General features: G+C 39.8%; 5 protein-coding genes and 1 long non-coding RNA gene across 51 annotated transcripts in view; 3 read left to right on the top strand and 3 right to left on the bottom strand.

Annotated features, from left to right (window-relative positions):
* Window positions 1-33,899, top strand: part of PHACTR2 (phosphatase and actin regulator 2) — a 372,853-nt gene extending 338,954 nt beyond the window's left edge. For 4 of the 6 annotated variants that reach the window (XM_003898091.5, XM_003898089.5, XM_003898090.5 and 1 more), the window contains 2 exons: window positions 9,939-10,015; window positions 26,427-33,899. In XM_003898091.5, the coding sequence (XP_003898140.1) occupies window positions 9,939-10,015; window positions 26,427-26,442 (93 nt within the window). In that variant the 3' untranslated portion in view covers window positions 26,443-33,899. Of the gene's footprint in view, window positions 1-9,938; window positions 10,020-26,426 lie in introns of those variants that run through there. The other 2 variants (XM_017958261.3, XM_017958260.2) reach the window with 1 other exon arrangement.
* A 14,216-nt stretch (window positions 33,900-48,115) lies between these two features.
* Window positions 48,116-67,839, top strand: LTV1 (LTV1 ribosome biogenesis factor). Its single transcript, XM_003898092.4, has 11 exons — window positions 48,116-48,317; window positions 49,324-49,455; window positions 50,870-51,043; window positions 55,227-55,314; window positions 61,560-61,701; window positions 62,002-62,257; window positions 64,670-64,797; window positions 66,130-66,269; window positions 66,867-66,919; window positions 67,110-67,310; window positions 67,441-67,839. The coding sequence occupies exons 1-11, from the start codon at window positions 48,315-48,317 to the stop codon at window positions 67,549-67,551; spliced, it is 1,428 nt and encodes a 475-aa protein (XP_003898141.1). The 5' UTR covers window positions 48,116-48,314; the 3' UTR covers window positions 67,552-67,839.
* Window positions 67,831-70,439, bottom strand: LOC110743151. Its single transcript, XR_002521733.2, has 2 exons — window positions 70,353-70,439; window positions 67,831-67,951 (listed from the first exon to the last, which is right to left on the bottom strand). It is a non-coding gene; the product is annotated as an uncharacterized LOC110743151 (long non-coding RNA).
* ZC2HC1B (zinc finger C2HC-type containing 1B) lies at window positions 67,945-140,497 on the top strand. Of its 2 annotated transcripts, XM_021937796.1 has the most exons (8): window positions 67,945-68,591; window positions 88,196-88,257; window positions 89,927-90,046; window positions 90,574-90,712; window positions 102,421-102,560; window positions 107,209-107,317; window positions 139,851-139,935; window positions 140,348-140,497. In XM_021937796.1, exons 1-7 carry the CDS (start codon window positions 68,564-68,566, stop codon window positions 139,919-139,921), a joined length of 669 nt encoding a protein of 222 aa, XP_021793488.1. In that variant the 5' UTR covers window positions 67,945-68,563; the 3' UTR covers window positions 139,922-139,935; window positions 140,348-140,497. The 2 variants fall into 2 exon arrangements, with proteins under 2 accessions (XP_021793488.1, XP_021793489.1); XM_021937797.1 differs by lacking the exons at window positions 107,209-107,317; window positions 139,851-139,935; window positions 140,348-140,497 and adding an exon at window positions 103,737-104,047.
* A 2,034-nt stretch (window positions 140,498-142,531) lies between these two features.
* Window positions 142,532-256,557, bottom strand: PLAGL1 (PLAG1 like zinc finger 1). Of its 40 annotated transcripts, none has more exons than XM_031667375.1 (8): window positions 256,398-256,556; window positions 215,800-215,881; window positions 185,193-185,240; window positions 168,933-169,004; window positions 164,778-164,809; window positions 160,468-162,301; window positions 150,209-150,683; window positions 142,532-144,888 (listed from the first exon to the last, which is right to left on the bottom strand). In XM_031667375.1, the coding sequence occupies exons 7-8, from the start codon at window positions 150,358-150,360 to the stop codon at window positions 143,649-143,651; spliced, it is 1,392 nt and encodes a 463-aa protein (XP_031523235.1). In that variant the 5' UTR covers window positions 150,361-150,683; window positions 160,468-162,301; window positions 164,778-164,809; window positions 168,933-169,004; window positions 185,193-185,240; window positions 215,800-215,881; window positions 256,398-256,556; the 3' UTR covers window positions 142,532-143,648. The 40 variants fall into 40 exon arrangements, with proteins under 40 accessions (XP_031523235.1, XP_031523232.1, XP_021793463.1 ...); XM_031667372.1 differs by having other exon boundaries at window positions 185,201-185,240; XM_021937771.2 differs by lacking the exon at window positions 215,800-215,881 and adding an exon at window positions 166,193-166,265 and having other exon boundaries at window positions 160,468-160,541; window positions 185,201-185,240.
* A 31,744-nt stretch (window positions 256,558-288,301) lies between these two features.
* The window catches only part of SF3B5 (splicing factor 3b subunit 5), a 10,000-nt gene continuing 9,943 nt past the window's right edge, over window positions 288,302-288,358 (bottom strand). Inside the window, exon 3 of the mRNA XM_003898083.4 lies at window positions 288,302-288,358. This exon is cut by the window's right edge and continues 633 nt beyond it. The gene's annotated coding sequence lies outside the window, so the exon portion shown is untranslated.

The following is a 288,358-nucleotide window of genomic DNA, read 5'->3' as shown; positions in this document are numbered from 1 at the left end:
ATAAACATACGTATGCATGTGTCTTTATCGTAGAATGATTTATAATCCTTTAGGTCTATGTCCAGTAATGGGATTGCTGGGTCAAATGGTATTTCTAGTATTAGATCCTTGAAGAATTGCCACACTGTCTTCCACAATGGTTGAACTAATTTACACTCCCACCAACAGTGTAAAAGCATTCATATTTTCCACAACCTCTCCAGCATCTGTTGTTTTCTGACTTTTTAATGATTGCCATTCTAACCGGCATGAGATGGTATCTCATTGTGGTTTTGATTTGCATTTCTTTCATGACCAGTGATGATGAGCATTTTTGCATATGTCTGTTGGCTGCATAAATGTCTTCATTTGAGAAGTTTCTGTTCATATCCTTAGCCCATTTTTTGATGGGGTTGTCTGCTTTTTTTCTTGTAAATTTGTTTAAGTTCTTTGTAGATTCTGGATATTAGCCCTCTGTCAGATGGATAGATTGCAAAAATTTTCTCCCATTCTGTAGGTTGCCTATTCACTCTGTTCACTCTTTTGCTGTGCAGGAACTGTTTTGTTTAATTAGATCCCATTTGTCAATTTTGGCTTTTGTTGCCATTGCTTTTGGTGTTTTAGCCATGAAGTCTTTGCCCATGCCTATGTCCTGAATGGTATTGCCCAGGTTTTCTTCTAGGATTTTTATGGTCCTAGATCTTACATTTAAATATTTGATCCATCTTGAGTTGATTTTTGTATAAGGTATAAGGAAGGTGTCCAGTTCCAGTTTTCTGCATATGGCCACCAGTTTTCCCAACACCATTTATTAAATAGGGAATCTTCCCCATTGCTTGTGTGTGTCAGGTTTGTCAAAGATCAGATGGTGGTAGATGTGTGGTGTTATTTCTGAGGATTCTGTTCTGTTCCATTGATCCATATGTTTTGGGACCAGTACCATGCTGTTTTGGTTACTGTAGCCTTGTAAAGTTTGCAGTCAGGTAGCAAGGTGCCTCCAGCTTTGTTCTTCTTGCCCAGGATTGTCTTGGATATGCGAGCTCTTTTTTGGTTCCGTATGAAGTTTAAAGTAGTTTTTTCCAATTCTGTGAAGAAAGTCAGTGGTTGCTTGATGGGGATGTCTTTGAATCTGTAAATTACTTTGGGCAGTAAGGCCATTTTCAGTATATTGATTCTTCCTATCCATCAGCATGGAATGTTTTTCCATTTGGTTGTGTCCTCTCTGATTTCCTTGAGCAGTGGTTTGTAGTTCTCCTTGAAGAGGTCTTTCACATCCCTTGTAAGTTATATTCCTACGTATTTTATTCTCTTTGTAGCAATTGTGAATGGGAGTTCACTCATGATTTGGCTCTCTGTTTATCTGTTATTGGTGTATAAGAATGCTTGTGATTTTGCACATTGATTTTGTATCCTTAGACTGCTGAAGTTGCTTATCAGCTTAAGGAGATTTGGGGCTGAGACAATGGGGTTTTCCAAATATACAGTCATGTCATTTGCAAACAGAGATAATTTGACTCTGATGCTTTAATAATTTGATATTTAATAATTTATCAAATTTATCAAATAAAAAGGTCAAATTTAATAATTTGACATTTATTGCTTTCTCTTGACTGATTGCCCTGGCCAGAACTTCCAATACTATGTTTAATAGGAGTGGTGAGACAGGGTATCCTTGTCTTGTGCCGGTTTTCACAGGGAATGCTTCCAGTTTTTGTCTATTCAGTATGATATTGGCTGTGGGTTTGTCATAAACAGCTCTTATTAGTTTGAGATACATTCCATCAATACCTAGTTTAGCATGAAGGGCTGTTGAATTTTATCAAAGACCTTTTCTGCATCTATTGAGATAATCATGTGGTTTTTGTCATTGGTTCTGTTTATGTGATGGATTACGTTTATTAATTTGCATATGTTGAACCAGCCTTGCATCCCAGAGATGAAGCCAACTTGATCATGGTGGATCAGCTTTCTGATGTGCTGCTGGATTCGGTTTGCCAGTATTTGATTGAGGATTTTTGCATTGATGTTCATCAGGGATATTGGCCTAAAATTATCTTTTTTTGTTGTGTCTCTGCCAGGCTTTGGTATCAGGATGATGCTGGCCTCATAAAATGAGTTAGGGAGGACTCCCTCTTTTTCTATTGATTGGGATTGTTTCAGAAGGAATGGTACCAGCTCCTCTTTGTACCTCTGGTAGATTTCGGCTGTGAATCTGTCTGGTCCTGGACTTTTTTTGGTTGGTAGGCTATTAATTATTGCCTCAATTTCAGAACTTGTTATTGGTCTATTCATAGATTCAACTTCTTCCTGGTTTAGTCTTGGGAGGGTGTATGTGCTCAGGAATTCATCCGTTTCTTCTAGATTTTCTAGTTTATTGATTTAGAGGTTTTTATAGTATCCTCTGATGGTAGTTTGTGTTTCTGTGGGATCAGTGGTGATGTCCCCTTTATCATTTTTTATTGCATCTATTTGATTCTTTTCTTCTTTATTAGTCTTGCTAGCAGTCTATCTATTTTGTTGATCTTTTCAAATAACCAGTTCCTGGATTCATTGATTTTTTTGAAGGGTTTTTTATGTCTCTATCTCCTTCAGTTCTGCTCTGATCTTAGTTATTTCTTGTCTTCTGCAAGCTTTTGAATTTGTTTGCTCTTGCTTCTCTAGTTCTTTTAATTGTGATGCTTGGGTGTCGATTTTAGATCTCTTTTGCTTTCTCTTGTGGGCATTTAATGCTGTAAATTTCCCACTACACAATGCTTTAGCTGAGTCCCAGAGATATGGTACATTGTGTCTTTGTTCTCATCGGTTTCAAAGAACATCTTTATTTCTGCCTTCATTTCGTTATTTATCGAATAGTCATTCAGGAGCAGGTTGTTCAGTTTCCATGTAGTTGTGCGGTTTTGAGGGAGATTCTTAATCCTGAGTTCTAATTTGATTGCACTGTGGTCTGAGAGACAGTTTGTTTTGATTTCTCTTCCTTTACATTTGCTGAGGAGTGTTTTACTTCCAATTATGTGGTCAATTTTAGAATAAGTGCAATGTAGTGCTAAAAAGAATGTATATTCTGTTGATTTGGGGTGGAGAATACTGTAGATGTCTATTACATCCACTTGGTCCAGAGCTGAGTTCGAGTCCTGGATATCATTGTTAATTTTCTGTCTTGTTGGTCTTTCCAGTATTGACAGTGGAGTGTTAAAGTCTCCCATTATTATTGTGTGGGCATCTAAGTTTCTTTGTAGGTCTCTAAGAACTTACTTTATGAATCTGGTGCTCCTGTATTGGGTGCATATATATTTAGAATAGTTAACTCTTTTTGTTGAATTGATCCCTTTACCATTATATAATGGCCTTCTTTGTCTCTTTTGATCTTTGTTCATTTAAAGTCTGTTTTATCAGAGAGCACGATTGCAAGCTCTGCATTTTTTGCTTTCCATTTCCTTGGTAGGTCTTCCTCCATCCCTATATTTTGAGCCTATGTGTGTCTTCGCACGTGAGATGGGTCTCCTGAATACAGCACACTGATGGGTCTAGACTCTTTATCCAGTTTGCCAGTCTGTGCCTTTTAATGGGGGCATTTAGCCCATTTACATTTAAGGTTAATATTGTTATGTTTGAATTTGATCCTGTCATTATGATGTTAGCTGGTTATTTTGCCCGTTAGTTGATGCACTTTCTTTATAGCATCGAAGGCCTTTACAGTTTGGCATGTCTTTGCAGTGGCTGGTACCGGTTGTTCCTTTCCATGTTTAGTGCTTCCTTCAGGAGCTCTTGTAAGGCAGGCCTGGTGATGACAAAATCTCTCAGCATTTGCTTGTCTGTAAAGGATTTTATTTCTCCTTCGCTTATGAAGCTTAGTTTGGCTGGATATGAAATTTTGGGTTGAAAATTCTTTTCTTTAAGAATGGTTGAATATTGGCCCCCCGCTCTCTTCTGGCTGGTAGGATATCTGCCAAGAGATCTGCTATGAGTCCGAATGGGCTTCTCTTTGTGGGTAACCTGACCTTTCTCTCTGGCTGCCCTTGACATTGTTTCCTTCATTTTAACCTTGGTCAATCTGACAGTTATGTGTCTTGGGGTTGCTTTTCTTGAGGAGTATCTTTGTGGTGTTCTCTGTATTTCCTGAATTTGAATGTTGGCCTGTGTTGCTAGGTTGGGGAAGTTCTCCTGGATAATATCCTGAAGAGTGTTTTCTAACTTGGTTCCATTATCCCCGTCACTCTCAGGTACATCAATCAAACGTAGATTTGGTCTTTTCACATAGTCTTATATTTATTGGAGGCTGTGTTCGTTTCTTTTCACTCTTTATTCTCTAATCTTGTCTTCTTACTCTATTTCATTAATTTGATCTTCAATCACTGATATCCTTTTTTCCGCTTGATCGAATCAGCTATTGAAGCTTGTATATGCTTCATGAAGTACTCGTACTGTGGTTTTCAGCTCCATCAGGTCATTTAAGCTCTTCTCTACACTAGTTATTCTAGTTAGCCATTCATCCAACCTTTTTTCAAGGTCTTTAGCTTCCTTGCAATGGGTTAAAACATGCTCCTTTAGCTTGGAGAAGTTTGTTGTTACCGACCTTCTAAAGCCTACTCTGTCAACTCGTCAAATTCATTCTCTGTCTAATTTTGTTCCCTTGCTGGCGAGGAGTTGTGACCCTTTGGAGGAGAAGAGGTGCTCTGGTTTTTGGAATTTTCAGCCTTTCTGCTCTGGTTTCTTCCCATCTTTGTGGTTTTATGTACCTTTGGTCTTTGATGTTGGTGACCTACAGATGGGGTTTTGGTGTGAATGTCCCTTTTGTTGATGTTGATACTATTCCTTTCTGTTTGCTCATTTTCCTTCTAACAGACTGGCCCCTCAGCTTCAGGTCTGTTGGAGTTTGCTGGAGGTCCACTCCAGGGTCTGAATTTTTGACAAATCACCTGTTGCTTCTTCCCAGCATAACCCCTGAGCTGACTGGGACTGATGAAGCAGACCTGTTACCACTCACCACTGGCCAATTTTAAACTTAGCTTCAGACATTTTTGTTTCCTTTTTCCTCTCTATAATTCTCATGATGCCAAAATTACTACATATTTGGTCTCAGTTGCTATCTCATAGAGTTTTGTTGTTGTTATTTCTACTCTAGAAATACCTACCTAGTTTGGGCTCAATGGTTTCCCATTGGTGGTACAACCCAGCACCATTGGGGCTCTAATCCCCTATAATTTCAGCCCAGCTCTTTTTATCTCATGTCTTTCAACAAAATCAGTCCCAGACTGGGTGTGGTGACTCATGGCTGTAATCCCAACACTTTGGGTAGGCTACGGCAGGAGGATTGCTTGAGACCAGCCTGGGCAACACAGCAAATCCTCGTCTCTACAAATTTTTTTTTTTTTTAATTAACCAGGTGTGGTGGCCACACACCTGTGGTCCCAGCTACACAGGAGACTGAGGTGGGAGGGTGTCTTGAGCCTTGAAATTTGAGACTGAAGTGAGCTGTGATCACACCACCTGCACTCCAGCCTGGATGACAGAACAAGACCCTGTCTCAAAAAAAAAATAAATAAATAAAAATAAATCAGTTCTATTTACATATATGTGAAGAATTATTAGGCCTAAAACCTGGTCTCTATTGCAAAGAAGAGAGTTAAGTTTATTATACATGTATTTGTCTAAAGTGTCTGAATTACTTTTTTTCCTCTTTAAACTCTCTCAGGAAATCTTACTCTTTATTCCAAGAGGAAGTATCTCTTGTAATAAAAATATGATCAATCTTCAGTGAATTTTAAAAATAAGCATTTTATCTCTTTAATTGCCTGTAGTCACATCTTTCTGGTATATTTTTTTCAAACAACTCGTCCTTATAATTTCACATCACTTCCATTACCACATCATTCACATAACTGACACATCTTTTCTAATTGTACGCCCACACACACAACATGCAGATCTGAAGCATTTATCCTGATGACAGGAGCCCAGAAGCTCATTTTAGTGGAAAGACTGTAGGATGTGAGGTTAAAAGGTTTGTGTGTGAGCCCCATGTTTGTCACTAACCCTCGTCCTGTTTAGAGAAAGAAAATGCACCTCGCTGCCAGTGCTCATTTAATTTTACATAAACAAACTCTTTGAGGCTGAAGCAAATCTGACAGATTTCCCATGTGAAAATAAACTAGGGGCCGATTGCGGTGGCTCACGCCTGTAGTCCCAGCACTTTGGGAGGCCAAAGTGGGTGGATCACTTGACCCTGGGAGTTTGAAACCAGCCTGGCCAACATTGTGAAATCCATCCCTACAGAAGATAAAAAAAAATTAACCAGGCATGATGGTGTGCACCTGTAGTCCCAGCCACTCAGGAGGCTGAGGTGGGAGGATTGTTTGAACCCAGGAGGCAGAGGTTGCAGTGAGCTGAGATCACGCCACTGCACTCCAACCTGAATGACAGAGTGAGACCCTGTCTTAAATAAATAAATAAATAAATAAATAAATTGCAAAATCTGTTCTTGGAGTTGTTTCTAAGTAGAACCAACATCAAAATCATCTATTTTGGAAAAATCAGATTCATCGAACAATTTTTTGGCCAACAACTGTTTGAGAATGATGTTAACATCACACATAGAAACGCTGCGTTTTCTAGGATTTGACATTTTCAGCAATCGAGAAGTACTGTATTTTGTAAATGGGAATACACTACTAAAACCATAATGCTATAAATAGAATGATGTCTTCTGTTTCCAAACTCTTTGCAAAAATAAAAGCAAGATATTTCATGGCAAACTTATCCTGAGGTAAACAACTACAGCTGTTAGTGCTGCCAGGCAAGTATTCTCAGGGCAAACAGGAAAAGGGTTAATGTGCATCTCTCTCTAGCAAGTCATATGACGTCTCTAGGCCTCCATTGTATCAGCCGTAAGGTAAAAGCCTTGGAATAGTTCTCAGGTTATCAACTGCTTTTTAACAAACGACCCCAGAACTTAGTGGCTTTTAAAACAGCTATTTTGTTCTCAATTCTGTGAGTTAGGAATTTGGGAAGGGCTCAGCCCAGCAGTTTGTTTCGGATCCCTGTGGCATCAGGTGAAATGCTGGGTTAGAGAATTCACTTCCAAGATAGCTTCTTCACTAATCGTTGGTGCCTTTTGCTCCTTGTCCTCTCTCTCTCTGTCTACCCAGCATCTTATCCTCCAGGGCCTTTTCCTGTATCTTGGGTTTCTCACAGCATGGTTTTCTGAGAGTAGTCACTTTTTTTTCACATGACAGCTAACTTTCAAGTAGCAAGAAGCAAAAGGTGCCAGGCCAGTTGGGCTTCATCAGACTGGCATGTATCACCTCTACTGTGTGCATTTGTTGAAAGCGGTTACAGGATTCACCCAGTGTCGAGGCTGGAGAGATAGACTTCACCTCTTGATAGGGAAATTGCAAAGTCACATTGCAGATGAGCATGTAGGATGTGCCTGTAAATAGTAAACTGTCTCTCTTTATGCGTATGTATATGGTCACCAGTGAATTATAAATTTTGTTAATATGACGGATGTATAGCACACAATTTACAATAATAATGTTTTGTAAATTCCATATCTCAGTTGATTCTCACAGAATGCTTTCATTGATTTTTGCCAAACTAGATCAGCGGCAGCCAACCTACTACTGCAAATAAGGACTTCATCTTATTCATGGTTAAGTCAACTTTGGTGGCATTATCTTCTTTCATTCCAATAGACTCTTCATAAATAAAAATGAAAGAATTGTTAATCCCAATCACAAACTAGAATAATTTGTTTTTCAAGAGGCTCATAATAATGACATTTTATTGACTCTACAGTGTACAAAGAACTTTCAAATATGCTCTTGATTAATGCTCATGATTTTGTGAAGAATTTCCTCCTGGTTTTCCAGATAAGAAAACTGAGGTTTGGAGTGAAGTGACTCACTAAGGGTCACACTGCTAATGAGGGCATAGCCAAGACTAGAATACCTGTCTTCTAACTCCAAGTGTACCGCTTTTCACTTCCTCTGCTGAAACCTTACATTTGGAGAAGAAATTTAAAATGAACATCAAGACAGGATTCTCTGGCACTATTCAAATTAAAATACCTCCTTTCGGCTGGGCGCGGTGGCTCACGCCTGTAATTCCAGCACTTTGGAGGGCCGAGGTGGGTGGATCCGAGGTCAGGAGTTTGAGACCAGCCTGCCCAACATGGTGAAACCCCGTCTCTACTAAAAATACAAAAATTAGCTGGGTATGGTGGCGCATGCATGTAATCCTAGCTGCTCGGGAGGCTGAGGCAGGAGAATCACTTGAACCCGGGAAGCGGAGGTTGCAGTGAGCCAAGATCGTGCCACTGCACTCCAGCCTGGGCGACAAGAGCGAAACTCCAACTCAAAAACAAAAACAAAAACAAAACAAAACAAAAAAACCTTTCAAGGAAGAATATTTGATAGATGTTAATTGGTGAGTGGTATAGAGCATCCTCACTCTTTCTCCTTCTGGTTCTACGCATCAGTTTTTGCAGTAAGCAAAAGCGTCCTCACTGTCGATCGGACTGGTGAGACAAACTGGACAGCCGTGTCACAGAGGACTCAGGCTCACACATATTTCTCTGCTTGCTTCTTCATTTCCAAAAGTCAATAGCAAGCATTATTGTCATAGTTCCTAGTCACAGGTTCCCCATACAAACTACAGGGGCTGAGGAATATACTTGGGGAGAAGAGACAATCTGTGACACGGACTTAAATATGGCATTGAAAGGAGTGTTGAGGGAAAGGCTTGTGTATTGCAGAATGATGGTTAGTTATGAGAAAGAGCCAGAGAGAGGCCTCAGGGCTTTCTTCTGTCTGTTCCCTTTTCTAAAATTTATTATTTTCCAACCACAAAGAAGACTTTTTATCTCCCAGTGAAGTCGCTCCCTGTGACTTATCATTCTTTGTTTTGGCTGAAGAGTCCATTTTGCCTAGAGGTTACAGGGGTGTTTTTATTAGCACCTTTTTAAAAACATGAGTAAAACATTCTTTGTAGAACAGTTAGGAAATGAAAATAAGCAAAAATTTGAAACCACAAACCGTCTGTAATCCTGCCACTATTTGTTAACAGATAACTAATGTTAACATTTCAGTCTGAATGGCGTAAGCGTCCCCTCAAATACCAAAAATTACGTGACACGGATTATGTGTTCTTTAAATAGCAATGCATTCTATTTGATATTTTCTTTGGGTAGCTTTAAGGACTATGCTGAAATTATAAGTTCTATTTCTATAAACTTTCAATATTAAAGAACATATAAGCGACTGCCTTCTCAGTAGCTCTCTGGCAGCTAGTCAAAGCCATGTTGTGGGCAATATTCAGTGCAGAACTTTCCATAGGAAAATGGTATTGCTTCTCAGAAAATGTCATGACCTGCACTTTCCTTGTGGTCATCGTAGGCGGGGGATGTTCCGTGTGATTCATAGACCAGACTCAAAGGATGAGTTTAGCAAAGGCCCACTCCCACTCCCCCTTGCCAAGGGCACTTGAAGGAAGTCTATCATGGTTTTACTTTGGCTATAGTACTACATTACATTTATTACACCTTAAAAGAATGTCTAAGCTGGGTATGGTGGCTCATACCAGTAATCTCAGCACTTTGAGAAACTGAGGCAAGAGGATCACTTGAGCCTAGAAGTTCAAGATCAGCCTGGGCAATATCTTGAGACTCCGTCTCTACAAAAAAAAATTTAAAAATTAGCTGAACATGGTGGCACACACCTGTAATCCCAGCTACTCGGAATGCTGAGGTGGGAGGATCACTGAAGCCCAGGAGTTTGAGGCTACAATGAGCCATGATCTCACTACTCCACTCCAGCTTGGGTGACAGAGCGAGAGCCTATCTCCTAAAAAAAAAAAAAACAAAAAAGATCTGCTTCATTGATGCTGTATATATGGGGGTAATATATGACCTAAATAACAATTCTGTTTATCTGTTTTTGTTTTTTTTTTTTTTTCCTGTTTAGGCAGCAATAAGGAAAGAACTAAATGAATTTAAAAGCACAGAAATGGAAGTTCATGAAGAGAGTCGACAGTTTACAAGGTAGGTGACAAAATGCAGTTTAGAAATTGAGAATGCTTAAGATGTGATCCCATCTTAAGTTGGTTAAAAAAAAGAAATTGCCTACAATGGTAAATTTTATGATAGGTATATTTTATCACAATTAAAAAATGTTTTTAAACAGTTTAGCTTAAAACCATCTTATGAACATTTCCGCTTCTCTCACATTCATCCTTGCTTCCTTTTAAGAACCTAACAATCTGTGTGACAGTTTTAAAGATATTACTAGATAAGACTGTAAATTTCTAGAATTTCATAAGAAACTCAGCTATCTCCTTCAAGAACACTAAAACTAATCATGCTGAATACGAATTTCTAAAATTAAATCTTTTCTTTCAAGGAAGTCTGAATCATTCCATAGGGCTACATTTTGGTTCCTTTCTTCGTTTTTTTCTGGGCCTGAAGACATCATTTATTCTGCTCTTGAACAGACTTAGTTGAAGTTGTATGCCCAGAATAGATGCTGGCGAGAGTCAGTGTGGGCACATATATAACACTTTGGTTTCACAACAGACATAACATAGGATTGAAGCTGACTTTTCAGAAGATACAACTTTAGAATGGGAATCCTGATTTTATTGGTGCCATAGGATATTGCTATCGTCTTACCATTTTTCCGCTAGTCCCCTTCAGTTTCTTTCACAGGTTACCAAACCCAGAAAGGACCTGAGTGATCATATAGTCTGACCCCCTCACTTCACAGGTGTTCTGTTTATTTCTGTCTTAAGGATGAATGTACTTTGCTTTGTATAACAGGTGTTTCTAAAAATTTGCAAGCAAATCAAATCTTTAAAAATCAAATCAATAAAAAATACCAGGATAGATGACCAATGACATGAAGAAGATCATGATAGGTCTTTGTGGAAAACAAATATTGATCCCCTAAGCTACAGCCATACATCCCGGTGCCACTGTTCCTGCAGTCCCGGTTATGATGGCACTGTGTACTGGGAGCATGTCACAATATAAAGGAAGCTGCTGTATAACCTCCAACTGTAACAGCAAAGTTCCCTGAAATTGATGGGGGAGCAGTGAGGTTTGTTATTGTAGACTTACTCCACAGCTTTTCTTCCTATGTTACTGTCTTGTGTGCCAGGGCAACACCCCTTTCTTTCAGGGTTACAGTCAGCCTTCCGTATCTATGGGTTCCCCATCTGCAGAATCAACTGACCACAATCCAAATTTTTTTTTTTTTTTTTTTTTTTTTTAGACAGAGTCTCGCTCTGTCACCCAGGCTGGAGGCACAATCTCAGCTTACTGCAACATCCACCTCCCGGGTTCAAGCGATTCTCCTGCCTCAGCTTCCCAAGTAGCTGGGATTACAGGCCTGTGCCACCATACCTGGCTAATTTTTGTATTAATAACAGAGACAGGGTTTCACCATGTTGGTCCAGCTGGTCTCAAACTCCTAACCTCAAGTGATCTGCCCGCCTCAGTCTCCCAAAATGCTGGGATTACAGGCATGAGCCACCACACCCAGCCCAAAATATTTTTTAAAACAAGTACAAAATAACACCACAACAATAAAAATAACACAGATCATAAAATGATACTGTATAATAGCTATTTATACAGCACTTACATTATATTAGGTAGTATAAGTAATCTAAAGACGATTTAAAGTATATAAGAGGATGGGTGTAGGTTGTATGTAAATTCTACACCATTTTATATCAGGGACTTGAGGAATTCATCGATTTTCATATCTGAAGGGGTCTTGGAATGAATCCCCTGCAGACACCAAAAGCTGAATGTACTTCTTCTTTATTTGTTTATGTCCTCCTATGTCATTTGTTTGTATATACATGTAGAGTATTCCAACATCCTGAATGGATTTTTATCTATTTGAGGGCTTTATTCTATCATACTGTACTCTGGGACCAACAACGTGTCCCTATGAAGCCAGACTTTTTTTTCCCCCTCTTTTCTCCCTTCCACTTCTGAGGTAGGGAAAAATGTATGCTAAAATGTGACACCTGTAGCTGCTCTTCTGAAGTAAAGTTGATTATTGAAAAGTGGCTCAATATTTGGGGTGACCTCATGCTGACTGGGGCCTCCGGGCAACTGGGAAGATGGAGTGCTTGGTGCAGTTGAGTCCTGACCCCTGAGCTGCAGGGTCTGCACTCAACCCACACATTATCATTCGGGATAGTTTTGCTTCTGTGTAGTTTTCCTAGAAGCTGGAGTATCTGATAGCCTTATCTTCATTTGATAGCATGATATAAATAATAAATTACAGTCAAAAAGAATCGAATTGTAAAAGTACATTTTTATGGAAGTTCTCATTTTATGAAAAATAAATATGTACACTAAAAGAGGTTCTTTCTATTCTGTTGTACTCTATATGAAGAAGTACAATAAAATTGGGGTACAGGGAGAAGTAAGGGTCATTTTGTTTTAGTGGGGGTATTTTTTTTTTTGGTAGAGATGAGGTCTTGCTATGTTGCCCAGGGTGGTCTTGAACTCCTGAGCTCAAGCAATCCTCCCACCTCAGTCTCCCAAAGTGTTGTGATTACAGGCATGAGCCACTGCACCTGGCCTCTTTTTTATATTTGTATTTGTATGTACAAAAATAATATATTCTAATTAAGCATTCAAGCAATACAAAATTCTATTAAGTATAAATGAAAACCCTTCACTCCTTTCCCAACCTCATTTCTATTCTCACAGGTATCCACTAGTAAAAGCTTGATGTAGATCCTTTTAGATGTTTTTCCATGCATTTATAAACGTGTGTGTATATATATATAAAATATGTGTACGTACATGTATGCATTTATATGCACCCTCTCTCACACATAAACACAGCATCTAAGAAATCTTTTCTATAATAATATATATCTCATTGAGCTAGATGCAGTGGCTCAGGCCTGTAATCCTAGCACTTGGGGAGGCCGAGGTGGGCAGATCATTTGAGCTCAGGAGTTCGAGACCAGCCTGGACAACATAGCAAACACTGTCTTTACTAAAAATGCAAAAATTAGCTGAGCGTAGTGGCTCACACCTGTAATCCCAGCTACTTGGGAAGCTGAGGTAGGAGGATCCCTTGAGCCCAGGAGGCAGAGGTTGCAGTGAGCCCAGATCACACCACTGCACTCCTGCACTCCAGCCTGGGCAACAGAGAGAGATCCTGTCTCAAAAAAATATATATATATATATATACACACACACATACATATATATACACACACACACATATATGTGTGTGTGTGTGTGTATATATATATATTTCATTTGAATGACTGACATTTCATAAGTAATATGCCAAAAAGTTATTGAACAATTACACTATTGATGAATGTTTATGGAGTTTTCAATTTTTCATTATTAAAACAATGTTGCCTTGACTTTCTTTAGGCATATATCTTTGTGCACACATGCCAGTATTTCTGTGTTAGTCCCATAAGTGGATTTGCTAGGTTTCTGGGCATATACATTTTGCATTTTGGAATAAACTATTCCACTCTCCTCCAAAAAGAGCACTTAGTTTACAGATCTACAGTTTAAGAGCATGCCTAGTCTACTGACTCACCCTCATCAGCATTTGGGAGGAGAGGGGTGTGGTTGAGAGGTTTATATTCTAAAAAGATGAACAATAATACCGCATTCCATTGATTTCTATTAGATTGGGCATCTTAACATATCTTTATTGATCACTTATTTTTTATTATTTGACTTGACTATCCAAAACTTCTGACCAGCTGAGGGAGGAGGATTGCTTTAACCCAGGAGTTCTCTACCAGCCTGATCAACATAGTGAGACCCCATCTCTAGAAAAAAAATTTTAAAATTAGCTGAGCATGGCAGTGCTTGCATGTAGTCTCAGCTACTTGGGTGGCTGAGGTGAGAGAATCACCTGAGCCCAGCAAATTGAGGCTGCAGTGAGGCATGGCTACACCACTGCACTCCAGCCTGGGTGACAAAGTGAGACCCTGTCTCAAAAAAAAAAAAAAAAAAAAAATTATGGGATCAACTTTTTGGGTAGTTATTTGTCTTTTATATGGACTAGTAGCATCTCCTTAGATATCATGGATATCAGCCCTTTATTGCATATGTTGCAATATTTTTCTCCAATTTGTTATTAACTTTTAAATTTTTTAATGGTATTTTGTTTAAATTTTTGTATATTCAAATCTGTCTGTACTGTTGTTTTACTTCATTGTTTTGTGTCTTATGGACGGAGGAGGCCAAGAGTATAAAACTGTTATTTTTACCTGTTACATATGCTTTGGAGGGGTTCATTTTTTTGTGTGTATGATTCAGAAAAGTAAACTAACTTTACTTCTTTCTAAATCAGTAGTTGATTCTCTCACTGCCACTTATTTCCCTGTGGATGAGAAATTCTCTTTTAATATACACATCAGTCAATTTCTGGATTGCTTATTATGTTCTAATGAGCTGTTTGTCTATCCCTGTCTATATCCTACTGCTTAATTAGGACAGATTTGTAATATAATTTTATTTTTGATGGGGCATTTTTTTCACCCTCAAAATTGTATTGGCTATTTTTTTTTATTTACTCATCTTGAGAAATTTAGTATATGCTTCTTGTATTTCATAAAAGTCTATTGATATCTTCATTGCTTATGTAAACATAAACAGATGCAAATATATAAGCTTTTGGGGCAAGTAACAACTGATATCAAGGGCAAACTTTAAAAGTTCTCCAAAACATAAATTGATTAACACTCTTTAATACCTTTCCAGACAAGAAAAAATTAAATTTTCCTATCACTAAAATGAATACGCCTTGCTTAAGTATTCTTAAACCTTGGCAGTAAAGCAAATGTTACTGCTATTTTTCCATTAACTTATGAGATCATTAGAGATATATTCCAGAAGAGATATATTTTGGCTCCAATACATAAAAATAATGCTTATGATTTTCAAGCTGTTTTCAGTAATTCTTTTAAGAGGAAGAAGTTGTGGTAATCACTACTCTTTCTAATAAAAATAATACAAAAACACAATCCAGTTTTACATTTAGCAAATTGCTCATAAAAAAGATGGTGGTACTCAGCACCAGCCTCTCTTGGGGAAAATAAACACCATATGAATCATTACCTTGCCCTTTAAATGCAACCTAGATACACAGTAGCTCTCCTTTCCTCTTATTAGCATGAGACAGTGTCTCCTTATACCAAGTAAGGCTTCCCTTCAAAACCTCAATCTGTGAACTCCTTGCAGATTTGGGTTGGTTAATAAATGGGCTGACTCCTCTTCTCCGGCACCTCTTTATCTAGAGGCCATTTCTGACACAGTGATGTACTGGTGTACAATGGAAGGACCCACTTCTGTATATGGCTTCTTTTATTTCTGTATCTCCGGAGAGAGACACAAACTGGTAGCCAAGGGCAGGCATGGGAGGGAGACTTCTCACGACTCACCCTTTTGAACGTTTTGAATTTTTGAAACATTATGAATGTTATTACCTAGTCAAAAACAAACATTTAAAAGAAAAAATAAAGGATCCATTCTCTAAGTCCTTGTTTCTGTAAATGAGGATTCCATCATGGTGGCTTTTCTTGATTAATGTGTTGGCACTAATATTAATTGTGACACTTCCACGTCTTGTGCACTGAGGAGGTACCTCTGATACTTCCACCATGGAATACATTCCATGACGTGTTTGGTTTTTAGTGATGAAGAACTGTCATCTAATTCTCCCAGTTTCTACCAGTATTTTCCAGGTGGTGCCCTGGAATTGGAATGGATTCTAGGGCTGTACAACAAGGGTGGGGACAAATGGTCCCCAGAAGAAATCGCCCTGTGGCCCAATAGGTACCAAGCCCTAACCTCAGTTGCTTAGACCTTGCTGCTTGTCTGGCCACATTCTGCATTTTCTACCCCTCAGCAATGCCCACTCAGCCCACTGTTCACAACCCAAAAGTCCATTTGAGGGTGATAGATCATTAGATAGGATCATTGCGTTCTCTAAGGAGACCAACATGGCAAACAAAAGCCACTTCCTTTTCCATAGTAAATGGAATTTCCACGATATAAAATAACTCTCTGAATTCTAAAGACAAATTACATGAAAGGTGAAATTTTACTTAAGTTCTAAATTGTAAAGTAGTTATAGTTGAGCGGTAAGATTTTGAGTAATTTTAATTTTCCTCTGGATAGTCTCTGTTTTCCCAATAGAGAAAGTGTTAACATGTATCAGATTTGTTATCAAGAGAGAATATTACTTTTTGAAAATAAACTTCTCATTTTGTAAATGATGACATTTTTGGAGTATACAAAGTAGTTTCATGTTTGTATCAGCTTGTAAATTATTTACTTCTTGTATTATGGAGTCTTACTGAAGACTCATAGAATCATTGAATTGAGGCTCTTAGAGTTAAAATGAGCTTCAAGAGATCATTGGCATAATGTCAAATGGGAAAATTAGGATATTGACTAACTGTAGCAGCAGTATATTTTATTTAAAATTCAGATGTCTGGAAATAAAGATTAGGAAATAACTTCAAAAATTCTTAGTGTTTCATTACAGAGTGGGGTTATAGTAATCTCTTTTTCTTTTCTCTACTTTTCAAATTTTCTTAATGGTAAGAAGTTTTTCTTCATGTTGAGAGGTTTCTTAATGTTGAGAAGTTTTCTTATGTTGAGACTGAGATATTAACATACAGTGACCCTTGAACAATGTGGGTGTTAGGGGCTCTGATCCCCGCTCACAGTCAAAAATCCACATATAACTTTTGACTCTCCCAAAACTTATCTACTAAAACCTACTGGTGACTGGAATCCTTACTGATAACATAGTCAATCAACACATATTTTGTATGTTACATGTGTTATGTACTATGTTCTTACAGTAAAGTAGGCTACAGGAAAGAAAATGTTACTTTAAAAATCATGAGGAGGCCAGGCACAGTGGCTCACGCCTGTAATCCCAGTACTTTGGGAGGCCATGGCCAGGGGATCACATGAGGTCAGGAGTTCGAGACCAGCTTGGCCAACATGGCGAATCCCCATCTCTACTAAAAATACAAAACTTAGCTGGGTGTGGTGGTACACATCTGTAATCCCAGCTACTTGGAAGCCTGAGGCATGAGAATTGCTTGAACCTGGAAGGTGGAGGTTGAAGTGAGCTGAGATCGCCTGGGTGACAGAGTGAGAATCTGTCTCAAAAAATAAAAATAATAATAATAAATCATAAGGAAGAGAAAACATTACTATTCATTAAGTGGAATTGGATCATCATAAAGGTCTTCGTCCTTATCGTCTTCATGTTGAATAGGCTGAGGAGAAGGAGGGGGTTGGTCTTGTTGTTTCAGGGGTGGCAGAGGTGGAAGAATATCCATGTATAAGTGGACTCATGCAGTTCAAATCCATGTTATTCAAGGGTCAACTGTATCTATGTATGGACACATACACATACACATATAATTTTTTTTTTTTTTTTTTTGAGACGGAGTCTCGCTCTGTCGCCCAGGCTGAAGTGCAGTGGCACTATCTTGGCTCACTGCAAGCTCTGCCTCCCAGGTTCATGCCATTCTCCTGCCTCAGCCTCACAAGTAGCTGGGACTACAGGCGCCCACCACCACGCCCGGCTAATTTTTTGTATTTTTAGTAGAGATGGGGTTTCACCGTGTTAGCCAGGATGGTCTCAATCTCCTGACCTTGTGATCTACCTGCCTCGGCTTCCCAGAGTGCTGGGATTACAGGCGTGAGCCACTGCGCCCAGCCCATATACGTATTTTTTAAAGCAATGATCTCATTCTATACTTTCTTGAGGTATTACTATCCTACATGGATTTACAGTTAAAGTAAACCACCCTTTCAGCTTCTAGGTATGCTTATCAAAATATGACATCACAGGGACTATACATGAAACTGCAATAAAAATTAATAAGGGGTCCTCCACCGAGGAATGGAAAGGCTGCTTTTGTAGTGGCACTCCCTTTCATGGATACGCCATTTACTTGCTACCTGGACAGAAATTAAAAGGGTTGCAAAATGCTGCTTTACTACCAGAGTTGAAAGCAAGGCTCAGTATTGGGAATGATAAGAGCCCAGCCAGTGTGTAATGTAGCCTCTCAGGTAGAACAAGGAGCTGTGATTTAAGAGAGCCTCTTCCTTTGTTTAACATAAGTGTATGTATGGGAGGATCCCCTGAGCCCCAGAGTTCCAGGCAGCAGTGAGCTATGATCTGGCCACTGCACTCCAGCTGGATGACAAAGCCAGACCCTGTCTCTTTAAAAAAATAAAGAAAGAAAATTTTAAAATAATAAGCATATGTGGCATGACAATGAAACTCTAAACTCTTTTAAAGAAAAGGGGAATGAATTATTTAGGAGTTTTATATCTATCAAGTAGGGAAGTACAGGAAAGTAATATTTTACCTTTGTGAGTAATTATACATTTTATGTTATATCAATACATTTACAGGAAGGGCTGGGCACAGTGGCTTATGCCTGTAATCTCAGCACTTTGGGAGGCCGAGGTAGGTGGATCACCTGAGGTCAGGGGTTCAAGACCAGCCTGGCCAACATGGTGAACCCTGTCTCTACTAAAAATACTAAAAAAATTAGCTGGGCATGGTGGTGTATGCCTGTAATCCCAGCTACTCTGGAGACTGAAGCAGGAGAATCACTTGAACCCGGGAGGCAGAGGCTGCAGTGAACCAAGATTGCACCAATGCACGCCAGCCTAGGCAAAAGAGCAAGACTCTGTCTCAAAAAAATAAAAAATAAAAAATAAAGAATTTGTAGGAAGATGAATAATTTTTTAAAATTAAATTACAAAAGAACCACCTTTATCGAAATGATTATCTGAATTCCATAACTTAAAAATAGCTTTTCCCCCATTCCCTCCCTCTCAGCAGTATGAAAATGAGAAAAAAAAATGTATTGCAGTTTTAAAAGAAAGAAGAAAATATGTATGACTTTGGATTGGAGTCTCAGGAAAGTTCCAAAAAGAGGGTGGACAGAAAGCTTCAGTATCCTTAGGGCACAGTAAATCTATTTATTGCTCCACCAACTTGAAGCCTAAAGCCAAAACTGTCATGCTGTCACATAGACAAACTTCTCAAGAGGTAAAGCTGAATTTCTCCTACTTTAAAATGAATGCAAATTACTGAGAAATAACAAACTGAAGAGTATTTTGCAATTTCAGTACCACTAACCACAGCGTTTTAGAACTGAATTTGAAGATAAGGTGTCTAATTTAAACAGGATATAAGTGTCATTTTCAGATTGGATAGAGCAGGAAAATATATGACTTTTTTTTTCCTTCTGGTTGTTACTTTTTACCAAATCTGGGCAGTCTATCTAAAGAGGGGTCATAGTTGTGACCTCTGGCTTTGTCAGCACATTATTGCATGCACGGTATTAATTGGTCACCTTCTTTTCCTAGTCAGCCCTTGAAGCTGTGTTGGTGGCCTGTGGCCTTCCAATACAATCCAGACTGTGGAAATCACTGTGTCCTGGGATCCATGGGCAAATGGTGTGTGCAGGGAAAAAAAAATCTTACACTCTCCTCAGTCATTTTTGAAAATTAAATGCAGAATACTTTCCAGGATAATACTGGACTTTCAAAGATTATCTCTTCTGGTGGGGTGCGGTGGCTCATGCTGTAATCCCAGCACTTTGGGAGGCCAAGGCGGGAGGATCGCTTGAGGCCAGGAGTTCAAGACCAGCCTGGCCAACATGGCACAACGCTGTCTCTACAAAAAATACAAAAATTAGCCGTGCGTGGTGGCGGATGTCTGTAATCCCAGCTACTTGGGAGACTGAGGCAGGAGGATCACTTGAATCCAGGAGGCGGGGATTGCAGTGAGCCGAGATCACGCCACTGCACTCCATCCTGTGTGAGAGTGAGACAGTGTCCCCCCAACCTCCCAAAAAAGAAGATTCTTTCTCCTGGCCCATTGACTACTCCCTTTGTTATCCAACCCCAAAATTTCATTTACCTTCTTCATCCCGCAGACATTACTAATGGGGAGAGAAAACATCAGGTTTCCTTGTCCTTGCCCCTTGAATTCAAGATTAGATGAACATCTGAAGATTAGGACACTGTGGAATGTTTGGTACGCAAAGCCCAGCAGATTTGGCAAGAGCTAAATAATTGCTAAGTTAGATGAGTTTTTAACTAAGTTTTAGAAAAGCTGAACCTAAGAAAGATAGAGCTTTGGTAGCTCATGGTGGAGGGTCCTGGAGGGACAATGCATGTGTTGTCAGGGCTCCCTGGTTCCTGCTCCCTTTCTGGAGTGTGGACAATGCTGGCGTGCCCTGCTCAGAGGGAGATACTGCTGCTAGTTTGGGATATCACTGGATGGGCTCTTCGACTCATTGTGAAAAGTTTGAGAATAGACTGTAACAATCAAAGTGTGACCTGAGAAGGTGGAACAGGATTTTTCTCTGGTCAAAACTGATCAAAACGTGAATGGATGATGAAATTGTGGTATATATACACAACGGAATACTACTCAGCCACAAGAAAGAATGAAATTCTGTCATTACACCAGCATGGGTGAGCCTGGAGGATGTTATGTTACGTAAAATAAGGCAGGCACAGAAAGATAAACACCACACGTTCTCACTTACATGTAGAAGCTAAAAAGTTGATCTCATTGAAGTAGAGAGTAGACTAGTGGTTATTAGAGGATAAACAGGGTGAGGGAAAGGAGATAGGGTGCAATTGGTTAACAGATACAGCTAGATGGGTGAAATAGGTTCTAGTGTTCCATAGCACTGTAGGGGGACTATAGTTAATAATTTATTGCATATGTTCACAAAGCATATGTATATTCAAAAAGAGAGAATTTTGAATGTTCCTGACACAAAGAAATGATAAATGCGTAGGATGATTGATTTGCTAGTTTGATCATTACACTTTTTATGCCATCAAAATATCACTCTCTACCCCATAAATATGAACAATTATTGTATGTCAATTAAAAATAATAATAAAATAATAAAAATTTTAAATAAAATTTGATTAAAATGGATAGAGGTAGAAATTCAAATGATCACCTTTTCTCTTCCATGCTACCCAGAGAACACCAGAAAATCACCCCTTCAAATGGAAGTACAGACAAGGACATATTTTGATCTCATACTCAAATGTAGGTTAGGAAGACAGAGTCTGGAGCATAGCACTTCCACTTACCAGCTCTCTCTCTCTGCCTTGGGCAAATGAGGTAGCATCCCTGTGCCTTGGTTTCCACATCTATACAAAGATGATATAGGAATACTTTGCTCATAGGATTGTTTTCGGGATTAAATGAGGAAATACATGCATAGCACTTGGACTTATAAGCTCTGGTATATATTGTATTAGGATTGTTATTATTATCTGTATATTAGTCCATTCTCACGCTGCTATAAGGACATACCTGAGACTGGGTAATTTATAAAGGAAAGAGATTTAATTGACTCACAGTTCCATGTGGCTGAGGAGGCCTCAGGAAACTTGCAATCATGGCAGAAGGCACCTCTTCACAGGGCAACAGGAGAGAGAATGAGTGCCAAGTGCAGGGAGAAGCCCCATGGGGTCTCGTGAGAACTCACCGTCACGAGAACAGCATGGGGGAAACCACTCGCCTGATTCAATTACCTCCCACCAGGTCCCTCCCACAACATGTGAAGATTATGAGATTACAATTCAAGATGAGGTTTGGGTGGGAACACAGCCAAACCACATCAGTTTGCCTTTCACATTGTATATAAAATATTTGATTTAAGAGGTTTTCAGTTACTCTTTGAAATATTTTTATAGATCTTCCATATTTTGCTTCAAGTTGTGGTTGACTCTTCCTAGAAAGCATTTTTGAATTGTCCTATCAGGTGGGTTATTGTATATTAGTATACATTTACTTGTAATTAAGTTTAGGGGCTTCTGATTGGACTCCTCAGTTACATAGAGTTATTTATAGAGTTAACAAATAACTTCCTAGATGCCCCTGTATATATGTGTTCAGTGACTTACGCATTCAACAGATAGTTACTGAGCACATCCCTAGTGAGCCAGATTGCGTTCTGGACCCTGAGAGTTTAGGACCTGTCTCATAAGGTCCTCAGGTGGTTATGTTCTAGTAGAGAGGCAAACTATTACCAAGTCAATAATAAATACACATGAGCATTTCCGATAGTGCTAAGGACTTTGAAGAAAAGGTAATAGGACAGGGGTGGGTATAGATCTGATGGCCAAGAAAGGGGTCTGAATCTGTCCGGGTTCTCCAGAGAAACAAAACCAGTAAGATAGATGTATATAGATGTATGAAAGGGGATTTATTAGTGCAATTGGTTCACATGATAATGGACACTGAGAAGTCCCACAACAGGTTGTTGACAACCTGGAGACCCTGGGATGCTGGTAGCCTGGCTCAGTCCAAGGCCAGAGGCCTGAGAGCTCGAGGCAGTGGGGAGTACTGGTGTGAGTTCTGAAGTACAAAGGGTGGGGATCCTGGAGTTGTTGTTCAAGGACAAGAGAGGAAGAGTGTGTATCCCAGCTCCAGCAGATGGATTGACATAGTCTCCTTTTCTCTGTTTTTGTCCTCTCTGGCTCTCTGTCAGATTGGCTGTGGCCACCAATGCTGAGGGAAGATCTTCCCTACCTAGTCCACTCAGACTCACAAGCCAGTCTCTGAAAACACCCTCACAGACTGTATTAGGCCATTCTTGACTGCTATAAAGAAATACCTGAGTCTGAGTAATTTATAAGAAAACAGGTTTAATTGGCTCACAGTTCTGCAGGCTGTACAGGAAGCATGGCAGCATCTGCTCCTGGGGAGGCCTCAGGAAGTCTCCAATCATGGCAGAAAGCAGAGGGGGAGCAGGCACATCGCATGGCAAGAATGGGAGCAAGAGTGGAGGAGGAATGCCCCACACTTTTAAACCAGACCTCGTGAGAAGTCACTCACCATCACAAAGACAGTACCAAGCCATAGGGATCCACCCCCATGACCCAAACACCTCCCAGCCCCACCTCCAGCATCGGGGATTATATTCCAACATGAGATTTGGCAGGGACAAATATCCAAACTATATCATTCTGCCCCTGGCCCCTCCCAAATCTCATGTCCTTCTCACATTTCAAAATGCCTTCCCAACAGTCCCCCAAAGTCTTAATTCATTTCAGCATTAACTCAAAAGTTCAAAATCTCATCTGAAAAAAGGCAAATCCTTTCCAGCTATGATCTGTAAAATAACAAGCAAGTTAGTTATTTCCAAGATACAGTGGGGATCTACATTGGGTAAACATTCCCATTCCCAAAGGGAGAAATCGGCCAAAAGAAAGTGGCTACAGGCCCCATGCAAGTTCAAAACCCAGGAGGGCAGTCATTAAATCATAAAGCTCCAAAATAATCGCCTCTGACTGCATGTCCCATGTCCCGGGCACTCTAGTGTACGTGGGCATCTCTACCCCTGTGGATCTGCAAAGTGCAGCCCCCAGGCTGCTCTCACAGGCTGGCGTTGAATGTCTGTGGCCTTTCCAGGCACATGATGCAAGCCGCCAGTGGATCTACCATTCTGGGGTCTGGAGGACAGTGGCTTCCTTCTCACAGTTCCACTAGGCAGTGCCCCAGAGGAGACCCTGTGTGGAATCCCCAACCCCTCATTTCCCTTCCACACTGCCCTAGTAGAGGTTCTCCGTGGGGGCTATGCCCTTGCAGCAGGCTTCTGCCTGGACACCCAGGCTTTTCCATGTATCCCCTGAAATCTAGGTGAAGTCTCCGAAGCTTCCATCACTTTTGCATTCTGTGCATCTGCAGGCTTAACATCATGTGGAAGCTGTCGAGGCTTTCAGCTTGCACCCTCTGAAGCAGAAGCCTGAGCTGTATCTGGGGCCCTTTGAGCCAAGGCTAGAGCCAAAATGGCTGGGATGCAGGGAACAGTGTCCTGAGCCTACACGAGGCAACAGGGCCCTTGACCTGGCCCTCGAAAGAGTGGCTGAAAGAGTGATGTTGCCTCTGTGTATCAAATGCAGGCATGGCAGTCCTCACATCTGCCCAAGGTTATGGTCAGGGATAGATTAAGAACTGAACTCAAAGTGGACACATTCCTGCTTTAGTCATAAATTGTCTACTAGTTTTGTAAAGCTTGCTGTATCTTATTTTTCTTTTGACTTTTGGAAAGTCAAACACACAGAAGTAATATAAGTCCCTTGTGTCCAACTAGCAGCTCCTCAGTTAACAATTCACGGCCCATCTCATTTCACCTGCTCTGATTTTTTAGTTTTTCATTTTGTAATGCTTGTATTCAACACAGCAACATTTATTAAGTACTACCATGTGCCAGAGTTTGTATTCAATGAGTATGTAAAAATGGATAAGCTTCTCATGATCCAATAGCAAAGGCACATGTATCCAAAGATTATATAATGTATATATAATGTGAGCAATAACTGGCATAAGCCAAAGGTTATGGGAACACAGGAAAGAGAGTGATTAGTGCTTCCCTGAGCAGTGGAGAAAAGGGAATTGGAGAACTCACAGAGTGAGATTGCATAAAGCACAGATGGGAGGAGAGATAAAGGTAGAAGAAAGAGTAGGCCAGGCGTGGTGACTCACACCTGTAATCCCAGTACTCTGGGAGGACGAGGACAGATTGCTTGAGTGCAGGAGTTCAAGACCAGCCTGGGCAACATAGCAAAACCCCATTTCTACTAAAAATACAAATATTAGCTGGGCCTGGTGGTGCATGCCTATAGTTTCAGCTACTTCGAGGCTGAGCAGGGAGAATCATCTGAGCCTAGGAGGTTGAAGCTGCAGTGAGCTGAGATCGCACCACTGTACTCCAGCCTGGGCAACAGGAGTGGAACCCTGTTCCCACCCCAGGGCTCCCCCAACCACCCCGCAAAAAAAAGGTAGAGGAAAGAGCATTAGCGCAAAAGCCTTTTTGGGGCAAATGATTGGAATGGAGAATATTTGGAAGCAGTGATAGAGATATAGCTACAACCATGAGTTGGGCCACTTTCTCCAGGAAATTTAAATTTTCTTTTGTTGGTTTTCTTATTTTAATTTTTTAAGGGATAGGGTCTTGCTACATGCCCAGGCTTGTCTTGAACTCCTGGACTCAAGGCTATCCTCCCAACTCAGCCTCCCAAGCAGGTGGGATCACAGGTGTATGCCACCATGCCCAGCTTAAATTTTATTTTATAGGGAATGGGGAACAATACATCCTTTTGAGAAAGAATGGGGCTGGGCACAGTGGCTCATACCTGTAATCACAGCACTTTGGAATGCAAAGGTGGGCAACTCACTTGAGATCAGGAGTTCAAGACCAGCCTAGGTAACATAGTGAGACCCCCATCTCTAATTAAAAATTTAAAAAGATTTTTAAAACCCCAAGAACTGGAATGATGGGACCAGTATTTTTAAGGATAGTGCTAGTAACAGTGAGAAGCATAGATCTGATGGAGAGAGCCTGGGACAGGGAAATCAGTTAGGAGACTGGCTGACCAGAGCAGATGAGCATTCGATCATAGAAGACAGGGTGAAATGCTACGCAGAGTTGCATAAACGTGGAATTGCAGAAGTAGGCTGAAGAGCTTGATCACTTAAGGCTTTATGGAGAAGATAACTTTTGACCTTGATCTTGAAAATGAAAATATAGATAGGAAATGAAGGGAAGGAATTGCAGTATTAGTGAACAGCATGTTCAAAAGTACCGGGCTACAAAAATGCGAGGAATGTGTAGGAACTCACAAGGAGGGAAAGGAAGCCAGCTGGCTGGCTAACAAGCATACCATGAAAGTAGTGCCAGCAAAAGATGACACTTTAACGATTCCAAGACAGGCAGTTGAGGCAGGACTTGGTGACTAATAGGAGATGCTGGATGAGGGAGAGAAATGAATTGCTAATCTGAGGTTTCTAGACAAAAAATATTTTTAAAGGTAGAACATTAAATAAGACAAAGTGCAAAGGCAGGTTAACAAGGAAAGCTTTGTATAGTTGTGGACATGCTTAGTATGTACCTGTGGAACATCTGGGGGAAGCGTCCTGTGGGCTTTCAGAAATTCAAGTGTAGAAAGTAAATTTGGAGTTGTCAGCAGGAGATGATGAGAGGCTGAAACTAATGAAAAAGTGCCTATTTGTTGTTCTGCTTTTATAATACAAACCAGGTGTACCGAAATCCCTTTGTGAAACATCTCCCTCTGCTTGATAAAAGTTAGAGTGTGACACTCAAGAATAGTGATGTTTTCTGTCTTAGTTGCTGTGGAACCTGAATACTATAACCAGCATCTTTTATATAAGGGTTGTCTCTGCTTTCCTCAATAATATTTATAACAGTATTTTTTTACGACAGTAATCTATAAACAGTAATTCAGTTGGGGGATATCTAGGGTAGCTTTTCATTGTAAACACGGCCACGCCTTCCTCAGCTCACTGCATGCAGAATGTGCTCCTAGGCCACAGACTCATAGTTTCTGTTTCTTACTCCAGGTTTCATCGTCCATAACAAAGTGCGAGACTGTTTGGAAACAGAGACTGATCATCTTTGCGGGAAGCCCTGCTTCCTGAAAACCTGATATTGCACTGGGATTTGAATGTGTGTGTTTCCGTTTAACTTGTGGTGAAGGAAGTGTGTGACTCAGCTTGGTTGGGAAGTGCTCCTCACCTGTGCGGTCCAGATGGCTCCAACAAGCAAAGGGAAGGATGCAGTGACTCTTGCTGCCCAGAATGCACAGCGATGGTAAGAGACACCATGGATATTCTTCATCAGAAGCTTTAATCAAAGAAGATGAGCAGATGACAATCGCTGGCTCCCTGTTACCAAAAAGCCAAATTTTATGATGCGGGTGAAAGAAAAATATAGATAAAATTGCTGGGCACTGAAAAGGGGTGGGAGTTGAAAATCAGAAAGAAAGAGAAATATTTCATTATGTTAATGAAGAAAAGAGAAAACTGAAGCATAAATGTATTTTTGAAGTAGTTATTGGGTAGCTGAGAACTTAGTAAGGGATTTAGGAATCTAACCTCCCGATATGGATTCCTCAAAGACTTGATCTGAGAATATTCTTGTTTCACCATTATGTTGGTACAGTATAGTACCACAATTTTATGTTGTGCCAGTGAATCCAGTTGCCAGAAATAAGTCTGAATGTTTTCATGCATCTTTTTCTTAAATGCGAGAGCTTCTACTGACTTTTAACAAGCATGCTTACCCAAATTTTGTTGCATGCTTTTAAGTAGCATTAGCTATACACACTTGACATTTTTAAATATTTCTTTCCTAGTGTACCAGCCTTCACAGGAAAAGAGGACTGAGAATAAAGTCAGATGTAATGTGACCCTAGAAAACTGTAGCAAGCTTCAGAAATAAATCTTTTGATCTTTCCCTATCTTGATTAGATCCAAAGTCAAAGCAACCATACTTCACCTAAAGAAGACAGTATTGACAATCATGACACCTGTTATGAAAACTTGACTCCAAAGTTAAAATTTAAGCAAGATACAAACGTGCTGCCTGCAGTTAGTCCTGCATGGGAATAAGGACTAGTTATTTTTTAGTGCTGCATTTTTTAAAAGTTGGATTGCTGCTATTAAAAAAAAAAAGAAAGAAAAAAAAAGGACACAGATCAAAAAAAAAAAAAAAACCCCAAAGGCTTAACAGAACATGGAAAGTTTCCACTACGTTGTGTGTGAGGAAATCCTCATCTTGTATTTTAAGAATCTGCAGATTGCATCCTTAAATACAATACAGTATTTACTGTCAATGCAAAAGAATCAGTGAGATTAAAGTAGTGGAAGCTTTCCCTGTGAGCCTACAGTCTGTATTGTTTACATTAAGAAACGCTCTATTGTTGTGTTCCTATTTTCCATGGAGTCACAGGCACAGTATGACTTCTGCTCCCGAATACATATAACCATATGTAAATACCACCTTGCATTTAATTGTTCTTCACGATTGTTTTGTGCCCCTTTAATTAAAAACACATGAAATGAATAACAAAACAAGACCCAAATAGAGTTTATTTTATTCTCAGAGTTTGGACTACAATTTTCTGAGATGTTTCTGGTTCAGGACTGTAATTTTCTATTTCAACCCAAAAGTAAGCATTTAACCTGGTGAATAAATGTAGATCCTGCCATTCATTGGTATTTTGAAGAACCACTTGAAATTGGATCATTTTATTTAAAAATAAAAAATGATAATGCCAGTTGGCCTATTATTAAAAGCCAGGACTGTGTTAGCACTAGGAAAAGTAACCAGCATTACTGCACCTCTTGTTAGGCTCTGTGCATTAACAAAATACACATAGAGTCTGTTGTCATTTCACTAATAGGATAAGACAAATTTTTTGCTTTGAAAAAATTTTTCTGTGTGCCCCGGTATCTGTCTCTGACTGAGGTTTTGTCTGTTTTATAGTGTTTCAATCCAGCCATAAAAATTAACTTGTGATTTTTTTTTCCCAGAGTCATGCTTTTCCTTAATTATATTTTTATTTTATTATTTTAGTGTCTTGGGAAAAATACCAAGAGATATAATGTTTCTTTTAATTGTCTATGCTTCATCATCTTTAAACACTTTAAATTTCTAACCACAAGACCTCTCTATAATGGTAAATATAAGACATCACCATCTTACAACTCAAAGTACATGTTATTGAAAGTTTTTATTTGGTTGATAAAAGGAACAATTTCTTCCCACTTTTGATGCCTATGACGCAATTTTTTATTGCCTACAATGAGATACACTCAGTACAAAAAATGAAAATCTGGTATTTCAAAAATTTTTTTTGTATAATAGGTCAGATTTATTAACTACTCATACTTTTTCTTTATACTAATCGATACATTTAGAAAATTTTTTTTAACTTAGATAAAAGTTTAAAAGTAAAACAAAAAAATTAACCACTGCTAGTCTACTATTTAGGAAATTGGAATCAGCAATTATTTTATTAGAATGACGGCTTGAGTAAAAAGCTGTGGAAAGAATTAAAGGATTATAAGCTAAGTTGTATTTTGCGGAATATGGTTCTATTTTAGTAGAGCAGAGACGAGCCATATCCCCACTGGCCGCCCAGCCAGAAGTCTCCTACCTGGGGGCCCTAAAGGGATCTAGAGGTCTGGCCCACCCTCCATGCATAGGCACCTCTGCCCACCACCAGCGTTTCAGCAATCCAACCAGTAAGCATATGCCGTATAGGAAAAATAAAAGTGTGTGTGAACTGGATTTCTTTTGTTGTAACACAATTCCAGGTTTTTGGCTATTTAAAGTTTGACATTAGGCTGACATTGAGGAAGTAAGTGGGTTTTCCTGAGTTCCCAAGATATGATTAAGGAAGAAAACAAACCCATCTCCAGGAAGATCCCAGTCCGGAAAGAACTAGACAGATGTAAAAACCAAAGTGACCAATTTAGTTTTTTTTAAATGAAGAACAAAACATTAATATTAAGGTATTAAGAAGATGCTCAGCAGGCTTGATCGGCATCTTCATGGTCATTACCAATCGGTCTGACAAAAGAGTTCTCTGGTAGTCAGCATTCATTCAAGGCAGCTTGCCTGATAATTTCCTGTGTATGTGAAGCGTCTCACACTTTTACGTGTTAGCTATAATTCCTTAAATTACTTAACTGAAATCTGTAATAGAGAACCATTTTGGCATCTGAACAGCTATTTTACATGGAGGAAAAAGCACACACATCTGTCTCTCTGCTTTACCCAGAAAAACTGACTTTCTGGTTTCATCTTCATATTGTTTAGTAGCATAATAAGAGTAGTCCTTTATCTTTCTCTAATGTTAGTAAATATATTCTGTTAGTAGGAAGTTCTGAAATTGAAGGGAAAATATATTTAAGGAAATAAAGGAATTGAATACACCCTTCAAAAATCGCCAAATACTGAAAATAAGAGATGAGTCCTTAAAACCTGAGTCAAAAAAGGTCCAGTTTTACAACCTGCAATTAATTCAGGGCTGCATTGGCATTAAAAAAATTAAATAAATATATATGCATATTATATATTTAGTAGCTTACACTTAAAAGAGGAAAAGATTGCATTAACACTGCATGTGCTGATATGTACCACATTAACACCTAACAGGCATTTTATTTATACTTCATAGAACCAGGCAGATACAACTCTGAAAAATCATACTGTATTCACAATGGAAAAGGATAGTCTTGTCTACCACAGGGTAGTATGTCCACACTTAGTAATGAAAACTTCCTTCCTTTCCTGCTCAAAAATTTCTTCAGTCTGTTATTATTTTTAAGTGCCCCTTGCTGCAAATTTCAAACGGAGCAAGAAATCTTCCTCAGAGTAGGTGGTTTAGAATTAAATTAGTACAATATATATGAATTTATGTCATTTACCCCTGAGTATGGTAGAACTGTTAAAGCATTCTTAAATTCCAATTATATGAAGCCTATCATTACTAGGAAAAGTATATTCTTTGGGATAAGAATTAATTTCTTCACACCATTAGAGTATGTTGTGAGTAGTAAGGAACTACTTAGATGCAATTTATTTACAGAATTGTCCCTTGGCCTCTTGAAATGGCTAGATCTTTCACTACTGAGTAGATAGTTTCTACTTACTGGCAGGATAGATTACATTGCTTTACTGGACAAAGCAGAATGAACTTACACACCTAAAATATGTCCTATATTGGCCAGGCGTGGTGGCTCACACCTGTAATCCCAGCACTTTGGGAGGCCAAAGCCGGTGGATCACTTGAGGTCAGGAGTTCAAGACCAGCCTGACCAACATGGTGAAACCCCGTCTCTACTAAAAATACTTAAAAAAAAAAAAAAAAAAAAAGTATCCGGCATGGTGGCTTGTGCCTGTAGTCCCAGCTACTCGGGAGGCTGAGGCAGGGGAATTGCTTAAACCCAGGAGGCGGAGGTTGCAGTGAGCCAAGATCGTGCCTCTCCGCTCCAGCCTTGGTGACAGAGCAAGACTGCGTCTCAAAATAATAATAATAATAATAATGGATAAAATAAAATAAAATATGTCCTTGAGGGAAAAGCAATGACAGAGTAATCACCAAATTAATAGGAACATCTTTCTAGAGAAAGTACATCCCCAGTTAGTTTAAACCCAGGTTTCAGAGAAGCAGCATTGGGCTCTACTGTAAAGGCAGGCAGCAACCAAGAGGTGGTAGGGAGAGAGATAGAGTACTCTCAGATAATTCCCATTTTCACTTCCAATTTCCTTTTCATAATCGTTAAGCTTAAGCTATGTATGGAAATGCAAAGCATCATTAGCATTTCTAGAAAGCAGCTGGAACCTTACCTACCAATGCTTTTTTGAAGACGGTGTCATCCCAAATTTAAAAATCCTATTGTATATGTTGTGAAATTTCTGGCAAAAAAGTGGAGGATCCTGTGGCAGCTATTCCCACCTAAAGCCAACCATATAAGGATGAGTCATTTTTTAGCCATGCTAGGATTTACTGCACACACACAAAAAATGTCATTTAGCTTGTCGCATTGCTAGCACAGCTGCACATATGAGCAAAGCACTGTTGGTCCATGTTTCTCAGTGGGGGTGCTCTTGGCATTTGGAGCTGGGCAGGTCTTTGTTGTACAGAATCGTCCCATGCATTGCCAGATGTTTAATATCCTAGGCCCCTGCTGACTAAATGTCAGTAGCATTCTCAGTCACTGTAAACACCAAGAATAAAAAGCCTTCCCCCAGGTTCAAATACTCTCTCTGGGAGGTTGGTATCACCTCCCCTGAATGCCACTGTGTACTGCAATTTGAGGACACATAGAGAAAAAGTGCCTATCCCCAAACGTTGTCTCTGCTGCCTTGCATTTCTTTGGGCCCTGAATGGTTTTTCTGCCTTCATTTTTCAAGCCTTTGTCTCAGTGCAGCTTTAATTTGCCAGTTCTTCAGGGAGGAGGTTACTGGGCAGCCTCGGCCATTCAGTGGGCATGGGGACTTGGCCTAGTCCCTATATATACTTAAAGGAGAGATCATACATGAAGAAGGCTTTTTTTTTTTTTTTTTGCCTTACAACTTTTCTTTAGAACCACATTTTTGGTCATAATCCTTGTTACTGTCATGAGGATTGTTGCATGGGTTAAACACAAACACAGACTAACAGTGCACTTGAACAAACCTGGTGGTCTTTGGAAATAAGTTACCATTAGATTTCACCTGGTTATGCTGAATCCCATAAGTTCCAAATGAATCGCCTGTTTATCCCATTAACAAAGCATTTAATTCACACGCAAATGCTTGAATTTCCCCCGTATAAATGTAGTCATGCGGTTCAACTTTTCTAATAAGATTTGTGAATGCTGCATTATGATGAAAATGTGGATTAACTGTGGATTGCATGCCTATTGTTCATACTTCAGTGATGGTCACACACAAAACAAGATGAGTTTTGCTTAGGTGAAACATTATTAAACTGTACTAACAATACAGAACCATATTCTCTTTGTCGCTTTGTATCACCAAAACTGAATGGTAAATATGTTATTCGGATGAATTGTGGCTAGCAAAATGGAATTCACTTAGCCACTATAATTTTTTAAAACATTAAAATTTCTAAATTTTTTTTGAGGCCAGGTAACGCAGAGTCAATAAAGGTGGTTATATTGTAAGCTTTTAGATGGTGCTTAAGAATTCTTATCTTTTTAAATAGCAGTATTTTTTTTTTAAGAATAAATTGAAAGGAGCAAATAAGGCAGAATGCCACTCTACCCTCAGGTCAATTTTATGGTATATGAAAATGCCAATAATATTTGTGCCATTTGCCAACTCGTGAGAGGGGGCTTTTCCCTTACTGGTTACTTTTGTTATAGTTTGACTATGTCATTACATTGTTTAGAGAGCCTCCACAACCAGAAGCTGCCACTGCAGTGCTAACTCGCCTTCAGAAAGAATCAGAATGATTCAAGGGTCAAACCACTTTCATCCCTTAAAATATAGGGACTAATATTTCTTTTTCTTGTTTTTTAAACATTTCTTCTGTGGCTTAGAAATGTGCCAGTGTGTTCAAAACATTTACACCAATTTCACCAGATTTAATACCTACTAAAAATTCAAACGAGTTTCTTTCTTTCTTTCTTTTTTCTGTGTAACAGTGATTTTTAAATAATGGACTATCTGCATTCTTTTGTTATTTCACACTTCAGTTAAAATGATAACAATGGTAAACTGTGATCATTATCAGACTGACTGAATGCTTTCTGATTTCCAGTGAGTGATCTAGTTCTACGTATTACACAGGTGTAATATCTGTGAGTGTAAATAACTGGAACTGTACACTGATTAACATGACAGTTTCTCTTTTGTTGTTGTTCTTATCTGTACTGTATTATAGTATGTGGGTATAAATATCTACAAGTATACACACATAAGTACTTGTATTCCACTATTGTAACCTGAAAGAAAGACTATGTATTCTCTTTTTTAATTCCGTACTGGTGTTTGTGTTATTTAAAAAGCAAAATTCTGCTCTATTTAGTTGTATAATATTAGAGGATACTTTGCTGTGCACAATTCCAAGTGCCTTAGAACATTGTTTAGCTTTCCTGAGTATATGTAAATCCATATATGTATAAAATTGGAAAAAGTTACCTCAATAAAATCATTGGGAAATCCCCAGTTTTAGTTTGTTCCAGTTTCTATTATATTTGGATAGTGCTCAGCCTTTTTAAATGAAAAAAAGAAAAAAAGGGTAAGACAGCTTCACTAATTGCCTGTTATTTCAACTTCACCTAAGTTGTTAACACCTCTTTGTATGTAAGGCCTTGAGACATGTACTTTTTATTTAAAATGTCTGTCTACAGAATTACTGCTCTTAAAAGAAACTTACAGTATTTTTTTTAACTTCTATCTTTTTATATCTGAGGTACTTGATATTGATGTTTTTATTGCCATTATTATATGTAAACATAAAAGATAGTCCATTTAGGGTTTATAACATAGAAAATAAACAGACTTCCTCATTATGCTTACTTTTTAATGTATTACAAGCAAGGAGTGAGGTTGGGAGCATATATTTTGGCCATGAAAAGAATTGGAATATACTTTTTGTGATTTTCTGCATCAGTTACAAATAGTAACTTTACCTCCCTGCTCTCCAGATCAAGGTCAAAGATGTAAAGGGAAACTTGAAAGCAACATGCTTGCCAGTATCCTAGAGAGAAGACCGGAGGACTGGAACCAAAAAATTAAAAAATAGGTTTGAAAAATTTGTCCGAAGTATGCTATTGAGAGGTACATCTTCCAGGCAGGCATAGTAGTTGTTGCAATTCTATTTCTTTCTCAGACAAAACCAAGTTCTACATAGAAACATTACTAGCTAAAACCCAATGGAACTAAGAAATGGGCAATTTTTCGTTTTACACAATGCTATGGTGACCTCTGATTTATTGTGATTTAACTAGTCAATGAAAAAATAAAAATTAAAAAATTGAAACATAAATGTTAAAAGGCCAGGTGCAGTGGCTCATGCCTGTAATTCCAGCACTTTGGGAGGCCAAGGCAGGAAGACTGCTTGAGCCCAAGAGTTTGAGACAAGCCTGGGCAACACAGTGAAACCCCATCTCTATAAAAAATAAAAATAAAAAAACAAATGAACTAGTCATGAGCCTCAATTCAAACTTCTGCATGGAGTTGCTGCTAGAGTACTGCTGCCCGCAGACACCCAAGTCCTCACTTAGTTTGTGAGTTTTAAACTCTCCTCTTTAAAGGGTGGTCGCTAATAGTGGAACATGTAAAATCTAGAGAAAGGCTAAGAACCTAAAGTTCGTGTGAAGATTTTTTTGCTCTTTTGTTACAAAGAGACACCATTTCTGAGGATTTGAATGGAAAAAAAAAGCTGCAGATGTTACCTTTTTGAAATTAGATGAATATCATAAGGAAGAGAGAAGTAGCATTGTCAGTGCTTATCTACTCAATGATTTGTTTTTGGATGGACTTTTTGACCTTGGTTGGCCCAAGTCAGACAAACCAGAGAAGGGGGTATTTAACATGAGCAAGAATTTGCCTCTAATTCTTCAGGTAGCAGTATACAGCGAGCTGAGCTACAAAATCTTTTCCCACAGTCAGTCCTTGTTTTTTTGTGTGAGTTTTTTGGTTTGTTTTGAGACAGGGTCTTGCTCTGTCACCCAGGCTGGAGTACAGTGGCAGAGTCATGGCTCACGGCATCCTGGGACTCTGGGGCCCAAGCCATCCTCCTGCCTCAGCCTCCAAAATAGCTGGGACTACAGGCAAGTTCCACCATGCCTGGCTAATTCTTTTTTTTTTTTTTTTTTTTTTTGAGACGGAGTCTCGCTGTGTCGCCCAGGCTGGAGTGCAGTGGCGCGATCTCGGCTCACTGCAAGCTCCGCCTCCCGGGTTCACGCCATTCTCCCGCCTCAGCCTCCGAGTAGCTGGGACTACAGGCGCCCGCCACCACGCCCGGCTAGTTTTTTTTTTTTTTTTTGTATTTTTAGTAGAGACGGGGTTTCACCATGTTAGCCAGGATGGTCTCCATCTCCTGACCTCGTGATCCACCCGCCTCGGCCTCCCAAAGTGCTGGGATTACAGGCTTGAGCCACCGCGCCCGGCCGCCTGGCTAATTCTTTTATTGATTTTGTTTTTTGTATTTTTTGTAGAGATGGGGCTCGCTATGTTGTCCAAGCTAGTTTTGAACTCCTGGATTCAAGCAATCCTCCCACCTCAACCTCCCAAAGTGCTGGGATCACTGGCATGAGCCACTGTACCCAGATGGCATTAGTCTTCCTAAAGCACACTCATATATCATTCCTGCTTAGACTTGTCCAGTACCTGCTGAACAACTCCCAGGTGCTTTAATCTAGCCCTCAAGAGCTGTAGTTATGGCCAGGCACAGTGGCTCAAGCCTGTAATCCCAGCACTTTGGGAGGCCAAGGCAGGTGGATCACTTGAGCCAAGGAGTTCAAGACCAACCTGGCCAACATGGTGAAACCCTGTCTCTACTAAAAATACAAAAATTAGCCAGGTGTGGTGGTGTGCACCTGTAGTTCCAGCTACTTAGGAGGCTGAGACATGAGAATCGCTTGAACCCGGGAGGCGGAGGTTACAGTAAGCTGAGATCTCGCCACTGCAGAGCTATACCCTGTCTCAAAAAAAAACGCATCTGTAGTCTAACCACCGACCACAGTTCCAGATTACACTCCCTTTATTCCACACTTGCACCAAATCAAATGAAACTTCTTGTTCCCCAAGTATGTGATGCACTCTTTGCGCATCACAACTTTGATTAAGCCATTCACTCCAACTGGAGCTCTTTATGTGTTAATATCCAACTTATCCTTCTGGGAACAATGCAAATATCTTCTCCAGCTATTGCATTATAGTTTCTTTAAAGTTTTTCTTGAAATAGCATATATAAATTTGGCAGATTTTATTTTCTGTGTAATCATTTCAAATGCCCAAATGTGACTATAACAAGCATTTAACAACACTTTTAAACCTAATGCATTATATATGCAGTAAATCAACTTTTCTTAGACATTTCAGTATTATTTACAAATGTAGAAATGTTCTTAAACTTTTTAATTTTACAAGTCTAAAATTAGTTACATAGTTTAAATTGGGATTGCATGGCTAATAGGTCAGATTTCTACAATATTCCAGTTTTTAAAAAATTGTTAAGTGCTTTAATACCAAGTACATACAGATCGTCTTAATAATTATAAAACATAATTAAATGTAACACAAAAGTATTATTTTGACTTTGATTTAATATCCATATTTAATTCCCAGGCTTGTAGAAACAGACACTAAGAAAAGCAGATTTTAAAACCTCAGGCAAACTGATTACTAGATTGACAATTCATTCTTTGCTTAATGGGGAAAAAAATCCATGACGGATAAATGCGTCCTAAGTGTTATATACTTCTGGGAAGAATCTGCTTCAACCACAGGGACGTACTCAGAACCATGTTTCAATCCTTACATTGTTAGAGGGTCTCCAAATCCACAGCCTTCAGAAAGAATTGGTTTTGTTATACCTGATTCAAACTGCATCCTAAAAGGTTCTTTGATAGGAAGAAGTAAGTTTGGCCGGCACAGTAGTTCCTGCCTATAACCCCAGTGCTTTGTGAGGCCAAAGCAGGAGGACTGCCTGAGTCCAGAAGTTTGAGACCAGCCTGGGCAACATAGCAAGACCCTGACTCTACAAATAATTTAAAAAGTTAGCCAAGCCTGGTGGCATACCTATAGTCCCAGCTACTCGGGAGGCTGGGGCAGGGAGATTGCTTGAGTCTAGGAGGTCAAGACTGCAGTGAGCTATGATCACAACACTGCACTCTAGGCTGGGTGATAGAGTGAGACCCTTTCTCTAAAAGAAAAAAGAAAACAAGATGTAGAAAAATAGAAGGAACGCTCAAGTTGCAGTTAATTTCCTTCAACAATCTTTTACTAGCCTACTTGAGACTTTGCATTTTTTCCATATTCTCTCTCTCCAATTAGACATAATTTATTTAAATGACATTTAATTTTTAAAAAGCTTTCTTATAGAGACAGAGGTCTCACTAGGTTGCCTAGACTGGTCTCAAACAACTAGCCTTAAGCGATTCTTCCTCTTCGGCCTTCCAAAATGTTGGGATTACAGGCATGAGCTACCACACCCAGCCATGACATCTAATTAGATTGCACATTTATCCCATACCAATGTCTAATCTAGATTATTTCCTGAAACGAGAACTCTATAGTCGTGCTCAGAATGGCACAAGTAAGTATTAAAGCTGAGCCAAAGATGGAAGCTGTAATGAGACTAAAGAAGTAAATGAAGACTACATCTTGATGGTCCTTTTAAACCTTGTCAAAGAATTTAGAATTTATCCTTGAGACAACAGAGATTCACCAAAGGATTTGAAGCTCAGAGGTAACATCATCAGATTTGCCCTACTCATCCTGGCCACAGTGCATTGGATTGAAGGAATGGATTGGATCGGAGGAAGCAATATTGGAAGCATGGTGGCCATTACTACTGCCATAATCTTGTTGGGAGGTGATGGTGGCCCCAACCAAGGTATTAACTATTGGAATGAAGAGACATAAACAGACTCAAAGGACAGTTATGAAGTAGAAATGATTGTTCCATAGGGGAAATGGAGGAGATGGAAAAGTTAAGATTATACCTATCACATGGCTGGCTTTAGCAGATGGTGGTGATGCCACTTGCTGAAATAGAAAACAGCAGCACTGAGGCCGATGTAAGGCTAGACTGGAGGGCAGGGAAGAGCAAGAGAGCATAGGAGGTATGGAAAGGGGAGGCATTCAATTTTAGAAATGCAATTCAATTTGTTTGAATTGCCTTCTGTTGGGACATCCACATGTGGATAGATGTACAGTAGTCAGTTGGATATATGCGTCTGAAAGTCAGGAAAAAAGTCCAGGCTACAGATAGGAAGCTGAGAATCAGCAGCACATGTAATGGAAGCTGTGGAAGTGGATAAACCTCTTCAACAGACAATGTAGCTTAAGACCATGAGGAAATTAATACAATAAAAAATCTAATAAACTATTCTGTCATTGCCGGGTTTTGTCTCCAAGGCTGCAAAATAAAATCATTTACTCATCATCTAAGTGCTTAGGATGTTTGTCTTAAGTTTAATGAGTTTTACGGGATAGCTTAACTTTAAATAAAATGGAATACTACACTATGTAGGGGGATAAATTGTAAAGCAAAAATTATATTTGAAAATGCCTTATATTGCCCCAAATACTATATACAAACATACTATCTCAATAAGTCTAACACAACCTGTTTTACTTCAACATTGGAAGGCTGGTTCTTTAATTTGGCACAATTAAAGTTAGTTTATATTTAATTGCTATATTTTAAATATAACAGCATATATATGTCTAGAACCTTACCTTTAAAGCCTAAGAATTACATTCAGCACAGTGAGATATTCGCTCTATAAGAAGTACAGGGAGCAGAGTGATTGGACACTGTATAATCTGATTGTATAGGAGAAAGTTGATTAATGTCTTCTGTCACCCACATTCTGAGAATACGCTCATTGATGCAATGGCAGGCAGAATCGCCAATCTCCCTCAGTAGTAATGATGGTAAATCTTCATTTCTCATATGCCAAAAGCATAAATTCATGAGTTAAATGTATGCATGGGCTAGGTGTGGTGGCTCGAGCCTGTAATCCCAGCACTGTAGGAGGCTGAAGTGGGTGGGTTGCTTGAGCTCAGGAGTTTGACACCAGCCTGGACAACATGGTGAGACCCTGTTTGTACAATTTTTGTTTTAATCATCTGGGCGCGGTGGCATGTGCCTGTAGTCCCAGCTATTTGGGAGGCTAAGGTGCGAGAATCACCTAGGTCCAGGAGGGCAGGGCTATAGTGAGCTATAATTGTGCCACTGTACTCCAGCCTGGGGAACAGAGCAAGACCCTGTCTCTTAAAAAAAAAAAAAACCGGTTTAAAACATAAAAATAAATAAATGCATGCGTGATGTGATTACTCTTAATTTTTTTTTAAAGTTTCAAGTTTTTATATTATCTGTTACTCACAGGAAAGGGGACTAATAATGATTTGTATACTTTTTATGCTCTAAAGCTAGAGTGAGTCCAAGTGAAATATATCAAAGGGTACTTAAAATTCATTTTATAATTACAAAGGCACAGTAAATTGTTTCAGATTAATATTTCTAAGTGTATTCATCAACAAAATGCACGTGTTTTTTTTGTTTGTTGGGTTTTGGGTTTTTTTGAGACGGAGTCTAGCTCTGTCTCCCAGGCTGGAGTGCAGGGGCACGATCTCAGCTCACTGCAACCTCTGCCTCCCAGGTTCAAGCAATTCTCCTGCCTCAGCCTCCCAAGTACCTGAGTCTACAGGCACATGCCACCACGCCTGGCTAATTTTTTGTATTTTTAGTAGAGATGGGTTTCACCATGTTAGCCAGGATGGTCTTGATCTCCTGACCTCGTGATCCGCCTGCCTCAGCCTACCAAAATCCTGGGATTACAGGTGCTTTTGTTTTATACTACCATCATGATATTCAATAAATGTATGTACTTTTTTTTTTTTTTTTTTTTTTTTTTGAGACAGGGTCTCACTCTGTCACCCAGGTTGGAGTGCAGTGGTACAAGCACAGCTCACTGTAGCCTCAACCTCCCGGGCTCAAGTGATCCTCCTGTCTCAGCTTCCCAAGTAGCTGGGACTACAGACACTTCCTGTCACACCCAGCTAATTGTTTTGTACAGACGAGGTCTCACTTTGTCACGCAGGCTGGTCTCAAACTCCTGGGCTCAAGTGATTCTCCCATCTTGTCCTTCCAAAGTGCTGGGATTACGGGCATGAGTCACAGTGCCTAGCCTAAATGTATATATTTCTGAATCTAAGAACAGGAGTCAGTAAACAAAAAGCCAAGCAATCTAAAAGGATTGTGTAATTAAAAGGAATTTTAAAGAACATACAATTGCTAGTCACTATAAGCAAGTAAAAGATTTGAAATTAAAGGATGTACCATAAAGGACCTAAAACATACCAGAAGTTTAGAGAAAGCAAAATAATAAGATCCAGGGAAGCAGAAAAGTTGGTTCAACGTGCAAGCAAACAGGTTCTCATGAAGTGAACCTGATTTGAAGCAAAGTTTTTGCCCCCTGACACATCCTAGATACTGAAGGTCCTGTTTCAGGAGACGATCATCCTGAAGTACAATGCAGTGAGGTGAATAACTACATTCAGCTGAGAAAAGGACAGTAGCTCACGTTCATCAAATGCTTACTAAAAGCCAGAAACAGGTCCAAGTACTTCATACCCATCCTCTCATTTAATCCAACAACTCTGGAAGGTACGTATTAATAATATCATTCCCATTTTACATTCATGTAAGTAAACTGAGGTCCACTTAGCCCAAGTTGCATAATAAGAATGAAAGAAATGCCAGAGACTAATTCCAGCTAGTATACAATGCATACTACTGTCATCAGTTAATATTGTAGGGGAAAATTTGTGCTTCTGTGAGAAACAATACATTGTAGAGACAAGCACACCTTTTTGATTCTGACTTCATAAGGGTTCTGTGCCTCTCCTTATCTTTGAGCTATTTTACATTGTAAATTTCAGAAAACTGACAATCATGCAAAACAATTCTTGTGTCTAAACATCTACATAAATTCTGTCCAGTAGAGATTTCAACTCACTTCCTTCCCTCACTGTGGAAGAAGCAAGTTGTGTCTCCATTTGCACATTCTTCACAATATTCCTGCTCTATGAATGTTTCTGTTCTTTGAATTGTCCTTTGAACTAATTGTAACATCTTACTGGTTCCTTTATTAATCAGGTGTAAAATAAAATCTTTAACATGTGCTCACTTTATACATGAGAGCATGACATTAAATCCTGCTCTAAGGATTTAATGAGTAAATGTATGTAAAGCACTTGGAACAGTGCGATTATTATTGAGCCTTTAATATGCTAGGCCCTGAAGAAGTCAAGTCAGCAAGACAAAGATCCTTGCTTTTGAGTAGATGACTGAAGTCTGGTTCTAGAGACAGATGAAAATAAGAATATACAATTTAGCATAACTGAGCAGAGTAGTGTGATCACAGGATACAGTGAGAACTCTCAGGATGAGCCCCAGTTACAAAGAGTATTATCGTTCAACAATATTTATTGAACCAAATTATATTAGTACCTCTTTCCTTTTATTTTTAAGTATTGTTTTTATATATATATATAAAACCAAATGTAATACTTTAAACCTTCACTCTAATCATGTAAACATTGAAGAAGTATCTAATATAGACACTGAAAGTTCCCTGCAATCCCATCCCAGCTCTCTGTGAATAATCGTTGTTGGCAGTTTGGTGCATAGTCTCCCAGATTTTATTTACACTTGCACTATAATATTTCTTTTTTTTTTTTTTTTTTTTTGAGACAGAGTCTCGCTCTGTCACCCAGGCTGGAGTGCAGTGGCACGAGCTCAGCTCACTGCAAGCTCCGCCTCGCCGGTTCACGCCATTCTCCTGCTTCAGCCTCCTGAGTAGCTGGGACTACAGGTGCCCACCACCATGCCGGCTATTTTTTTTGTATTTTCCATAGAGACAGGGTTTCACCGTGTTAGCCAGGGTGGTCTCGATCTCCTGAACTCGTGATCAGCCCGCCTCAGCCTCCAAAAGTGCTGGGATTACAGGCATGAGCCACCGTGCCTGGCCACCCTATGACATTTCTTTGTAACATATTTTTCTTTTTTTATAGATTTTTAACAAAAAGAAGCCAGGCACAGTGGCATGTGCCTATAGTCTCAGCTACTTGGAAAGCTGAGGCAAGAGGATCAATTGAGGCCAAGAGTTTGAGACCAGCTTGGGCAACATAGCAAGACCCCATCTCAAAAAAACAAAACTTAATCTAAATTAAACCAGCATCACAGTAGCTCGTTGTATGAATAGCTTGTTTGTTTGCTTGTTTCAGTCAATCCTTTACTAACGAAAATTTTCTTTTTTTGAGAGATACAGTCTTGTTATGTTGCCTAGGCTAGACTCAAACTCCTGGGCACCACAACGGGCTCACTAATGAAATTTTAATTTTTCTATTTTTCTCTGTTATCAGCAGTGTTACAATGAACATCCTGGTACATCCATTTTGCCGCACTTTTCCTTTTTTTAAATTAAGTACCGGCTGGGTGCAGTGACTCACACCTGTAATCACAGCTCTTTGGGAAGCTGAGGTGGGCAGATCACTAGAGGTCAGGAGTTCGAGACCAGCCCGGCCAACATGGTGACATCCCATCTCTACTAAAAATACAAAAATTAGCCAGGTGTGGGGGTGGACACTTATAGTCCCAGCTACTTGGGGGGCTGAGGCACAAAAATCACTTGAGCCAGGGAGGCGAAGGTTGCAGTGATCCGAGATCATGCAACTGCACTCTAGCCTGGGCAACAGAGTGGGACTCCATCTCAAAAAGTAAAAATAAAATTAGTACCTCCATAAGCTTTATTAGTATTTTCAAACATGTAATTTATAACTCCTAGAAGTTACTGCTTCAGGTTCTAATTAGTTTTCTCTGCACTTGTGTGTACATCGGCTTCCTGATGCTTGGGACTCCTTGAGTGATGCTGATGGAAGATGGAGAACCAGTGAATATTATATGAATGGGGATAAAACCATTATTTCAATGGCTTAGTTCCATATAAAAAATTTTAAAAACGTGTTCACAGCCTAGACTAAGCCAGAAATTTTGTTTAATCACTGTCACATGGATACCAGTAATTAGAGCATAGAGAGTAGAAGTATTGCTTGGATTTATTATCATTACTATAATATTTCAATTACTTTTGCTTTCCCTGGTGGCAAAAGAACATTTTTCTGCATTAAGACAGCACTCGAAACAGTCTCTGACACATACGAGCTAACCTTATGTGTTGGAGTATTTTGTAATTAGGTGGTTTTCTGAAATGGGGTCTATAGTACTGTAATGGTAGGGTGTGACTCTCAAGCTACAATTGAATTCACATTCTGGCTTCATCACTTATGGACTTTGTACCCTGGGGCAAAAGTCACTTAACTTTCCTTTCTGTAATCTCTACTGAGTAGAAAAGGTTAATAGTATGTCCACTTAAATCTGCTATAAGGATTTAATGAGTAAATATAGGTAAAATACTTGGAACAGTGCAATTATTATTGAGCCTTTACTATGCTAGGCCCTAAAGATGTCAAGTCAGCAAGACAAGGATCTTTGCTTTTCAGTAGCTGACTGCAGTCTGGTTCTAGAGATAGATTAAAATAAGAATTTACAATTCAGCATAACTGAGTAGACTAGTGTGTACAGGATACAGTGAGAACATTCGGGATGATCCCCAGTTTTGAAGAGTATGAAAATGTTTCTGAGAGGCAGAGATGGTGTAGGGTCCCTCAGAGCCCCCCACTTTCTTTCTGTGTCCTGACTAACACAGAGTGCCTTGACCACTCTGTGACCTGGCCAGCTGCATGGGGTTTTTTTCACCCTGTAGGCTTAAACTTAAGCCTGGACCTTGAACATTCCCAGGCACTGATAAAGTTGTGTAGGTTATTGCTTCAAACACTGAAAGATCAAAATATGTTACTAAACACATAGAAACTAGCCCAGACCTAAGCCAAATTCCCTAAACCCTCATAAACTCCATAACCCGACTTCTCATTGCTGACATACCTACATAGAAACATCTCTTTTTGCCCTATCCACTTAAGCACTCTGAATGTAACGTCTCCAATAAATGCTTTGGACTGCTCACCCCAGCGTTTAGTGCTTCTTTCTTTGGAATTCTGTCCAGCCCATCTCAGGATGGTTTGGGGCAGTCCTTCACAGGAATTCCCCTACTGCCCCTTTTGGGTCAACTTAGCTTCGGCTAGACTTGGCTTCAGCCAGAAGAAACAGATGGCTAAACTATGACTTGCAAACAAGGAGAGGAGAGAAAGAAAGAGCCTTTTAGATGGGCAGGAGAGAGTCAATGTCTTTCAGGTACGTTTGGGAACTGCACCCAGTTTCACAGGGCTGGATCATGAGTGGAGCGTGGGAGAATAAGGAGACGTCATGTTAAATTGATGGCTGGAGACCAGAAGATATAAAATCTTGGTTGCTCTGCAAAATAGTTTATCCTGAAGTCCAAGGGTAGATATCAAGGGATTTTTTTTCTTTTTTTTTTTCTTTTTTTTTGAGATGGAGTCTCACTCTGTTGCCCGGGCTGGAGTACAGTGGCACGATCCTGACTCAATGCATCCCCTGCCTCCTGGGTACAAGCAATTTTCCTGCCTCAAACTCCCAAGTAGTTGGAACTACAGGTGTGTGCCACCATGCCCGGCTAATTTTTGTACTTTTTAGTAGAGACAGGGTTTTGCTATGTTGGCCAGGCTGATCTCGAACTCCTGGCCTCAGGTGATCCACCCGTCTTGGCCTCCCAAAGTGCTGGGATTACAGGTGTGTGCTACTGTGCCCGGCCCATCGAAGGATTTTATACAGGGAAGTGACCTGAGTTTAAAACTATAAATTTGATAAAATGAGTAACGAAGTGATATATGTGGATATTTAGAAAGTAGGATGAACAGAATTTGCTGGTTGACTGCCTCAGGGAGGTAGTATAGTATATGGATAAGGGAATGGCCTTCCTAAACAAGCCTGATGGACTACACTTCTAGGCTTTTCTACTTACTGTGTGACCTTAAGTAAATAACTTCAATTCTCTGAACCTCAGATTTCACATCTGCAAGATTGGTTTAGTGTCATTTAATTGTACTTCACTGGCTTGCTGAAGGAATTAGACATCATGAATAAAAAGTGCTTAGCACTGTGTGTTTAGTGTTTAGAATGATAAATATATAAAGTAAGCAGGCTGGCCATGGTGGCCTGTAATCCTAACGCTTTGGAAGGCTGAGGTGAGAGGCTCACTTGAGTCCAGGAGTTCAAGACTAGTCTGGGCAACACAGTGAGACCCCTATCTCTACAAAAAATAAAAACACTAGCCGGGCATAGTGGCACACACCTGTGGTCCCGGCTACTCAGGATGCTGAGGTGAGAGGATTGCTTGAGCCCAGGAGGTCGAGCTGCAGTAAACCATGTTTACACCACTGCACTCCAGCCTCGTTGACAGATCAAGATTCTGTCTCAGGAAAAAAAAAAAAAGCAGAATATTACTCAGAAGAAAAAAAAAAACAAAAACAAACAAGCAACATGATTAGGTGGCCAGGCTCTAGTCAGGCTCCTTAGGTTTAAATCTCTGCTCTGCCATTTACTAGTGGTATGACCTTGAGAAAGCATATCAGTCCATTTTCACACTGCTGATAAAGACATACCGGAGACTGGGTAATTTATAAAGAAAAAGAGGTTTAATGGACTCAGAGTTCCAAGTGGTGGGGAGGCCTCACAATCATGGCAGAAGGCAAAAGGCATGCCTTACACGGTGGCAGGCAAAAGAGAATGAGAGCCAAGTGAAAGGGGAAACCTCTTATAAAACCATCAGATCTGATAAGACTTATTCACTACCACAAGAACAGTATGGGAGAAACCACCCCCATGATTCAGTTATCTCCCACTGGGTCCCTCTCACAACACATGGGAATTATGAGAGTTACAATTCAAAATGAGATTTGGGTGGGGACACAGCCAAACCATATCAGAAGGTAACTTTCTTATGTTTTTGACCTGAAGAAAGATGAGGCGCATAAGGGTTTCAGCCTGCAGGGTGGCCTTTCTGACAGGCTGGGAATATCCTCCAGCCAGAAGGCAAAAACATACATTCTGAGGGAGGAGCAAAGTGAAAGGGAACAGGGTGGCAGAATACACATATTTAATAAGCTATAGGAGGAATCATGAATATTTATGAAGGGAGAAACATGTAAATGTGCAATTGAGCTTCATTACCCCTTCATGGGTCCTAGGTACAAAAAATGGAGCATCAGCATGATCTGAAGAGTTTTCAGCCTCTGATGTCAAAAGGTGAAGTAGAGGCCAATAAAACCCATACTGTGCATGCTCTGTAGACTGGACAAAAACCACCCCATGGTGGGTAGTCTGTTAGGCAAAAAAGGAAGGGCAGCAACAGGCTAATATCAGCGGTGGAGTCTTTTGAAAGGAATGGTTTCTGTTTATCCCTTAGGGAGGAAAGCCTGATCCTGGTTAGTGACCGAGGGGATATAACAAGGCAAAGCAAGAACTCAGTTTTCAAGGTTACTCTGGGTCCCGTTGGCCAAAAGGGAGTCCGTTCAGTCAGCTGGGGGGCTTAGTACTTAATTTGTATTTCTCTTGCCTCATTTTTAGGATTTGTAGGATGCTGAAGATAATTGCATATCTTTCATAGTGTTGCGGTGAGGATGAAATGAGATGATGCAGATAAAGCGCCAGAACATTAATTCATTTAAATAAATACCTACTGAGCATATATGCCCCATGCATCAGGCCCCTGAGGATACAGCAGTAAATACAACTGATTGAAAGGAAATAAAAACTGCCCTCTTGGATCTCTTAATTGTATATAACGAATAATAACAACAAATCTCTGGCACATAGGAGTGCTATGTATTATCTCTGTTACAAAGCAATATCCCAAGACAAGTTTTATAGTCCTAACCTAAATTATTTCTATAATTTTTTTCCTGAGACAGAGTTTTGCTCTTGTCACCCAGGCTGGAGTGCAATGGCATGGTCTCAGCTCACTGCAACCCCCGCCTCCCGGGTTCAAGCTATTCTCTTGCCTCAACCTCCCAGGTAGTTGGGATTACAGGCGCCTGCCCCCGCACCTGGCTAATTTTTGTATTTTTAGTAGAGACGGGGTTTCACCACGTTAGCTAGGCTGGTCTTGAACTCCTGACCTCAGGTGATCCACCCGCTTCGGCCTCCCAAAGTGCTGGGATGACAGGCATGAGCCACTGCGCCTGGCCTATTTCTATAATATTTATTGTAATAAAAGGATAATACTCCACAAATACAGTGGTAATGCCTACGGCATAAAGACATAATCCAAGGCAACTCATTCATTGAGAGGTCACCAGAAGCTGGGAAGTGGGGGAAACAAATTTGAAAAAAAGGCCTGCTGATGAAAGTGATTGCATTTACCACACACCTTTGTCCAAGAAAAGCTATGTGAATGCGCCAACACCGGCCTGAAGTCTTCCTAAGAGTGCGTGCTTCTAGCCTATTTGTTTAAACGGTGGGAGAGAGTTAACACCCAAAAACCAGAGATTCTGAATATATTTTATTAGTTCAAATGCCTCTACAGTTAACAGAGTCTCGGGGGTTTGGTTAACAGGGCACATGAAAGCAATTCATTAAGCAGTGGAAAATAAAACCTGATCAAGTCTGATGCAGTCTATAAAACTAGGCCCCGGACTCCGTTGCTGCGGCAACCGACTCCGCCCCCACCCGGAGAGGGAACCTGAAACTTGGCGCCCCCAGCACCCCAGCGGGGTGGTCGCCTCCCTTCCGTGTCCCTGGCTTTGTTTTATGGTTGGGAATAGGTAAGGGACACAAATCAACGGCGATACTAGATTCGTCCCCTCTGATCTCCGTAGAGGGAGTTATAAAAGGAGGTTCGTCCACAGGCAGAAACCCCTCTGTGGCGCCTCAACGCTAAGCAGCCACGCCATTCCCTTTCCCCGGCGGGAGACTAAAGGCCGGAAAAACACAGCCGGCTCAGGGGTGGGAGCCAAGCTAGCCCCACCTCCCGGTAGCTTCCCGCGATCGTGTAGACGCAGCGAGTTACGTAGCTTCCGGTCACGACCCATCAGCTCCTCGGCGATTGGTCCATTTCCATGGCCGACTGGGTGACGTTATCGCCGGGTGCTGGGGTCGCACGTGTGGTGAGGCATACAGAGGCGGCCTTGGGCTGGGCCTTGGTCTCCCCGCTGGACTTCGAGGGTATCTTCGCCGCCTCTGTTGGGGGTGAGCGCCGCGCGGCTGCAGCATGGTGAGCAAGCCTTACTTGTTTCGGCGGCCGGGCGCTGCGGTTTTGCAGAGGCCAGGCTGCTTCCGGTAATGCCTTGGGTACTGCGGCCTGGGTCTAGGTCGTGCCGGAGGCTGCTTGCGGCACAGTACCCTGAAATGGGCCATCCTCACCACCCCGGGCATTCTTTGCTAGTTACAGTCTCGCACCGCCGAGCCTCCCTGGGATGTGGCACGGAGAGGAGAATGGCCTCCTTTTTACCCCTGGGAGCCTGCAGCCCTGTGCGCTTTCGGTTAGCTAAAAGCTTGTGACTGCGGACACAAACGCACCACCCTGTGCTTCTTGGGGTCGAGCAGAGGGAGCTGCTGGTCTCCCTCAGCGTTGGAGTGGCAGGTGTCTGCCTGTCTGTTTGCTCTGAGAAAGGGAACTTGTGGGAGAGCATAAGGTTGGGCCCAAAGTAAAGCCACTTAATTGGTTTCACAGTTTAGAGAATCAAAATTGAATAGCGAAGTAAGAATGTAGAAGTGGATGATGGATCTTATTAAACTTTAGCTCTTTGTATCGTGATCTTATTTGCTGGTTGGTAGATGCCCTATGTGGAGCTGTCTACTCCAGATTATGCTGTGGCAGGCTTCTTGTCATTCTGGTTCAGTCAGCCAGGGGCCTTCCCTGAGCAGCCAGTGTAAAGTAGCTTTTAAGTCATTTTCATGTCACTGTCTTATATATTTTCACCGGAAATTATCTTGATTTTCTTGCTAAGAACAGGGACTTTATCTGACTTTCCCACTTCTGTATTCTCAGTTCCCATAACAAGGTCTGGCACAAAGTAGGTGCTCAAGGAATGTATGTTGACGGAAGGTTAAGTATGGATTCTACAGAACACAGCTGATGTTGCCTGCCCTAGAAGTGTAGATTTTTAAAAAGTATTTATCTTTAACATGACTACTAAAGATGGATGAGTGAACTATGGAATTGTTCTCTGTCGTTTTGTTTTGTTTTAACTAATTGTTGTGATTTTGTTCCTTTGAAGCCTCACAGGAAGAAAAAACCCTTTATAGAGAAGAAGAAAGCTGTGTCTTTTCACTTGGTCCACCGGAGCCAACGAGATCCTTTAGCAGCAGATGAGACTGCACCCCAGAGGGTTCTGTTGCCCACACAGAAAGTAGGTCCTGTTCTTTAGCCAGTCAGTTTGTAGGTAGACAATAGGTTTTTTGTGTGTTTGTTTCTTTTTCTTAAGTAAATAGTCTCGGCATGTTGCCCAGGCTGGTCTCGAACTCCTGGGCTCAAGTAGTCCTCCCAGCTTGGCCCCCAAAAGTGCTGGGATTACAGGCATGAGCCACCGCGCCGGGCCATGTTAATAGTTTCAATAAATTGTTAAGTCAGCTGTTATTCTCAGATAACTGATATTCTGGGAAATAATCTATAAGTTAATTTTCAGTACAATTTGCTGATTTTTACATCATTCATGTTATTTTGATTGAGAAGACAAAGATCTTTATTAGAGATGTTTAAATGAGCAAATCTTGTAGAATAATGGTAAATATTTACCAAAGCATCAGCTACAATGTGGCATGATGTTATTTAGGGCACCCGTAAATGCTCAAACTGTGCTTTCTCTAAGATCCTGCTGTTTTATAACCACAAACTGCATTTTGCCTCGTGGTTGCTTATCTTAGGAAATGTAAAATATCTGAGCTTCTTGGTTAGCTCAGGGAACTTTGCAAGGGAGCCTCGAAAAGATTCACTTAATGTTAGACTCTACTTATTAAGTGTAGATATTATGAAACAGAGTGTTGGGAAACAGAGTATTGGGGGACATGGGCCATGTTTCGCTTTTCAGTAAAGCTAGTTTTATTGTATGTTGAGAAGGTTTTTTTTTTTGCATATAAATAAAAGAAATTGTACTTACCTTTTAAGGCACCCAAATATCTGTTGCCTAGGCTGGCGTGCAAAGTGGCTCCATCTCAGCTCGCTGCAGCTTCTACCTCTTGGGCTCAAGCGATCCTCCCACCTTAGCCTCCAGAGTAGCCAGTACTACAGGCACATGCCACCGGGCCTGGCTGATTTTTAAAACTGTTTTGTAGAAACGAGGTCTCACTATGTTGTCCAGTCTGGTCTTGAACTCCTAGGCTCAAGTGATCATCCTACCTCAGCCTCCCAAAGTGCTGGTATTATAGGCATGAGCCACTGCACCTGGCCCCCGAAGTCTTTTCTTGTGACCCTCCAAATAGACAATAAAATAAGTTGTATGTATATTTCGTGACTCAGAATGTTGCACATAAATGTCTAGCGGAAGGAGCAATTGTTATTTATTTTTATTGCCCTTTTGAAAGCATGAATGTTTTCATTCCATTTTAATGTTATGTAGCACTCTGGTTTTGAAGCTGTACATTTCCTGTTTGTCAAGAATTCTTTGTCTTTTTCCCATCAGCCAAAATGTTCATGTGCCATCTGCTTCCTACTTGGAAAGCTGTACTCATTGTAATAGTTCCTTGCCTTATCCTTGGAAGGCATACTGATTCCATTTTGTTTATAGATAAACAGTGAAGAAAGTACTAATTCCATTTTGTTTATAGATAGACAGTGAGGAAAGGCGAGCAGAACAGAGGAAGTATGGAGTGTTCTTTGATGATGACTATGACTACCTGCAGCACCTGAAGGAACCATCTGGGCCCTCAGAGCTTATTCCCTCAAGTACCTTCAGTGCACACAACCGGAGAGAAGAGAAAGAAGAATCGCTAGTCATTCCAGTAAGGCTTTTCAGCAATTTAAGTGTGGGAGTGGGTGAAGAAATCATTTTTAAATCAAGGTAACTGTTTGGGGCAAGAAATGGTGTCTGTATGAAGAGCACAAAGATAGACCATGCCTCCACTTAAAATTATGTATGTGTATGCACGTGTGTACCATCAGGAGAGAATAGGTCACCTCTTCTCTGGTGGCAGGTGTCAACGCAACAGCCTTTTTATAGGTTTAGAACTTTCGATTGATAGACATGGCCATGTTAGACAGCACTTTTCAATAGGAGAAAAGCAGCTGACATTCTACATGTTAACAACATAACTGTTTCAGGATCATAAACTCTGTTCTAAGATAGGACTTAACTTTTGTGGAATATTTAGATCTTTAACACTTTTGTAAAAGCTGCAGGCTACTCATAAGCAAACAGAATGAGTGGATGATAATAACATTCCTGTCTTGTAAACTAATGTTCGGTCCACTTTAATACCTTCTCTTTCAGCACAAATGATAGTACATCTTTATATGAAATTAGTGCTGTTAGTCTAAGTGTCTAAGTTCTGTTTTCTCTCTTGTTTGTGTTAAGAATGCCCATGTTGTATGCCTTTGTGACCTTATTTTTAATTTGATGTAGAGTAAATTTCCCTGTGGGAAAGTTTTATATCATCTAGCACTTTAGAAAAAGGAGACATTCATTAGGTTTATAAACAAAAGGTAAGAGATAGAAAGGGCACCAGTTTACCCTGCCCCTTATTCCCCAATTCTGTCATGGTCTAGGCATTCCTTTCCTTGGGGAAGATGTGATTGTAGTTCTTACAGGCAATAGCTGGTTGCTTAAGGATACTTAGAAAGGTTCGGTTTCAGGATATCATCCCAAAGAAAGGTAGTAACTGCAGCTGCTTGTTCACTAACTAGGTTGTGACTCTTTTGTAACGCCCCAAATCCTATCACATCTCTGTCATAGAGAACCAACTTCTTTATTTCTTCTTCCTCAAGGCTTTATTGGTAGTAGGGACTTACTGGCTCACTTCCTTCTATAACCTATTGAGGGAGAGAAGGAGTTCCATAGTGGCTCAACTTGTTTATCTAAGGGTGAAAATTCTTAGTAAAGTCTTGCCTGGCTTGTATTGACCAGTACTTTTAATCCTTAATTTATTTTGAGTAAAAGCAATCACTAATTGATTTTTTAACAGGATAAGGCTCTTAAATGGACAGTTCAGTGATGTTTACAGGGACAACTGAATTGTATTTAAAAACAAAATTGTCGTTGGTTTTCTGTACAGCTATGAAAAAATATGGATTAGTCCCATGTACTTTTTTTACTTTAATTTGTAACACACCACCAAATTCAAATAGATTAGAAATAATGAATAACCCCTAGAAACAGTGTGAGACAGTGTAAAAAGGCAGCATAGAAATGATTGATGCTTGAGCAGGCCCTGATTTTGACATGAAAGAAAGAGGGTGGTGCCATTGTGGAAAGTAGCTGGGCAAACACCACGTAGTTGAGAACTACTGCAACCAATGAAAACACAGTACTCCTCTAAAAAAAAAAGTAATTCCTCTTTAAACTCTAATCGTGTATGTGATTCTTTTCTTTCAAGATTTGAAAAATATCTCACAAAGGTAAATTCATTTAACACAAGCTGACCTTGTGTTTAACCCCAAACCTCTAAGGATAAATATCACAAAGGTACCTTTTTAAAAGCCTAAAGGCTAAAACACTATGTAGATTTTGCTATAATTTTAAGTAATTAATAATGTAATATACTTAAAAAACATTAAATTGTACACTTTAAATAGGCAAATTGTATGTGAATGATGTCTTAGTAAAGCTGTTTTCTTAAAAATGTGCTCTATAGCAAAATAACAAATCTTTGCCCATGTTTATGCTACTGAGAAACTCATTTTGGAAGCCGTAACATCTTGCTGTGTGTACACTGCCATATGTAGCCTTTACTCATGCTCCTCAGAGGCTTCCAATTCAGAGCTTTCTCAGTGAGCCAATGAGGATGCACATTCCAGCTTTGTGCCTCCTCCTGGGCTAAGGATAGGGCAGGTGGTAAGGTGCACAGAGATAAATAACACATGGTGGTTGTCCTCACATTATCAACTGTTTGGTCAAGGAGAGGAAACAAGCATAAGAACCAGTCAGAGAATGTAGGCTAGCACATGTTTAAGTAGATTGCACTGTGTGAAGAAGGCGGGGAGTTCACACAAGGGAAGTTCTAGGACAGTGATCAGAAAGGGCTTCATGTGGGAGGGTAGGAACTAAGCTGGCCACCAAGCGGTGGGTACTGTTGACAGGAGAAGGAACTTTTTCAGTCAGGGTGCCGAGACAGCTAGCATTGTGGTTCAGTGTCAGGCACATGCATGCCAAGTAAAGTGTTTTGCATTATTACATGACTGAGGAATGAACTTGATTTGCATGGTTGTATAGAATAACTGAGAAATTTGGATACACAGAGTAGGCCTTGATTTTATAGGGCCTTGAGAACCAGGGCCTTAAATACAGAGTGAAAAATTGAGACCTGTTAGAAACTCAAGAAGGTCACATGATAAAACTATTAAAGGAGCTTAATCTAGCCGTGGGTATGGAGGTTATACTGGATATAGACTAGCTATCTGAGCGGTTGCAGTCATTTATGTTTTGGTTAACTATAAATGAGATGATGCCCCAAAGAATAGAGTGAAATCACTGTAAAAGATTTCGGCCGGGCGCGGTGGCTCAAGCCTGTAATCCCAGCACTTTGGGAGGCCGAGACGGGTGGATCACGAGGTCAGGAGATCGAGACCATCCTGGCTAACACGGTGAAACCCCGTCTCTACTAAGAAATACAAAAAACTAGCCGGGCAAGGTGGCGGGCGCCTGTAGTCCCAGCTACTCGGGAGGCTGAGGCCGGAGAATGGCGTGAACCCGGGAGGCGGAGCTTGCAGTGAGCTAAGATCCGGCCACTGCACTCTAGCCTGGGCTATAGAGCGAGACTCCGTCTCAAAAAAAAAAAAAAAAGAGATTTCTAGGGGACATAGGACAGAGCAAAATGATTTATAACCACCCAAGGATTTAAGATAGCCAATTCATACAAGGGCTGTGCCATTACTAGAGATTAGGATGTTATCTCTAGTTTAAGAGGAAAAAGTTTAATTTTGTTTTGAAACTTCAGGCAAGTGGAGTTAAGAAACTCTGGGATTTGAATCCCAGAATCTCACTTACTGATCATTCTCGGGGGTGGACCATTTAAACTTTCTTAGTTTTCGTTCTTTTGCTAAAACATGGTGAAAACTCATGGGATCTGAGGAATAAATGGAATAATTTACTAGAGAAAGCACTATGATGTATTATAAAGAGTTGCTTTTGAGTTTACGATGGAATATACTTGTTTTTTTTTTTTTTGAGACGGAGTTTCGCTCTTTTTGCCCAGGCTGGAGTGCAGTGGCGCGATCTCAGCTCACCGCAACCTCCGCCTCCCAGGTTCAAGCGATTCTCCTGCCTCAGCCTCCCGAATAGCTGGGATTACAGGCATGTGCCACCATGCCTGGCTAATTTTGTATTTTTAGTAGAGACGGGGTTTCTCCATGTTGGTCAGGCTGGTCTTGAACTGCCGACCTCAGGTGATCCACCCGCCTCGGCCTCCCAAAGTGCTGGGATTACAGGCATGAGCCACTGCGTCCGGCCACATGTTTAACATATATACAACCTGGAGCACAGGTGAGAGAACACAGAATGTAGTTGTAACAGTTTCCTAGGACTGCAGTAACAAATTAGCACAAACTAGGTGACTTAAAACAACAGAAATTTCTTCCTTCATGGTTCTGGAGGTCAGAAGTTTGAAATGAAGGTATCGGCAGGGTTGGTTTTTTTCTTGGGGACTTAGAGGGAGAGGCTGTTGCATGGCTCATTCCTAACTTCTGAAGGTTACCAGTGATCATTCCTTGGAGTTCCTTGCCTTATAGAGGCCTCATTCCAGTCTGCTGTCATCTGCATATGGCATTCTCCCCTGTGAGTCTCTGTCCTCGTTGGTCTCATTATAGGACCATGGTCCAGTAAGACCTCATCTTATAGAGGGGACCCTATTTCAAATATGGTCACAGTCTGAGGTTCTGGATGGACATTGATTTTGGGGGGACTTCAACCCAGTACACTAGTTAAGAAGTATTTCCAAATAAACCTAACCATTGTGCAATTTCTTTTTCAAGAGCACTGGAATTAAGTTGCCTTCATCAGTGTTTGCTTCAGAGTTTGAGGAAGATGTCGGATTGTTAAATAAAGCAGCTCCAGTTTCAGGTATTTTTAATTCCTTTATCTTTTTATGTGGATAAATGTATTTTGCAAAACATAAATGGTGTAGGATTTTTCTATCCCCATTAAAGTATTGAAACAATTGAGATATGTCTGGAATTCAGATCAGGGATTATTAGGAAGGGATGAGTGTGATCTTTGTATTTTTGTATTCCTACCATCATATCCTTGCATCTTTTGAGTTCCTGTTTGGAGAGGAAAGTGGGGAAACTATTCTTGGTAATCTAGTAGGGGAATTGTAACCTTCACGTAACCTCTTACAAACATAGTGGTGTTCATTATTCATTACTTGTAGTGTAATTTTGCAAAATAATCTGTTGTCTTTCAGAGTTTCTCCCAAGAGCATACAGGTATTTTTATAGAAGTTCATTTTACCATCTACACATATATTGGGGGAATATTTTTGTTTTTAATTTTTAGTACCAACATTGTATTTCAGAACAAACACAAAAGTTCACAGAAGTGGTGTTGGTATTTTCTCCTGAGTTGCCTTAATTATTAACTAACACCTGTCCTGTGACATTCATTCATTAATTTATTCTACAGATTTTTGAGTTGCCGCTGTCTGTGTGGCAGGGCCTTGGGTTAAAACAGAATAAAGCATAGTCTCTGACCCAAAAATTTACCTCGTTTGGGAAAAATAAACAATAAATGGTAAATTACAGTATAGATAGATAATACTAGTGGGATGAGCAGTACCAAACCCAGCCTCACAGAGTTGAGCAAGGCTTTCTAAAGGAGGTGATGTCTAGTTTGTTTCTTAAGTAAAAGTTAGGTAGATAGAAGAAGGAGGGGAGGGGTGGGGACAAGAGGATGTTCCAGACAGTGGACTGTATGTGCTAAGGCAACAGAACATGAATATAGGTAACTGTACACATTTTAGCAGGCCCAGAAGGAAGGGTATGGATTAAAAAGAAATGAGGCCGGAGGGTTAAGCAATGGCCATGTAGCAGAGGGTGTTGGAGGCCATGTCAGATGATAAATTTGGAGTTGAAAGTTTGTCTTGAACTTGAGTTTTGTTGTTGTTGTTTGTTTTCATTTTCTCCTTCTGGAGCCGGGCTAACTCCTAAGCAGTGTGCCTAGAGTCAGCCTAGTATTTTTATAGATGGAAGAATATATCTGAAGAAACAGGTAGATATTTATTAAAATCTCATAGTCAGAAAAGACTGAAAGTATAACAGTCTAAAAATTGTTCATTTGAGTTACTTTTAACAGGTGAATTTAAAGCCCAGTTTCTTCCTGCAGACAAAACCTTTGAATTATGCTAGACAAGGTTGAACATTATAGATGTATAATGGAACAGTATTTTTACCAGTGGATATTAAAAGGAGAAGCATCATTTCTTTTTTCTTTTCTTTTTTCTTTTTTTTTTTTTTTTAGTTATACTTTAAGTCCTGGGATATATGTGCAGGTTTGTTACATAGGTATACACATGTCATGGTGGTTTGCTGCATCCATCAACCCATCATCTACATTAGGCATTTCTCCTAATGCTGTCCCTCCCCTAGCCCCCCCATCCCCCAACAGGTCCCAGTGTGTGATGTTCCCCTCCCTGTGTCCATGTGTTCTCAATTGTTCAACTCCCTCTTATGAGTAAGAGCATGCAGTGTTTGGTTTTCTGTTCCTGTGTTAGTTTGCTGAGAATTACGGTTTCCAGCTTCATCCATGTCCCTGCAAAGGACATGAACTCATCCTTTTTTGTGGCTGCATAGTATTCCATGGTGTATATGTGCCACATTTTCTTTATCCAGTCTATCATTGATGAACATTTAAGCTGGTTCCAAGTCTTTGCTATTGTGAACAGTGCTGCAGTAAACCTACTTGTGCATGTGTCTTTATAGTAGAATGATTTATTATCCTTTGGGTATATACCCAGTAATGGGATTGCTGGGTCAAATGGTGTTTCTGGTTCTGGATCCTTGAGGAATCACCACACTGTCTTCCACAATGGTTGAACTAATTTGCACTCCCACCAACAATGTAAAAGCGTTCCTATTTCTCCACATCCACTCCAGAATCTGTTGTTTCCTGACTTTTTAATGATTGCCATTCTAACTGGCGTGAGATGGTATCTCCTTGTGGTTTTGATTTGCATTTCTCTAATGAGCAGTGGTTTGTAGTTCTCCTCTAAGAGGTCCTTCACATCCCTTGTAAGTTGTATGCCTATTTTATTCTCTTTGTAGCTATTGTGAATGGGAGTTCACTCATGATTTGGCTCTCTGTTTGTCTATTATTGATGTATAGGAATGCTTGTGATTTTTGCACACTGATTTTGTATCCTGAGAATACAACTTTGCTGAAGTTGCTTATCAGCTTAAGGAGATTTTGGGCCGAGATGATGGGGTTTTCTAAATAGACAGTCATGTCATCTGCAAACAGAAACAATTTGACTTCCTCTCTTCCTATTTGAATACCCTTTATTTCTTTCTCTTGCCTGATTGCCCTCCAGAACTTCCAATACTATGTTGAATAGGAGTGGTGAGAGAGGGCATCCTTGTCTTATGCCAATTTTCAAAGGAATGCTTCCAGCTTTTGCCCATTCAGTATGATATTGGCTGTGGGTTTGTCATAAATAGCTCTTACTATTTTGAGATGTGTTCCATCAATACCTAGTTTATGGAGAGTTTTTAGCTTGAAAGGGGTGTTGAATTTTATTGAAGGCCTTGTCCGCATCTATTGAGATAATCATGTGGTTTTTGTCATTGGTTCTGTTGATGTAATGGATTACGTTGAACCAGGCTTGTATCCCAGGGATGAAGCCGACTTGATTGTGGTGGATAAGCTTTTTGATATGCTGCTGGATTCGTTCTGCCAGTTTTTTATTGACGATTTTCACATTGATGTTCATCAGGGATATTGTCCTGAAATTTTCTTTTTTTGTTGTGTCTCTGCCAGGTTTTGGCATCAGGATGATGCTGGCCTCATAAAATGAGTTAGGGAGGAGTCCCTCTTTTTCTATTGTTTGCAATAGTTTCAGAAGGAATGGTACCAACTCCTCTCTGTACCCCTGGTGGAATTTGGCTGTGAATCTGTCTGGTCCTGGGCTTCTCTTTTGGTTGGTAGGCTATTACTGCCTCAATTTCAGAACTTGTTATTGGTCTATTCAGGGATTCGACTTCTTCCTGGTTTAGTCTTGGGAGGGTGTATATGTCCAGGGATTTATCCATTTCTTCTAATTTTCTAGTTTATTTGCATAGAGGTGTTATATAGTATTCTCTGATGGTAGTTTTTATTTCTGTGGGATCAGTGGTGAAATCCACTTTATCATTTTTTGTTGTGTCTATTTGATTCTTCTCTCTTTTCTTTTATTAGTCTGACTAGCAGTTGATCTTTTCAAAACACCAGCTCCTGGATTCATTGGTTTTTTTGAAGGGTTTTTTTGTGTCTCTATCTACTTCAATTCTGCTGTGTTTTAGTTATGTCTTGTCTTCTACTAGGTTTTATATTTGTTTGCTCTTGTTTCTCTAATTCTTTTAATTGTGATGTTAGGGTGTCGATTTTAGATCTTTCCTGCTTTCTCCTGTGGGAATTCAGTGCTATAAATTTCACCCTAAACACTGCTTTAGCTGTGTCCCAGAGATTCTGGTATGTTGTATCTTTGTTCTCATTGGTTTCAAAGAACTTATTTATTTCTACCTTAATTTTGTTATTTACTCAGTAGTCATTCAGGAGCAGGTTGTTCAGTTTCCAAGTAGTTGTGCAATTTTGAGTGGATTTCTTAATCCTGAGTTCTAATTTGATTGCACTGTGGTCTGAGAGACTGTTATGATTTCCGTTCTTTTGCATCTGCTGAGGAGTGTTTTACTTCAGTTATATGGTCAATTTTAGGATAAGTGTGATGTGGTGCTGAGAAGAATGTATATTTTGTTGATTTGGGGTGGAGAGTTATGTCGCTGTCTATAAGGTCCACTTGGTCCAGAGCTGAGTTCAAGTCCTGAAGATCCCTGTGAATTTTCTGTCTCATTGATCTGTCTAATATCGACAACGGGGTGTTAAAGTCTCCCATTATTATTATGTGGGAGTCTAAGTCTCTTTGTAGGTCTCTTAGAACATGCTTTATGAATCTGGGTGCTCCCATATTAGGTGCATATATATTTAGGATAGTTAGCTTTTCTTGTTGCATTATTCCCTTTACCATTATGTAATGCCCTTCTTTGTGTTTTTTTTATCTTTGTTGGTTTAAAGTCTGTTTTATCAGAGATTAGGATTGCAACCCTTGCTGTTTTTTGCTTTCCATTTGCTTGGTAAATAACCTCCATTCCTTTATTTTGAGTCTATATGTGTCTTTGCACATGAGATGGGTCTCCTGAATACAGCACACTGATGGGTCTTGACTCTTTATCCAGTTTGCCAATCTGTGTCTTTTAGTTGGGGCATTTAGCCCATTTACATTTAAGGTTAATATTGTAATGTGTTAGTTTGATTCTGTCATTATGATGCTAGCTGGTTATTTTGCCTGTTATTTGATGCAGTTTCTTCATAGTATTGATGGTCTTTACTCTCTGGTATGTTTTGCAGTGGCTGGTACCAGTTTTTCCTTTCCATATTTGGTGCTTCCTTCAGGAGCTCTTCTAAGGCAGGCCTGGTGGTGACAAAATCTCTTAGCATTTGCTTGTGTGGAAAGGATTTTATTTCTCCTTCACTTATGAAACTTAGTTTGGCTGGATATGAGATTCTGGGTTGAAAATTCTTTACTTTAAGAATGTTGAATATTGTCCCCCACTCTCTTCTGGCTTGTAGGGTTTCTGCCGAGGGATCTGGTGTTAGTCTGATGGGCTTCTCTTTGTGGGTAACCTGACCTTTCTCTCTGGCTGCCCTTAACATTTTTTTCTTCATTTCAACCTTGGTGAATCTGACGATTATGTGTCTTGGGGTTGCTCTTCTCAAGGAATATCTTTGTGGCATTCTCTGTATTTCCTGAATTTGAATGTTGGCCTGCCTTGCTAGGTTGGGGAAGTTCTCCTGGATAATATCCTGCAGAGTGTTTTCCAACTTGGTTCCATTCTCCCCGTCACTTTCAGGTACATCAGTCAAACGTAGGTTTGGTCTTTTCACATAGTCCCATATTTCTTGGAGGCTTTGTTCATTCCTTTTCATTCTTTTTTCTCTAATCTTGTCTTCACGCTTTATTTCATTAAGTTGATCTTGAATCGCTGATATCCTCTCTTCCACTCGGCTATTGTTATTTGTGTGTGCTTCACAAAGTTCTCTTGCTGTGTTTTTCAGCTCCGTCACATCATTCATGTTCTTCTCTAAACTGGTGATTCTAGTTAGCAATTCCTCTAACCTTTTTTCAAAGTTTTTAACTTCCTTGCATTGGGTTAGGACATGCTTCTTTAGCTCGGAGGAGTTTGTTATTACCCACCTCCTGAAGCATACTTCTGTCAGTTCGTCAAACTCATTCTCCATCCAGTTTTGTTCGCTTGCTGGTGAGGAGGTGTGATCCTTTGAAGAGAAGAGGCATTCTGGTTTTTGGAATTTTCAGCCTTTTTCTGCTGGTTTTTCCTCATCTTCTTGGATTTATGTACCTTTAGTCTTTGTTGTTGGTGACTTTCAGATGGGGTTTCTGTGTGGACGTCCTTTTTGTTGATGTTGATGCTATTCCTTTCTGTTAGGTTTATTTCTAACAGACCACTCTGCTGCAGATCTGCTGGAGTTTGCTGGAGGTCCACTTCAGTCCCTGTTTGCCTGGGTATCACCAGCGGAGGCTGCAGAACAGCAAAGATTGCTGCATGTTCCTTCCTCTGGAAGCTCTGTCCCAGAGGGGTACCCACCAGATGCCAACCAGAGCTCTCCTCTGTGAGGTGTCTGTCGACCCCTGATGGGAGGTGTCTCCCAGGCAGGAGGCATAGGGGTCAGGGACCCACTTGAGGAGGCAGTCTGTCCCTTAGCAGAGCTCGAGCACTGTGCCGGGAGATCTGCTGCTGTCTTCAGAGCCAGCAGGCAGGAAGGTTTGAGTCTGCTGGAGCTGCGCCCACAGCCGCCCCTTCCCCCAGGTGCTCTGTCCCAGGGAGATGGGAGTTTTATTTATAAGTCCCTGACTGGGGCTGAGGCAACATTTTTTTTTTTTGTCTTGGCATGATCACTCTTTATTCTTCACTAGACTGAACTTAGTTCTTAATCATTCTTTTATCCTCAATATATTAATAGACTCTTGCTATCATAGGTCCTTATATGAATGAATTGTTGCTACCTTGGGAATTGTTGCTCAATTTTTGTTTTCCTTCTAGGACCTCGACTGGATTTTGATCCTGACATTGTTGCAGCTCTTGATGATGATTTTGACTTTGATGATCCAGATAATCTGCTTGAGGATGACTTTATTCTTCAGGCCAATAAGTCAACAGGAGAGGAAGAGGGAAGGGATATACAGTATGTGTGGTTTGTTTCAAAGCAGAGATGATGACCTAAGTGTTACTGCTTCAGTGGGATGGTAACCATAGAACGTTACAGTTGGAAGAGACCTTCAAGAGCATTTAATCTGAGACTTCTGTATTTTAGAGCAGAAAATGTGAAATTTATTGCTTTTCCTACCAAACTGGGTTGATCAGACACCCTCCTGCCTAGACAAGAACCTTTCCTGAAATACCTTCCGGTTTTACTTGTGTAAAGTGATTTTGTTCTGTTACTTTTTAAGTTGTTTTGGTAGGTAATTTATGACCTTTACTTTAGGAAATCTGAGAATGAAGATGACAGCGAGTGGGAAGATGTGGATGATGAGAAGGGAGATAGCAGTGATGACTATGACTCTGCAGGCCTATTGTCAGATGAAGATCGTATGTCTGTGCCCAGAAAAACCCACAGAGCTATAGCAGATCACTTGTTCTGGAGTGAGGAAACAAAAAGTCGCTTCACCGAGTATTCGATGACTTCCTCAGTCATGAGGAGAAATGAACAGCTGACCCTACATGATGAGAGGTTTGAGAAGGTAAGGTCCCCAAATAAGGGATGCTTTAGTACTATCTTATGATATATCTATATATTTTTTAATACCTGTCAACTTTAGCCCAGGTTGAAGTGCTCACCAATCACAAAGTCAATCATAGGAAATTTACAACTATCCAGCTATAGGTTCATGTAGCCAGCATAAAGCAGAAGGGTATCAGTGCAGTACAGGAGCACAAAGACTGGAAAGGGAGCATAGAACTGTGCAGAAGAAGAGTAATCGCCTAGGAGGATGTGACTTTTCCAATTTATATCACACGCTTACACCTGGAGGTGGCCCAAATGATGTCTCATTCAACCTGAATGGATAACCAAAAGTAGTTGTAATCGTTTTATTCTCAGTAATTGTGGTAGGACAACTCACTTGAGTTTCTGTTTGGCCCTTAAAACCCCCAAGAAGTGGTCCTGAAAACCCCCATCATGTCTAATGTTGTGCTTCTTTATTGTGTGTGTAATATAGATTTGTCTCAGATTAGAATGTGAATTCCCCAAGGACAGAGAGTTTTTTGTATTTTGCTCACGGATACATCCAAAAGCCTAAACTGGTGTCTTGGCATGTAGTAGAAGTTTAAAGTGTTCCATAAATGATAAATGTATGAAGGAATAGTTTCCTTCAAGGTGAATCTAAAGATAGAAGCAATCCAGTAGAGGACCTTGATGAAGCCAAGTGGGTTGAGGTGGATCTGGAAGCTGGACCATCCTCTGGCCAAGTCAGCCAATCCGCCTGTGAGCTAAGTAGATGTTTGGCGCCTTGCTGTGTGCCTTGTTTTTTTGTTTTTTAAATTTTTTTAAAAAGAGAGATTGGGACCCAAAGCTAAAACTTTTGAGTGTTGAAAACAACGTATCTCTTTATTAAAACAGAGTATAAAAGCACCCTACTTATTGTTGTTTCCCTTTATGCACTCTGTGAGGCCAGTCACCCTAGTTTTGATTCTGGAAAGAATGTGTATAGGTCAAAAGGAGTTGGCTGATCAAACATTCTTATTGTCCCCCTTGAATTCTGACATCCTGATTCTCAATTTCTCCAACAGTAATCCGTAAGATGTTGTATTTCTGAAGTATTGGCCTCATTGAGCACATCAAAATTCCATTTCTTTCCATTTCTCATCTGGAGTTTTCAGACATAACTAACACTGAGGAATATAATGGAAGTAGAGTATAAGACGCTTTTGAAAGTTTGAATTTTCATATACTGTATTTGGTTCTGTTGTAACAGATTAGCTCCAGGGTTTGTGATCCCAACCTATAGACTGTTTATAAGATTTTTAATCCCACCTATCCTGTTGTTCTGTAGCACATAACACCTCCTAACATCATGTCTAATGTTGTGCTTCTTTATTGTGTGTGTCATATAGATTTGTCTCAGATTAGAATGTGAATTCCCCAAGGACAGAGTTTTTTGTATTTTGCTCACGGATACATCCAAAAGCCTAAAATGATGTCTTGGCATGTAGTAGAAGTTTAAAGTGTTCCATAAATGATAAATGAATGAAGGAATAGTTTCCTTCAAGGTGAATCTAAAATAAAGGCTCTTACCTTGCTACCTTCTCAGCTAATACTATTTTCCCTCTTCTCTTGAGGGAGAAGCAAATTGTTGCTACACATCTCACACTTCAGGAGATATATCCCCCCCATTTACTCTTTGTCAAAGCTTAACAGTGTCAACACCATTTGCATAATATAATAATTATTGTCTAGACAAGAACGAAATATGTACATTAGTGGGAGAATTTTCAGTTGCACAATCTTTTAGTTTGCGTAACTAAGGAATTTGAAAATATCTTCAGGCTGGGCATAGTGGCCCATGCCTGTAATCCCAGAACTGTGGGAGGCCGAAACAGGTGGATCACTTGAACCCAGGAGTTTGAGACCGTCTTGAGCAATGCAGAGCCTGTTTCTATTAACAAAAATAAATAAAATAGCTGGGTGTGGTGGCATGTGCCTGTGGTCCCAGTGCTTCAGAGGCTGAGGGGGGAGGATCACTTGAGCCTGAGAGTTTGAGGCTGCAGTGAACTATGGTCGCGCCACTGTACTCCAGGCTTGGAGACAGTGAGATATTTAAAAAAAAAAAAGAAAAGAAAAAGTATCTTAAAAAATGTTTTGATGTAATCTGTGCTGCCTAACATTTTGTTCTCCAAGCTAAGTAGAATAATGCCTTTCATTTACATGTTAAATGGAAGCCTTTTTTTAGTCTAAATGTAAGTCTTAAAGTACTGAGCAGAAATATCTTCCACATCCTATTGCATTAAATCCCTACTAATATTTTAATGGTAATTGTGATAGTACCTAAATAACTATTGTGTAAGAATAAAATTAATGTAAAAAAAATTTTAAATATGTAGTCTTACTGAGTACATTTGCTTTTCATGGTATCTTTTCTCTGTTTATATTCAAGTTTTATGAGCAATATGATGATGATGAAATTGGAGCTCTGGATAATGCAGAATTGGAAGGTTCTATTCAAGTGGACAGCAATCGCTTACAGGAAGTTTTGAATGACTACTATAAAGAAAAGGCAGAGAAGTACAGTGACTTTTCTTTCCTTGTTTATCTGTTCTTTTTTTTAAAAAAGAAAAAATTCCAAAGAAAGGTCCATAGTATAACTGAATTGAGGAAAAAATTAACCTAGTCAAAATCCATATTAAGAAAATGAAAAAGGAAAAAAAAAGATAGGAGGGGGGAAAAAAGAAAGTGGTACATTTTCCATAAACTTTGGCTCATGTATAGCTCATCTGTTTTGCCTACATTTTGGTGTTAAGCATTCTGAAGTAGAATGTAATGGGAATATACGAGGAGCCACTTTTTCCATACCTTTGACTTGAGAAGAGTCGTGGTAGAATGTGTTTCGTTTTTTAATTTTTTTTTTTTTTTCGAGATGGAGTCTTGCTCTGTTGCCCAGGCTGGAATGTAGTGGTGTGATCTCAGCTCACCTGCAACCTCCACCTCCCAGGTTCAGGTGATTCTCCTGCCTCAGCCTCCTGAGCCGATGTGATTACAGGGGCATGCCGCCATGCCCAGCTAATTTTTGTATTTTTAGTAGAGACAGGGTTCCACCATGTTGGCCAGGCTGGTCTCAAACTCAACCCCATGTAATATGCCCGCCTCGGCCTCCCAAAGTGCTGGGATTGTAGGCGTGAGCCACCGCGCCCAGCCCATTTTTAATTTTTTTTACTTTTATTTTGCTTAAAAGTTAAAGAAATAAAGGGACACATTCCCCTTGGGAAATAAGATGATATTTCTAGTCTTTGGGCTGAAGAATTATTCCAAGTATATGCTCTTTTCATCTTTCTGAAATGCCAGGTGTTTTGAGAAGTAGGTATTTACATCTCGCGGAAAGATAAGAATTTGTCTCTCCAGCTAGATTAGAGGAACTGACCAGCTGGTTATTTTGGCAAATCAGCATCCACATCAAGGTGACTCTCCTCTGAGAGAAACTGATGAAGTGTTCAAATCTGCTAGAAAGGTCTGATGTTCCGTGATCACTATAATATATAGATCCCATAGCAGGACAAGGAGCTGTATAGTTTGAGTAAAATATTTGAATACTTCGCAGAGACAGATGAGTTACGCTTTTTTAGGCTTTAAAAACCTGTTTTCTTAGGAAGCTGCCTTGGAAAGACACAGCTAGATGTTACCTTCCTATCAGCTAAGTGAATATCCAAAACTCACTGGAGGGAAAAGGCAGGGCTGGGTAGAACAGAGTTTGACAGAAAATGACAGATAGGTCACTGGAATATGTGCATTTTAAAACACTGGTTTTTTCCCACAGCTAGAAATTGCAGTTTTAGTGACATAGTATAATAAGAGGTCATTTTCCCCCCTCTCGGTCTTCACTTTTAAAAACTCATCCAAAAGTTGTGTAAAATTGAATACTCTTGAACCCTTGGAGGATCAAGACCTGCCAATGAATGAGTTTGATGAGTCTGAGGAGGAAGAAATGATTACTGTAGTCCTTGAAGAAGCCAAAGAGAAGTGGGATTGTGAATCTATTTGTAGTAAGTATATTCACTTTATGATAGTAATTTTAAAGTATTAAAGTATATCAACTTTAGTCTGGGTGCGGTGGCTCATGCCTGTAATCCCAGTACTTTGGGAGGCTGAGGCAGGTGGATCACCTGATGTCAGGAGTTCAAGACCAGCCTGGCCAACATGGTGAAACCCCGTCTCTACTAAAAATACAAAAATTAGCCAGGCATGGCGGCGGGCACCTGTAATCCCAGTTACTCGAGAGGCTGAGGCAGGAGAATAGCTTGAACTCGGGAGGTGGAGGTTGCAGTGAGCCGAGATCACGCCATTGTACTCCAACCTGGGCAACAAGAGCGAAACTCTAAAAAAAAAAAAAAAAATATATCAACTTTGAAAAAATACATATATTTTAATAAGAGTTACGCTTTTAGGAAATTTGTGAAAAATTATTTGAAAGAGTAATATTCCAATATTGAGTTGTAAGCAATTTATAAAACATTGATCAGAGACTCTAATGTTATTTTGCACTATGAAAACACAAGGTCAGAAATATAGTAGGAATTCAGTAATGCTTGGTGGAACTGAAAGTGTGCTTATTGATACATGACTTTTATTTGTTTTTTTAGGTACATACTCAAATTTATATAACCATCCACAGCTTATCAAGTATCAACCAAAGGTAAGTCCTAGTGTGCTAAGCTATTTGAAGGATGAAGTGCCTAAAAAATAGAGTGCACATTTTCGCTCAGTAACTTTTTATCTTTGTGGCTAGCAGTGATATTAGGAAAAGCAGCAACAGTATGCCATTAATGTGCTATTTTTTAATAGGAATGAGAAATAACTCTAGTACCATTTTATCTGTATTTCAGCCCAAACAAATTCGAATATCTTCTAAAACAGGAATACCTCTCAATGTCTTACCAAAGCAAGGACTCACAGCAAAGCAAGCTGAAAGAATACAGATGATTAATGGCAGTGACCTTCCTAAAGTATCAACCCAGCCACGTTCTAAAAACGAAAGCAAAGAAGATAAAAGAGCAAGAAAGCAAGCTATCAAAGAAGAGCGCAAGGTAAAAAATATTTTTCAAATGTGAGATTTACAAAGAGCTGGTGGAGGGGAAATTAGGGGAATTTTGTAAAAGCAGCCTGTATCAGGTTAAAGATATGAGTAATACAAGTATATTCTTGTACTTACAACAGGAACGAAGAATGGAGAAGAAAGCTAACAAGTTAGCATTTAAACTGGAGAAAAGAAGGCAAGAAAAAGAGCTGCAGAACTTGAAGAAGAATGTTGAGGGACTAAAGCTATAGACAGTAGAGCATACAGGGCAAGGCACTTTATTAGGGGCTCTTCATTATCTTTAGTCATTGACTAGAACCTTCAGAAAGACAAAACTGTTTGCCATTTTACTGGCAGATAAGAAGAAAATACAGTATTTGTATTATTTTTATACCAGCAAGTGTCCCCTGCCAGCTGTCTTGTAAATACTGTAATGTTTTAATTTTTAATATTTTAAGCTTACATTTGCTCTGAAATAAATGACTTCATGAATGTGAAATGTTTGGATAAATTAAAGGAAAATATCTTCATAACTTGAATGGAATTGTATTCATTTATTTGTATGGTTGTCATAGTTGTTTTTTGCAGATGTTTTCAAATATTTCTTTGAATCCTCTCCATGCCTTTTCAGGAATTACATGGTTTAATTTGCTGTAAATAGAAATGTGGCCTGGTTAAACTCAATTTTGAAATGCTGACTTTATTCTGTTTAGTGTAAGATGAGTTTTTCTGAGAAGTTTCCACTGTTAGGAAGCTAAGTTTTCCCTTGCTGTATACAAAGGACTATTTCAAAAGGGTGGTAAAACTGAATATTAAGGTTCTTAAGATTCATATTTCCTGTTATATTACTGGATGACTTGCTTTTGGGATTTAGGAACAGTGAAGGCAGGAAACAGAATAGTCAAGGAAGTAAGAAAACTTATTTAGCTTCAGTGAGTCCCTAGGTCAAAATCAGATATATTTATTTCAGTTTAAACTGGAGAGTTTGCCTTTTCAACATTAGTTAATCCTTGGAACCATTCATACTTGATTAAAATACATAGTTGAAAACTTTCCCTGTTTTTGATGAGTTGATTTTTGTTTTAACTGATTCAAACTTTTTCAAGGTTTAGGCAATGACATCATCACAGTTGTTGATTATTTGGTAAACTGTGACTTCTTGCAACAGATTAGTGGCCCTGGTTTATGTTCTTGTCTAGTATGTTGTTATCTAGACTAAGCTGTAAAAATCTGTGAACACTGTTGCTCTGAGTTAGGAACAGAATGGCTGGGGCAGAACCATTTTTGGCAGGTGAGCTGCACTTGATATCTAAATTATTAGAAAATTGCCTTCATCTGTAATCATTTGCTTATGGCTTTTCCAAAGCTGGTAGGTATTAGTTTGTTCTACCATGTGTGATCTGTTTAAATCTAAGTACTGTAGGATTTTTAAAGAGTTGTCAAAACTGATGGCATTAGGTATTCTACCAACATAGGCTAGAAAAAAAACTTAACTGGAGCTTGTCATTGCAGAAGTAGGATACTGGAGAGAATGTGTTTAAATGCCAGCCTGTGAAGTAAAGGGTCAGATGATGGTTTATGTCAATATTGAGAACGTAAGTACTAAAAGGATTGGCCATTTATTTTGATAGCTGTCTCAACTGAAGATTCTCAAAAACAGCAAGAGTCTTATAGGCATTGGATGTTCCTTTGTCATGTTACTGAAATTCTGTGTTATGAGGTGCTAACTTTACCTCACTTTGTTTAAATCCATATATTATATATTTTGCAATTAAGAGAAAAAGACTAGGCCATGAGTCTTGATGAAACATATTGTGATTTAGGCAGATTATACTCCAAACTTAAATATTTTAATTTTATTCTGAAGAACAAATTCATGATACTTTAAATGAATTTTCTGATATCTTTGTTGTCTAAAAATCTATAAATGATGATTGGGAACTGATCATAAAAGCTCCGTGTTAAATGTTGGGAGCCCAAGAGATCAGAGGGTTTTTGCCTTCAGGAGCCACATGGTCTGAGGAGGCAGGATAGGTGCAACGAAATGTAACTGGCGATACTATCACTGTTGTGGTAAGTACCACTTTAAATGAGAATCTTGGTACTTGCTGTTCCCTGGAAGTGCTCTCACTGCAGACAGACCTTCCTCATGGTTGGTGCTCAGCTGTCACCTTCACTATAGGCTATTCCCTGAGCTTGTATTTAAAAATACTGCATGCATCCCTCCCTTGCATCCTTGACCTGCCCTCCCTGGTTTATGTTCTCCACAACCTCTGTTGACACAGAGAACTGGTTTTCAGTCTCCTCTTGCAGGACAAACCCTGAAGGCACAGTGTTTTATTTATTGCTTTATCCTCAGGTCTGGAATGGTGCCTGGCATTCAGTATACAGTCACAAAGTAGTGTATGGATGAATGGATACATGGGAAATATTTCAGAAAAGAATTAAATGTGGAGAAAACCATAGCAGGGCCTAGACTCACTGGGGTTAGGGAGGAGAGAAAGGCCTAAGAGATCCCAGGCAGGGGCCAAAATGTTGAAGAATTTGTATCTTAAACCTTTTTTGTTTTTTTGTGTTTTTTTTGCCAAGATGGAGTCTTGCTCTGTCACCCAGGCTGGAGTGCAGTGGTGCAATCTCAGCTCACTGCAGCCTGCAACTTCCGGGTTCAAATGATTCTCCTCCCTCAGCCTCCCGAGCAGCTGGGATTACAGGTGTGCGCCACCACGCCCAGCTAACTTTCGTATTCTTAGAGACAGGGTTTCACCATGTTGGCCAGGCTGGTCTCGAACTCTTGACCTTGTGATCTGTCCGCCTCAGCCTCCCAAAGTGCTGGGATTTCAGGCATGAGCCACCAACACCCGGCCCACCTATTTTGTTTAAGCACTGCCTGTGACTGGTGTTAAAACCACCTGGATATTATGGTACCACAGATGCTCCTTGACTCATGGTGGGATTATGCCCTGATAAACCCACCATAAGCTGAAAACATGGTAAGTCAAAAATGCATTTACTATACTTAACCTACTGAATATCATAGTTCAGCCTAGCCTACCTTAAACTTGCTCAGAATACTTTCCATTAGCCCACAGTTGTGCAAAATCATCTGGCAATACAGTACGCTGTAGAGTTACCAGTTTGCCCTCGTGATCACGTGGCTGGCTGGCAGCAGTGGCTCGCCACTGCCGCCCAGCATCATGAGAGAGGATTGTACCACTTTCTACTGAATACATACTGCTTTCTCACCATCATGGAAAAATTGTGAAGTTGAACCATCATAAGTTGAGGACCATCTGTACTGTTACTTTACAAGTCTAAGTGTCTGAAGTGCAGTTACCGCTTGTGTGTATTACCTGTGATGCCCTGTATCTACACCTCCATTGTGATGTCGTCAAGTCACCTCAGTTGAAAGAACTCTAACCTCTTGTAACTTTACTGTTATGTTTTCAATACTTTTATGTTACTTCTTCATGTGGGTTGACATTGCTATGCTTTATCAGTCTTTTTCCAGTTAAAGGGCAGAGAAGGTAGAAATTCTAATGGCCTTGCATTTTTATTGTGAAGCTTACAGGAGAATGTTTAAAGCAAACACAGGGCCACTGTTCAAGTTAAGAAATACAACATAGAAGTCCCCAGTGAATCCATCCTTGATTTCATGTCACTCTTTGCCCTCAGGTAATCCAGCTGTCATGCAAGTTGAACATCTCTAATCCAAAATCCAAAACGTTGAGTACCAATGTGAGACAACAAATAGAAAACACCACGCATAAGTACTTAATACAAGCTTTGTTTCATGCACAAAATTATTTAAAATATTGCATAAAATTACTTTCAGGCTGTGTGTATAAGGTGACATCTGAAATAAAGTGTTTAGACTTGGGTTCCATCCCCATGATATCTTGTTCCAAAATCTGAAAAAAAAAATCTGCAACACTTCTGGTCCCAAGCATTTTGGATAAGGGATACTCAACCTGCATTAAGTATTTCCTTCTTTTTTAAAGCTACTTGTATAGTATCCCTAAACACAACACCTTTTTTCATTTTGACAACTGAAAAAAACAAACCTAGCTTTTTGAGGGCAGTATTTGCTACCAATTAGATGAAAGCTTCCTAGGGAAGATGAACTGTGAACAGTCCCTGGGTCTGACTTCAACTTCTAGAGTTTACAGGAACCCATGTTTAGATGTCAGTGAGCAAGGTGATGAGTGAGTTTTAGGGAACAAGTCACAGTTTAGGCATCCAGGATGTGCAGAAATATGCTTAAAGGATTGTATTCTTGTTTTATATTTTCTGCTTCTAAACTCACCCTGACCTCTCAAGATCAATGCAGAACCTTCCTGTGGGGTGAAATGAGTGTCTCCAACTGATCTAGAGATCAGGATATGGAAGGGAGAGCAGGCACTTTATTAGAATGTGGCCAAACATGCCAAGTGTAGAACACAATGGGAGCCAAGACTTCCTTGAATATACTATCTTGAGATTATGAAGGCAGTGAATATGTTAGTCATGATAGCCTTCAACACATCTGTTTCTTTAATCACACACCTCAAACCTCGACTGGTTGCTCTTTGGTTGTGGTGCCTAACTATCATACTGAGAATTCTCTTTTCTCTATCCATTGTATAATTGCCTTTTCCTATATCTCATTCACATGCTTGTGGATCACATCCCCCAGTAATTCATGAAATGGGGTACAGGGGATGTAGACTTTTTGGGAACTTGGATGTCTGGAAATATATTCTACTCTTATCCTTGATTGACAGCTTGACTGGATATAGAATTCTTGGTTGTAGATTACCTCAGAAGTTTAAAGGGTTTTTCCCATTAGTTTCCATTTCCAATTTTGCTTTTTGGAAATCTGAAGCCATCCTGATTGCTGATCGTTTGTATCTAATTTTTCTGTGGAAGTCTGTAGAATCTGTCTTCAGTATTCTGAAACTTCCATTTTACTGAGTATTTTAAATCAGAAGGTGTATTAGGGTTCTCTAGAGGGACAGAACTAATAGGATAGATCTGTATATAAAGGGGAACTTATTAAGTATTAACTCACAATCACAAGGTCCCACAATAGGCCGTCTGCAAGCTGAGGAGCAAGGAGAACCAGTACAGTGCCCAAACTGAAGAACTTGGGAGTCTGATGTTTGAGGGCAGGAAGCATCCAGCACAGGAGAAAGATGTAGGCTGGGAGGCTAGGCCAGTCTAGTCTTTTCACATTTTTTTTTTCTGCCTACTTTAGATTAGATCCACGCTGGCAGGTGACTAGATGGTGCCCACCCAGATTAAGGATGGGTCTGCTTTCCCCAGCCCACTGACTCAAATGTTAATCTCCTTTGGCAACACCCTCAAAGACACATCCAGGATCAATAACTTTGCATCCTTCAATCCAATCAGGTTGACACTCAGTATTAACCATCACAAGTCCACCTCTTGTCAACTTGAACCCATATCCATCTCCTGAGATCATACGTAATCTCCAAATAAAGACGATAATGAGGTCATAATTACGCCTAACGTAATACAACTATCCCTCCTACAATCAGAAATGCACCAATCCCCAACCCAAATACTATTACTATATAGTATACTTACATACTATACTATATACTACATATAAGTACACTATATGTAAGTATACTATATAGTATATTATATACTATACTATATACTATATAGTATGTAAGTATACTATAGTAAGTATAGTATATAAGTATACTATAACAATACTTAAATGGTGATGTGAAGTCAATAAATCATGTCACATGATGAAAGAAAAAGGAAATAAAATGAAGATATCTTCTTAGTACAAGTGTGTACGTGCACAAACATGGTTTTAACAAAAGAAGGAGGAAACACTCATGACAATTACAGTCCTCGTTTCTGCAGCTGGTCAAGTGGTCATAGCTGATATTGATGACTACATTCTTCTACTACCCATTCTGTATTCCCTTTGCCTTCAGCAAGCACCTCAGCAGGTTATGGTTTTTTCCTGGTGGAGTGACCCAAACCTTCATTCCTGAAGGGTCTGGGCCATTTGTAGTTCTGCCTGGAATGGGCTGTTGTAGTTTCCCATTGACCTTAATCACAGGGCATGGTAATACTAAGAGACACCCTAATGAATCTCCTGTATTCCATGCATACTCTTCCTTACCTCTGTTGTGGAATAGTAGAGCATACATGGCCTTCTAGAGAACTTTACCCAGCCCTTCAAAGTATTGTCACCTAGTTGGTGTTGTGATTGTGACTTCAAAAGGCCATTCCACTGTTCTATAAATCCAACTGCTTCAGGATGAGGAAGAACATGGTGAGACCAGTGAATTCCATGAGCATGAGCCCACTGCCACACTTCTTTAGCTGTAAAGTGAGTGTCTTGGTCAGAGGCAATGCTTTGTGGAATACCATGACAGTGGATAAAGCATGCTATGAGTCCACGGATGGTAGTCTTGGCAGAAGCATTGCATGGAGGATAGGCAAACCCATATCCAGAGTGAGTGTCTATTCCAGTGAGGAGAAACCTCTGCCCTTTCCATGATGGAGGAGGTTCAACATAATCAACCTGCCAGCAAATAGTTGGCTGATCACCCTGAGAAATGGTGCCATGTCGAGGTCTCAGTGTTGGTCTCTGCTGCTGGAAAATTGGGCACTCAGCAATGGCTGTAGTCAGGTCAGCTTTGGTGAGTGGAAGTCCATGTTGCTGAGCCCATGCATAACCTGCATTCCTGCCACCATGGCCACTTTGTTCATGGGCCCATTGGGCGACGACAGGGTTGGCTGGGGAAAGAAGCTGAGTGGTGTCCACAGAACAGGTCATCCTATCCACTTGATTATTAAAATCCTTCTCTGCTGAGGTCACCAGTTGGTGAGCATTCACATGGGATACAAATATCTTCCCAGTTTTTGACCCCTCAGAGAGGTCCATCCACATACCTCTTCCCCAAATTTCTTTGTCACCAATTTTCCAAGCATGCGTCTTCCAAGTCCCTGACTATCCAGCCAAACCACTGGCAACAGCCCATGAATCAGTATATAATCACACATCTGACCATTTCTCCTTTCATGCAAAGTGCACAAGCAAGTGCACTGATTAAAGTTCTGCCCACTGGGAAAATTTTCCCTCACCGCTTTCAGGGATGTCCTAGAAAGGCAGCTGTCCACTTTTGGGTGGTGCCTCCATATTGTGCAGAACCATCTGTGAACCATACTCTAGTCTTTTTCTGTCAACTGATCATAGGGAACACCCCATGAGGCATCGGTGCAGGCTGGGGGAGAGAAGGCAGGGTGGCAGGAGTGGAGACCATGGGCATTTGAGCCACTTCCTCATCTAAGTTACTTGTGCCTTTAGGACCTGCTTGAGCCCGATCACGTATGTACCACTTCCATTTGATGATGGAATGCTGCTGTGCATGACCTACTTTATGGCTAGATGAGTCAGAAAACACTCAGTTCATGATAGGCAGATCAGGTTGCATGGGGGCTTGATGACCCACAGTCAGACGTTCAGTTTCACCAAAGCCCAGTATCAGGCCAAGAGCTGTCTCTCAAAAGGAGAGTGGTTATCTGCAGAAGATGGCAGAGCCTTACTCCAAAATCCTAGAGGCCTCCGCTATGATTCACCTTTGGGGGCCTGCCAAAGGCTCTAAACAGCATCGCTATCTGCCACTGACACCTCAAGTACATTGGATCTGCTGGGTCATATGGCCCAATTGACAGAGCAGCTTGCACAGCAGCCTGGATCTATTGCAGAGCCTTCTCCTGTTCTGGACCCCACTCAAAACTGGCAGCCTTTCAGGTCACTCAATAAATGGGCCACATTAACACACCCAAATGAGAAATGTGTTGCCTCCAAAATCCAAATAGACCCACTAGACATTATGCCTCTTTCTTGGTGGTAGGAGGGGCCAAATGCAGCAACTTATCCTTCACCTTTGAAGGAATATCTTGACAGGACCCATAGTACTGGGCCCCTAGAAATTTTAATGAGGAAGAAGTTCCCTGAATTTTCATCAGATTTCCCATCCTCTGGCACACAAATATCTTACCAATAAGTCCAGTGTGTTTACTACTTCTTGCTCACTGGATCCAATCAGCATTAATGTCATCAATGTAATGGACCAGCGTGATATCTTGTGGAAGCAAAAAATGAGCAAAGTCTCTCTGAATCAGATTATGACACAAAGCCAGAGAGTTAATATACCTCTGAGGTAGAACAGTAAAGGCATATTGCTGGCCTTGCCAGCTGAAGGCAAATTGCTTCTGGTGGGCCTTATGGACAGGAATGGAGAAAAGGGCATTTGCCAAGCCAATGGCTGCATACCAGGTACCAAGAAATGTGTTAATTTGCTCAAGCAGTGAAACCACATCTGGTACAGCAGCTGCAGTTGGAGTCACCACTTGGTTAAGCTTATGATAATCCACTGTTATTCTTCCAGATCCATCTGTCTTCTGCACAGGCCAAATGGGAGAGTTGAATAGGGATGTGGTAGGAATCACCACCCCTGAGTCTTTCAAGTCCTTAATGGTGGCACTAATCGCCACAGTCCTTCCAGGGATGTGATACTGTTTTTGATTTACTATTTTTCTAGGTAAAGACAGCGCTAGTGGCTTCCATTTGGCCTTTCTCACCATAATAATCCTCACCCGACCAATCAGGGAGCCAATGTGGGGCTTCTGCTAGCTACTAAGTATGTCTATGCCAATTTTGTATTCTGGCGCTGGGGAAATGACCCGGATGGTCCGAGAACCCACTGGACCCACTGTAAGTCGGACCTGAGTTGAAACTCCATTATTACCTGACTTCCATAAGCCCGTACTTTAACTGGAGGACAATAATGATATTTTGGGTTCCCTGAAATCAACATCAGCTCAGAGCCAGATCCGGTAGTTCCCAAAATATCTGATCATTTCCCTTTCCCCAGTGCATAGTTACCCTGGCCAAGAAGGCCAGAGGTCTTCTTGGGGAAGGATGGGAGAAAGATTAACAGCATAAATTGTCAGTAGTGTAATGGAGTCCTTTTTCAAAGGGACACGGCCTCCCCTTCATTCAAGCAGCTCTGGGTCTGTAAACTGGCTCAAGTCTGGAAATTAAGGGGCCATGATTCTCTGTTTTTATAATTCAGATTGGTCTTTTGTTCATTCGACCTAGAAGTTTTCTGCTTATATAAATTAAGTAAAAATGCAGTAGGCTTCGTATCAATTTCACTTCTAGAAACACTGTGATTAATTAGTCAGTGCCAGAGTACTATATGAGTCAGACTATTCTGATTATTGCCACTTTGCCTCTGTACTCCATTACAGTAGCTACGTGCACCTTGCCTTTGATGGCTGAGTGCTGCCACTTGACCCCTGCCACCTTGGGATCCAAATATTCCCACTGTATTTATTTCTTACTTTTTAAATTTATGTTTTAGTCTGTTTTCATGCTGCTGATAAAGACATACCTGAGACTGGGAAGAATAAGAAGTTTAATCAGACTTAACAGTTCCACATGGCTGGGGAGGCCTCAGAATCATGGCAGAAGCAAAATACATTACTTACATGGTGGCAGCAAGAGAAACTGAGGAAGAAGTAAAAGTGGAATCCCTGATAAACCCATCAGATCTCATGAGACTCATTCACTATCACGAGAATAGCATGGGAAAGACCAGACTGCACTTAGTTATCTTCCTCTGGGTCCCTCCCAAAACACATAGGAATTCTGGGAGATAAAATTCAAGTGGAGATTTGGGTAGGGACACAACCAAACCACATCATTCTGCTCCTGGCTCCTCCAAATCTCATGTCCTCACATTTCAAAACCAATCATGCCTTCTCCACCGTCTCCCAAAGTCTTAACTCATTTCAGCATTAACCCAAAAGTCCACAGTCCAAAGTCTCATCTGAAACAAGACAAGTCCCTTCCACCTATGAGCTGTAAAAATCAAAAGCAAGCTAGATACTTCCTAGATAAAATGGGGGTACAGGTATTGGCTAAATACAGCCATTTCAAATGGGAGAAACTGCTCAAAAAAAAGGGGTTACAGGGCCCAAGCAAATGTGAAATCCAGCAGGGCAGTCAAATTTTAATGTTCCAAAATGATCTCCTTTGACTCCATGTCTCACATCCAGGTCATGCTGATGCAAGAGGTTGGTTCCCATGGTCTTGGGCAGCTCTGCCTCTGTGGCTTTGCAGGGTACAGCCTCCTTCCTGCCTGTTTTCATGGGCTGGTGTTGAGTGTCAGTGGCTTTTCGAGCCACACAGTTCAAACTGTCAGTGGATCTACCATTCTGGGGTCTGGAGGATGGTGGCCCTCTTCTCACAGCTCCACTAGGCAGTGCCCCAGTAGGGACTCTGTGTGGGGATTCCAACCCCAGATATCCCTTCCTCACTGCCCTAGCAGAGGTTCTCCATGAGTGCCCCGCCCCTGCAGCAAACTTTTGCCTGGGCATCCAGGTGTTTCCATACATCTTCTGAAATCTAGGGGGACGTTCCCAAACCTCAGTTTTTGACTTCTGTGCACTCGTAGGCTCAGCACCATGTGGAAGCTGCCAAGGCTTGGGGCTTCTACCCTCTGAAGCTACAGCCTGAGCTGTACATTGGCACCAATCAGCCACAGCTGGAGTGGCTAGAACACAGGGCACCAAGTCCCTAGACTGTACGTGGGGACCCTGGGCCCTGCCCCATAAAACCACATTTTCCTCCTAGACCTCTGGGCCTGCAATGGATGGGAGGGGCTGCTGTGAAGGTCTCTGACATGGCCTAGAGACATTTTTTCCATGGTTTTGGGGATTAACATTAGACTCCTTGCTACTTATGCAAATTTCTGCAGCCAGCTTGAATTTCTCCTAAAAAAAATGGGTTTTTCTTTTCTACTGCATCATCAAGTTGCAGATTTTCTGAACTTTTATGTTGTTTCCCTTTTAAAATGGAATGCTTTTAACAGCACCCAAGTAACTTTTTGATGCTTTGCTACTTAGAAATTTCTTCCGCCAGATACCCTAAATCATCTCTCTCAAGTTCAAATTTCCACAAATCTCTAGGACGGGGCAAAATGCCACCAGTCTCTTTGACAAAACATAACAAGAGTCACCTTTTCTCCAGTTCCCAACAAGTTCCTCATCTCCATCTGAGACCACCTCAACCTGGACCTTATTGTTCATATCACTATCAGCATTTTTGTCAAAGCCATTCAACAAGTCTCTAGGAGGTTCCAAGCTTTCCCACATCTTCCCGTCTTCTTCTGAGCCCTCCAGACTGTTCCAACCTCTACCTGTTATCCAGTTCCAAAGTCACTTTCACATTTTTGGGTATCTTTTCAGCAACACCCCACTCTACTGGTACCAATTCACTGTATTAGTCTGTTTTCACAATACTGATAAAGACATACCTGAGACTGGGAAGAAAAAGAGGTTTAATTGGACTTACAGTACCACATGGCTGGGGAGGACTCAGAATCATGGCAGGAGGTGAAAGGCACTTCTTACATGTTGGCAGCAAGAGAAAATGAGGAAGAAGCAAAAGTGGGAACCCCTGAAAAATCCATCAGATCTCATGAAACTCATTCACTATGAGGAGAATAGCATGGGAAAGACCAGCCCCCATGATTCAATTACCTTCCCCTGGGTCCCTCCCACAACATGTGGGAATTCTGAGAGATAAAATTCACATTGAGAGTTTGGTGGGGACACAGACAAATCATATCAATTTATTTATTTATTCTTTTATTTATTTTTTTGTTTTTGAGAAGAAGTATCTTTCTGTTACCCAGACTGCAGTGCAGTGACATAATCTTGGCTCACTGCAACCTCCACCTCCCAGGTTCAAAGGATTCCCTGCCTCAGCCTCCTGAGTATGTGGGACTGCAGGTGCCCAGCACCACACCCAGCTAATTTTTGTATTTTTAGTAGAGATTGGATTTTATCATGTTTGCCAGGGTTGTCTTGAACTCCCGACCTTAAGTGATCTGCCCACCTCAGCTTTCCAGAGTGCTGGGATTACAGGCATGAGCCACCACTGCACCTGGCCTATTCCCATTGTATTTAAATTTTGTAGTTGGGTGACTGTGTATCCCACTGTTAGATCTGACATATAGAGAAGGGCAATTACAAGACTCTTCAAAGATGCAGGTGCTGCCCTCTCAAATCTGTTTCACAAGGCATTGGTCAAGGGTATATTTTCTGGACCCTCCTGGATGGGATGAGTAGGTCTAAAGTGACTAATCCACCCCACCATCCCTAAGCTTTTGGGTCCCTTCTTCTACATTAAACCAAGGGAGATCAGGCATTTCCAGCTTGCTCACAGTGGGCCATCTTTTAATCCGTATTTCAGCTAACCAAGCAAATAAACTGTTAGATTTTTTTAAAACTCCCTGATCTGCAACATTAAATGCAGAGTCTCTATTTAGTGTCCCCCAATCTATAAATTCAGCCTGATCCAACTCTATGTTCCTTCCACTATTATCCCACACCCTTAATATCCATTCCCATGCCTGTTCTCCAGATTTCTGTTTATGTAAGTTAGAAAACAGTTCTTTTTGAGTGTATCACACCTCTCATGGGTCACATTCTCAACCTCACTTCTAGGGCCCGCCAAGACTTTTGTCTATTTATAGATCTAGAAGCAAACAGAGGTGTTGGGGGTGGTTTCTGAGGAGAATCAACATTATCTTGCCTGGCAACTGCCTTGGGGGAGGCCATAACTGTTGCCTCAGGCAGCGCAGGGTTTATCTCTTCAGACAAAGGTGGAAAGGCTGATGGCAGCATGGGTCAGGGAAGGGATGTTGCCACTACTGGGGATGGGGAAGCTGTTTCTTCTGGCAAAAAAGGTCCATCAGAGTTTACAAACTCAGTGTCCCCAGCTTCATCAGGGTACTCCCACATGTCCCCATTCAAAGTTGCAGGGTCTCATTCTTTTCCAACCAATGACCTCACTTTAACAGCAGACACCTGGCGAGGCTGTGCATGCACCTTTCATTGCAGCTCAGCCACTTGCATGATAAAAGCTTGTATCTGTTTTTCCATAATTTCAGCTCTTTCTCTAAAGGAGATAAGACTCTCACTCTGGGCAATCTTAGCAGATTTGAGGCTAAGTATCTGCTTCTGAAGCTGGGAGTTAAAAATCCTTGAATTCATCATTTTCTTTCATCACTTTGTCCACTGAACTTAGGAGCAACTAACCAGCTTCATTATGTTCCTTGGTTCTCCACACATGGTCAAAGGTATTACGTATAGAGTCACTAAACTCCTTGCCTCTCACGAGCAATGAATCAGGTGTGTCAAATGCATTATTATTATTATAACTCTCTAAACAGTTCATGCCAAGGACTATCAGTGTTTTTCATACTATTAGAAGTAGAGTCCTTAGCATTTTTGGATCTAATTATATTAAGCAGCCAACTCCAGAAACCCCAAAACTGATGAAAGAACTCCATTCTTAATATTCTGTTCTTCTAGAACTCCTGGTACAAAAATCTGTATTAGTCAGGGTTCTCTAGAGAGACCGAACTAATAGGAAATGTATATAAAGGGAAATTTATTAAGTATTAACTCACATGATCACAAGGTCCCACAATAGGCCGTCTGCAAGCTGAGGAGAAAGGAGAGCCAGTCTGAGTCCCAAAACTGAAGAACTTGGAGTCTGATGTTCAAGGGCAGGAAGTATCCAGCACGGGAGAAAGATGTAGGCTAGGAGGTTAGGCCAGTCTAGTTTTTTCATATTTTTCTTCCTGCTTTTTATTCTAGCCTTTCTGGCAGCTGACTAGATTGTGCCCACCCAGACTGACAGTGGGTCTGCCTTTCCCAGCCCAATGACTCAAGTGTTAATCTCCCTTGGCAACACCCTCACAGGCACACCCATGATCAATACTTTGCATCCTTCAATCCAATCAAGTTGACACTCAGTATTAACCACCACAGGAGGTTTATGTCCTTCTTTTTTGGAAATAATTTAAAAATATTTTTATTCTCTTCCTCATATTTTCTCCTTTTTCTCTCTTGAAGTATTATTTGGAGTAGACCCGTCTGGACCAGTATTCTACTTTGCTTGTTTCTTTGCCATTTCTATCCCATTTTACTTTACTTTCTGGGAGATTTTCCTAATTTTATCTTTCAACTCTCTATTGAGTTTTTCTCCTAAAGACTTTTTTAATTTCTAAGAGTTATAATTTTCCTTTAATTTTTTTTTTTTTTCTGTTTTGGACTTACCTGCTAGAGACATTCTTCAAATCTTTGGAAATTCCTGTCTGTTTGTTCATCATTAAGACTGGAAGAGGAAAAACATGGAAATAACGAACAAGTGAGCAGTATTTCATGACCAAGCTATATTGTAGGGTGGTCTGAGTGAGCTGTTCGGGAATCTCCCAATATCAGTGTCTTTACATATTTGCTAGTGGAATAATTTGATTCCCAGGGAAGTTACATTTTGCCCTGAGGGCAAGGGTTTGGCAAGCAGAGTCCTCTAAGCCAAGTAGAAGAAGATGGGCATGTGAATATTCTCTGCTTTCAATATCACTATTCATGAAATTAATCACTAGATTGTATATATGTACCCATATACATGTATATATAGACATGCATACATATATAGCTGATTCTTGTTATTCATGGATTCCCTATTTGCAAATTTACATACTTGCTAAAACTTACTTGTAACCCTAACATCAGTACTCATGGCACTTTTATGGTCATTTGCAGACATGCACATAGTGATAAAAAAGTTGAGTCATCCAGCACATTTTCCCAGCTGAGGCTTAACAAGGTAATACTCTACTTTCTAGTTTTAATGCTCATAATGTACTCAAGTTCCTTCCATGGGCCATTTAGTGCCACATTTTCCACATTTTTGTGCTTTTTCTTTGGTGATTTCACTGTTTAAAGTGGCCGTGTTAGTGGCTCACACCTGTAATCCAAGCACTTTGGGAGGCTGAGGCAGGAGGATCACTTGAGGCCAGGAGTTCGAGACCAGCCTGGCCAACATGGTGAAACCCCATCTCTACCAAAAATACAAAAAATTAGCCAGGTGTGGTGATGTGGGCCTGTGCTCCCAGCTACTCGGGAGGCTGAGGTGGGAGGATTGCTTGAGTCCAGGAGGCAGAGATTGCAGTGCGCCAAGATCGCACCACTGTACACCAGCCTGGGTGGCAGAGCAAGACCTTGTCTCAAAGGTGGAAGGGGATGGGGAAAGGCCACCTAGCACAGTGCTGAAGTTCTGTCTGGTGTTCCTAAGCTGAAGGCTGTGATTTGCCCTAAGGAGAAAATATGTGCATTAGGTAAACATTCAGGCATGAGTTACAGTGCTGTTGGCATGAGTTCAACATTACTGAATCAACACTGTAAAGAAGGTGTCTTTAAACAGAAATACACATAAAACAAGGTTTTTGTATTGATCCATTAACAAAAAAAGACGGAAACCTAACTCTGTATTTCCCCTAGTAGCCACAGTTCAGTATTTGCTAATTCAGTGCTCACAGTGACTTTATAGAACTTAACTACCAAAAATAATGAGAATTGACTGTATGTATGTCTGTATCTATACCTACCTGTTTTTGCTGTAGTATTCATACCTTCAGACGTGCCTCATATTGACTAATGCACAGACTGCTTATTTTTACCTTTCCAGAAAGCAGAATCACCTAGAGATGGGGAAGGGCATGTATCCAAGGAGCAGGAGAGTTGCGGTGTGGGGCAGGGGTTGAGGGCGGGGCATGATCTAGGAATCTTAACTTCTTTCAAAGAGCTTTCCCCTTGGTTCCTCCATATTTTGACAGTCTCTTCCTCCTCATTCGCCTGCCCCAGTTGTAGAGGTACATGCTGTCCAGGAGTTCCTGTGACTTTTAAGAGTCTGTAGGGTGCATCTGGATCGTTCTCAGTTCTCCCTTACTGTTAGTTTGGGAAGTAGAGTTTGGTGTTGCTTTAAGTCCTCCAAGTCAGTTACAATGTCTATTAGCTTTCCAAATTTTAGGTTTCTTGTTTTCTTTCCTCCCTGTCCTATGTTTCTATGTCCCTTTGTCCCTTTACTGTAGCTTTGTTGGGGTTTAGGGAGAAAGCAAAATTAGATGGGAAGCTCTAAATTAGATAGGATCTGCTATCCTAACTGAGTCTTAATTCTTTTTCTTGTCTCATGACTCATGTTCCTGAGATAAATTTTATTGATAAGTTGAGGCCATTATTCCACCCCCTTGCCATAGGGCCTTGGAAGATGTTGATATTGCTAAATATTTGCATGTTCTGGACTGCAAAGAACTTAAGAATTCTGTGATTTGCAGGCATCTGAATGAGAAAGTGTCTTCCTTTTTCTTCTCTACCATGTTCATTTAAGAAAATGTGGATAGCTTAGTTCTCTACAAAGCACTCTTAATTTCCAGCTCAAGAAAGGGAATATCTGGTCAGAAGTAAAACTTTTTCAGTTTTAATCTAACCCTAATTCTCTCCATGTTTGTTTGTAATGTTTGTTTGTTTTTGTTTTTATTTTTTTTTCCTGCTCATGTTGTCCCTGTTTTTTTTTTTTTGTTTGTTTGTTTGTTTGTTTGAGATAGGGTCTAGCTCTGTTGCCCAGGCACAATCAATCATGGCTCACTGCAACCTCAGCCTCCTGGACTCAAGCAATTCTTCTTTGGCCTCAGCCTCCTGAGTAGCTGGGACCACAAGTGCATGCTACCATGCCTGGCTAATTTTTGAATTTTTTTGTAGAGATGAGGGTCTCATTGTGTTTCCCAGGCTGGTATTGAACTCCTGAGCTCAAGCAACCCTCTCGCTTCAGTCTCCCAAAATGCTGGGATTATAGGTGTGAGCCACCATTCCTGGCCTATGTTTTATTTTTGATGTGTTAAACAAAGCTTTATCACTCCCAGATTACTTTCTGTTACTCATTTTTAGTGTTTTCAAAGATTACAAACCAATGTTTGAAAATAATAGCCACTATGATAGTTTACCAAGTATGATTCCAGGTAGACAGGAAAAGAAATCGCTGAGGTGATACTCATTGTTCTAGAACATCTTCTACCAAAGGGGTCCTTCTTTATTTTTTAAAAGGCACTCATTTGTTCTGATTTTTAAAACAGTAATGCATAATTCTCATTAAAAGTTTGGAAATACAGAAAACTAAAAGTAATATTCATCTTTATTCATACCCAAAGTAATTACTCTTGTGTGCCCTTCCAGTCTTTATTAGTAAATATATGAATAAAAATGTTTCATTAATATTTTTCCATGTTATTCTCCCACAAATTCCTTTAAATTAATATAAAAATGGTTCAGCAATTTTTGGCAACCTATTTCTGTCAGGGGCCAAGTAGTATAATTTTTGGCTTTGCGGGTCATATGGCCTTCATTAAAAGTATTAAAATCTGCTCTTGGAGCCAGAAAGCAGCAATAAATACTACGTATACAAATGAGCATGGCTGTGTTCCCATAAAACTTTATTTACGAAAAAAAAAAAAGGCTCAGATTTGGTCCACTGGCTACAGTTTGCTGACCCCTAGATATTATTTTTAAACGTTTAATTTTGACATAATTATAGTTTTACAAAATGTTACAAAACAGCACAGAGAGATAGATGCTGGATGCCATTTACCCAGTTTTCCCCAAGTTACATCTTAAATAACTATAGTACAATATCAAAACCAGGAAACTGACATTAGTACAAGGTGTGTTCACAGTCTGCACAATTTGATAACATGCAAAACCACCTCACAATGAAGATACAGAACTATTCCATTATACAGAGATCTCCCTCATTCTAACCTCATAGAGTCACAATCACCTTCCACCTCACTCCCAATCATCTTTATCCTTTTAAAGTCTCTAATCTGTGTCCTATTTCTCTAATTTTGTCATTTTTTAATAAGTTATGCAGGTGAAATCACACAGCATGTGACCTTTGAAGATGGGCTCGTTTCACCTAATATTGAAATCCGTCCAGGTTGTTGCATGTATCAGTGGTGTTCTTTTTCAGCTGGGCACGGTGGCTTACACCTGCAATCCCAATACTTTGGGAGGCCAAGATGGGAGGACTGCTGGAACCCAAGAGTTCGAGACCAGTCTGAGCAATATAGTGAGACCTCATCTCTACAAAAAATAAAAAAAGCTAGCTGGGTGTGGTGGCACATGCCTGTTGTCCCAGCCACTCAAGAAGCTGAGGTGAGAGGATTGCTTGAGTCCAGAAGGTAGAGGCTGTAATTGGCCGTGATTGTCCCACTGTATCCTAGCCTGGGCAAAAGACCGAGGTCCTGTCTCAAAAAAAAAAAAACAAAAACAAAAAAAAAACGCATTTTTATTGCTGAGCAGTATTCCAGGCTCACCATTCACCTATTGAAAGGCATTTTGGGAGCTTCAAAAGGTTCTTTTAATGTTCTAGCAATCACCTATTCCATGTGATTCAATATACAAAACAAACACTGCAGACCTCATTGATCTCCATGTTTGATTCAGCTGGCTAGCTAGGTGTTCCCTTCCTTCCTTATACTCAAGCTTCTGAGTTGAATGTGGTTCAGAATGTGGTGGTCCATCTGTATCCAAGTATTGAATTGAATCATATAATTTGTATCTGTCAATATTTTAAACTCATTGAACTCACTGATTTCAACCAAAGGTCATTAATCCTCTAGGGACTTCTAGTTGCTTTGCAGGTGAGTACTAACATCTCTCTAGTTGTGGTGATGGTTGAATTAATAGTCTTAATACTTGGAAAGAGACTCAAATTCAAGTCCCAGTATTGCCACTTACTACCTACAGTCGTAGAGAAGTTACCTACTTGAGCCTCCGTTTGCTCATTTGTAAAATAAAAATAGTACTAACCCTGTCTCATAGGGTCACTGTGAGGATCACATGAGATAACATAGTAAAGCACCACACAAATGTTACTGTAATATTCATAAAAATAGATTATCCTTCACTAGTGTTTTAGAAAGAGCAGCAGTAGTTTTATAATCAAGATGAGTAGTTTCAGGTTGTGGTACCCTTGCTTAAAAATATGTACACATATTTTATATACATTTATATATATTTAGATGAAGTTTTACAAACTGCACCAAAAGAACAGGGAGGGCAAGAGGTATTTCTGTGTGCTGTGATGGATGACCTGTGTTGAAAATACAATACCAATTAGCAGATGTGAGAAGAAATCATTTAAATCAACAATGTCTGTAGCAGGCTACCCATCTGCTTCCTGTTAACTAGGGCTTCCTTTTTCAAACTGTCTTCCTTGGTTTCCATGACCCTGTTCTCTCCTGTTTCTCCTCCTGGCTTATCATCATCATTTTCTTGGCCCTAAATATAAGTTTCCCTAAGGATCATCTCTGCACTTCTCTTTCCATGACTTCTTCCCTGGCAATATCATGCCTTTACTTCATTTCTCAAAGCCTACATCTGTGTCTCTAACCCTGACCTCCCTCATTTCCATCCTGCTGGCTGGACAACTCTATTTCAACTCAGTGTTTCCAAAGCTGAGGTCATTTTTCTTCCTAAGATGGCCCTTCTTTTCAAGTTTCCTGTTTCTATCCCACACCCCAGCATCTTCTCAGTCCTTCTGCCTCTAAACGTAGAACAATCCTCAAGCATTCTTCTCTCTTTGCCACCTCCTACCCCCCACAAATCTAATTATGCTGTTGACTCTTTGATACAGAATCATTCATCTCCTCTTTCTTTTCCATTTCAGGCTTCCACCTTCAGCTTTTTTGTGTGTATGTGGGGGAGACAGGGTCTTGCTCTGTCTCCTAGGCTGGAGTGCAGTGTTATGATCATGGCTCACTGCAACCTCTGCCTCCTGGGCTCAAGTGATCCTCACCTCAGCCTCCTGAGTAACTGGGACCACAGGTGTGAGCCACCAAGCCCCACTAATTTTTTATTTTGTGTAGAGACACAATCTCCCTATGTTGCCCAAGTTGGTCTCAAATCCCTAGGCTCAAGCAATCCTCCTGCTTCAGCCTCCCATAGTGTTGGGATTACAGGCGTGAGCCACCACACCTGACCCACCTGCAGCTTTTTCCCTAAACTCCGCTTTTCTCCCACTATACTCGCAATCCATTTGCCCTTCCTTGCCTTTCTCACATCAGTCTTCCACAGTTCTATTCTTCCAACTTAATGTCCCTTGTTACTTTCCTTGCATGTAGAGTAAAGCCCAGATGATTGGTCTAATATAAAGTCTATGCTCAGACCTCAAACTGCTGTTTTTATTAACCTAAGATATCATAGCTTTGATCAAAGTGCTTTTTAAATCTTTACAAATTTGACTCCTGATGAACCAAAAGGAAGTAATACAAAAAACCCTTTTTCAGAATTTCATAATATTTTGTTTTTCTCATGATACTTTTCTAATGTCATTCATTTATCTGCATACTTTTTTCTACACTGGTCCCATGTATGATTTCTCCCAATATTTCCACAGAATTGCATATAGCCAATATCTATTTATCGAACGAATGACTGTTTCTATGTTACAAATTCAATTCTTGCTTGGACCATGCATTCAATCAATAATTATTGAGTACCTTACTATGGGTCAAGTACTTGGAGGCATTGGGCATAAAATAGGCACATTCTCAGCCTTCATAGAACTTACCTTCTAGTAGGAATCCCAAGGATGTTACCACTGGATTATTTATGACTGACCTTATACTAAGGTATTTTTTGCTTATGTCTCAAGCAAAGTTGTCAAGCACTTCATTTAAGAATATATTAAATATTAAATCAAATAATTATACTCTGGTTGCCTGAAGATATGGAATTTACTTGTTTAGTGATATGAGTTTATATCAGGAAAGGAAAACACAGGTGAGTTTACACAGGGTCTTCACAAGGGGAAGAAGTGGTTGGTGGGGAGGGAAAAGAGAGTGAGGATATCAAGCTATTGAGGTCACCTCCAGTCAGTCATTTCTTCTTGGCCAGGCAATTCCATGAAACTAACATAATGTGCTCTTGAATTTTACACAGATGGCAATCAGGAGTTATTTCCCTGTGAAGTCTGTGGAAGACGCTTTGCAGCAGATGTTCTGGTAAACATAAAGACGTTTTGTAGATGTGTTTCATTGGACTTAAATGAACTGTCAAGTCAATGAGGAGGCGGCAGTGCAAAGATTAAAGACAGATGTGGAGGGGAAGCAAGGGAAGAGGAGAAGTACATAACCTATGGCTGGTGGGCCCAGAGAACACTGAGGCAGATTGATGCTGCCTCACTCAAAAGCGACCCTGTTGAACATGGTCCTCCTGAAATGATGCCAGATGGAAGTCTCTTGGCATCGTCAGTGATCCCTCAAGAGGTTTTGGCTCTTCCGCCTTTTCTTTAAGCATCAAAAATTCAAATTTCAAGGCCAAAGCACCAGGGAAATTAGCTAGTCAAGAGGAATGAGCATTGAATTTTAGACATCTGGAAACTTGGCTTTTAGCTGCAAATTTGTCACTAATCCTGACAAGTCCTTTAACCTTCCTGTTTTCTGCTTTGCCACGTATACAGAACCTTCCAATTTCAGGGTTTTTATACCATTTGAACAAAATGATACGTGGATGTAAGGCCTGTTCCCAGATCTAATTGTTGTCCAGATTCAAGCTAATGACATGTCAAGTCCCCTGATTGATGACTATAAAGTTGAATAAAAGCTTGATTTATTTCAAAATTAGGGAATCAAATAGATGACATGCCCCAATATTATAAAGGGGTTCCCAAGAAAGATGATTTTTTTCAAAAAGAAAATCTAAGATGATAATACAGCTGTAAGTTGGGACATTTTAGATAGAGGAGACTTATCTGGAACTTAAAGGATGTGAACTGTAAGCCTGACTACGTTTGGGACAAAAGACTATAAAATGAGGTTGTAGGTTTTATTTTTCTGGGGAATTTAAAAAATAAAACAGCTGTCTTTCAGTTAACTGTGGTTAGAGCTTCCTGAAACTAGAGGGAGAGCTTGGGGAGCTGGTTGTGGCCCTGTAGCCCACCAGTGTGTGTCACTGCCTTTGCCAGCCTGGAGCCACACCCCCGGCCGAGAATCAGTTTGAGACCTGGGAGGTTCCATTTGCAGAGGGAACTCTAAATGTCAAGTACATCTTGGATACTTTTGAGTTTCATTTTCTAAGCCTATTTCTAAGCTATGGAGGGCATTGATCAAATGATTTGATCTTTCTCTCTCCTTTAGCTTAAAATGCATGGCTTGTTCTTAGCCAGTGCAGTGATTTTTATAGAGCTTGTATTTTGTGGGGTCTTACAAAGCTACTGTGTCAATGACAACTATTACGTGTCACACATCCACCAAGGGAGAGGGCAAAGGTCCAATAGTGGTACAGTAGCATACTTTATACAGATGGTACACAGGCAAAGCTCTGCGTGTTAGCTTCTCAGTTTTTGTATCAGAAATGTTGAATACTTGAAGGATTACTGGTTGGAGTAAAAAGTATACTGCCCACATTTGAGTTAAATATATGAACCCAAATTTGAAGTAAGTCTTTTAGCTATAAAGGCATTTTATTGTCTTTGCTCAAACACAGTATCTAGTTATATGTAACATGGATGAGAAGAGTCAGATGGATTCGCTCTGCTGTGACCTGTTAGAGAATGAAGTAGGCTCTGAGGAGCAAACATCGTCCCTGGAGTAGGGGCTGTTTAGGAATGCCTAGGCATTAAAAACTGATTGTGCACTTTAGAAATTCCAATCCCTACCCTTCATTTTCTAGGAAAGGCATGGACCAATATGTAAAAAACTCTTCAACAGAAAGCGTAAACCTTTCAATTCTTTGAAGCAAAGATTACAGTGCACCGACATTCCTACTGTGAAGAAGACTCCACAATCCAAGGTACTCCTGATATCTTCTTTATTGTTTGTTATTACATTCTGTGGGACTCTAAGGCCTATTTCTGGGACTTCTGGTTTCATTTTTGCTTGATAATGCAGTAATGTAACTGTAATCCACCTTTACTGTTTTCTTTATAATCTTGCTCACTTAGATTTCCAAATATACTTCAGATATTTTCCAGATGTAGCAAAAAATAATCTTGTTTATGTTTTCGTTAGAGTGGCTTTAAATCTAGCAATTAACTTGAGAAGAAAGTCACTTTTAATCTTATATTTGTCTTTCTTTAAAGTTTTATAGTTTCTTTATTTTTCTGAATTTTCTTTTGTGTTTTCCCTCACTATTGTGGCCTGCAAATTATATTACTGTATTTTCCAAACCTCTTTAAGGAGTACTTTTGAAAAAGAAACTCTCCTTTTCTCCAATTTTCACAGTTCTGTTTCCTGTGAATTCAAATTCCAGCTTTAAACAAAATTGTAATGGAGAGGTATATAGTCTAGGGTATTATTTGTTGGTTTTATTTTTTACAGTCTCCACCTGTGAGGAAGTCTAACTGGAGACAACAACATGAAGACTTTATTAACACAATCCGATCAGCAAAGCAGTGTACACTAGCCATTAAAGAAGGCCGACCCCTCCCACCTCCACCCCCTCCATCCTTGAACCCAGGTGTGTGGACATTTTGGGTTGCTTTTGAGGCTATGCTTGACTTTTGACCAAATCATCATGCCCTCTATGCACTCTGAAATTGACAATAACAATTACATAGAAGTAATTTTATTAATTATATAAAAGTAAACTTATCCTATTGTTTTCAGTTCTGCATAAAGATTCCGTCTCAACATGGGAACACCAGTGTAGCTGTGCTGTAGTATTACATAACTCCAAGGGACACCAGACACCTCTTAGCTGATAGGCATGGAGCTATGCAGAGCAAGCTAACCAACTCTGCAACAGCTCCGTCGTGTCAGATACCCACAGCTCTTTTTCTTTTCCTGGGTAAAATTCCCAAAACATGAAATTTAGCATTTTAACAATTTGAAGCTGTACAATTTAGTGGTCGACAGCTTTTTTTTTTACTGGAAACATTTTATTTGAAAATTTAAAAATCTGTAGAAAAGAGGAAGGAATAGTACACATGCCCTCCACTGAAACTTGGCAATTGTTGACGTTGTTGCCATAATTTCTCCCTTTCTCTTTTTTATCTTTGGCAAAACTATTTAAAAGTAAGTTCCAAGCAACATCAATACTTTATCTTTAGCTATTTTAGTGTGTATCTCTTAAGTTCATTTTCCTGCATAATCTCAATACTATTATCACACTTGATATATATTAATATGTTTTCCCAATTACTTTAAGAATGTGTTTTAAAGCTCTCTTCTCACCCATATTCAGCCACAATCCAGGATCCAATCACAGTTTACATATTACCTTTTGTTATCTCTTCAGTCTTTATTAAATCTTGAACAACATCCCTACCAGGCTATTTATCTTTTACAACGTCTCATGTTCTGTATTTCTCCACTTATTTAGTCATATTGGTAAACTTTTTCCTCTATCTCATCTTTCTGTAAACTGGAAGTTAGGGCTAGAATCTCAATGAGATTAACATAAATATTAATATAAGATTATTAATATATCAACATTAATCTCATCAGATACAATATTTGACTTGCAAATATTGTCTCCAATTCTGTGGACTGTTTTTTCTCTCTCTCTTGATAATGGCCTTTAATACACAAAAGTTTTTTGTTTTGATGATGTCCAATGTATCTGTTTTTTCTTTTGTTGCCTGTGATTTTGATGTCATATCCAGAAATTAATCACCAAATCTACATCATGAAGCTTGCCCATGCTTTCTTCTTTTGGTTTTAGCTCTTATGTTTAGATTTTTTAAAATCTATTTTAAGTCTATTTTTGTGTGTGATATAAGTTTCCAACATCATTTTTTGCATGTGGCTATCCAGTTATCTCAGCACCATTTGTTAAAAAGACTTTTCTTCCCCATTGAATAATTTTGGCACCATTATCAAAAGTCACTCAATCATATGTTTGAGGATTTATTTCTGGGCTCTCTGTTCTATTCCATTGGTCTAGATGTCTGTCTTTATGCCAGTACCAAAATGTTTTGATTACTGTAGCATTCTAGTAATTTTGACACAAGGAAGTTTGAGTTCTGCAAAATACACTCAAGATTGTTTTTGCTATTTAAGGTCCTTTGAGATTCCATATGAATTTTAGGATTTTTGTTCTGTTTCTGGAAAAATATTATAATGAAATTTTGTTAGGGATTGAATTGAATATATAGAATGTTTTGGGTAGTATTGTCATCTTAATAATATTAAGTTTTCCAATCCATGAACATGGGATGTCTTTCTATTATTTACATCTTCTTTAATTTCTTTTAGCAAAATATTGTAGTTTTCAATGGACAAGTCTTTCACCTCATTGGTTAAATTTATTTCTAAGTATTTTATTCATTTTGACATTATTATAAATGGAGTTTTTAACTTTCTTTTCAGATTGTTCATTTTTAGTGTATGAAAATGTAACAGATCATTGTATGTTGACTTTGTATCCTATAACTTGTGCTGAATTCATTTATAATATTATTTATGATAGTGTTTTTGTGGGATCTATAGGATTTTCTACAATAAGATTATGTCACCTGAAACAGAGATAATTTTACTTCTCCCTTCCCAATTGATATGTCTTTTATTTCTTTTTCAAACCTAAATCCTCTGGCTAGAACTTTTAGTACTATATTGAATAGGAGTTGCCAAAGTAGACATCCTTGTCTTGTGTTTTCCATTGAGGATAATATCAGTTATGGGTTATGACTTACTTTTTAAAGCATAAATAATAGCATATAATGGGTGTTATAACATGGAAGTGAAATGTATGACAACAATAGCACAAGGTTGAGTGAGGAAAATGGACATATATTGTAAGGTTCTTACATTATACATGAATAGGTATAGTGTCATTTAAAGGTAGACTATTGTATGGTAAAGATGTCTATTGTAAGCTCTAGAGTAACCACTAAAAAATACTGCAATTTAGTTAATAAGACAATACATGGAGTAGAGATAAAATTGTAAAAAAGTTCAATCCAAAGGGGGAAAAAGGCACAAAGAGCAGGTAGGATAAAGACAAATAACAAGATGGTAGACTTAAACGTAACCATATGCATAATTGCATATTAATGGCCTACAGACTCCAGATAAAAGACAGAAATTGTCAAACTGAATAGTAAAGCAAGACCCAACTATAAGTTTTCCGTAAGAAAAACACATTGATATAAAGACACAAGTAAGTTAAGAGCATGGGAAAAGATATACATGCAGACAATAATCATAAAACTGGAATGACTGTATTAATATAGCACAAAGTTAACTGCAGGGCAAGTATTAACAGATAATGATTCAAAAGATAAATACATCAAGAAGACCTTTCAGGTTTAAATGTTTATATGCCTAGTAACAGCTTCTAAGAATGTGAAACAAAAACTGACAAAACTGGAAGGAGAAGTAGACAGATTCACAATTATATTTGGAGATTTTATCACTCCTCTCTTAGTAACTGATAGAATACACAGCAGGAAAATCAGTAAAGATATAGAAGAGTTGAGCAACAGTAACCAATTTGACCTAATTGACATTTATACTTATCCTATGACACATAGCCACAGCAGAAGACACAGTGTTTTCAAGTATACATAAAACAGTCACCCAAGAGAGACCATATACAGGACCACAAAGTAGGTCTCAAATTTAGAATTGACATCATACATAATATATTCTTGGATAAGAATGGAATTAAATTAGAAATGTATGACAAAATATATCTTATTTGGAAATCAACAAGTCATTCCTAAACCTATGGATCTAAGAAGAAATCACGAGATAAATTAGAAAGTATTTTTAACTGAGTGATAATGAAAACATCTAACTTTGTGGGATGCAGCTTAATTAATTCTTAGAAGGAATTTTATAGCTTTAAATGTTTGTAATAGAAAAGAGAAAAGGTTTACTTCAATTATCTTAAACTTTCTCTTTAAAAGATTAGGAAAAGAACAAATGAGACCTAAATTAAGTCAAAAGAAGAAAATGACATAATTCATTAAATTAACAAAATATTTTTAAAAGCATATGATCATCTCAATAGAGAAAAAGCCTTCCACAAAGTGTAACTCCTTACACATTAAAAACAGTACAAAAAAAACCAAAAAACAAAAAAAACAAACTTCTCAGCAAGGTAGAATTAGGAAGGAATTTCCTTCATGAAGGTCATCCTTGAGAAATCTGCAGCTAACATCACACTTAATAGTGAAAAACTGAACACTTTCTCACTGAGATCAGGAAAAAAACAAGGATGTTCATTCTGACTACTTCTATTCAACACTGTACTATTGATAATGCTCAGTGTAATAAGGCAAAAAAAATCAATTAAAATATTATATTTATATGTAAAAAGCATGTAAATTGGGGAAGAAGATGTAAAACTATCTTTATTCACAGACAACATAATCATGAATGAGTATATATAGAAAAGTCTAGGGAACTACAAAAAAGCTACTGGAATTAAAGTGAATTTAACAATGTTTCAGGATATAAGGTATACACAGGTGAGTTCTAGTTCTATATACTAGACATAAACAATTAAACAATGAAATTTAAGGCTAGGCGTGGCAGCTCATACCTGTAATTCCAGCACTTTGGGAGACCGAGGCGGGTGGATCACAAGGTCAGGAGTTCGAGACCAGCCTGGCCAAGATGGCAAAACCCAGTCTCTACTTAAAAAAAATACAAAAATTAGCCAGGTGCAGTGGCGGGTGCCTGTAATTCCAGCTACTCCGGAGGCTGAGGCAGGAGAATCACTTGAACTGGGAGGCAGAGGTTGCAGTGAGCTGAGATCAGACGACTGCACTTTAGCCTGGGCGACAGAGCAAGACTCCATCTCAAAAAAAAAAAAAAAAAAAGAAAGAAAAGAAAGAAATGTAATAAATTTATAATAACATAAAAAATAGTAAATATTTAGGGGTATATTTAATGAAATATATGAAGAATCTGTAAAATGAAAATCTCATAGCATTCCTTCAAGAAATTAAAGAGGACCAGACTAAATGGTGAGATGTACCATTTTTCTGGTTTGGAAGACTCAAGATTGTGTTATGATGTCAGTTCTACCCAAATTAGCCTATGGATTAAATGCAATTCTAATAGAAATACCTAGAAGTTATTTTTGCTGAGTAGAACTAGCTGGCCGGGTGTGGTGGCTCATGCCTGTAATCCTAACACTTTGGGAGGTCGAGGCGGGTGGATCACTTGAGGTCAAGAGTTCGAGACCAGCTTGTTCAACACAGGGAAACCCTGCCTCTACTAAAAATACAAAAAATTAGCTGGATGTGGTGGCGGGCATCTGTAATCCCTGCTACTCGGGAGGCTGAGGCAGGAGAATCCAGGAGGCAGAGGTTGCAGTGAGCAGAGATGGTGCCACTGCACTCCAGTCTGGGTGACAAGAGCGAAACTCAGTCTCAAAAAAAAAAAAAAAAAAAGAAAGAAAGAAAGAAAAGAAAGAAATTGACTAGCTGATTCAAAAATCTTATGGAAATGGAAAGGATCTGGAATACGCAAGATAGTTTTTTAAAAAGCATAAAATTAGAGTATTTACATTACCTGATGTCAAGACTTATTGTAACATTACAGTGATCATGACAACTTGGTGTTGGTGTATCAATTTAACAGAAAATAGAATCTAGATACAGATACCCCCCTATCTGTAGGTAATTGATTTTTTTTTTTTTTTTTTTGAGACGGAGTCTCGCTCTGTCGCCCAGGCTGGAGTGCAGTGGCCAGATCTCAGCTCACTGCAAGCTCCGCCTCCCGGGTTCACGCCATTCTCCTGCCTCAGCCTCCCAAGTAGCTGGGACTACAGGCGCCCGCCACCTCGCCCGGCTAGTTTTTTGTACTTTTTAGTAGAGACGGGGTTTCACCATATTAACCAGGATGGTCTCGATCTCCTGACCTCGTGATCCGCCCATCTCGGCCTCCCAAAGTGCTGGGATTACAGGCAAAAGATTCCAAGGTAATTTACTGGGGGAAAGGCTAGTCTTATCAACAGATGATGGTGGAACAACGGATATCCATATGGAAAAATGAACCTTGATTCTTATACCATTGTCTTAATCTGTTTGTGTTGCTGTAAAGAAATACCCGAGGCTGGGTAATTTATAAAGAAAAGGGGTTTATTTGGCTTACAGTTCTGCAGGTTGTACAAGAAGCATGGCACTGCATCTGCTTCTCTTGAGGATCTCAAGAAGTCTCCAATCATGATGGAAGGTGAAGGGGAGCAGGCATCACATGTCAAGAGAGAAAGCAAGAAGGAGGGGAAGGAGGTGGGAAGGAGGAGTGACAGGCTCTTCTTCTTCTTCTTCTTTTTCTTTTTTTTTTTTTTTTGAGAGGGGGTCTCACTCTGTCACCCAGGTTGGAGTGCAGTGGCATGATATCAGCTCACTGCAACCTCCATCTCTCAGGCTCAAGCCATCCTCCCACCTCAGCCTCCCTAGTAGCTGGGACCACAGATGCATGCCACCGCGCCTGGCTAATTTTTTTGTATTCTTGGTAGATGTGGGGTTTCTCCATGTTGCCCAGGCTGGTCTTGAATTCCTGGGTTCAAGCAATCCGCCTGCCTTGGGCTCGCAAAGTGTTGGGATTACAGGTTTGAGCCACTGCACCCAGCCCAGGCTCTTCTTAACAATAAGTTGTGATGGGAGGTAATAGAGCAAGAACTCACTCCATACAAAAGGACAGCACCAAGCTTGTTCATAAGAGATCCACCCCCATGATCCAAACAGCTCCCACTAGGCCTGCCTCCAACATTGAAGATCAAATTTCAACATGAGATTTGAAGGGGACACATATCTAAACTGTATCAACCACATATAAAAAGTCATTCAAAAAGGATCATTGACCTAATATAATTGTTACAACTAATGACCAACAAAGATTTGCCAGGCAGAACACAAAATCCACTAATAATTTTTTTTAAAAAAAGGAAATTAGCAAATTAGGCCTTACCAAAATTAAAAATTTCAGTTTGAGACTTAAGAAAATGAATCTGGTCTAAAGAAATGATCAATAAAGAAAACAACAACAACAACAACAAAAATGGAAAGGCAAGTTACAGACAGGGAGACAAATATTCATAATATGCATATCTGACATAACAGGAATATATAAAGAACTCTTAAAACTCGGTAATGAGACAACCCAATCAGAAAAGGTCAAGAGATGTATTTGAACAGACACATCACAAAATAATAGCCAATAAGCACATGAAAAGATACTCAACATCATTTTCATTAGGAAAATGCAAATTAAAAAACCATGAGATACCACTACACATCCACTTCAATGGCTAAAATTAAAGACTGACAATACAATACCTGTAATCCCAGCACTTTGGGAGGACGAGGTGGGTGGATCTCTTGAGGCCAGGAGTTCGAGACCAGCCCGGCCAACATGGCAAACCCTGTCTCTACTAAAAATACAAAAAATTTAGCCGGGCATGGTGGCTCACTCCTGTAATCCCAGCTACTTGGGAGGCTAAGGCATGATAATCATTTGAACCTGGAGGCAGAGGTTGCAGTGAGCAGAGATTGTGCTAATGCACTCCAGCCTGGGTGACAGAGCAAGACTCTGTCTCAAAAAAGAAAGAAGAAAAAGACTGACACTGTTAAGTGTTTGCTATGATGTGGACCAACTGGAAGTCTCATATGCTGCTGATAGAAGTATAAAATAGTACAAACACTTTGCACTGGTATTTTCTTAATAAGTTAAACATACACTTAGCCTATACAGCAATTCCATTTCTTGATATTTATACAAAAAATGAAACGTGTCCATAAAAAATATTTACATGAATGTTAGCATAAGCAAGCTTTATTCATATAGCGTAAACTGGAAACAACTAAAAATATCTGTCAACAATTGAATAGGTAAACAGATTGTGGAATATTTACAAAATGGACTAGTATTCAACAATAAGAAGGAAATACATGCAGTAACATAGATGTTCTATTATATGAAATTATAGGTCAGGGAAATCTTATGAATAGTAACAGGAAATGGATAATTGGTTGCCTGAGACTGGGTTTTGCAAAATATTGACTGAAAGGGGGCATGAGGGAACTTTCTGGGGTGATGAAAATGTTCTGTATTTTAATTAGGGTGGTTAAAATGGATACATTTGTCAAAACTCATTGAACTGTACATGTAAAATAGGTGCATTTACTTGTGTGTAAATTATTCCTCAAAAAGACTATTTAAGAAAGTGCAAAAATGAAAAGCCACAGTGTAGTCATACTATAAAATCGTCTGAAAAATAAGTCATCTGAACTTCTATACCAGAAAATAATCCTCTTATTTGCTTCCCTTTTATTGAGTGCTAATGAAAATATATCTTGATTGTTGTCTTAAGATATTCAGTAGAAAGATCTGTGCTGTGATTTTAGTAATAATGTAAGTACTTTGGCAACAAGTTTCATATAACAAAAAACATCTTTTATGAGAAATATATTCATTTTAAGATCAGAAGCTACAGCATTGATGGCTACCTTATGGTTCTTTAATTGAATAAGTGAAACCATGTCAGATGTCCTGCTGTGTGAATTTCTCTCACATTTTAGATCCAACTTGGATCTAACTTGGATCTAAAATGTGGGGATTATTGTTTCTCCAAAAAAAAATTCCTTTTGTAAGGCCTCACCAAATGTTCAATTGATTTTTCTTTTCTTTATATTTCTATGCTAACATATCATTTTATAATGAACTTCTTTCTTGTGCCCTTTACGTAATTTTATGCAACAAACCAAATGATTATATGCACTCCCAATATTTTCACCACAATTGGATGATTTTGTTTGTGCAGGGATTTTATATTAGCCCAGAATTCTCAGGCTTAAGTACTAGAGAATTTATTTGCTGTTGTTGTTGTTGTTTTTCTTTCTTTCTTTTTTTTTTTTTTTGAGATGGAGTTTCACTCTTGTTGCCCAGGCTGGAATGTAATGGTAGGATCTCAGCTCACTGCAAACTCCACCTCCCAGGTTCAAGCAGTTCTCCTGTCTCAGCCTCCTGAGTAGCTGGGATTACAGGCACCCATCACCATGCCCAGCTAATTTCTGTATTTTTAGTAGAGACAAGATTTCATCATATTGGTCAGGCTGATCTTGAACACCTGACCTCAGATGATCCACCCACTTCGGCCCTCTGAAGTGCTGGGATTACAGGCATGAGCCACTGTGCCCAGCCAGTATGAGAGAATTTATATACATATAACTAGAATTATATATAACATGGCCTAACATGCATGAATGTGCCGTAATTTCCCTTTTTTTCTCAGCATGTTTCCCTATTTTCATGATTCAGTTTTTGAGACATGCCTATATTCTGCTTTTTAGTGACTTAGCTAAGCCTGTCAATGATTTAAATTTCTCAGATACTGTGACAGTTTATGGGGACAGTGATATAGAATATTTATAATTGTAATTTTTCTGTGAGACCTGGGACATTCAGTTACCATTTTATATAGCTACATAGACATGGATATACAGCACAATGTTGGCATTTTAAAATAATGCTTGGTTTTCCACTTTTCTGTGAGATCTAGCCACCATATTCCTCATAAGAATTCATTTGTACTCTGACTTTTAAAATCGTTACCTATTGAAATAAATAGGACGTGGTGATTTTCTGAAAACATTATTGATAGAGGAAGAGAGGTGACTCCGATTGAACTGACAGTAGAACAAATAACTCGGTCATGCTGGGTTCAGATTATTGTTGCAGAAAACACAACAATTCTTAAAGTATGTGAAGTTCAACATAAATAGAATCAGCAACCTTGAATTCTCAGCCACAGGACCCTCTCCTGCCTGCTCTCTGCCCCTCTGGTGGGGACTTACGTTCCTTCTGTAGGTTCCCAGAGGCCTTAGTGCCTCCTCTTCTACAGTTTATCCCACCAAGCAGTAATTGTCTGTTTGCCTAGTCATCTCTGAGATTTTCATTGGCAGAGAAATAGACCTCAACTGCTGTCTCCATGGTGATATGTAGTACCAAACACACAGAAGGGTGGCAGTGAGTGAATGAGCAAGTGGGATTAAGGAAGCTACTCAACATTGCCATGATCATTGTCTTTGCCTAATGTGAGTAGGGTTTATGGTTGCGGCATTTCTTATGTAAGACTTCGATTTCCAGATGGCAAAATTGAAGAAATAACCACCAAGCTGAGAGCCATGTTCTAGATGGTTCTTCTAAACCATTGTAAATGAATTCTGAATGATAATGGCACTTTCTATTGTACTTTTTTCCTAGGCAGTTTCACTTCTATTTGGTAGCTGGAAACATAACCTTGCTGAACCTGTTTCCTTATAGCAATAGCTGGCATTTATAAAACATTTAGTATATTCCACCCTGCCCACTGTGCCAAGCCTTTATGTGGGTTATCATAGTTAACTTTCACAACAACCTGACGAAACGGGTGATATGTAGGTGCTGGGAAAATGGAAGCTTAAGGAGGTTGGGTAACTTGCCTGCGTTCACACAGATAGCAAGTAAAGAACTCAGGCTCAAAACCACTCAGGCAAGCTCTAGCACTGGGCTTTTTATCATTTTCCAGTGCTGTCCTGTTCTGTTTTTTTCAAAGCATTTATCTCCGTGTGAAACTTTTATTTATTTGTTTCTGTACTAGAATGCTTACTCCTTGATTTCAGAGACATTGCATCCCCAGGTGTAAGACAGCACCTGGCACCAAGTAGATGCTCAATCAGTATTAAATAATGATGAGGTACTGCCTTCTGGATGAAGTAAGAAATAAAGGATAAGGTTACCAGATAATTTGTAAGTGCTTAACAATTGTTACATTTTATGAATATACATTTTAGGAAATGATTTGTTCAAATAGAAAACTCCCCAAACTGCTTTAAAAAGTGGCTTACAAAAAATTCTTAATATCCCTTCATTAAATATCCATCCACACATGTAGGAATTTTGACTATACACTAACACAAGTTCTACACTGAGTTTGAGGTTGATGCAGTTTCACAACCTTCTTGGGGTGCGGGGGGGGGATTATTTTATGTTGCTGATATCTAGTATGTTATCCCTTTAAGGTGCCTAAAACAAAACAAAGCAAACATCAATCTCTGCTTGATTTAGAGGGGTAGGTGCCAACCTAGTTTTGCTATGAGCAGCTCCACGTTCTAAGAAGATCTTGGCTCTTTCCCAGTTCTCATTTCTCTCACTAGCCAATGATGTCTGGTAATTGCAAATGAAAGAAGAATTTAGACAAAAAGATATTATACAGAACCACAGAGAACCTGAGGTCGACAGGAGCTGCCTGGGCCATTGCATCTCTGGAAGCTGAAGCTGTTTTTGGTGAACTTTCCTATCATCCCTCCTTTTCTCCCTTTTCTATTTTTTGACTCCTCACCTTTTATCCTATTACTATCTCCTTCCTGAATATAGCCTGCTCACTTAGTAGTTAAGTGAAAAAAAAAATCTAGCCACTGCAAAAGCAGTATGTCTTTCTGCCAGTGACACAGTCCCATTGACTTCCGTTCACATCTCCCAAACCCCCATTTTGAAACATCCCATCTCCCTCTGTAACTCCGTAACTTCTGTAAGACCCACCCAGCACTACAACCTAGGTTTTGAATATTCTGTGCCCTTCTGTGCCATCAATATTAACATTCTGTGTTTCTAGAACTACTTTCTTTACACAGGATTTACTAAATAATTCATTTCATTGGGAAGTTCTTAAGTATAATCTTCTTTGTTTTTCTGGAAAAGTACATCACTTAAACATTTCAAGGGCACATACTTGAAATGAATGCACAGGCTGTGACATTTTTCCCTGCCATGTCCTTTAGTTGAGCCCTGCATGTCTCCCCCTTTGGGAGTTTGGGACCTTGTTCTTTCATGTTGGAGCAGAGTTCATATCATTACTTATATATTTATTTATTTATTTATTTACGTATTTGAAATAGTGTCTTGTTTTGTTGCCCAGGCTGCAGTGCGGTGCATGATCACAGCTGACTGCAGCGTTGACCTTCTGGGCTCAAGCTATCCTCTCGAGTGGCTGGAACCACAGGCACACACCACCACACCTGGCTAATTTTTTGTAGGGACAGGGTTTTGCTATGTTGCCCAGGCTGGTCTCAAACTCCTGGGCTCAAACAATCCACTCACCTCACCCTCACAAAGTGCTGGGATTACTGGCATGAGCCATAATATCCTTATTTCACTTAATGTAGTTCACTCTATAATTCTGTAGTTGTTTTTGAAATGTTAATTGCCATTTGTTATCTTTACATTCAGATTATATTCAATGCCCATATTGTATGAGGAGGTTTAATGAAACCGCAGCCGAGCGACATATTAATTTCTGCAAGGATCAGTCTTCTCGCCGAGTCTTTAATCCAGCTCAGACAGCAGCCAAATTGACATCCAGAGCTCAGGTAACTATCTCTCCCCAGGTGTTGGCTCTTGTGCCCTTGCATGCCTGGGGTGAGCAGGTAGAATTCCCTAGAGAACCTCAATTACCCATCCTAAGAAGTGTAAGGGTGAAGAGAACTGATCACCATTGCTCATCCCTATGGGAGCTGACTTCTTTTGAAGGAGAATGCTTTCCAGCTAATGGCACCTTTGGGTGTTGTAGAAAAAAGCATTTCTAAAGTATTTGTAGCTTCTTTGGGTGAAGACTTGAATATATAGTGTTTCTATAGTATTATGGCAAAACTCTTTATCAAACAGTAGGTATCAACCTTAACCATCCAGAAAAGAATTACGAATCTAAAGTGAAACTGCCTGAGTGGGACAGGCTGTCCCAAGGCAACTTCCCCACAGGTCATGTGTTTTGCTCTGTAGAGGAGGGGTCTTCACCTTTTATTTAAAGTCACAGAATCAGCAAGTTAAAGGGATATGTGAAAGAATGGAAGCAGCTGTTATAATTAGGTGCAAATCAGTAAAATAACAACCTGAAGTGGAAGACAGTAGATTTATAAACCACAGAACTGGAGCCAGCAAACAGCACCATACACATCAAAGGTCTCAGGTACATACCTACAATATAGCATAAAAACTATTCGTTTCATAGACATGCTTAGATGCCATGAAAAGTTGGTTTGAATACTTTAAGTGCATACAGACTGTTTATTTTTGAGACAGGGTCTCACTCTGTCGCCCAGGCTGGAGTGCAATGGTATAATCATGGCTTATTGCAGCTTTGACCTCCCAGGCGCAGGTGCTCCTCCCACCTCAGCCTCCTGAGTAGCTGAAACTACAGGTGCATGGCACCACGTCTGGCTAATTTTTTGTATTTTTAGTAGAGCTGGGGTCTCACTGTGTTGCTCAGGCTGGTCTCGAACTCCTGGGCCCAAGCGATCTGCCCTCTTTGGCCTCCCAAAGTGCTAGGACTACAGCTGTGAGCCATCGTGCCTGGCCCCTGCAGCCTGTTTAGAAAGCTTCTGGTTAAATCCGGTATCTAATGGGGTGGGACCCTTTCCAACAAAAGCGGATCCCACAGACTGTGGATCATGAGCTCTATTCCCATAAGCATTAGAGAGTTATTGACTATCACACATGTACCAGAAACTGTGCTAGCTACTGGTTGATCAAGAATTTGTCATTGAAAGATGGAGGAGGACTTGGAGCTGGTACAGTTGGCATATATAGGAGAGCTATGGAAGAAGAAGTAACTGCAATTCCTGGAAGTCTTCAAAGGCAAGCAAATGTTTTGCCCTTAAATATCAAAATGGGTTCACCAGCCTAGAGTTGGGGTTGGGAAGCGCTTTATGCACAAAACATCCAGCTTGTGGCCTGAGGCACCCATCTGGGGGGCTAAAGCATACAGTACCTATGAAAGAGGTACAGGATGCCAGATGTGGTGGCTCATGCCTGTAATCCCAGCACTTTGGGAGGCCGAGGTGGGCAGATCACCTGAGGTAGGGAGTTCGAGACCAGCCTGACCAACATGGAGAAACCCCGTCTCTACTAAAAATATAAAATTAGCCGTGCGTGGTGGCACATGCCTGTAATCCCAGCTACTTGTGAGGCTGAGGCAGGAGAATCAGTTGAACCTGGGAGACGGAGGTTGTGGTGAGCCGAAATCATGCCATTACACTCCAGCCTGGGCAACAACAGTGAAACTCTGTCTCAAAAAAATAGAAAGAAAGAAAGAAAAGAAAGAAAAGAAAGAAAAGGAAGGAAGGAAGGAAGGAAGGAAGGAAGGAAGGAAGGAAGGAAGGAAGGAAGGAAGGAGGGAAGGAAGGACAGGGACAGGCAAGATAGGCAGCCAGATCTAGAAAGGCTTTAACTCAAGTCAGTTGAGAGAGGAAGAAAAGAGGAATTGATTGAAGAGACACCCTAAAATCAAGGACAGCCAGACCTGAGGGCCTGGAAGCAGGAACTGGAAAGTCCTCAGGAAGTCAGGCAGTCCTCCTTTGTACTTTGCCATCCCGTCTCTTCCTCCTGCTATTCACTGCCTTCTGTTCTCTCTGACGATGGGGTTTCTTGGCCTTTCTGTCCAATTGGCCTCATGTGTCATCCTGCAGGCAGTGTGGGTTGGGTGAACAGTGGAGGCTGGAGTGACATGGAACTGGCTTTTAAGGAAGGTCACTTTTGCAACTACTGTTCCGCATGGATTAATGGGAGACCAAGTAGGACCCACCACAACAGGGAAAAAATGAGGGCCTAGATTAGGAAGATTAATAGGGTGTGTGGGAGGGAGAATCTAAGAAATAATTGGTGAGACTGAGAAAATGATTAGACATAGGATAAAAGAGGGGATCAGAGTTGACAATAAGGTTTTCAGCTCCAGAGCCTGGAGAGATAGGAAGACAATCTCTGTAGATAATAGAACACAGGAGGGAGGACATATTTGTGTTGAGGGGAAGTGGTTATGATAAATACAGTTTTATAGATTCAGTTTTGTTTTTTACTTTTGTTTTTGAGACAGTCTCACTCTGTCACCCAGGCTGGAGTGCAGTGGCGCAATCTTGGCTCACTGCAACCTCCGCCTCCCGGGTTCAAGCGATTCTCCTGCCTCAGCTTCCCAAGTAGCTGGGATTACAGTCACCCACCACCACTCCCAGCTAATTTTTGTATTTTTAGAAGAGATGGAGTTTCACCATGTTGGCCAGGCTGGTCATGAACTCCTGACCTCAAGTGATCTGCTTGCCTCAGCCTCCCAAAGTGCTGGGATGACAGGCATGAGCCACCACACCTGGCCTAGATTCAGTCTTGACATCTGAGATAGCATGGGAAGAAGTGCAATGTAGAAAAAGCCAGGATTCTACATTCAGTAGTCAGGGTTTGAATTTCTTTTTTTTTTTTTCTTGAGATGGAGTCTCACTCTGTTGCCCAGGTTGGAATGCAGCAGTGCGATCTCAGCTCACTGGAAACTCTGCCTCCCGGGTTCAAGCAATTCTTGTGTCCCAGCCTTCCAAGTAGCGGGATTACAGGCGCCCACCACCATGCCTGGCTAATTTTTGTAATTTTAGTAGAGACGAGATTTCACCATGTTGGCCAGGCTGGTCTTGAACTCCTGACCTCAGGTGATTCACTTGCCTTTGTCTCCCAAAGTGCTGGGATTACAGGCATGAGCCCCCGTGCCCGGCCAGGGTTTGTATTTTAATTCTATAATTTAGGTAAACTTGGCTGATTTACTTAAATTCTTTGAGATTCACTTTAATCTGTCAAATGGGGTTAATCATGTGTGCCTTGCTGAGTTGTTGGGGGACTTAAAGATAAGTGAAGGACCCAGTTCAGTGTCTTGCACATAGGGGCTCCTCCTTTCCTCTCTCTACATTACCCCACCCTCCCCTTCTCCAGTAGCCTTTTCTAGTTGATACGATTGGCATCACACCTTTGGAGGAATATGACTACTTTGGGCTTGATTACAGCCTAATTATGGAAAAGTTTCTTTGTATAAGTCTACCTACATTCTGTAAAGCAGTAAAGGGTGAGTTACATTTCTGCAAATGGTTCCTCTTACCGGTCTCCATAGTTAGTCAGCTTTAGTGGGGCCAAGGAGAGCACAGGAAAGCAGCAAACGGAAGTGTTTTTATTCCTGAAGAAGGCCAGCTGGCTGTCAGTGTAACCAGTGACTTGGCCCCATTCCTCTCCTTGTTTTCCAGAGCTGAGTGGTGATTGGGAACACAGAAGAAAAATTGCTTGCTTTGTGAATTCCTTCACTCACTGTAGAGTATATCTGAACAGCCGTATTTGTTTCCTTTGTGCCAGCTTCACCACTTTGGGGCCTTGTCTAATAGTGAGGCTTACTCAAAAATGGAACAGGAAAGGAGGGGTTGTTTCAGTTTTGAAGGGCTGTTAACAACACAGCCGAAATATGTTTCTATTTTAAACATAATCAGCTTTTAAAATGTGTCATACCCTTAACCAAAAGAGACCAATATGGGCCTCTAAAAATAGCTTTATTTGTGTGAATGGGGATGAGCTGTGTGTTATAGTCTCTCAGCCATTCTTACCCAAGTGAGAATTCTCACTTGGGGTAACAGGTTATCTTTATACTGCAGTTTCCATGGAACTGGAGGTGGGATCAGTGACAAGGTGAAAGGAGCATGTGAGAAACCTTTTGGTCCTTATTTCGTTTTAATATAACTATTCTGCTGCTGCTGCTCTGTAGGGAGGGGGATGGTATAGGGATGTTGTAATTTCATGCTTAAAACATTTGTTGCCTGCCAATCTGTTTTTCTTCTCTGTTCATGTTAAAAAAAAAAAAAAAAAACTGTCTTCAACTGTAATGAAAAAAATAAAATGTTCTTTAACCTTTATTGACATTAAGTGATTTCTTATGTCTCCATACAACTAATTTTATAGGATGAATATACCACTAACAACCCCAAGGGCTTCATTATGGAAGGGAAGCTTCAAAACCCAGATATGGCTTTGAGCACCAGCTGGGAGGACAAGAACTAGGCTAACTGAAGTGCAGGGTGTGTGTCTGTCCCCTTCTCCTGGATTCAGGGAGTCCCTGCAGATGATGCCAGTCTGCTGCTGGTGAAGTGGGAACAACCGTACCTCCTATGTGGTACCTGAGGTTACAGAAGGTGTTCTCTTTGTCTCTCTTTCTTTCTCTCTCTGTAGGGTAGGGCTCAGATGGGTCCAAAAAAAGAACCAACTGTTACCAGTGCCGTGGGAGCTTTGCTGCAAAACAGGGCCCAGGTGGCCACAAGTGAAGTCCCAACCAAGTCCGGTGAGTCAGAGAGTGCATTTCAGCTCTCAAATGATGGGGGTCAGAGGAGATCACTATTGGGTCTGGGATTCACCGGTAGTCTGCAAAGGCTCTAAGACATTCACTGTTGCTTCCGGATGCAAAGATATTTGGAGTAGAGGTTAAAGCTTATTTGCCAAAAGGGAGTATCTCTTAATTTATCAGGATTACACAACTTTCACAATGTACAAGTCAAATTCTATTATTGCAATGGGAGTCTAGAACCATTGTTCTCTGGTCTAGTAAAATTGAAGAGATTGAAAACAGGAGAAGACCATGTGTCTTATGTTTGTGTTGAAAATAAAGGGAAAGTTTCTTCTCTAGAAATAAATACAGATCCTCCTCAATGTATGATGGGGCTATGTCTTGATAAGCCCATTGTAAATAGAAATATGATTTAAAAAAATGCATTTAACACCCCAATTAACTGATGTAAAGTTGAAAAATCTTATGTCAAACTATCATAAGTCAAGAATTTCTGTACAGTCATCCCTCGGTATCCACAGGGAATTGGTCCCAGGGCCCTAGTGGATACCAAAACCTGAGATGTTCAAGTTCCTGATATAAAATGGTGTAGAATTTGTATATAACCTAGGCACATCCTCCTGTATACACTAAATCATCTCCAGATTACTTATAATACCTAAGGCAATATAAATACTATGTAAGTAGTTGTTATGCTATATTAAAATTGTATTATTTTTTATTATTGGTACAGTTGTGTTTTATTTATTTATTTATTTATTTTTAAATGTTCTCCATCTGTAGTTGTTAAATCTGCAGATGTGGAACCCATGGGAACAGAGGCTGACTGTAATTTCTTCAAAATAGCAGCAAGGCAGAACCATAGGAGCCATCCTAATGGGGATGAGGTGGTATCTCATTTTAGTTTTAATTTGCATATCTCTAATGATTTGTGAGGTTAAGCCTCTTTTCAAGTGCTTATTGATCATTTGTATATATTCGTTGAAAAAATGTCTGTTCAAGTCCTTTGCCCATTTTTGAATTGTTTTTGTTGTTTTGGTTTTTGCTAACTTAATCACCAGTGTAATTAGTTGTTTTTGTTGTTGACTTTTAGGAATTCTTTATGTATTCTGGATATTAATCCCTTATCAGCCATATGGTTTATAAATGTTCTTTTATTTCCTATTCCATGGGTTGCCTTTTTTACTCTGTTGATATTCTTGTGTATGTGTGTGTGTGTTTGTTTGTTTGATTTTGAGACAGGGTCACTGTTGCCCAGGCTGGAGTACAGTGGCACAATCATAGCTCACTGCAACTTCAACCTCCCAGGCTCAAGTGACCCTCCCACCTCAGCCTCCCAAGTACCCAGGACTATAGGCATGTGCCACCATGCCCAGATAATTTTTAAATTTTTCATAGAGATGAGTTCTCACTATGTTGATATTCTCCTGATTCATAAATTTTTAAAATTTTCGTGAAGTCCAATTTGTCTATTTTTCTTTGGTTTCCTCTGGTGACCAAGAAATCCAAGAAATTGGATTAATCTTTGCCTAATCCAGGGTCAGAGAGGTTTACTCCTATGTTTTTGTCTAAGCTAAGGCTAGCTTTAGATCTTATATTTTAGGTCTTTGATCCATTTTGAGTTAATTTTTAATATTTGGTGTTAGGTAATGGTCCAGCTTCATTCTTTCGAATGTGGATGTCCAATTTCCCCATTTAACCAATGGTCTTGCACCCTTGTCAAAAATCATTTGACCATGTAAACAAGGGTTTATTTCTGGACTCTGTTCTATTTCATTGGTTTATATGTCTGTCTTTATGCCAGTATTACATTTCCTTGATTACTATAGCTTTTAGTAAGTAGTGACATAAGGAACTATGAGTCCTCCAAGATACAGCCAAGATTGCTTTGGCTATTTGGGATCCCTTGAGATTCCATGTGAATTTTAGGTTGGGCTTTTTTATTTCTGCAAGAAACATCATTGAGATTTTAACAGTGATTGCACTGAATCTGTAGATTGCTTTGTTTAGTATGGACATCTTAACAATAGTAAGTCTTCAAATCCATGAAACATCTAATATATTTCTGTTTATTTATGTCCTGTTTGTTGGTGTTTTTTTTTTTTATCATGAAAGGGTGTTGAGTTTTCTCAAATGCTTTTTTATGCATCAATTGAGTTGGTGATGTAATTTTTGTCCTTTATTCTGTAAATGTAGTGTACATTGATCAATTTTCATGTGTTGAACCATCCCTGTATCCCAGGAACAAATCTCACATGGTCATGGTGTATAATCCTTTTAACATGCTACTGAACTTGATTTGTTAGTATTTTATTGAGGATTTTTGCATTAATGTTCGTAAGGGATGTAGTTTTCTTATAGTATCTTTGAATTCAGGGTACTCTTGGCCTTATGGAATGAATTAGGAATGTTCCTACTTCTTAATATGTTTGGGAAAAGTTTGAGAAGGTTTGGTATTAGTTCTTCTTTAAATGTTTGGTAGAATTTTCCAGTGAAGCTCTCAGGTCTGGAGTATTTTAATGTCATAAGATTTTTTATTATTAATTCTATCTCCTTACTAGTTATAAGTCTTTGAAATATTCTATTCGTTCATGATTTACAGTAGGTAGGTGTTTTGTTTTTTAGGAATTGATCCATTTCATCTAGGTTATCCAATTTTTTGGTATATATTTTTTCATAATACTTTCATGAAATCCTTTTTTATTTCTATAGCATTGGTAGTTATATCTCCACTTTCATTTCTGATTTTAGTAATTTGTGTGTTTTCTCTTTTTAAATTTTAACTTTTTTTTTTTTTGAGAGAGAGCCTCACTTTGTTGCCAAGGCTGAATTGCAGTGGCGAAATCTTAGCTTACTGCAACCTCCATCTCCTGGGTTCAGGCGATTCTCCTGTCTCAGCTTCTCCAGTAGCTGGGACCACAGACACACACCACCACACCTGGCTAATTTTTGTATTTTTAATAGAGACAGAGTTTTGCCGTGTTAGCTAGGCTGGTCTTGAAATTCTGGCCTCAAGTGATCTGCCTGTCTTGGCCTTGCAAAGTGCTGGGATTACAGGCGTTAGCCACTGTGCCTGGCCCCTCTCTTTTTTTTTAATTAGTCTATCAAGCTAATGGTTTTCTTTTTAAGTTCAGGGGTACATGTGCAGGATGTGCAGGTTTATTACATAGGTAAACATGGGCTATGGTGATTTGCTGCACAGATCATCCCATCACCTAGGTATTAAGCCGAGCGTCCATGAGCTATTCTTCTTCATGCTCTCCCTCCTTCCCCCATTCTCCAACAGGCCTCAGTGTGTGTTGTTCCCCAGCGTGTGTCCATATTTTCTCATTATCCAGCTCCCACTTATAAGTGAGAACATGTGGGATTTGGTTTTCTGTTCCTGCATTAATTTGTGGAAGATAATGGCCTCCAGCTCCATTCATGTCCCAGCAAAGGACACCATCTCATTCCTTTTTATGGCTGCATAGTATTCCATGGTGCATATGTACCACATTTTCTTTATCCAGTCTACCATTGATAGACATTTAGGTTGATTCCATGTCTTTGCTATTGTGAATAGTGCTACAATGAAAATACATGTGCATGTATCTTTATAATAGAATGATTTATATTCCTTTGGGTATATATTCAGTAATGGGATTGCTGGGTCAAATGGTATTTCTGCCTCTAGATCTTTGAGGAATCACCACACTATCTTCCACAATGGTTAAACTAATTTACAGTTCCACCAACAGTGTAAAACTGTTCCTTTTTCTCCACAACCTTGCCAGCATCTGTTATTTTTTAACTTTTTAATAATAGCTATTCTGATTGGTGTAAGATGGTATCTCATTGCGGTTTTGATTTACATTTCTTTTTTTTTTTGAGACGGAGTCTCGGCTTGTCAGCTTCAGGAGCTGGAGGCAGTGGCCGATCTCAGCTCTCACTGCAAGCTCTGGCTCTCCCGGTTCACGCTTGCATTCTCCGCCTCAGGCCTCCCGAGTAGAAGGCTGGGATCATGGCTCTCACACCTCGGGCCTGGCTAGTTTTTGTATTTCTTAATAGAGACGGGTTTCACTGTGTTAGCCAGGATGGTCTCGATCTCCCTGACCTCGTGATCCGCCCGTCTCGGCCTCCCAAAGTGCTGGGATTACAGGCTTGAGCCACCGCGCCCGGCTACATTTCTCTTATGTTCAGTGAAGTTGAGCTTTTTTCATATGTTTGTTGGCTGCATGTATGTCTTCTTTTGAGAAGTGCCTGTTTATGTCCTTGGCCTACATTTTAATGAAGTTGTTTTTATCTTTTAAATTTGTGTAAGTTCCTTGTAGATGCTACATATTAGATCTTTGTCAGATGGATAGATTGCAAACATTTTCTCCCATTCTGTAAATTGTTCACTCTGATGATAGTTTCTTTCACAGTGCAGAAGCTCTTTAGTTTAACTAGACCCCATTTGTCAATTTTTGCATTTGTCGCAATTGCTTTTCGTGTCTTCATCATGAAATCTTTGCCCATGCCTATGTTCTGAATGGTATTGCCTAGATTTTCTTCTATGGTTTTTATAGTTTTGGGGCTTTACATTTAAGTCCTTAATACATCTTGAGTTGATTTTTACAGATGGTATAGGGAAGGGGTCTAGTTTCAATTTGCTGCATATGGCTGGCCTGTTATAGCAGCACCATTTATTAAATAAATAATTCTTTCCCCATTGCTTGTTTTTGTCAGGTTTTTTGAAGATCAGATGGTTTTAGGTGTACAAACTTGTTTCTGGCTTCTCTATTCTGTTCCATTGGTCTCTGAGTCTTTTTGTACTTGTGTAATACTGTTTTGGTTACTGTAGTCTTACAGTGTAGTTTGAAGTTGGGTAGCGTGATGGCTCCAGTTTTGTTCCTTTTGCTTAGGATTGTCTTGACTATCTGGGCTCTGTTTTGATTTCATATAAATTTTAAAATAGTTTTTTTCTAATTCTGTGAAGAATGTCAGTGGTAGTTTAATGGAAATTGCATTGCATCTATAAATTGCTTTAGGCAGTATGTCAATTTTCATGATATTGATTCTTCCTATTCATGAGCATGGTATATTTTTCCATTTGTTTGTGTCATCTCTGATTTCTTTGAGCAGTAGTTTATAGTTCTCTTTGAAGAGATTCTTCACTTCCCTTGTTAGCTGTATTCCTGGGCATTTTATTCTTTCTGTGCCAATTGTGAATGGAGGTTCACTCATGATTTGGCTCTCAGCTTGCCTATTGTTTGTATATGGGAATGCTAGCAATTTTTGCACATTGATTTTGTATTTTGAGACTTTGCTGAAGTTGCTTACCAACTTAAGAAGCTTTTGACCTGAGACAATGGGGTTTTCTAGATATAGGATCATGTCATCTGCAAATAAAGATAGTTTGACTTCCTCTCTTCCTATTGGAATCCTCTTTCTTTCTTTTGCCTGATTGCCCTGGACAGAACTTCCAATACTATATTGAACAGGAGTGGTGAGAGAGGGCCTCTTTGTCTTGTGCCAGTTTTCAAGGAGAATGCTTCCAGCTTTTGCCAAATCAGTGTGATATATGCTGTGGGTTTGTCATATATGGCACTTATTATTTTGAAATGTGTTCCTTTAATACATAGTTTATTGAGAGTTTTTTATATAAAGGGATGTTGAGTTTTATTGAAGGTCCTTTCTGCATCTATTGAGATAATCATATCTTTAGATCTGTTTGTGTAATGTATCACATTTATTGATTTGTGTACATTGAACCAACCTTGCATCCCAGGGATGAAGCCTACTTAATTGTAGTGGATAAGTTTTTTGATGTGCTGCTGGATTTGGTTTGCCAGTATTTTGTTGAGGATTTTTGCATTGATGTTCATCAATGGTATTGACCTGAAGTTTTTGTTGTTGGTGGTGTATCTCTGACAGGTTTTGGTGGTGGCCTCCTGTAATCCCAGCTACTCAGGAGGCTGAGGCATGAGAGTCACATGAACCTGGGAGGCAGAGGTTGCAGTGAGCTGAGATTGACCCACTGCACTCCAGCCTGGGTGACAGAGTGAGACTCCATCTCAAAAAAGAAAAAAAAAATGCGTTAGGGAAGATTCCCTCCTTTTCAATTTTTTGAAATAGTTTCAGTAGAAATAGTACCAGCTCTTCTTTGTACCTTTAGTGGAATTCATCTGTAAATCTATCTGGTCCTGGGCTTTTTTTTTTTTTTTTTTTTGACTGGTAGGCTATTTATTTCTGCCTCGATTTCAGAACTTGTTATTGTTCTGTTCAGGCATTCTGTTTCTTCCCTGTTCAGTCTTGGGAGGATGTATGTGTCCAGGAATTTTCTTCTAGAATTTCTAGTTTATGTGCATAGGGTTGTTTATAGTATTCTCAGATGGTTGGTTGTGTCTCTGTGGGATCAGTGGTGATATCCCCCTTATCATTTCCGATTGTGTTTATTTAAATCTTCTCTCCCTCTTTATTAGTCTAGTTAGCAGTCTATCTATCTTATTAATCTTAAAAAAACAGTTATTGGATTCTTTGATTTTCTGAAGGGTTTTTTTTGTGTTTTTACTTTCTTCAGTTTAGCTCTGATCTTGATTATTTCTTGTCTTCTACTAGCTTTGGGTTTGTTTGCTCTTGGTTTTCTAGCTCTTTTAGTAGTCAATTTGAAGGCCGGGCGCGGTGGCTCAAGCCTGTAATCCCAGCACTTTGGGAGGCCGAGACGGGCGGATCACGAGGTCAGGAGATTGAGACCATCCTGGCTAACACGGTGAAACCCCGTCTCTACTGAAAAATACAAAAAAAAAAAAACTAGCCGGGCGAGGTGGCAGGCGCCTTAGTCCCAGCTACTCGGGAGGCTGAGGCAGGAGAATGGCGTGAACCCAGGAGGCGGAGCTTGCAGTGAGCCGAGATCCGGTCACTGCACTCCAGCCTGGGCGACAGCGCAAGACTCCGTCTCAAAAAAAAAAAAAAAAAAAAAGTTGTCAATTTGAGATCTTTCTAGCTTTTTGGTGTGGGCATTTAGTGCTATAAATTTCCCCCTTAACACTGCTTTAGCTGCAACCCAGAGATTCTGGTACATTGTGTCTTTGTTCTCATTAGTTTCAAAGAACTTGATTTCTGCCTTAATTTCATTATTTGCTCGCAAGTCATTCAGGAGCAGGTTCCACGTAGTGTTCAGTTTCCATGTAGTGGTGTGGTTTTGAATGAATTTCTTAATCTTGAGTTGTTCCGTTTCCATGTGATGTGGTGTGGTTTTGAGTGAATTTCTTAACCTTGAGTTCTAATTTGATTGTGCTGTGGTCTGAGAGACTGGTTGTTATGATTTCAGCTCTTTTGCTTTTGCTGAGAAGTGTTTTACTTCTGATTATGTGATCAATTTTAGAGTTAAGTGCCATGTGGCAATGAGAATAATGTATATTCTGTTGTTTTGGGGTGAAGAGTTCTTTAGATATCTTTTCTTTCATTTCAATCTTGGAGAATCTGATTATTATAGGTCTTGGGGATGATCTATCTTCTCACAGAGTATTTTACTGGGGTTCACTGTATTTCCTGAATTTGAATATTGGCCTGTCTTGCTAGGTTGGGGAAGTTCTGGATTATATCCTAAAGTGTGTTTTCCAACTTGGTTCCATTCTCTCTGTCTCTTTCAGGTACGCCAATCATTTTTTTCATTCTTTTTTCTCTATTCTTGTCAGCCTGTCTTATTTCAGAAAGATAGTCTTCAAGCTCTGAGATTCTTTCTTGCTCTGAGATTTTTTCTTCCACTTGGTCTATTCTGCTATTAATATTTGTGATTGCATTGTGAAGTCCTGTAGTGTGCTTTTCAGCTCTAACAGATTAGTTATGTTTCTCTTTAAACTGGCTATTTTGGCTCTCAGCTCCTATATTATTTTATCGTGATTCTTAGCTTCTTTGCATTGGTTTACAACACGCTTTTTTATCTCAGTGAAGTTTATTACCCACCTTCTGAAACCTACTTCTTTCATTTCAACCATCTCAGCCCAGCCCAGTTCTGAGCCCTTGCTGGAGAGGTGTTGCAGTCATTTTAAGGAAAAGGGGCACTCTGGCTTTTTGAGTTTTCAGTGTTTTTGCATTGATTCTCTCTCATCTTAGTGGGTTTATCTACCTTTGATTTTTTATGCTGCTGATCTTTGGATGGGTTTCGTTATTGTTTTCTATTTGTTTTTCTTTTAACAGTCTGGCAACTCTTCCATAGGGCTGCTATGGTTTGCTGGGGATCCACTCTAAACCTTAGTTTTCTTTTTTTTTTTTTTTTTCCGGTACCTTGAGGTATCACCTGTGAAGCGTGTGAAATAGCAAAGATGGCAGCCAACTTTTTCCTCTGGAAGCTCTGTCCCAGGGGTCTTGACCTATTGCTGGCCCAAATTTGCCTGTAGGAGGTGGCTGAAGACTCCTGTTGGGAGGTCCTACCCAGTCAGGATCAGGAACCCTCTTAAAGAAGCAGTCTGCTTTTGATAGAGCAGCTATGCTGTATTGGAGATCCCTTCAGTCCCTGATCTGTTTGGGCTCTCCAAGGCCCACAGGCTGGACAAGCTGAGAAGCCAAATGGCCAAGTTGGCAGCCTGCCCCACCCTTCAGACACTTTGTCCCAGGGAGAACACAGGCCAGGGTGACCAGAGGCCACTGTGGGTGGGACCTGACTGGGAGTACCTGCCCCACAAGGAGGAGTGAATCAGGGTCTTGCTTAAAGAAGCAGTCTGGCCATACCTCAACAAACAGCTGTGCTGTGGTGATGAGCTGCCTCTGCCCTTGTCAACTTGGCCTCTACAAAACCCAAAGGCCAGAAGGGCTAAGTCATCCAACCAACCCGGGTGACAGCCCTCCCCTCCTCTGGGCACTTCATCCCAGGGAGAGATCAGAGCTCTGTCTCTAATATGTGCAGGCAGGCATGGCTGGAGGGTCCAGCTGGAAGGTTCTACCCAGTGACGAAGAAGCAGTCTGGCCATGATCTGGCAAAGCTGCTGTGTTGCACTTCTAGGGAAACCCTTCCTCGTCTGGACCGTTTTGACTGTCCAAAGCCCACAGGCTGAAATGGCTGAATTGACCGAACAGCAGAGGTATTGCCCTCCACTCTCCTCTTGAGGCTCCATCCTGTCTCAGGCAGGCTCTACCCTGTTGCTGATGGCTTGCTGGAATTCCAAGACAGTGGGTCTTATCTTGTGAGGTGCGGTGGAAGTGGGGTCTACAGAATGATGCTGATTGGCTCCCTGGATTCTGCCCCCTTCCTAGGGGTATATGTGAACCACCCACCTTGCCTGAGTTGCAGAAAGACTGGTGTGTTTAAAGTTCCTGGGTTTCTGTGTGTGCCTCAGCAGTTGCTCTGCCAAGTCTCTACCCAGTTCTAAGTGACAGATCCAAAGCTCTGGTGCATGGGCTCACAAGGGGATCTCCTGATCCACAGGTTGCAAAGATCCATGGGAGAAGCATGGTTTCTTGGGTCACATAGTCACTAATTGCTTCCCTTGGCTGGGGGTGGGGGTTTCCTTGGCTCCATGTCACTCCTGGTGGGCCATCGCACCACCCTACTTTTCTTCATTCTCCGTGTATTGAGTTGATTCCCTAATCAGTACCAATGTGAGAACCTGGATGTTTCAGTTGAAGGTGCTGTATTCACTTGCCTGTTTTGTTCCTCTCTGTGAATGCTGTGGACCACAGCTGCTTCTAATTGGTCATCTTGGCCCCTGCCCCTATGGTTTTTCAATTTATTGATTCTTTTCAAAGAACCAACTTTTGGTTTTATTGATTTTTCTCTCTTATTTTTCTATTCTTGATTTCATTTCTCTCTGTCTAAACTTTATTATTTACTTCCTTCCACTAGCTTTTGATTTCATTTGTTCTTCTCTCATTCCATAATTTGCAAAGTTGGATTGTTGATTTGAGATCTTTTTTGTTTTTTTAATGTAAGCATTTATAGGTGTAAATTCCCCCTTAGCAATGCTAAGTCCCATAAGTTTCAGTGTGTTTTTTCTTGAGCTTCATTCATCTCCAAATATTTTCTAATTTCTCTTGTGATTTCTTCTTTGATACATTGGTTGCTTAAGAATATGTTGTTTAATTTCCACAAATTTATGAATTTTATAGTTTTATTTCTGCTTTATCTCATTGTGGTTGGAGAAGACACTTCATATGATATATGTCTTTTTACATTTACTTATACTTAATTTGTGGCCTAACATGTGGTTCATTCTGAAAAATGTTGCATGTGCCCTTGAGAAATATATATTGCCGTTTTTGAGTAGAGTGTTCTGTATATGTCTGTTAGATCTAGTTGGTTTATTGTGTTAAGTCCTCTATTTTCTTACGTATCTTTATCTAGTTGGTATTGGAGTGGGGTATTGAAGTCTCCAACTATTATTGTAGAACTGTCTATTTCTCCCTTTAGTTCTGTTGATTTTTGCTTCATATATTTTGATGGTCTGTCAGTAGGTTCCTCTTTGTCTCTTGTAATCTTTTTTGATTTAAAGTTTATTTTGTCTAATATTAGTGTAGCCACTAATATTAGTGGCCTCTGTTCTCTCTGGTTATTATTTGCATGCTATATCTTTTTCCATTCTCTCAATTTCAATCTATTTGTGTCTTTGGATCTAAAATGAGTATTTTATAGACAGCATGTAGTTTTATTCATTCTGCCAATCTCTGCCTATTGATTGGACAGTTAAATAGATTTACATTTCAAGGAATTACTGATAAGGAGAGATATTTGTCATTCTGATATATGTTTTGTATATGCCTTATAGCTTTTTTGTTCCTCATTTCCTGCATCACTATTCATATGATTTGGCTGTGTCCTCACCCAAATCTCATCTTGAATTCCCATGTGTTGTGGGAGGGAACTCGCGGGAAGTAATTGAATCATGGGGGCATGCCTTCCCTGTGCTATTCTCATGACAGTGAGTAAGTCTCACGAGATCTGATGGTTTTCAAAAGAGGAGTTCCCCTGCACAAGCTCTCTGTTCTCTTTGCTGCCGTGTGAGATATGCCTTTCACCTTCCACCATGATTGTGAGGCCTTCCCAGCCATGTGGAACTGTAAGTCCAATAAACCTCTTTCTTTTGTAAATTGCCCAGCCTTGGGTATGTCTTTATCAGCAGCATGACAACAGACTAATACAGTAAATTGGTACCAGTAGATTGGGGCGCTGCTGAAAAGATACCTGAAAATGTGGAAGTGACTTTGGAACAGGGTAACAGGCAGAGGTTGGAACAGTTTGGAGGCCTCAGAAAAAGACAGGAAAATGTGAGAAAATTTGGAACTTCCTAGAGACTTGTTGAATGACTTTGACCAAAATACTGATAGTGATATGGACAATGAAATCCAGGCTGAAGGGGTCTCAGATGGAGATAAGGAACTTGTTGGGAACTGGAGCAAAGGTTCCTTTTGTTATGTTTTAGCAAAGAGACTGGTGGCATTTTGCCCCTGCCCTAGAGATTTGTGGAACTTTGGACTTCAGGGTGATGACTTAAGGTATCTGGCAGAAGAAATTTCTAAGCAGCAAAGCATTCAATATGTGACTTGGGTGCTGTTAAAGGCATTCAGTTTTAAAAGGGAAACTGAGCATAAAAGTGTGGAAAAGTTGCAGCCTGCAACTTTTATAGCACAAGAAAGACTTGCCCCCATTATTTAGTTACTTCCCACTGGGTCCCTCCCAAAACACATGGGAATTCAAGATGATATTTGGGTAGAGACACAGCCAAACCATATCATTTTGTACCTGCCCCCCTAAATCTCATGTCCTCGCATTTCAAAACCAATCATGCCTTCCCCACAGTCCCCCAAAGTCTCAACTTATTTCAGCGTTAATCCAAAAGTCCATAGTGCAATAGAAAAGAAAATCCCATTTTCTGGGGAGAAATTCAAGCTGGCTGCAGAAATTTGCATAAATAATGAGGAGCTGAATGTTAGTCCCCAAGACAATGAGGAGAATGTCTCCATGGCATGTCAGAGCCCTTTGTGGCAGCATCTCCCATCATAGGTCCGGAGGTTTAGGGGGAAAAATGATTTTGTGGGCCGGGCGCAGCATCCCTCTGCTGTGTGCAGTCTAGGAACTTGGTGCCCTGTGTCTCAGCTACTCCAGCCCTGACTAAACGGGGCCAAGAGACAGCTCAGGCTGTTGCTTCAGAGGGTGGAAGCCCCAAGCCTTGGCAGCTTCCATGCGGTGTTGAGCCTGTGGGTGCACAGAAGTCAAGAACTGAGGTTTGGGAACTTCTGTCTAGATTTCAGAAGATGTATGGAAACACCTGGATGCCCAGGCTGAAGTTTGCCGCAGGGGTGGGGCCCTCATGGAGAACCTCTGCTAGGGGAGTGTGGAAGGGAAATGTGGGGTCAAAGCCCCCACACAGAGTCCCGACTGGGGCACCATCTAGTGGAGCTGTGAGAAGAGGGCCGGCTGCCATCCTCCAGACCCCACCATGGTAGCTTCACCAATAGTTTGCACCATGCACCTGGAAAAGCCCCAGACACTCAACACCAGCCCACAAAAGCAGCCAGGAGTGGGGCTGTATCCTGCAAAGCCCTAGGGGTGGAGCTGCCCAAGGCTGTGGGAGTTCACCTCTTGCATCAGAGTGACCTGGATGTGGAACATGGAGTCAAAGGAGATTATTTTGGAGCTTTAAGATTTGACTGTCCCGCAGGTTTCAGACTTGCATGGGGCCGGAAGCCCCTTTGTTGGGCCAATGTCTCCCATTTGGAATGGCTATATTTACACAGTGCCTGTATCCCCATTGTATCTAGGAAGTAAATAATTTGCTTTTGATTTACAGGCTCATAGACAGAAGGTAATTGCTTTGTCTTGGATGAGACTTTGGACTGTGGACTTTTGAATTAATGCTGAAATGAGTTAAGACTTTGGGGGACTGTTGGGAAGGCATGATTGGTTTTGAAATGTGAGGACATGAGATTTGGGGCAGCGGGGGGCAGGTACAAAATGATATGGTTTGGCTGTGTCTCTACCCAAATATCATCTTGAATTCCCATGTGTTTTGGGAGGGACCCAGTGGGAGGTAACTGAATCATGGGGGCAAGTCTTTCCTGTGCTGTTCTTGTGATAGTGAATAAGTCTCATGAGATCTGACGCCTTTAAAAAGAGGAGCTCCCCTGCACAAGCTCTGTGTTCTCTTGTCTGCTGCCATGTGAGACATGCCTTTCACCTTCCAACATACTTGTGAGGCCTTCCCAGCCACGTGGAACTGTAAGTCCAATAAACCTCTTTCTTTTGTAAATTGCCCAGTCTTGGGTATGTCTTTATCAGCAGCATGAAAACAGACTAATACAACTGTCTTATTTTGTTTTTAGTTGATTTTTGAAGCAAAACATTTATATTCCCTCCTCATTTCCTTTTGTATGTATTCTGTAACTATTTTCTTAGTGGTTACCATGGGGACTACATTTAACTTCCTAATCTTATCACATTCTAATTTGAGTTTATACCAGTTTATCTTCATAACATAAAAAAACTGCTCCTTCAGCAACTTCTTTTCCACCCATTTTGGTTGTTGATTTCACAAAATTACATCTTTATACAGGTTGAATGTTCCTAATCTGAAAATCGGAAATGTAAAATGCTCTAACATCTGAAACTTTTTGAGCACTGACATGACATGCAATTGATTTTTGGATTAGTGATGTTCAACCAGTAAGTATAATGCAAATATTCCAAGATTTTAAAAACATTTGCAACACTTTGGTCCCAAGCATTTCAGATAAGGGATCCTTAACTTGTGCTTTGTCTACTAAACTATAATTCCTCTATTTGGTCTGTTAAATTATGTATAAAACAAAATGTGGAGTTACAAACCAGTTACAGTACTAATTTTTAGACTAATAATTGTTTTTTAAAATGTATTAGTCTCAAATCGTGTAGAAAACAAAAAAGTGGAGTTACAAACCGTTATTACAATAGTACTAGCTTTTATAATTGTCCATGCATTTACCTTTATTGAGATTTTGATTTCTTCATACAGCTTCAAGTTTCTGTCTAGTATCCTCCTACTTCACCTTGCAGGATTCCCTTGAGTATTTCTTGCAGGGCAGGTCTCATGATAATGAACTCCCTCAGCTTTTATTTATCTGGAAATGTTTTAATTTCTTCCTCACATTTTTTTTTTGTAAGAGACAGGACCTTACTATGTTGCCCAGGTTAAACTCAAGCTCCTGGACTCAAGCAGTCCTCCTACCTCAGCCTCCTGAGTAGGTGGGACTAGAGTCATGCACGTCTGTGCCCATCTCCTCCCTTACTTTTTGAAGGATAGTTTTTTTGTATATGGGATTTTTGGTTGACAGTTTTTTTCTTCTAGCACTTTGAATATATTGGCCCACTGTGTTTCATCCTCTAAGGTTTCTGTTGAGAAGTCTACTGATCTGATTGAACATTCCTTGTTTGTGACAAGTCATTTTTTTTTTCTTGCTACTCTGATTATTTTTTGTCTTTTTCTTTTGGAAGTTTGATTATAATGTGTCTCAATGTTGGTCTCTGAGTCCGTCTTACTTTTAGTTTTTGAATGATTCTTACATGTTTATAGTCATGTCTTTTGTTAAATCTGGCAAGTTTTCAGCCATTATTTCTCTCTGCCCTTTTCTCTCTCTGCTCCTTCTGGTATTCCCACAATGCATATGTTGGTCAGTTTGACAGTGTCCCACAGATCCCTAAGGCCCTGTTCACCTTTCCTTAATTTTTTCTCTTTCTCTTCCTCAGACTCGATAATTTCCATTGTCCTGTCTTTAAGTTTGCTGAGTCTTTCCTCTGTTTGCTGAAATGTGTCCTTGAATCCTACCAGTAAAGTTTTCATTTCATTTAGTCTATTTTTCAGTTCTAGAATTTTATTTGGTTTCTTTTCAGGATTTATCTCCGTGGATATTTCCATTTTGTTCACATATCTTTTTCTTGAGTCTCTTCACATCTTTTTTTAGTTCTCTGAACATCTTCAGTTGTTTGAAAGTATTTGTTTAATAGATCTGTTTAGTATATCTGTCATCAGGTCTTTTCTGGGAACAGTTTGTGTTGATTTTTTTTTTCTTTGAAGGGGCTATACTTTCCTCTTTCTTTGTCTGGCTTGTGATTTTCTTTGTTGTAAATTGGACATTTGGACCTAATAATGTGTAACTGTGGAAATTAGATTTTCTCACTTCTGCAGGGTTTGCTATTCTGTCTCTGTCTGTCTCTGTCTCTGTCTCTCTCTCTCTCTGTGTGTGTGTGTGTGTGTGTGTGTGACTGTCTCTCTGCCAAGGATCAGTCTGAGGTGTCAACTTAAGTAAGGTTTTCTCAGTCTTTTTGAGCCTGTGCCTTTCTCTGTGTGTGGCATGTTCACTTTCTAATTTCCTAATATATGTAGTTTTTTTTTTTTGTTTTTTTTTTAAAAAGCCTAGTTTTTAATGTCTAGTTTCCAAAAAGGGGAAAAGACCAAAATAAAAGGAGAGAAGGGCACTATCCCTTTAAATCCCTTGGAAGTTACTTCAGCCAGAGGAGAAGGGGCTTACAACAATGATGGAAGGTACAACAACAATGGCCACCTGCCCCCTTGTCCCTCTTTGATCAGAAACAACAATCAGTGATCAGAGAATAAATCTCTGATAGTTAGAAATTTTATTTGGGTTCCTATTTGCCTACCATGGCTCCCACAGGCCATGTCCAGATTGATCCAGGAATATGTGCAGAGCTGCCTGCCATGCAGCTGAGGGGTGGAGGATGTGTAGCTGTTGCTGTGCTAAGATCTGAAATTGATGAAATTAACTGTATTTTACTGTTCAAGCCTTCCCCTGGAAGTTTTGAGTCTTCAATAGACTCCAGAGTCCAAAATAGTTACAGGGGACACATTCTGCCAGTGCAATTGTTATCTAGGAGGGGAGACAAATTCCTGGTGCTTCCTACTCTGCTATTTTTACAGAATTCTGACAAGTCATTAGTTTTTTCCTCATTTGAGAAAAACTTAACAATCAGGTAGATATTAGTTTTAAGTAAGAAAAAAAATTTAAATTGTATTCATTTGGTAAAACTTTTACTAATACGCTTTTTTCTAAAGTACGATGCTAGTGTCCTTCAGAAAAATAAAAAACAATGTCTTTATATTATGGTTTCTTTTTTTATTTTTCAGAGATAATACATATGAGAATGCTTAAAGGAGCAAAAAACACTCCTTGAAGTTTGAGGTCAGATCTTATTTCTCAAGAAGGAATATTTCTTAAGTTATAAGAATTAGATAACAAATCAACACGAGGGTCTAGAACAATTGAGCTCTTGTTTAGTAAACTTGGAAAGAGATCATGAATGGGAAAAGACAGCATGTCAGTTATGGTGTTAAAAATCAGAAAAGAATTTCCTTCCTTGAACTAATTTCTTTAAAATAGCAACAAGACATAAGTGAAAAGGTCCCAAGTTAGGAATCAGAAGTCTTGTGTCCTAGTATGTGATGTTAAACAGAACATTATAAAGATACCATTCTAATACATAAGAAAATAGACTAGTAGATCAGTAAATCTAAGCAAAATGGTATTATGTTTGCTCTTGACTAGTTAATGATAATTTGTAAGTACTGTGATGTCACTAAGTAAAAGGCAAAGTTCTTAAAATAGTTGGCACGACTGGGCACGGTGGCTCACGTCTGTAATCCCAGTACTTTGGGAGGCCGAGGCGGGCAGATCATGAGGTCAGGAGATGGAGACCATCCTGGCCAACATGGTGAAACCCTGTCTCTACTAAAAATACAAAAATTGGCCAGGTGTGGTGGCACGCACCTGTAATCCCAGCTACTTGGGAGGCTGAGGCAGGAGAATCGCTTGAACCCAGGAGCTGGAGGTTGCAGTGAGCCAGGATCACCACTGCACTCCAGCCTGATGACAGAGTGAGACTCTGTCTAAAAAAAAAAAAAAAAAAAAAAGAGATTGACACTAAATTCCATAATACCATCTGAGTTCACCTTCTCCTATTTCTTCTTTTTCTTAAAAAACTGAATCCCAAAATACTGTGCTATTTCTTCTTAATCCTGCTCCAGGTTCAGGTGGCCCCAGGTTGTTCCTTGACCATAGCAGCCATGCACACTCCTGTCTCATGACCATTCACTGGCTGCCCCCTCTGCTGAAAACAAAAACATTCTCCCAGTAATCTGCACTGTTCACTCATTCACTTCCTTCAGTTCTTTGCTAAAGTGTCATCTCAGTGAGACTTCTCCAACCTCTGTATTTAAAACTAACCAAGCCTTCCCTAATTCCTTTGTTATTATTTCCACATAACATTTATCACTATCTAATATTCAATATATATTTAACTCATTTGTCTCTCCTGCGCCAAAAAGAAATGGGATGTAAGTTTCAAGAAAGGGGAATTGTCTACTGTATCTTTCTCTATTGTACTGGAATATCCCTACTTTTTAGAGTTGTTTGTGGCACACATGAGGCACTCAATAAATACTTGTAAAATGAAATGTATGGGGAGAAGTAGAAATCTTGATTCCATAATTTCACACTCAAATTATTATCATAGAATAGAATTATCATGTTAATTAGCTTTAGGAGACAGCTTTATTTTATTTCAAGTTCAAGATGCTTTTTAAATTTAATTTCTTACTCTCTACTTGCTTACGTTAAAAAATATAATTGCTGGCTGGGTGTGGTGGCTCACATTTATAATCCCAGTGCTTTGGGAGGCCAAAGTCAGAGGATCGCTTGATGCCAGAAGTTCAAGACCAGCCTGGGAAACATAGCAAGACCTTGTCTCTACAAGAAAAATTTAAAAATTAGCTAGATGTGGTGGCACCCACTTGTAGTTCTTGCTACCCAGGAGACTGAGGTGGGAGGATTGCTTGAGTCCAGTACAGGTGTTCAAGGGTTCAGTGAGCTATGATCATGCCACTGCACACCAGTGTGGGTGACAAAATAAGTCCTTTTCTCTTAAAACAAAATAACAAAAATAAAGTTGCTAGGGTTAATGTGTCTTTAAATTAGTCACATGTAATTTGAAGTCATTCCAGGGAGGAATTAGAAGCATACTGGGTGAAGGTGAATCTCTAAAGTATTTAAGGACTTGGAGAAAAGTACCAAATGCCTTTCATTGATGCAAACAAGCGCATGCATTAGTTAGAATCTCACTTAGCGAGATTTCCTTTGTTCTGTTCTGGTATTAGTCTACTTGTAATATGGTGGTCTTTTTTTTGATATATACTATTTGTGGAATATATACTATTTTTATGGAATGCATGTGGTATTTTTGATACATGAATAAAATGTGTAATGATCAAATCAGGGTATTTAAGATATCTATCACCTCAAACATTTATTATTTATTTGAGTTGGGAACATTTCAAATCTTCTTTTCTAGTTATTTTGAAATATACAATATATTGTTGTTAACTGCAGTCACCCTACTGTGCTATCAAACACTAGAACTTACTATTTCTATCTAACTGTTTTTTGTACCTACTAACCAACCTCTCCACCACCACCCTGCCACACACATACCCTTCCTGGCCTCTGGTAACTATCATTCTATTCCCTACCTCACTGAAAAAAACTTTTTTAGCTCCCACATATGAATGAGAACAAATATTTGTCTTTCAGTGTCTGGCTTAATTCATTTAACAATAATGACCTCTAGTTGCATACACATTGCTGCAAATGACAGGATGTCATTCTTTTTTATGGCTGAACAGTATTCTACTGAGTATATATACCACATTTTCTTTTTTTTCCAATTTTATTCACATTTTTTATTCATTCATCCGTTAATGAACATTTAGATTGATTTCATATGTTGCTATTGTGAATAGTCTTGCCATAAACAAGAGGATATGGGTATCCCTTTGATATACTGATTTCCTTTCCTTTGAATAAATACCCAGTAGTGAGACTACTGGATTTTATGTTAGTTGTATTTTTAGTTTGTTAAGGAAACTTCATACTGTCTTCTGTAATGGCTGCACTAATTTACTTTCCAAACAACAGTGTATAATATAGAGTTTCCTTTTCTCTGCATCCTCACAAGCATCTGTTATTTTTTGTCTTTTTGATAAGAGCAATTCTAACAAGGGTAAGATGTCTTATTGCAGCTTGGATCGGCATTTCCCTGATAATTCATTATGTTGAACATTTTTTCCACATACCTGTTGTCCATTTTTAAGTCCTTTTTTCCCCCCCTTTAACCAGAGGTGAGAGAGGTATGTCTTCTTTTGAGAAATGCCTACTCAGATCCGTTGTCCACTTTTTCATGGGATTATTAGTTTTTTTGCTGTTAAGTTGTTTGAATTCCTCAGGTGTTTTTGTGTTGTGTTAGATAAAAAACACAAAAAGTTGTTTGAGTTCCTTGCTTATTCTGAATATTAGTTCCTTGGCAGATGAATGGTTTGCAAATATTTTCTCTCATTCAGCATGTTGTCCTTCTCACTCTGTTGACTGCTTCCTTTGCTGCATAGAAGCTTTTTAGTTTACATAGTCCCATTTGTCTATTTTATTTTTGTTGCCTGTGCTTTTGAAGTCTTAGCCATACATTTTTTGCCTAGACCAATGTTTAAGAGCATTTTCCCTATTTTCTTTTAGCAATTTCATACTTTTTAGGTCTTACGTTTAAGTCTTTAATCAATTTTGGGATGACTTTTGTATATTGTGAGACATAGGAATCTAGTTTCATTTTTCTGTACTTGGATATCCAGTTTTCCCTGTGCCATTATTGATGAGTATGCCTTTCCTCAATTTATATTCTTGATGGCTTTGTTGGAAATCAGTTAGCTATAAATGCATGCATTTATTCCTGGAGTGTCTATTCTGTTTCATTTGTTTATATGTCTGTTTTTATACCAATACCTTGCTGTTTTAGTTGCTACAGCTTTTTAATATATTTTGAAATCAGGTATGTGATGCCTCCAGCTTTGTTTTTTTTACTCAGCAACACTATGGCTATTTGGGCTCTTTAACGGTTCTATACAAATTTCAGGATTTTTTTGTATTTATATGAAGAATGTCATTGCCGTTTTGATCGGGATTACGTTGAGTCTGTAGATTGCTTTGCATAGTATGGTCATTTTAACAATATTAATTCTTCTGAGTCATGAGCATGGGATATCTTTCCATTTATTTGTGTCCTCTTAACATTCTTTCATCAGTGTTTTGAAGTTTTCCTCGTAAAGGTCTTTCACTTTCTTGGTTCAATTTACTCCTAAGTATTTTATTTTTCTTAGCTATTGTAAATGAGATTGTTTTCTTTTTTAGCCAGTTTATTATTGGCACATAGAAATGCTGCTGATTTTTATATGTTGATTTTGTATCCTGCAATTTTACTAAATTCATTTATTGGTTCTAAGAGTGTTTTTGGTGGAGTCTTTAGGTTATATACATGCATACACATATAAGTATATATGTATTTTTTATATATATATATCCATGTCTATATAGTACATACACACACACACACACACACACACACATATATCCATGTTATTTACAAAGAGGCACAGTTTTACTTCCTCTATTCCAATTTAGATGACATTTATTTATTTCTCCTGCCTGATTGCTCTGGCAAGGACTTCCGGTACTATGTTGAATAAAAATGATGACCCAATCTCTAAATAAATAATAAAAATGAAGTGGTGGAAGTGGATATCCAATATCTTGTTACAGTTCTTTCAGCTTTTCCCCATTCAGTATTATGTTAGCTAAACATTTGTCAGATATGACCTTTATTATGCTGAGGTATGTTTCTTCTATGCCTAATTTGTTAAGAGTTGTAATCATGAAAGGAAGTTAAATTTTATAAAATTCCTTTTCTCTGTCTATTGAAATGATCATATTGCTTTTGTCCTTCATTCTGTTGTTGTGAGGTATCACATTTATTGACTTGCATGTGTTGAACCATCCTTTCATCTGATATATTATCCTTTTATGGTGCTGTTGGATTCACTTCGCTAGTATTTTGTTGAATTTTTTTTGTGTCTGTGTTCGTCAGGGGTATTGGCCTGTAGTTTTCTATTTCCATTATGTTCTTGTCTGGTTTTGGTATCAGGGTAATACTGGCCTCACAGAATGAGTTCAGAAGAATTTCCTCCTTTGAATTTTCTGATATAGTTTGAGAATAATAGGTGTTAGTTTTTCTTTACAAGTTTGATAGCATTTGGAAGTAAAGCCATCCGCTGCTGAGCTTTTCTTTGTTGGGAGACTTTTTATTACTGATTCAATCTCATTACTTGTTATTTTATTTTTATTTATTTTTTTGAGACAGAAGATCGTTCTGTCGCCCAGGCTGGAGTGCAGTGGCACAATCTCCCCTCACTGCAAGCTCCACCTCCCAGGTTCACGCCATTCTCCTACCTCAGTCTACCGAGTAGCTGGGAGTACAGGCGCCCGCCACCATGCCCGGCTAATTTTATGTATTTTTAGTAGAGACGGGGTTTTACCATGTTAGCCAGGATGGTCTCAATCTCCTGACCTCGTGATCCACCCGCCTGTGGCCTCTCAAAGTGCTGAGATTACAGTCATGAGCCACCCCAACCGGCACATTACTTGTTATTGGTCTGTTCAGGTTTTTCTTTCTGATTCATTGTTTTTTGGGGGGGGGGGGGGTTTGTTTTGTTTTTTTGAGAGGGAGTTTCACTCTTGTTGCCCAGGCTGGAGTACAGTGACTCAATCTCGGCTCACAGCAATCTCCACCTCCCGGGTATAAGCAATTCTCCTGCCTCAGCCTCCCAAGTAGCTGGGATTACAGGCATGTGCCATCACACCAGGCTAATTTTTTTTTGTATTTTTAGTAGAGACAGGGGTTCTTCATGTTGGTCAGACTGGTCTCGAACTTCTGACCTCAGGTGATCCGCCCACCTTGGCCTCCCAAAGTGCTGGGATTACAGGCATGAGCCACGGTGCCCAGCCCTGATTCATTCTTGGTAGATTGTATGTGTCTAGGAATTTATCCATTTCCTCTAGCTTTTCTAATTTGTTAGCATATAGTTCTTTATAAGTCTCTGATGCTTTCTTGTATTTCTGTTCTATCAGTTGTAATGTCCGTTTTTGTTTGTGATTTTGCTAATTCACATACTCTCTCTTATTTTCTTGGTTAGTCTAGCTAGTGATTTATCTATTTTGTCTTTTCAAAAAACTAACTTTTCATTCCATTGACCTTTGTATTATTTTTAAGTCTCTATTACATTTAATTCTGCTCTGATCTTTATTTTTTCTTTCCTTCTGCTAATTTTGGATTTGTTCTGCTCTTGCTTTTCTAGTTATTGAGGGGTATCATTAGCTTGATTATTTGAAATGTTTCTACTTCTTGATATAGGCATTTATTACTATGAAATTCCCTCTTAGCACTTCTTTTACTACATCCCATGGGTTTTGATATGTTGTGTTTCCATTTTCATTTGTCTCAAGACATTTATTTCCTTCTTTCTTCTTCATTGACCCAATGGCTGTTAAGCATGTTATTTAATTTCCAAGTATTTGTACGGTTTCCAAAGTTCCTGTTGTTATTGATTTCTAGTTTTATCCCATTGTGATCTGAAAGGTACTTGATATGATTTTGATTTTTTTTAAAATTTAAACTTGCTTTTTGGCCTAGCATATGGTCTACACTAGAGAATGTTTCATGTGTTGATGAGAAGAATGTGTATTCTGTCACTATTGGATAAAATATTCCATGCATGTCTTTTAGGTACATTGATTTGAAGTGCAGTTTAAATCTAATGTTTCTTTGTTGGTTTTCTGTCTTGATGATCTGCCTAATATGGAGAGTAGGGTGTTGAAGTCTTCAACTATTATTGTATTGGAGTCTATCTCTCCCTTTAGATCTAATAATATTCGCTATATATTGCTATATATTTGCTATATAAGCTAGAGGAACTGGATGTTCTGGTGTTAAGTTCATATATATTTAGAATTGTTATATCTTCTTGCTGAATGGATCCCTTTATCATTATACAGTGACCTTGTTTATTTATTTAAAATAGATTTAGGGGGTACAAATACAGCTTTGTTAAATGGGTATATTGCCTAGTGCTGAGGTCTGGGCTCCTAGCGTAACCATCACCTGAATAGTGTTTATTGTACCCATTAGGTAACTTTTCATCCCTCACCCGCCTCCCACCCTCCCACCTTTCCAAGTCTCTAATGCCTGTTATTCCAATCTGTATGTCCATGTGTGCATACTATTTATCTTTCACTTACAAGTGAGAACATGCAGTATTTTACTTTCTGTTTTTGATATTTTACTTAAGATAATGGTCTCCAAATCCATACATATAGCTGCAAAAGACATTATTTTATTTTTTCATGGATACATAGTATTCCATATATATATACCACATTTTCTTTATCCAATCATTCATTGATGGTTACTTAGGTTGATTCTGTGTCTGTTGTGACTAGTGCTGTGATAAACATGAGTGCATGTATCTTTTTCATAAAATGATTCTTTTCCTTTGGCTATATGCCCAGTAGTTGGATTGCTGGATCAAAGGGTAGTTCTATTTTTAATTCTTTGAGAAATCTCTATACTGTTTTCCACAGAGGTTGTCTAATTTACGTTTCTACCAACAGTATATAAATGTTCCCTTTTCTCTGCATCTTTGCCAACATCTGTTATTTTTTGACTTTTTAATAGTAGCCATTCTGACTGGTATAAGATGACATCTCATTATGGTTTAAATTTGCATTTCTCTGTTGATTAGTTATGTTGAATATTTTTTCATCTGCTTGTTGGGCATTTTTATGTTTACTTTTGGAAAATGTCTATCCATGGTTCTTTGCTCACTTCCTAATCCTTTTGTTGTTGTTGTTGACTTGTTTGAATTCCTTGTAGATTCTAGATATTAGTCCCTTGTCAGATGCATAGTTTGCAAATATTTTCTTCCGTTCTGTAGCTTGTCTGTTCATTGTCTATTTCTTTTGCTCTACAGAAGCATTAGTTTAAGTCCCATTTGTCTATATTTGTTATTGGTGCATTTGCTTTGAAATCTTAGTCTTGAATTCTTTGCATAGGCCAATGTCCAGAAGAATTTTTCCTAGGTTTTCTTCTAGAATTTTTAGTTTCACATCGTACGTTTCAGTCTTTAACTCATCTTAATTTTTGTATATAGTGACGGATAAATCCAGTTTCATTGTTTTGCATGTGGCTATGCAGTTTTCCCAGCACCCTTTATTGAGTAGGGTGTCCTTTCTCTGATGTATGTTTTTGTCAACTTTGTTAAATATCAGTTGGCTATAGGTATGTGGTTTTATTTCTGGTGTAGCAGGAAGAGCCACAGACAAAACCCCTCAGACACCGAGTTAAAGAAGGAAGTGGTTTCTTCAGCCGGGAGCATTGGCAAGACTCCTGTGTCAAGAGCCGAGCTCACCGAGTGAGCAATTCCTGTCCCTTTTAAGGGCTTGCAACTCTAAGGGGGTCCGTGTGAAAGGGTTGTGATTGATTGAGCAAGCAGGGGGTATGTGACTGGGGGCTGCATACACCGGTAATTAGAAAGGAAATGAACAGGACAGAGATCTTCACAGTGCCTTTTTATTTTTTATTTTTTATTTATTTTTTTTTTTAAATTTATTTATTATTATTATACTGTAAGTTGTAGGGTACATGTGCATAACGTGCAGGTTTGTTACATATGTATACTTGTGCCTTGTTGGTGTGCTGCACCCATCAACTCGTCATTTACATCAGGTATAACTCCCAATGCAATCCCTCCCCCCTCCCCCCTCCCCATGATAGGCCCCGGTGTGTGATGTTCCCCTTCCCGAGTCCAAGTGATCTCATTGTTCAGTTCCCACCTATGAGTGAGAACATGCGGTGTTTGGTTTTCTGTTCTTGTGATAGTTTGCTAAGAATGATGGATTCCAGCTGCATCCATGTCCCTACAAAGGACACAAACTCATCCTTTTTTATGGCTGCATAGTATTCCATGGTGTATATGTGCCACATTTTCTTAATCCAATCTGTCACTGATGGACATTTGGGTTGATTCCAAGTCTTTGCTATTGTGAATAGTGCTGCAATAAACATACGTGTGCATGTGTCTTTAGAGCAGCATAATTTATAATCCTTTGGGTATATACCCAGTAATGGGATGGCTGGGTCATATGGTACATCTAGTTCTAGATCCTTGAGGAATTGCCATACTGTTTTCCATAATGGTTGAACTAGTTTACAATCCCACCAACAGTGTAAAAGTGTTCCTATTTCTCCACATCCTCTCCAGCACCTGTTGTTTCCTGACTTTTTAATGATCGCCATTCTAACTGGTGTGAGATGGTATCTCATTGTGGTTTTGATTTGCATTTCTCTGATGGCCAGTGATGATGAGCATTTTTTCATGTGTTTGTTGGCTGTATGAATGTCTTCTTTTGAGAAATGTCTATTCATATCCTTTGCCCACTTTTTGATGGGGTTGTTTGTTTTTTTCTTGTAAATCTGTTTGAGTTCTTTGTAGGTTCTGGATATTAGCCCTTTGTCAGATGAGTAGATTGCAAAAATTTTCTCCCATTCTGTAGGTTGCCTGTTCACTCTGATGGTAGTTTCTTTTGCTGTGCAGAAGCTCTTTAGTTTAATTAGATCCCATTTGTCAATTTTGGCTTTTGCTGCCGTTGCTTTTGGTGTTTTAGACATGAAGTCTTTGCCCATGCCTATGTCCTGAATGGTACTACCTAGGTTTTCCTCTAGGATTTTTATGGTATTAGGTCTAACATTTAAGTCTCTAATCCATCTTGAATTAATTTTCGTATAAGGAGTAAGGAAAGGATCCAGTTTCAGCTTTCTACTGATGGCTAGCCAATTTTCCCAGCACCATTTATTAAATAGGGAATCCTTTCCCCATTTCTTGTTTTTCTCAGGTTTGTCAAAGATCAGATGGCTGTAGATGTGTGGTATTATTTCTGAGGACTCTGTTCTGTTCCATTGGTCTATATCTCTGTTTTGGTACCAGTACCATGCTGTTTTGGTTACTGTAGCCTTGTAGTATAGTTTGAAGTCAGGTAGCGTGATGCCTCCAGCTTTGTTCTTTTGACTTAGGATTGTCTTGGAGATGCGGGCTCTTTTTTGGTTCCATATGAACTTTAAAGCAGTTTTTTCCAATTCTGTGAAGAAACTCATTGGTAGCTTGATGGGGATGGCATTGAATCTATAAATTACCTTGGGCAGTATGGCCATTTTCACGATATTGATTCTTCCTATCCATGAGCATGGTATGTTCTTCCATTTGTTTGTGTCCTCTTTTATTTCACTGAGCAGTGGTTTGTAGTTCTCCTTGAAGAGGTCCTTTACATCCCTTGTAAGTTGGATTCCTAGGTATTTTATTCTCTTTGAAGCAATTGTGAATGGAAGTTCATTCATGATTTGGCTCTCTGTTTGTCTGTTACTGGTGTATAAGAATGCTTGTGATTTTTGCACATTAATTTTGTATCCTGAGACTTTGCTGAAGTTGCTTATCAGCTTAAGGAGATTTTGGGCTGAGACAATGGGGTTTTCTAAATATACAATCATGTCATCTGCAAAGAGGGACAATTTGACTTCTTCTTTTCCTAACTGAATACCCCTGATTTCTTTCTCTTGCCTAATTGCCCTAGCCAGAACTTCCAACACTATGTTGAATAGGAGTGGTGAGAGAGGGCATCCCTGTCTTGTGCCAGTTTTCAAAGGGAATTTTTCCAGTTTTTGCCCATTCAGTATGATATTGGCTGTGGGTTTGTCATAAATAGCTCTTATTATTTTGAGGTACGTTCCATCAATACCGAATTTATTGAGCGTTTTTAGCATGAAGGGCTGTTGAATTTTGTCAAAAGCCTTTTCTGCATCTATTGAGATAACCATGTGGTTCTTGTCTTTGGTTCTGTTTATATGCTGGATTATGTTTATTGATTTGCGAATGTTGAACCAGCCTTGCATCCCAGGGATGAAGCCCACTTGATCATGGTGGATAAGCTTTTTGATGTGTTGCTGAATCCGGTTTGCCAGTATTTTATTGAGGATTTTTGCATCAATGTTCATCAGGGATATTGGTCTAAAATTCTCTTTTTTTGTTGTGTCTCTGCCAGGCTTTGGTATCAGGATGATGTTGGCCTCATAAAATGAGTTAGGGAGGATTCCCTCTTTTTCTATTGATTGGAATAGTTTCAGAAGGAATGGTACCAACTCCTCCTTATACCTCTGGTAGAATTCAGCTGTGAATCCATCTGGTCCTGGACTTTTTTTGGTTGGTAGGCTATTAATTATTGCCTCAATTTCAGAGCCTACTATTGGTCTATTCAGGGATTCAACTTCTTCCTGGTTTAGTCTTGGAAGAGTGTAAGTGTCCAGGAAATTATCCATTTCTTCTAGATTTTCCAGTTTATTTGCGTAGAGGTGTTTATAGTATTCTCTGATGGTAGTTTGTATTTCTGTGGGGTCGGTGGTGATATCCCCTTTATCATTTTTAATTGCGTCGATTTGATTCTTCTCTCTTTTCTTCTTTATTAGTCTTGCTAGTGGTCTGTCAATTTTGTTGATCTTTTCAAAAAACCAACTCCTGGATTCATTGATTTTTTGGAGGGTTTTTTGTGTCTCTATCTCCTTCAGTTCTGCTCTGATCTTAGTTATTTCTAGCCTTCTGCTAGCTTTCGAATGTGTTTGCTCTTGCTTCTCTAATTCTTTTAATTGCGATGTTAGAGTGTCAATTTTAGATCTTTCCTGCTTTCTCTTGTGGGCATTTAGTGCTATAAATTTCCCTCTACACACTGCTTTAAATGTGTCCCAGAGATTCTGGTATGTTGTATCTTTGTTCTCATTGGTTTCAAAGAACATCTTTATTTCTGCCTTCATTTCGTTATGTACCCAGTAGTCATTCAGGAGCAGGTTGTTCAGTTTCCATGTAGTTGAGCGGTTTTGATTGAGTTTCTTAGTCCTGAGTTCTAGTTTGATTGCACTGTGGTCTGAGAGACAGTTTGTAATAATTTCTGTTCTTGTACATTTGCTGAGGAGTGCTTTACTTCCAATTATATGGTCAATTTTGGAGTAAGTACGATGTGGTGCTGAGAAGAATGTATATTCTGTTGATTTGGGGTGGAGAGTTCTATAGATGTCTATTAGGTCTGCTTGCTGCAGAGATGAGTTCAATTCCTGGATATCCTTGTTAACTTTCTGTCTCGTTGATCTGTCTAATGTTGACAGTGGAGTGTTGAAGTCTCCCATTATTATTGTATGGGAGTCTAAGTCTCTTTGTAAGTCTCTAAGGACTTGCTTTATGAATCTGGGTGCTCCTGTATTGGGTGCATATATATTTAGGATAGTTAGCTCTTCCTGTTGAATTGATCCCTTGACCATTATGTAATGGCCTTCTTTGTCTCTTTTGATTTTTGATGGTTTAAAGTCTGTTTTATCGGAGACTAGTATTGCAACCCCCGCTTTTTTTTGTTCTCCATTTGCTTGGTAAATCTTCCTCCATCCCTTTATTTTGAGCCTATGTATGTCTCTGCGTGTGAGATGGGTCTCCTGAATACAGCAGACTGATGGGTCTTGACTCTTTATCCAGTTTGCCAGTCTGTGTCTCTTAATTGGAGCATTTAGTCCATTTACATTTAAGGTTAAGATTGTTATGTGTGAACTTGATCCTGCCATTATGATATTAACTGGTTATTTTGCTCATTAGTTGATGCAGTTTCTTCCTAGCCTCGATGGTCTTTACATTTTGGCATGTTTTTGAGATGGCTGGTACCGGTTGTTCCTTTCCATGTTTAGTACTTCCTTCAGGGTCTCTTGTAAGGCAGGCCTAGTGGTGACAAAATCTCTAAGCATTTGCTTATCTGTAAAGGATTTTATTTCTCCTTCACTTATGAAACTTAATTTGGCTGGATATGAAATTCTGGGCTGAAAATTCTTTTCTTTAAGAATGTTGAATATTGGCCCCCACTCTCTTCTGGCTTGTAGAGTTTCTGCCGAGAGATCTGCTGTGAGTCTGATGGGCTTCCCTTTGTGGGTAACCCGACCTTTCTCTCTGGCTGCCCTTAAGATTTTTTCCTTCATTTCAACTTTGGTGAATCTGGCAATTATGTGTCTTGGAGTTGCTCTTCTCGAGGAGTATCTTTGTGGCGTTCTCTGTATTTCCTGGATTTGAATGTTGGCCTGCCCTACTAGGTTGGGGAAGTTCTCCTGGATGATATCCTGAAGAGTGTTTTCCAACTTGGTTCCATTTTCCCCCTCACTTTCAGGCACCCCAATCAGACGTAGATTTGGTCTTTTTACATAATCCCATACTTCTTGCAGGCTTTGTTCATTTCTTTTTCTTCTTTGTTCTTTTGGTTTCTCTTCTCGCTTCATTTCATTCATTTGATCCTCAATCGCTGATACTCTTTCTTCCAGTTGATCGAGTCGGTTACTGAAGCTTGTGCATTTGTCACGTATTTCTCGTGTCATGCTTTTCATCTCTTTCATTTCGTTTATGACCTTCTCTGCATTAATTAGTCTAGCCGTCAATTCTTCCACTTTTTTTTCAAGATTTTTAGTTTCTTTGCGCTGGGTACGTAATTCCTCCTTTAGCTCTGAGAAATTTGATGGACTGAAGCCTTCTTCTCTCATCTCGTCAAAGTCATTCTCCGTCCAGCTTTGATCCGTTGCTGGCGATGAGCTGCGCTCCTTTGCCGGGGGAGATGTGCTCTTATTTTTTGAATTTCCAGCTTTTCTGCCCTGCTTTTTCCCCATCTTTGTGGTTTTATCTGCCTCTGGTCTTTGATGATGGTGATGTACTGATGGGGTTTTGGTGTAGGTGTCCTTCCTGTTTGATAGTTTTCCTTCTAACAGTCAGGACCCTCAGCTGTAGGTCTGTTGGAGATTGCTTGAGGTCCACTCCAGACCCTGTTTGCCTGGGTATCAGCAGCAGAGACTGCAGAAGATAGAATATTTCTGAACAGCAAGTGTACCTGTCTGATTCTTGCTTTGGAAGCTTCCTCTCAGGGGTGTACTCCACCCTGTGAGGTGTGGGGTGTCAGACTGCCCCTAGTGGGGGATGTCTCCCAGTTAGGCTACTCAGGGGTCAGGGACCCGCTTGAGCAGAGAGTCTGTCCCTTCTCAGATCTCAGCCTCCGTGTTGGGAGATCCACTGCTCTCTTCAAAGCTGTCAGACAGAGTCGTTTGGGTCTGCAGAGGTATCTGCTGCTTTGTTATTGTTTACTGTGCCCTGCCCCCAGAGGTGGAGTCTACAGAGACAGGCAGGTTTCCTTGAGCTGCTGTGAGCTCCACCCAGTTCGAGCTTCCCAGCAGCTTTGTTTACCTACTTAAGCCTGAGCAATGGCAGGCGCCCCTCCCCCAGCCTCGCTGCTGCCTTGCCGGTAGATCACAGACTGCTGTGATAGCAATGAGGGAGGCTCCGTGGGTGTGGGACCCTCCCAGCCAGGTGTGGGATATGATCTCCTGGTGTTCCTGTTTGCTCAAAGCGCAGTATTGGGGTGGGAGTTACCCGATTCTCCAGGTGTTGTGTGTCTCAGTTCCCCTGGCTAGGAAAAGGGATTCCCTTCCCCCTTGCGCTTCCCAGGTGAGGCAATGCCTCGCCCTGCTTCAGCTCTAGCTGGTCGGGCTGCAGCAGCGACCAGTACCGATCTTCCGGCACTCCCCAGTGAGATGAACCCAGTACCTCAGTTGAAAATGCCGAAATCACCGGTCTTCTGTGTCGCTGGCGCTGGGAGTTGAAGACTGGAGCCGCTCCTATTCGGCCATCTTGCTCCGCCCCCCCACAGTGCCTTTTTAATGCAAATAACCGGTTAGGTCAGGGGTAGATCTTTAACTTCCAGGCCCAGGGTATGGTGCCGGGCTGTCTGCTTGTGGATTTCATTTCTGCCTTTTAGTTTTTACTTCTTCTTTCTTTGGAGGCAGAAATTGGGCATAAGACAATATGAGGGGTGGTCTCCTCCCTTACTGGGCCCTCTATTCTGTCTGTTGATCTATATGTCTATGTTTATACCAGTACCATGCTGTTTGATTACTATAGATTTGTAGTATAATTTGGAGTTAGGTAATGTGATGCCTGCTTTCACTAACTGGGTTCTTTTCAGTTCCATATGAAGTTTAGGATTTTTTTTCTAATTCTGTGAAAAATGTCATTGTTATTTTGATAGGAATTATATTGAGTCTGTAGATTGCTTTGGGCAATATGGTCATTTTAACAATATTGATTCTTCTAATCTATGAGAATGGAATGTTTTTCCATTTACTTGTGTCCTCTTAACTCTCATCAGTATCTTGTAGTTTTCCTTATAGGCATCTATTACTCCTTGGTTAAATGTATTCCCAGAGTTGTTTTCTTTTTCTTTTCTTTTTTCTTTTTTTTTTGACTATTAGAAATGGGATTGACTTTTGGTTTGGTTCTTAGCGTGATTATTATTGCTGTATAGAAATGCTACTGATTTTTCTATTGATACATATTTGGAAATTATTTTAGAGAAAGATGTGGCTCTTCTTGCATTCCTAAAAGATTCTAATGTTCAGATGGGAAATGAGTGTATAGCCTAGTCAGCAAATATGTACTGGTGGCTGTTTTCTGGAGGCTTTTGTTATATGAGTGATAAATATACTGGAAGGTACTGCCAAGAAGCTGCTTCTCCAAGATCTTTGTACAGAGACTAATGTCACGATGAGCATGTAGTTCTGGGATCTAGACCTGCATTGCTTTGTATATTTAGTAGTGGATTGCATTAGTACAGCTTTGCTGGTGTGGGCTCTACTTTACTTCTAGATCCAGTGGATTTTCATCAAGTTAAGCATTTTACCTTCACTAGCATTCCATTCTTTACCTAATTTACTTATGTAGCAAACCTGTCGAGCATCAAAGTGTCAGTTGCGGATTCTTTGGCAGAAGTAAAACCAGTTTATGTTTCAGTAAAACTAACACTGAAAGCTCTTTCTATTCCTATCCTTTGAGAGTTTGATCCACAATTTCCTTGTTATTGCTCCTTCATAAAACACTGAGTAGAAAGGAGGCTTCTTAGGACAGAGGGGACTTGTTCCTTTTTTATTTTTTAACAGAAAAGAACCTCTGAGAATCCTGTCCCCTACGATGTGGTCAGGGGGTGCTGTGGTGTGCGCATATCCATAAACTTGTGTATCTCCATACCTAACAGCGCTGCTGGGCTCAAGGGAAAAGAATACTGTTTGCAGAATGAATCCATTGTCACGTAGACAACCTCAAGCAGGGAAGGAAGCTTATTCTTCCATAAGGCTTAGCAAAGTCTTCTCATATGAGAGCTAGCAAAGAATTTGAAGATCCAAAATATCAGGGTCCATTTTGAAAGCTGGGGCAATAGTGGAGGGGGTGTCGAAAGTCCTAGTATATAAAAGGTGGGTTACCTGAGGTACAGTCCAAAGTCCATGAGTAAACAGAGGCTAGGGGCAGAGGAAAGAAGACACCTGAGGGAGCCCCTGTTTTCCTTATTTGGTTCAGACCAGAGAGTGGGTATTTGTCTATAGCTACCCTGCCCTTACTACCCTCCCCACAACACTCCCCCACCTCTCACCAAAAAAGAAAAAAAAAGGAAGAATAGAAACTTTTGAACCCATGTGGGGATTTCACAATCATGTCTTCTTTTCTTGGTAATGTTCTGCTTTGACATAATAACAAATCTGTTTGTGTTTGCAAAGGATTAGCTATGGACCCTGCTTCTGGAGCAAAACTCAGACAAGGATTTAGTAAATCTTCTAAAAAAGATTAACTCCTAGAAGCCAGGTAAGAAAAAAAAAAAAAACACCTCTAATCCAGGTGTTCCTGGTCAGTTAATGACTTTTAAGAGAACGGATGCATAGTAGGCAAACTGAAGAGACGTTTGGACAAACTCCAGATTGAGTTAACAAAATGTATGCTCTTGAAACTGACTCTTCTGTTAAACATACAGTTCAAAGAGGATATTCAGTTTTTGATTTATGACTTAATAGGAAAGGGGAATGATCCTTCACTTTTGACCGGAAAGGTTATTGCCTTGTCCCTTTTTCTAAGTACCTTACCTTCAAAAAGAATAGTTCCCTGAGAGTGTGAATTGTTTGTAAAACAATTAAAAGTCTAAAGAGGCCTATATTATTTAGCATTCTCAATGTGGAAACAATGACGTTCTAAAGTAAATGCCTCTTCTTTCTGCTTTCAGGCTGGCTCCCTGAAACCCATCAGCCTGGATGGCTGCATACCCCAGAATGCCACCTAAGGGGAGGGAACGGTAGATGTGACATCGGTTTATATACCCTTGATTCTTCTTGAAGCATCACTTAGAACAAGTAAAACTAGCTTCAAATTTTTATTTACTCCCTTTGAATTTTTCAAAACAAAAGCATGAAACACATCAACCTGTATAATACATGATTCAAATTCACTTGATGTTTTTTAATTGGACATTTGATGGGTTTTTAAGACAATGTTGTTTTGATATTAGAACCTTTTTAGTAGACTAGTAATTGGAGTACTAACATTATTTACTTACTAGGAAAATCTTTCTTTAACTAGCTTCATTTTATGTACTAGCTGTGAAATCTCAGTTTTGATATTGGCATCTAGTAAGTATTAAATTATAGCTATTATACTTATTTTAAATGTTTATGTATATACTGTGTAGAAGTGTCTTACATATACCGGTCACACAGACCATATTTGGGGGGAAACACTGAAGTGGAGGAGAAAAGATTACCAAAATCTTCCATACTGTGGGAAGAATGTTCTCAGTGGCCTCAAGGCATTTATTTATCATGGCCAAATCAGAAGCTATCTATTCATTTCGTTAGCATTGATTTATACAGAGCTCTGTTGGGAGGTGACCCTCTCTTCTCTTTGCAGTCTTTTTTTTTTTTTGAGACAGGATCTCAGTCTGTCACCCAGGCTGCAGTTGTGCGATCTTGGCTCAAGCAGTACCTTCCACCTCAGCCTCCCGGGAAGCTGGGACCACAGACTTGCGCCACCACAACCGGCTAATTTTTTGTATTTTTTGTAGAGATGGGGTTTCGCTATTGGCCAAGCTAGTCTTGAATTCTTGAGCTTAAGGCATCTGCCTGCTTTGGCCTCCCAAAGTGCTGGGATTACTGGCATGAGCCACTGTGCCCAGCCTCTTTGCAATCTTAAGGGTCAATAGATCTCTTTTTGTAGAATGAATTGTACTTATACTTTTAAATCCAAGAACTTTTTCGTAACCTCGTAAAATTTTAATTAGGACAATTAAACCGTTTCTTTCTGTCCAAATGTAAGTAGGAGAATCCCAGTCTACCCCAGCTTGTAATGCAGAATATCTGAAATTCTTATGCTCTGTATTTTGGGGACCAAACTCCAAATGTTATGTTCTGTGTTCAGGAAAATCAAGTATGTGTTGTGGAACTGACAGGAGACAGTAGTAAGCCATGTAAAAGTATCTGTGGAAGCTTCTGTAAATGGATGTCAGGAGGTTTTTAGCTGAGATGAGCTACTCCTTTTTCCCCTTTTGCTCTGGGAGATTGCTTTGCCTCTGAGAACAAAGAGGGGATATGGGAACTGACTTAAACATCCCCAAGCAGTGGACTCCTACTAATGGAATAACTTACATCACTTTGTCTCATTTCCTCCTTGTGGGTTTCATTGTAGTTTAAAGACCCAGGTCTGTCTGGCAGCTGGGTCTCACAGATTAAGCTTCCTTCTCAGTTCCAACCCTGGGTAGCAGTTTGCCCCTTAAGTGGTCATCAGCATCATTGTTAAGGACTGTGAGTGGGTCAGGTTTTTCTCACGTTTTACCAATAGGCTTCTTGGATAGACAGATAAATTCATCTTCCCTTTCTCTACCTACCCCCACCCTATTTAGTGCTAAAATAAACAGAAATAGGCCTGTCAGATTTAAGGAGCATAATACTTTGAGGAAATCCCAATAAGAAATAAGTACATTTCTAATTTGGCTAGAAATTAATGGTAAACACCATTGTAAAAGTGGATCATGGTAGCCCAGGTTAGACTAAACTCTGGTAGATAGTATTCTGATCTATACATTAGAAATAAATTATGTCATATTATAGACTGATTTAAAATATTGTACAGTGTTTTTAGAAATAAGATCTTAGCACTGTGAATTTAACAGAAGCATATAAGCTTCTATCTTAAGTCATAATTATTTTACTCAAAAAAAGTGAAGTTTCTAATAGATGCTCAGTAGAGGTCCAAACAGTAGTTTCTGTGGGGGAAGTAATGACCAGGAGGGGGCAGGAGGGGGCAGGAGGGGGCATGAGGGAGCCAGGTGGAGCCGGAAGTGTTTTCTGTCTTGATCTGAGTGTATGTAGTTCATGTTGACACAGGTGGAGCGGTATGAAAAATTAATCAAGCCAAATTGCAAGATTTGAAAAGTTTATTATATGTAAGATATATGTTTATGGAAAAGAAAGCCTCTAAAAACATAAGACAATGGAGCTTTAAAAAAGGTTAGGTTTTACATCTTTAAAACTCATTAATACGATACCAAATTCAAGAGATTATAGTTACATTGTAAAACATAATCCTCTTTGAATAAAAGCTAATAAGGACAAACTGATGAATTACAAATGCACTTATTTATTGGTGATTAAAAACAATACTTAACAAGTTAAGCAGCTTGAGTAGTAGTTTAAGCTAGACAGAGCAAAGGAAATTCTTGTTTAATATATATATTTTTAATTCCAGTAATATTTTCTTAAATTCCTGTTAAAAATATAATCAATATTATAGTCAGCAAAATGCCTTTGACTGACGCCTGGATTATTTTACCACTTAACCTGGTTACACAGTGATTTTTTTTTCTGTCAGATGTAGCTGACAACCAGTTTAGTCTTTAAGATAAATGAAGTGATAACTCACATTGCAGCATCTTGTGGAAAATATTCAAACTACATTTAAAATGCTTCTGTAAAATGGAGAACTCTATTGCTCCACAAGAAATTGTATATGTAAAACTACAGGTTGGCTATGGTAATAGCAACTAAACTACATCCAACCCTGAAGGTAGAAAAATCCCTGAAAAGAAATACACAGCCTAGTCATAATATATCATATAAAGGTTATTTTCTTATTTTTAAAATTCTCCCAATTTGGAGAGATCCAAACCTTTCCATAGTTCCCTTACTAGGCAGTGCCACATAAAGTTATTTAGTTAACATTATGATCATGGCTTACGATTAAATTCCATATGACAAACACTTATATATAGCAGCCATCATTTTGGATGTTGGTTATGACAATATTTGCAGTTTGATTACAGAACACGCGTTCATTAAATTTGGTACAAAGCATGAACACTCAGGACAGATTGGCACAACACATGCAGTTCGAGAATTCTCTTATCTCAAGCCAGTCATCACTGAATAAGCCATAGTCTCAGTTCCGTTTTCCAAATCTTTCTCATATTGTAACTGACATTTAAAATGCTTCTTAAAACATCTTCCAGAATACGAAAAATACACTTTAAAAATCATTTATCTGAATGCATGATGGAAATGAGGCAGGATGGCAGAGCCAGTGCCAGCTGAGAACACATGAGGGATGGGGGGCAGGGGGAGCTGGCCCAGGCTCACAGTGCCCATGGCAAGTGGGGGTTCTTGCTGCTGCTGCCCCAGACAGCTTAACCTGTGGGGCAGAGATTCCCCAGGCCCCAGGGCAAGAGTGCTATTCCCAAAGGTATTTTGGGTAGCAGGAGGGGGCAGCTGCCAGAAGCCCAATAGGGGGGACAGGTCCAGAGAGGCAGGTATTGTTAGGTTCACAGCATCTGCAGGCAGCTCCTTGGGCAGGTTTACTTTACCAGCATTTCCCTTAGCCAGATCAAAACCTGGGTTGAGCTTTTGAGGTGACTGAGGCTCTTGCAGAGGCAAGTCCTCAAACAAACTGATATTGCAAAAACCTTTAGTATCTGCTTTGAGAGGCAGGCTTGCAAGTGGGGAGTATGAGGTAGAAGTGGTATTGTACTTGTGATTGGGAAGGGGTGGCGGAGGAGAGCTAGGGGATACCGAGGGGTGGAGGGAGGCCAGGGACTCTGGCAGCGGCTGCATAGGCTGGGCGGCTTGTTCTGGGGGACTGAGGGTGAGGCTATGGACCTCAGCTGGCAAGCTACTTGCAAGCCCGTTCTGGGCAGAAGCTCCTAAAGGGAAAGGAGGCAAGGCAGCAGCCTTCAGTTGGAATGAAGTCGAGATGGTGTGGAAGGTGCTCAGAAGGTCTCCGGTCTGCAAGCTCTCTTTCATCAGCTCCTGTGAGTGGGTCTTCTTGGTATGCCGGGTAAGGTGATCCTTGCGCCCAAATCTCTGGGCACAGAACTGGCACAGGAAGTCCTTGCATCCTGTGTGGACCACCAGGTGGCGTCGCACATCCTTCCGGGTGTAGAAGCATCTTTCACAGTGGTCGCACTGGTGCTTCTTTTCCTTGGTTGCGCTAGGGGGCTTCTCTTCCGCATGGGATTTGAGGTGGTCCAGTAGCACCTCGGTGCTCCCTAGCTCCAGGGCACAGACCCCACAGGTGAGGTCCCCACTGCTGGCCGCATGGAGGGCCAGGTGCCTCTTATAGCCCAGTATGGTGTTGTACTTCTTCCCACACTCCTCACACCCAAAGGCCATTTTGTTGGGGTCGTGGGTCTGGAGGTGGTTTTTCAGGTGGTCTTTCCGGTTGAACGTCTTCTCACAGTGAGCACACTGGTGAGATTTCTGGGGAGAATGGGTAGCCATATGCCTAGGAGCAGAAGGAGAAATTTCACAATACAGAGTTGTTTTAAAGAGCTAAAGAAAGGTGTAGAAACAATATTATATCAAAATGTTAATAGTTTTCTCTGGGTCTTGGCATAATTTTCAAAATTCTTTCTTATATTTTCCAAATATATAAACTTTTATAATTAAAAAAGCAAGCAATACTAAAGCCATAATACATTTTTCACACCTATAAAACGTTTTATGAGACAGGATCTCACTCTTTTGCACAGGCTGGAGTGCAGTGGTCCGATCATGGCTCACTGCAGCCTCAACCTCCTGGGCTCAAGCAGTCTTCCCACCTTAGCCTCTCAAATAGCTGGAACTACAGGCACACACCACCAGGCCTGGCCAATTTTTTAAATTTTTCATTTCTTATTTTTTTTGTAGAGACAAGGTCTCACTATGCCCATGCTGGTCTCAAACTCCTGGGCTCAAGTGATCCTCCCGCCTTGGCCTCCCAAAGTGTTGGGATTACAGACAAGAATCACCCTGCCTGGCCAGAATATTCTTTAAGAGAACATGTTTTTTTAATGTATACAGATTTCTAAACAAAGTATGCAAGTATTTAAAAATATGTGACCATGAAAAATCTTTTTCAGGAAGGGGTTAAAGGGGTCTTTTGTACTCTGGAAATTCAAGTAACTCAATTTGCCTGCTACCCAGAACCACATGAAGCCCCAGTTTTAGGTTATCGCTCCTAGTTCCTATGTTTCTGTTGTTTGAGACAGAAAGTTCAGGCCATGGACAGGTAACTCTTAGGAGCCTCTTAAAAAGTCCATCCTTAAGCTCAGAAAAGTGTCTAATAGGACTGTGAACATCAGCCTGCTGCCTGTGCTTTCAGCCTCAGCCTCTGCCCACCGTGAGATCTCACCACTGTCTTGATTTCCTTCATTCAAAGCTTGCCTATCAGCTCTTATCTCTGATGCTGCTGCCTGTCTCCATTACTTCAAATTTTCCCTCTAAGACACCTTTGACTTACTTCTTAAAGGTCACTGGTAATTTAATTGGCAAAATTCAAAAAGACTTTCTTCTTTAAATATGAAGCTGCTACTCCTAATAAGAGCTGTAAGTCTGTCTTCAACAATGGATCAAGCCATAGTCCGTCTAGTCAATTTGGAATTTCAAAATAGCTATTTTATGTTTGTGAAGAAGAAATTGTTATGGAAAGCCACCACAATTCCATCTCTTTCACAGTTCCACTGACTTGCTAACATCTAAACTCAACATTGGCTTTTAAAAGCTCAGTGCATAAGGAAACCCTGAGTTTGTCATCCTTGAACTTTAAAAGGGTTCATTTTAATAACTAAAACACGGAGCACTATATGTTAGCATCTCGTATAAAACAATCCTTCATTACAACTTGTAGCTTCATATCCCTCAAGGCAGTTACCTCCTTTACGGGTTTTGTCATGAGAGGCTAAAGCTTGTCCTGACTGACAATTTAAGTGCAGTTGTACCCTGTGAGCTTTCACGTTAGATACAAAAGAATTTCTAACAACTCATTCTGTAAAAGAGATAGGATCTCTTTAAGACAGTATGTTTAAGTCAAAAGTATACTTAATTACACCTTTCAGCCAACATCTGCCCTATACTGTTTATTCCTGCTCCTCTTGTGGAGCCAGAATTGGTGAGGGGTCTACAACAGCAGCTGTTGAGTGGAGGCCCCCACCTAGAGGCCGACTGGAAGCCAGTTCAAAAAATATAAAGCTAATCTGAATCAAACTGTCATTTTCTTAAAAATAAAGTACAACCTCATGCCTCCCTCCTGTCTCTCATTAAAAATAAAAAATAAAAAGGCCTGCTGTGTGCATCCCTTCCCTTCCCTCCAGGACACCACGGCTGGTTCGCACATAAATGATAACATGGTGGGTACTGTAAGGCAGGGATAGGAACCAACACGATGGGCATCTGAGAAATCAGATTGTGCTGGTGTCTCCATGTTCTAGGTCTATCTAAATAAATGCACAGGTTGGAGAAAGGGTTTTTAGAGCATGTTAGAGGGCAAATAGCCATGTTGTTCTACAAGATATCTATATGTATATATATATCGCAGGAATAAATATGAAGTGGGGCTGGCTTACACACTTGGTATTTAAACCTTTTTTTTTTTTTTTTCTGGGCCCAGTACTGGTGACCCACAGCTCTCGAGTGAGTTTGTACCTCTCTCTTTTCTTTCATTATAGAGGATTTTCATTTGATTTGATTTCATTTATCACCCATGGGTAGATCAATACCAGGTTAATTACTTCACCTGGTTATCTCCTAACCACTCTTTCCTGTCCTACACCTGTACTACCTGTAAGTGGGGTGCAAGCTGACACCCCAGTAGTACTTGAACAAGACCACTGCCTTCCAAACTTCACTAGCTCCCACACTTCTGAATTTCTTGACTCTTTCCCTTGCCTGGCATCTACTTCTTTCCCTTTTAATTTATCCCTTACTTACTTATGCAACAATCCTGATCTAGAACATTCTCATCCTGTAGCTGAAATTACTTCAACGACTTGTTTCTTTCCCTCAGTTTTTCATCTTACCTTATAACCCATAAAAACAACTTTAGTATGTCCTAGAGTCAGTACCCAATGCCACCATATTTGGGTATCATCTGGATCATATCAGTGATCTTAGAATTATTTAGAGGTTGATTGCTCACATTAGGACCTCCAACCTTGCCAAATCATCTTTTCTTGCCTGTTGCTGTCTCTAACTGGTTTCATTATTTGCTGCACTGGAACCCACATTATGTTTTCTGGTTAATCAAGTCAGTTATTTTTTCCTTCAACCTTTGTTGCCCCATCTTTTTTTTTTTTTTTTTTTTTTGAGATGGAGTCTCGCCCTGTCATCAGGCCGGAAAGTGCAGTGGCTCAATGTCAGCTCACTGCAACCTCCGCCTCCCAGGTTTAAGTGATCCTCCTGCCTCAGCCTCCCGAGTAGTCGGGACTACAGGCGTGCACCACCACGCCCAGCTAATTTTTTATATTTTTAGTAGAGACAGGGTTTCACCATGTTGACCAGGATGGTCTCTATCTGTTGACCTCATGATCCACCCACCTTGGTCTCCCAAAGTGCTGGGATTACAGGTATCATCCTTTTTTGAAAAGCAAAACCGAAAGCATCCTGCCATCTCACACTCTTCCAGTCCTTTATTATATCACTGCTTCAGGCAAGAGAATCAAGACATGCTGGGGGCTGAGGTAGGGAAGGCGGTTCGTACATAAAGTACACTGACAGCTCCCCTTTTTGCCTCTCTTTACGCCCTTAACTGAACAAGCCATTTTCCTTGCTCAGAACAACTACCTTCTAAACATGACTTAAGACTTCTTTTTCAGTGCAGTTTACCATAGTAAATTATTTCTCGGAACATGCGGGGTACTGATTCTACCTGTCATACCCAAATACACGTATACTCAAGTCCTGCGGTCCACCCTGTGGACCACGTGTGTATGAAAAGTCAGCCTTCAGTATACACAGGTTTCACACCCTGCAAATACTGCACTTTCAATCTGCATTTGGTTGAAAAATATTTGTGTATAAGTGGACCTGCGCAGCTCAAACTCACGTTGTTCAAGGGTCAACTGTAATTCCAATAGTTCTACCCCACTAATGCTTCTTTTCTAAACATTGGTCTCTTGTATGTGTCTCAGTCTTTATCTACAGTTTTAGTGTCCTCACTGTGACTCAGCTACAGCCAGCGCTGCTCTCATGTTTGGATAAGGACCCTTACCCTACGCACACACAAGAAGCTTCATGCGAAACAGGGAGCCTCTGCAACAAAATCATGCACATGATCGGCACTCAGTACTTCTGCTCGTGACAGCTAGAGGGGGGCCCATGTACAGAAGACATTTGAATTTTAAAATACGTAAGCATTTGCAGGCTAACTTTTAAAACCAACTTATTACATTACATTATGTATAACAGTGGTATTCTTAAGGGCCAGGAGCATAATTTCCATCTTTTCATTCTTTCAAGTGCCTTCCTCCAGGGTCACTCCAAGATTTCATAATGTCGTCTATGGTAGTACCAGTCAGATGCAAAGTCTCACTTGCTAAAGCCTGGCTCTCTCCAGGCGTTTGTATGTGAACAGTCAAAGTTGAAACTTCAAAGTTTATTTCATGAAATTAAGGGCAAATGGTGCATTTTCCTTAACCAAGTATCAAAAGCAGCGCGTATGAGTGGGCGTGGTATGTGTGTGGCTCTGAGTGCACAGACACAACACACACCATGCTCATTACCAGTTCCGGTACTGTGCAGCACAGCCACTGCATGTACACGGAGCCTTCCTGTGATATTAAAAAGATCCTCTGGGGGCAGAAACTACATCAAATGTATTCATATCCCTCACGAAAGTAGGTACCTAACAGGCATTCAATAAATAACTTAGATTAAATGTGATTTTTTTTTTTAAAGACTCGTCCGCTAAAACAGTGCTTTTTATCCTTGGTGTGTCATGGATGCCTTTAAAACTTTGATTAGATGCACATGCTCCTCATCTACATACCACCTGAACTCCACTTACTAGGGTGGCTTTCCACCCAAGCTGAGAAACTGTGTTCTAAACATTTAAACTTGGAGATGTCTCCTCCTAGCTTCACTCTCAGGACCCGGACCAGCTCCCTACCTTTCATCCCTGGACTCTGAGAGCAGGTTTCAAATCAGCCTACCTGCCACTTCTTCAAATTATTATCAGAGTCCTCTTTCTAGGATACTAAACAAATCATATTACTTCACTACTTACATACTTGAATGAGACAAACCGTCTCAGACAGAGGTAAGGCCTGCTATATGTGGCTTCCTTCCTGCCTGCACCTTTAGCCTCATCTGCTCCTCCGCGGGTAGTACCCTCTGAACATGAGTGCTTTAAGGCCAAGACTTACGGCTTTCCCAGAACATCCTCTCTGCCTCCTCCTCTTTCATTGTGTCACAGCTTAAAGATTGTCCCCATCTGAGAAGCCTTCCCAGGTTTCATCAGGCAGTGAAGAACAACTTCTTCCACCTGTATAGCTCTGTCAGAGCAGTGAGGTTGTGTTTTAATTGCGTTGTCCTATTTCTCCAGCCATGGGGAGAGGCCTGGTATATTGTAGGTGCATAAGAAATCTCTATTGAAAGAATGAACTGACGCTACATAACAAGACTGTCACATAAAACCACAGGAATCACTGGATGCAGATTTAAAGAATCCCTCAAAGGCTAAAATGCATCCGGATCCTGTGTCCCTTTCCCCTTGCATCGTGTGGTCTGAGGGCTAGAAAAGCCATTTAAACATACTTCTAAAAGTGCATACCTTTGCTAAAGCCTCTCACCTCATCAATTTATATCTGGAAACAAAGGCTTTGCCACAGTCAGGCTGCACGCACTTGTACGGCCGCTCCCTGGAGTGGGAATAATTGTGAATCGTGAACTTCTCCAGGGTGAGGAACGTCTTGCCACATAATTGGCAGGGGAACGTGGCCATGGGCTTTGCTTCTCACACCTTCCTTTTCAGATGTGCTGACCAAATGCTGTGCCATTTAAGCACAAACAGAAGGATGGTGCTGGGCACATCAGCAGAGTCCCTGCAGCTGAACTCCAGACCACGGGAAAGGCAGCATCGTGGGCCTGGTTCTACCCAGACATGGGCCTCTCAGCTGTCACTAGCTTTGCTTCCTGCTTTCACACATCCCAGTTTACATGCAGTCTCAAGCTGGGGGGAGAAAGTCTGAGGCACAGGTGCGATTCAGGAGCAGAAAGGTAATCTGCATCACTATAGCTGGGGCATGTCCTGGGTCCCCGGATTGGCTGTGGAGAGAAGAGGAACAGTTTTCTTGCATTAGCCATTTGAAAACAATGCTTTTCCTCCCTGACCGCTTCAGAATCAACTACCCACAATCACCACGTTCCTTTAAATGGTGCTCACGGAACATAATTCTCCCTGTGAGAGGGCCGTCTGCATATAAATCTACACGTCTGGCTTCTCAGAGTGTGAGGAGTCAAGCACTGATGGCCAGTGGAGCACACTTTTCCTCTGATAAGGACAGTTCTTTCCACAGACCCAGTATTGTCTATTTCAGGTCACTGTGAAGCTCAGTTGACCAAAGAGGAAAACAACAACAACAACAACAACAACAAAAACCTCCCTCAGTGTGTTCAAGTGTTTTTACTGGTCCATAAACAAAAATCACCCACGCTTATTCAAACCATGGGCTCTTTCTCGTCACTCATTGTTGGCATAACATTAGTTGCTTATCACACCTGTTTAAACTTCCAGAGGATAAGAAATAATTTGTATACACCTAAGTTAATTTGTTTGTAAGATTACTCTGCAGAAGGGCTGATATAAACAGAATGTGCATAAAGCTAGTCTAGTCTGTCTAGTTGCACTGATGTGGTGGCACAAAGCTGATAGCTCAGGAACCAGCTCAGGCCACATTCAGATTTGTAGGCACCATCCTCTAGTAAGTTCTACTAATCTCTTCCTCTTTTGTTTATGGACCTTTCTTCATTCCCTGGCCCTACCCTGGAGGGCCCATCCAGCTACCTGCTGGTAGGCCACTTCCAGGAGGTGGGCCTACTGCCTCCTCAAACCCAACTTGTCTCAAACCCAAATCATTATCACCCTTCTGACTCAGCCACAGTCACCAAAAACCATGTTCTTTTTCTACCAATTGGCCATCATTGGAGGAACCTGGAGTGTCTGAGGCTACATCATGAACAATACTTCACTTACTAGGGTGGCTTTCCAGCCGAGCTGAGAAACTGTTCCAAAAACTTACACTTGGAGATGTCTCCTCCTAGCTGCACTCTCAGGACCTGGACTAGCCCCCTACATTTCATCCCTGGACTCTGACAGCAGGTTTCAAATTGGCCTCTACCTGCCACTACCTGCCAGTGTAAGGCCCTGGATCACTATCACCCTGTGCTATTCTAGAGAGAGATTCTCAGGTGGGTAAATGCTCACCTTTCAAGTGCCAATACTTAAAAAAATTAAGAGTACTGTATGCTTAGGTGAAGTACACTTGAGTAGCTTTTGTCCACAGGCCAGCATTTGCTGAACTTTGCCAGTAAGCAGAGCACTCATGGTAAGCTGACCAATTGCAGTGAGTCTTTAAAACCCTCCCTGCTCCTTGTAGTCATTTATTGCCATGTCTCTAGAGTTGCTCTTTATTGTTAAAAGTTAATTTTTACTTACCTTTTTGGTTACTTTCAGATCAGAAAGTATGAGTCTAACTAGATGAAACTTTATTGCAATAACAGTTTAAGCATGTTTAAATATAGTATTACGTAGTACACAGGCATAACCAAACACATACTCCTTTTCTAACCAGCAAAAATTCCAGGAAACTTGTAGAGTTCCTCATCTTCTGTTGTAGATGTTTTCAGTGTCTGGACAGAGTTCACAGTGCCAAGCAAATGCCCCTCACCATCCTGCCCCACCTACTTGGAAACTTGAAAGCTGACTTAGGCATCTTTGGTCAGCACTAATCCAAACCAGGGGACACACAGGCATCCTCGGCCAGCACCTTGGCACCACGCTTTCTTTCTGATGGCTTTGATTCTAGCAGCACGCACAACCTCTGCAATTATGTGTGACCTGTCTTGGCTCTGTCCAAACCCCTTTCCCCCAACCCCTGGTTCCCTTCCAGTATTCTAGTTCATGCCTAAGGCCCTACCTTGAGGAATCTTCAACAGCCCTGGTCACAAACAAAATAACTCCTTCTAGGAATTCTATTCCGCCTGCCGAGTTTGCTCTGCTAGGTATCATGATCTGTTCTACTTCTCATCCAGCCTAAGTCTGGCCATAATACCGGCCCAGCTATAAAACACACTCATTCACTTGGAATTGCTCTGTGTTCTTTTTTATTAAAAAAGACTAACACACACAGAGTATGACGTTTGAAAATGCATCTTTTTCTCCTTCCCTTTATAGCTGAACTCAAAATAGCCTTCATCCCACTCGCCCCTTCAGAGAAGGAGCTGGTTTGTTGGGGAAGGTTTTGTATTTCTCTCACCTACTTAAGGCCCTGCATATATACTTTTTCCAGCTTATCTCAGAAAGCTGATTCTCCCCAACTCTTGCTTTGTGAGATGACCACTATGTCCAACAGAACTTTCTGCAATATTGGAAATGTTACAGATGTGATGGCTACAGAACACTCAAAATGTGCCTCTGAGAAACTGAATTTTTTACTTTAACTTTAATTTAAATTGCTACATAGAGCCAGTGGCTCCTGTACTGGATGGCACAGGCAGACTCTTGGTATCCCCATGAAAGGAGATGAAGGCAAGGCTGTGTTTTCCTTGCACACAACTGTGCTACTGATTCAGCCTCAGGTGTTTACCCCAAAGCTGTAAATCCAGCCACTTGTTCTGTGAATCCAGTGGAAAGATTCCCCAGTTCAAATTCCAGCTTATCCATGTTATCTGTGTCCTGAGTTTCGGTTTCCTCAATTGTGATAGTTACCTGATGTATGTAAACAGGCTGCTGGGACAATTGACTGAAACAAAATGGATCTGCAAGCACACTGTAATCTAAATGAACACCCTACAAATATGCAGTATTTATGAAACACTGGGATTAAAAGTACTGTAGAACCACGTGTCAATGTACAGCTCACGTTCTAACCATTTAGCTATGGATGTAACCGGAAAGAGACACATTCTCTCCCTATGGATACTATACTGTATCAATTGTACGGAAAGAAGCGGCAGTTTGGACAACACATGTGCAGAAAGGACACAAGAGGTGGCAAGTAAAACGCCGGCATTCTTTCTCAGCAGATGTAAACCTTGACTAATTGCTTACCAAACGCACTAGGAGTACAAAGAAAAAAATAAAGCTTATTCAATTGAAAAACTTGCCCTTTGGCACTGAATGAGGTTTTCCAGATCTCTTTCCAGCCACTTCTTCTCTAGATTCAAAATGCCAGCAGTCATGGGCATCACCCATGCATACATTTCCCCTGAGCCCTCAAAGATGAAGGGGACAGTCTGAGCGTTAGACATGGCCATGGCTTATTTAAAGATGAGACACATTTCCTCCAACTTCAAGTTTCCCTCAAAGACCAAAACATTTCCCTCAAAGACTAAAACACAAAGCCTCTCGTTTTTATGCTTATTTCATGAATATCTTTTCCCAAGGCTTTATCTTGAGTTCCAGATTCGTGTGTTTAATATACCTAGCCTAACACTAAGTGCAAAGTTGGTCCTCAGAACTAAATTAGTTATATGATAGTGAACATTCTTTAATTTCTTCAGAGAGTCCTTAATGAACTCAAATTCATAGTAATTTTTAATCACTATAACTATGTATTTCTTCAATATGGGCCTTAGAATAAAATAAATATTTGTTTTCATGATATAATAATAAACTTCTGTAAAAATAAGACTGTCTTCCCCAACAGACTATAAACTCTTTGTGGCTGAGGGTCAAAGCTTAGTTATTAAAAAAAAAAAACTGTGTGGATATATACAACATCTCTCATCACCATGCACTTGATCGGCTCTGGCTGTTTACTGATGAGCCCAATCTTTGGTTGAAACCCGATGCACTTTCTGGCCACATCCTTAAAACAACTTAGGACAGCTTTCTATTATCTGGCAGACCACCATCGATCCTAACAGAACTGACAGAGCAGATAGTAAGTCTTACCCCAAAACGTCTCAGGGCATAATTTTCAGTCCCCTTGATTCTAAAAATACTGAGTGAGTGATACAGATCTGCCAGTATGCCAAAGAAGGCTTGTGCCATCTGCTTCGTTGTGCTCATGTTGATTATTTTGGGGATGAGAGAGGATCAGACTGGAAGAAGAACATATATATATGGTAACAGCCAGGAAAGACTGTGTTCCCAGGGGACAGGGGTATACGAGGGTGGAGGGGGAAGTCAGAACACACGTGTAGTTCCAGGACTTCCCCAATGCTACATAACACAATCATCTAATGGGACACAACTGCTTTACAACATTCTTAAAATAAACTGTGACTTCTGGCTTCTATTTCTATTGTCCCCACTGACACAATCAATGCAAGACCCATTTCTGAGAGGAAATTGAATTTCCACTTTTGGTCTTCCAACACAGTTGTTTTTCTCAATATCAGTTCTTTGAAGGACTTTGGTAGCAGTCTCTATCAAATTTTTAAAAAGCTATTTAGAAATGTCATCAGTAGAAAGATGATGTCCAGAACCTCCAGGTAGTCATGGCTGCCATGTCTGCAGACCTCACTCCCATCATGGCCTAAAGGCAAGGCCAAAGATCAATCTACTTGCTGTTTCCTTCTAGTGCTACTTTCTCTCACGCTTCTGGCTTTCTCCCTCCTGGAATGTCCTGGGAACCCTTGTCTACCTGGCAAATTTCTACTTTTCTCTGTCACTCCCAGGCAGAGGCATGAGTTCCTCCTCCACACAGTGAGGCCCAGTAGAGATCTCCACCTTACTGTGTTTGAAGAGCTTTCATTCTAGCTTATCCTCATTGTAGGAGACACCACCTGCCCTTCTATTCTCTCTGAGAGAGCCACCTGCTGAGCCATCAGGTTTGTTGCCTATAGGTTCTTTTCAGCTGTCACCTTGAGACACTGAATTTTGTTAACCCAGTGACTAAGCTCTTACTTTCTAAGAAATGAGGCTTAAGATAAACAAGAAAGACAAAGTGAATTATTTCTTCAGTATTCAGGGAGAAAATTGAGAAAGCTGTCCAGATGATGATGCTACAGCTTTGGAACATCAAATCCACATCCTAGCCAGAACATCTGAAAAGGGACAGGGTGTGTTCCGTTTACAAATAGTGTAATATCTAGTTAAAGATGGCCAATTGAATAAAAGCATGTAGCTCTGGTCTCTCCAAAAATTCTACTAAAACAGTGATGGTGGGATTTTTCTAAAACACAGCCTAATATAAAAGGGGGAAAACAACAAATTTTGGAAACTGAAAAGCAGGTAAACAAACAGTGATCGACTTGGTCATCCTAAGAAAGCTAAACTTTAAGCCAGCAATAAGAGGCAACAAAACAACCTGCTATACCCTGCAGCATCTACCATACGTCTCCGCAATTTGGTACAGTAAGTACTTCTGGAAGTGAGGATGGAAACAGGTAGGAAAGCAGCAGGTGAAAGTCTGTTAGTGAAGCACTGAGCCCTCCTGACCTCTCCTGGTGCCTGCAGTGGGGCACCTGCCCTTCCTTCCCCTAGCACAAGTGCTCGCTATGGAGAGTGTATGAAAGTGGGGGAGTATTCTGACACAGGGTGAATGTCCCCTGTCTCAGGCCAGGAGGATGGAGGAGTCTTCCCTGGGAAGCTGACGAGCCCAAGAGAAAAGAGCAAACCATAAGGACAAAGGGGGTTCCTCCAGGGGTCGCCACCTTACCCTATACAAGGCTCCAGCTGACAAGCCCCACCTAAGTATACAAAGCTCCCATCAGCTCTTTACTGGTTCGACTCACAAATTAGTAGGCCAAGAATCACCAGAAATCAGAGGAAGGCACTTAATAGGGAAAACGGACACAAAAACTAACGGGGAAAAAAAGACTATGGAGGGAAGGCAAACTTCAAAAAAAGAATCATTAATATCCTAGAGAGAACAGAGGTCCTTAAAAGAAGAGCAGGATATTATTTTTTAAAGAGAACACCACCAACAAAAAGGCAGTGGCAGTGCAAGACCCCAGGGGCTGGGACAGGCATTTGAGTCAAACTTTCAAGGGGAACACTTGAGAACCCAGAGAGCATCTGAGAGTCAACACCATGAAGCAACCTGTTATAACTCAGCTAATATAATCCAGTGACTAACATTCATTGACGAAATGGTTAAAATATGTATCATTACACCAAAAAACATGAAAGGAGAGGGGATGATTTTTAAGGCTAGCCCCTGATTGCATCTACATGGAGATGGAGTGAGGTGGTAGAGGTAGGTAGAGGATGCCAATAAAACGTTCAAGAGGGAAGGGATGACTCCAATGAGCAGGGAGCTGGAATCTGACACCACAGAAGTGCTTCATCTCTCACAGATCTGGGGCCACTTCCACCACTGGCCTTCCTCATCCGTACAGCATGGAAGCAAGGGGCTGGGACAGCCAGGATCCCCATAAAAGGGCCAAAGGCCTTCTTCCAGATGGGTCATCCAGTATAGTACCCACCAGGGGGCAAAGAGGAAAAGAAATACTGTTGCAGACTCTTGGATCTTTAACACGCCTCCTCACCTCTCCCTACCATATGCATTGTATTTTTAAATAGAAACATCACAAAAAAAAAAAAAAAAAAAAAAAAAAAAACCCCACAAATGTCTACAAGTAAGTAAAATAGATGTGTGCATTGAGAAAGGCAAGGGTTAAGCCCAGGCCTGGTTCTCAAGCTGAGATGGGACTGCCTTGTTTGAAGAGGACTATTTATTAAAGAAGACTCTCAGTAGCCTGGTGGGGGGTGAGGGGTGGAGAGCAAGTCCCAAAATCCAGACAAGAGCCTTTAGTATTAGGGGAAGATTTTCTAATCATTATAGTCAGGAACGGGGATCATTCCTTTATGACAGCTGAAAATATATCCCCCTCCTCCCTCCCTAGAAACCCTTGAGTCTCACCTTTAGGCCCTTTTAGGGTCTACTTCTATAGCTGATGGCGGTGATCTCTTTTCCTGGGACTCTAAGTATAGGACATGGAGGAACTGCAGCTCTAATTAGCAGCAGGACCTATTATTTTTCCAATAAGGTTACCATTCAAGGGAAAGAAAAGCCTGTTTCTTTCTCAGGAAGTATGTGAAAATATAGGCTCACATTGAGAAGAGAAATGTGAAAAGCATATTAGTTACATTGACCATGGGATGCCTGGTTTGTGCGTTAAAATGACCTGAATGACCTTGAAGGATCTGAGATCTAGAAAGGATGCTCAAGACTTGGGTGGACTGTTTGATCCTAAAATAACATATCACTAAATAAACAGAAAAAGGCCTTGAAGTGCAGATAACTACATGGCAGCAGGGCATCTTGACAGTGGAATTATAGATGACCTCATTTTTTTTAAAAATTTTTTGAATATCTGCACTTTCTAAAGTTTGATAATGACTATTTAGGCTGAGTCTAGGAGTATACCAGGGAGGAGGTATATTGCAGATGCAGAGGGGAGAATAGAGAAGAAGAGCTCGGAGTCAGGAGCAGTATGGGGCATTGTGGAACATGTGGTGCAGACTGGCTGGGATCAACAGGAGAAGGGCCCGTGTCAGAAAACCAATAACAGGGATAGCGCACCTGGCAGGGGACATTGGGTTTATCCTATAGGGAACTGGGAGCCAGTGAAAGTGAGGATGTCCCATCTACAGATGAATTGCAGAGAGGAAAATGTTACATATAATCACTTATCCTTCCCACATGGTAATTCAGTTACCTGGAGAGAACAGCCTATTGAAAGGTACTATTCTGAAATGCTAACTGATTCTTTTTACATGAGATGAACCCAAGACCAAATCGGATTACCCTAGACACAAATGTGATGGACAGTTTTAAAGTAACATGCAGTATTTTTTTCAAGCTCGATGTAGAACTATCCAGAACTTACAGTAAACTGTGTACATGCATGGTTATGTGAGAAAAGTGAAGCTGCTCCACCTGTTCCAAAGCTCACTCCGCTTCCTCCAGAAGCATGCCCGTCTGCCTCTCGGGACACAGGCCATATTTTATTAGACACAATTATTGCCAGAAGCTTGAGAATTTTCTCTTTGCCTTTCCATGTCATGTCCAATAAATTCAAAGGATGCAAAGCAAATTGTTCATCCAGGAATACTTAATTTGAGAAATAAAAATATTTATCACTAGTCCTTTAAGATTATCCTGGTTCTTGATTTTTTCTTTTTAAACTGATTGACATTTCATCGGGTTTCCATTTTAAAAGAAAATGGCACTGAAGGGACAAGGCAAGTTTTCCAAGCGACAACACTGGCTTTTCTGAAAGGGGAAAGGAATGTTAAGGAAATGGGGGAGAAAGCTTAAAAAGAGTGGAACACTAGCAAGCAGGGCCTCTTCTCCTTTTCACCTTAAGTCTTTTTTCTCTCCCATTCACAGCTTTAGGTCCTTTGTTTGTTTAACAAACCATTACAATCATACCCAGTTCACTGGGGGAGGAATGTGAACTCTCTGAGTAGCTGTCCTTGCAATCCACATGTGTGGTCCATCTCCCGGCTCATCCGCAGGCAGGCGGCTTTCATGTGCTGCTCTGCGCTCCCCGTCGCCCTGGAGGCCAGCACCTTGCTCACAATAAGCCTCAATTTCCCACCGCCGCCTGCTCGCAGCTCCTCCCCAGCAGCCGAGAGCAGTGTCTCAAGTGGCTCTTCCTCCCCTGCTTGCCTTGCAATCATACTGTCCACCCTGCTTTGGCTGCCCCCCTTCAGCTCCTGAGACAGACAAGGCCTGCTGTGTTAGCCACCCCCCACCTGTTCGCAGCCCATGGACTTGCCACTGAATACTGGACAGACACATTCCAGGATCTTCCTGGCTAGCACTCCTAGTCTTCTAATGTCAGGCGCACTGTAAACAGAAGATACAGTCAAGACTCTCCCCCACTTCACCCCAACTCCCAGCCCTAACTAGAACTGCTAGTGCCTCTCTCAGGTCCTAGTAGATATGTTGGCCCTGTTGGGATTAATTTCAATTTCTTGGTCAATAAATCAAAATATTTAGTGACAATATTGTATTTCAGTAGGAGTCAGAATACTATTTAATAAACTATTTCAGTTGAGCTCATAAAGCTTTCTCATGCTATTCTAATAATTCCCATCTCACAGCCCTAAGAGATAGGTAGAAAAGCATCATTGTCCCCATTTGACAAATGAGGAAACTGAGGCTCAGAGGATTTAAGTTTACTGCCCATAAGCATGGACTAATGAGATACTGCAAGTAATACACTATCCCAAGCAAAGCGCCTAGCACAGAGTGAGTGCCCCAAAGGCATTAGCTTCCATTAATATCATTATTGGATGATAATGATGATGAACAGAGGTTGCTCTCAGGTGTTCTGAACTAAGCCAAGTGCTCTTTCAACTTATGCTTTGCCATCCCTTCTAGCCACGCTGTCTACATGAGCAGTGAAGTTCAGCAACAGCTTTTACAACAGTATTTTCAAATAAAGCCTCAGGAAGTATGACTGGATTGCCTCGTGTGGCTGGGATGTGACCAGCATCTTTCCCAGGCTTATCTTTCAGTCTACATCTGCCACAAAGAGAGGACAACCTCTTACAAATCCTATGTACACAAGTTAGGAGTGATGGCAGGGGCAGCTTTCTTCTTTTGAACTGACGGGGTTGTCAGTAGAAAATTCCATAGATCTATGTGTATTACTAGGCTGTGGATGTGGGACAGCAGAGGTCATGAAAAGTTGCTAACTGCATCATCAAATTCCCTGAAACGCATGTGCACTGAGCTTTAAAAAATGAAAGGGCTAAAAGAACCCTGTTCTCGGGTATTTTGCAGTTTGTGGAGGAAATGTGTTTATTTTCTACTAGAACCTTTTTGAAGTACCCTGAACCTCCAGCATGTTCTTGCCTATGATGTGTTTCCAAGCAATCATTAATAAACATGCCCAACTAGAAATAATCTTAAAACATGCGCACCTACTGAGTGACAGGAAACATCTGCTGCGAGGCAGGGACTGAGTCCTCCCAGAAGTTTGTCTGAAGATTCAAACCTGTGAGAAAAGACCTTGTACATCGTCAGGGAATGAAGCTAGGAAAACATTCCTCCATTATGCTACCCCCGAGCTTCACTTCTAGAGCACACACACGACTGGCGACGTGCAGAGGAGATTTTCTAGTGTGTTTTCATGCATTTTAATAGATGATCTTTAAGTACTTATATCCTTTGTCCTACTTGCAACTGGATTAAGAAAAACTCTCAACTTTTCCCCTGCTTTCTGCAAGTGGAACAAAAAGAACACATGAAATTGCTTACATAAAATATTCAAAAGAGCACTCAGAGGAAATGGTATTTTTTTAAACCAACAGTATTAAAATACCATAAAACAGGTATGCAAATCTATGCAATAACAGAACCTAAAACAAATTCTGAATTGAAAGAAAGTCAGCAAATAACCAGTTGGCACTCAACAAAGGGGCTTCATATAAATAAAGATTTATCAAATTTGCAGTGCAAGAAGGTTGAAGTCTCCACATTGAATATTTAATTAAATGGTTACTAAACCTGGCTATGCATTAGAATCAGCAAGGAAAACTTTTAAAAATACAGATTCCTGGGTGGCCACAGGGCAAATCAGTGCAGACTAAAACAGCATCACTGGGACCCCAAGAATTTATGTTTTTACCAAATCTACAGAAGCCAAGTCTACAGCCAGCTTTGTGCCACTGAACCCTGATGAGCATTTGGAAACCAGCATTTCTGTTCACCAAGTAATTATCAAACTTCGTTTCTTCCTACCAAGACTATTCCAATCAATTGCTCCTCTTACAGGAAAGCTTTTCAGGATTTTCTTAACTAGTACAAAGGCAAATCTGTTATGGAACGAAGCCAATTAATATCTCACCTAAGTGATTTATTCACTTGCCTATTTTCTTCTGTGAATTTGATCAAAAAGGCTATGTCCATTTATTTTGTATGATAACATCCTTTGAAGTTAAAAATGGAAAAATCAAGGCCATTTTTTGACAACTGTTTTAAAAATAATGCATCACAATACAGGAAAAAACTGGAGGTGAGCAGGTTATTTGTCTGAGTCATTTAGGGAAATTGTTTCCAACGTATTCCTTGTTTTGCTTGTATAAACACTTTACAAATCATCTTCATGGTCCATCTCTTTTCTCAAAATGCTCAACATTTATTGTGGTGGTTTAATTGGGTGGTCTCCAAAGGCTTGTATAAAAATTTTTTTGAAAGAGCTTTAAAAAGACATTAAAGCAAAAGAGTAAAATTCTTCCAGATGATTCTTCCTTTGCGCCTACCCATCTCACAAACGAACAATACCAATTTATGTATTCAAAGAGGCAGGGGTTCTTCTGCTTCCCAGGAAAGGGTGCACATAACGTGAGGTACGCAAACCAGGCAGTGAAGTAGCTTAGCTTCATTGTGAAAATATTCAAATTATCACAAAAAGAAAGCGATTCCTTTCTGAATTCAACAATACTCCTTGGCCTCCGAGGGCTCACACAGGAGCTTATTCTTAAGCTGTTCAATGTAAGCAGCACTCGTGAAAGAGGAGAACTCTGGCAGGGAGGAGATCAAGTCCCTCAGCTTTTCCCACCTGCCATCTCTGCGCCAGTCTAATGCTTAAATAGTTAACAATACAACAGAGAGCCCGAGGCAGGCCCGACCTGGGGGGAAAATCATGTGCAGTATATGACGATTTAATAAAGCAGAGAAGAGACAGGAAAAATAACACATCTTAGTTTGACAGGATGCTACTTGCAGACTGATTTTCAGGTCAGAATTTAATTTCTAAAGCAGAGGGAAAAAAGGGTTTTCATAACGTCAATTATTCTTTTTTAAGTATGTGGTTAAAAATGACCCTATAAAATTAAACAATCCTACAGATAAATGTTTCCGAGTTCCAGAGTAACAAGAAGAATCACATTTTTCTAGGAGTGAAGACTGGCAGATGCTAAACAGATTAGTTAATTGTTTTAAATGAAGGGGGAAATATTTTTTGGTAAGTTTATTTATTCGTTGATGACAAAAACCAAAGTTTCACAGATCTAGGGTTTATGAGTTCCAGGATGTGTTTTTGCTGTCACAGTATGTTTTTCTAGGCATTTGCTTCTGAGAACAGCATTTAAGAACATGTCTTTTTCTCTCTTAATGAACTGGTTTAGCCGCCTGCTGGGCATTCACTGAAACCCACATTGAACAAAGGGATTTCCTTCCAGTTTCAGCTCATTCACTTCTAGCGACTCCTGATTTTACTTAAGCAAATTCTCCAAACTGACTTTTTTATTTCTAATGATTTGAGTGGGAAAGAATTGGGCAACCCTCAAACACTGGGAAGTCTGCCCTGGTTCTCAGTGAAAGAATCCTCTAGACTGACCATGTACAAGGTTTGTTTTTGTAAAGTCTCTCGAATGTGTTTTAGTTTCCAGATGGAAAGGAGCCCACCCGGTTTGGTGGATTACAGACAACTAAATTTTATTTCAGCAAGACGGATCATGGTGAACAATGAGACTATATCTTTGAAATGAAGACCCTGAGTGGGATATTCAGATTCACCTCCAAGCAATGATGTCATTTTAAAGGTGACACTGAGGGGCATGGTATTAAGGGGTCACTCGACGTTGGAACAGATTTGTGGGCCTGGCAGCTGGTCTTCTACCTTCTCCCATTATACATGATCTCCCTGGGGGACCCCATGCATAACCCAAGGTTACAATTACTCCTTGAAGTCAGAAGCCTCCCAAATCTCTATCTTCAATCCCGAACTTTCTTTCAAATTCCAGACTAATACATCTACCTCCCTCCTGCAACTCTTGGATACCTTGCAGTGCCCCTTCAAGGTCACATGGTGGGCTTCAAACGTTAACCCGCAGACTTGCTCCTCCTCCAACACTGCCTGTTCTAATGGCACCGTTATGCAATAGCCATCAGGGCTCCCGGATCCTCACCAGGTGATGGCTACTGTTTTACGAACTTTACTTAATACCCTTAACAACCACATGAGTAAGTAGCATTAACCCTATTTGACTAATGGGGAAACTAAATCTTAGAAGTTGTGCTGATTTGCCCATGATCCTACAGCCAGCAAGCAGTTAAGCTGGGCTGTGAATCCAGGGTGCATGTCAAAAGTCTACCTCTTCCCATGTCACTTTCCAGCCTCTCCAAACTTAGAAGCTCTGCAGTCTAGATTGTTCTCAGAGATTAAGCTTTACAACCTTATTGTCTCTCAAATCTGTTTCCTTCTCTTAATTCCCATAGCTACCTACTGTTCGAGTGTGTTTTGCCTTTATTAGGGCCTCCAAATTGGGATAGCACGACAACTTTGGAATTTTACTTTGTTTGAATTCCCAGTGATTTTCCTTTCTAGCTCATTTAAAACAGGTGGCAGCCTTTGTAATCCCTTGCATTTTCATCCAGCTGAAGACAGAAGCATCCTGAAGAAGTCTGTCTTTGTTAACAATATCTAAACCTAGAGAAGAAATTCTGCTGGACTTCTGGGAGGGGAGAAGGAGAAGCAGAGGAGAAGCTGCCAAAAGGACACTCTCCCTACCATCTCCCCATGGCCAACCCCCCCATCCCAGGGCCTGATAAGGAGATATGTCAGCCCCCAGCAAGAGAGGCCCTTGCACCCCTCTGTTCCCTAAGGCAATGAGTAAAATCCTTGAGAAGACAGCTACATGAAGAGTGTGCCTCGGGAGGCCAGAGCTGAGGCAGGAGGTTTCCAGCCCTCACTGGCGACCCTGAGGCAGACAGCTACAAGGATTCAATAAATCACTACTTTGATAAACTGAAGGTCAGAGGTGGGTTCCTCATCTTCCAGAGGCCATGAAAATCTCCAGGTCCTAGGACACACTCCATGGGGGAAGGGCAAGCACCTAAAACTTACTGACATGAAATTTCCTCTAGGTCGGCAGAATGCGAACTGGAGTCCGTTTTCATTATGGTGAATGAAAACAGTAATGCTCCTTGCATACTTGATGATCTGAGGTGAAATGCAGGCTTGTGGGGTGCCTCAATAAAGTGCAGAATCTTAGAACAGCACATATCTGTGCTATAGACTAGCTGCAACTGCTGGAACTGGAGCTGATCTAGTTTTCAAAAAAAGCCACCGCTCGATTAGAGAGACGAGCACGGACTCTGCTTAGGCTCTGGTGACCTGGGGCAGAGGGGTGGGGTGGCGGGGAGGGCAGCAGGCTTATGCTTTAAAACCCTGAGGCAGATAGAGAAGGAAGGAAGGAAACAAGGGCAGATGTTAGAGTATACTCACAAGATTAACTCCTCTGATTCCTATGCAAATACCTAGAAAGGGAGAGACACACAAAGTTATCTTTAAGGTCTTTATCATCAGCTCTGAATTGCTAAAATAAACAAAAACACCCAAGTAGGGGGGGGGGGGGGGTGGGGAACGGAAGTCTACTTGGAAGAGGAAAGAAAGCAGCTGGTGCTGCTGAAGTCATGAGATCCAGGACACCCCTGTTTCCCAAGCCTGGACGTGCCTCCCAGCGTAGCATGCTGGCACGGAGCGGGAGGGATGATTTCCATAAGATGGAAATGATTGCGTGCTGGAAAATGAGGTGCTTTAGGGGAGAGAAGATTCCTAACCCAGAGGAAAGGATATAAATCTTTAATATGTCACATTTGTTGACTGTAAGATGTTGCAGTAATGTTCGGTACTTGCAGCACCAAATGGGCACGTCTAAGGGGTCCGCGCTTTGAAATCAGTCATGTTATCCAAACAAATTCCACTTGAGCTCCATGGCTGAATGTCTGAGACCTTCAGAAGAAGCTTATAAAGGCCCTGGTGGAAACTGAAGAGGATTTTAGATACGCCAAAGATGTGCTGGCCATTACACAGAGACTAGAACTTTTAGTGGCGAGAGCTCTGGCTGGGAGAACCTCACATTCCTAAGAATCAGCAACCGGGGACCCCATTTTCCTGCCAAGTAGGCACACTATTAAATCTGATGGGCATGTCCAGGGGAAAGATGACCTGGGAAAGGAGTTGCTCGGGGAGCAAGTGCCCTGTCGCAGAGGCAGAGATTGCCAAGATGGTCTGCTAGGGATTGAGGCACAAAGCCCCCTCTATCTACTTTAGTTATAAGGAGGTGGGAATGCTGTGTTAAATTGTACCCAAGAAGATAACTCATAAGGCAAGGAACATGGAAACTAGGGTGTGTTGGGCAAGTAAGCAGAGGTTGCTTGCTTTACTGAAAGTGGGGCTGCTCTGGTCTCTCAAGGGTCTAGCCTTGGTTGGCACATGCTTCCCTTGTCACACCAGACAGGTGAGACCAAGAAGGGAAGACAGAAAGAGACAGTCAGTGAACACCTGCATGGCCCAGCCCCAACCCCACCACTCAACATGGCAACTACGTACAGGAGGCTACTTTCCAATCTGTGGTGCCCAGAAACTTGGCAGGGATAGGGGGTTTGCATGGGGAGGGATGCTAGAGAGTGGAGAACAAGCTCACTCTATTGTCCCAAACTCAATTTTCGTGTGGCTTCCTTTAAACAAGCCACAAGCTCAATGTGTCAGGTCAGTGGAGAGAGAGATTTCTGCATGCTAGAGGCAGATCCATATTGCTTCCCCAGTCTCTCTGTTTTTGGATGGTTCCCCTTCATTCTAATCACAATGCTGCTGCCAAGGTGATTCTTCTAACATGCAGATATTTTCCTGTCACTTGCCTGTTTGGAATTCTTCAATGGTCCCCTTAGGTTTCTGTCGACTGCAACGAAAAGTCTTGTCTAATCAGAACCACTGAAAGTTTTTAATCAAGAGAGCAATATGTTCAGGCTTGTGTTATAGAAAGAAACTGAGAGAGCAGACATACAGATTATCCTCCTGGATTTATCAGTTATATACATTAAAATGGCCAAACAGTAATTCACATAGCAAAACAAACAAAAAACCCAACTGTGCACACACACATACACACACACAAGTGCAATAACTGAACTCTGAAGTTCAGTATACAGCTGTTCACAAAGCATTCTAAATCTTCCCTGACTCAGAACAACATCTTCGTGCACTCTGATTTGAATATGTGGTGCAAATGAGAACCATTTTAGGGAAACAACATAAGATGACTATGATCTTAAGGTGGTTTCAATTTACATGGTGATTGTGAGTTTTATGAACCACTTCTAATTCCTACTCCTGGAACAAAAAGTGAAAAATTACCTTGGTAAACGCCACATCATGGATCAATTAAGTTATTCCCCAAATAAAGTATCCTTTGTTATAGTATAAGCCTGCATAATTTCTAGCATTTTAAACATTGATAGAGAAATGTACTTTTTTAAAAATTTTAATGTTTAACACTCCTATGTTATGATCCCCAACTCCCTTCATCCCACCACTGATTTCATTTTAACTTTTGTTTGTTCATGGAGGGAAGTAAGGAAATTTTAATGATATTCCTTAGATAATACATTTTCTTACCTAAAAGTAGTACAATAATGAGTTTTATTCTACCTCAGTCCACTATGCGGCATGCACACTCTACTTAATACTAGGTTGTGTTCCTACAGTTAGTTAAAAAAACCAACTAGCTGGTAGAAAGACGGTGTGGTCTAGTGTACAGGAAACTGGCTTTGGAGTTGGATGGATCTAAGTTCGAATGCTGGCTCTGCTACTTGGAAGGTGTGTAACCTTAGGTAAGTTGCATAACTTCTCTAAGCCTCAGTCTCCGTCACCATAAAATGGGTATATCTATATATCTTGCAGAGCTGCTCTACAATTATGCATAACACATGTATATTTAGAGGCACAATGACTGGTACCGAGTCCAAAGTACATGTACGAAGTAGATGTGGTCTGTGAATAAAAAGTGTTAGGGCTGATTTTACACGATGGGTAAGCTCACAACTAGGAAACATGAATAACTTTTTTTTGAGTAACATATATATATAATAGAAAGTCAGAGTATACATAATGGATTCGCTTCAATCATGTTTCTTTAATGTGGATCATCATGACACAATTCCATCTCCTGGCATGTATTTATAAAATAAATTTCTACTATCCCTGTGCTTTCACATTTTCTCACATATTTGAGAAATTCCTAGATTCTTAAGCAGTGTAATCCTATTTACTGAGATTTTAATGGCAATATCATGTTTAACTAGAGAAAACAGTTACAAATGGGCCTGGCATGAACTGGTCCTACAGGTGCCATAAAGTTACCCAAATGGTATAATGAAGTGATTGAGGGCGTTTGGGGATTTTGCTACATTTTTTTCCTCCTGAACATATTGGTGGGGGTAGTGGACTAGTTTTAATTAGAATCGTTTGGAGAACAGGAATCCAAACACACGACCTAATATTCTCCTAGTTAGCCTTCCGCCTGAGGCAGCTGTGGACAGCCTTCCTAGAAGTCAGCCTCACGATAAAGAATAGAGCGAGAAGTGGTTTATCTAGTGGGAGGTTTGTGGGGGGAATCGAATGTAAGATGGGATATAAGAAAACTTACAAAGACAACTGGAATTTTTAAAAAATACACCATTATGACCTTCAAGGACATTTTGCAAAGAAAAAAAAAAAGTCTGGAGAGAGGCCAAGAGTTATGGTTAAGCAACAGCACTGCAGCTGCAAAACAAGTGAGGGCTGCTTTAGGGTGACATGGCCTTGAACCTAGAATTAATGTATATGACAGGGAAAAACAACAACCATGTTAGATATGAAATTTAAGGCTGGGATTTGGAATCATTATCTTGAAATAGGCGGTTAAAACAAATCCTAATCTTTACATGAGTGGTAGAAAATAAGAAATAAAAGCTTCTGACATATAATGGGCCCCTGGCAACCATGAATTCCCTCAAATAAACACTGGATTGAGCGACATAACCTATTTTATAACTCTAGAAAATTTGGCAAGCTGAGAATCATCTCACATTATGATTTTAGAAGAGTGGTTTAGAGACTCTGAATTGTAACATACGTTACGTTCTGGATATCTGATTCTAAATGGTGGACCCTATCTCAGTTTTTTTTCCTAATATTTCCTTAAGATAAAACCATTTAAAAACACCTTTTTAAAATATAACAGAAAGAGAACAAGAAGTTTCTAGTGAGCAAGTCATGATAAGTGAAAATCAACTGTACAATGCCCATGATTTCTAATTTAAGACAAATAAATAGCAATGATCATTCTTAGCGTGTCCTCTTGATTTTTTTAGAGTGAAAAACAGGCTTTCATTTAAGACCACATCTTAATCCGCCAACGTTATTTTCCCCTCAAAGCCTGAAGTTCCTCAAATGTAAATTCTCTCACAGAGTCTCTTCTGGGACATAAGCCCCTCTCCTGTGGAGGAGGCCAGGGCTCTGGTTTGTGCTGCAATGCGAGGAGAGAATGAGAACAGAGCCATGACTGATGGCGGGATGCTGGGGGACAGGAGTTGGAGGGTTCGGCACAGACATATTTACCTTTCTAAGTGAGGTACAGATGAGTTTCAGATGTGACACGAGACAGAAGCCACATTAGACGTGACAGCAATCCTAAAGAAAAAAACAATATCAAAAGTTTTTTTTTTTTTTTTTTTAAAGCATCAAGAAAAAAACACATTGGTACTATGAATACTGAAATTTACCTAATCAGAATATGAGTTCAAGGATACCAGGGGTCAAAAATCTCTCTCCATCAATATGCTATGCTATAAGGCCATATCCAAGCATTCCAGAGGCACACATTTAACTCCTTAAGGGATCTTTAGTTTTAGAGAGGCTATACAGTGATGTGGTTAAGACCACAGTATGGTGCCAGAAAGCTTAGATTCCAATCTTGGTGCCACCTGGAGCCACTTAGAGACCTCATGCAATTGGTTTTCTCTCTCTACCTCAGCTTCCTCTCCTGTAAAATGGCAATAATGATTACACCCACATCACAAGACCCTTTTGAGAATTAAATAAGCTAATTTGAGATAAATGCTTGACACTGTCTGGTAAGCAGGGAGTATTCATGTATTTGTATTTATTTTTCAGAGACTCCACGTAAAAATACCTCACAGCTTCAAGCAGAAATTACAAGATGATCATGGCTGGGCACAGTGGCTCACGCCTGTAATCCCAGCATTTTGAGAGGCCAAGGCAGGAGGATTGCTTGAGGGCAGAAGTTTGAGACCAGCCTGGGCCACATAACAGGACTCAGTCTCTACCAAAAAAAATTTTTAAAGATAATCAGAACCTTTTTAAGAGTGTCAACTAACCTTTTTAAGAGTGTCAACTAAGAAGAACACTATTCCTTTGGGTAAGGGAAACAAGAACCTCAGCAGGGATAAGGGTGAAGAAGGGGAGGGAAGTAAATGCCACTAAAAGACAAAATATGGGGGAAAAAAACACCCCACTTTGGCTTGACTTCAATTTTTTTAAAAAGTCAAGACCACTATTATCAGCAGAGGCCTGGAGACAAGAATTTGCTGTGCAGACCCAATCATTCACCTTGAGATAAGGAAAAGGACAGAAACTGGACAGCAAATGATGAGAGGGCAGCAGCAAAATGTTTACAGACTAAAAAGAGATGGAAATATAGCTTTCAGTGAAAATAATGAAGACAGGAAATAGATCAATAACTTAAACCCATCAACCCTCACCTCCACAGATATAAATTCATTACTGATTAGCAGTGTAATCCAATTGGATGAATACTTGAGCACCAACCCTAAGTAACCTTCTTCTCTGAGTAGCCCACATTTATGCCTTGAACAAAAAGGCTGCTGTTGTATGTGTTTTTAAAATAACAAAACAATATGAATTTGAATCTTACTAATGCAAAAGGCATAAACTTTTAGGTATAAGCTGAGTTGGGGTTTTTCCTCCTGAATTGAGGTTTTTCTTTCAGAAAAATGTCTCACTAAAGGAGACAATACGTAATGTTGCAAAGTAAACATTTAAACTACTTAAAATGTACTAAGTATTTTAACAACCTCATTAATATACAAATGATTAATTACAAATGATTAGGTATCTAATTATTACAGATGATCTTTATAATAGTCATATCTGATCTTATACAACTGACACATTAATTTTAAATAGTTCTGTATTTCAGAATAGCTTTCTTGCAACTAAATCTAGTGGTAAGGAGGATATCTTGTTTTCAACGGCTAGATACATGTTTATTAGGGCTGCTTTATTTGGTCAGTCTCGGTGGACGGGAAACTGTCTAAGAGGGAAATATCTGGTATTTTTCTACTAGGAAGTTAGCTTACATAGATTAACACACATGTAAACAAACAGACATAACATATGTCCATTCCCAAACTTATTTTGAGGGTTTGACTCTTAAGTTACTTGAAATTATTCTTCTGGGATATTACAGCAGTCTTCAGTCTAAAGAAAAAGGCTCTTTTCTGAGGAATCACATAGTTGAAGTTATCTGATTCTACAAGCAGAGCAAGAACAAAATTTTTAACTGCAGTTACTTCCCTGTCCTGTCTGTAGTTCTTTTTTTATTAATGTAGACAAAGATATGCCTCACTGCTGCAAGCTGAAACATCAAATGGAAAAGATGCAGTTTGATTTCCTACATTCCCTCCACTCTCTGCCTCTCCCTACTTCGGTATAAGTCACACAAAATTACTTCCAGAAACTAGGAGGATTGAGCAGCCAAGTTATGAAGCCTAAAGTGCTATGCTTAATGCTTTTTTTTTTTTTTTTTTTATCTTCAAGTTAATACTTATCAGGGTGACAGTCTACCAATGATCAAAGTCATGGTAATTTTTCTGTTTCATGAGAAATCTAAAATCTCAGAATCACAACCCGCTGACTCGATCTTATTTGTAACAACCCACATAAGTGCCTCTTCCTCTAGGAGATTCCTCCTGCAATTCACAAATGTGAATTTCACCTCTACTATTAATCAAAACAGAAGTGCAAATAAGTTTCTTTAAAAATAATCTTGGTAGTGAACATAAAACAAAAATAACATGGAGAGTAAAGTATTAGCCCGTTCCTGTACTTGTCTGCTTACTTACTCCCTCCTACAACACTTTCTAAAAATTTCCATTTGATTTTAAGACGTTATTTTCCCAAAAAATGTTGACAATAATTTCCCACTTCAAGCTCTGGCTTTAAAAAGAAATAGGTTATAAGTTGAGAATAGCTAAAAAAAATTGGGTTCGTCCTAGGGTTCTGTGACATCAGACTAGTCAGTGCTTTAGAATCAAAATTTCCCTTAGACTTTTCACTAAGAAGCAAAGCTGTTTGTTTGCTTTATCTGATAAGGAATTCAAAACATGCAGTGGTAGTAAATCTGGTTAAAGAAATTGTCAAGGGATGTTTTGAGTTTTGCCATTATTTAACATTACATCATAGAATTAAATCATGTAAAATGGCAGCCTTATCCATCTCAATCACTAAATTTGGTCAAGTGAAAGTCTACAAAATTCTAAATGAAAAGCTTTTTCATCTTCTTAATGGAAATATCTAAACATTACATTGAGGTTTATTTTTAGGAAAGAATAACAGAGAAGAGAGCTTGGATCTGAAAAAGAAAAATGCCACACACTGGTGATGCTTCCTTCTAGAGGCTGTGAACTGCCTGACAAACTTGCTAAAGCAAAAAAGGGCGTAATAGTTCTCCACAGAGGAAGAATTTTAAAAAGCAGTAGCAACAATCAGGTAACAACAGACCAATCAGGTCTTCCCAAAATTTAGTATTTGCAGTTGAAACTGGGATAAATAATTACTTTCTAAGGAATGTAGAGAGAGCCAGCAATCCCCATTCATTCAGCCCGCATTTACTGAGCCAAGAGCTCTGCTAGGCTTGAGATATAAAAATGAATACAACACAGCTGCTTTACTTCCAGCTAAAAGAATACACCTAAATAAAGAGCTACAGGGCCATGTGTTAAGTGCTATAATAGAGGTGTACACAAAGGGCTGGGGGCCAAAGGAAGAAGCCATAAATTCTTCCTGGGAAATCAAGCAAGTGAGGGGAGATGTGAAAGAAGGTATCTCAGAGATGTTTCCTTGTGATAAACTCAAGACTTTTTCTTTAGTGTGTACTATAAAGGTGGTAATTTTAAGACTTATCAACTATTGCAATGTCAGGCGCTAATCTTGGTCTACAAGCCAGTTTGTGTTTGATACACACTTCCAGTTACAATATCCCAGGAATATAAATATTTTAAAATAAATATATTATTGTAATAGTCCCATGCAATGCACACAATCCAGAATGGCATGAATCACTGGCTTGAGTGGAACATAGCTTCCAAGTTCAAAGATGTTTTAAAATATAATGAATGAAAGATGAAGTTTAGAGAATTTCCATATAATATCAATAATGCTCACTGTATCACTGTTTTCTTTTCTCTCAAGGCAAAAATAAAAGAATCACCTGATTATATCATGGTTAATATTTGTTTTTCTCTACTTCTGTGTTTAAAAAAAGAGGGAGGGTAGAGAATCAACTTCTACTTAACATTATTTATTATGCAGACCATATTCCTACTTATAACATAGTTGTGACAAAACCTCCATTGTTCATTACACACTAGCCCCAAACTTGAGTAATTCTAATGTAAGCATGAGAAACTCCCGTCTCCTTTGGGGTGAATTTCCCAATTCCTCTGTGTTAAATTGAGGTCTAATTTTCCCTGTGCCTGGTTTTCACAAGAAGGTCCATTCCACCCCATGTGCTCCTTTTCAGCTGTCAATAAACAGAGGCAGTGAATTCCCCACGGCTTCACAAAGCTAGTTAGGCAGAGCCATTCATTCCTTCAGGAAAACAGGGCATTGATTTCAGCGGGTTCCCAGGGAGCAGCTGCAACAAAGAGATCAAAGGCCCACCTCTCTTTCCCTCCATTGCTTTCATTAGGCCCAGCCCAGACAAACAGCGACAGGTTTCCTTGAGACAAGGAGAGGGCCCAGCAGACCACCTCATGGTTCAATTCAAATTCATCCGTTTCCTACATTCCAGTGACAGTCCAGAATGCTAACCATGACAAACCAGCACAATCACCCGGCATAATATACTGCTCGCTAGTTCATCCAAGGTCAGAGGGAGAAAACAAGCACGGGGGGAAGTCCTCTGCTTCTAGGGCCTGCTGAGCTTCAATGGCCCCCTGACATTCCATAAATAAACTTCTCCCTCTCACTCTCCCTTTCTTCCTCCATCCTACAACCCTACAAGCGACGGTCTCACTGAATAATCTGCAACTTCTTTCATGTCACCATATCCAAACTATATGGAAACTTTATTCTCAGTTGAATAGTTCGTTCTAATAGTCAGAGGAAGATGGCTATACATGCAGCCTCTATTAGTTCACTGCTGTGCTAAAGCCAGTCTGCTACACCTAGTAAGCTACTACAACGTGATGAATTCAGAGCTGCAGTTTCTAGGGTTCCCTTAGTAAGGGTTGATCTCCAGCGCTGCAGTTTCTAGGATTACCCAAGGGGTGATCTCCAGGGAAGGCAACACAACTTAAAGATGGAGTTAGTTTGCATAAATTCTGTTTGTACAACAAAAGTGTGAACAGAGATATAACAGTTTTTTTTTTTTTTTAATTGGATCCAGGTAATCACCCAAACTGGTTAATCCAAGCTCCTGTGTATAAATGAGTTGTGTGTTTGTTGGGGTGAGGATGGTTAGTCAAGGGGAGAGGAGAGAGCAAGAGGGACTATGAAAGAAAATGAATTATTCTGACTGGTTTACCTACACGGAACAAATATAATTAAGAGGTTTCCAAATTCACCATTCATTTCTGAATTGCTTATTTCACACCTTCATGGAAGTCTATGACAAAATGCCTTTATTTCATTGTGCTCATTCCATTTGTCACTAATCCTGAGTACACATGGGAATCGATGGGTTAAGTTTCAAAATTGTGAAACCAAAAAGAAAATAAACAATATTGGAATGAAAGGCATGAACCCACTGGGTGAGGCAGAACACCACCTTCCCACGTGCCCACAGGCGTGAGTACTGACCTCAGTAGTGGGGTGGAGGGGAGGTCACCAGTGACCTCCAGGGCCATCTATTCACCAATTACTCACCTTGAACTGTCAAAGATGCTAGAGAGCTGAACAGCCCTCAAGGAGTAAAGACATTCCTTATATTCAAATTAGGACAGAAATGGACTTTGCATATACAGAACTCTCAACTGCACAGGAAAGGTAGCTTTGACAAAAATGGTGTGACAATTAATTAGGAACCTTAAAGCTAACTCTGGCAATGACTTGCTTTGGGCCTAGGGGACACCTTTAACCCCTCTGTCTTCCCACTCTTCCCAAATGATGACAGAAATATCTGTGAAGAATTCTTTGTGGCAGTCCAATGAAATAACCATTCCTCCAAAACTATGTATCTCGTCAAAGAAACCGGCTTATGAGTAGAACTTCCTTATATAATGATCACTCTGTAACTCAGTAGAGATTCTCTGGAAACTCGCTACATTTCTCTAAATCAAATTGTTTTTTGTAAAGCACTCAGGAAAAATACTACTGAAAGAAAGTCTATGGCAAATGACCAAAACCACTTATCAATCCATTTATGTATCTTTCAAAAGCATTTACAAAACACTGAGAAATGTTATCCACTGGATCTCCGCCTCAACCACCTGAGAGAGATGGTTTTATTAATCTATTTTTGAATGAGGGGATAATAGGCTCAAGAGAGGTAAACTGACTTGCCAAAGTCATGGAACTAATAATCTGCAGTTAAAACTTTAAATTCAAGTATTCTATCTTTGAGTCTCATGCTGTTTCCATTATACCAGCTACCATGTACTGGGGATATAATTATTCACTGAAGTTCTCTTACCAAGGCTATATTAAATAAGTCATCCTGGTTTTTGAGGCCAATGCATTGTACCACTTCCATTCAACGAGGTAGTTGCTTAAGCGTATGGACTCCGGAGTCAGATCTGTATTTAAATTTTAGTGTCACTTTGTAATAAGTTCATAAATTAAACAATTAACAATATATTTGGAACCTTAGTTTCCCTATTTGTAAAAGAGGAATAATAACCTCACAGGGTTTGTGGAGGATCAAATTAGATAACTTATATAAAGCTCCTAAAACAGTGTTGACATACAACAAAAGATCAATAATTATAGCTATTATCAATGCTGAAAATCAAAACAGTGTAAAGCTTGTTAAAAGGAAAAATTTCTTTTAAAGAAAAAGACATAAAATTTAACATCCAGTCTCTAGATTGCATGATTCCTTGCATTAAAAGTTTAGCTTTCAAATCTAGGATTTTATGGGGGGCAACTAATGAACTAAGATCAAACTATTATAAAAGAGAAAGAAACTACTATACAAAACAGAAACACTAATTGAAGTGTCGTTTTAAAATGCTAATTGAGGCAAATCCTTGCTACTATAAAGCAGCAGTGTGGTTTTTCTGCACAATTCAGCTTTACTTCTTGCCACTTAGCCATTTCAAGTAGAAATGTATTGGTAACAGGAAGATATTCACAGACTGTTACCACTTGAAGAGAAAAATACACACAGGGATATTTGTTGTCTGTAGACAGTGCTTTCATGTTTTTAAAGAACTAACACACATCTTACTTCATTGACCCTCACATTACTAAGAGAAAACAGATTAATTTTCTAGCACAAGAGAAGACTGCCAGTGGTAAACAGCAAACCTTATTTTTTATTCCTTGTCTCATTTTTCATGACACCCTATTACTGGGTGGTGGCATAGAGATGCCACAGTACAGGGTGTACAGAATACTGTGGGAAGACAGAGGCCACTAAGACTGGGAGAACCAGAAAAGGTTTTGCAGAGAAGGTGACATTTATCCAACCTTTTATCTAGTACAGACGTACTTCTGGAATATTCCTGGTCGCCCTTGAGCCTGAGATTTCTTTTTTTTGTTTGTTTTGGTGAATTCTGAATATCTCATCCAGTGATTTAGTTCTCCTTATACTGCTTTTTGTTCATTTGAAAACTTAAATGGATGCCCTCACCCCCTTTTAAAAATTTCATCCAAGGCCTTGATATTAAAGAGGCCAGGAGCTGAAGCCACTATTGTTTGACTTAATAATATTAATACGTAAGGCACCTTTTGATTCTACAGTTCTGTGACTTTTAAAATGACTGCTTGTTCTGTAGTAAGTAGTAGGTATACTGGATTCTGTAAGTAGGTATATTGCATTACCTACTATACAACACATCACTTGAAATGTGCAATTTACTTCCTGTTAATATTTTAGAATATTTTCTTTATTACCATTTATATCAGAAACAGTTTAAAAGAACTCTTATGAACATCTAAAGGACTATGTCTAGCTAAAGAAACTCAGCCCAGAGTTAGTGAAGTATGACAACTGTTTCTGTCCTAAGAGCCGAGTTCCTTTTTGTAGGTAACCACCCCTAATTCTATCTTCTCTCACAACATGAAAGAAACATATTTTTTTAATGAAAGACATTCAGACGTTTGAAGATGATTATGACAATCCCTGATGAGTTATTAATTTGAGACCATTCTTCTTTTCGAACATAGGCATGTAGTGCTAAAAATTCCTCTCTGAGCCTTGCTATAAGTTGCATCTTAGTCACTTGAAAATTTGGTTTCATTTTCATTCAGTTCAAAATATTTTCTAATTTCCTTTTTGATTTTTTTTTTAAATAGGCTACTTTTTAGAGAAGTTTATGTTCACAGCAAAATTGAGCCTGTTACAGGAATTTCGCATATACTCCCTTCCCTCCCAACACACTTAGCCTCCTCCATTATCGACATCCCCCACTAGAGTGGTACATTTGTTACAACTGATAAACCTCCATTGACACATCATTATCACCCAGAATCCATGGTTTAGAGGTCACTCTTGGTGTTGTATGTTCTATGGGTTTGAAAAAATTTATGACAGTTCTCCATCATTATAACATCATACAGAGAAGTTTTGCTGATCTTTTTCCTGTCTAATTCTGCATTTTCTAAAATGTCATATAGTTGAAATTATATAGTATGCAGCCTTTTGAGACTGGCTTCTTTTACTTTAGTAATATACATTTAATTTTCTTCCATGCCTTTTCATGGCTTGATAGCTCATTTCTTTTTCTTTTTTCTTTTTCTTTCTGAGAGAGAATCTGGCTCAGTCACCCAGGCTGGGGTGCAGTGGGGCAATCTCGGCTCACCGCAACCTCCAGCTCCCAGGTTCAAGCAATTCTCCACCTCAGCCTCCCGAGTAGCTGGGACTACAGGTATAGTCTGTATACCTGAGATTACAGGTGCCCACCACCATGCCAGGCTAATTTTTGTATTTTTAGTAGAGACACAGTTTCACCATGTTGGCCAGGCTGATCTCGAACTCCCAACTTTCAGGGATCCACCTGTCTCGGCCTCCCAACGTGCTGGGGTTACAGGTGTGAGCCACTGCACCCAGCCAGCTCATTTCTTTATGGTGCTGATTGATTTCGTTCGTGTCACACTTGTTGGCTGGTAGAGTTCACCAGTACAACCATCTGGGTCTGCTGTCTAGAAGGTGTTTTAGTTTATATGTGTATTTCAAGGAACTAGTCTATTTTATCTAATTTATCAAATATGTGGGTGAGAGCTTATTTATACTCTTCTCTTACTAATCCTGTATTTTATCCACGGGATTAGCAGAATAACACCTCTTTCATTCCTAATATTGGTAATTGGTGTACTCTTTTTTTCTTTGGTTGCCTGGCTAGAGATTTATCATTTTACTGATCATTTCAAAGAACCAGCTTTTTATTTTGTTGATTTTCTCCATTGTTTTCCTGTTTTCAACTTTGTTGATTTCTGCTCTAATTTTCAGTATTTACCTTCTTCTGCTCACTGCAGGTTTAATTTGTTCTTCTTTTTCTAGTTTCCAAAGGTGGAAACTGAGGTTATTGATTTTAGGTTCTTTTTCTTTTCTAATACATCATTTAATGCTGCAAATTCTGAAGCACTGTTTTAGCTGTATCCCACATGCTTTCATAAACTGTATTTTCATTTTCAGTTAACTTAAAATATTTAAACATTTTTTCTTGAGATTTTTCTTTGATCCATGGGTTATTTGGAAGTATACTGTTTAATTTCCAAATATTTGGAAAATTTCCAGCACTTTTTCCGATATTAACTTCTAGTTTAATTCTGTAGTCTGAGAAGGTATTTTGTATGGTTTCTATTCTTTTAAATTTGTTACGATGTTTTTAATGTCTCAGGATGTGTCCCTGGGTTATTTGGACGTGTGATGTTCAGGTACAAGATATTTTTCCAGATTCCTTTCTAATTAAATTCCATTATGGTCAGTGAACACTCTTTGCATGATTTAAATCCTTTAAAATTAATTGACTTATTTTCCCACCCAGAATATGGTCTATCTTGATAAGTGTTCTGGCTATGCTTGGAAAAAATGTGCAGTTTGCTGTTGAGTAGTGTTCTATAAATGCCAATTAAGTCAATGTGGTTGATAGTGTTGTTCAAGCCTTCTATAGCCTTATTGGTTTTCCAACTACTTGCTCTATTATCTATTGAAGGAAGGGTGCTGAAATCTGACCATAATTGTGAATTTGTCTATTTCTTCCCATGTATACTGAGATTATTTTACTAGGTGCATAAATATTTAAGATCATTTCTTCTTGATGAATTCACCACTTTATCATTATGAAATAACCCTATTTATCCCGGTAATATTCTTTGTTCTAATTTCTACTATGTTTAATATGAATATAGTCACTGCAGTTTTAAAAAATTAGTACTAAAAATGATATTTTTTCATCCTTTAGCTTATAATCTATTTGTGTCTTTACATATGAAGTGCATTTTTCTGTAGGCAGCATAGAGTTAGTTCTCAGGGGGTTTTATATGTATTAAATCTGACTGTGAACAATCAATTGAGATAACTCACTACCTTCGGACTGGCCAATGTGTGTATTAAATCTGACATTCTTTGCCTTTTAATTATGATAGTTAGACCATTTATGCTTACTTAATGTGCTTACTGATGTGATTAGGCTGAAATGCACCATCTTGTTATTTGTTGTCTAATGGTCTCAATTATTCTTTGTTCCTTTTCTTTCTTCTTTTGGATTGATTATCTTTCTCTAATTTTATCTTTGGCTTATAACTATGTTTTGATATCTTAGTGGTTGCTGTAGAGTTTATAGTTATATATTTAACTTACCATGGTGTACTTTCGAGGGATATTAGACCAGCTCATGTAGAGTACAAAAATTTTATCTTTTTCCTTGCCTGACCTTTGTGCAATTATTGTTGTACCTTTTGCTTTTATATGTTATACACCCCATTTGGTACTATTTTTGTTTAAACCATCTTTTTAAAAATAATAATAATCATCATATGTATTTACCTAGGTGGTTGCCATTTCTGGTGCTCTTTACTGCTACCAGGCATTATTTTCCTTCTTTATTAAATCAATTAATAATAAATGTGAGAGTTTAAAAAAAAAAGATTTCCTTTAGTATTTCTTACACTGTGGGTCTACTGGTGATTAATTCTTTCAGCTTTAGTACATCTGAAAAAGTCTTTATTTCACCTGTTATTTTCCTACCAAAGAAAGTGCTTGCATGTTTCACCTTTTTAAAAATATGTTGTCACAACTCTAGATTTCTAGATGAACAGTTTTAGCTTTCGGTACTCGGAAGATGTTTTCCACTGTTTTCTATATTACATTCCTTCTGACAGGAAGCCTTCTGTCATGCTTGCTCCTCTGAATGTATAGTCTTTTTTCTCTGCTTTAAAATCTGTCTTGACTACTGGTTTTAAACTATTTGATTACCGTGTCCCTTGGTGTAGTTTTCTTCATGTTTTTGTGTTTGCTTGATATTTATTTAACTTAGATTTGTGGATTTATTGTTTTCATCAAATTTGGCAAGTCTTCAGCCATTATATCTTTATTTTCTGTCCTCTCCCTCCTTTGGGGACTCCAGTTACATACATATTTGGTCATTTCAAGTTGTCCCACAGCTCTCTGATGTGCTATTCAATTTTTTCTAGTTTTTTTTTTCCATTCAGTATCTCATTTGGTATAATTTTAATTGCTATCCAGTGTATTTTAGGATTTTAATCCTATCCAGTGTATTTTTCACCTCAGATGTTATCTCTAGAAGTCTAGAAGTTCAATTTAGGTCTTTTTATAGCTTCCATCTTTTCTTAACAACCGTATGCTGTCCACTACCATCTTGAGTATATGGAACATAGTAACAATAACTATTTGAATATTCTTATTAAATCTATTTAATTTATTTTAGTATCTCCACTTATTAGATGTCTGTCAATTCTGGGTCTATTTCTATTGAGTTTTCTCTTCACTCTTGAATTTTCCTGGTTCTCTGCATGTCGGTAAATTCTGATTGAATGCTACATATTGCATACTTTATTAATGGGAGCTGGATATTTTGTATTTCCTTAAATATCCTTGAGCTTTGTTCTGGGATACAGTTAAGCTACTTGAAACAATTTGATCCTTCAAACCAAGTGTCTGCAAACTAGGCCCACAGGCCAAATCTGGCCCACTGCCTATTTCTATAAATAAAATTTTATTGGAATACATTCTGATACATGTAAATACATTTGCTTACAAATTGTTTATGGCTGTTTTAACAGTAGAAGGGCAGAAGTGAGTAGTTACAACAGAGACCACATGGCCCACATATCCTAAAATATTTTCCATCTGGCCCTTTACAAAACAGTTTTATGACCTGTCTTGAACGGCTTACTTTTAAGATTTTTTAGGCAGGATCAGATTAGACTAGTCTAGGGCTAATTTTGCCTCATCGCGGAAGCATTAGTCTTCTGAGTACTACATCTAATCCCACTTATATACAAGGTTTTTCCACTATGAATGGTGGGAGGGTGGGAAGGGGCACACTCTTCCCTGCCCTACATGAGCTACTTTTTTCTTCCCAGTGGCTCTTTCCTCATCCATGGGTAGTTCTCTTACGCATATGCACTAATCAGCACTCGGCCAAAGCCTACAGGAGAGCCCTCTGAAGATCTCTGGAGCTCACTCTCTGTGTAACCAACTCACTCTCTCTTCTCTGGTACTCTGTCCTTCAAATTCTAGCTACCTCAGCCTCTCAGAATTCCTAACTCTATCATCTCAACCTAGGATAAGCTGTGTTTGGGTTCTGCTTTCCTGCATTGCAGCCTGGGGCAAATCATTTGTTTTTTCCTTCTCTCAGGGTTCACTGTCTTGTGCCACTTGTCCAATGTCAGAATGCCTTTGTTTCATATATTTTATGGGCTTTTTGTGTGTGTCTGTTTGTTAGGCTATTTTAGGCGACAGAATAACTCCAGTTCCTGTTATTGCAAGATGGCTGGAAGCAGAAGTCCTCTCAGTACGAAGTTCCAATTCTTTATATTTGCCTTAGTGCTTTATAGTTACAATAAACTGTCCCAGCTCAAGCCATTTACCCAATTCTATGGTCAGTCAGCAACTAGAGAAGGGTGTAATAAGCAAAGTCAGTAACTAGTATAGCATCCCTTTACCCCAATCCCACTTTCCTATCTTTGTGGGATGTATATTGTGGGATATATATCACGGACTATATATTACAGTAAAACTTGGTTTTTAAGATTTATCTTTTCATTGAACCAGTATTTATTGAGTGGTTGTTTTTCCTGGCATTGTTCTAGGTGCTGGGGATTCACCACTGTGAACAAAACACGCAAAAATTCCTACCCTTGTGAAAAATACCTATGAATTAAGCTTATCTTTGAATTAATTGTTTCTAGTAGCTTAACTGTATCCCATAACAAAGCTCAAGTAAGATATGTATCAGATGGTGATTAAAAAAATAAAAGTAATGAAGAGACAGGAAGTGCTAAGATATTTGGCAGGGAAAACAGTGTCAATTTAAAACAGGCTGGTCAGGGAAAAAGGCATGGGTGAGAAGATGACAATTTAGTGAAGATCTGAAGGAGGTAAGGATGTAAGTCATGTGGCTATTTCTGGGTACAATAACTGCAAAACTGACACAGAAACAAGAAAACTGGTATGGCTAAAGCAGTCAGTGAAGGGAAGCGGTAAAAGATTAGGCCAAAGGTAATGGGACCCATAGCACACAGGAGCTGATAAGCCTCTGTAAGTGAGACGGGAGGGACTGGAGACACTGGAGCAGGAAAGTAACATGATCAGACTTAACAGTTTTAAATCATTTATCAGGCTGTTGTGTGGAGAGTGAATTCTAGGGGAGAAAGTATGAAACCAAGGAGACCAGTTAGAAAGCTACTGTTATAAAGAGATGATGAAGGTGTGCACCAGTGCAGTAGCAGAAGAGGTGGGGAGAAGTGGCCACCTTCTGGATTTAGGCGGGGCTGACAGTATCTCCTGACAGCTGGCTGTGTAGAGGGTGAGACAGACGAAATGAGGATGCTGCAAAGGCACCTGGCCTGTGCAACTGGAAGAAAAGTCTTCCTCATCTAGGTAAATGGCTACTTAGCATGAAGGAAGTTTGGTTGGGAATAGAGAAGAACTCAGGAGCTCAGGTGCAGACACATTAGGTTTGATATGCCTATCAGACATCCAGCAATTGGATATTTGAATCTGAGTTTAGAGAAGAAGTCCACACTGGAGACAATTTGGTAGCTGCCAGCATATATATATTTAAAGCCATGAAAATGAATGGGAACAGCTAGGGAGTGAGAATTGACAGAGGACAAGTACAGAGACTGTGCCCTGGGACAGCCAATGTTTGGAGGTCAGGACAATGAGGAAGTATCTGCAAGAAGGATAAGAGTAGTCACATGCAATAGGAAAGCAGTTGGGAAAGTGTGGAGACTCAGAAGACAAGGGAAGAACATACTTCACAGAGCAGCATGATCAATGGGGTTAGTGCTTCTGACAGGTCAAGGAAGATAAGGACTGAGAATTAATGGTTGGGTTTGCAATATGAGGGTCGTTGGTGACACTCGAGAACTTTGGTGGAATGCCCAGAAAGAACTGAGAAATTGTGTAAAAGGAAGCAGGGACATTAAATGGAGCAGTAATTAGAGAGGAATGGGAGTTAAATTTTTTTTTTAAGTAAAGCAAGGAGGGGGGAATGCATGATGCAGGAGAGAGAAGGGACAACTACTGTAGTTATATCCTTGAGCAGGTGAGAGGAGATGGGACTAAGAATATAAGTGCAAGGGTAAGCTTTAAATTGACCATGGCTGGGTATCTTTCTCCAACTATGTTCAGCTGCACTGCTGCGTGCATGGAATCAGCAGACCAAAGCACCTGGATGTAGATGGCTAAGTACAATGGAGCAAAGGGGAGGGACAGAGAAGATGAGTGGATGAGTGATTTTAATGAGAGGGTAGGCTATTGACATTGAATAAGGAAGGATGTGAGATATGAAGGAAGTGTGCTGCAGTGTAAAAGTTGTATGTCTAGATGGAGTTAAAAATGTGTTGGAGTGGGAAGACAGATGGAGAATGGGGTGCTGGGACTCAAGATCATGGAGTGAGAGCAGTTCTTATTAATGACTAGGCCCACAGTATGACTATGGGTGGAAGTTGCTAATGTAGTTTGGAAGACAAGGTCATTGAAGGAGAAGAAATCAAGAAACTGAGAAGCCAGGATGTTAGGACTCTACAAAGCCTGAAAATCACCAAGAATTAGGACACATTAGTGTTACAGGGAAGGACGGATCCTGAATCTTCAAGGAATAATGAACAATGATGTATTTTAATTTCCACATTTTAAATTTTTATGTTGTCTTATAACTATATTTATAATAATGACTTAGGCCTTACTCCAAGTCAGCTGTTTTAAGCTAATCCAACTGTCCTTTTATGGTCCAACTTGCATTCTGTTCAAATGTCCTTCTTTTCTTTCGCTATCATTCTGAAAAATGTACAATTAATTCTGTCATTTAAATCAGTTTTCTAAATTCTAAAGCAAAATTTCTCAAACTTTTCCATGGAGCACCAGTTCGTTCGATGGTATATTTGGTGAGGTAGGGGTTGTATGGTGAAATATGTTTGAGAAACACCACAGACCAAAGGCCATCGATAATCACTTGTTGGAAATAAACAAGTCTAATTTGATTTTAACTCAGCTTTTTTCCACAAATTTAAATGACCATAGGCTCATTTTCTGTATAATATCAGTTAACATCCTAAGGAATGAATATACCAAGGTAGGTACTATCGGGAAGGCTGTATTAGAGGTGTGTGTCTTCTTGGTGACTTCAAAAGGGGTGAAACAGAACCTGCTAGAACAAGATTCAAGATACAGACTTAGAATCTGTCAGAGAATGCAAATCTTTGTTAAGTTACTTTGTAACAATATTCTTCTCGCCTGCTAACATGATGAAAAACAAAACCATCTCAGAAAATAAATTCTCAAAGATGTATTTAAAATTGGTTTAGTATATTTCAATTCTCCTCCATAAAAACGACACTTCATAGACTATTTAAAAACAAAGATACATAAATATGTTTTGGAGGAAGACTAATGCCCAACAGGATGTCTGCATCTATATACAACCTCAGTTCTGCCCTTTGGTCCCACTAACCATAAATCTGATAAGAAGTCACTATAAGGAAACAAATGCCCCAGGCCAAGACATGTACTTCAAAAATCACTATCAAAATAACTATCATCTAAGAGGACCAGAAAAAGTGTGACAGACTTTAAAATAATGTAAGAACCAAATAACAAAAAAGTTTTGCTCCAATTTTTGCTCTAGGAGCTCTAAAAAACCATTATCAAGTTATTAGAGAAGAGAAGGTATTGGGAGAAGAGGATAAAAAAAATTGAAATACCAGCTTACAAAAGCCAATCACGATGTTTATGAATCAGGCAGGAACAATCTGAAAACAAAAATAAAAATTACTAGTTTTATATAATATTTGCACATGCATTTATTAATTATAATTTTGAGATCATTGTATGTTCATATGCAGTTTTAAAAGAGCCTTTACTCAGTTTCCCACAATAGTAACATTTCACAAAACAACAGTACAATATTACAACCGGCATGTTTATACTAATACCATCTACTAGTCTATTGCGATTTCCTGTTTAATTGTATTAGCGTGTGTGTGTTTTATACAGTTTGAGCACATGTGTAGGCTCACATATCTACCACTAGTCAAAATATCGAACAGTTCCATCACAAGGATCCATCATGTTGCCCTTTGACAAACACATACCACCTCCTTTGCCACAATCCCTCTCTGCCTCTGACCCACTGCACATCTATTTTTAACACTAAAATAATAACAGCCATTTACAAAAAGTATTTCACTCCTTGTCCATAGTTGAATGTTGTCTACTACTACTACCACTACTACTACTACTACTACTACTACCACTACTACTACTACTACTACTACTACTACTACTACTACTACTACTTCTTCCTAGTTATATGTCAAATCTTGAACGAATACTTTTAGTTTTCTGCATTAAAGTTTTAGTTTAAGGAATAAATTCTCCAGAGAGAAGTCTTTCTCATTGTTAGCATGGCATAGATCACTCATTTCAAAAATCAAAACGCAAAAAGTAAGGGAGCCAGAGGTGGTGTCTGCACTCACAGATTCCGTATTTTCAATATATTACTAACGAGAAACTCTGAGTGCTTACTGTGGGCCAAGCTACATATTATATATGTATGTATGTATGTGTATGTGTGTGTGTGTGTGTGTATATATACAGACACACACACACATATACATATATTCCATATACCAAGCCTTGATGTATGCACATTGACCCTGTTTGGCCCAGGAGAAAACTGAGGCACCAAGAGGTTTACAAGTTGCCTAAAGTCAAATAACTAGCAAGTGGCAAATCCTGGAACCTGGGACCAGACTCTGGGCACCCAGACTCTACCATCCCTCAAGGAAACCATGATAAAGTCAATATGTTTTGGTGTAACCATTCATTGCTAAGACAAATAAATCACCCAATTATTGGTAAGCTTCACTTTAACATAACGGAATTCAACAACGAAAATGTTCAAAACAATGATGTGTAAAATGGGAGAGGTATTTTATTCAAATACAAAATGATAGGAAATTGCCAAAAACAAAGGTTGGGACATGCAGAAAAGATTTTATATTATGGCAACAAACTGTTCACCAGCCCTGAACAGATAGTCTTAACATTCGTTGGGGACTGTCAGGCAGCAGTTTATACACAGCCAAGATTACTCTTGAAAAAGACATATTCAATTGAGCAGAGATGATGATGGGAGAACTGAAATTTCTGAGCAGATAAAAGCTTCAAAATTAGGCTCTTCAGCCAATAGAGACATCTAAAACTCCAAAGATAATGTTCAGGTTATAGTAATTTAACAGACACCCATTGTGACAAACTTTCTGTAGGTTTATTAGCTTAATAATATAGCATTATTACTGAGGACTAGTAGATATTCTCTTATGTGAAACTACACAGGACATTTATGCATAGCTGTGACAGTTTTGCCTATCATTCAACAGTACTTAAAAGGTGCCTACTCAATAAGCCATTGATATGCTGCACCAAATACCCTGGTGAGGCTTTCTTTACAGTGCTAATTTTACAGACATCTCCTGGATGATCTAAGTTCAAGAGGCAGCCGGGGAGGAGAATGCATTATTAGCATGGTTTGGTGTGCATATAACTGAGTTATACATAGGAACTAGGGAAATGGAGCTCTGAAGTTCATCTTCCAAATGAAGATACATGCTATTAGTCTCGACTTTCTGGGAGGGAAGTTAATTCATTACTTCATTAACACTGAAATATATTAAAAACATTTTCAGTTAAAAGAAAAAAACCTTTAAATTAAAATGCTTACATGTTATGAGATTTCTAGAAATCACTATTAATTGGTTTTAACTAGTTTTATAATCTCCCCCAGTTACTTAAGGCTTTTATTTATTTATTTTTTGAGACAGGGTCTCTGTCACGCAGACTGAAGTGTGGTGATGTGATCAAGGCTCACTGCAACCTTGATCTCCGGGGCTTAATTGATCCTCACACCTCAGCCTCCCAAGTAGCTGGGACTATAGGCATGTGCTACCACACCTGGCTAATTTTTTTTTGGTAGAGACAAGGTCTCACTATATTGCCCAGGCTAGTCTTGAACTCCTGGGCCCAAGTGATCCTCCCACCTTGACCTCCCAAAGTAAAAACTCACATTTTCTTAAAGGTGGGTAAGCAAAGGATCAGGGTGAAGGAAACCCTCTCCTCCTTTTCAGACACCACCCTGTTTGCCCTTCTTCACCAAGAAGCCAGCTGTCTGTGGCTGGGCCAGCGTGACAGACTCAGGGGACATTGGATACAGCTCTCTTTTCAATGTCTCCTAAAGTTAAGACTTCTATAAGCATTATTATTTCAAGAAAACACTGTGTCCTGTTCTTCTTGAGTAAATACAAGGCAGATGAACCTTAATTTTCTCTGAAAACTCTATGTCTAAAACATGGGAAAAAATAGATATCAAGGTTCTAAGAATGAAGAAAAACCAGAATTCCTCCATGAGCTACATTTATCTCCAATTCTTTTCCCAGGGAGACACATACACAAAGCACCCTTTAAGTTGAACACGACTTGTTTCTCATATCTTTCTAAAAGTATGTTGTTTATTTAGAATAAGCTTTCTATCTTGTCTGCTAAGCTTTTCCCATACATATAAGATAAAAACTGAGAAACACTTTTCCATTCCCAGTGATGTTTGCCCAGTAAGTCTTGGTAAATAATAATGATTATGCCTAAACTAACATCACTCTTTCTCTGCTGCTAAACACAGTCACCTGGCAGTGTGATGTGCATGGTTCCTCAGTGGTTCGTCATTCTAGAACATCCTACAAGATTAACTAAATTTTTCAAGTTTGTCTATCACCTCAGCTATAACATTTATGTTTATGTCACTGTTTTTAAGTTGTTAAATTCTTACAGGATACAGACTATATCTGTATAACTTAGTTTACAAAGAATAGCCATGCACGAACATCCCATAAATGCCCTTGGCAGTGATGACCACAATCACAGCAGAGTTAATGGCAGGTTTACTCCACTTCATCAGAGGTTCTGAAGGAGGAAACCAAGATCTTCCCTGAAAGGCAAGACCTGGCATCAGGGGCTACTGTGGGCACTTTCCTTTGAATTGCATTTATCTGCCAGGAAGATGATATCCTTTATTGTTTTACATGAAAGCATTTGAAAATTCTAAAAACTGACCATGCCTGTCTTGGTCAGTTCAGGCTGCAATAACAAAGTGCCATAGACTGGATGGCTGACAAAACATTTATTTCTCACAGTTCTGGAGGGGAGAAGTCTGAGATCATGGTGCCAGCATGGGCAGGTTCTAGTGATGAACCTCCTCCAACTGTCTACTGCTGACTCTCCTATCTTCACAAGGTGGGAAGAAAAGCCAGCTAGTTCTCTGCCCTCTTCTTATAAAGGCACTAATCCCATTCCTGAGGGCTCCACCTTTATGGCCTAATTTCATCCCTAAGGCCCCACCTTCAAATACCATTTCATTAGAATTAGGGTTTCAACTCATGGCTTCTGGAGGGACACACACATTCAGTTCATTGCAATGCCCTTACATAGACATGAAGACAGGTCAGGTATGTTTGAAATAACTCATGATCTGCAAAATCTCACACCAAAAATAACAGAGGGGGAAAAATTCAGAGTAGACCACTCAAAACCTATCACAGCACTCACTAACCAAATAATAATGCATACCTCAGGTATAACTTGGAAAGCCCAGATAGTCAGCTCAGTGTGACTGAGGGTACCCCTGGGGACATTAAAATGCACAGAAACAATAGAGTGGGAAGGCTACTACAGTAGAAATGCACGGAGGATTCAGAGATGAGTTCTCATCGCTGGAGAGTGTGATATGACAGTGAATTGTGTCAATGTGACTGTGCCACAGGTGCCAGGTTAAACATTATTTCCGGCTGTGTCCATGCAGGTATTTCTGGATGAAATCAGCACTTGTGTTGGTGGAGCTGGGAGCGTACCACCCTCCCCAGTATGGGCTGGCATCATCTAATGCATTGAGGGCCCAAATAGAACAAAAAGGTGGAAGAGGAGGAATGCACCCCCTTTTCTTCCTGCCTGCTTGAGCTGGGACATCAGTCTCCTCCTGTCCTTGGACTGGGATTTACACCCCCGGCTCCTCTGCTTCTCAGGCGTTCAGACTCGGACTAGAATCACACCACCAGCTTTCCCAAGTCTCCAGCTTGCAGACAGTTGACTGTGAGATTTCTCAGCCTCCATAATCATCAGGGTCAGTTCTTTGTAATCAATCTCTCTTTCTGTCTCCATATATGTATCCATGGGTAAACATACATGCACTCTAACTCTGCCAACTCAGATTCACTTGGGTTCTAGAGACTGCCCAACAATTATGCAATGTTTCCCTATTCTTTGGTCATTTCATTTCACACCTTCTCTCTTATCTTCCAATTGCCTTCCCCACTCCTAATACTTACATATAACATCTGTTAACATCCCTACTTCATGCTTCTGTGAGAAAACAAAAGCTGTTGGATAGGGCATCTCTGCTTTCTATCTCTAAACTCACAAACTTCCCTATATCCACAGGAGGATGCACCCTCCCTAGAACCAGAGGCCAACTCCACCTCTCTATTCAAAATTTCTTCCTCATTATCTTCTCCCTTTCTACTAAAGATACTTGTCATCGACACACACTATGCTCTGATAGTCCCAATTTTTTATTTTTTTATTTTTTGAGACGGAGTCTCACTCTGTTGCCAGGCTGGAGTGCAGTGGCGTGATCTCAACTCACTGCAACCTCCACCTACCGGGTTCAAGCGATTCTCTTGCCTCAGCTTCCCAAGTTGGTGGGACTACAGGCATATGCCATCACGCCCAGCTAATTTTTGTTTTTTTATTAGAGACGAGGTTTCAACATGTTGGCCAGGATGGTCTCGATCTCCTGACCTCAGGATCTGCCTGCCTTGGCCTCCCAAAGTGCTGGGATTACAGGTGTGAGCCACCGTGCCCGGCCAATATTCCTCAATTTTTAAAGAACAAAATCGTCATTCAGCTCCAGGTCCCACTATACTCCCACCTTTTCTCAGACAAACTTCTGAAAAGAACAGAAAACTTAGATAATCCCCATTTCCTTACCTCCTACTCACTTTCCAACCCATTCCCAGGCTCTTATCTCTACCACTGTATCAAAAGATCCTTATCAAGGTCATCAAAGCAATTCTTATTATCCTCATTTTAAAAACCAGGACACTGAGGCTCAAGAGAGATTACTAGGTTGAGATAGTAAAAACATACCTTGCCTTCAAGATATGCAAGAGCCCAGGGCTGCCCCAAAGCACTCTTTTCAGGATATTAAAGACTTCATCTTCCAGGGACCCAACCCCTCTTTCCTCCCTTATGTCATGCTGCTGCATTATATATCAGACACACTCCTTAGAATATCTCATTGTTTTTCATTATTTTTAATTGAGAAAAAGGACCTTGCTTTGCCTATGAATGTTTTCTGTGTTGACCACTTGGTGTAAATTATTTAATTGTTCCAACCACATGAGAATAGGTGGCTTTAGCCCCTTTGTACAAATAAGAAAGTTGTGGCTGAGAAAGAATAAAACCTTTCCCAACATCAGACAGATAATAAGCATTTCATTATTTCTTAGTTGTTTCCATCAGATGATGGCAAGATAGGGGCATCACTTTGACAGATGTGACATTGTCCCATTATGTCCATGAGGTTGGAAAACCTAGAACTGATGCAAATTTGCTATGAGGAAACACCTCAGAATCTGAATTATATATCATAATGGAACTTTATAATGAGGATTTTAATTTACCATACATCTAAATATTTGTAAGTTATAAATTATGGAGACCAACAAAGCTAACCAACCAAGTCCAAAATATATCTTTCCTTGACCAATTTACCTCATATTTCCTGGAAAACCATGTTTGAATGTGGACTTCTTGGAGCCTGTACCTCTAGAACATGGCACTGGGGGGACATGATACTGAATTTTGCTGATTAGGGCATCTTCCCTCCCTATTTCTACCATGGAAGCCAATTGGTGAGCATGAGGTGTGGAACAGGGATATGTGCTCATCCCATAACCTGTCTGGTTTTCTAGGTATTCAGACATTGCACTCGCTCAGTACTGCCCTTAACCCGGGTGAGTGGAGCTCTGCCTTAGGATCTATGCTCCATTCTGGCCTTTCTCTAGCTTCACCATTTCCTTTATTGTGAGGACTCCAAAGGTCTAAGGGGAAGGTGCCCACCCAGGCCTACATTCCCTCTCCTAGGCTATGCTCCTGGTTCCTAGAACCATGGAATTCTTTGTTCAAAGAGCTTCAAGTCTGCTAACCAGGGACTGCACAGGTTCTTTCCTAGATTTGTGTTTTTAAGGGCAGACTGTGCCCCTGTTACATGCAGCCCCTAGACCCAGGGGGTGGCCAAGGGGTGGCTGTTTGCAGGAGATGGGGACATAGTGGGTAGAGTGATCCCAGAACTTTAAGAGGAGGGAAGACAGGCCGGGGCCTAGTAGCCACTTTGCCCCCCAGTGCTATGCTCTAGAGGTACAGGCTCCAAGAAGTCCACATTCAAACATGGTTTTCCAGGAAATATGAGGTAAATTGGTCAAGGAAAGATATATTTTGGACTTGGTTGGTTAGCTTTGAACTTAGTTGGTCTGCATAATTTACAACTTATATTTAGATGTGTAGTAAAAGTGTTTCTATTTATATTCTGACTTGAACTCTACCCCCGTATAGTTAGGAGGGGCATGAGATTAGTTCTAGACTTTAATACAAAGTTGATTACTGAGGGAAAACCATTGAACATTCTCTTTCTGAACCCCAGAGGCTGAGAAAGCCAAGTGTTCCAGAAAGTGTACAATGACAAAGGTAGTACACTCACAGGCTTGAGTCTTCCTGTGTGAAGCAGAGTCTTCTGCAAATCCACAGTGGATGTTTATCGTAAGCAAAAAATAAACTGTTTTTGAATGAAGCCACTGAGGTTTGGGGATGGCTTGTTAGCACAATATAATGTTAACCCATCCTGACTACATAGAAATTGGTACCAGAAGTAGGATGTTGTTTTAGCAAAATCCTAAAATACATGACCTTGGTTTAGTGGTCAGCAAGTCGTGAGGAAACTGATCTTAAGGGCCAGAAAGATAGTGACGTGTTTTATACAGTGGCAACATATCTGGTAAAACATTTGCCTCTGTCAGTTCAGGAGGCAGATCTGCTGCCAAATTTACTTGTAGCTCTAGGAGAAGAGGTAAGAAAAAACAATTGAAATATGGTTGGATGAGGCGGCTCACAGCACCTTTGGAGGCCAAGGCAGGTGGATTACTTGAGGTCAGGAGTTAGAGACCAGCCTGGCAAACATGGTGAAACCTCATCACTACTAAAAATACAAAAATTAGCTGGATGTGGTGGTGTGCGCCTGTAATCCCAGCTACTCGGGAAGCTGAGGCAGAAGAATCGCTTGAACCTGGGAGGTGGAGGTTGCAGTGAGCCAAGATCCTGCCACTGCACTCCAGCCTGGGTGACAGAGTGAGTGAGACTCCGTCTCAAACAAACAAACAAACAACAACAACAACAAACCAGAAAATGGCTGGGTGCGGTGGCTCACACTTGTAATCCCAGCACTTTGGGAGGCCGAGGCGGGAGGATCATGAGGTCAGGAGTTCAAGACCAGCCTGGCCATCACAGTGAAACCCCGTCTATACTAAAAATAGAAAAATTAGCTGGGTGTGGTGGCAGGCACCTGTAATCCAAGCTACTCAGGAGGCTGGAGCAGGCGAATTGCTAGGACCCAGGAAGCAGAGTTTGCAGTGAGCCAACATCACGCCACTGCACTCCAGCCTGGGTAACAGAGCTAGATTCTGTCTCAAAAAACAAACACACACACACACACACACACACACACACACACACACACAATGGAAATGTGTATTGGTTATTATTGGCTTCATTTGACAAAGTATTTCAAGAAAGAGCTGAGCTTAGAAAAGAACTATCCGGTTTCCAGGAAGTGAAAGGGAATGAGGAGACAGCAGACATTTCAGATTTTGCAACTACAAAAACTAACTTCTTCTCCACCCCTACACTAACAGTTAACAGTAAGGCTTTGAAGATCATAAGCCCAGGAAAACTTTTTTTTAAACTAATTTGTCTCAGTTCAAGGATAGATAATATATCCATTAAATCTTTTCATGTGGATAAAATGACTGAGAGAATAGATCAGATTAAAAGTAAAGCTTTCCAATAGAAGCCAGCCAGTCCCAAGATAACTTCCTTTAGGACCAGAAAGACAGCTATGGGAGTGAGAATGCAAATCAGTGTAGCAAATCTGAGAGCCAGGACTCATGCATGACAAAAGAAAATTCTAGGGCTGTGTTTACTAGCACACAGAATTGATTGGAGACAAACAGATAAGAAACCTTCCAAATTTTGTAGAGCACTGTGCTGCCAAAAAGAATAAGCCTATCAGCTGAAGTGTTAAAATGATCCTTTGGTCCCCAACACTCTATATGCAGGAAGTGGATAGAAAGAGTTGCTCAGTTCCCAACTAGGGCAGATTCTCAAATGTCCACTTCATATGTGGCTAAGGAAAAAAAAATAAATAAAATAAAAGAACTCCTTAGTGGGCAGGGCCAGTGCTTCTGAAAATGATGAACAAGAAGGGCCTAATCAGGGCCTAATCAAGAAGCATTTTACTCCCCAGGCTTCCTGGAATCTGGTGAAGGATTTCAAAATTGTTATGGACCAGGAACTCCCTAAAGTATACTGGTGAAATTTATAACTTACAATGTGGGAAAGACTAGGTTTGGATCTGTATTATTTTGATAATCTCAGAAAGGTATCAGAAAAATGAGGAATTTTCCTATATATTGTAAATTTTAAAACCTCACAGTGCATAGGATGTCCACATGTTCCACATCGTGTCCTCTGAGAATATGAACATCTTTCCCCCGCTGTTTAAAAGCAATTTTCTAGATTGCAGTTTTAAACATCTCTGAATGTGACAAGGTATTACCATTAAAGCGTATGACACTGATTTTACACTCCACAGAAGTGCAGACAGATTTAACAAGGCAGCCCTACTTCACACTAGCTCTTGAAACCTCAAGTAGGAATGAAATGAAACTAATGACATTATAACTACTACTATTATTCACAAAAAAAAAATATGTGGAAGATGATGAGAGACAGCAGTGTGACCACTGGAGCAGCTCATATTCGGTCCCAACATTTTATTCCTGCTTGTGTTTCTGGAAAATCCACTGTTACAGATTCAAATGTGTCCTCAAAATTCAAATGTTGAAAACCCAACCCCTAATGTGACTGTATTTGGAGATAGGACCATCAGGGAGGTAATTAAGGTTAAATGATGCCTTAAGAGTGGGGCTCTAATCCAATTAAAAGTCTCATTATAAAATCTCATTATAATACATGTCAGTTTCTGATGTGTTTGCTCATAGCAAATTTGCATTAATTTCAGATTTTCTGACCTCATGGAGGTAATTGGACTATGTCACATCTCTCAAAGTGATGCCCCTATCTTGTCATCATCTAATGGGAACAATTAAGAAACAATAAGATAGAACCATCACAAAAGAACAGGCCTCCTGTGCTCAGAATCCAAGTGATCAGAGGTCAGATGCTTGCTGTATTACTTATTAACTGTCTGATATTGGGAAAGGCTTCATTGTTTCTCAGCCAAAATTTTCTTATTTGTACAAAGGAGATAAAACTATCTATTCTCAGGTTGTTGGAACAATTAAATAAAATGATTCACAACAAGTGGTCAACACAGAAAATACTCACAGTAAAGCAGGGTCCCTTTCAATTTATCCTTAAAGTTAATTAACAAAAAACTTCAATTTCAGTATTATACAGATATTTGTATGCATGTATTGAGCTACCTTTTCATATCATTCAATAAAGAATGCATAATTTTTGGCTTTTGCTTTTTTGTTGTTATGGTTTTTGGGTTTTTTTTTTTTTTTTTTTCTTTTTGCTTTGCTTTGGGAAAGGAGATAAATGTTAAACTAATTTGAGGAGTAAGTTAAGCCAAGGAAACATGACTCTAAACTACATAATTTAAACATATTTCTATACTTTGTATTTATGTGTGAACCACTTTGGTCAAAGTTTGAAATTATGTTTACCTCCTATAAATATTTGTTGAATAAATTTATGAATGTTTTCTAAGTTAAATATCTTTAAAAGCTATACTGTCATAAGATACTCATACCACTTAAAATTCAAACACTGTTATGATATATATGCTTATACAAAATGTTTCAAATCTGAAATATAAGGATTTCTTTTGCCTGAAGACTAAAGGAAGAAAGATCACCCTTTCTATAAATTTCATAATATATTTTCCAGGGATGAAAGAGAAAAGAAAATTTAACACTTGATGGGCTCAAATCTTAATTAAAAAACAGAGGCTCTTGTTTCAAAGCCGAGTAATAATAAGTATTTCCATAAAATACCTACATTACTGGCTATATTAATGGTGGCCAGCCATAAAATTAAAGCAAAGAGAAGAACTGAAATCTAGACCTCTAATCTTTTTTCCAAAAATATCAAGGATAAAGGATGGTCAGGAGTTAACCAAAACCAAAAACTGTTTAACCTGGTCACCCTCCCACCATCGTTCACTCTATTTTGAGACCTGCTGAGCCACATTGTCCTTTAAATTTTCTTGATTTAGGGTCTCATTTTCTCCGAACTGCTATGATCACAATAGTGACACATAAAGAAGAAACACTGGGTGATTTGAGAGAACTTTAACAAGGTCTGGACATTTCTCTCACTAGGAAGTAGCTGACCCCATTACTACAGGGCACACTTCTTATTAGGTGGATCTGGGAGAGTCCTATCACAGAGCTGCAATGTCTGCATGCATGATTACAAGCAAAAGTTGACCAAGAAGGCTTCAATGAGAAGTAGATGAAATTGAATCAAATGAATGTTTATTAAGCACCTACAAAGTGCTCGTAAACAGAAAGTATGGCAAAGACTGCCAATTTTCTCTGATATTCATTCTTCCCTTCTTTCTTTGTAATATAATCTCTGAATTTTATATGGGCACATGACTCCCCAGAATAAAAACATTTCTCAATGTCCCTTGAAGATAAAGGTTGCCACGTTACTGACACGATATAGGCACAAATGTCATGTGCAAATTCTGGTTATTGTCCTGAAGCAGGAGCAGTCTTATTTATTCCTTTTTTTTTTTTTTTTTTTTGCTGACTGAAATACAGACATCATAGCTAGAACTTGGCTAGCCATCTTCGATCATGAGGTAGACAAACAGAACAAGGACACAGACCTTAGAGTTCAGAAACAGACACACATACTCAGGCATTTGATTTTCAACAAGGGTACCATGCAATTCAAAGGAGGGAAAGAAAAATTCCTCAAAAGATTCCAGAGCAATTAAATTTCGATCCTGAAAAAATTAACCTTGACCCTTATCTCACATCATACAGAAATTAATTTGAGATAGATGATGGAATGGGTCACAGATATAAATGTAAAAAAAAAAAAATGGATATCTTCTTGATTGAGGGATAGACAAAGATTTCTTAAATAGGACAAAAAACAAACTATTAAAAACCTGATAAACTGGATTTCATTAAAATACCACAAGACAGCATTAAAAGATAAACAGAAAAGTCATGAAATCATCAAGGAAATGCACATGAAAACCATGAGACCATGAAGCCATGAGATATCACCTCAAACCCACCAGAGGGCTTAAAGTGAAAAAGACTAACAATATCAGGTGCTGATGAAAATGCGCACTACAACTACAACTCTATTGCTAGCAAAAGTGTACACATATGCATTCAGTTTTGTAAACTGTTTGGCTCCCCTATGGCCTAACAATTCTAGTTTCAGATTTGTTCCTTGGTGAAATACTGCAAATGTCCACCAAAAGACTTGTGAATGAGTATTCACAGCAGGTCTATTTGTAAGAACCCAAACTAGAACACACTCACATAGCTATTAACAGAATGGATAAACAAATTGTGGTAATGGATTCCTACTCAGAAAAAATACAAAAAGAACCACCTATTGATAGATGCATCAGCACAGATAACTCTCAAAAATTTATGCCGAATTAAAGCCAGACACAAAAAAGTACATCTTATTTGGTTATACTTAAAATTCAATAATAGACAAAACAGGGAGGCTCAGGTGGGAGGATTGCTTGAGCCTGGGAGGTTGAGGCTGCTGTGAACTGTCATCCTGTCATCATGCAACCACACTCTAGCCTGGGTAGCAGAGTGAGATACCATCTCGGGGAAGGGGGATGAGGGGAAGGAATAGACAAAACTAATCTACAGTGATGGACATCAGAAGAGTGTGATCCACAGGGGAGGTGTTGGCCAGGAGGTAGATGAGAGAATTTTCTCCTCGATGGATGTAATATTGTCTATCTTGCTCTTGGTTGTGATTACACAGGTGTGTGGATGTGTATGTGTGTGTGTATATCTATAAACTCATCAAGCTATATACTTAAGAATGGCAGAGTTCATATGTTTTTCTTCCCCATGTATTTCATGCCTCAACAGAAGCAGAGAAAAAGTACTTTATGAAAGATAAGTAGACTCTTTTTACCTTATCCATTGCCCAGCAAAGGTTATTAGGCAAATGTAAAATTTTCTACTTAAAATAAAACAAACACCAAGCAAAGTGTGACTGAACTTTACTTTTTTTCTTACCCCCAAATAAGCCAAAATTAGAATATTCAAACCTTATTCATTAGTATCCACAAAAACTTAGAAGGAAATTCCAAAGAAAGTAGGAGTACACCAGTTAGTCCATAGCAACTATCATGGTCACCAAAGTGAAGATTCTATAGTATAATGGCAATGAAAGCAAAGTTTTCATTGTATATGCCATTTTCAGTGTGTTTTACCATAAATGCTTCTGTTCTTGATTTTAACTATTTCTTTATTTTTAACACAAAGGCAGTAAAGCATAGAAGAAAGAGCAAGAGCCCTGATTCAGACAAACCTGTTTTGCCACTTACTAACTATATGGTGTTAGGCAAGTTTCCTAATCTCTTTGATACTAAGTTTCTTCACAATTTAAGAGAGATAATAACACTTACTTTGCAAAATTGTAGCACAATTATAGTAGGTACTTAGTAGTGGTAGCTATTTGGCAATAGCTCTTTGTATGCAAAGTATCATGTCAGCCACTTGAACCCTATCTAAGAACCTGACCATCTGGAAATTTAGATATAAAGATTGGTGACGAAAGGTAAGAATTTAACATGGGCTACAGATTATAAATTATAGGGTTTCTATGTAGCTAGTAGGGTTGTAGAGTAAGTATTCTCTGAACAGAGCTTGAAAAAAAATGGTTGAAAATTAGTTGGGGAGAAAACATTTAAGGCAGAGGAACTGGCACAAATAAGAACACAGCTGCAAAAGCAGGAGAGTGAATCCTTTAGGGGCTGATGAGTGGTTAGGACCACTTGTATCACTGGATTAGTTCTGAGAAATCAGAGAAGGCCAGCAAAGTAAGTTAGGAACAGGCAAAAAAGGACCATTGTCTTGCTAAGAAGCAAGAACCTTGCAAGTATTGGGATGCCACTAAAGGACTTTTTTCAGGGAACTGACCCCAGTGGTCATTACACATGATAGGAAGGGAAGAAGTCAATACAGGGAAAAATAGCATAGGGTGACAAGAGCCTAAACCAAGGTGCTGAGGGGAGTGAAAGAAACAGGAAGGAAAGATATTAGAAAGTTCAATTTTTTTTTCCTGTGTTTCAGAATGCAAATGGAAGAGAAAGTTCAATTTTATTATTTAAAAAAATGATCATTGAGTTTCCCTGAATGATACAAATAGGCCTGCCTTCAACTTCAAGATTGATCCTAATTGACCCCTAAGTTCCTCAAGAGCAAAGATATGCCCCCAAGCCAACAAAACACATTGCCTGGCACAAAGAAAGTGCTCAGTACATCACTGGTGAATGAATCTTTCCAAATATTCCAAATATGGAAATCTCCATATGCAAATAATACAATGTATTAATGATGTAATGTGAAACACATAGAAAAGCTAGAATCACTTTTCCTTTTTGTTTAGTGATGATTTTCCAAAATATATGCCAACTTCTGAATTTGCTCATGCAAGAGCTATCTCTATCTCCAGCTTATCAAAAGACTCAGATATAAATCGCTCCAGAAAGTTAGGAATGTTGCCACCTCAGTTGCTAAGCTCTTGTGTAATGTTGTTCTAGGAATCCATCATTCTTTATGTCCTTTGCTATAGCAAAAGAACAGTCACTTTATGACTCATGAATATTACATCAAAAAATTAAAACAGTAAATTAAATCCAAATTATGTAAACAAATATGTGTAAGGTTACTTAAGAGTGCAAGATGATTTAGTAATTAATTTACTTATTACAATAATTTAAATTAAAATAACCTAACACTAAGAAATGAAGAAAAAAAATGAGTACTTCCTAGGGATAAGCACAATTCTTACCCTATTTTATGTATTAACTCATTTAATCCTCTCAACAACCTTATATGGTAGACAGTTTTACCTAAATTTAAAGATGAGAAAATTGAGATACAGAGAAGTAACTGCCCAAGGTTACACTACATGGCAGCAGAGCAGCAGAAGTAGGAATTGAATGCAAGCAATCTGGCTTCACAGTTCAATAGATTCAGAAAAAAAACCCACTTAATAAATCCAATATGATTCATGATATAAAACTCTTAGAGAACTAGAAGAAGAGAACTTTAAATATTCAGCAACAACATCACACTAAGCTTCAGTGCTACAGAAGTATTCTCATGTAAGTCAGGAACAAAATAAGAATGTTCATGATCAGTACCACTATTCTTCATTGCACTGGGGGTCCTAGCCAGTGAAATTAGACAAAAACAAAAGAATAAGAGATATGAAGATCAGAAGGAAAAGAAAAAAATTATTTCTTGCAAATTATGTATTTATGTAAATGGAAATATAATATTATTTATGAAGTAATAACTAGCTGGTTAGAAAATAGGAAACTAAGAGAACCTATTCACAGTAGCAACAAAAATCATCAGGATTTAGAAATAAATGTAAAAAAAAATGTACAAGTCCTTTGTTTGTATCATATCATTGAAGGACACAAAAAGGACATGACAAAGAAAAAACTGAATATTGCAAATATGCCCATTCTTCTCATATTGATCTATAAATTCAAAGCCATTTCTATAAAAATCCCAATAGGACTTTTCAAGAAACTTCATAAACAGGTACTAAAACTCATATGGAATGGGAAAGGTCCAAAATAGCCAAACAATTCAGCAGAAAAACAAAAGAAGGTTTCTCCCCTATGACATATCAAAATCATGAGAGTTATCTTAGGAAGATTTGTTCAGGCAATATGGAGAGCTAGACATTCTAAAACAAACCTTTTAATACTTGCAAAGTTCTAAGGAATACTGGAAAAACATCCTTTAAAATGTCAGATATTTGTAATTCTTCATGTCATCAAACTAAGAAAAGTCATAATCTCAACAGATGCAGAAAAAGATTTTGACAAAATTAAAAATTGAGTATACGTACAAATAACTCCTAGCTCTGTCCACAGAGGGCCAAGAAACAGTAACATCTCAGTAGCAGCAAGGACACATAGCACACAGATCTTGGTTTCTAATACCATCCTCCAGTAAAAGGAATCAAGACATTTTGGAGAAATGGCTGATTCTAAGGTTGGGGAAGGGAAAATACTAAATGAGCCTGGAGCATCTCATAGTGCCAGACAGTAAGGAAATGATAAAAAAAATAAAAATTTTTAATGGCGACATTTCAAAAGGACAAAAGAGCCAACCTGAAAAAATCCCAATGCCAAAGCTGGAACAATTTAAGCAATATAAAAATGATATTAGATAATAGCTCAAAGACTAAAATAAATATCCATCAATATACATGGACATAAATAACTGACTGAATAATAAATCAATGGGAGAAAAGGGACCAATCTTTCTTAGAGAAGAATTCCTATTAATAAATGTAAAAAAAGGAAGAAAATGGAAAATCACCATTAGAATACCACAATAATAATTGTTGCAGGCAAGATCCACTGAATACTAAAATTATTGGACAAAATTTTAAAGAGAAATAGAATATTTGTACTACCTCAAAATATTTATTAATCACTGTGGTGGTTTTAACATATGTCCACAAATTATTTGATACCTTTCCTTCCCTTGACTGTGGACTTTCTCCTAACAAATAGACTATGGAAAGGGGGAAAAAGGAACATTACAATAAGAAACCTTGCCAGACACCATCTGGCCATGTGATCAAAGTTATCATCAGTCGATGTGATTATCATATGCTGCCATATGTGATACAATGAGAAGGGCACAACAGCTCTGCGATATTCTTCTCTCAAAATCCATAACCTCAGTCTAATTGTCAGAAAACATCGGATAAATCCAAATTGAGATGCATTTTACAAAACACATACCAGTACTCTTCAAAAGTGACAAGATATGAAAGACTGAGAAACTGTCACAGATCAGAGTAAACGAGGGAGACATGAAAACTAAACACCATGTGGTATATGGGTTGGATCCTGAAATTTAAAAAAAGAATATTAGAGGGAAAACAGTGGTAATCTGAATAAAGTGTATAGTTTCATTAATACTATTGTGCCAATGTTAATTTCTTAACTTTGGTACTTTACAACAGTTATGTAAGATGTTAACATGAGAGGAAGTTGGTGAAGGGTATACAAAAACACTGCACTATCTCTGCAATTCTTGTAAATTTAAAATTATTTCAGAATAAAATGAATTTGAAAATTCAATACTCATTTGTGAAAGCAATTCTCAGTGAACTAGAAACAGAAGAAAATTTCCTCAATCTGGTAAAGAACATCTACCAAAAAAAAGTACAGTAAACATCACCCTTAATAGTGAAATGTAGAGGCATTCTCCCCTTAAGATGAGGAAAAAGCAAGGATATACATTGTTAATACTTCTGTTAAATATTGTTCTAGAGGTCCCAGCCAGTGCAATAAGGCAAGAAAAGGAGAAAAGGATAATAGAATTGTAAAGGCATATTTAAACCATTTTTTTTCCAGATGGCATGACAGCACATTAAAAAAAAAAAAAAAAAGAATCTGCATACTACCAGAATTAAAAGTGAATTTAGCAAGGGTACAAAATACAAGATCAATATATAAAAATAAATTTTGTTTCCATACACTAGGCAAGATGTTTGGAAAATAAAACTGGGGGAAAAAAAAAACACACACCACCACCTGCAACAGCATCAAAAATCATTAAATGTCTAGAAATAAACTGAATAATGTGTAAGTCTTCTACACTGAATATACAGAACATGTTGAAAGTAACTGTAGAAGAATTTATTCAATGAAGGGAAAGACTCAATTCTGTTAAAATGTTCACTTTCCCAAAGTTGCTCTGCAGAGTCAATGCAATCCCAGTCAAAAGTCTGGTAGACCTTTTTTTTTTTTTTTTTTTTTTATTAATGGACATTGACAAGCACATTTGAAAATTTATATGGAAATATAAAGCACTTAAATAATCAAAACATTTGTTTAAAAGAACAAAACTGGACGGTTTACAATACCATATCAAGACTTACCATAAACTACAGTAATTAAAAAAGTATGGTACTGATGCAAGAACGGATAATTAGTCCAAGTGGAACAGAATAGAGTCCAGAAACAGACCCAAATATATGACCATTCATTTATCAACAAAGTCCCCATGCAATTCAATGGGAAAAGAAAAGTGCTGTTTTTTTCAGTAAATGTGTAGAGTAGATGAATGTCCATACAGAAAATAAATCTTGAGGCTGGGCATGGTAGCTCACTCCTGTAATCCCAGCACTTTGGGAGGCCGAGGCGGGAGGATCATGAGGTCAGGAGATTGAGACCATCCTGGCTCACACGGTGAAACCCTGTCTCTACTAAACATACAAAAAATTAGTCGGGCATGGTTAACGTGGGCACCTGTAGTCCCAGCTACTCAGGAGGCTGAGGCAGGAGAATGGCTTGAACCCAAGAGGCGGAGCTTGCAGTGAGCCAAGATCACACCACTGCACTCCAGCCTGGGTAACAGAGTGAGACTCCATCTAAAAAAAAAAAAAACAGAAATCTTGATCCCTACCTCACACCATACACGAGAATCAACTGGTGATAATCACAGACCCAACAGCTAAAACTGTAAAGTTTCTGGAGGAAAACAAAGGCAAATGTCTTCAAAACCTTGAGAGTGGGCAAATTTGAGGGTAGGAAGAAAATTTTACAGGTAGGATGCAAAAAAGCACTAACTTCCACTCCCTTCCCCTTTTTACCCACTCCCAAATCCTGATAAACCAAACTTCAAAGGAATAATTCTGCTCATCAAAAGGTACTATTAAGAGAATAAACAGGCAAACTTCAGGGTAGGAAATACTTGCAAACATGTACCCAACAAAGATTCCCTATCCAGATTATATTAGAAACTAAAAATCATTAATAAAAAGATAATCTTTTTTTTTTTAAATGGGCAAAATATTTCAATAGGCAGGTCACAAAGGAAATCTAAATGGCTGATTAAGATATTTTAAGATGTTCAACATTATTAGTGTTTATGGAAATGCAACCAACCTACCAAAGACCATCAATTCAACTCCTTGGTATATAGCTGAGAGATGTATGTCTACCAACGGATGTTGGAAGAACATTCTTCACAATTTAATTCTTAACGGCCCAACAAGAAAATGAATAAGTAAATTGCTTATATTATAGATCCACATAATGTAATACCATAGAAGAGGGGTCAATAAATTTTTTTCTGTAAATGGTCACTTGGTAAATAGTTTAGACTTTGTGGGCCATATGGCCTCTGTAATAACTACTCAACTCTGCCAAATGGGCATAACTATGTTCCAGTAATTTTTTTTTTTTAAGATGGGGTCATCTTACTGTCACCCAGGCTGCAGTGCAGTGGCATGATCACAGTTCATTGTAAGCTCAAACTCTTGAGCTCAAGAGATTCTCCTGCCTCAGCCTCTTGAGTGGCTGGGATTATAGACAAGAGCCACGGAAACCAGCCCAATAAAATTTTATAAACAAAAATATGCAGTGGGTTGGAATTGGCCCACAGGCCACAGTTTGCCAACCCTTGATATAAAGCAAAAATAAAAAACAAACAAAAATACTTATACATGCAACATGGATGAATACAACGTGAACAAAAGAATAAACTCTATGACTCCATTTATATGAAGTTTTAAAAAACACTTGAAAATAATCCATGATCACAGAAATCAGGGCAGTAGTTGACTAGGGGAAGCGAGTGGCTCCATTGACAGGAAGGGGCAGAAGGAATGAACATGTTTTATATGTTTATCTGGGTAGTAATCACAAAGGTATACACATACGTAAATTTCATCAAGCTACACGCTTTTTTTGTTGTACATAAATTATAGAACTAAAAAATGTATGTAGAATTCAACATGGATAAAAAATATATTAAATACATTAAATGTACCTTAAAAGATGTGGGTGACAGAGTGAGGAAGTCTAACAGAAGTCTAATCATAGCTCCTAAAGGAAAGAATAGGATAAAAACAGGTGAAAATAAAGAGATAAAAGACAAAATTTTCCTGAATTGATGAAACATAAACCTTAGAGACAGGAGATTTTATTTATATATATAAATTGATACAAATATATTTAATTTTTATATAAATTCTACAGTGAGATATACATATAATCTATATATAAACTGTGTATGTATATACATTATGTATATACACACACCTACATACCTTGCCTCAAAAGTCTGTGACTACAAATTATTCTTGATGATACAAGGAGCAGTGAAAACCATAAAGCAATTCTCAAATTTCAAAGAATTAGTGGCCTTGACATGTATGCTGACTACAGGGCAAATTAGAAATCAGTAACAAAAGGATAACTCACAAAACCTTCCACATTGGAACTAGACTACTTTCTACAAATCTGTTAGGGGAAGAAAAAATATCACAATGAAAAAATTTTTAATTCTTAGAACTGAACAATATACTACACAGAACACAACAGTAAATGAAAATCAGCAGTATTTTCAGATGACAAATAAACAAACCAGGATTAACAGCCTGGAAATAAGCCCAAGAATATCTGGGTACTGTATGTGACAGAAGCGGCACTGCTAATCACTGATATTGGAACAATTACCTTTTCACATGGGAATCTGAAAATGAATTAAGCTTGATTTCATAACATAAAATATATACATCTAAACATATACATGTTTCAGGTAAATTAAAGAACAAAATGTGGACAAAACGTAATTCTTAGAAAAATATTCAGAATACATTTCATTAATAGTAGAGTATCTTAAGACAAAAAGCATACAGATTAATGTCTATAGTTTAATATCTCCAAGTATATAACAAATATTTGTATCCAGAATGTTTTCCAAGGGAAATTTCTGCAATGATGGGAATATTCTGTTCTATAATATATTATAATGTAAAATATATCACATAATAAAATATAAAAGTAATCTGTGGCTACTGAGCACTAAAAATGTGGCCTAAAAGAACTGAGGAACAGAAATTATTGCGGTAAATACATGTTAGCATTTTAAAACCCTGAAAGTCTGTAAAGTTCTGTGATTTTTATATACTTTTTAGTTTTCATTTTTCATAACAAAATTTGATTTTAGCTAAAATTACTACATAAAATATTCCAGTTGTGTATAAAATATGTAAATGTGACTTTTGGGAAAGCAAACACCCCAAATGATATTTTCTCCTAAATGCTTTTTGAAATATTATAAATTAAGTTATAAGAATAAAGAATAATTTAATAAATACTGATATGTCTACCATGGAATTTATGAAATAAAACATTATTGATAAGTTCCCTAGGTACTCCTCCCTGAGCAAGATTTTTTTTTTTTTTCTAAAAAGAAGCCAGGCAATAACAATAACAGACGTAGAGCCCTAGACTCACGCTTCTTCAGTTTGTGACACCCATATTTTGATATATTTGGGGAGAAATGTGACATTCAAACTTAGTGTGTATCATTTAACAAAGAGTTACAAAGCAAACACCCATGTAACCATTGCATAGGTCAGGCGATAAAGCATTTCCAGCATCTCTGAACCCCAGACCCTCTCCTCCCCACCAGGAGGTGACCATTAGCTTGACCTTTTTTCTTTACTACTTTTAATGCCTATATATGCATCCCTAAACAATAGCTTTGCTCCATCAGGTTCTGAATTTTACATAGATGATATCACACAACATTCTCTGGCAACTTTTTTTTTTTTTTTGGTTCAACACTGAAAGGCATTTGTGTTGAAACACAAAAATATTTCATTGGCCACTGTACAGTGTGCCCTTTTTATGACTGGTGTATAATTTATCTTTCTCCTTCAGGTGGGCATAAAGGTGGCTTCCAGTTTTCTGCTATTACAGTCAACCTTCTTGTACACGTCTGCTTGTGGACATGTATTAAAATTTATCTAGGGCAGTGGCTTTCAAACTTTTTTGTCCATGACTCATACTAAGGAATGACGTTTTACATCATGACACACATTTGTGTATGTATGAAACTGAGGAGAGGAGGAGAGATTCATAAAGCGAACACCTCTATGACCTGAGAGACACTGACGTTCTATTCTCTGTGTTTTACAAATTCTGATCATCCACTTAAATGACTTTACGACCCACTAAAATGGACTTCAAATTCTGAAAAACATTGTTGTTAAGGATGAATACCCAGGCGTGCAACTGCTGGATCAGGAAACACGGACATCGGACGTCGTCAACTTTTCCAGATCCTTAACTGTTAAATGTTCTTATCTAAGCGCATATAAATTTACCACTATTTAACTTCAGAGTGAAAAGCGTGAAACATCAGAGAACATTTTATCTTTTCCCTCGGTCATTAAACAGTATTAATCACTTACCATGTGCCAAGTAAGCAATCTCTGGGCCCAGCGCGACCCATGGGTTAATATGCGGAGGGGCTGCGGGGGAGCACTTAGGGGACCAGGACCTCAGTGAGGCCCCAGAAAGCACCCGGGAGGGGCCTCCGATCCTGCCTGGGAGGGAGGGGTTAGAGGAGGATTCCTGGAAGAAGGAGGACCTAAGCTGGGTGTTTCTATTTTTGATTTTTATTGGTTTCCTAAAACATGAAAGTAACACATTTGATGAGAAAAAATATTCAAAATTACAGGAGTATATTCAGTAAAAGGTAGAAATCCCCACTCCGCCCTGAAAGTTGGATGCGGAGACTAACCGAAGTTGCATTATCAGCTGTCCCGATCTAGGAAATTTTTAGGACCCCACGTTTTAAAATACTTTTAAGAGTATGTCTGATACAGTCTGTAATACTAAAGCATCAAAATAATCATATTTTCCATAAGAGACTAAAGCACAAACAGTTACTGTCTAGTTCCATTATTACTTTCAACAGACTTTTTCTTCTTTTCCTTGTTCTGTTTTTTTCCTGGCCCGTTGGCGAGGTTAGAGCGCCAGGCTGTAAGAATCGGGTCTATGGACCGCATACCAGATAGGCGCGAACGCCTCTGGCAGCGGCGTCCGGGGGGCTGGCGGCACTCGCGGTGGGGCGGCCTGGGTTGCGGGTGACGATCTGCGGGGTCCCGCACCCGGGCCCGTGGAGCCCGGACCTGCACGTAGGCAGCGCGGCAAAGGCACACCCTCCTTGCGGCCGCGAACCCAGCGCCGTCCTCGCAGCGCGGCAATGCACTGCCACAGCTGCCCCCAGCCCGCCCGCCGCGGCCGCGAGTACCCAGACACCTACCCTGCGGGGCAATGACCCCCGGAGCTCAGGCGAGGCTGCTGGGGCGTGCCGCCTCTGCGGCCATGACGGCGACCGGGGGAAGCACCCCGCGCGCCAAGGCCCCGCGCAGCTGGGCTGTGAGTGCTGCTGCCCCGTCCGTCCGTCCAGCACCCGCCCGGAGAGTGAGGCCAGAGCACGCCCCAGCCGTGTCTAAATCAAGGCTCGGGGCGGTACCGACGGGCTGAATGACAAATGGCAGATGCCGTGGGCTTTGCCGCCCGCGGCAGCCAAGAGGATGGCTGAGCCGAGGAGGCCGCGCGCAGGCGGGGCTCGGGAGCCGGAACGGCACGGCTGCGAGGAGGGCGCTGGGGCCCCTGGCGGGGGCGTCACGTGGCAGGAGGAGGCCCCGCCGGGGACCTGGGGGTCCGCAGCCGAGGCGGGGGGAGCGGAGCGGCACCCACACGACCGGCGGGCCGGGTCACTGGTGGGGGCAAAGCCAAGGTCGCCCAGGTACAGCGCTGGCGCAGGTAGACCCGAGCTGGCCCAGAGTCCGCAGTGGGGCCTGCTAGCTCAAGTCACCGCCAGGATGGGCTGCCTAAGCCTGATCACACACGAGAAACGCGACAGATGCTAGGACGCTGCAATAGGCCAAACTAACTTACCTCCTGTGCCAGCAGCGCCCAAGTACAGCTGCCCAAATGTGAGCACTGACCGTGAGCCAGGCACTGTCCTAAGTACTTTGCAGGTAAATACGTGTAATCCTCACAGCAATGTTGGCAGAAATAACCGTCTCACGGCTGAAGAAACGAAGACGCAGAAAGCGTAGACAGAAATAATTTTATAATTATGGGATCACACTATGTCTGCTTCACACAATTTCAAATTTTTCAATGTTACTGGAATTTAAGAAAAATAAACTGAAAGGAATCTCTATTGCTTTCTTCCCTAAAAGACGTGCTTTTTAAAAGGCCTATCAGCATTACGTAAAAAGATTAAGAGAGGTGTAAGGAGCTCACTACATGTTTGGGTTTAGACAGTTTCATAGCTCTGAAAGATGAAGTTAATTAGCATCATACACCTCCGCCTACCTTTACCCCCTGCCTCTCAATTTCCATTACTTCTATTACTTTCAACTTACTAGCAATGAGAACATTTGCAATTGCTCTGCAACTTTATTTTTCCAGATGTTGTCTTAATTCTCTCTTTAAATGAATTTGATGTTCACTGTAACTTATCCATCCCTGAATTTTTATTTTTATTTAGTTCTTGATGGACTGCCTTCTTTTTCAAGTCATATTCCTAAGGAGGGTTTATAGAGTGCTGCCATGGTTGAGAAAATCTGGTATTTTTCTCTATACATAAATAAAAACTGAGTTGGGTATTTTCAATTCATACCTTCCTTCAAAACCTAACAGAACAAGATGGCAATTGCTTTATTTATTTTTTAATTATACTTTAAAGTTTTGGGATACATGTACAGAACATGCAGGTTTGTTACACAGGTATACACATCCCATAGTGGTTTGCTGCACCCATCAACCCATCATCTATATTAGATATTTCTCCTAATGCTATCCCTCCCCTGCTAGCCCCCACCCCTCCCTGTGTCCATGTGTTCTCATTTTTCAACTCTCACTTATGAGTGAGAACATGCAGTGTTTAGTTTTCTGTTCCTGTGTTAGTTTGCTGAGAACGATGGTTTCCAGCTTCATCTATGTCCCTACAAAGGACACGATCTCATCCTTTTTTATGGCTGCATAGTATTCCATGGTGTATATGTGCCACATTTTCTTAATCCAGTCTATCACTAATGGTTTCAAGTTGGTTTCAAGTCTTTGCTATTGTGAATAGTGCTGCAATAAACATACATGTGCACGTGTCTTTAGAGTAGAATGATTTATAATTCTTTGGGTATATACCCAGTAATGGGATTGCTGGATCAAATGTTATTTCTGGTTCTAGATCCTTGAGGAATTGCCACACTGTCTTCACAATGGTTGAACTAATTTACACTCCCACCAACAGTGTAAAAGCATTCTTATTTTTCCACATCCTCTCCAGCATCTGTTGTTTTCTGGCTTTTTAATGATTATCATTCTAACTGGCATGTTATTTGATAAGCAACTTCAGCAAAGTCTCAGGATACAAAAACAATGTGCAAAAATCACAAGCATTACTATATACCAATAATAGACAAACAGAGAGCCAACACATCAGTGAACTCTGATTCACAGTGGAGACAAAGAGAATAAAATGCCTAGGAACACAACTTACAAGGGATCTGAAGGACCTCTTCAAGGTGAACTACAAATCACTGCTCAAGGAAATTAGAGAGGACACAAACAAATGGAAAAACATTCCATGCTTATGGGTAGGAAGAATCAATATCAAGAAAATGGCCATACTGTCCAAAGTAATTTATAGACTCAATGCTATCCCCATCAAGCTACCATTGACTTTCTTCACAGAATTAGAAAAAACTACTTTAAATTTCATATGGAACCAAAAAAGAGCCTGTATAGCCAAGGCAATCCTAAACAAAAAGAACAAAGCTGGAGGCATTACACTACCTGACTTCAAACTATACTACAAGGCTACAGTAACCAAAACTGCATGATACTGGTACCAAAACAGATATATAGACCAATGGAACAGAACAGAGTCATCAGAAATAACACCACACATCTACAACCATCTGATCTTTGACAAACCTGACAAAAACAATCAATAGGTAAAAGATTCCCTGTTTAATAAATAGTGTTGGGAAAAACTGACTAGCCATATGCAGAAAACTGACACTAGACTGCTTCATTACACCTTATACAAAAATTAACTCAAGATGGATTAAAGACTTAAACATCAGACCTAAAACCATAAAAAGCCTAGAAGAAAACCTAGGCAAAATCATTTAGGACATAGGCATGGGCAAAGACTTCATGACTAAAACAACAAAAGCAATGGCAACAAAAGCCAAAATTGACAAATGGGATCTAATTAAACTAAAGAGCTTCTGCACAGCAAAAGAAACTATCATCAGAGTGAACAGGCCACCTACAGAATGGGAGAAAATTTTTGTAATCTATCCATCTGACAAAGGGCTAATATCCTGAATCTACAAGGAACTTAAACAAATTTACAAGAAAAAATCAAACAACTCCATCAAAAAGTGGGCAAAGGGTATGAACAGACACTTCTCAAAAGAAGACATTTATGTGGCCAACAAACATATGAAAAAAGCTCATCATTACTGGTCATTAGAGAAATGCTTCACTGATTTTTGACACAGAAGATTTCTGTGGAAAGATCTTAATCCCATGTAATTTTCCTGTTGGAGGTGGCTTGATTTTTCTGCTCGGACACCTGAAAAATTCTTTATCATTAATATACCTCTTAATATTCCTATCTGGGCTATGCCTCTGTGTCAGTTATTCTAGATCAATTTTTCCCCCAGCATACAGTATGATCTTCCAATTTATAGATTATGTTCTTTTCTAATATCCCATGCATATTATATATCTGAATAAACTGCATTTTCAGGGCTGAGTGTTGTTTTTATCTACTTGTTCTGTGAATCGAGGTTTTTCAGACAAGGAGAGGTGGGGGAAAAGGGGATGTGTGGAATTCAGCTCAGACAGAGTATAAAGCTTGCTGGGGGAACTCAACCTTCACATCTGAGATTCCTTTAAGTCCTCTGGCAGCTGGACTTCAAGCTAGCCAAGGGAATATCCCATGCCTCAGAGCTTCAGTTCATTTGCTCAGTTCAGCACTGTATCCCAGAAAGCGGGAAACCTTCCTGCTTCCGGCAAGATCCAACAGTGGTATGCAAAGGTTCCTCAACATTTCACAGGTGTGCCACTGCCTTTCCACATTGGAGGACATTTGTGAGAATTCTTAGGATTTGGTCTGATCATCTTTTTCCTCAACATGTCTTGCAGCGGTGGGTGGAGGGCTGGGCAGACATAGGTTCATCTGTACACAAATCACGCCTCCATAGAATCTTCTGTTCTCTTTGCTTTTGCCATCAATTTTCAAAGTTTACATTATAAGGTTGTACTTTTTTCTTCTTTGGTTGCAACATGTAAGTTTTTTGTTGCTTTCTTTCCTTTGGGAGATTTAGTGTTTTGTTTTGTTTTTGAAACAGAGTCTCGCTCTGTCACCCAGACTGGAGTACAGTTGCGTGATCTCGGCTTACCGCAACCTCTGCCTCCCGGGTTCAAGCAATTCTCCTGTCTCAGCCTCCTGAGTAGCTGGGACTACAGGCATGCACCATCATGCCCAGCTAATTTTTGTATTTTTAGTAGAGGCTGGTATGGGGGGGTTGGGCGGGGGGAAGTTCACCATGTTGGCCAGGCTGGTCTCAAACTCCTGACCTCAGTTGATCTGCCTGTCTCAGCCTCCCAAAATGCTAGGATTACAGGCATGAGCCACCCTGCCTGGCTGATTTAGTGTTTTAATTTTGATTTTTTTAGTGCTTTCTTGTGTCGTCTTTATCCAGAAGTCAGTCAAGCAGTCTTTCTTTCTCACTGGTAATGAATTACGTGAAATCCTTTTTTATCTTTAGGTTATTTCCACAGTGGTCTCTTTGAACATGACTATGTTGACCTGGTAGCTGTGATACACTCTTTTTCCCCTAAGCTTTCCCTCGATGACACATGCTTTGGCATTACAGCATGCCCCAGCAAAGTTTCTGGAGCAGGGGTTGCAAACTCAAATCTCTACAAAGTTTAAAACAGTGAGGAACAATGGGACTGTGGTAAAGTGAAAAGGACATTATTTGTGTAAGGGGCAGATGCTCAGCTCAGGCCAATGGCTGCCATGTTTGAATTCAGGGCAGGGTTGCCACATCTGCATAATTTTCAAGGGAAGTATGCTAGCTAACATTTTAATATAAAATCTCCTAAAATTAGAAACGCTGTAGAGACCACATGAAGTATTTATCCAGGTCAAACTGGACCCAAGGGTTGCCAGCGTGGTCCCTGTTGTAGAGAGAACCCCTCAGGACAAATTCCGTAATCACATTTTTTCTTTAAGTATTTGGAGATTCCATTTTATTCTGCAGACTATTGAATGACTTCTTAAAATTTCTTTAGCAAATGCAGAACAAGAAAATTCATCTGACACATCTATAAGTTGATACAATGTGTCAAGACCCAACACTTTCAGGAACAGGTGTTACCAGGGGTGGCAGCTATGATGGGGCTAAAATTAATAACACATGGGCAGATAGTCATATAGATTATGCCCACATTAACAAAATAATGGAGAGAGGAATGTTATTTTCAATTGATGCAAAAAGAACATTTGACAACCACACCTCATCCTAAACCAACTAGGAATGGAATGGAACTTCCTTAGCCTGATAGTGGCTGTATTTTATCCTATAGCTGCCATAACAAATTACCACAAACTGGTGGCATAAAACATGAAATGTATTTTCTGAGTCCCAGAGGCCAGAAGGCTGAAATCAAGATATCAGCAAAGGCCGCAGGCGCCATCTAGTGGCTCTAGTGGAGATTCCTTCCTCACTTCTTCCAGCTTTTAGTGACCATTGGCATTCCCTGGCTTCCTCGGCTTCCTTGGCTTGCGGCCACAGCATGCCAATCTCTGCCTCCATCTTCACAACGCCTTCTCTGTGCATGTCATGTGGTTTCTCCTGTATGTGTCTCTCTTATAGGGATAGATGTCACTGTACTTAGGACTCACTGAAATAACTGAAGGTGGTCTCCTCATTTCAAGATCCTTAACTTAGTCACATCTGCAAAGACCCTTTTATTCAACTCAGGTTACATTCTGAGATTCCAGAGATTAGGACACAAACAAATATTTTTGAGGGTCATCAGTCAGTCCTCATGTCAAAGTTGATGTGGGCAAAATCCATGTCAGCTTTGCTGTTGAAATTGACAAACTGATTCTAAACTTTATATGGAAATGAAAAGAACCTAGAAGAGAAAAAATCATCTTAAAAAGAAAAACAAAGTTGGAAGGCTAATTCTATCTGATTTTTAGGCCTACTATAAAGCTAGACTAATCAAGACAATGGGGTACTGGCTGGGTGTGGTGGCTCACACCTGTAATCCCAGCACTTTGGGAGGTCGAGGCGGGCAGATCACTTGAGGTCAGGAGTTCAAGACCAGCCTGGCCAACACGGCAAAACCCTATCTCTACTAAAAATGCAAAATTTGCCAGGCATGGTGGTGCACACCTGTAATCTCAACTACTCAGGAGGCTAAGGCAGGAGAATTGCTTTAACCTCAAGGTGGAGGTTGCAGTGAGCCAAGATTGCACCACTGCACTCCAGCCTAGGCGACAGAGCAAGACTCTGTCTCAAAAAAAAAAAAAAAAAAGACATAAGGGTACCGACAGTAGGGTACTGACAAAAGACAGCGGGGTACTGACATAAGAAAAAACAATATTGTATTGAGTCCAGAAATAGACACACACATAAGATCTATTGGGTTTTGTTTGTATGTTTGTTTGTTTGTTTTGAGACACAGTCTGGCTCTGTTGCCCAGGCTGGAGTACAGTGACTCGGCTCACTGCAGCCTCTGCCTTCCAGTTTCAAGTGATTCTCCTTCCTCAGCCTCCAGAATAGCTGGGACTACAGACAAGTGCCACTGCACCCAGCTGATTTTTGTATTTTTAGTAGAGATAGGGTTTTGCCACGTTGCCCAGGCTGGTTTCAAACTCCTGGGCTCAAGTGATCTGAGCACCTCGGCCTCCCAAGGTGCTGAGATTACAGATGTGAGCCACCGCCCCCAGCCTAGATCTATTGGTATTTTGACAGAGGTATAATGTAATTGCATTGGAAAGAGATAAATGGTGTGGGAACTGGTTACCTATATAGAGAAAAAAATAAACTTCCACATTCATTTCACACCCTTCCCCCCCCCAAAAAAAAATCAAGTGAAATCTCAGACCTAAATAAAAAGCAAGAACTATAAAACTTCTAGAATCACCCTAGAATCACTTCTAGAATTCAATACAGTACCCATTAGCCATGTATGGCTATTACATAGCTAGTCCAAACTGAAATTTGCTATAAGCATAAAATATACTCTGGTTTTCCAAGATATGGTATTTTTTAAAAATGTAAAATATCCCATTAATTTTTATATTGATTACATGTTGAAATAATATTTTAGATACATTGCATATAATTCAAATTAACTTAAACTATTTTTAAAACATGGCTATTGGAACATTTTAAATTACCTATGTAGCTCACATGATATTTCTGTTTGACAACACTGTTTCAGAAGAAAACCTAGGGATAGGCAGAGACTGACTGGGCAGGACACAAGAAGCAATGACCCTTAAAGAATAAAGTGGCAATTGGATTTTACTAAAAATAAAACGTGATCTTTAAAAGAGACTATTAAGGAAAAAAATCCAAGCCACATGGGAAAAAATCTTCACAATGCATATACATGACATAGGACTTGCACTAAAATATTTGAAGGACTCAATAATACAATAAACAATACACTTCACTAAATGAGACGTGTAAAGGGCCAAGAAGCCCAAAAATGACATTAAACGTCATTTCCCCAATGATTAATGCAAATCAAAACTATAGTGAAATACCACTACATACCCACTGGAAAGGCTGAAGTTGAAAAGACTGACAATACCAAGGGTAGGTGACAATGTGGGAAAACTGGAACGCTCACACATTGCTAGAAGAAATATAAAATGATACAGCCACTTTAGAAAACAGTTTGAAAGTTTCTTATAAACTTAAACATACTCTTATTATATGACCCAGCAATCCCAGTCTTAGATATTTTATCCAAGAGAAATGATAACATGTCTGTGGAAAGATTTAAATGCAAATATTCATATTCTCTCCAAACTGATAACAACTCAATTGTCAGTAATAAAATGGGCAAACTGCTGATACTGTCAACACAGATGAATTAAAACAATAGCAACAGTGTGCGGAGTCAAATAAATCATATTGTATCATATCAGGGTTCTCTAGAGGAACAGAACTAATAAGATATATATATATATATGTATATATACACTCACACACATATACATACATATATATATTATATATATATGAGTTTATTAAGTATTAATTTACATGATCACAAGGTCCCACAATAGGCCGTCTGCAAGCTGAGGAGCAAGGAGAGCCAGTCCGAGTCCCAAAACTGAAGAACTTGGAGTCTGATGTTAGAGGGCAGGAAGCATCCAGCATGGGAGAAAGATGTAGGCTGGGAGGCTAGGCCAGTCTCTCCTTTTCACATTTTTCTGCCTGCCTTATGTTCATTGGCAGCTGAATAGATTATGCCCTCCAGATTAAGAGTGGATCTGCCTTCTGCCTTCCCCAGACCACTGACTCAAATATTAATCTCTTTTGGCAACACTCTCACAGACACACCGAGGATCAATACATTGTATCTTTCAATCCAATCAAGTTGACGTTCAGTATTAACCATCATAATATGTAAACAACACATGGTCCCATTCATATGAAATTTTAGAAACACAAATTTATAGTCTTTCTAAAGCAGATCAATAGTTTTCTACAGTGGAAGGAGGGGAGGTGTTGGGGAATTTTACAAGGTGATAGAAACACTCCACCTCTTGCTTAGTAAGAAGATTACATTGGGGCTATGTATTTGTCGTACTGCACTGAATGATACACCTAAAATACATCCATTAGATTACATGCAAATCATCCTTCAATAAATGTCATTAAATTATTTCCTTTCTGATTTGGATAGGATGAGGAGAAATCACATGAGATTGGTTTTATCTCTATTACCAGCAATTTGAATTAGAATTGACCTTCTGCTACTTTTTTGTTGTGAGCTTTTTCATTAGCACTCCCTTGTGCATTATTAGTCTGTTTTCTAACCTGCGAGTGTGTCAGTGGCAGTGACCTAGAGCCTTCTCTTGGACTCCTAATCCAGTGTTCTTTTACAATAACAAGCAGCCACAGAGCCTCATTATGGCATTTACAGTCTGCTAAACAGATTATGCACCATAAAAACTCAAAAAAATCTCTTAGTGTGTTCAACTTAACAGATATTCACCAAGTGCCTAGATTTAATTTTCTCTAATCACAATATAAATAACCCCTAAAAACCTATAAACATGTGTAGTTTTTTTTTTTAAGGCTCATCACTTCTGGCCAAACTACCTCTCGCTGGTCTTAATGCTGGCCATTCTCAAGCTTCAAATCGCTTTTCCTTTTTTTTTTTTTGAAATGGTAATCTTGGCTCAGAGGATTCCTACCCCCTTCCCTCCTCTTGCCACTATTTGCAATGACTTCTCTATCTAGGTATCACTTCCCCACCAGGGCTCCCATGAGAACATCTTAAAATTTTTCCCCAAGCAAAACTGACTAATGTCCATTTCTATCTTCAAGTGACTGACATTTAGTGAACATAGAAGACCCACAAGGTGAAGTTTGGCGCCTCTACTAAAATGTCCTACTTTACGTGATACAGTTTTTCCATAGACTCATTATCGAGCCTGCTCAAGGGATGATTTTGGCACCTGCTGGTTAAATGTCCCCGCTAGTTGCCCCATCATCCCGGGCCAATTAGACAACCATGTGAATTATTTATTCAATAGCCTAATCTTAGAATTCCTTCACTTCCTCCTAATGGAAAACCTCCTCTCCATTCAAACAGTTCCCTGAATCCATGGCAACCCCCTAGACTTCAACAACCAGGATCTGCTCTCCCCTAGAAATCTTCCAACTCCAAAATTCCCACCACTGATCATAACTTCCAGCTCTTCCTGGTTTCTCACTCTCTTACTCACAGAATGTTTACTCTGACTGCAGTGAGACTCTCCAGTCTCCACTGGACTCCCTCCTGGTTTCCACACCTTCCCTAGCCAGCCTACACCACAAGGTTCAAGACTGTAATCATTTTCTCACCACTGTCCAGATCCTGATATCCTGTCCTTGCACCAAACCAAACTCCAAAGCTGCAGCCCCACTAGTGAATGAGCACAGAAGGAATAATTTAGAAAAGTTACATTTTGTAACCATTATAGTAATAATGAATACATGAATTATCAATGGATGCTAAAACTACTAGGGGGAACACTGAAGAGGAATAGGATATCTACATAGTCTCTATAGTCTCAAAAAATTAAAGAAAGAAATTCTATCGTTTACAACAACATGCATGAGCCTGGAGGACATTATGTTAAGTGAAATAAGGCAGACACAAAGACAAATACAGCATGATCTTTCTTACATGTAGAGTATAAAAAAGTGAAACTCATAGAAGTAGACAGAGAGTAGAATGGTGGTTACCAGAGAGTAGAATGGTGGTTACCAGCTTTTGAAGCTATAAGAGAAGATAGCTTCAAAAGAAGTGATCCAACTCTCCTACCTTAGGCAGGTGTAGGGCTTTGAACGAGAGGCTGAGAATCACCAAAAGAATTTTTTAAAAACCCACATTCCAAAGACAAACCACAGATTGGGAGAAATATTTGAAAATCACATATCTGAGAAATAATTTATATTAAATATACAAATAGCACTTAAAACTAACAAATAAAAACAATCAACCTAATTAAAAGATGGGTAAAGATCTGAACAGACAACTCACCAGAGGAGATATCTAGATGGCATGTAAGCATATGAAAAGATGTTCAGCATCATTTGTCTTTAGGGAAATGCAAATTAAAACAAGATACCACTACGTACTTACTAGAATGGCTAAATTTGTTTTTAAAAGTTGACAATACAAAATGCTAACAAGGATGCAGAGCAACAACCCATCATTGGTGATGGGAATGCAAAATGGTACTGCCACTTTGGAAGACAGTTTGGCAGTTTATTACAAAGCTAAACATAGTGATATGGTTTGACTGTGTTCCCATCCAAATCTCACCTTGAATTGTAGCTCCCATATTCAATTCAATCCAAATCTCACCTTGAATTGTAGCTCCCATGTGTTGTGGGAGGGATCTGGTGCTGGTAATAGAATCATGGGGACAGGTCTTTCCCATGCTATTCTCATGATAGTGAATAAATTTCACAAGATTTGATGGTTTTATAAAGGGGAGTTCCCTTGCACAAGCTCTCCTGCTTGCCACCATATAAGATGTCCCTTGCTCTTCCACCATGATTGTAAGGCCTCCTCAGCCATGTGAAACTGTGAGTCAATTAAACCTCTTTCCTTTATAAATTACTCAGTCTCAGGTTTGTCTTTATTGTAGCATGAGAACAGACTAATACACACAGACTTCCCATACTACCTAGCAATCACACTCCTTGGTATTTACCCAATTGATTTGAAAACATATCCATACAAAAACCTGCACATGAATATTTATAACAGCTTTACTCATAATTGCCCAAAACTGGGAGCAACCACAATGTCCCTCAATAGATGAATGGAAAAACTATGATATATCCATAATGTGGAATATTATTCAGCAATCTAAAGGAATGAGCTATTAATTCATGCAACATCATGGAAGAACCTTAATGTGTACTGCTAAGAAAAAGGAGCAAGTTTGAAAAGACTACATACTATATGATTCCATTCACATAATATTTTTAAAAAGAGAAAACTATGAACATGAAAAACAATTCAAACTCACCAGGAGTTTGTGGAAGGAAGTAGATTGACTGGGTGAACAGAGGGGATTTGGGGATTATTTTTTAGGACAGTGAAGCTATTATGTATGATAACGTAGTGGTGGATACATAACAGTATGCATTTGACAAATCCCACAGAATTTTATAGCACAAAGGGTAAACCTTACCATAGGCAAATCCCAGGATGGAATGCAGACGGCGACAAAAGAATCTCACTGTAATACTAATATGTACAGCATAAACTCATTGAAGGGGGGCTGGAGAAAAAAAGGTGCTGATTTAAGTAACTTTGGAAATAATTAAAGACAAAAAGGAACTGTACAAAAAATAAGCATTGCACTCTAGTTGGTAAAGTTGTTTCACGTGGGGGTACAGATGAACAGTTCCAAAACTACAGTCCATGCACAATGGGAATGGCCAAGTAAGTAATTAGATGGTAGGTGGTAGGAGCTAGGTTTCTCTGTTAGGGGAATTACAGATAAGCAAGAGGGGAAAGCTAGAATAAGCCAGGTAGGACTGGATTAGAGTTGGACATCATTATGAATTCATATTTAGCTTTTTTTTTTATTTTTTATTTTATTTTTTATTTTTTATTTTTTTTTTGAGGCCACAAAGAAATTAAAGACTCTCATTGTCTGGACCACACAGTTCTTTTCCTTTGTGAAAGCAATTAGAATGGTAAGGAGAGCTAACTATATATTGGTAGCATTCCAGGAAGGTTTCAAATGGTCAGGTAGTCATGGAATCATAAAACTGAAAGATACTGGCTCTCTGGGAGGTAACTTACTATTCCTATTTTATAATGAGGCAACAAGAGTCTTGCTCTGTTGCCCAGACTGGAGTACAGTGGTTTAATCTTGGCTCACTGCAACCTCCGCTCCCAGGCTCAAGTGATTGTTGTGTCTCAGCCTCCGGAGTAGCTGGGATTACAGGCACGCACAATCATGCCCAGCTAATTTTTGTATTTTTAGTAGACACGGGGTTTCATCATGTTGACCAGGCTGATCTCAAACCCCTGGCCTCAAACAATCCACCCGCCTCAGCCTCCCAAAGTGCTAAGATTACAGGCCTGAGCCACTGTACCTGACCAGCTTTAGAAAGACATATGTGGATATATAAATATAATTGTAGCTATGTGTGTATGCATAGGTTAGTATGCACCCCTATATTTCCTAGCTCTGTCTACTGAGGCGGCCTACATACAGTGACACCCTGCTGATGATGAACATACATGGTCAGATTTCTATGTCTAATATTATTCTCCAGTAAGAGGAACCACGCCCCTTGGAGAAAGCATTCATGTGAGGGGTGGGCAGGGAATATACAAGATGTACCTTGATGATATGGTTTGGCTGTGTCCCCACCCAAATCTCACCTTGAATTGTAATAATCCCCATGTGTCAAGGGCCGGGCCAGGTGGAGATAGTTGAATCATGGGGGCAGTTCCCCCAAACTGTTCTTGTGTGTAGTGAATAAGTCTCACAAGATCTGATGGTTTTATAAATGGGAATTCTCTGCACAAGCTCTCTGGCCTGCCGCCAAGAAAGACGCTCCATGCTCTTCCACCATGATTGTGAGGCCTCCTTAGCCATGTGGAACTGTGAGTCAATTTAACCTCTTTCCTTTATAAATGAAGCAGTCTTACATATGTCTTTATTAGCAGCATGAGAACAGCCTAATACACTTGAGCATCCTGAATACCAGAAAGTAAGGAAGTGCTCAAAAATAAAAACAATAATGGTGGTATGTCAAAGGGACACAAGAGCCAACCTGAAAGAGTTCCTAATGACCAAAACTGAAATCATCTGAGCAAACAAATAATTCATATAGTATTGAATTATAATCCAAGGTATAAACATCCATGTATATCAGTATGATCTCATACTGATATAAATAATTGAATGAATAAGTAAATAAATGAGGGGGAAGAGACAAATCCTATGCAGGAGAATTTCAAATGATTTATGTAGATACTCCGCTCTCAAGGAGATGAGGCATAACTCCCCATTCCTTAAGCATAGGCTGCATGTACAGCCCTCCTTACATTATTATACAGCACATACATTACGGAGTGGGGAGGGGTGACTTTGCCAATGGAGAAACCAGACAAACATCACCTCAGCCAGGTGACCAAGGTCAATCTCAGCAGCGACAAGTCATAGTCACAGCTGTACCCTTTTCCTTTCTTTTGTAGTCTTCCCCCAAATCCCAGTCTAACCATGAGAAAAAACATTAAACACACCCAAATTGAGGGACTTTCTACAAAATACTTGATCACTACTCTTGAAAACTGTCAGGGTTGTCAAAAGAAAAAAGGAAAATGTGAGAGACTGTCACAGCCAAGAAGTCCCTAAGGAGACTTTGTGGCTAAATGTAATGAGGAATCCTGGAATAGAAAAAGGACTTAAGGGAAAATGAGTGGAATCCATCCAAAGTATGAGGTTTACTTAATAATATGTATCACTATTGGTTCATTAATTGTGACAAATGTACCATAGAAATGTAAGATGTTAATGCTCGGGGAAATTGGGTGCTAAGTATCTGGAAACTCTCTGTACTGCCTTTGCAACTTTTTTGTAAATCTGAAACTATTCTAAAGTAAAAAGGATACTTTTAAAAAACACCTACTAGATGGGCACAGTGGCTCACACCTGTAATCCTAGCACTTTGGGAGGCCAAGGCCGTTGGATAACTTGAGGTCAGGAGTTTGAGACCAGCCTGGCCAACATGGTGAAACCCTGTCTCTACCTAAAAATACAAAACATTAACTGGATGTGGTGGCATGCACTTGTAATCCCAACTACTCAGGAGGCTGAGGCAGGAGAATCACTTGAATCCGGGAGGTGGAGGTTGCAGTGGGCCGAGATCATGCCATTGCACTCCAGCCTGGGTGACACAGTGAGACTCCATCCCGAATAAATAAATAAATAACACCTCCTTGCCCAAGTTCTACCTGAGAGATTTGGATTCAGTCAGTCTGGGAACACTGCCACATATATGAATACTAAGTGACAACTAACAATGGACAAAATCTACCTCTAAAGAATTTCTCTGGTTTATCCCAGCTCCTTATTACTTTCCCGACTTATTCATGCATTCTTGTATTTGATAAGCATTTATAGAGGACCTAACATATCCTAGGGACTCTATAAGGTACTGGGAATTAAACACCAATAAACCACTGTTTTGTAAGCAGCAGGTCACAACCCATTAGGAGGTCATGAAATCAAGCTGGTAAGTCATGACTAGCATCTTCTTCCTACTAAAAGAATAAAACGTATCAGAATCCAACTTATATAATAAAAGACTGGGTTGGAAAATTATTTGTTTTGTGTATGTTTGTATGTCCTGGATATAAAACATAATTCTTAATATAGATTTAAAGCCAAAAGAATTTGAAATCTACCATAATAAATTATGTTCCTGGCCTCAAGGAGTTTCGGTTTGGCAGAAGAAAAAAGACAAGTAAATCTTAGAAAAAAGAGTTTGCTTTAACAATAGCAAAATAGAACTGTTTTCTACAGTTTATACAAAAAAATAGTACTGTATTAACTAGTTCACAAAATCTTAGCCAAAGAAGTATCAAGGCATATTTATACTTATTCATTTATAATTTATTTCACTATATCTCCAGAAAGAATTTACAGCACCTGTCTAGTTAAGATAGTCATCCCTGGCTATGAAATTTAGAGACCTGGGGTTCAACTGCCACATAAATCTTCTATACAAATAGCCTAACAAATTTCTGATGGTATATTCTTATAGAAACCCATATTTTCCAATAATTCATCTATACCCAAGCCAGACTTGTCCAAATTTCTTTGCTTGTTGTTTCAAGTTAGAATAAATACGTATTTTCAATCTCTAGATTACATTCACAAGAACACTGTACTGCTCAAGCTTAGTTAGTGCTTAATCCTTTGGATGCCCTGCAAACCACTGTAACTACTGGCAAAGCAGATAGGAACATTTATTTCTAAAGACAAAAAAAAAAAAAAAAAGGTAGCTTTTCAATTTCAGACTTCCAGGTTAGATCAATTTGCTTAGACTTCTCAGTGCAAATTAAGCTCATCAATAAAACTTAGTATTAGCATTATTTTGTCCAGATGCAGTGGCTCACACCTGTAATCACAGCACTCTGGGAGGCCGAGGCAGGAGGATCACTTGTGTCCAGGAGTTCGAGACCAGTGTGGGCAACAAAGTAAGACCCCCGACTCTAGAAAAACGGTATTAAAAAATTAGCCGCAGTGGCATGCATCTGTGATCCCAGTTACTCAGGAGGCTGAGGTGGGAGGATCACTTGAGCCCAGGAGTTTGAGGCTGTGCGGAGCCATGATCATGCCACTGCACTCCAGCCTGGGTGACAGAGAAAGACTCCAACTCAAAAAACGAACGAACGAACGAATGAGAGAAAGAAAAGAAAGAAAGAAAGAAAGAGAAAGAGAGAGAGAGAAAGAAAGAAAAGAAATAAAGAGAAGAAAGAAAGAAAGAAAAAGAAAGAAAGGAAGGAAGGAAGGAAGGAAGGAAGGAAGGAAGGAAGGAAGAAAGAAAGAAAGAAAGAAAGAAAGAAAGAAAGAAAGAAAGAAAGAAAGAAAGAAAGAGAAAGAAAGGAGGAGAAAAAAATTTATTTGATCTGCAGTACAATGTCTTTAAGAAGTGAAATCTGTAAGTATTCAGAATAAAAAGGAAAATTGCAGGTGAGGATCTTTTTGTTTCTTCCACGATCCCATGAGAAACAGCTAGAGAAGAAGAGAAAACAGCACAAACTAGTAGGAAGAAATAGAGAAGTAGTTAATAGGAGAAATAGAAGAATGCAAATACCACTCAAGAGTGAGGGAATAGAACAAAAACAGCTAATATAACAACACTGACCTCCACCTCCCACCCTCCTTCAGCACCAACTGCACCCATGGAAAAGGCCCTATAAAAGCACCACAGTAAAATTCTAAGACTGTACAGTGCTTTGATTTACATAAATATAACCTCTTGCTCCAACAGATGAAAGCTCCTTTAAGTGTTCTTGTTTTGAAATAAGGTTAGATATTTTAAATAGTCTCTTTACTGGGAAACACTTCGCTCTGTCAGGGAAATGTTAATCGTATTTGCTCAACTTACTATTATATTTCCATTCTAATAATCTCCATTTCTCCAGTCTTGCAAATATGTACACAGATTCACATAAAAGATCCTAAAGAAAGGATTTTGCTGATGCTTCCCAATTTTCTCAGAGTGTCTTTCATTTTGATATAAGAATATACAGATGCCTGGCAGCATTTGTTTTTGAAAAAAGAGAGAACAAGGAAATATAAAGTATTCAAAACTCCAAAAATGCACAGGATTGTCCCTTTGAAGTCTCAGCACCTCAAACAATTTAAATAACGGCTCAAATGGTTCCTTACCACTCTTACTTATTACAATTTTATGCTATAACCAAAGCAGGCTTTCTTGGTAAAGTTAATTATTTAACTGTATGCAGTTACTATATAAGCCATTAACTTTTCAAACATTTATTCCTTTAGAATACTCTATCTAAAATTAACTATTACTCTTGTAAATGTTCCAAAGTATATTAGTATATTAGTATAAAACACATTATATCTTTTAAATTATGTATTTTAAAAGTCAGTTCTCTGTAGTCCCGTGAAAATGTTCTATCTTAATTGCAGTCACAGCTCCAAGGGTAAACACATTTGTCAAAATTCAAGCTGTGCATTGAGACTGGTTGCATTTTACTGTGTGTAAACTGTAACTCAGTAAAGCTGATGAGGAAAAAAGACTCTATCAAGTGTGATGAAGATGTGATGGGAGAGGAGCAGGGAAAAGGGCCTAATTTTAAAAGAAAGTCAAATCACCAAGAATTTTAAAGAGAGAAATAAAGATTTACTGTTAAGTGCTAATTTTAGGGTATGGCTGTAAAGTGAGCTGCATCTTCTCTCAGTGAAATACATAAAAGAGCACATTCCCTGCAATCCTGATATCCGTCTATAAAAGAAGAAAATCTGGATAAACTAACTATATTCAGGACAAAACAATGATCAGTTTTCTTTGCTCTACTTTTGGCTGCAGAGGGTGTAGAGAATGTCAAATACCCAAAGGGAGTGGATCCAAAGCAAATGCGTGTTACCTGCGTGCTGAGACTACAATACCAACCATGACGCTGTGTTTTTTAATTATAAAACTACATGCTTGTTTTATAAGTTTTCAGAGACCGTAGAAACATTTTAAATAAAATAATATCACTACCAAATTACAGTAATTAATCTGCCTTCCATTTTTTTATCCTCTTTTTTTATATAATTGAGATGATCTGGAATAATTTGTCTTGATTCTGGTCTCAACTTGTACAAACATAATTCCATGACCTTCATTTGTAAACATTTTATTACTGTATGTTTTGAGGAACTTCCTGTAAATATTATTTATACAAGTTGCATAATAATCTGTTGTGTAGCTATGTCACAAGTAAAGCACTATTCTTCAGTTGTTGAACTTCTAATTACCTTTTTTAATTTATAAAGAATGGAATGAACATTTTTACATATAAATCTTTCAACATATTTAAAATTATCTCCTGTGGTAAGGAAAGCATTCCCAAGTTTGACACAAACCCCAACAGTCATGGAAAAATTAATAAATTCAACCATGTAACAAAATCAAATTCTCTGTATAAAACATACCATAAACAAAGTCAAAAGACAACAACAACCTGATGGGGTGGGAGCAGGGTAACTGTGATTCACAATAAAGGGCTAATTTCCTTAATATAGAGAAAGCTTCTGCAGATAAGTAAGGAAAAAATTAACTCAATAGAATAATGAACAAAGAATAGGAAAAGACACAGCTCATTTCGTGAAGAATAGAAAGATAGCTCTTAAGTCTATTAAAGGATGCTCCTCATCCTAAGAGAAATGCAAATTAAAATTATGCTGAGATTTTCCACTTATCAGATTGGCAATGATTCAAAAATCTTAACACATACTATGCTGTCTAGCATTTGGAGAAAGGCACTCTCGTCTCTCACATATTGCTGATGGCAGTAGAAACTGGTACAGCCTTATGGAAGGCAACCGGGTAATATCTATCAAAGGTATAAACACGTGCACTGTTTGATCTCACATTTCCACTTTTAAGAATATATTCCGTTGATAAACTAACATGTGCAATATGATGGAAGAACAAGGTTAGGCAATAAAGCTGTATTTCTAATAGCAAAGTTCAATAATAGAAGACATAAATTTTAATACAATGGATATAAGTTCATACAATGGAATAAGGTACAGCTTTTTTTATTTTAATTTTTTTATTTCAATAGGTTTTTGGGAAACAGGTGGTGTTTGGTTGCAGGAATAAATTCTTTAGTGGTGATTTCTGAGATTTTGGTGCACCCATCACCTGAGTAGTGTACACTTTACCTAATGTGTAGTCTTTTATCCCTCACCAACCCCCAACCCATTCCCCCCAAGTCCCCAAAGTCCAATGTATCATTCTTATGCCTTTGTGTCCTCATATCTTAGCTTCCACATATAAGTGAGAACATACGATGCTTGTTTTTCCATTCCTGAGTTACTTCACTTAGAATAATTGTCTCCAATTCCATCCAGGTTGCTGTGAATGCCATTATTTCATTCCTTTTTATGGCTGAGTAGTAGTCCATGGTATATATATACCACATTTGCTTTATCCACTTGTTGACTGATGGGCATTTGGGCTGGTTCCATGTCTTTGCAATTGTGCTGCTATAAACATGAGTGTACAAGTATCTTTATCATATAATGACTTCTTTTCATCTGGGTAGATACCCAGTAGTGGAATTACTGGATCAAATGGTAGACCTACTTTTAGTTCTTTAAGGAATCTCCACGGTGTTTTCCATAGCGGTTGTACTAGTTTACATTCCTGCCAACAATTTATAAGTGTTCCCTTTCCACTGCATCCACACCAACATCTGTATTTTTTTATTTTTATTTTTATTATGGCCATTCTTGCAGAAGTGAGGTGGTATCGCATTGTGGTTTTGATTTGCATTTCTCTGATAGTGATGTTGACTTGTTGGCCGTTTGTATATCTTCTTTTGAGAATTGTCTATTGATGTCCTTAGCCCACTTTTTGATGGAATTGTTTGTTTAATTCTTGCTGACTTGTTTGAGTTATTTGTAGATTCTGGATATTATTCTTTGTCAGATATATAGATTGTGAAAATTTTGTCGCACTCTGTGGGTTGCCTGTTAACTCTGCTGATTGTTTCTTTTGCTGTGCAGAAGTTTTTCAGTTTAATTAAGTCCCATCTATTTATATTTGTTTTTGTTGCTTTTGTTCTTGGATTCTTGGTCATGAAGTCTTTGCTTAAGCCAAGGTCTAGAAGGATTTTTCTGATGTTATCTTCTAGAATTTTTACAGTTTCAGGTCTTAGATTTAAGTCTTTGATCCATCTTGAGTTGATTTTTGTATAAGAAAAGAGATGAGGATCCAATTTCATTCTCATACACGTGGCTTGCAAATTATCCCAGCACCATTTGTTGAATAGGGTGTCTTTCCCCACTTTACGTTTTTGTTTGCTTTGTCGATGATCAGTTGACTGTAAGTATTTGACTTTATTTCTGGGTTCTCTAGTCTTTTCCATTGGTCTATGTACCTATTTTTATACCAGTATCATGCTGTTTCGGTGACTATGGCCTTACAGTATAGTTTGACGTTGAGTAATGTGATGTCTCTAGATTTGTTCTTTTTGCTTAGTCTCGCCTTGGCTATGCAGGCTCTTTTCTGGTTCCATATGAATTTTAGGATTGTTTTTTCTAGTTCTGTGAAGAATGATGGTGGTATTTTAACAGGAATTACATTGAATTTGTAGACTGCTTTTGGTAGTATGGTCAATTTCACAATATTAATTCTACCCATGCATGAGCATGGGATGTGTTTCCATTTCTTTGTGTCATCTATGATTTCTTTCAGCTGTTTTGTAGTTTTCCTTAAAGAGCTCTTTCACATCCTTGGTTAGGTATATTCCTAAGTATTTTGTTGTATTTTTTTTTTTTTGCAGTTAATGTGAAAGTGGTTGAGTTCTTGTTTCTCAGCTGTTCAATGTTAGTGTATAGCAGAGCTACTGATTTGTGTACATTAATTTTGTATACTGGAACTTTGCTGAATTCATATACCAGTTCTAGGAACTTCATGGATGAGTCTTGAGGGTATTCTGGGTATACAATCATATCATCAGCAAACAGTGACAGTTTGACTTCCTCTTTACCAATTTTAATGCCCTTTATTTCTTTCTCTTGTCTGATTGCTCTGGCTAGGACTTCCAGTACTTTGTTGAATAGAAGTGGTGAAAATGGGCATTTTTGTCTTGTTCCAGTTCTCAGGGGGAACACTTTCAATATTTCCTCATTCAGGAAATTTTTCCTCATTCAAGAAATTGGTATTAGGGTGATAGTGGCTTCATAGAACGACTTGGGGAGGATTCTCGCAAGATCTTCATTATTTCCTTTCTTTTGCTAGGTTTGGGTTTGGATTGTTCTCATTTCTCCATTTCCATGAGGTGTGACCTTAGATTGCCTATTTGTGTTCTTTCAGACTTTTTGATATAGGCATATAATGCTCTGAACTTTCCTCTTAGAAACACTTTTGCTGTAACCCAGAGGCTTTGATATATCATATTATCATTCAGTTCAAATAATTTTTTAATTTCCATCTTGATTTTATTGTTAACTCAACTATCATTCAGGAGCAGGTTACTTAATTTCCATGTATTTGAATGGTTTTGAGGGTTCCTTTTGGAGTTGATTTCCAATTTTATTCCACTGTTGTCTGGGAGAGTACTAATTTTGATTTTCTTAAATTTACTGAGACTTGTTTTGTGGCCTATCATATGGTCTATCTTGGAGAATGTTCTATGAGCTGATGAATAGAATGTATGTTCTGCAGTTACTGGGTAGAATTCTCTGAAAATATCTGTTAAGTCTATTTATTGACTTTCTGTCTTGATGACCAATCTAGTGCTGTCAGTGGAGTATTCAAGTCCCCCACCATTACTGTGTTGCCATCTATCTCATTTATTAGGTCTAGTAGTAATTGTTTTATAAATTTTGGAGCTCCAGTGTTAGGTGCATACATGTTTAGAATTGTGATATTTTCCTGTTGGACTAGCCTTTTTATCATTATATAATGTCCCACTTTGTCTTTTTTAACTGCTGTTGCTTTAAAGTTTGTTTTGTTTGATACAAGAATAGTCACTCCTACTTGCTTTTAGCATCCATTTGCATGGAATATATTTTTCCAGCTCTTTACCTTAAGTTTACGTGAGTATGTGTTAGGCGAGTTTCCTGAAGACAGCAGAAACTTGGTTGGTGAATTATTATCCATTCTGTCATTTTGTATCTTTTAAGTGGAGCATTTAGGCCATTTACATTCAATGTTAGTATTGAGATGTCGGTACTACCCTATTATTTGTGCTATTTGTTACCTGAATAGCTCGTTTGTTTGTTTTCATTGTGTTTTTGTTATATAGGTCCTGTGAGATTCATGTTTTAAGGAGGTTCTATTTTGGTGTATTTTGAGGATTTGTTTCAAGATTTAGAGCTCCCTTTAGCAGCTCTTGTAGTGCTGGCTTGGTAGCAGTGAATTCTCTCAGCATTTGTTTATCTGGAAAAGACTATCTTTCCTTCATTTATGAAGCTTGCTTCACTGGATACAAAATTCTTGGCTGATAATATTGTTTTGTTTAAGAAGGCTATAAATAGGACTCCAATCCCTTCTAACTTGTAGAGTTTTTGCTGAGAAATCTGTTGTTAATCTGATAGGTTTTTCTTTACAGGTTACCTGACGCTTTTGCCTCACAGCTCTTAAGAGTCTTCCCTTTGTAGTGACTTTTAGATAATCTGATGACTATGTGCCTAGGCGATGATCTTTTTGCATGAATTTCTCAGGTGTCCTTTGAGCTTCTTGTATTTAGATGTCTAGATCTCTAGCAAGGCTGGGGAAGTTTTCCTCGATTGTTGCCTCAAATATGTTTTCCAAACTTTTACATTTCTCTTCTTTCTCAGGAACACCAATTATTCTTAGGTTTTGGATGTTTAACATAGTCCCAAACTTCTTGGAGGCTTTATTCATTTTTTAAAATTCTTTTTTGTCTTTGACGGATTGGGTTAATTAAAAAGCCTTGTCTTCCAGCTCTGAAGTTCTTTCTTCTGTTTGTTTGATTCTACTGCTGAGACTTTCCAAGGCATTTCATATTCACTAAGCGTGTCCTTGATTTCCAGAAGTTGTGATTGTTTTTTATTTATGCTATTTCACTGAAGAATTTTCCTTTCATACCCTGTGTCATGATTTTGGTTTCTTTAAGTTGGACTTCACCTTTCTCTGGTGCCTCCTTTACTAGCTTAATAATCAACCATCTGAATTCTTTTTCTGGCAATTCAGAGATTTTATCTTGGTTGGGATCCATTGCTGGTGAGCTGGTATGATCTTTTGGGGGTGCTAAAGAACCTTGTTTTGTCATATTTCCAGAATTGTTTTTCTGGTTCCTTCTCATTTGGGTAGAGGGAAGATCTGGGACTCAATGGCTGCTGTTCCAATTATTTTGTCCCACCAGGTGCTCCCTTGATGTGTTGCTCTCCTCCTTCTCCTAGAGATGGGGCTTCCTGAGAGATGAACTGCAGTGACTGTTTTTGCTCTTCTGGGTCTAGCCACCCAGAGGAGCTACTGGGCTCCAGGCTGTTACTGGGGAGTGTCTGCAAAGAGTCCTGCAATGTGATCCATCATCACGTCTTGCAGCCGTGGATACTAGTACCTGCTCCAGTGGAGGTAGCGGGGGAGTGAATTGGACTCTGTGAAGGTCCTTGGTTGTGTTTTTGTTTAGTGTGCTGGTTTTGTGTTCGTTGGCCTCCAGCCAGGAGGTAGTGCTTTCAAGGGTGCATCAGCTGCAGGAGTATAGGGAGGATACAAGCTCACCTCCTGCTGTGCAGCCCAGTTCCTAACAGGCTACAGATCGGTAATGGTCCTGGGAGTTGGGGACCCCTGCTTTATGAGACTCTAATGCCTGATGATCCGAGGTTGGACAGTTTCTTCCCCAAAACACCTGCGCCCACCCCCCAACCACTCCATGGAAAAAATGCCTTCCACAAAACTGGTCCCTGGTGGTGCCAAAAAGGTTGAAAACTGCTGATCTAGTCAGAAGGTCTAAAGGTTGTAAGACATTTAACTGTGAAACTGCTTTCTGAAAGAGTTCCTCAAATTATATTTCTGGTAGTAGTATGTGAACATCTTTCCCAGGCATTACAGAGAACATAAGATCCTTATATTTGATAACATGATTAAAAAGAGGTGGCATTATTTTGACTTGCATATACTGATTACTAGTGAGATTAAGCATTTTCTCAAATTTTTTAGTTCTTTATATTTGCTCTTTTGTGAGCTACCTAGTCATGATGACCTTTTCACCTTTACCTATTGGGCACAATGGTTTTTATAAAATATATTATATGTTATATCAAGCTTCTCCCTACACCTTACTGCAATTTTTTTTTTTTTTTTTTTTTTTTGGAGACAGAGTATCTCTCTGTTGCCCAGGCTGGAGTGCAGTGACACAATCATAGCTCACTGCAGTCTCAACTTCCTGGGCTCAAGTGATCCTCCTGCCCCAGCCTCCTGAGTAGCTGAGACTAGCTGAGACTCCAGGCATGTGCCACCACACCTGGCTTTTTGTTTGTTTGTTTGTTTTGGTGGAGATGAGGTTTCACTGTTTTTCCCAGGCTGGTCTCAAAGTCCTGGGTTCAAGTGATCCTCCCATCTTAGCCCCACAGAGTACTGAGATTTCAGGTGTGAACCACCATGCCCAGCTACTTATTGAAATTTTTAAGCCAGTTTTTATCTGCCTTCTAATTTTTAGCTTCTAGGCAGAAGTTTTAAGTTCTATGTGGTAAAATAGTGTCATAATTTCTTCTACCTCCTAGTTCAGTTTTGATTGTGTTTTTTAGGGTTTTTTGTTTTGTTTTGTTTTGTTTTGTTTTTTTGAGAAGGAGTCTTGGTTTGTCACTTAGGCTAGAGAGCAATGGCACAATCTCAGCTCACTGCAACCTCCGCCTCCTGGGTTCTAGCAATTCTCCTGCCTCAGCCTTCCAAGTAGCTGGGATTACAGGCATGTGCCACCATGCCTGGCTAATTTTTGATTTTTAGTAGAGACAGGGTTTCACCATGTTAGCCAGGCTGGTCTCAAACTCCTGACCTCAAGAGATCCAACATGCTGGGATTACAGGCATGAACCACCATACCCAGCCTACCTAGTTCAGTTCTAAGCATTCTTTGGTTGCTACTACGTTCCAGGCAATTACTAAGTAAACCCTGAGAGGTAAGAGATTAAGAGGGATACCATATCGGGGGCAATAGACATGTGATAGATAATTCTATATGGCATGATAAGTGAACATGAAGGACCACATGCTACTATGGACACACAGATTTGGGCCACTTAGCAGAACTCAGTAGCAGAGCCCACATTTCTAGAAGAAATTATTCATTAGATGAATTTTAGAAGACAGGACACCAGCCAATAAACAAAATGGGAAGAGCATGCTAGGTAAAGGGCATACCACAAGAAGTGCACAGATATGTGAGTGACATGAGGACTACTGCCTGTAATTGCTAAAGCCTGGAATATACAAAGAATGGTGAGAGATGATGTCAGAGTTATTGCAGGGTCATCCTGGACTTTTTATCTACGGACCTAGGACATAATAAATACTGGGTTTAAGCCACTAAGTTTATGGCAATTTGTCAGGGCAGCAATAGAAAACTAATACGAACTTTGTTGCCTGGAAGTGGTGTGTTGTTGTAACAAATATCTAAAAATGTGGAAAGCCTTGGAATTGGGGAGTGGGTAGAAGCTGGAAGAATTTTGAGAAACATGATGGAAAAACCTAGATTGTCTTCAGCAGACTGAAACACAGACAGGAAAGGTGGTACCAGTGAGAGTTCAGAAGGAGACGAGGAACACGTTACTAGAAACTGCAGAAAGGATGATCTTTGTTATATACTAGTAGAATGCTTAGTGAAATGTGTCCTGTAGTTATGTGGAAAGCCAGAAGTGTAAATGGTGGACTGAGATATTTAGCTAAAGAGATGAACAAGTTTAGCACTGATCAGGTAACTTAACTGCATGCCAGAACAAAGTCCAACACTATTCAGAGGAATAAAACAAAATCCAGCATAAAACAATGTAAAATCACAAGGTCTACCTTCACATCAAAAAATTATCGGCATGCAAAAAAGCAGGAAGATAAGATCCATAACTAGAAAAAAAAAAATCTGTCAAAAGAAATGGTCATTTCTAAGTCTGAGATAATGAAACTTGAACATAAAAACCGCTATTATAAATATGCTCCAAACACTCAAGAATGTAGAAGAACCCAGATAGAATTGCTAGAGATGAAAGATACACTATCCAAAATCAAAAACACATGGATGCTTTTACTACACTACAGGACATGGTCTCCATGTAGTACATACAAAACTGCAGATTTCAATTTTCATGGAGTGTTTTATACTGTTAATTACATCTCCATGCAGGGCTGAAAAGAATGACCTATGTTTACATGTAAAATCATGTTGTTGGAGGAGGGGGTGCCCCAGCTTAATGAACCCCAGCCTCCCTCCTGGGGTGCCTCACTCCAGGGCTCTTCCATCTTTCTTCAGCTGCCAAGGCCCAGGCTGACGACCCCCCATCCCCACCACACCCCTCTGGGCTAAAACCTCTAGGCCCAGGATTGCTGACTCAGGCTGCTGGGCACACAACCCCCAGGCTGACTAGAAGATGAGGCTCACTGCACACTCATCTCAAGGGCAGCAATGAAGGACTCTCCAGTTTTCCTGTTAACTAAGTAAGCCTCAAGTCCTTTTAATGTTTGTTTCTCTTCGAGAAAATAAAAGACTTATTTGTTTCCTTTGTATCCTCCTCTCATTCAGGGGGTTCAAGAAATTATATGCCAGAAAGGAAGTATGGAGCTGATTCAGTCCTCCAGCAAAGAAAAGTGGGGGGTCCCGAGGAACTGTCATTATGCAATAATGAACCTTGAACAGCCAAAATTTCATCTACAATATCAAACATGGAACTTAACTTTGGAGTTTATTTTATTCTAAAAATCAGGATTTCCCCCTAGCTTTTAAGATTGAAACAAATCTTCCTTGGAGGTGATTGTCATCTTACATAGCTGACAGTAATTTTCAGATTTGTGGAGTTTTGCAAGCTTTAAGCAAAGTAGATGAACCAGGCCCAATGCATCAGCTTTGTTTAACATCACTGAGTAGACTAATACTCCTCCCAGAGCCTGATCTAGGACTTCAACTGAAGTCTTTCAGGTTTGGACAAAAATCTTTGAGTATTAACTTGGAAATAAGGTAAATTGATGGATGGGTACGTAATACATTGAGAACAGTTAAATGTTAATAATAGAATCTAATGGTAGGTATAAGGGCATTCACTATAAAATTCAACTTTCCTGTACATTTCAAAGTTTTTCATACTAAAATGTTTCGGGGGTTGGGGGGTATATTAGGGTTATCTAGAGGCACATAACTAATAGGATAGATGTATATATGAGAGGGAGTTTATTAAGGAGAATTGACTCACACAGTCACAAGGTAGTCACACAATAGGCTGCTTGCAAGCTGAGTAGCAAGGAAGCCAGTGGTAGATCAATACAAGCACCAAAAACTCAAAAATAGGGAAGCTCACAGTGCAGCCTTCAGCCTATGGCCAAAGGCCTGAGAGCCCCTGGAAAACCACTGGTGTAAGTCCAAGAGTCCAAAAACTCAAGTACTTGGAGTCTGATGTTCGAGGGCAGGAAGCATCTAGCACGGGAGAAGGATGAAGGCAGGAAAACTCAGCAAATCTGCTCTTCCATCTTCTCCTGTCTGCTTTATTCTAGCTGTGCTGGCAGCTGATTAGATGGTGCCCAACCAGACTGAGGGTGGATCTCCTCTCCTAGTCCACTGACTCAAATGTTAATCGAATTTGGCAACACTCTCACAGACACGCCCAGGAACAATACTTTGCATCCTTCAATCCAATCAAGTTGACATTCAATATTAACCACTACGGGGGCAAGAGGCTTTGTGTCAAATCCTTGTTGCTATGAGTGGTAAGACTAGAACAAAATGCCCAATACTCAAATTACCTTATTTTCTTATTTTTGCCTCTAGATATGATACCTTGTTTTTTTATATGTGTAATGTAGATCATTACTGATCTCACATGGTTGATGAGAAAAATGACAACGTCAAGAGCATTTCTGGCACTACTACAGGCCCTCAAATCAAGGGTAGCCAACTGATGGGGCAAAGAAATTCAGGGATCACTGGAGTGGGCTGGTGAGAAACTTCTTTAAGGAGGTGGAGGAGCAGGGGCATTTCTGGGTTTTATTGTGCCCAGATTGCCATCTGATTATGTGTGGCTTAGCCTGGAAACCCTCAACGCAGGACTCCAACCCCAAGAAAGTGCTTCAAGGACACCCCAGATGGATCCAGAGGGCAGCTGCAAGCCAACTTTTATGCTCTGCCTCCAGAATGCCTCCTTCCAATGCTCACTAATGCTTAGGGACCTGAGGAGAAGTCTTTTATGCCCAGAAATGACAACCACTTCCTCTGACTCTAAGAACAGTCCATTTAGGCTATTTCATCTTTGCCAGTTTCATTTTAGTAAACGCAAGCCTTATAACAAAATCCCGAGGAAACCAGCTGTGAAATACACAGACTTTGTGCGGAGAAGTGGTACAAGTGTGCAATGCTTCAGTCTTAGTGACTGAGGACAGCCAGCCCACCTGCCCAGTACCAAAGGGGCACATGCTCCGAACCAAAAAATTCCACAGCTGAGATTGCCCAGAGAAGGGGACCTGCTACACAATTCCTCACCCTTAGCACTTTGTGACATAGGACAATTCCTGCCACGTGACAGGACTCCAGTCCTGGGGCTGCTACCGGGTGCAAGTGGCGCACTGGAAAGAGCGTGGTGGACATCTAGGGGCCAACTCTAGGAACATGCATTTCTGATTCAGAATAGCTTTTTGGGTTTTGTTTGTTTGTTTTAACTTATGAGGCTTCTTCACTACTCAGGGACAAAAGAAAGCGGAAAGAATGGAAAAAGTGAAAATACAGAAGTTGCGCAACTTCCAGAAAACTGCTCTAAGACAAGCAAAAAGGGAGACGTGTTAAATGCCCATTATGAGACTATTTAACTAAACAGGTTTGAAATACTCTGTCGTAAAATGAAGGCCAACCTTAATGGTTTGTTCTTGGTGTTGGGCAAATCATAAAAGGACCAGACATTGCTGTGATGAATTATATGCCCTGGAGACAGGCAGAAAGTGAATATACCACCTTCATTTGCACATGGAAAGGAAAACTAAAGGTAGTACCTTAACTCTTTTCTCTGCACTATCTGCTTGCCTCTTGTCACAGACCACTCCTGCATGTCTTTAAAAGCATGTAATATTTTAGTGCTTTAATTAAGGACACATGTAAAGGCAAGATTCCACCTGATACAACACTGATTTTTGAGACTGAACTTTATGCTGTGATCAGAGGACCACTGAACCATTTAAACAGAAAGACACCATGACAGACAGCTCTCTAAAACAGAGCTAATCATTACCTAAAAGAGAAGTTTTAAAAAGATGAGAAGCCATGTGACAAGTAAGTCATATCAGAATGCAGTTTTAGGCCAGGCACAGTGGCTCACGTCTGTAATCCCAACATTTTGGGAGGCCAAGGTGGGACAATAACTTGAGCCCAGGAATTCCAGACCAGCCTGGGCAACACAGCAAAGCCCCATCTCTACCAAAAAAAAAAAAAAAAAAAATTAGCTGGGTGTGGCAGTGTGCACCTGTAGTCCCAGCTACTTAGGAGACTGAGATGGTAGGAGTGCTTAAACCCAGGAGTTTGAGACTGCAGTGTGCTCTGATATGATTGTGCCACTGCACTCCAGCCTGGGTGACAGAGCGAGACTCCATTTATTTATTTATTTATTTATTTATTTTTGAGACGGAGTCTCGCTCTGTCGCCCAGGCTGGAGTGCAGTGGCCGGATCTCAGCTCACTGCAAGCTCTGCCTCCTGGGTTTATGCCATTCTCCTGCCTCAGCTTCCTGAGTAGCTGAGACTACAGGCGCCCACCACCTCGCCCGGCTAGTTTTTTGTATTTTTTTTTTTTAGTAGAGACGCGGTTTCACCGTATTAGCCAGGATGGTCTCGATCTCCTGACCTCGTGATCCGCCTGTCTCGGCCTCCCAAGACTCCATTTTTTAAAAAAGCAAAAACAATGCAATTTTAGAAGATATTTTAAAGGAAAATGATCACGATGGTGATAGTTTCATTTCTTTCAAGGAATACAATGCATATCAATATTATGAACTATAGTATATTTTTATTTCTATATTTTCTTAGCTATTTACTGTCTTTGTTTATAAAATAAAGTCACTTTCATAAGAAAACCCAAACCCAAACTACTGCTTTTGATGTTGTGCTATTGTACATAGAAATGTACACCGCAAGGTTCTGCAATGAAAAGCACAGTACTCTTGAGACTTAGTACTGCTTTGATTCATTGTTCAGGCTACAATTTCCCCCCTTAGAATGTAAGTAAAACTTAGTGCTTGTCACCAATAAACGGTAATACTAAAATGAACTAACTCCCACCTATGCAAAGAGAAAAATAATTGAAAAAATAAGCAAAGTCTCTGAGATCTGTGGGAACAGTATCAAGTTGTCTAACAGATAGTAGTTGGAGTCTCAGATGGAGGATAGTAATAGCATTTGACAAAATAATGGCTGAAAATGCTACACATCTGATGAAAGTGATAAGCCCACACAGATCTATGAATCTTAATAAACCCCAAAGCACAAAAAATAAAGACATATGTGTTAAGATGGTAATACGACTGAAACTTACCTTCTTATTGTTTGTTTGTTTGAACTTGTGAGGCTTCTTCACTACATTAGGTTGCCCTATCAAGATTTTGGTTAATGTCTTTGTAGAAACTGACAAGCTGTTCATAAAATTCATATGGAAATTCAAGGGAATCAGAATTACCAAAAAATATTGAAAGAGCAGAACAAAGTTAAGGGGTCACCCTTCCTAATTTCAAAAGTTACTACAAAGCTACAGTAATCAAGACAATGAGGTACTGGCAGTAAGGCTAGTTATAGATGAATGAATAGAATCAAGCATCCATAAATAAACCCATATGTCTGTACCCAGTAGATTTCTGACAAGAATGCCAAGACAATTCAATGAGGAAAGAATAGTTTTTTTTTAATGAATGGATAAATAAAGTGATATATCCATACAAAAAAATTCATTTGGCAATAAAAAGAAATGAAGTACTGATACATGCTACAACATGGGTGGCCTTTGAAAACATTATACTGTGTGAAGAAATCAATCACAAAGAACCACATATTGTATGATCCCATTTATATGAAATGCCCAGAGTAGCCAAATCTAGAGAGACAGAAAATAGATTAGTGACTGCCTAGAGCTAAAAGTGATGAAAGGTGTGGGGATGATGACTAAAGGGTAAAGGTTTCTTCTTTGGGTAATGAAAAAGTCGTAAACTTGATTATGGTGGAAAATGCACAACTCTATGAATATACTAAAAGCCATTCAAAATGGGTGAATTGTATGATATGTGAACTATATCTCAGTAAGTTGTTTTTTTACAAAAAGAAAAGAAAACCACACCAAGATATATCATAAAATTTCTGAGAGCCAGTGATATTAAAAAATATATCAAAAGTAGCTCAGGGATAGGGGAAAGACATAAAGTAAAAACACAACCCACAAATTTTGGAGATAGGTTTGCTATTCCAGAATTACAAAAAGTTATTACAAATAAATAAGGAAGAGACAATCCAAAAGAAAAACGTGCAAGGCATATAAACAGGTGTTTTACTGAAGAATAAACAGAAATGGCTGTGAAACAAATGAAAAGATGGTTGACTTCATTAGTCATCAGATAATGAAATTTTAAAATATCACATGCTGGCCAGATGCAGTGGCTCACACCTGTAATCCCAACACTTTGGGAGGCAGAAGCGGGTGGATCACTAGAGGCCCAAAGTTTGAAACCAGCCTGGCCAACATGGCAAAACCCCTTCTCTACAAAAAAATATAAAAATTAACTGGGCATGTTGGCACACATTTGTAATCCCAGCTACTCAGGAGGCTGAGACATGACAATTGCTTGAACCTGGAAGGTGGAGGTTGCAGTGAGCCGAGATCGTGCCACTTCACTCTAGCCTGGGTGACAGAGTGAGACTGTGTCTCAAAAATAAAATCAAATAAAATATCACATGCCATTTTACACTCCCAAAATGAAAAGGTTGACAAGAAGAGATTTACATTTCTGGTAGGGGTATTAAATTGCACAACAACAAATTATACAACAATTTGTAATAGTCAGCAAATACAAAGGGGTATATACTAAATGCTACAGAAATTCCATTCCTGGGTATAAATCCTAGAAACATTTACACATATATACACCAGGATATATGTGCAAGAAAGTTTATAGCAAATCTGTTTGTAGTAGCAAAAGGCCAAAAGGTCCATCCACAAGAAAATTAATAAATTGTGGCACATAATGGCATTCTTTATGCCAATAAAAATGGATGAAATTATAGTTAGGTTCAAAAGGCAAGCCTCCAGATAATTTATATCATATAATTCCACATACAACATTCAACAACAAGCAAAACTAAACATATACATATGTTAAGGAAAATGATGAACAGGGTTAGAAAATGATTAATATAAAATTACTGCACAGTGATAACATTTAATGAGAAAAAAAGAAGGAAGGACTTAGGGAGTGACCTACAGGGAACTCCAAAGTTCATGGTAAGTAGTAAATACATAATCAAAGTACTCAAAATAGAAAATATTTTAGTAATGTTTAACTAGTCAATATCTTATTTAAAACAAGGTCTAGGCCAGGCGCGGTGGCTCACACCTGTAATCCCAACACTTTGGGAGGCTGAGGCGAGTGGATCGCTTAAACCCAGGAGTTCAAGACCAGCCTGGGCAACATAGTGAAACCCTGGCTCTATTAAAAAAAACAAAAATTAGCTGGGCATGGTGGCACATGCTTGTAATCCCAGCTACTCAGGATGCTGAGGCAGGCAAATCATTTGAACCCAGGAGGCAGAGGTTGTAGGATCACATCACTGCACTCTACCCTGGGTGACAGAGGGAGACTCAGTCTCAAAAAATAAATAAATACAAAAATAAATAAAACAATGTCTAAAAAATATTAAAAGCTACTAGGAGGTAGCCAGGCACAGTGGCTCACACTTGTAATCCCAGCACTTTGGGAGGCCAAGGCAGGCAGATCACTTGAGGCCGGGAGTTTGCGACCAATCTGGTCAACATGGCAAAACTCTGTTTCTACTAAAAATACAAAAAAAAAAAAAAAAATTTGTGTGGTGGCACATGCCTGTAATCCCAGCTACTTGGGAGGCTGAGACATGAGAATTGCTTGAACCTGGGAGTGGAGGTTGCAGCGAGCTGAGATCACGCCACTGCACTCCAGCTCAGGTGACAGAGTGAGACTCTGTCTCAAAAACAAACAAACAAACAAAAAACTAATAGGAGATGAAGAAGTAAAGATAGCTAATCTTGAATAATCTTTAAAACCCTTAGGTGGGAAAAAGAGAGAATATATTAGTCAGAAAGGGATCTGTGGTCAAGAGACAGTTTGACTTTATTCTTTTCCAGAACAGGAAATGCTTTGCAGACATATGAGCTGTGGGTTGAAGACCAATGAAGAGTAGCAAGTTAACAGTAGTAGAAGCCGTAGTAATAGCAAGAGTAAAAGCTAATATTTATTGAGAGTTTGTGGCAGATACTATTTCAGCTTTTTTTTTTTTTTGGTATATACTTTAAGTTCTAGGGTACATGTACACAATGTGCAAGTTTGTTACATACGTATACATGTGCCATGTTGGTTTGCTGCACCCATTAACTCGTCATTTACATTAGGTATTTCTCCTAAGGCTATCCTCCCCCACACCCCCACCCCACGCCAGGCCCCGGTGTGTGATATTCCCCACCCTGTGTCCAAGTGTTCTCATTGTTCAATTCCCACCTATGAGTGAGAACATGCAGTGTTTGGTTTTTTGTCCATGAGAGTTTGCTCAGAATGATGGTTTCCAGCTTCATCCATGTCCCTACAAAGGATAGGAACTCATCCTTTTTTATGGCTGCATAGTGCTCCATGGTGTATATGTGCCACAGTTTCTTAATCCAGTCTATCATTGATGGACTAAGTCTCTTTGTAGGTCTCTAAGGACTTGCTTTATGAATCTGGGTGCTCCTGTATTGGGTGCATATATATTTAGGATAATTAGTTTTTCTTGTTGAATTGATTCCTTTACCATTATGTAATGGCCTTCTTGTCTCTTTTGATCTTTCTTGGTTTAAAGTCTGTTTTATCAGAGACTAGGATTGCAACCCCTGCTTTTTTTTTCTTTCCATTTGCTTGGTAGATCTTCCTCCATTCCTTTATTTTGATCCTATGTGTGTCTCTGCACGTGAGATGGGTCTCCTGAATACAGCACACTGATGGGTATTGACTCTTTATCCAATTTGCCAGTCCGTGTCTTTTAATGGGGGCATTTAGTCCATTTACATTTAAGGTTAATATTGTTATGTGTGAATTTGATCCTGTAGTTATGATGTTAGCTGGTTGTTTTGCCCATTAATTGATGCAGTTTCTTCCTAGCATCAATGGTCTTTACATTTTGGCATGTTTCTGCAGTGGCTAGTACCGGTTGTTCCTTTTCATATCTAGTGTTTCCTTCAGGAGCTCTTGTAGGGCAGGCCTGGTGGTGACAAAAGCTCTCAGCATTTGCTTGTCTGTAAAGGATTTTATTTCTCTTTCACTTATGAAGCTTAGCCTGGCTGGATATGAAATTCTGGGTTGAAAATTCTTTCCTTTAAGAATGTTGAATATTGGCCCCCACTCTCTTCTGACTTGTAGAGTTTCTGCCAAGAGATCCACTGTCAGTCTGATGGGCTTCCCTTTATGGGTAACCCAACCTTTCTCTCTGGCTGCCCTTAATACTTTTTCCTTCATTTCAACCTTGGTGAATCTGACAATTGTGTGTCTTGGCATTGCTCTTCTCGAGGAGTATCTTTCTGGTGTTCTCTGTATTTCCTGAATTTGAATGTTGGCCTGCCTTGCTAGGTTGGGGAAGTTCTGGATAATATCCTGAAGAGTGTTTTCCAGCTTGGTTCCATTCTCCCCACCACTTTCAGGTACACCAATCAAATGTAGATTTGGTTTTTTCACATAGTCCCATATTTCTTGGAGGCTTTGTTTGTTTCTTTTCACTCTTTTTTCTCTAAACTTCTCTTCTCACTTCATTTCATTAATTTGATCTTCGATCACTGATACCCTTTCTTTCACTTCATCGAATTGGCTACTGAAGCTTGTGCATGCATCACGTAGTTCTCGTACCATGGTTTTCAGTTCCATCAGGTCATTTAAGGTCTTCTCTATACTGTTTATTCTAGTTAGCTATCATCTAATCTCTTTTCAAGGTTTCTGGCTTCCTTGCGATGGGTTCGAACATCCCCCTTTAGCTCAGAGAAGTCTGTTATTACCGACCTTCCGAAGCCTACTTCTGTCCACTCGTCAAAGTCATTCTCCGTCCAGCTTTGTTCTGTTGCTGGCTAGGATCTGCAAACCTTTGCAGGAGAAGAGGCACTCTGGTTTTTAGAATTTTCAGCTTTTCTGCTCTGGTTTCTCCCCATCTTTGTGGTTTTATCTACCTTTGGTCTTTGATGATGGTGACCTACAGATGGAGTTTTGGTGTGGATGTCCTTTTAGTTGAGGTTGATACTATTCCTTTCTGTTTGTTAGTTTTCCTTCTAACAGTTAGGTCTCTCAGTTGCAGGTCTGCTGAAGTTTGCTGGAGGTCCACTCCAGACCCTGTTTGCCTGGGTGTCACCAGCAGAAGCTGCAGAAGAGCAAATATTGCTGGCTGATTCTTCCTCTGTATGTTATTCTCTTTTCTTCTGTCTGAGGAGAGAAAAATTCTTCTACACTCTTTTAAGGCTGTCCCTTCTTATATGTTTATGTCTCTATGATTACATTATAGGCTTATCCTATGGAATAAATATCTTATTCCTGCCTTGCAAAGAATAAGCACATGATATTTATACACATCTCTGGGTCAGGTGCAGTGGCTCACGTCTAAAATCCCAGCACTTTGGGAGACCAATGCAGGAGGATCGCTTGAGGTCAGGAGTTTGAGACTAGCCTGGGAAACATAGTGAGACCCTGTTTCTACAAAAAAAAAATTTTTTTTTTTTAAGTAAATCAGGTGTGGTGGCACATGCCTGTTGTCCCAGCTACTCAGGAGGCTGAGGTGGTAGGATCACTCATCTGGGAGTTTCAGGCTGTAGTAAACTACAATTGTGCCACTGCACTCCAACCTAGATGACAAAGCAAGACCCTGTCTCAAAAACAAAACAAAGCCAAAAACCTTAGGGAACTGTATCTGTTACTCTTTTATTACAAATGATATCTTCAGGCAAAATCTACTGACAAACATTTATCAATTAAATGTAAAAATAAAATCTTAAATCAGCTTTAAAATAATTTGGTATATGATATGTAACAACTCTAAATCAATTTTAACAGTTTGTAATATGTAACAACTTAAAATCTAGACACCTACACACTATCAGATAATGTCTAGGAAATCACCTCAATTACGTACTTTCTCTAAGTTTTCTATGTATCACACAACGAAATTACAATAAATTTCAGAAAACGATGAATCAACTCAATACAGGAAACCACAATCAGCAAAAGTACAGGACACAGGGAAACCAATAACTGCAACATGTATGTGCTTAATGAAAAAATATCCATTCAGGCATATATTCAGATGCCAAATAGCTTCTACTAGTACTTTCCTCACACTAATTCTACTTTACTGCTTTGAATCCTTTTGGTAAACAATACTCACCATGCATGAGGCATACACACAATCAAATAATAACTAAGGACAGTCATTTACCCCTGTTTTTTTTCACAAACGTATCTCATTGGATGTGCTTTAAACCAATATGTTTCAAATGTTTTTACCACAACCAACACTAAGAAAAACATTTCATGTTGCAACCAAGTTCAAACGTATTGTATTAGTCTGCTTTCATGCTGCTGATAAAGACATGTCATAACTATGATAGATAGTTAAGACTGGGAAGAAAGAGAGGTTTAATGGACTTACAGTTCCACATTGCTGGGGAGGCCTTACAATCGTGGTGGAAAGTGAGGAGGAGCAAGTCACGTCTTACATGAATGGCAGCAGGCAAGAGAGAGCTTGTGCAGGGGAACTCTCATTTTTAAAACCATCAGATCTCATGAGACTCATTCACTATCACGAGATTAGTGCAGCAAAGACCTTCCCCCATAATTTAATCACCTCCCACTGGGTTACTCCCACGACATGTGAGAATTATGGGAGTTACAATTCAAGATGAAATTTGGGTGGGGACACAGCCAAACCATATCACATATATTTATGAATTACAGTTTAATCTAATAATATTTACCTTACTACTCATGATGTACTGTAACATTTATTTTTATTTTTACTAGTTTTATTTTACCAAATTAAAACTTAAGAGTTTGAAAAATACTGCTCCAATTACTTTACTCAGATATTATTTTTAATGACATGATTATAGGTTGCTATTCAGAAAAATAAATATTTGTCCTAAGATCCTGACAGATAGCATATATGTCCTTCATTCAATATGGCAAGGAAAAGAGCAATGGCAAGGAAAAGACTACCACCAAAGAAGGGCAATCAGTCAATCAATCAATCAGTCAATCAACCAAGGCAGATAGAACATTTTTGCTGATATTCAATCAGGGTCCTTTAAAATTATGTGAGGCAGTGTGATGCAAAGGATAGAGCACTGAATTTAAAATGTGTATACTTAGTTCAAGTCCCAGTTCTACCACTTTGGACAAGACATTTTGCAGAGATCTAATTTTTTCTCATTCATAATGAACATGGGGCACAGACTCTATTTCCTGTCCAGCACTCTACTCCCAGAACTTAAACAGTGCTTGACATTTAATAGATGTTGTTAAACAAATAAATGGATGAATACATATCTTGTTCATATGGTTGCAAACAGGATGTCAAACAAATACTTGATTTTTAAAAATTCAGTCTGAAATAATTGGAAACTCAATATCTGGCAGCTTCACACTATGCTGATTAAGCGCTTTTCTCTTTCCACAACTCCTAAACCAAAAAAAGAAAAAAAAAAAAAAAAATGTGGGGAAGGGGTTGTGGAGGGACTGATTTTCTGTATTTTTCCTTTTCCAGCAACTAATCCTTAAGAAAATAAATTCTATCAACAATGTGTTTAAATTCTCCACATCCAGGATATATGCAACATTGGTGCCCTCTTAGACCAAAAATGTAAAAATTGTACTACTCCTTGTTTAAACATTTAAGCCATTTAATTCTTTCTTGGTGTCATGAACTGAGAAGATTGAAGCAGTCACAGAAAAATATTATAGTCACAATATTATATTTTTTCAGGTTAGCATCAATACTTGTAAATGTTTTGATAAACAAGGATGAAATTATTTATTTTAACTGATGCTCATCTGTATTGGGTCATCCTAATTAGCTACAACCACACATTGCCAAAATAAATGAATCAATCTTTTTTTTAAGATGGTCTCGCTCTGTAGCCCAGCCTGGAGTGCAGTGGCGCAATTTTGGATCACTGCAACCTCTGCTTCCCGGGTTCAAGCTATTCTCCTGCCTCAGTCTCCTGAGTAGCTGGGATTACAGGCATGCACCACCACGCCAAGCTAATTTTTGTAATTTTAGTGGAGACGGGTTATACCTTGTTAGCCAGGCTGGTCTCAAACTCCCGACCTCAGGTGATCAGCCACCATGGCCTCCCAAAGTGCTGGGATTACAGGCATGAGTCACCACGCCTGGCCTAATTACTCATTAATTCTTGAGTAGTTCATTCAGGTATAACATCTTGCTACCATCTATGAGGGATACAAAAGGTCCCAGTGCTTGTCATCTTAACATGATTTGTCATGAAATTACTCAATAACTGTGCAAAATACTATTTGATTAAATACAATAGACAGTACATCCAATAAGCCCCTATGGGATTTGGATAAAAAGGAATATACTACCTTCATAAAGAAACTTACCACCTAAAAGTCTAGGCTTCAGGGATGGCAAATACATGGAAAATGATCAGCTATTTTCCTCATCCTCTACTAACTATATCAGGCCAGTTACTGATCATGGTATTCTTGCCCAGTGAACATAGTTATAACCTCAAGATCCTTATCAGCACATCCTTCTAGGCAGCTACAATAAAATACAATGAAACCTATTAGTTATCTCTGGGCTCAGCCTCTTTAAGAAGCTGCAGGAAAGTCTTTGGTTATATTAATTATCACATGAATCTTGTCCAAGTACACACCAAGAAGAACACCATCAACTTCAAAATCCATCAGGAAAGGGATATTCATTTCTCTATATGGTCTAACAAAATGACACTATTTAACTCTAGGTCTTAACTTACTTATGTCAAATGACAATTGTACTTATAAATTCAAAAAAGTACTTTATAATTACAAAGTCTCATTCTATAATGAACCACATGCATGAAATTATAAAATATATGCCCATTTTAACAGACAATACAAAAGTATATAAAGTAAAAACTGAAAGTTTACCAGCCCCTACAATAGTCCATTCTTCAGAGATAACCAAGACTAAGTTTAGTATACATCTTTCCAAACTTACTTTTTACTTATGCAAGAAAACAATGTGTGCGTCGTATGTTTACTGCAGCACAATTTACAATAGCAAAGACATGGAACCAACCCAAATGTCCATTAATGATGGACTGGATAAAGAAAATGTGGTACATATATACCATGCAATACTATGCAGCCATGAAAAGGAATGATATCATGTCCCTTGCAGGGGCATGGAATGAAGCTGGAAGCCATCATCCTCAGCAAACTAACGCAGGAACAGAAAACCAAACACTGCATGTTCTCACTCATAAGTGGGAGCTGAACAATAAGAACACATGGACAGACAGAGGGCAACAACACACACTGGGGCCTGTCGGGGGTGGGGGGTGAGGGGAGGGAGAGCATTAAGACAAATACCTAATGCATGCAGGGCTTAGAACCTAGATGACAGGTTGATGGGTGCAGCAAACCATGGCACACATATACCTATGTAACAAACCTGCATGTTCTACACATGTATCCCAGAACTTAAAAGAAAGAAAAAACTAAAAAAGAGAGAGAGCGTGTGTGTGTGTGTGTGTGTGTGTGTGTGTGTGTGTGTTCATGTCTAAGGTGTACTAGAGCTAATTTCCTTACAAAATTATTTCTAGCAAAAGTATTTCTTTCCTAAACTTTAAATTTGTAAAAGAAATGCAACATGTAAATAATATAAATTTAATGCCATTTTATTCTGTACTTAACACAGGTCAGTGTTTGGACATGTACAAATTAAAACATGGGGAAAATGCATTAACCCAGCATTTGAAAAGGTTTCAACATGAATTGTCATAATAAAGGATTCCATCCAAGTGTTATTAAAGCTCAAAAAATAGAACTTTCTATTGAAAAACACCCTTTACATATAGTAGTGCCATATATTTTGAAAGAGAAATGTCTAATGAGCCCGGAGAGGCACATCCACAGATATTCATATCCACAGATATTTATGAAAACACACTTACCCAGAAACACAGTGTGTTCAACAGAGAAGAAAGCTCACTGAGTGCTTAGTTCAACACTTTCATTTTACATATAAGGAAGCAGACCCAAAGGTCACAAAGCCAAGAACAGAAGCAGCACCAGAACCACAACCCACCATGACTTCTGTGCTTGTTATACAAAACCACACTGGCATTCTTTAACATGAGGAATTTTATTATACAGATAAGACTTATGGTTTAAACGGGGGTTCTTATCTGTACTAAATTGTTTTTGTCCCCAAATCTAGCTCCTTGATGCCCTGGGTGCCTCTATCGTAGGACCCCCAACTACCCTCAAGCCTGTGATTCTTTCTCCTCCCTCCAGTCTCATCTCAACAGTCTCTTCCATTGATGGCCCTTGTGCTGGTCTGCCCCTAACCCTGACCTTCACTTTCATCCTTAGCAAAGTTTTGGGGCTTAATAAAGGGAAATGTGTATGTGCTCATCTCCAGATCCGGAACCACAGTTGTCAGAGATATAAATCATAACGATAGGTGCCTTTAGGAAAGTGAAAGCTACATTTACATTATTAATGATAACAAGCCCTGGAAGAAAGAACCTCATCCCCATGAAAGATTACACAGCCACTGTCTTTATTTGGGTACTACATTCACACACACACAGAGGTTCATGTTCCAAATACATGATAGTCCTGTGATTCAGGCTAAAATTTAGCCTTCAAAAGCTCATAAAATAGTGGTGCTCTTACTTTTGAAAGCAGATACACCCTTTTCATAATGGTATATCAGAAGCTCAACATATAAGACAGAAGTACCACACACAAGTTAAACATGGTAAAAGATTACTCACTTTTCTTTCCCCATCCCTTCCTCCACCCCACCCCTACCTCTGAAGAAATCTAGAGCTCCAAAGGATCAGTTTGAGAATCACTACTTTATATATTTTAACACAATCACTTTTTTAAAAGCCTATTTTTTAAAGCAGTTTTATGTTCACAGCAAAATTGAGAAGGAAAGAGACTTCTTACATGTCCCATCCCCCACACATGCACAGCCTCCCCTATTACCAGCATCCCCACCAGGGTGGCACATTTGTTCAAACTGTTGAATCCACACTGACACACCATTATCATCCAGAATCCATGGTTTACATTCAGGATCACCTTGATGTTATACGTTCTATGTGTTTGGACAAATTTATAACAGCATATATCTACCAATATAGTGCCATACAGAGTAGTGTCACTGCTCTAAAAAAAAACTCCTCTGTGCTCCATCTGTTTCACCCTTTTTCACCGCTAACCCTTGATAGCCACTGATCTTTTTATTGCCTCCATAGTTCTGCCTTTTCTAGAATGTCATACAGTAGGTAGCCTTTTCAGGTTGGCTTCTTTCACTTAGTAATATGCATTTAAGGTTCCCCCATGTCTTTTCATGGCTGGATAGCTCTTTTTCTTTCTTTTAATTCAGACAGGGTATCGCTGCTGCCCAGGCCACAATCACTACTCACTGTAGCTACTTTTTAAAAATTTTCTTTATGTTTCTTTATGTTGCCCAGATGTTGCCCAGACTGCTGTCAAATTCTTGGGCTCAAGTAATCCTCCTGCCTCAGCCTCCCAAACTGCTGAACCACTATGCCTGACTCTCATTTCTTTTTAGTGCTAAATAATGTCCTGTTGTCTGGATGAACCACAGTTTATTAATCCATTCACCTACGTATTGGTTGCTTTCAAGTTTTGGAAATTATGAATAAAGCTGCTATTAACATCCTCATACTGGTTTTTGTGTGGACTTCAGTTTTCAACCCCTTTGGGTACATACCAAGTAGTGCAATCACTGGATTATATGGTAAGAGTATGTATAGTTTTATAAAAAACTGCCCAAAGTTCCGCCAAAGACATGTTCACTTTTACTAAACAACAAGAAGACCTACATAAAGACAAGGCACATGGCACTTTGCAAGCTGCAAATCGTTAATAACCAGCAGTATTCTATTTATCCTTGCTTGATAAAATGTAATGCTTTTACTTCTCCTAAACAAGTTGTTTATAAATATGTTGCTCTGTATTGAGTAATATATTAAAAATCATCTTTCTTCTGACCAGAGGCACCCTACATGTATACCTGGCCAAGGGCTGGCCCATCAGTGGCAGGAGGAAGCATGTGCCAGCACCCACGCCACTGCGGCATGCTGCATACCGCATACAGTGCTCCAGAGAATCCCACCCTTCCCTGCGCCGGCACCATTTCCCAATGTACTCGAAAGATTCCATACCCACAAGCTGATAAAAGATGCTACATTCCCTTCAATCTTTCTCTGAAAATGACATACCCATTAGCTTCATTGGCTCATGTCTCTTGCTCCTCTCCCCAAAAGCCCAGTCTAAGTAGCTGTGCCCCAAGAGAAAAGGAGGAAGTGGCAAATGCCATCCCATGCCTTCCACACCACCACTCATCTCCATTTTTTTAAAACTTCCACATGCTTCGTCTCTCTTCCTTCAGCCCAAAGTCCTCAGGTTCATGGACTCATGCAAATTAATGTCTGAAGGAACCTATTATTACTATTGCAGTTTTAACTTCGGCCAGATCCAAACCAAGATTACGCAGAGCCAATGAATACTTGACCGTCTCTAATAAGATTGACTCCAAATTTATACACCTATACCAAAGCTAAAATTGGTGTCATTTCCAAAATATCACTTGTGCTAGGCCATCTTTGCATCACTATACAGGAATAACTGAGACTGGTTAATTTACAAAGAAAAGAAGTTTAATTGGTTTATGTGTCTGTAGGCTGTACAAGAAGCATGGTGCTGACATACGCTCAGCTTCTGGTGAGGGCTCAAGGAGCTCTTACTCATGGCAGAAGGTGACAGGGAACCAGCATGTCACATGATTAAGAGCAAGGTAAGGTAGATGCCACAGCGCCATACACTTTTAACAACCAGATCTTGCATGAGCTCATTCATCACCAGGAAGATGGCACTAAGCCATTCCTGAGGGATCCATCCCTATGATCTCAACATCTCTCAGCAGGCCCCACATCCAACACTGAGGATTACATTTCAACATGAGATTTAGAGGGGACGAATTTTCAAACCACATAATTCTGCCCCTGCCCCCCCAAAATCTCATGTCCTTCTTACATTACAAAGTGCTATCATCTCTTCTCAACAGTTCATTAAAGTCTTAACTCATTCCAACATCAAGTCCAAAGTCCTAAGTCTCATCTGAGACTCATGACCTTCCATTTTTGGGCCTATAAAAGTAAAACAAATCATTTAGTTCCAAAATACAATGGTGGTACAGATATTGGGTAAACATTCCCATTTCTAAAGGGAGATATTGGCCAAAAGAAAGGGGTAATTTTCATGCGAGTCTAAAACCCAGCAGGGCAGATATTAAATCTTAAAGCTCTGAAATAATCTTCTTTGACTCCATGTCCTGTATCCAGGACACATGGGTGCAAGGAGTGGAACCCCAAGGCCTTGGGAAGCTCTGCCCCTGTGGCTTTGCAAGGTACAGCCCCAGCAGCTGCTCTCACAGGCTGGATTGTGTTGCAGCTTTTCTAGGCAAGAGTGCAAGCTGCTGGTGGATCTATCATTCTGGGGTCTGGAAGGTGGTGGCCCCCTTCCCACAACTCCACTAGGCAGTGCCCTGGGGGTACTCTGTGTGGTGGCTCCAGCCACACATTTCCCCACCACACTGACCAAGTAGAGTTTCTCTTCAGGGACTCCACCCCTACAGCAGGCTTCTGCCTGTGCACTCAGGCTTTCTGATATGTCATTGGAAATATAGGGGGAAGCTGCCAAGCCTCCTTCATTCTTGCATTCCATGCACCCACAGGCTTAACACCACATGGAAGCTGCTAAGGCTTATGAAACCTTGTATTCCTCAAAGCCATAGCCAGAACTCTACCTGGGGCTCTTTGAACCAAGACTGGACTGCAGCAGTGGAATGTGAGGAACAGCTTCCCAGGGTGGTGCAGGGCAGCAGGGCCCTAGGCCTGGCCCTTTAAGCCATTCTTTCCTCCTAGGCCTCTGGGCCTACAATGTGACTCAGACCTACAGGTTCCTCCACCAACTGGGCAGGATTCAAGGGCCTTTGTGTCTGTTAACAAAGCCTCAAAGTCCTCTCCAGATACCTCCTCTCAATTCCCTTTCCTGGGGATACTGTGACCTCCTGCTCTGTAACTGCCCTTCTCAATAATAGGGAAGAATCACATACATTTTGATAAATATTACTCACAGCTCTAACCTTAACTGTAACTTTCCCAGATATTTTTAATATATTGAGGAAATGTATTCAGCAAAATTATTCAGCAAATAGCTACCACCCATCGTAGCCACTCATGAAATCTATCACCTATTGTGAATTTAAGGGAATCTTGTCATTGGGTACATTAAGCTTTGTCTTGCCATTAATAATATTTTCCATCCCTGAGGCTGCCCTGTAAGTAAACCTGCTTTAGTCTTTTGGGGTACCTGGGGCCATTTTGAGAGATCAGCCTTGAAGTCCATTTTGGGATATAACCTCAAGGTTATTAGTACCTTTACTGTTTATTTCTCTATCCCTAATGCCACTTCACTGTCCCCAGGTGGCCAAGGGTCTGAAAGGTAATTTCCCCCCCTCTAGCCAGAGCAAGTCCTCTTTACTCCTTTACGAAGCTTTCTCAAATTTTATGAGAACCCTCTGATCTATCTGTGCAGCCTACCAAGTTCCACCAGGATCAAGTAAAGTGAGATAAGAACAAGAGAGCAGCCACTCCTGAATGTGGCCTTTTCATAGCCAGGTGCCTCTGAAACATCATAGCTGTTAATCCTCACAAGTCTCCTGTAGATCATATTATTATATCCCCATTGTTCAAAGAGCAGACACAGCTGATTGAGGACCCTGTTCAAGGTCACCAGCCAGTAAGTTATTCAAACTTGTTTAGCCCATGTTTAACCTCCATACTATACTGTCTCCCTCTACATTTTGAAATAACTTTAAAACTACAAATCTACACAGTTCTATTAAAATATATATGAAAAAATGAGTCCCTGAGGAAGAAGTTGGCAGCCAGATTTGATTCACTTATTCCTTTTCTACTCCCCACCTCCCACCATCAATTTTATCAAGTTCCTTCCTCCTCCCAATCTCCCTCTTCTAGTTATTCCTTTTTTAATTCTTCTTACGATTTTCCTTTTGTGCACCTCTCCTCTGTTTTCATTCCACCCTTCTGTAATTAACATAATGAGACAAAAACGCCTACAACTTGAAAGTTCCTGCAATTAAAACAATGTATCAGTTATATTTACTATGAATGTAGGACACATTTTGAACTTTTTCTTTGTTTTTGTTTGTTTATTTGTTTTGTTTTTTAACCACCCCTTTATTGTGTTAACTTTAGACATAGCTGAGACTTTAACGAAGATGAAATGACAGAATGCTTAGAAAACTTAAAAAAGAGACATCACCGGCCGGGCGCGGTGGCTCACGCCTGTAATCCCAGAACTATGGGAGGCAAAGGTGGGCAGATCACAAGGTCATGAGATTGAGACAATCCTGGCTAACACTGGAAACCCCGTCTCTCCTAAAAATACAAAAACCTAGCCGGGTGTGGTGGCACACACTTGTACTCCCAGCTACTTGGGAGGCTGAGGCAGGAGAATCACTTGAACAGGGGAGGCAGAGGTTGCAGTGAGCTGAGATCGCGCCACTGCACTCCAGCCTGGGTGACAGAGCGAGACTCTGTCTCACAAAAAAAAAAAAAAAGACATCATGAAACAAAGTAATTTCCATTTTAGATGATCAGCACATAATTACACTAGAATGTTAGACTAAAACACACACACACACACACACACACACACACACACACACAGATTTGACTACACAGTGAATCCTAAATTCTATATGTGGCTAGTACAGAAGGCCACTGTTTACCCATCCCTATTTTTGCCTCCCTTGGATGCTTTTCCCCCCAAACCTAGGGAGCTGCCCCTCTCTCTGGGCCACGCAGCACTTTGTTCATTTTCTACCTTAGTTATCATCCTAGCTGGGTTATATTGCAGCCTGTTTTCACATTAGTCTCCCCAGCTTAACAGAGAGGGCTAGGGAAAAAAACAGCATTTATTCATCTTTATATTCCAAGAATGCCTGGTACATGAAGATCCCCAATACATGTCTGTTGAATGATGGAACAGAAATTCACATTTAGCAGGAAAACATGCAGCCTTCAGACACACTGGGGTTACCACAGGGCAGGACACATTGGCGATTACTGGTTCTTAATTTGCTTACAGGAAAATAATCTAAAGCCTTTGGTTCTTGAGAACAGGAAGCAGAAATGGTGCATTTTTCAAACCATCCTCCACAGGCTGGAGCTGGCTCACTTTTCAACCTGCTGACAATTTTCTGAGTTACAGTTTACACCAACGTTGTCACAGAGCTGATCGCCTGAAAACCAGCCCTCCTTTCCTTCCGGTGGCAAGGGTATCCTGCCATACTCCTCTCAGCGGAAAGATCACTTGCAGAACCAAAGAATGAATTTATTTGTTGCAACCTGCACCGGAACTTTGTATTATTCCAATTTCTCCCTTTTTCACACACTTCCATAACCCTATTTCACCTCTATTACAAGTTCTCTGGGGCCACTTTACAGATGATAAAACTGGGCTGAAAATGTGTTTAAGGTCACATGAGTGGAACCCAGTTCTTCTCCTTCCTGATCCCTAACTAGGCGTCCCCAGCCACATCCCTGGGGCAGCTTTTACCAAAAGGCACAGGTCAGGGCTTTACCCCCTCATGTGATTCAGGACCTCTGGGGTAGGCCTAATAGGTGTGTTCTGAAAAGCTCTCCAGGTGCTACTGGGAGGCGCCTTGGGTTAGGCAGCGAGGCACAAAACAACATAAACCCTGTCATATCATTATTTATTCCCTTAACACATCGGAGTTATGTCTTCTTTCAGTGGCCACAAAGATGCTCAATGTCACTACCTTTGAATAACTGCCATAGTTGTCACTTCACTTAGCTTTTTCAATAAAATGAACAGCTCCCGCGCTCCCAGACCTCTGAACACTCGGGAAGCCCCAGGGGTATCGCTGTGCTCGACACAGCCCAGGCCCTACAAACCCAACACGGTTGTCCACCTGCCAAAGTCCCCACGCCCACCACGGCGGGGCGTGTCCTGCCCGCCCCCATCAGGGGAGTCCTGCCCCCGAAATTATCCCGCGCGCCGCCGGCAATCCGGGGGGAAGTCACGGCCCAGGTCTCTTTTCTCCCGAAGTCTGAGGGGACCTCCCCGCCGCCACTCGGTCACTTTCTTCCCATTAACTCAGTCTCTGGTGGACGGGCTAAGCTGGCACTTGAGATTCTCCCGTTGGGGTGGTTCAGCAATGACCACCCCGCCGTCGGCGCAGACAGCCCCGCCCCCAGCCTCCGTAAGCACAGGACCCGGGAGGCGGCGACAAGCCTCGGCGCGGGGACAGCGGACGGCGGGGCGGGCGCTAGATGGCGGCTATTCAACTCCCACGTCACCCGGCCCGCCCTCCGCCCAGCGCAGAAGCGAATAGCTGCATACGACGGGAAAAAGGGAAGCGCGCCCCAAGCAGCACAAAGGTGGCTGCCGGTGTCCCAAGCACCGACCGCCATCCCCAGCAGGACGCAGGCAGGAGCCTCGGCCAGGCTGCCTCGCCGGGCCCGCGGGCTTCGCGCGGCACGTGGGCACCTGCGACCCGGGTTGGAGCCCCCGCCCCTCGCTCCTACCTGCACGCCGCGCCCCGGGCTTCCCGCCCCGCTGCCAGCCCGTTCTCTCGCTAGCCAGTGCCTCACCTGCCCTTCCTACCGACCCGCCGCCAAGTTTCCCCCGTTTGGAAAGTTCTGGAGTCCGGAGCCCGTGGCCCACTGGGGCAGCTCCGAGGGCGGCGAGCGGGTCCGGGCGGCCACTGGGCGTGCGGCCCGGCTCCTACTCCGCGGCGCGGAAAAGGGGAAGGGGAGGAAGGGGCGGGAGCCTCGGCGGGGCGATCCCCCTCCGACCCCAGCCTGCCCGCGGTAGCCGCCCTGGGGACTTCTGCGCTATGATTATCCGCCCCCGCGTTGGGGACTTTGCCTCTCTTCCGTGAGACTCTTGTCATCGCGGTTAAGAGTTGGGGCTCCGGGTCGGGCTGCTTCGGTTCAGATCTTGCTCCTCCACTTAGGAGGGTGTGATCTGAGGCAGCCTACTCTAACCCTCTGCAAAAGGAGGGAAATTAATAATAATAACAATAATAATAATTCCTATCCAGGGGCGAATCCACGTGTTGTGGGGCTTGAAACTGAAATAACCGTGAGTGGGGGTGGCGAATCCTCAAGGGAAGTATAAAATGAGATTCTGGGATTAGAAAGCATCTGTGCTCGTGAGGGGGCCCGAAGCTTAAGCTTCATTAGCTTCACGTCTCAAACTGCCTCTGCAATGTTCCTCATGAAATTAATTAAGTGCGAGAATTAAATGAGGTGAGCTGCGAACTGGGCCTAGCATAATGCGGGGCGCACTTAGCAGGTGTTGTTTATAGGGATCATTTCCCTGTAACTGGCCAGGTGGACCTGGGAGAGGAGGAAATAATGCTGATTGTCAGTTATGTGCCAGGTGTTAGAATACGTGTTAAACTCAATTCATATGCCAACGCGTGCGTAAGCAATATGCCAGTTTTATAGCCCAGAACACCGAGGCTCAAGAGAAGTCACGTAACTTGCTCATGGTTTTACTGAAAACCCAATTCTGCCACGTTGCAAGGACCCGCTTTTTCCACAGTTCCATCTCACAAATATGAATATGTAACTATGTTACTCTAACTTGTTGTTCGGGCAAGAGAAGAAGAAATTCCCCCATGAGAGAACTGTTAATGAATTTTCAGTGCAGAATTTCCCCAGCTCATGCAACGGCAAATGAAGACTTGCCCTGCATATGAAATACCCTCCTGGAAAATCAATAAATTTACTGAAATGGGTTCAGTTTACACATTTGCTTGCTCTGTTAGCACTTTGTAGTTTTTATATTGGTTATTAACACTACTGCATTTCAGATGAATGAGTTTATAAACTATCCTCAAAGGGCTTATAAACGAAGACAACAACATAAGAGAAGGAACTTTCCTTGTTCAAGGCACTTCGTTCTTTTTCTCATTGAATTTCAACATCTCCACGTAGTTGTAATACCCTCAATTAACTGATGAAAACTCAAAAGTAGATTAAGTTGTCTAAGTTCACACAGATAATCAGGATTTGAACTCACTTGATTTGCCTGAATTCTAAATCTTAGCTCTTTTTTCTACACTCTGGGGTAGAAGAGAAGAAACTATTTTAAATACATGAAGTCAGGTCGGGCACGGTGGCTCACACCTGTAATCCCAGCACTTTCGGAGGCTGAGGCCGGCAAGTTTGAGACCAGCCTGGCCAATATGGTGAAAGCCTTTCTCTACTAAAAATACAAAAAATTAGCCAGGCATGCTGGCAGGCTTCTGTAATTCCAGCTACAGGCTGAAGCAGGAGAAGCGCTTGAACCTGGGAGGCAGAGGTTGCAATGAGCCCAGATTGGGCCATTGCACTCCAGCCTGGGCAACAAGAGTGAGACTCCACCTCAAAATAAATAAATAAATAAATAAATAAATAAATAAATAAATAAATAGAATACACAAAGTCATTTATGTTTTGCAAAGTGGAAGAAAAAGAGTATATCAAATGCAAGTGGTTATTTTCTTAAGTTTCTATTGCAGGAGAACTATCCAGAAAGCTTAGATCCACAACTTAGTTATTTAGGGTGAGGAAGGGAGAGTGCCTACTACAGTGCCAGTCACATTATAGGATATTTGTTGCAAGAATTAATGAATTCATAAAAGAATTAGTGAAATTCTTTTGGGTGCTTGGTTGTGCCTCTTAAGTCACAGCCTTTCAATATGTGCTTCTTATAAAATGCCAGTATAGTGAAGAGATTTTCCCCTCTACCTTTTTTCTCCCTCTTGGGTAATAAAAGGGACAAATCAAATTTTTAGGGTGAGCAAAAAGAGAGTGGAAGAAGGAAAGAACAGAGAAGAATAAAAGGATCGTAGGAATAAGGAGAAGGAGAATGAGACATATGCTTTCTCTTGCCTCCTCAGAGTGAAAAGATTTTATATCTGTCAGAAACATGAATAAAACTGCAAAAGTGCATTAAATTTTCTAACTAAATTGTGAAATAGTTTGATTGTTAGTGTATTATTGTAAAAGCAACAATATTTTGTTAAGACCGAAAATAAACCTTGCACCCATGTGCACTCCCACCCCACAAACATGTGAGTTCAGCTGTGGCTTGGATGGGGTAGGCTGATGGGAGGTTGCACATTTAGATAAAGAAGGCAAGTTCACTACCTCTCCCTCAGGCAGGTAGTGAACTTTCATACAGGAAGTGAACTTTCAAAAACTTTCAAAAACAAATTCAATAAAGGAAGTGAGAGAGGGAGGATACATACAACTTTCAAGGAATAGATGATTTTTCCGAAATTTAGAGGAGGGAAGGAAATGATGGCTCTAACGAAAGGAATAAGAACTGCCGTTCTAGTCCTTATCCAGGCAAGCTGACCCCAGAGCCCATGTTCTTTCGCCCATGCTGTTGGGCACTTCGCAGGAGAATAAGTTAGACCAACTGATCTAGAAATGGCAGGCTGGAGAATAGAAAGTGAGAGTGAGGAGGGAGGAGGAACTCTGGGTACTTTCTTTTTCTTTATCTTTTTCTTTTTTTGAGTCAGAGTTTCACTTTTGTTACACAGGCTGGAGTGCAATGGTGCCATCTCGACTCACTGCAACCTGTACCTCGAGGGTTCGAGTGATTCTCCTGCCTCGGCCTCCTGAGTAGCTGGGATTACAGGCACCTGACACCACATTCGACAATTTTTTGTTTTTTGAAACGAAGTCTCATTCCGTCACTCAGGCTGGAGTGCAGTGGCACAATCCTGGCTCACTGCAACCTCTGCCTCTCAGGTTTAAGAGATTCTCCTGCCTCAGCCTCCTGAGTAGCTGGGTTTATAGGCACGTGCCACCATGCCAGCTAATTTTTGTATTTTCAGTAGAGATGGGATTTCACCATGTTGGCCAGGCTGGTCTCGAACTCCTGACCTCAGGTGATCTGTGCACCTCGGCCCCATAAAGTGCTTGGATTACAGGTGTGAACCACCACGTTCAGTCTCTGAGTGCTTTCTTAAAAGACCTACAGAAGATGTGAGGCCCTTGAGCCTGAAGATTAAAGCAAAGTCATTCCCCAATCCCAGACTGAGAGTACAGCCTTCCTTACCTGCATACCTAGTCAGAACATCTCTCATTTGCAGATGTCAGTAGTACATCCAGCAGTCCTTAAGTTTCAAGTACAAGATCTTTGGTTATATACCATCAGTACAGCTGCACACTGTTTATTAATACACATCGCACCCCCGCCCTATATCCTGCATCTATCTTTCATACACCCAACTCCATTTTGGGTCATCATCTGAGAGATGACACCAACCATTGAGTGATGGGTGTTGCTGTTAGCCACTCATCAAAAGGAGCACAGACACCAGGGGTTTGTGGTCCCAACGCCCACCAGCCCGTGCCAAAGAACCGTGTTCTTGGACCTCTGTCTCCACACAGAGGGCACTCATGAAGGAGGCTCAGGGGTCATGTCCCAGTGCCTAAAACCTGCTCTCCTGGGTTGGGGAATGGGGTTAGTTCCAGCAGACACAGCCTCAATTCTTTGGTGAAATAATACAATCAAATCCTCTGTAGGTGCAGAAGATGAAGATCCTCACCCCCTACCCTGTTCCACCTAAACAATGGCATGATGTTGGTAATTAGGTTTAATCCACCCAGGTGCCTGGGACATGGGTGGCCTGACCCCAGCAGCTATCTCCCTGCCTGGGGTTCCAGAGTGAGGGCTGACAGGCTAGAACTCTCAGTGGCACCCCTGGCCGCTCAAGCCTGAGGGAGCCAGGGCCTACAGAGACCATCATGAGAAATTTTCTAACATCTACATGTTTTTTTTGTTGTTGTTATTGTTTTGTTTTGTTTTTTTCTTTTTTGGCTTTAAACACATTTCCAGGAACTCACATTGGTTACCAATGTAAGGGACCGCCTTAATGAACATATTACTCCAAGGATATAGAATTCCCTTTCGTTGTCACAGCCTCTTTTTCTGCCCACCCTGTCTTGCTTCCTATTTCAAAAAATGTCTTTGTGACCTTTAATCCCTAGATCCTCTTCCTACTTTCTTAGTTCATTACCTCCATTCTGACTTGCCTTACCTCTCCACTCACTATAGGTCAGTTCTTGTTGCTGTGGTTTTGTGTGTACGTGTGTGCACTTATTTCCTTACCACCATAAGCATGACTCTTCATTTCTTTGACTTCCCTGCATTCCCAGTCAGAAATCTTCCCTCATTCACTTGTTTTGTTACTTTCTCAAATTGTTACATGCCACTGGGACATCAAAAGAGTATGCTGATTGGATCTACTATGAATATAATTTCAAAAGAGCACATACAGCTTTTTAGCATCTTTTTCATCATCTCTTGTATTAGTCCATTTTCATATTGCCATGAAGAAATATCCAAGACTGGGTAATTTCTAAAGGAAAAGAGGTTTAGGCTGGGTGCAGTGACTCACGCCTGTAATCCCAGCACTTTGGGAGGCCAAGGCGGGTGAATCACCCGAGTTCAGGAGTTTGAGACCAGCCTGGCCAACATGTACTAAAAGGACAAAAATTAACTGGGCATGGTGGTGGGCGCCTGTAATCTCAGCTACTCGGGAGGCTGAGGTAGGAGAATTGCTTGAACTCGGGAGGTGGAGGTTGCAGTGAGCCGTGATCATGCCATTACACTCCAGCCTGGGCAACTGAGTGAGACTGTGTCTCAAAAAAAAAAAAAAAAAAAAAAAGAAAGAAAAAGAAAAGAAAAAGAGAAAGATGTTTAATGGACTCACAGTTCCACATGATGGCTGGAAAGGCCTCACAATCATGGTGGGAGGCAAAGGAGGAGCAAAGTCATGTCTTACATGATGGCAGGCAGGAGAAAGTGTGCAGGGAAACTGCCCTGTATAAAACCATCTGATCTCGTGAGACTTATTCACTACCATGAGAACAGCATGAGAAAAACCTGCCCCTATGATTCAATTACCTCTCACTGGGTCCCTCCCATGACACATGGGGTGTATGGGAGCTTCAATTCAAGATGAAATTTGGGTGGGTACACAGCAAGCCATATCATCTCTTTATTACATTTTCTACCTTTGCAATTCTAAACCTTTTCCATCCAAGATCTCAACTTTTCCTCCCCTTCATTCTCAACAGAGTGAGTTGCCTTCTTCTTCAAGTAGAAGTACTTCCCACTGGAGCTTCCACAAATATTTTTGCATTTTTCCATTATGTATTTTTCTTCTTTCTTCTCTGAGAAAATGGTTCTCCTTGCAAAAGCTAATCCCTGTGACTTCAACTCAAAACCCCGAACTTCTCCAGGATTAGACTATCGGTTGTCACATTTTACTTGCATTTTCAGAGTCCTCTACTGTGTTGACTCTTGGGCCTCTGCTTTCAAGCTTATGTCTTCATTATTCTTTAAATAATAATCATGAATATTAATATAAAATTTTCCAGCAGCTTTGCCACTTCCTGAAACTATTGACTTGTAGTTCAGTGCTCCCTTACTACCTGTGAAGTTTAATATTGAGTGTCAACTTGATTGGATTGAAGGATGCGAAGTATTGTTCCTGGATGTGTCTGAGGGCATTGCCAAAGGAGGTTAACATTTGATTCTGTGGACTGGGAAAGGCAGACCCACTCTCAATCTGGGTGGGCACCATCTAATCAGCTGCCAGTGCAGCTAGAATAAAAGCAGGCAGAAGAACGTGGAAAGACCAGACTGGTTTACTCTTCTGGCCTACATCTTTCTCCTGTGATGGATGCTTTCTGCACTTGAACATTAGACTCCAAGTTCTTCAGTTTGGGGACTCAGACTGGCTTCTTTGCTCCTCAGCTTGCTGACAGCCTATTGTGGGATCTCACCTTGTGATTGTGAGAGTCAATACTCCTTAGTAAACTCCTCTTATATATACATCTATCCTATTAGTTCTGTCTCTCTAGAGAACCCTGACTAATACACCACCAAACTTTGTCAATGCATGTCTCTGCCCATTACCGTTGGTTCTTGTCCCTACTCACTGTGGAACCCCTTAGTATCCACACCTTGCAATCTGGCTTCCCCACCACTCTGCTTTAGCCATTCTTTGCAATCGACAGTGACGTCTTCTAACTGCCAAGCCACTGGGCTCAGTCTTTAGCATCCTCGACTTTTCCAAATGATTTACCATAAAAATGGTTCTGAACCATTTACCAGGTTGATCTGTGTCTCTCCCTTCACATTATCTTCCCAAAGGCTCTTTTATAAAAAAGGAAATGGTGGATTTTAAAATTAGCTACGTGATTTAAATTACTGTTATTACTTTTATTTAACGGTCTTAGTTCCTTTGACGGTCTACCAGTTTGAACACTTCAAAACAAGCCAGACACCTGAGCATCTCATGTCATGCATCAATAATCCCAAATTAGGTAGAATTGTTGCAGGCTGAATGTTTGTATCCCCCAAAATTTATAGGTTGAATCTTAATCCCCAAAGTGATGCTATTAGGAAGTGGGGGACTTTGGGAGGTAATTAGATCATGAGGATGCCACCTTCATGAATGGGCTTAGTGCCCTTCTAGAAGGGACTTCAGAGATCTCTTGCTCTCTTTCCTCCGTGTGAGGATACAATGAGAAGCCTGCTGTCTGGGACCTGGAAGAGGGCCCTCACCAGAACCCAGTCATGCTGGCACCCTGGTTTTGGAATTCCTGCCTCCAAAACTATGGGAAATAAATTTCCATTGTCTATAAGCTATGCAGTCTATGGCATTTTTGTTATAGCAGCCTGAACTGAGTAAGACAAATTTTATGTACTCTCTCAATCTTTTCTGTCTATACATTTGCTTGAGGAAGGAGGACAGAGCTCTAACTAGCCCCAAGGAAATAGCTAATAACCCTAAGCAGAGGCAAAGCAATTATCAAGAAATTAAAGGAAATCCTACATGAAATTATCTGTCCACTCAAAGCTGTTATCTCTGCATTGAGGAAATAATGCCAGCCCTAGAAGAAAGTAATTCCTCCATTTGCTTCAGTGATTCTATATCTCCTGGCTCTCCTAACACTCAAAATATTTCTTTATCATCATTCTTTCCTCTTTTCCTTTCTTAAATGTGGTGGTCCTCCAATATTTTATCTTGAGACCTTTCCCTTTATCTTCGCTCATTCTCCTTTCCACTTATGTTCTTAGGAAGCACATAATAAATCACTTCCAGGCATACAGATTCCAAATTGCTAGCCCAGAAAGATCCCCAGTCATAAGATACCTGGTTTTTTTTTTATACTGCCTGCTGAACATCTTGCCCTGCAGTGCCCACCAGACTTTCTCACTCAACATTCCAAACTGATCTCAGCATCTTATCACTATAACTAGTTTCCTATTTCAATTTTCATAATTCCAGCAGCACTGCCATTCTCCCAGATGCCTACATTTGAAAACTAACTTTCCTCCTCTGTTTCTTCTCTGTCCTTCCCTCCCTGTATTGTATGTCCCAAAGCTATCGAAAGTGCACTTAGACTAAGCTTGGCATGTGTATTCTTATGATACCTATCTTATTCTGTTGGGAATTATATAGATGTGACCATTTTAAGGAAAATCCATAAAAAGAAATGAAATTTAAATAGTAGTATTTAGATACTTAAGTTAATATCAATGGTATTATTCATTCTACAAAAAAAAAAATACTTCTGTATAACCTCTTGACAAATACGAGATGTAAAATTCAACTTCTATGTCTAATAATTTAATTTTTATAGGCTAAAATTACATGCAGTTATAACATTTTTGCCTACTAGAGGAAAATAGTAACATTTTAAAACTATATATCCGTCATTTGTCAGAGTAATTTTATTTTAATATGAAAAGTTTAAGCATACAAAGAAGAGAAAGTAGTAAAATGAACTCTCATGACCACTGCTCAATTCAATAAATACCAATATTTTGCCATGTGTGCATAATATATTTTTTCTGTTCTTTTATTTGTTAAAGTATTTAAAGCAAAACCCAGACATCAGTTTACTATATTCCTGTTTACTTTGTTATGCTGTTATAATAGTGTTATATAATAGAAGCATATAAGCATATCCATTCTAGCACATAAAGCATGTAATAGTGTTATAATGTAATTATAACACTAGCAAAATTGATGGTCATAACTTGGTGTTGTATAAAACCCATACTGTATTCAAATTTTCTCTATTATCTCAAAAATGTGTTCTTACAACTGTTTTTTTTTGGGGGGGGGATATTGTTTTGTTTTGTTTTAATCAGGGGCCACACAAGTTCTACCGAATGCATTTTGTTGTTATTGCTCATAATTCCTTTTTAGTCTTTTTATTTTCCATACCATTAACTTCTGGAAGAAACCAGATCCATAATATTCAAACATCCCACATTCTGCTTTTGTCTGTTTACTTCCTTGTGGTATAGTTTAACAACTTGTTCCTCTACTCTCATAGTTTCTGTAAACCGATGCCACTAGTTTTGTTTTTTGCATTTTGTATATTTTTCCCACTGCCTGTGGGCCACTCAAAAAAATACGTCTTTCAGTGAAGCCTTTTTTTCCTGGATTCATCTAAGTTGAGTTTTGATCTTTCAATAGATACCAATTATGATGAATTAGTCATATTCTAGTGATTTCCCTAAGAATAGACTGATGCCTTAATGAGGGAACTGACAACACATAAACATGGGTTGAATAAAAGAAAATTATTTTAGAAGAATTCAGGAAATGACATTAATTGTTTTATATAGCTGAGTTCTTTGATTCAATATGCTGTACTATAAGAACATTCTCTGTGGTGTTATTTTATATACATATATTTTATATATATATATATATTTGTTTTTGTCCACTGTTCTGGCTCATACCTCCCATAAGCCCTTGCTACAGTCTTTGTTATAATGTTGGGTGTATTTGGCTTCAGGGATAGGCCTCTGCCTTTCTCCTGCCTTCCTTTCACTCTCCTGTTTCCCTACCTCTCTGATAGTGGGTGGGTCTTAAGACCCTCCCAGGAGAGGGTCCCACCCTAAACCCTGGGGGAAGGAAAGCTGATGTTATGAAGCTTTCATAAAAAACCCAAGAGGATGCATTCAGAGAGCTTCTAAGTAGCTGAACACATTGAGGTGCCTGCAGGGTGGCCTCCAGGGAGGGCACGGAAGCTCCACGGCCCTTCCCCATAAGTCACCCTACACGCCTCTTCATCTATATTCTTTGCAGTATCCTTTATGATAAACTGGCAAGTGTAAATTAGTGTTTTCCTGAGTTCTGTGAGTGGCTCCAGCAAATTAATTGAACCCAAAGAAGGGGTCATGGGACTTGGGACTGATGTATGTGTAAAGGGAAGCAATCTTGAGACTGAGCCCTCAGCCTGTGGGATCTGAGATTATCTTAGGGTAAATGGTGTCAGAACTGGATTGGAGGACACCCAACTTGTGTCTGTTACTGGTGTGTGGGAAAAAAAATCCCACACATTTGATCACAGAGTCTTCTGTGTTGACTATTGTGTAAGAGTGGAGGGAAAATGTGGTTAGAGAGAGTTTTCTCTACTACATTCTTTTTCAAAATTTACTCATTTAAAATAAATAAAACACCTTCACATATCAATTATCTTTTTTTTTTTTTTTTTTTTGAATCGGAGTCTCGCTGTGTCGCCCAGGCTGGAGTGCAGTGGCGCGATCTCGGCTCACTGCAAGCTCCACCTCCCGGGTTCACGCCATTCTCCCGCCTCAGCCTCCCGAGTAGCTGGGACTACAGGCACCCGCCACCACACCTGGCTAGTTTTTTGTATTTTTAGTAGAGAAGGGGTTTCACCATGTTAGCCAGGATGGTCTCGATCTCCTGACCTCGTGATCCACCCGCTTCGGCCTCCCAAAGTGCTGGGACTACAGGCTTGAGCCACCGCGCCCGGCCTCAATTATCATTTTTTATAATGAGAGCTGGGTTTTGAAGTTTTTAGAAGTAAAGAAGCGCTAGGCCGGGCACAGTGGCTCACGCCTGTAATCCCACCACTTTGGGAGGCTGAGGCGGATGGATCACCTGAGGTCAGGAGTTAGAGACCAGCTTGGGCAACATGGTGAAACCCCTGTCCCTACTAAAAATACAAACATTAGCTGGGCGAGGTAGTGGGTGCCTATAATCCCAGCTACTCAGGAGGCTCAGGCAAGAGAATCGCTTGAACCTGGGAGGTGGAGGTTGCAGTGAGCCAAGATCATGCCACTGCACTCCAGCCTGGGCGACAGAGGGAGGCTCTGTCTCAAAAAAAAAAAAAAAAAAAAAAAAAAAAAAAGTAAAGAAACACTTATTTTTGAGTGATTGGAGGGATTTAACTTATGTCTGTGCAGACCTGTTATACTGAATAGTGTATGTGGGTAATCCTGTGTTTTATAAATAAAAACTGAAGCTCAACAAGGTGATTTATTTCCCAAGTATATATAGATATTATAGTCATATTTTTATCATAAATATATATAACTTGTTAATAAAGATATAGTTTCTAAATATTTTCTCTACACTCAAGAATATGAAAATTTCATAAAGGATATCATAATTACATTTATTGAGTACCTACAATATACCATTTATATGTTTACATTCTCTATATATGTAATAAGCCTTTTAGGCTTTACAAAAATCCTATGAAATAGGCTTTAGAATTATTCTCATTTAATAAGGAAGCAGAGGCAAAAATCAGTTAGGTCCCTTTTCCAAGGGCTTTCAGGTCCAGGATTTGAATCTAGGTAGCTTAGCCCTCTTTGCCCTTAATTTCCATGCTGTGCAAAGCTTGCATTAAAGTAGGCTAAGTGGGGAGGTGGGCAGAAGCAACTCATCACGTCTCAGCTTGTGTAGGCCAGAGTCCCCTTCCAGAGTGGCCCCAGGAAACTTCTCCAGTTACAGAGGGGCTTTAGGGAATCCCCATCCAAATAGGGCAGTGTGGGATAGACCTGAGAAAACTGTTGAAGAACAGTGGAAATCCCCTGCCATCGAGAGATTTGAAAGAGTCTAGCATTTTCCTCTTTTGTCTCTTCAGATGGAACTAGTCCATTAGTTTATAGCAACTGCAGCAGGTCACAAAATAATGGGTATAAGTGCCCTTGGAGGAATCTAGACCAGCTCTGTGTAAGTTTAGCCACATTACCTTGGTCCACCATGCCTTTCAAAAACACTAAGGAGACTGGAGTTTGCATTTTGAAGACCAGCTTAGAGTGAAATGACTTAGGTAAAAAGTTGCTTGTTACACTTGGCCTTTTTGTCCTTCATGCTGAATGTTTCATTTTAGATCTTCAAAGACTTCTGTAAAGAAAGCTCTTCTAGATTAAGAAGACATTGTATTAAAGTTGTAATTGGATTGGTTGGGTTTTGTTTTGTTGCAAAAACACCTCTCTGTATCTGAAACCTCTTGACACTACCCGGAAAACTGTTGCTGAGGTTGTTTGTAATAGTTTGCTAGGGCTGCTGGAACAAAGTCCTGGTGGTTTACATTAACCAACACTTACTGTCTCACAGTTCTGGAGGCTAGAAGCCTGAGATCAAGGTGTTGCCAGGGTTGGTTCTGTCTGAGGCCTGTGAGGAAGAATCTGTTTCACAGCTGCCTGTTAGCTTCTGATGGTTTGCTGGCAATCTTCGGTGTCCCTTGGCTGGTAGATGCATCACCTGATCTCTGTCTTCACGCTCGCATAGTGTTCTTCCTATGTGCACGTCTGTTTCTGTGGCCAAATATTTCCTCTTTATAAAGGCACCAGTCATATTGTATTAAGATTCATCTTAATGACCTCAGTTTCAACTTGATTGCCTCTTAAAGACTCTTATATTTAGATTATTTGTCCCCTCCAAAACTCATGTTGAAACTTAATCCCCATGTGACAGTATTGAGAAGTGGGGACTATAAGAGGTGATTGGGTCATAAGGGCCATGCTCTCATGAATGGATTAATCAATTCACAGGTTAGCAGATTAATCCATTCATAGATTAATGGATTAATGGGTTATCATGAGAGTAGAACTGATGGCTTTATAAGAAGAGGAAGAGAGACCTGAGGTAGCACAGTCAGTCCCCTCATCATGTGATGCCCTGTACTGCCTCAGGACTCTGCAGAGTCCCCACGAGCAAGAAGGTTCTTATCAAATGCAGCCCCTTGACTTTGAACTTCTCAGCCTCCATAACTATAAGAAATATTTCTTTCTTTGTAATTTACCCAGTTTGAGGTAACAGAAAATGGATTAATACAAAGACCCTATTTCCAAATAGGGTCACATGCCGAGTGAGGTACTCTGGGTTAGGACTTCACACTATTTTCAGGGGGGCACAATTCAACCCATACCCATAACACTAGTATTTTTTTGTTGTTGAAATTAATGTTTTGTTTTTCTGTTTCCGTCTATTTTTTTTTCCATAACAAATTTAACAGACATTTATTAAGTAGATTAAATGGGAACAGCTCCAGGCTAGATGGGGCTGGGCAATACAAAGGGAAGATGTAATCTGTGAAGGTCGTAGGGGCCAGTGAGGGATTGAAATCCCACGGATATGGGTTGTCATACACCCACTTCACACCAGTTGCTCTTATTCTATGCCATCATTTCACAGAAACCTCCCACAAATGCTGAGTGGAATGGCATGATTCTCCTTATTGCAAGATGAGGCTATCTGGAAGGATCCAGTGACTTCCCCAGTGAGTTGGGGGCTACGCAGGCTTTTGTCTCTAAGGGAAGAGCTGTCACTCACTGCACAGGAAGCAGCAGGAGAATAACCAAGTCATGGTCTAAAGTTGGGACACCCAACTGAGATACAGATTTCTGCCTGCACCCATGATACAGGAATTCAGAATAAGGGTGAGATCCTTGTGGGTTCGTGTGATGGTGGCACGGCGATTCATGCGTGATTGAGAAGACAAAACATGAACACTTCTTTAAGACAAAACATGAACACTTTAAGGGCTTCTTGCACAAGTGAAGTGGTTGTGGAAATGTTTTCAAGGAGCAAATGCCTTTTTAATAGAGAAATTTACTTGACTAGTTAGCAGAAGTTTTTCTTTCTTGGGTTAAAAGTAGTTGCTGCTATTATATCCTGAAGCATCTGGCTGTCCTGATGGGGACATATGAGCGCTGCCACAGGCCTGGAATATCCCAGGCGGGTAAGAATAGCACACAATAAGAGATGACTGCTGCTTGCTCTGCTGGTCACTGCGGTTGTCAGGAATGTTTTGCCTCAGAGGCTTAGGGCTGTCTCAACCTGGAGACAGAAGAACCCATTTCCTACTCCTGGCTTAAACCTTTGCTTTCTTATCTCCAGCTCACAGCTTTAAGTCTTTTGTAGTTAAAGGACACTTATCCAGGCAAGGATTTTTCCACCTCCTTGGAGAACACAGCCCTCCAGTGTCTCCTGCAGCCTGGAGCCTGTAACATTCTGGAAGCATGGAAGGCGTGGACTTGCTAGGGTTTCTCATCATCACACTAACTTGCAACGTGACCATGGTGGTTGAGTATTGGGACTGTCTCCAAACTCCTGCGCAGTTTTTGTTTCCATTGCCATGGTGGAATTGAGTCCTTCTTCTTTTTTTTTTTTTTTAATTGTACTTTAAGTTCTAGGGTACATGTGCACAATGTGCAGGATTGTTACATACGTATACATGTGCCATGTTGGTGTGCTGCACCCATCAACTCCTCAGCACCCATCAACTCGTCATTTACATCAGGTATAACTCCCAATGCCATCCCTCCCCCCTCCCCCCTCTCCATAATAGGCCCTGGTGTGTGATGTTCCCCTTCCCGTGTCCAAGTGATCTCATTGTTCAATTTCCACCTCTGAGTGAGAACATGCAGTGTTTGATTTTCTGTTCTTGCGATAGTTTGCTGAGAATGATGGTTTCCAGCTGCATCCATGTCCCTACAAAGGACACAAACTCATCCTTTTTTATGGCTGCATAGTATTCCATGGTGTATATTTGCCACATTTTCTTAATCCAGTCTGTCACTGATGGACATTTGGGTTGATTCCAAGTCTTTGCTATTCCTTCTTTTATTTTTATTTCCATTTATTTCTCAGAGTATTGGCTGTGTTTTATTTTTCAATGACAGAATTTTCTCCTCCATTCTGTCCTGTGTCCCCTCCACCACCCTTGCCCTTTCCTCTCTGTCCAGTTCTTTCTGCACGTTGATTCTGGGTTAAACTTGTAGTGGCACAACTTAGAGCAAGTAAATCTCTGTGCAAAAATTCCCATTGCCCCCAGAATTGAGTTTTGGCTTCTTGGTTTGGCATTTTGGGCTCTTTTACAATCTGGCCTCCAACAGAGCTTCCCTTAAGAATGCTCTGCTCTTGACTGGCTTTATTCTAAGATACATATGTATACTTCCACTTTTTCTTACCTTCTATTCTCTTTTTTCTAGAATACCCTCTCTCATTTATCTTTGTTGACCTGAGCCATATCCTTACTTAAATGCCAAGTTCAAGACCTACTTCTTTCAGGAGAGAGTCCCTATTCATTTCTAGGGGTCTGCTCTCTGCCAGTTATCACTACCTCTTCAGAAACCTTGAATCACTCACTTGTCTTCTTTTACCTACTCTCTTGTAGTAAATGCTGTATATAAGACACAGCAAATAGATGCTGATATGGTTTGGCTATGTCTCCCACCCCAAAGCTCATCCTAAATTGTAGCTCCCATAATTCCCACATGTTGTGGAAGGGATCCAGTGGGAGACAATTGAGTCATGGGGGCAGTTTCCCTGATACTGTTTTCATGGTAGCAAATAAGTCTCATGAGATCTGTTGATTTTATAAGGGGTTTCCCCTTTTGCTTGGCTCTCTTTCTCTCTTGCTTGCTGCCATGTAAGATGTGCCTTTCACCTTCCACCTTCCACCATGATTGTGAGGCCTCCCCAGCCACTTGGAACTGTGAGTTCATTAAACCTCTTTTTCTTTATAAATTACCCGGTCTCAGGTATGTCTTTATCATCAGTGTGAAAACAGACTAATACAGATGCCTTCACTTTTCAATTAGAGTATAAGTTCCTTAAAGGCAAGGTTTATATCATTTACTTTTATGTTATTTTTTATTTTTGTATCCTTACCATCCTGACAAAAACTGGCACTTTATTTCATTGAGTCTAAAATGCTATCAGATGCAGGATGCACCATTATTTTATTTATCAGTAGGAGGAAAAAATGTGACTGCTTAACTGAGGGCACAATGCTTTCTTATGTTCTTTGAGGTATCAAGAGTGTTGATGACACAGCATTTCTTCAAAGACTTCATAAAAGAACTAAAAGCCATTGGTGCTGAGCTGTTCAGCTGACTGTGCAAGTATAGAGCAAGAGCTTTTTGACCTTTGCTTCAGAAATGTTGCTAAACATATCAGACCCACTACTTGTCTCTACCCCTCTTCCCATTACAATTTGAGTTCTGAGAGGTAAGAAAGTGATCCCATATTTGTCTCTGGATTTTTTCTCAAGCTGCTGACACCCCTTTGGACAGGTCTTGATTTAGGAGTTTTTGACATTTGGGTAAGCACAGTCAAGCCACGTCATGACTGCCATTGGGCCAACAGTGATTATATGATGCTGCCTGATTTTGGAGATATAAAGATGTGAAGAAAAAATATGTACATCTTAAAACACAGGAAATGCAGTATGTAGCATGTAGTTGACAGACTGAATGCTTAACAAATACTGTAAGTATCTTTAGGGGACAACTCTGGCTTAGTTTTGTCCAGCATCCATTCAGTCTTCTCCTGATAACTGTCCCCCTCTTTCTGTGAATGGGTCCAACCTCTTGTCTACTGTGGGCTTGGGTACCTCTGAAGGCATTGACTTTGCCTGTGATCCATGGGTGGAACATATGCCCATGGCTAAATTAATCAACATGTTGATGTCCCCGGCCACAATGCTTGGTCCAGGGATCATCTTGGATTTGAACCTGAAGTATATAGCTCTTGGAGCTACTGTCAGCTTCAGGAAATGGCAACAATACTGAGGAATCATAAATGAGAAATTAGCAGAGAACAACAAAGTTCCAGTCACATATTTGAACCGTGGATCTTAAAGCACCAAGACTGAAGCACCTGGATTCGTTGGTGACATGAGCCCTAAGCTCTTTTTGCCTCAGTCTGTGGATCTCAATGCCCTTCTTTTGCAACTTAAATTATCTTGAATCAGAAGAGGGAAGATGAATCGCTAGGCAGAGAAACACATTCAAGAAATATTTATTGCTTGTCTACTGCATACTGGCACTGTGTTACATCCTGGGCTATAAAAATGAATAAAATCGTTTCTCCATTGAGGTGCTTCCTAGGTTGGAAGATAAAAATCTTTCCACCAACCTTGACCAGGTTAGTTTGGCATTTTCCTTGAACTCTTTTGCACACCCTGAAAATGATAAATACTGTATTTTGTATTACTGGCTTCATTAGGAGGAATTTCCACAAGTCTGCAACGTAACAGATAAATTTGGACTTTCCTTAACCACATATTTGTGAGAAACTCCATGTTTTCCATAGCCATAATCTTTTTTTTTTTTAACAAAAAAATTAAGACATTATACCAATTTATCATGTGCAGCAGTGTGATCATGGCTTACTGCAGCCTCAACCTCCTGGGCTCGAGTGATCCTCCCACCTCAACCTCTAAAGTAGCTGGGACTATAGGCATACATCACCACATCCAGCTAATTTTTTTTGTTTTTTTTTGTTTTTGAGACGGAGTCTCACTCTGTTGCCCAGGCTGGAGTGCAGTGGCGTGATCTCGGCTCACTGCAAGCTCCACCTCCTGGGTTCACGCCATTCTCCTGCCTCAGCCTCCTGAGTAACTGGGACTACAGGTGCCCGCCACCACGCCTGGCTAATTTTTTGTATTTTTAGTAGAGACAGGGTTTCACCATGTTCGCCAGGATGGTCTCAATCTCCTGACCTTGTGATCTGCCCGCCTTGGCCTCCCAAAGTGCTGGGATTACAGGCGTGAGCCACTGCGCCTGGCCTGATTTTTGTATTTTTTGTAAAGATGAGGGTTTTGCCATGTTGCCCAGGCTGGTCTTGAACTTCTGGACTCAAGCAATCTGCCCCCCTCAGCCTCCCAAAGTGCTGGGATTACAGGTGTGAGCCAGCTCACCCGGCCTAATACTATCTTTTAAAATAAGCAGTGCTGTTTCAAGGAAACTGTTACTGAAGGTATGCACAGAGACTCCCAAAGTGCTGGGATTACAAGCATGAGCCACCTCACCCAGCCTAACGTTATCTTTTAAAATAAGCACCACTGTTCCAAGACAGTTGTTACTGAAGATATCCACAGAGACAGTAGAGGGTAGTTTGAATTAAATCTTTTTTAGGTCTATGTACCATGCACTACCGATATTCAAGGTTCAGTTACTTGGTAAAATAGGAAATATTCTGCAGTTTAGGCTGAAGAATAAGAAACGATGTGTCACTTGAGAAATAATGCCTGCTGTACAAATAAATGCCATATTCCTTGCATTGCTTAACATGGCAGAGATAAGCCAACTGATGCTGCTTATTAACGTACTGGGTATTTGAAATTGTATTTTAGCATTCATAGAACAGCCTGCCATTGAAAGATTTCAGTAATTTAGAACTGGTTGGAAGAAATTACACTACTTAAAACCCATAAAAATTAGTATCCTCAAGTGTATATTTGAAAAAATGAGTTAGTTAATATTAATACTAATGGGAATTAAAAAAATCAAATGCTAAGTGGGAACACAGGATTTTAGTAAGAGTCTTATATATGTGTAATATATTTGAATATTTGAAACCTAATAAATATGCGCATATGAAAGCCAATTTATATTATGTGAATTGTCTAGGACCTTGTGTCTGAGGCAAAAAACAGGCTCTTATACAAATTAGAAATGATATATTAGAATTGAGAGAGACTTAAAGACCATGTGGGTGCAGGGAAATCTTCATTTGTAGAGGAGGGCTAAATTGAATAGATCGAATATAATTTTCATGAAGGCGGGAGGTAGCCATTATCTCACAAAGAACAAATGTGAGGCAATTTTACAGGCTTTGACTATCAAAGAAACTTTCTGTATGGTGATAACTATGCATATAGTATTGGCTCTTTTTTGAAAAATGGAAAGAGCTTTTCCAGAAATACAACAGTGACATGCACCACCCCCCAAATTTTATCTATTTACAGAATGAGTGTTAGGAGGTCACTTTGGCCTTGCAGTGCCCATGATGCTATCAGAAAGCTGTGCCCAGCTGGGTGCGGTGGCTCACGCCTGTAATCCCAGCACTTTGGAAGGCCGAGGCAGGCAGATCTCTCAAGGCCAGGAGTTCAAGACCAGCCTGGCCAACATGATGAAACCCCGTCTCTACTAGAAATACAAAAATTAGTTGGGTGTGGTGGTGCGTGCCTGTAATCAGCTACTCCTGAAGCTGAAGCAAGAGAATCGTTTGAACCCTGGAGGCAGAGGTTGCAGCGTGTGGAGATTGTGCCATTACACTCTTTTGGAGCCAGAGCAAGACTCCATCTCCAAAAAACACAACCTTTGACTGGCTCTCTGTGAATAGCATCCTGAGAGCTCCATTTGCCTTCCCACTAGAAACATTCCAAGAGTCCTGGCCTGGATAGGGATGTTCTTTGAATCCTATAGAATTTGTAGTGAGCAGGCCAGGCACAGTGGCTCACACATGTAATCCCAGCACTTTGGGAGGCTGAGGTGGGCAGATCACTTGAGGTCAGTAGCTCAAGGCCAGTGCAGCCAACAGGGCGAAACCCCATTTCTACCAAAAATCCAAAAAATTAGCCAGGCTTTGTGGCATGTGCCTGTGATCCCAGCTACTCAGGAGGCTGAGACAGGAGAATTACCTGAACCCGGAAGGTGGAGTTGCAGTGAGCCAAGATCAAGCCACTGTACTCCGGCCTGGGCAACAGAGCAACACTGTCTAAAAAAAAAAAAAGAATTTGGAGTGATCAAAGTTGCTAACTTAAAGAGTGAATCAACCCACAAATATGGTCTCTCTTTTTTTCTTTCTCTTTTGAAAAATACTTTTCTTGGCCGGGTGTGGTGGCTCACGCCTGTAATCCCAACACTTTGGGAGGCCCAGGCAGGTGGATCAGGAGGTCAGAAGATTGAGACCATCCTGGCTAACACAGTGAAACCCCGTCTCTACCAAAAATACAAAAAATTAGCCGGGCGTTGTGGCGGGTGCCTGTAGTCCCAGCTACTTGGGAGGCTGAGGCAGGAGAACAGCATGAACCTGGGAGGCAGAGCTTGCAGTGAGCCAAGATCGTGTCGCTGCACTGCAGCCCCTGCGACAGAAAGAGACTCCGTCTCAAAAATAAACAAACAAACAAAAACCCAAAAAACAAAACAAAACAAAAACAAAAACAAAAAACCTTTTTTTTTTCTTTCTTTCTTTCTTTCTTTCTTTTTTTTTTTTTTTTTTTTTTTTTTTCAGAGTTTCTGCTCTTGTTCCCCATGCCTGAATGCAGTGGTGCGACCTCGGCTCACCACAAGGTCCGTTCCCAGGTTCAAGCGATTCTCCTGCTTCAGCCTTCCAAGTAGCTGGGATTACAGGCATGTGCCACCACGCCTGGCTAATTTTCGTGTTTTTAGTAGCGACAGGGTTTCACCATGTTAGGCTGCTCTCGAATTCCTGACCTCAGGTGATCTGCCCACCTCAGCCTCCCAAAGTGCTGGAATTATACGCATGAGCCACCGCTTCCGGCCTTAAAAATACTTTTCATTAAATAAATTCACCACCTTTAAACTTTTTTTTTCCAGATTTTTGATACAGAAGCCTGAATAACCAGCTCAAATACAGTTCATACATTAGGCATTCTCAGGTGCTCCTACGACAAATGAATAACGTCTACGATCTTTTTCTACTGTACCGGTAACAGTATATACATATTATTTAGCATTCAGTTTCCCATTAGTAATGTGTGTTTTATCAAAATAAACTTGTGTTATCAAACAAAGAACTCCTTCATGCACATATGCCTTATTTACCATCTTAAAAATTTCTGTCTGCATGACACAATCTTTGAGGTGTGTGAAATGTAATTAGCACTGCATGTCTTAGTATATGAATTTTAAAGTTGTTCTAGGGCTGAGAGAAAAGGGTTAAAGATGTATTGGCTTCACTACACTAATAATCTGTTGTTTCTTATCACAGAACAGCAAGAAAGAGATAAGTGGGAAGAGAGAGAGAACAAAAGCCGGAGAACATGCTGAAGCGCTAGAGGAAAAAAATGAATGTCTAATCAGTTTTCATCCTCATGAGTGTGAATATGTTGGCTTTCCATAATTTGCCTTCCACGAATTTTAAGTCTATTTAAATTAACTGAAAGACAAGGTGCATATTTAGTCCTGTGCTCCCATGTTATAGTCATCGCGTCCAAAGTCCTTACTGACATGTATTTACCTCAGATTTCACCTTCCATAAATCAGTAATCGTTTTCTTCTGCATATGGGAAACATTTTGGTTTTAGCAATATATTTTTTCTTCAAGAAACTAAAAGAATTTTCATGTGATCCTATAAAAATGGGTATTGTGTCACTTCTTATTCAATCAAATATGTATTTTGAGATTTACTTGGCTTGAGACTTTCATTTTATTATGTGGAATTATCTTATAAGTACCGCGCGCTAACCGATTGCACCACTGGAGCCACTTATTATGTGGAATTATCAAGTTATTTGAACATTTGGTATTTTCCACACATGCTTATTTATATGCTGACAATAGAAACAAGTGTGTATTTCTTTGAAAGATGTTGACGTTAGAAAAAAAAAAAAAAACCCAAAACCTATGGTGCTTGTCAGACTTGATAAAACTAAAATCACTGAGGTGAGGTTGTTAACACATCAGAAAACATCAGAGTTCCACGTTGAACGTAAAAGGTAGAAAGATTCATAATCCATGTTTAGCATTTTTCTGTGTCCCATCTCAACTTTACCCCATCCTCATTGTTCCTCATGAATTTGTTTGTTCATTTGTTTATTTATTCACTTATTCATCATTCAACAACGAGTTATTGTGTCCACTCTGTGTCGTGCACTACTCTAGAATCTGGAGATGCATTGGTGCACTACATTTTTCTTTTTTTTTTTTTGAGACAGAGTCTCGCTGTGTTGCCCAGACTGGAGTGCAGTGGCATGATCTTAGCTCACTGCAACCTCCACCTCCCAAGTTCAACTGGTCCTCCTACCTCATCCTCCCAAGTAGCTGGGAATACAGGCGCACACCACCGTGCCTGGCTAATTTTTTATTTTTAGTAGAGACGGGGTTTCACCATGTTGGCCAGGCTGGTCTCAAACTCCTGACCTGAAGTGATCTGCTTGCCTTGGCCTCCCAAAGTGCTGGGATTACAGGCATAAGCCACCCTGCCCGGCCTATTACTTTTTTTTTCTCTTTTTTTTTTTTTTTTTTTTTGAGGAAGGGTCTCATTCTGTCGCCCAGGCTAAAGTGCAGTGGTGGCACAATCATGGCTCACTGCAGCCTTGACTTCCTGGACTCAACTGATCCTCCTACCTCAACCTCCTCAGTAGCTGGTACCACAGGTGCGCACCCTCACACCCAGCTAATTTTTTTTTTTTTTTTTTTTTTTTGTAGAGACGGAATTTTGACATGTTGCCCAGCCTGGACTTAAGCTCCAGAGCTGAAGCGATTTGCCTGCCTCGGTCTCCGATAGTGCTGGCATTACAGGCGTGAGCCACCATGCCCAGCCTCATTTTCTTTATTAATTGTGAGTGCAGGACCTTGTTTTCATAATCTTTGTATCACTCTTTAGTGCTTGGGACTGTGCATTACATGGTCTGACTAGTATTGCCAGTCAAATATTTTTATAGTGTCTATAGTGCATTAAATGCTAAGCTACATAATGAATAGCATCAGCTAAAATTGTTGTTCTTGCTTCATGAGATTTTATCATTTAAAGCAGGGGTCCCAAACCCCTGCTGCAGACCGGTACTCGTCTGTGGCCTGTTAGGAACTGGGTAGCATAGCAGGAGGTGAACGGTGGGTGAGTGAGCATTACTGCTTCAGCTCCGCCTCCTGTCAGGTCAGTGACAGCATTAGACTCTCATAGGAGCTTGAACCCTATTGTGAACTGTGCATGTGAGGGATCTAGGTTGCACACTCCTGATGAGACTCATGTGGAACAGTTTCATCCCCAACCTCCCACACTCACCCCCTCAACCCTCCAATCTCCCAATTCCCCAACCCTGGTTCATGGAAAAATTGTCTTCCACGAAACTGGTCCTTGGGGCCAAAAAGTTTGGGGACTGCTGATACAAAGTCCAAGTTAACCTAGCAGAAAAACACAAGAAATAAGACATGTCCAGCTCCTAAATTTCACAGGAAAATACACATTTTGCTCTTTCTTTTAAACTGATTTTTAGAAAAATTTATTCTAAGGCTGATACACTTTTTTTGCAAGGTGAGATGGATGCAGTAAGGTTAAAGAACCTCTCTTGAAAGAGAGGCTGAGAAAATTAGAAGACTGGTTGAGGAATTTAGATAACAACTGGAAATGGTGGGAGGAAAAGGGGTCAAGCAGAGGAAAGGAAATGGGAGAAGCTGAGGTGGGTCCAGATGAAAAACAGACTGGAAGGAGCTGCTTTGTAGAGATTGAAGTGTTCAAGAGTCCCACCTCTTATTCTAACCAATTGATTACGTGCCTCCTTTGCTGCAGACTGTGAGATCCACAGAGGCCGTGACCCCGTTTGCCCCATTGCAGGTTCAATAAACGTGCATTAAATAAATGGCTAAGAGTTAAGATTCTAAAAATAAGAAGCCTACATTCATATAATACATTAAAGCTTTGAAAACACATGACACACACCTATATACTGAGGACATTTTGCCTGCATCTGAGGAGACACATATGAGAATGTTCGCTGCAGCATTGTCTGAAATAATAAAATGGTAGAAACATTCTAAGTGCCCTTAATTAGAGAATGCATGTATAAATTGTGTAATATATTCCTATGACATAACGTTAAAAAGGAATGAACTACACAACTATAGCTCTCAACTTGGATAGATCTCAAAAATATAATGTGTGGGCCAGGCACAGTGGCTCATGCCTGTAATCCCAGCACTTTGGGAGGCTGAGGTGGGAGAATCTCCTGAGCCCAGGAGTTTGGAATCAGCCTGCGTGACCCTGTCTCAAAACAAAAACCAAAAACTATATATATAAACTAAATTATGTGTGCAATACCATACTGTATAATACCATACCTTATAATACCATATATAATTCAATTATATATAATACCATATCTGTATATACCATATGCAATTATATGTATAATATGTTGGCATATGTATAATACCAATTATATGTATAATACCATATATGTATATGTATATGTATACAACCCATATGTATATAATACCATATATATCTACTTTAAACAGCTTTATTGAGATATAATTTACATACCACACAATTCGCCCATTTGAAGTGAACAGTTCAGCTGGGCACAGTGGCACACACATGTAGTCCCAGCTACTCCAGAGGCTGAGGCAGGAGGATTGCTTGAGCCCAGAAGTTCAAGGCTGCAGTGTGCCATGACTGTGCCCATGAATAGCCACTGCACTCTGGCCTAGGCAAAACTTTGTCTCTAGGAAAATAAAATGAAATAAATTTAAAAACAAAATGAACAATTCAATGGGTTTTGGTAAATGTATTATTAATTTTTAAAATTGCAGTAAAAATATATAACATATAATTCACCATTTTAATTAAGTTTACAATTAATTCTGTTTCATTAATTACATTCACAATATTGTACAACCATCACTACTATGTCATGATTATTTTGGAAATAATTTTCCATTACCCCTAAACAAAAATTCTGTAACCATTAAGCAATAATATGTTATTGCTTCTACACCAAACTTCTAACAACCTCTGTTACTTTCAGTCCTGATGAATTTGGCTATTCTAGGTGCATCATATAAATGAAATTATACCACAAATGTCTTTTTGTGCTTTGCTTATTTCATTTATTTGCTTATTTCATGTCTTAAGTTCATCTATGTAGTTTGTATCAGAACTTCATTCCTTTTTTATGGCAGAATATTGCATTGTGGGTATATGCCACATTTTGTTTATCCATTCATCTGTTAGTGGACCTGTGGATTTCTTCCACCTTTTGGCTATTGTAGATAATGCTGCATTGAACACTGGCATATAATTATCTATTCCAGTCCTTGCTTTCAATCCCTTTGGTTATATACCTAGAAATGGAATTGTTGAATCACATGATAATTCTTTGTCTAGCTTTTTGAGAAACTGCCAGATACTTTCATTTGTGTGTGTGTATATAGATGTATATATACATTTGTATACATATGTATGCACATATATGTATCTACACATATGTATATATATGCACATATATGTATCTATACATATGTATATATATGCATATGTATTATACACACATATATTTTTAAAAACATAACAACACTTCTACATATGGTTCCTAGATATGAATATATGTTTATAAAATCTAATGGGTATACGGGAAGAACTTACTCATTGAAGTGATTACTTTGGTGGTGGGGGTAGGGATGAATATGAGGACACAGGAGAGATTGGGCTATAAATGGTCAAAGGAGACAATAGTTTTACCTGTAATGCTTCCTTTCAGGTTTAAAAAGGGGCATAGATACATAATTTGCAAATTGTTTTAAAAATAGAAAAAAGGGAAGGAACTTGGACAAAATTTGAGGTAGAAGTATCTCCATGTTATATTATTCTGTGTACCTTTTTTTGTTTAATCAAAAAAAGACAAACTTTTCTACAAGGTACACATCATTCGATTGTCATATCAAAATTGATGAATGAGATAGTATTAATACTAATGATACCGTTTTAAAGGCGGAATTCTGAAACAGACAGCAGTGGACCAGAACCAGAGATGAGTGCCCTAGTCTGCTGGCCCAGGGCTTGGAGGTGAGGAGAGGGAGGCTGAGGTGGTGAACACCCTAAACGCTTTAATGCTGTACCACAGGGCCTCAAATCACCTACTGTATTTTCCCTTCGTTTGTAATGTTACAAAGACACTTCTGCTTTAAAGGCCGCTATTTTTAGAGGAGACATGGAGGAAGCAAGGATAAGGTTCATTGAAATAGGAGGATAGAGTGGTAAGAGGGACGCCTAGAGGACAAGATAACAACTGAGAACAGTGGCTAGGAAATGAAGGAAGTGGAGACGAGGAAGGATTCTGAGCTAATGCAGATCACAGATAGCGCTTGAAAGAGCCATTCCTACCAGACCCTTTGTGTAGTGTGAGAGATGAGATGGACTCTTCAATGTCTTGGTTTCCTACCAGCACCCCCCCCGGCTCCAGGTTTCGGTATTTCAGGGTTAATTGAGTGGGCAGGCATGATGGAGCAAATGTGTGTATCGCACATAAGGAAGATGTAGGACAGAGAGAGCTGAAAGAAATGTACGACGTGAAATGAAAAGCCAGTTAAGAACAAATTGTCATCTCTCCAAAGCAGACCAACTGTTGGCTGCCAGATCATGCAGTACTGATACCTCATCAGTACACATCTTCCAGACATTAATAAAATTAAGGAACAAAATGTATTGGTTTTCTTCTTGCTCTTGTCCTGAAAAAGAATGAGCTGCAGATAGCTTCATAACTAATTTGTGCAATATGATTAATGTCTCCTTTCTTTGTAATATCTTTAATTTGCTAGTCTAAGAGAGGTGGAAAGAATCGGAGCTGAGAACAAAGAATTTCCATTCACAAACGTATTCACTTTCAGCGATGGAATTACAACCCAAGGAAAGGAAAGTTTTCTGTGGCTATGAGTTCCAACCTACACACCGCTGCCAAATTTATCTTCCTTGAGTTCAGGGTTGAATACATCATTTCTCTATTCTAAAATGTTTTCATTACCAAAAGCAGTATCCCTCAAATATTTTTCTCAGAATTATCTTTGTATTTCTTGAGAAAATAAATTCCAGGATTAAATAAATGTAGGAAATGATAGTCAAGCAAAATTTCTTACTGTGAAACTTTGAATAATCTGAAGCATGAATCTCCAAGGTGTATGGCATTTCTGAAACTTATTTCACCAAAATGGCCCCCCCCACCTTATCCCTAAAAACCAAAACAAAAACAAAATAAAAAAACCCAAAAAAACCATTGATAATTTTTCCAGGAATCAGAATTCTGTAAAACACATTTCTGGAAACCCTCATCGACCCCACGAAGAGACTGGATGCTAGTTTAAGTCCCTGCTCTACCTGTTACTTGTTGATGATATTGGGCAAGACCCTTCAATTGTCCTAATATTTTTGTTTATTAGTGTAATGGGATAATAACTTTCTCAAGTTTGTCATGAAAACTGAGATGTTGATGTTAGTCTTTGGCACATAGTGCACACATAGTAAATAGTAATTGTTATGTTATTGTTATCAACCTAGGATGTAGACCCTGGTTTTCCAGATTTATGAAAGCAGGGGCCAAAGGGTGGGAGGTCTTGTAAGCCATAAGAAGTTATTAGAAGTAATGGAGAGGGGTTTTTTTTTGTTTTTGTTTTTGTTTTTGTTTTTTTGAGACGGAGTCTCACTCTGTCGCCTGGGTTGGAGTACAGTGGCGTAATCTTGGCTCACTGCAACCTCCACCTCCCTGGTTCAAGCAATTCTCCTGCCTCAGCCTCCTGAGAAGCTGGGATTACAGGCATGCACCACCATGCCCAGCTAATTTTTGTATTTTTAGTAGAGACGGGGTTTCACCATGTTGGTCAGGCTGGTCTCGAACTCCTGACCTTGTGATCCACCTGCCTCGGCCTCCCAAAGTGCTGGGATTACAGGCATGAGCCACTGCGCCCGGCCTGGAAAAGGTTTTAATAGAGAAAAGGGATTTGAATTCTGCCCTTATGAGGGCAGCTAAGAAACCTTGCCCTAGTCTTAAATGTGTAAGTTTTGGCTGGGCATGGTGGCTCACACCTGTAATCCCAGCTGCTGGGGAGGCCGAGGTGGGTGGATCATGAGGTCAGGAGTTCAAGACCAGCTTGGTCAATATAGTGAAACCCTGTCTCTACTAAAAATACAAAAAAGTTAGCCGGGTCGGGTGGCGGGTGCCTGTAATCCCAGCTACTTGGGAGGCTGAGGCAAGGAGAATCGCTTGAACCCGGGAGGTGGAGATTGCAGTGAGCCGAGATCATGCCACTGCACTCCAACCTGGGTGACAGTGCAAGACTCAGTCTCAAAAAAAAAAGTGTAAGTTTTATTTCATTAGTCAAGGCCCTGCCCAAATGCCTTTCTCAATGCCCTCACCCAGTACCTCACTGGCGGTTTGCAATGATCTCTTCCTGTACATTCCTGTAGCCTTTTTTTCTAAATTTCTTTTTAGCATTTATCACTTGCTGCTACATATTAAAATTATTTATGTGCTGCTATATTTATTTCTCCAACTACCGTGCTTTCAAAGGGCCCACATCTTGTCCCATGCTTTTAAGCATAATACAGTCATCTGTAAAATGATCACTAAAATTTGTCAAATGAAAAACGTGCCCAATTCTTTATAGTTTACAAAGTGGCTTTCTAATTATATCATTCTAAATACACATAGAAACCGCTGATTTTTCTCCGGAGTTATCAGGAATCTGCAAGTTTAGATCTTTTTCTGAAAGTAACTTCCATCTGAGTATCATCTGCTGCCCTCCTGTGTTTGACACAAATATTATTTTATATGAGAACAACAAAAACAGAATGGCTCAATTAAATTTATTTGGAATGCACTTCTACTTTCAGATACTTGAAATGTTTTTCCACACAAAACAATTATGCTTCCTACTAAGATTATTTTTATTCAATCTTTATTCAATATATTTCAAATTACATTTTTTACTTAGGGTTCTATGAGATCTTTCATATTGGTCTGATATTCTTTCAATATAATCTACTAAACTTTTAGTATTTTGATTTTAAAAATCTGAGACAACTTATTTCAAATTATTCTAATATTATTTTTGTATGCTAGACCTACTTGGGCAACAGTACAAGACTTTGAAAAAACCTGGTTACTAGTTGTGTGATCATGTGCAAATTACTTTTCTGAACCTGTTTCATCTGTAAAATGAAGACAGTACCTCCCAAAGATCACACAAAACACTTAGCACACCATAAAAATGCTCAATATGTTAGCCATTATTAATATTATAGGAAGCATGTTTTCAGATAGCTCTTCTTTGGTATTACCTATTATGGTAAAGTTAAAGACTGCCTAAGAACATGAATTAGCATGGGCCCAATATATCACCTAGATTAAGCCCTATCCTTTGATAGTCAACACTTAAGATTTATTGGACACCTGGGATGTGTTAGACATCATTCTAGATACTTAGGATATATTAGTTTGTAAAAAAGACCAAAATCCTTGCCTTTGTGAAACCCCACTCTTCATGGAGGTCTTTAAGTTACTGACTTCCTTCTAAATTCTTACTGTACACATTACTCATTTCTTTATATATGCTATCCCATACCATATATCCAGTCCTTTCCTCTCTATCTCCAATGCAGGCTGTCATCTCTCTTGGTCTACTGCTACAGCCTTGAAATGGGGACAGGAGCTCACTCTAATGACACTTTTTATACCTTTATCAAGTTTTATAAGGATGGTGACTTAGTTTGACTCTGCTATTCTTTAAAGAGGAAAAAAAAAATTAATGTTGACATTTTTATTTAATTGCCAATTATTACAATCTATCCTCTTTCACATTACCCCAGTCTACTCTCAACACAGCAGCCAGAGGGATCATCTGAAACCACAGTTCAACTGTTTTTCTTGAAGTGATGGCCCATTTCATCCATTTTTGATAAAATATCTGCCAAATACCCAAGTGTAAACCACCATAGTTTAATCTCCTATCGGTCATTATTTCCAGTAAAAATGGCAAGAAAGAAATCTCAGGGAAACTGTGAAGCCAAAACTATTTTCATAAAAGTAACATTTTACTTGCCTTTCTTACCGTTAGCATTTGCACAGATGGTGCAAAAGCAATAGTGATAAAACTACCAGCACTTAGCATAAATCAATGGAGTGGCACAAAAATGTATTCCTGGTCATTGTATACTTCATTGCCATGCACCCTCAGTAAAAACAAACAAAAACAAAAAACAATTCAGTTTCACTTAACAATGTGCTTGATGAAGTAGTAAAAATTACTAACTTTATGAAATCTTAACCCTTAAGATGTCTTTTAATATTCTGTGTGATGAAACTGGTAATATGCATAACACATTTCTGCTGCCTGCCAAAGGACAATGGTTTTCTCAAGGAAAAACACTTTTTATTATTTGAGTTGCAAACTGAATTGGCTTTTTTTTTTTTTTTTCAAGGCACGTTTTTACATGAAAAAATGACAAACTGTATCTTGTTGCTCAGACTTGAGTATGTATTTGGCAGACATTTTCTTGAAAACAAACCAAGTGCGCCTTTCTCTTAAAGGAAAACAATAATATTTGCTATCAATTTCATGCTTGATAGCTTGGTCAAGTTCAAGCTATCAAGTAAAAACTTAAACTTGTGGAAAACTTATACCTTCACAGTAGGTTTTTCAGTTTCCAAATACTATAAGACCTTCCTGAGACACATTAATCAATGTGATTTTTGATATATATAATGAATGTATCAACATTTGGAAGGCCTGTGTAACTCAGTGACCCATTACTTTTCAGATGACTGATGCATGATGTTCCAAATCAGGTATGGGTAAAAGATCCATTCAAAGCTCAAGACAGATGAATGAATTTTAATGGAACAGAATAAAAAGTTCATTAAACCAGTTTCAGATTCCATGTTGTAACTAACCTTTAAGAAACTACCACTTGTTGGGTTTTAGTAGAATATCAAAGAAGTATATATACAAGTATTTGAAAAAGTTAAATATTCCTCCCATACTAAGTATTTATAAGAAGTGGATTTTTTCATACTTCAACAAAAATTTCATATCCCAACAGTTTGAACACAAAAACAGATATGGGAATCAAGCTGTCTTCTATTAAGCCAAGCACAGACCTCTGAAAAACCAGTTTTTCTTAAAAGTCATTCTTCTCACTAAATTGTGTCTTGGTAAATTGTCATTTTTCATAAAACAAGAACTTTTTTGTTAACATGAAATGGTTTTATCATTATTTTTACCATTGACCTGAGAATTGTCCTTATTTTTCAATGAATTAAAACTTTTGCTTTCATTTCTATGGTGAATATCAACAGCCATAATCCACGCAAACAGAGGCTCTTTGGTGTCTTCAACAATTTTCTAGTGTAATGGAAGGTAGGAGTAGAGACTCACACCTGTAATCCCAGCACTTTGGGAGGCTGAGGTGGGTGGATTGCTTGAGCCAGGAGTTCAAGACCAGCCCGGGAAACATGAGACCTCCATCTCTACAAAAAAACTAAGACATGCAAAAATTAGCCGGGCATGGTGGCCCGTGCCTGTAGTCCCAACTACTTGGGAGGCTGAGGTGGGAGGACTGCTTGAGTCCTGGAAGTTGAGGCTGCAGTGAGCCATGATCGTGCCACCGCACTTCAGCCTGGAGTTCCAAAGCCACCACTGATCTAAGCTATGCCAGGTCATGTGTCTTCTCTGGGTAAAAACCTTCCAATGGTCTGGAGTGGTGGCTCACACCTGTAATCTTAGCACTTTGGGAAGCTGAGGTGGGAGGACTGCTTGAGGCTAAGAGTTCAAGACCAACCTAGCCAACATAGCAAGACCCATCTCTTATTTTTAAAAACTAAAATTAAAAAACCCACAACCTTCCAATGGCTCCTCAGAGGTTCATATATTGTCCTACAAGGCTCTACTCGTTTCCCACTCCATTACCTGTCCCTCTACTTTTCCCCTGGCTCACCCCCTCCAGCCATGCTTGCCTCTTTGCAGGTCCTCCAATAAACCATACATACTCCCAGTGTTAGTACCATTGCACTGGCAGTTCCCTCTTCATGGAAAGCAATTTCTCCAGTTTTCCGCATGGCTATTTCCCTCATTTCCCTAAAGTCTTTGCTCAAATGTCACCATCTCAGTAACTTGTGTATCATATTTAAGATTATGGCCCTACCAACTACTCCCACCCACACCAGGTACATTGTTCTCCCCTCCCCGCAGCATCTTCTAACATTTACTTATTACGTCTACAGTGTTTGACCTCCTTTCTCCACCACCAGCATAATGTAAGCCCCAAGAACGTGAGTTCATAGAGCTCAACAAATATTTGTTGAATATAGAAAGGATGAACTCACTTGCCAGCTTGTCATTCTGGAGACACGGCCACAAATTCCCAAGAAAAAGAAAGGATGCATTTTAAAGAGGCTAAGGAGGACAATGACAGCAAAGACTGCAAAGACTTTTAAAAAGGGAGAAAAAGAAAATGGGATACAATAACCACAAACTTCAATACTGAAGGCATTGTGGGCCTGAAAATAACGCTCTTGGGAGAAGTGGCAGTCGGGGAATTAATTATAATGGTAGACAGGGCGGATTTAAGTACCTGATCATGGACACTGGCATGCACTCCCTCCCCCGACCCATTTCCCGCTCGGCTCTTTCAGGAGCCCTCCACCCTAACACAGGAAGTTCACACCAAGAGACTGAATGATTTCTAAACTTTATGGAAAAAGCCAATGACAATCAATTAGCCAAAAATGA

The sequence above is a fragment of the Papio anubis genome, chromosome 6, assembly GCF_008728515.1.
Source record: "Papio anubis isolate 15944 chromosome 6, Panubis1.0, whole genome shotgun sequence".
Lineage (NCBI taxonomy): Eukaryota > Metazoa > Chordata > Mammalia > Primates > Cercopithecidae > Papio > Papio anubis.
This window is presented reverse-complemented; position numbering and strand designations above follow the sequence as displayed.

Excerpts from the sequence above, each read along its gene's own strand:
- LTV1 (XM_003898092.4), top strand. Across the intron at positions 49,456-50,869 it reads TTCTGTTGCCCACACAGAAA|ATAGACAGTGAGGAAAGGCG; the intron begins GTAGGTCCTGTT and ends TTTTGTTTATAG. Across the intron at positions 51,044-55,226 it reads AAGAATCGCTAGTCATTCCA|AGCACTGGAATTAAGTTGCC; the intron begins GTAAGGCTTTTC and ends TTCTTTTTCAAG.
- PLAGL1 (XM_031667375.1), bottom strand. The coding sequence starts at position 150,360 with ATGGCCACGTTCCCCTGCCAATTATGTGGCAAGACGTTCCTCACCCTG. Across the intron at positions 144,889-150,208 it reads TCCAGATATAAATTGATGAG|GCATATGGCTACCCATTCTC; the intron begins GTGAGAGGCTTT and ends TTCTGCTCCTAG.
- ZC2HC1B (XM_021937796.1), top strand. The coding sequence starts at position 68,564 with ATGGCTGGGGCAGAACCATTTTTGGCAG. Across the intron at positions 90,047-90,573 it reads AGAAGACTCCACAATCCAAG|TCTCCACCTGTGAGGAAGTC; the intron begins GTACTCCTGATA and ends TATTTTTTACAG. Across the intron at positions 102,561-107,208 it reads AATTGACATCCAGAGCTCAG|GGTAGGGCTCAGATGGGTCC; the intron begins GTAACTATCTCT and ends CTCTCTCTGTAG.